The sequence below is a fragment of the Triticum dicoccoides genome, chromosome 1B, assembly GCF_002162155.2.
Source record: "Triticum dicoccoides isolate Atlit2015 ecotype Zavitan chromosome 1B, WEW_v2.0, whole genome shotgun sequence".
Taxonomy (NCBI): domain Eukaryota; kingdom Viridiplantae; phylum Streptophyta; class Magnoliopsida; order Poales; family Poaceae; genus Triticum; species Triticum dicoccoides.
In genome coordinates, this window is record NC_041381.1 from 265,347,693 (window position 1) to 265,636,050 (window position 288,358).

The window sequence follows — 288,358 nt, forward strand, 5'->3', positions numbered from 1 at the left end:
TCATGTTCTGTCCTCACAAAAAAATTCTTCAAGATAACTAACAGACCATGCATTGTTATATACTTGTGTTCTGTGGGCAAAAATTTTGTGAGGATATTATTCTAGCCATTGATTGCTGAAGGGCGAATATAGGTATGTACACATGGTAAGCATTGCAGGATTTCACTACTTCCAAATATAGAGTTCTCCATATGCACATTTACTTCCCGAATGTATGGTTAGATGAAACGAACAGTGTGGTGCATGTTTCTACATCATGAAAATGAGGAAACTAACATGGCCATTGATAGACACTCATATTTAGTAGCAGTATATAGATTACTGTAAAATAAGGATAATATCCATATATTCCTAACTGTTTGATTATTCAGGGTACAAATTGGCTGTAATGACATGGACATAATCGCATGAATTAACTCATTCCAAATATAGCTGATTCACGGCATCTCTAATACATTGCCATAGTTCTACTCAAATTCTGCTCAAACAGGGATATGCCAATCATCACAAAAAGTTCAAACAGTGTCATGGCGTCACCATTAACATGAGACGGAAGCAACTTACATGCGTCATCCCAGCAATACGTGGTGCCATCTGCTTTGTCGATCGCGTAGATGATGCCATTGTGTTCAATAGCATCACAGAAGTGTGTATCAGCTTTGACGATGATCCACTGCGAGCTGAGTTGTCTCCAGCTAAAGAAGGCACCGACGTAAAGATAGGCGAGTCCGCGATCGAATAAGGCAATTAGCTTGAAGTCTGTGTAACTCACATGTCGTGTGGGCACTTGGCAGATTACAATCTTCTACAAAACAAGGTCCGTCCAACTGACGTGGTAATCTAGATGACTTGGACCGTGATGGTAATAATCTATATAATCCAACAGAGGAAGGATAATCTCATGGGAGGTCTGGAAGTTCACGAGTACCAACTTTTTACCGTCTTCTCTGAAGGTAGCCATCCAGTGGGAGTTCATGCCGACCCAGTACATACCTGCCAAGAAGTTTTGGGCGATGGTGATGGGATCGATGTCGAGGGAAATGATGTACGGCGACCCACTACATACCTGCAAAGAAGTTTCGCCTAATGGAGATCAGATTGAAGTCGAGGGGCATCATGTACGCCTCCATATCATGGCGGGCCAATCTCGCAAGACCAGATAGCAGCAAGCAAGGTGTCTTGAAAAGCTTAGGCCTCATTTCGACGATGGCCATGTGCATGTCCCTCGAGCATGCCGCCAGCCGCATGGCGCTCAACATATCCATACACAAACAACAAAGGTCGAGGATGTCACTGGGGATATTGCTCCAATCGCGGCTCATATGGATGCTGCGAGGTTCGCATTCGGCCATGGTGGAGTTTGGAAGGTGGTGGTTTTGGGGGGCTTGATTTATGGGGGAGAAGTCTGTCGATGCTGGAGCGGCTAGCGAGGGAATAGTGGTACTGGGGGAGGCGAGTGAGGCGACGGTACATGGGGGCACAGTGAGATGGAGATGGAGACGGAGAAGGAGATGGAGATGGAGTGGTGCTATGGGAGCGCAGAGGGAGACGAGGTGAGGCACCAATGTGCTGTACAGCGGCGGTGACAGACTGCACAGTGCACAGGGTGAGGTTGGCTTTGGTAACCAGAACACGCCGCCTCGCCTGGAATAGTGTCAGGCGCAGGGTGTTGTCACTTCACTGTGAGGACCGGATGAATAGTATTTTGACCATCAAGTGTACCACAGTTGTACTACTACTACTACTACTAGTAGGAACATGAGAGCTCCAGTATTGTATAGCGGAAATAGGTCTCCCGTGCTAGCATGCCTGTTCACTTCATCATTCAGGTATCATCCATATTGCGAGCAGAACCAAATTCTTGTGCATGCCCAATCAACGCCCTGCCGCGATGCATGCAGTGGTCATTCTGGTGCATCAAGGATGGCATGCAGATCGTTGCACACTTGAGAAGAGGAAAAATGGAAAGGTAGAATGCGGCAGCAGAGGAAGAGAACACTGGCTAACAAGGGTAGGAGGGGATCGACCCGAAAGTTAATGCTCCATGCCTAAAGGTTTTGGGAAAACCTGATTTTCAAAAGGTGACTTATACTCACCTAAACAGAGGGAGTATTCCTTAACCAAAGAATGTTGTGTCTCCCACTCACGCGCTAAAAAAAAGCTACGACACATTTTTTTATCTGTTTGCATAGGTCCCACCTATCAGGAAGGATGGGCACGTACACGAAAAGGTACGACTCATCAGTCTACCCGCATAGCCTTTTTGTTTAGTCTACCTAGCCGTCTAATCAACTGCCTGCACGCCACTTCTCCCATTTACTTCTCCATTGGGAACTGATTTTCCTCGGCTTCTTCACCTCCCCTTCGTCTTCATTTGCATCCAAACCCCACTGCGTTCACATTGTTTTAACCTCTTTAAATAATCATCTACTACTTCAGTTAGACTAGCCATCTAATCCTAATTCTCCAAACCATTGCCCTCCGTTCCAGCGGTTCCAAATGGCGAAAGAGATCGAGATGCAGGTTTTTAGCGTCCAACATGTCCTCGTCGAAGGCTCGAGGAGCATAGTTGCCACTGTCACCGTCCACCCAAGGGTTGTTCGGCAGTGGGTCAACAATGTATCCAACTCCCTCGAAAAGGTAGAGATGAGGGTCATCGGTCTCGACGCAGATTACACGGAGCGTGCCCCTGGGAAGATCCAACGCGCCGCCGTCCTTCAGTTGTGCCTCGAAGATGATGTTTTGGTGTACCACATCATACACGCGCCCTCCATACCAGGTGAGCTTCACGATTTCTTGTCTCGGGAGGATGTATACTTCTGTGGGGCAGCCATCGAATGGGATAAACAGAAGCTGGAGCCGTACAACCTTGATTTGAAAAGCATCACTGACCTACAAACCAGAATCAAAATTCCTGTAGAAGATTGTGATAAACAGACACCATCCCTATTCGACATAGCAAATTTTGTGCTCGGTACAAATCTTCAGAAGGGTGACGAGACGGTAGCATTAAGGTCGTCTGGATGGGAGAATTATACCTTGACGTACGAGCGGATAAAATATGCTGGCCTCGATGCCCGTGTGAGTTTCGAGATAGCTGCAAGGTCCAAAGAGCTTGTTGCGAAGCCGTCTCCCACCGAAAATGAGAACAAGAAGAAGAAGACGAAGAAGAAGAAGAAGAAGAAGAAGAAGAAGAAGAAGAAGAAGAAGAAGAAGAAGAAGAAGAAGAAGAAGAAGAAGAAGAAGAAGAAGAAGAAGAAGAAGGAGAAGAAGAAAAGGCTGCACCAGCTGGAGGGCATTATGGATGGATAAGCTATTTCCTCTCTTGTAAAAAAAATTATTCCCTCTCGGTGTATATTGATATAGATGGACTAGTTTGATGGTGTGCATGTCTTTGGAACAGAGTAGTAGCATGGGTCCGCTTGACTATAAGGAAATATTTATCCGCAAATATAGCTTTCTCTGCTACTCCTTCCAGTGATCGGTATGCAGTGCATGTGTCCGTAGACATGACAGATTGTCCATGGAAGTTCAACTACGGCGACCATCACGTTTCATCTCGCGATTCCCACGACGCCTCTCCAACCCACGGCACCACGTCCCCCGACGTGCGCCTCACCCCTCTCGGCCGCACCGCCCCTCTGCCTTTGTGTGCATGACATGTGGGCCACCTAAAATGCAGCGAGCATCAAGTTTCTACCACAGCCACACGCGGTTCCCACGACACCGCTCGAACCCATGACACCACACGTCCCCCGACCTACGGCTCAACCCTCTTGGCCCCACTGCCCCTCTGCCTTCGGGAGCATTACATGTGGACCAGCCACCTATCGGTTCCACATGTTATTGACTCAAAGGTAGGTGTTGTAAGGCGCTGAAGCTCAGTCCCGACGGCCCTAAGACGAAAATGTAACTCCTGCGCCAGGGCTTGTGGTGCTACCGCTGCACGAACTCATGACAAACTCGATATTTGTTTCTTTACTATACATGCACACAACAATTTAATGGACATTGTAATCTCAACATGTGATGGAGAGCTCTAAATTTGAATTTGAAACTTATAAAGCGAAAAGATTCAAAACTAATAAACTGGGAGAGAGGGAGTATATCGTATGATGTGTCCCATACAAAATAAGTCCCCTGGTTTGTCACCGCGAAGATGCGGTTAGAAAGGAGCATAGCGTCTTCGTACTCATACTGCAACAAATCGGCCGCAGACAGCATGGTCCGCCTTTGACCGCCATGTGCAAGGTTTGTGCTATCTTATTCAATTTCATCGTGGTTCCATCGTACCAATTCATGCGGTGGCCCATTGCATGGCTGATACCAATGTTGGACAAAGGTTCTACGGGAATGGTGTCACCATTGTAAATATTGTGCAAATTGATGTTGGTACCCTCCCGTACATATGCAAGCCAATCTCCACTCGCACTAAGACTAGCCTGTGAAACAGTGGGCAGGGGGAGAATTAGGAAATGGACACGGAAGTAGTCTTTAGAATGCATTTACTACGTGATCAAACTCATCATACCTGCTCATCGGAGGAAATAAGAGTGCCCCTCAACATCGGCATCTCAAGGGGCGTCAACTTGCAACTACGGCCACGCCGCGCTGGATAGACCCCCAAGGAAACATCCTCGTGCATTCCACGGAACATCAAGATGAATTTGTAGTAGTTTATCTTGTGAGAGAAAAGGAAGAACAAGGGAAGGCCTCTAGAGATAGAGATGGACACTACTACTACCAATTTGCTGGCCCGTGCATTGCAATGGATCCAAAGTAGTAGAATAATACTTGTTCACGTGCTTGAAATGTAAACACTCTAGTTTTTATATACACGTGTCAGCAGACATGACAACTTGTCCATGGAAGTTGAACCATGGCGACCATCACATTTCTTGTTTCTACCACTGCCACACCCACACGCGATTCCCACGATGCCGCTCCAACCCACGGCACGACGTCCCCCGACGTGGACATGGTTCCTCTGACGTGGCTATCATAGCCTTTCCTTCGTTGACAGGTGGGACCCGCGCTAATGGGTCCCACATGTCAGTGACAGAATGGTAGGGTTGTTCGCGTCAGGGGATCCTCATCCCCCGACCTACCCCTCATCCCTCTCGGCCCCACCGCTCCTCTGCCTTTGTGTGCATGACATGGATCCTTTGTGTGCTGAACTGCGGCGACCATCAACTTTCTACCACAGACACACCCGATTGGACGCAGTTTGCCTGCTCTGCTGCTGTGCTCCGATCCGTACTCCCGCACCATCGAATTTTCATACAGCGGCTGTGACACATTTCGTCCCGGGCAACAATCATCAGCTGGAGTACTTATGTACTGCAGGTAGTACCCGCCGGTGTGGCCATCTACGCCTCGTAACGCCCCGACGCCCAGTTGTGGCACCCTCGCCACAGCCACGCCACCACCGGCCGGTTCATCTCGAACGAGTGAGTCGCGAACCACACCACCACGATGAGAATGACATGTGGACCAGCCGCATTTAAGGTCCGCATGTCATTGACTCATAGGCCGGGCACTAAGCCACTGAAGTTCGGTCCCATGGGCCCCGAGAGGGAAATGTAACTCCTGCGGCAGGCCTTGTGGTGCTCCTGCAGTACGAGCTTGTGCCAGAACTGGAATTTGTTTCTTACTACTACCAACTAGTACTAGTAAGGTACACACGCATTGGACGCATGAGATTCTGGTGGTTTGTGCATTATGCTTATACATGTGGAGTTTTCTAGATTCTAACATGTGGCAAAATCTGGTGCAATGTAAGGTTAGGCAAGTTTGATTAACTTAGGTGATTGTTTGGTTCAAGCCACACCTTAGGCAAGCCACACCAAGGCCCCACATGACATACGCACACAAAATGTGGCAAGATTCCCTTAGGCTTGCCAACTTGTGGCTTTCATTTTGAAGAACTAATAACTTTGTCTAAGCTTAGTTGTGGCAAAGTTAATCATGAATTAAATTCAACCATGGAGTCTTCTAGATTATACATGTGGCAGAATCTGGTGGATGATATCCAACGGCCAGTAGTGCTCGGATTTTCCATCTTTGTACCGTCAGATTGGCTTCATCCAACGACCAACTTTCAATGTTTTTCACACACTATATAGGGGGTATAGATATAGATGTGTCAGTCCATTGCAATGGATCCAAAGTATATCTATTTAGTGGAGTGCACTCTAAACACATTATCTATTTATTTTTCTCTAACCTTTATTAGCCATGCAACCAAGCCACGTAAGCTTCATGGGTGCCCCCCACATCATATTATTCAAACTACGTTGATTGAAAAAAAGATAAATCCCCCAAAACAAGATCTTCCCGTTTTTTGTTCCTACGATGTTGTGCCGTGCATGTACCTACTAGTTGTATAGTGGTAGTACTAGTAATATAGTATTAGGAGTACAAACTTGGTACTAGTAGGAGTAGTACTAGTAAGGAATGCTCCTACTATATCAGCAAGCCCCATCTGACACCAAATTTCTTGGCTTCTATGCTGCAGCTAGATCTTCCTCTCGTTTCTGTTTTCCAACCCGGCAGCGGGCGGGGTGTCGGTTTGCTCAACGGCGGTCCCACGTGAAAGTGAAAATGCTGGTCAACACGCCTTCCCTAAGCTATGTGTCGTGCCCGACGGGCCATGGAGTACTCCCGATTCCCGGGCGTTTGGGGGTGCGACGCGAACACGTCAGGCCTTTTCCTTTTACTAGCAATGTGCCCGTGCGTTGCGACGGATCCAAAGTTAGTAGAATAGTAGTATTTGTTCACAAACTTGAAAGAAATCACTATTCTTTTTATATACTCCTAATATATTACTCCCTCCGTACCTAAATATTTGTCTTTTTAGAGATTTCAAATGGACTATCACATACGGATTATATAGACATATTCTAGTGTTTCTAGCAAGATGCCCGCGCGTTGCACGAAGTTGATGGAAAAGGTAAGCAAAACTTATAAATTGATGGATTGAGTACTAGTTATAGTCATGCATATAATGAAGCAAAGGGATCGCACATGTCGGTATTGACTGGAACGAGAATGCAACAGCACAATAAGAATTAAGGCCACGATGATGCGATCGTAGTGGTGGTTACAGAAGGTAAGAAGAAAGATGGATCCATGAACGTACGACCTCCTCCTCCTCAACTTAGTGCGCCAGGACACCGACCGGCGGCTAAGGAGCGGCAGCTTTTGTGGTTAGGTCGAGGTGCTTCTCAGCAAAGGCATCCAAGGCTGCCAGCCGGTTGAGGAAGGCCAACATCGTAGCGTCCTCACTGGCCTTGTAGATACCTATGTACACGATTTGCTCCTACACGTGGATCTGTAAGTCGACGAATTCTTGCAGGGCGAGGCGCCTCGCGGCGAGCGCGACCTCCAGGTGGACATTCTTCGTGGCGTCAACGGGCAGTCGTAGGGCCACCAGTGCTTGAAAGAGGTTCCGGCCATGGACACCGATTAGGGTGGCAGGCAATGAGGAGCCCGGGCGCACGGGCTCAAGGAGTACGGTGACGTCATCCGCGAGCTTCTTCAGGACGGTGAACTTGTTGCTGGTGGCAACGATCATCTGGTCCAACTGAGAGTCGTAGTTGGTCTCAACAACGGCCATCCACCAGCCGGTCTCCAACACCGTCTCGAGACGATCCTCGGTGCCATCCGCAGGCTAGCGTCATGGACCATCTGGCATAGCCACTGGCCGGTCACACGCATTGCCGCCATGGGTCTGGAGTGAGCTCTTTTGCGCTTAGTGTAGGTGCTTAGGCAAATGCTTAGGTGCATACGATGTGGTAGATGCATTGGAAATTGGAATGGAGGGGCGCCTTTATATGAGGGCAATGAGGGCAAACTGCGTTGCATTCACATCGAGCAGCATCTTTTCCCGGACCTCCTCCCATTACTTCCCTCATGCATTAATTGAAGGAGGATGCATTGGCCATTCAACATATCGGGAACCGCTACTCCCTCCCTCGTCTGCATTAAAGCCGTATCGAGAACTGCGCCGTCCGCTGTCAAGTCGAATACTCCCTCCGTCTAGGTGATTATTAAGTCATCTTACAAAAACCAAATAGTAAACACATAGGCGTGGTGCATTACCTCTCACATTGTTTCTTATTTTTTGACATAAATAGAGGAATCAACCAATAAGAGATGTGGTGGGCTTGTATGCTTTTAATGACTTGAGACTATCAAACATGACATGCAGTGGGCAGTTCGTTGCACGCAATGATATTAATAAGGGAGTACCTAGAACTCATCTACTCCCTCCGTTCCTAAATATTTGTCTTTTTAGGATTTCAAATGAACTACCACATACGGATGTACATAGACACATTTTAGAGTGTACATTCACTCATTTTGCTCCGTATGTAGTCATTTGTTGAAATCTCTAGAAAGACAAATATTTAGGAACAAAGGGAGTAGATGAGATATAATTTGGTCTCATTCACTTTGAAAACAAGAACAAATACAACCCACGTCAGCACACACGCATCTTATAGCATCACATCCAATGGTTATAAAAGATGAATGAGACAAAATTATATCTCATCTAGATGAGTTCTAGCAAAACTATATTAATAATACTTAGTACTCCTGCACCATGTATCATATATTACTATCATGTAGTACTTTATTTATTGCCATGTATGACACATAGTACTAAACCCTCTCTCTTTCTTCATTTAATTCTATGACACCTCATCAAAATTGCTAAGGCTAGTACCATTACAACCAGCCTTAGCAAATACTAAACATTAAGTTCTCTCGTTTTCCTCTCCACCTTGGTCACCTAGACGGAGGGAGGATACGGCGCGGGCTTTTCCTGCGCGGTGGGCGGGGCAGTTCCGCCTAGTCAGTTTGACACAGACGCGAGAAGACGAGGGAGTAGGTTGCTGCAAACGTAGGGCTGTGTGATTTGACATCGAGTTACTGCTAGACAGGTGGGGCCCCGTGATTTGACTTGCCATTATCATTTTAACTACGGCGCTACGACCGGCGTGATTCTCCCGATTCTTGACCACCTCCATGCATGTGCCTCTCCCAATTCTCCACCATGTAGTATAGGATGGCTCTTGTATGAGAGCCCACTTCTCCACTTTTTCCTTGCCTCTCTTTCCTCCACATATGCAAAAATGCCATGTAAAGTGCACTATTGTACTTACTTGCTCCTACATGTGCTTAAGCTTGCCACATAGGCATAAAGTCTGATGTGGCAAGTTAATCAAGAAGAGAGAGACTAGTTTGGTGACCCAAGGAAGAAACGGTGCTAAGCGCGTCTATCTAGGTGACAAGACAATTTTGAGTCTATATCTAATTAAATGAAGCAAACTTAGCAACACCATTTCATTGGAAGAGGTCACTCCTTGGCAAATGCAATAAATACTAGTACTCCCTGTGTCCCATAATATAAGAACTTTTTGGCACTACACTAGTGTCAAAAAATTTCTTATATTGTGGGACGGAGGGAGTACGAAGAAAGAGATAGAGAGGAGTAAAAAAATACACTTATAGCCAACCTTATAGCCAACCTTGTTGTAGTATGAGTGACTAAGTGATGACTATGTATCACATGCCAAAATCAAATAGCCTAACGCACCGTGTTAAATCTCCAAGGGCGCGAATGCTCGAGCGACGCGACGGTCGTGGTAGGCGCAACCATGATGCGGGCTGCTCGCAGCCCTTGGATCTGAGATCAAACGGTCGCATCTAAGTTGCTGAAAATTTGCATAATAACCCTCCAGGATAGGATATTCACCCATAGGTCTAGAATCACGCCATGCAACCGTTCGATCTCAGATCCAAGTGATCTCGGAAGCCCGTATCATGGGAGAATGGAAAGCCACTACCCTGCCATTCGCATGCTGGCAGTTCGTTCCTACTCGTCCCCGCACGTCCTTCAATACTACGGCGGTTCGCTCCTAGTCGTCCCATCCATTCACATTACGCAGTTCCACTAATCCTAACCCTCCTCCCAAATCCATGGCGTCCCATATCTCCATGATCGGCGGTGAGTACAAGGTTAGAACCATCACCGGCGATGAGTTCTACGTCATCTACACCCGTTCTTCCGCGACGGTGAAAGGATGCCTTTCTTGCTTCAGACGCATGTTTGAAGACTCGGATGATGAGTGGGTCGCTGGGCTAGATGTTGAGTACACCACAGTCCTGGGATGAGAGAAGGATCTAAAGGATGAAGAGAGGAAGAAGCCCGCCGTGATCCAGGTTTGCGTGCATGACTTATGCTTGATCTACCACATATGCCATGCCGACGTTGAGTCCCAGGATTTTAAGGACTTCCTCGAGAGCAACGTAGTCAAATTCGTTACTGTAGACTTTGGTAACGACAAAGAAGTCCTGGGTCGAATAGGCCTCGTTGTAGGCAACACCTTTGACCTCCAGAAGAATCGGCTAGTGTCCTCTCGTCAGCCTTCAATGCTGACCCTGGCAGGAGCCATGGTTCATCCTTCGTACGGTAAACTGGAGAAACCTCCATACATGTTTCATCATTATGCATGGCAGTGAAATGTACTAGATATAGACAACATCCACTACGCTGCAATGGATGGCTACCTTTGCTTCAATATTTACAAGGGTTGGATGAAGAGCAACAGCCAAGTGTGCGGTTCAAGCAAAGAAGTATCGGCCAAGAGGAAGAGGGACATGGACGAGGTCGAGGACATGGACGAGAACTCTGAGTAAGGTGGCAGTGTCGTTGCTCATGGTGGTTCTAAACTTCTAATGCAGTGTCTACCGGAATAGTTGCAAAGTTTAATTTCAGGTGTGCTTAATTTAATTTGAGGGGTGTGTTGTGCTGAGCCCCCAACAGAACTATGTTATGTTTCTTCTCGTTACTTTAACTCTTCAGTACGTACATACTAGTATTTCTTACATTTCATCTTTTAGTTGGTATAGTACTACCACTCGTTTCTTCACATTATATATGTACAATATATAAGGCCAACATCATATAGCCAGCAGTTTAGTTGTCAAAGAATTTCAGGGTGCTTAGTTTTGTCAAAGAATTCCAGGGTGCTTAGTTTTATTTGAGGGGTGGGTTGTGCAGTTGTGCTAGACACCATTATTGTAATAAGCCTTTTTAATAGTACTATATGCAGAATTTGGCGATGAGCGCTCTCTATATGCACCATCTTTTTTTTTAATTTCATGTTTTGCTCCATGGCGCAATCCATCGATACTGTAGTACTGTACAAAAGTGGAGTATATACACTTTTTAAAAGGCTACAGGGCGGGGCAGTCTAGCTCGGTCGGTTTCACGAGAGGCGAGGGCCTTTCTGATTTGACGGCTCATTACTGCTGTCAAATCAAATAGTACTGCGCTGCCCGCTGCTCGCCCGGCGCCTCCATTAAACCCCTCCGTTAAACCCGCATGCAGACCGAGAATCCTACTCCGGCCACACATCCGTTCATGAGAGGGCCGGAATTAAACGCAACACCGGTCGAGCTCCTCCCATCCGCCCTCAGTTTAAACGAGGCGAGACGTCGGCCAAGCTCCTACCGTCCGCCCTCTATTTACACGAGGCCGGACAGACAGCGGGCCAGAATTGCACCCCTCCGCCGCTCCCCCATCTCCTCCTTCACCATTTTCTCCACTCTTCCGATGGCTTCCGATGAACCGCTGTCCAGCATATTACCCGGCTGGGTGGCCCGCCGAGCCCTCTGGATACGGGCGAGGCCGCTCGGTGCTTCACCAACCTCGCTTGCCCCGACGGAGCCAGTTGTGGCCCCAAGCAGGCGCGTGGTTCAGCAACTCGCTGCTCCAGTTCAACTCGATGAGGAGTGGCCAGTTGCTCCATGCCGGCACAACGGCGAGCACGCCGGTACGTGCGCCATCGCTGTCGCGTCGTAACACCCCACCAGTGTCTGCGGCGACCGCGCCTCCCATGTCTGTGGGCACGCCTCCCGTGCCTGCGGCAGCGCCATGCAGGCACAGACAGAATCCGGGTGTGTGGAGAGCGATGAGCCAGTGGCCAGCTTCTTCGTGTCCACCGCAAACATCGAGAAGAAGTAGAACACAGGAGGCCGCCGCCACTTGGGACCCATGAAGGCCACTGCCGAGGCGACGACTGCAGATTGAGGTGGTTTTTTTGCTGCATCGTCTCTTTCGAGGACCTTCGTCGACCCCGCAAGTGTCTGACGGACATGACGAAGACAAAGGGATCCGCAGACGGCCATTTAGAACTAAAATAAGTCTAGATAAATCCATTTCTAGGATAAGTATTTCCGGATGGAGGGAGTATTAATTATACAAGAGAGTCGGATTGGCACCTCTTAGTTCATGTAAATGTAATGAAATCCATCATGGTTATATGAAGATCCGGCTTTTTTATACGAAATCCTTCATGCTTATATGAAATTAGTCCGTGTTTGCACGAATTTTATCTGGTTGGTTAGAGTTGTAAAAATGTATTCCACTGGCGTTTGATGTCGTCCTCCGTGGAAGGAAGCGGGAGGAAATTTACCGGCTGCCGTTGGAGATGCTCTTTATGCTGGAAATAATAGAGTGACATCCAATCCGTTTGAGTGAATTGCCTGTATGATTCTCCCTCCATAAAAAGTTAACTGCATGTACAATGTACACGTGACTTGCAGGGTGGCTACAGCTTCGTATAGAAAGTTAAAAAGAAACAAGTCCATCCTTTATCTTGTACTCTAAGTACTCTGTGTGTTCCACTGTCAGTACAGTAGCGAAAGAAGTATATATTAAATAAGTAGAGTAATATATAATATAAAAATGTAAAGTTAAAAGACAGAATTCAAACTCATGTCATCGCGTTGCGAGCATCCAGCGCTAACTAGCCCAGCACATTTTTGTTGTAGACCATGCTAGAGATATATCTCCATGTCTACTCTTATACGCCATTCGTTCCTAAATATTTGTCTTTTTAAGATTTCAAATGGACTACCAGATACGGATGTGTATGTAGACATATTTTAGAGTGTAGATTCACTCATTTTTCTCCGTATGTCTTTTCAGGAAGGGGTCCGATTTGTCGTTGATTTATTTATGAGGTATCTAGATGGCACTGCACCGCCAAGAAAAGAGGGTAACATCAAAATTATGGACTACTTTTTTGAGTATGTTGGTAAGGTCCGGTCATAGTCACTTGTTGAAATCTCTAAAAAGACAAATACTCCCTCCGTCCGGAAATACTTGACATCAAAATGGATAAAAGGAAATGTATCTAGATGTATTTTAGTTTTAGATACATCTCTTTTTATCCATTTTGATGACAAGTATTTTCGGACGGAGGGAGTAGAAAATAGAGTTGGTGATGATGGTGTGCGTGCCATCCTGCAATATAGGCCGTCGGATTTATATCTAACGGATAGGAAAGAAACTATGGCAAATTTGCAAAAATATACCCACATGTTTCTCCATGTTCGCAAATAAGGCCTTCCCTCGTTCAGCCTTTTCTCTCACCAGATAAACTACTCATACAAATGCATCTTGATGTTCCGTGCAACACACGGGAAGCTAGCTAATTTCTTTTAAAATAGTAGCTGCAATAATTGGGTTGAAGTGATATATTTTATGTCTACCCGAATGATTTCAGATTCACTAGTAGTAACAAAGAAAAGTGTAAGGGCATATTTATCCCCAAGATGTTTTGGTGATTGATGACAATGATCGTAGGAGTCACCGTACTATCAAGAGGGGATCCTCTTTGGTATGACTTGGGTGGAATCACACGTACACATCCTTATCACACCCGTCATCTTTCCTTCCGCCTCTCTGGAGCTGCCGTTTCCCCCTTGCTATGCTTTGCTCTGCCCCAGCGGTAGTACCGCGAACCACAGCGGTAGTACCACCGAAGCTCCCCAGCGGTAGTACCGCTCTCAGAGCGGTAGTACCGCTCCAAGCGGTAGTACCGCTCTCCGAACGGTAGTACCGCTTGGGGTTTTTGACCGTAGTACCACTGTGCGTCTAGGCTACTTCCGCCTCGATTCTCGAACGAAGTTTTTCATGTCGGGTTTTGCGGCACTAAGGGCGGTAGTAGGAGAGGTAGTACCGCCCTAAGCGGTAGTACCGCTCTTCCCTAGCGGTAGTACCGCCCTGGGGTCAGGGCCCTGGCAGCGCGGCAGTACCGCTGGGTTGAGCGGTAGTACTGCCCGGAGCGGTAGTACCGCCCTTCCCTAGCGGTAGTACCTCTCTGTGCGGGGCTGGTGACTGGGATAACGGTTGGATTGTTCCCCCCACTATATAAAGGGGTCTTCTTCCCCAAAGTTGACCCACCTCTTTCCCCCAAAGCTCCATTGTTGCTCCAAGCTCCATTTTCGCCCGATCTCTCTCCCTAACCAATCAAACTTGTTGATTTGCTCGGGGTTGGTTGAGAAGGCCCAGATCTACACTTCCACCAAGAGAAATTTGATTCCCCCCACTTATCCCTAGCGGATCTTGTTACTCTTGGGTGTTGAGCACCCTAGACGGTTGAGGTCACCTCGAAGCCATACTCCATTGTGGTGAAGCTTCGTGGTGTTGTTGGGAGCCTCCAAGTGTTGTGGAGATAGCCCCAATCTTGTTTGTAAAGGTCCGGTTGCCGCCTTCAAGGGCTCCAATAGTGGAATCACGGCATATCGCATTGTGTGAGGGCGTGAGGAGATTACGGTGGCCCTAGTGGCTTCTTAGGGAGCATTGTGCCTCCACACCGCTCTAACGGAGACGTACTTCCCTATAAAAGGAAGGAACTTCGGTAACACATCCTCGTCTCGACCGGCTCCACTCTTGGTTATCTTGTCCCTTTACTTTTGCAAGCTCACTTGAGTTATATCCATTGCTTGCTTGTGTGCTTATTGTCTTTGCATCATATAGGTTGTCCATGTAGTTGCACATCTAGACAACCTATTTCATTGCAAGGTTTAAATTGTTAAAGAAAAGTCTAAAAATTGTTAGTTGCCTATTCACCCCCCCTAGTCAACCATATCTATCCTTTCAATTGGTATCAGAGCCTCGTCTCTTTATTAAGGACTTTGCCGTCCGAAGAGTATGGATGACACCCACGACGGTGCGGAGGAGCACTCCGGTGTGAATCCCTTCTCGTCCACGACCGAAGGGGGAGCCTCGTTCTCTCGTGAGGAATTCAATGTGGCATTAGACACATTGAAAACCTCCATGACGGCCGAGGTTAAAAGCATGTTTTCTGATTTCTTAGACGGACTTAAACTATCAACCTCGCCGATGAAAGTGGGTGATCCCACTAACAAGGTGACGGATGCTACCTCCGACAAGGGGGAAGCTAACAGTGAAAAGAGTCCATCTACTAGTGGTAGAAATGGCACCGGCATCTTTGCCAATGTGGAACCCCCAGTGTATAGAGGACCGATCCCCTCTACTCATTTGAATCATGCCGGTCCTCCTCCTAAATATGTGAAAAATGAAGATTTTGATTCTTGGGTTTATCGCTTCAAGCGTCACTTAAAACATGTGAACACTAACCTTTGGAGAATTATTGAAGAAGGTTTCTATCCTCATGATCCAAGCAACTTCACCCCTCGAGAAGAAGTGGACAATCAATTCAATGAGAGTGCTCTCTTCATCATCCAAGATGCAATCCTTCCCGAAGATCTCCCTCATCTTCGACCTCATGTCATGGCTAAAGAAGCATGGAAATATGTTGAGTCTCTCTATCGAGGAAGTGCTAGCATTCAACGCTCCAACTATGAAGTGGTGCAAGATGAAGCCGATGAGTTTGCAATGAAAGAGGATGAAGAACCTCGTGAGCTCTTTCAAAGAGTGACCAAACTCGCGGTCGCGCTCCAAGATCATGGGAGCAAGGACACGGATGACAACTGGATCAAGCGCAATTTTCTCAAGGCCATGATGCCCTACAACAAGGCCATGTCCTCCGTCATTCGCCAAAGACCGGACTTCCACTCCATGACCTCTGGTGAAGTGTTGGATGAGTTTGTTGCAATGAGCATCTTGGACAAGACCACCGACAATGCGGTGCTCCGTTCTCAAAGGGCAAAGAAGCCCAATCTTGCCTTGAAGGCCAAGGTTAGTGTGGAAGAATAAGAATAAGAGGAAGATGAGGAGAGCAACCCCGAGGACACGAACTATGATTATCATGAGCACATGGCTCTTGCCTCAAGACAGTTTTGGAGTAAGAAGAATACAAGACCCAACTTCAACAAGAACAACTCAAGTGGCCTCAAGGGGAAGCAACGAGTTAGAACTTGTTTCAACTGTGGCAATGTTAGCCATTTTGTTGCGGATTGTCCCTATGAGAAGCGGGAAGACAATGGTGGGAAGTTCATCCGAAAAGACAAAGCCAAGTCCTTCCCCAACAAGAACAACTTCACCAAGAAGACTCCTTCTCACGAGTTGGTGGTTCAAGAAGAATACCCTGAGGATGACGATGATGATGAAGATGGTGAAACAATGGCCATGGCATCCGTTGCCATTGTCACAACTCCCCGGGTGTCTCTCTTCGATGCACCTAACGAGAACATCACCGCCAAGTGCCTCATGGCTAAGGCCACCAACAAGGTAACCCCCAACATCAAAACCACCATTATTCCTAACCCTCCTTCATTGGATGACTTTGATAATGGTAAGGGGTCTAATGAGGAGATCAATGAATTTGAGTCCTTCATGAGTAAGCTCAAGGGCAAATCCAAGAAGCACTTTGTTGCTCTCTTGGAACAACTTGGTGAAGCCCATGACATGATCGAGGCTCACGAAGAAACCATCTCTAAGATGGAAAGTCATAGTCGTGACTATGCCGATGAGATATCGGATCTCTCTAATGCTCTTGAGGAAGAGCGTGGGCATCGTTTGGCTCTTGAGGAGTCACACAACGATTGTCATGCTAAACTAAAGAAAGATCTTGATCATGCTCTTGTTGTGTCTCGTGTTCTAGCTTCCGAGAAGGCTAAACTTGGGGTTGATCATGTTAGACTCACGGAGGAGTTTGATGTACTTGACAAGGCCCACAAGGTCTTGAAAGGTGCTCATGCCACCCTCAAGGAGTCTCATGCTCAACTCCAAGTTAAGCTAACCAAGGAAAATGCCACATTTCCTCACATGGTCTTAATTGATAATGCAAATGCTACTAACCCATGTTGTGAGCATGTGCATCTTTTGGAGGAGAATGCCAAGTTGAAGGAACAACTCGAGAAAGGTCTTGTGTCATGCATACAAGGCGAGAAGAACCTAAATGACCTTTTGAGCAATCAAAAGGAAGTTGTGGGCAAGGAAGGAGTTGGGTTCTCACCCAAGTCCAAGAACAAGAAGAAGAACAAGGAGAAGAAGAGCAAGACCAATCGACCTCCTCCGCTCAAGCAAACCTTTGTGAAGGAGGGAGAAGGTGCTCCTAAGGAGAAGAAGAACAATGGGAAGAGTGGTGATGCCAAAGATCGCAAAGCCATCTCTCCCAACAAAGCGAGCGACTTTAACCCCTCTTATGTGTTGTGCCGTGCTAGTGATGGGCACGTTTATGCTAAATTTGTTGGTTCTCCTTATGAGTACATTGAATGGTCTAATTGGGTTCCTAAGACCCTTGTTACTAACATCAAAGGACCCATTACTCAATGGGTACCTAAAACCAAGCATTGTCTCTTGTAGGTGTTTGCTTCCGGTGTGGGATCATGGTTGCTCGATAGTGGAGCAACAAATCATATGACCGGGAGCAAGGACTTGGTGGTGGACGTGCACAAGATCCCATCTATGCCCCAATGTCGAATGGGGTGATGCCTCACATTCTAAGGTATTGGGTCTTGGCAAGGTTGTCATTTCTCATGATCTAACAATCGAGAAAGTCATGATTGTTGAGTCCCTTGCGTTCAATTTACTTTCCGTTCGTCAACTCGCACTCATGAGCTTTGCCACCTTCTTTGATATTGATACTGTGGCCCTCTTGTGGAGCAAGACTCTTAAAGTAGCCTTTGTTGGGCATGTCGAGAACGATCTCTATGTGATTTACTTTTCGGAGCACCCCACTAAGACCGCGACATGCCTAATGGCTAAAGTTGATGTGGGATGGCTTTGGCATCGCCGTTTAGCCCACGTTAATATGAGATCTTTGCAAAGTCTTCTCAAGGGGGACCATGTTCATGGACTAACGAATGTTAGTTTTGCCAAAGATCGTGTTTGCAGTGCTTGTATCGAAGGAAAGCTTCATGAGACGGCTCACCCTCCCACGACTATCATCTACTCGAAGAGACCCTTGGAGCTCCTGCACATGGACCTCTTCGGGCCTCCATCCTTTGACAGTCTTGGGGGTAGAAAGTATTGCTTAGTGATTGTGGATGATTATTCAAGATACACTTGGGTATACTTCTTCAAGAGGAAGAGTGAGACTCAACAAACCGTCATCGACTTTGCAAATGAAGCTCAACGTCAACATAATGCAAAGATTCTGACAATAAGAAGTGACAATGGCACCGAGTTCAAGAACTACACCTTGGATGAGTTTCTTAGTGATGAAGGGATCAAGCATCAATATTCTGCACCATATACCCCTCAACAAAATGGTGTTGCGGAGAGGAAGAACCGGACGTTGATGGCTGCGGCAAGGACCATGATGGCGGAGTTCAACTCTCCACACAACTTTTGGGCCGAAGCCATCAACACAGCTTGTCATGCATCCAATCGGCTCTATCTCCGCAAAGGCTTGAACAAGACTCCGTATGAGATACTCACTGGGAACAAGCCCAATCTCAAGTACTTCCGGGTGTTCGGGTGTAAGTGTTTCATTCTCAAGAAAGGTGTTCGGTTGTCTAAATTCGAGGCTAGAGCTCATGAGGGCACATTTGTTGGTTATGCTACCAACTATCATGCTTACCGTGTTCTCAACAAGTCCAACAGACTCATTGAGGAGACGTGTAACGTAGAGTTTGATGAAAATAACGGCTCCTAAGTGGAGCAAAGTGGTACTTGTGATGTAGGTGATGAAATTCCTCCCCAAGTCATAAGAATAATGGGTATTGGTCATATCCTACCCATTGAGGAACCCCTTGTGGCCGAAGGAGAAGGACAATGCTCCACCTCGGTGGAGCCGTCACCTACTCAAGACCCACATGCTTCCGAAGAACAAAGTGAAGGCCCTCAACCTCGGGAACAAGACAAAGGGCAAGATCAATCACAAGATGGTGGTGAACCTCCACATGATGCCCAAGGTCAAGTTCTTCCCCACAAGCAAGTTCAAGATCATGAGCAAGCTCAAGATCAAGAACAAGCTGATGACAACGCTCAAGATGATCAAGTGAACCCTCCACCTTCGACATCCGAGGGGAATTGGAGCGTCGTGCCGCGAAGATTGCTTCCAAACTCACCACCAAAGGTCATCTCATGGAGAATGTGGTTGGAAGCTTAAGAAAGGGGATAAGCACTCGTAGACAATTAGCAAACTATTGTGAACATCACGCGTTTGTCTCTTGTGTTGAACCCCATAAGGTCTATGAGGCGCTTGAAGACTCGGATTGGCTCAATGCCATGCATGAAGAACTCAATAACTTCGAGTACAACAAGGTGTGGAGGTTGGTGCCAAGGCCTTCCGGGAACCATAACATCATTGGAACCAAGTGGATCTTCAAGAACAAGCAAGATGCTCATGGGAACATCATTCGCAACAAGGCAAGATTGGTAGCACAAGGCTACTCCCAAGTCGAGGGTATCAACTACGGTGAAACCTTTGCTCCCATTGCTCGCCTTGAATCCATTCATTTGTTGATTGCTTATGCTTCCCATCACAACTTTAAGTTGCAACAAATGGATGTTAAAAGTGCTTTTCTTAATGGTCCTATTAATGAGATGGTCTATGTCAAGCAACCCCCCGGGTTCGAGGATCCCTTCTTCCCGGATCTTGTGTATAAACTCGATAAGGCGCTCTATGGCCTTAAACAAGCCCCACGTGCGTGGTATGACCACCTTACCAAGTTGTTACAAGATCGTGGATTTGAAGTGGGGCTAATCGATCCCACTCTTTTTACTAAGAAGGTCAAAGGGGAGTTGTTTGTATGCCAACTATATGTTGATGACATTATCTTTGGTTCCCCTAACAAAGCTTTCAATGAAAAATTTGCCGCTCTCATGACCTCTAAGTTCAAGATGTCTTCGATGGGAGAGTTGAAGTTCTTCCTTGGTTTTGATATCAAACAAAGAAGATAAGGTACCTTCATCAACCAAGCCAAATACACGCAAGACATGCTCAAGAGATTCAAGTTAAGTGATGTCAAGCCGGCCTCTACTCCAATGCCCACCAAGTGCCAACTTGACATTGATCCCAATGGTAAAGCGGTGGATCAAAAGGTATATCGCTCCATGATTGGCTCCTTGCTTTACCTTTGTGCATCTAGACCGAATATCATGTTGAGTGTGGGGATGTGTGAACGGTTTCAAGCTACACTGAAGGAAAGTCACTATGTGGCGGTCAAGCGAATCTTTCGATATTTGGCTCATACCCCAAACTTTGGCTTATGGTACCCAAGAGGGGCAAACTTCAAGCTTGAAGGATTTACGGATTCCGATTGGGCGGGAGACAAAGTGGATAGAAAGTCCACTTCCGGAGGGTGCCAGTTTCTTGGATGCTCTTTGGTGAGTTGGTCTTCCAAAAAGCAAAGTTGTGTATCTCTCTCGTCCACCGAAGCTGAATATGTGGAGGCCGGTAGTTGTTGTGCACAACTCCTATGGATGAGGCAAACTTTAAAGGAATACGGTGTAATTTGTGACAAAGTGCCTCTTTGGTGTGACAACGGAAGTGCCATCAAGATTTCTCTCAACCCGGTGCAACACTTCAAGACGAAGCACATTGAGATTCGGTATCATTTCATCCGGGATCACATTAGGCGAGGAGAGATCGAGCTCAAGTATGTCAACACTCATGATAACCTTGCAGATATCTTCACGAAGCCCTTGGATGAAGCAAGATTTCGCGAGATAAGGCATAAGCTAAATATCATTGATTCGAGCAATGTGACTTGAACCCTTGCACACCACACCCCACTCAACTTGTTGTCTAGATTAGATGTAGGCATGGACATAGGGGGAGTGTTGTTCTCTCAATGAACTTTCCCTCCCCCCATTATGCATAAAACGATCAACTCTTTCACATTAGCCATTTTTGATGGTACTTGTGCCTCAAAGACGAGTTTTGGTCATGGGCCCAAGGATAATTCTTCGCGGTGCCATACCAATTGACTCAAACATAGGTGGCTCCGGCCATCGCCCTCTCCTGAGAGAGGCCAGAGCTCGCTCTGTTTCGTGTGGTTGTTTGTGTTTGAGTGGTTTCTGTTCAGTTGTGTGTGTGCGTGTGTTGCCACGTCGGTCCTCTCGTTCCTTTGGCCTTGCTTTTCGTTTTTTTGGAGCATTAGCCGTTGGTCTAGAAGCCTTGTGGTTGCTGAAGCGGTACTACCGCTGGTGCCGAGCGGTACTACCGCTCCTAGCGGTACTATCGCCCTCCAGCGCGGTACTACCGCTGTGAGGCGCGGGCAGGGGGTTATATCGGGGGCAGGGGGAGTTTCTTCTCCCCCATACCAATTCGCTCGCCCCTTCGCCCTGTTCGTCTCTCTCTTCAGCAACCAGCGCTGCGGGAGGGCTCCGGCGGATCTCCCTCTCCAGGGCGCTCCTCTCCGTTTCCTTCGGTGGAATCGATCCCCACCTTGTCTTCTTGCCATGGATGCCGGTATTGCCCCCGTTCCCTGTTTCCTTTTGTCTAGATTTCCAATCTAGCGTTTTAGGGGCAATAGCAGTTGCATCTCTAGATTTTTGTCCAGATCTAGGCTTCAGTAGGATGGAGAGTGCTTCTAGACAGTTTGGATTAGTGTTTGGTTGGAGTATTTTTGAATTTGGTAGGACGGTAGTACCGGATCTGACCACGGCAGTAGGAAACTGTTGTTTCCCCGCCTCGAGCGGTACTACCGCTCTCTCCAGAGTGGTACTACCGCTTGAAGCGGTACTACCGCTCACAGGTCACGGTACTACCGCCCTTCTACCAATTTCCGTCATACTCCTACCTCTCAGTGATCCTTTTTGTTCGTGTTTGTGGCTTACGCTCGTTCTTTCCGGTTGTTTGCGTGTTTGTGTGTGTGGTTCCAGGTGATGAGGTTCCTGAGCATCAGGCTCGTCGTGTCAACCCTGGTCGTGCCTCGTCTAAGCGCTACCGCACCACTGAGCCTGCCGAAGGATCTTCTAGTGCTCCACCTCCTCCTCAACTACAGAAGAAGCCTGGGGTCAAGCCAAAGTCAGGCAAAACCGTGCCAGAAATGCCGCCCAAGGAGTTCTGGGCAAGGCGCCGCCGCAACCCGTAGGAGGTCGACCAAGATACCACTTTGGTCAACCGTCCGTTCTGGAACAGGTTCCAGTTTGCCATCTTCTTTGATGTCCTCAAAGCCAAGAAGAATCTCTATGTCAATGTGCACTCCATCGACACCGAGCATATGGAGAACGATCCTGACTACTTTGGTGAAGCTCTTCAGATGTGCACTCAACTGAACATTCTCAGGATCATGCAATTCAACAAGGACTACGATGCTGATATTGTGGCCCAATTCTATGCCATGGTTCACCTTTGAGGACAAGACACTGACTTGGATGACAAATGGCAAGTTGTTGTCAGTCAAGTGGAAAGCTTTCATGCAGTTGATTGGGGTGGAAGATCTAGGTCTTGAGTCTCCTATCAGCTTTCGCCCCCACCGTCACGTCAATGCCACCCACAAGCAAGCTCTTTGGCCCTACTGCACCTTGAGGATCAACCCTGAGACGAAGAAGGAAACCTATGAGCTGCCTACCTATCTGGATATCCTTCACCGTATCTTCAGAGAGACTCTTTTCCCTCGTATCGGGAATCTGGACCAGGTTCACTCCTATCTCGTGGACATGCTTCTCTTCTGCCAGCGTGAGAAGGGACAGAACACCGGAGAGTCCTTGGATATCTCTCATGTTATGTGGTCTGATCTGCTTTCTGCTATCTCCGAGCGCAAGTGCCCGATTTATGGTCCGTTCATTATGCTGCTCATTGAGAAGGCCTGGGATCTTGTCTATCCCAAGGTGGTGCTGGAGATTGGAGAGTTGGTTTCTCACGATGTCAAGCGTCTGAGGAAGAAGGATAACTGGGGCACTCAGGCCCCTAGGACTGGAGTTCCTTCATCTGCTGCTGCCATGGAGACTGAGGAGGAGATTGGGGCTGAGGCTGAGGATGAAGATGATGACTACGTGCCTTCTGAGGCAGAGCCCTCTTGGGCCAAGAAGCTCAAGATCAAGGTGAAGAAGTTGTTCTGCATGGAGTCTCATGGTCAGTACATGACTCATGTGGCTGAGAAGAAGGCCTGAGGTCGCCACAAGGAGCTCATGCGTCAGATGGGTGCAATTGTGATTAGTGGTTCTGAGGATCAGCTTACCGAGGAGGAGGAGTGGATTCAGCAGCACTGCCCTTGGACTGATTCTGATGCTGAGCACTTCCTGGCTGACGATAGTGGCGCAGATGATCCCTCTGAGATCTGATGTGTGTCCCTCGTTTGACGTCACCTGGAGCCGTAGCAGCACTCCCTCTCCTTTTTGGTGTCTCGATGCCAAAGGGGGAGAGAGTTTAGGGATTTGTGTGTTGTTTCTTTTGTCTTTTGTGTTTGTGTTTTCGCCTGTTGCTTTATTTGGTTTGTGTCAGTGAGACCTAAGTTCTGGTTCTGTCAGTGAGACCTAAGCTTGAGTCATATGGTGTGAGACATATGCTACCTTACCTTTCCAGTATCATTATCTATGCCTATCTAGCTTATGAGTTGCTTGCTTATCCTATTATCTATATGTTGCTCTCATATATCTTTCTTAGGTAGTTGGTCTCTCATATTTAGGGGGAGCATTGATCCTGGCATCTGTGCCGTGCAGTCCAAAGCACTTATCTTGGTAGCACACATCCAAGGGGAGCCCTTCTACATTTTAGGACGGTTGTGCTTTTGCGCTTATCCTTTATCTATCATTTTGTGCAAATCCCGTATTGTCATCAATCCACCAAAAAGGGGGAGATTGTAAGGGCATATTTATCCCCAAGATGTTTTGTGATTGATGACAATGCTTGTGCGGACTAATCGTGTGCGTTTAGTTCTTCCAGAGATTCATCCATTGGTACGAGACGATTTCCTCCCCTCAGTGTTGTAATTCAAGACGGTGTAGCTCCTTCGTTTCGTTGTTGGTGGTCTAGTTTCGCAGGAGTCACCGTGCTATCAAGAGGGGATCCGCTTTGGTAAGACTTGGGTGGAATCACACGTACACATCCTTATCACACCCATCGTCTTTCCTTCCGCCTCTCTGGAGCTGCCATTTTCCCTTGCTATGCTTTGCTCTGCCCCAGCGATAGTACCGCGACCCACAGCGGTAGTACCGCCGAAGCTCCCCAGTGGTAGTTCCGCTCTCAGAGCGGGAGTACCGCTCCAAGCGGTAGTACCGCTCTCCGAACGGTAGTACCGCTTGGGGTTTTCGGCCGTAGTACCGCTGTGCGTCTGGGCTACTTCCGCCTCGATTCTCGAACGAAGTTTTTCATGTTGGGTTTTGCGGCACTAAGGGCGGTAGTAGGAGCGGTAGTACCGACCTAAGCGGTAGTACCGCTCTTCCCTAGCGGTAGTACCGCCCTGGGGTCAAGGCCCTGGCAGCGCGGCGGTACCGCTGGGTTGAGCGGTAGTACCGCCCTTCCCTAGTGGTAGTACCGCTCTGTGCGGGGCTGGTGAGTGGGATAACGGTTGGATTGTTCCCCCCACTATATAAAGGGGTCTTCTTCCCCAAAGTTGACCCATATCTTTCCCCCAAAGCTCCATTGTTGCTCCAAGCTCCATTTTCGCCCGATCTCTCTCCCTAGCCAATCAAACTTGTTGATTTGCTCGGGGTTGGTTGAGAAGGCCCAGATCTACACTTCCACCAAGAGAAATTTGATTCCCCCCACTTATCCCTAGCGGATCTTGTTACTCTTGGGTGTTGAGCACCCTAGACGGTTGAGGTCACCTCGAAGCCATACTCCATTGTGGTGAAGCTTCGTGGTGTTGTTGGGAGCCTCCAAGTGTTGTGGAGATAGCCCCAATCTTGTTTGTAAAGGTCCGGTTGCCGCCTTCAAGGGCTCCAATAGTGGAATCACGGCATCTCGCATTGTGTGAGGGCGTGAGGAGGTTATGGTGACCCTAGTGGCTTCTTGGGGAGCATTGTGCCTCCACACCGCTCTAACGGAGACGTACTTCCCTTTAAAAGGAAGGAACTTCAGTAACACATCCTCGTCTCCACCGGCTCCACTCTTGGTTATCTTGTCCCTTTACTTTTGCAAGCTTACTTGAGTTATATCCATTGCTTGCTTGTGTGCTTATTGTCTTTGCATCATATAGGTTGTCCACGTAGTTGCACATCTAGACAACCTATTTCATTGCAAGGTTTAAATTGTTAAAGAAAAGTCTAAAAATTGTTAGTTGCCTATTCACCCCCCCTCTAGTCAACCATATCGATCCTTTCAAAAAGTTTGCCTTGTTAATTAACAGAAAACAGGGTGAAAACTGTCACATGAGGCCGGTAAAAACAAGGCACAATGGGTTCAGCGTCATCATCACTACAGCTGTGCGCGCGCGAGAAATCTACATATCGAGGGGGCTACCGAGCGAGGCACCGAGACACAATGTTTGAGAGAGAAACCAATTGACAGATTATGATCAGATCGAGTTGTCACCCTTCTGCTATCATTGTTGGGGGGAGGGAGAGAAAGACGTATCGAGAGTGTGCGCGGTAGGCACAGAGGCACAACTAGCGAGTGTGTGTGTGTGTGTGTGTGTGTTTGAAAGAGGAGTTGATAGATTATTATCAAGATCGATGTACCACCCTACTCCTTCGGTGCCGGGTAGTGTGTGTGTGTATGTTTGATAGAGAAGCCACTCGATAGATTAGTATCAAGATCGAGGTGTCACCCTACTCCTTCGGTGTTGGGAAGTGTGGGTGTGTGGGTGTGGGGGGGGGGTAGTGACACTCACATATCTCTACTCTTATAAAAAACAGAGTTGGTGATGATGGTGTTCCTGCCATCCTACAATATAGGCCATCCGATTTATATCCGATGGATAGGAAGGAAACTATGGCAATTTTGCAAAAATACACCCACACCCCTCTGCGCATTTGCAAACAAGGCATTCCCTCGTTCATCCTTTTCTCCCACAAGATAAACTTCTGATACAAATGCATCTTGATGTTCCGTGCAACGCATGGGCATCTTGCTAGTAGGGATAAGGAGTTTGTGTGACACATATCTAGCTATATTAAGGGATAGGTAGATAGCATTTGTGCGAGGCATACTTAAAGCCTCACGAAGATAAACAAACGGTGTGTGTGCATGCAAGTGCCGAAAAAAATGAAGCGAGAAACAATGTGCGTGCGTACGTGTGCGTGCGTGCGTGTGTGTGTGTTTGTGTGTGTGTGTGTGTGTGAGAGAGAGAGAGAGAAATCTCAAAACAAAAGGTGCTCTGTTGGAATCCCATTGTATGTATTCATTTGGTTCCGGAACTCGAGTTAACCTTAGGCATATGTGTGAGAGACATTATTATACTTTGAGACATTAGTGGATGTGGGTGGGCGGAATTAAAGCGGTGGGCGTGTTAGACATAGAGAGCGTGTGTGTTTCTGTGTGAGAGACTTGTAGGACGGGGTAGAAAGACGAATTTAACCCTGACGGAGGGAGAGAAATACACGAAGTGCGCGTGTGTGATTCCGATGCCCATAGGGAAATGAGATATGTATGCGTGTGAGAGAGATTGCACAATTCATTCACGTATCACTATCTAGCGATCGTGGATGTGCATCGCTTGAACATAAGTCAATATCTAATTTGTATCGTGGCCAAGGGTACAATATCGATTCAACGCTATAAAGATTGGACACTCACATATCACATTTTTTTCTATTTAAATAAATCTTTTTAGTTGTGCATGCCAAAGTTACAGTGATGTTTCTTCAAACAAACAATGTGGCTATCATGTACATGCACCATTGTTACTCTTGCATTCAAATTCATTAGTCTTGGATGATTTAAGTTTATATTTTGAAGTAATATATGTAATATTCATATATGAATTCAACGGGTACGCAATTTATGAAATGGAGGCTATGCAATCATATGAGGTAACACTTTTAAGTAGCGGACTACAATATCCATTTCTTTTTGTGCGCCTCTACACTAACACGTCAATGCATTATGTTTAAAGTAAATAACCAATGGCACTAAATTATCTATTTACACGAGAAATACATAGGCTGAGCGTTTGATCCCTTTTTTTGGAACGCGCCACTACACCCGTACGATTGGCCGCGCCCGTGTGAACGTCCAAGTTATCGGAGCATCATCCCTAGTTATTGTGTTTTTTCCTGGGGTGGACTTCACACCAGTTATTAACTGCTGACGCGTGCCCTGTGTACACAGTCTAGCATGACCTCCCCACTAGCACGGTCCAAAATTAGTTGAAACTAGATACGAACGATCCCGTGGGCGGCAAAATCTCCTGCCTCCTTCTAAAATTTCCACCACCTTAGTCTTTAGCATGCAAAATCCCCCTTTTGTCCTTGGTGCACGGAGACCAACAGTTACAATACCGCCATCATCTACATGATAGGTCCGGGCTGCTTTGGTAACTTCCAGTTCCCCCACTACATGGCACCCCCATTTGCTCTCCCCCTCCCGCAAAAACGGCTAACTAGTAACTCCACAGCACCAGAGCATCTTACATCACGCCGTCCGTACTTCATCACCCTTTCTCCCCTCCCCTCTAGAAACCCTAGACTGCTCATCCACCGGCGTACCATAGCCCATTCACTGCCAGTGGCGTCCAGCTCGCCGAATCTGCTTCTGCGGCTGCATCTACCCCTCCCACCTCCCCTAGAAACAAGTGGACTGCTCATCCACCACTGTACCACAACCCATTCAGTGCCGGCCTTGTCCACGGCGTCGGATCTGCTTCGCCGGTACTCTCGTCAACCGTTGCGCATCTGCAGCGTCTCATTCGTACTCCCCACCGGAGACGCTTTGTCCACAACCCCTGGAGCCGCCACCGACGCCCCCATCGACGGCCTCTGATCCTCTTCGTCGACACCTTCCTCAACCCTACCGAAGCCGCTTCGCCGACACCTTCCTCAACCCTACCGGAGCCGCTTCGCCGACACCACCGTCAACCCTACCGGAGTAGCTTCGCCTATACCATTCTCAACCCTACCGGGGCCGCTTTGCCAACTCACAAGTCCACGGCCTCAGATCCGCTTCCTCGCACCCTCATCCAACCTACCGGAGCAGCTTCTGCCGCCCCGTCCACGGCCGCAGATCCGCATTGTCTACACCATCCTTAACCCAACCACCAGAGCAGCTTCTGACGCCCCGTCCACGGCCGCAGATCCGCATCGTCTACACCATCCTTAACCCAACCAGCGAAGCAGCTTCTGACTCCCCGTCCACGACCGCAAATCCGCTTCACCTACGCCCTCGTCCACGACCACAGATCCGCTTCACCCACACCGTAGTCCACCCTACCGGTGCCGCTCCACAAACACCCTGCTTGACGTTTCTAGATCTCCATACCGGACCCCGACAGCCAGAGCAGCGTCATCACCCTTGTCGTTTCTAACCTGATTCCCACCGTCTGGAGAGATGCCAAGCACCCGCCACGGCCTAGGTACTTGTCACCTTTAAACCCGTCCAACATCACCTGCCCGATGTACTTCAAATATACTAACCGGTCGCTGTTACCTGTTATGTAGCTGGCAAAAACTACAAGGACGATGTTTCTGCTGGATCTAACAGCTTGGACAACCAAGATCCTGGACTGAGGCATTGATATGATCTTGTAAGTGCGTCTCTCTCTCTTGTATTGTTCTGTGCCTGCCAGCGTGCTTTGCTAGGATTTTCGACCAGTAATCCCTTTGTGCAAACAATGATTTCTACTACTGGCTGCTAAATTAGATATGTAGATGTCATACATGATACTACCTCGTACCTCTGTTCCTAAATATAATTCTTTCTAGAGATTCCACTATAGGCTACATGCGGAGCAAAATGAGTGAATCTACACTCGAAAATGCATCTATATACATCTGTATGTGGTCCATACTGGAATCTCTACAAAGACATATATTTAGGAACAGCGGCAGTACATTACACAAAATTGTAGGTGGCATGTAGGAATTCCAGTGCACTACATTAGGCTCCCTTAGAGTGCCTGCTAGTCCAGCATACAGAGTCATGGCTAGTTTATGGTACACACACAATCGTTAATTCGTGGTTAAAATATGCGCAAGGGATATGCAATGTAGTATCAGGTAGAGATGTCTGAAATTAGCCGTGTCAACTTGCAGATAGGGTTACACAATGAAAAACTACAAGATGTATGTGGCAATTTCATGGAACATCGCAAAAAAGGAGAGGCAGCGGTGAGCCTATACAGTGTGCTATGGTACGTCACTCCTCCATTGCAATCATCGTCACATCTTATTTGTATGCCAGTTCTATTAGCCAAGTTTCTTAGGGACAATTATTACGAGTTATCCTAAGAAAATAAGCACCTGTGAATATAAGCTCCATGTAATAAGCCATCCAGTTCTTTTTATTGCGTTTTCAGCTTATCTTTGGTATGATCAGTGCAAAGTCTAGATTGCATTATATTTTTTTCATTTTGCTGCCCATATGGAAATTAATTTGACTTGCAAACATCAAAAACTGAACCCAGTGCAGTAATTAATATGATAGGAAAATAGACCATCACTATTTGCTCAAAATGCAAATACAAAGATACCATCTACTTGGCACAATCTACTTTGGTCAATGTTTTCCATAGAGATCCCATTGCCTAATTTAAACGAAGAACGCATGACCCAGATTTAAATGAAGAACAAATATTTTTTGAAATTCGATGGTCCAAGTGGCTGGTTATTATCATATAGCAGCACCACCTGAAAGCATCATATAGCAGCAACAGCAGCTCATGGCAACTCATCATACAGCACCAGCAGTTTGCAATTCATTATATACCAGTAGTAGCTCATAGCAATTCATCATATAGCAGCAACAAGAGCAGCTCATAGCAATTCATCATATAGTAGCAGCAGGAGCAGCTCATAGCAATTCATCATATAGCAGCAGAAGGAGCAGCTTATAGCAACTCATCATATAGCAGCAGCAACAGCTCATAGCAATTCATCATATAGCAGCAGCAGCAGCTCATAGCAATTCATCATATAGCAGCAACTGCTCATAGCAATTCATCATATAGTAGCAGCTCATAGCAATTCATCATATAGCAGCAGTAGGAGCAGCTCATAGCAATGCATCATATGGCAGCAGCAGAAGCAGCTCATAGCAATTCATCGTATAGTGGATCAGAATGAAAAATTGGCAAAAAATCAGAGGAGATCCTCACCTTGTTGGATGAGCTCATCCTTCAACAGCACCTCAAGGCCATGGCCTGGGAGGAGGGGAGGGGGAATAAGGTGCCTTCTGCCGCAGTGTGGCATCAGCCATAGTTGTGCAACACCCGCCAGAGTAGTGCGTTGGACAAACCACAGTGGAGCAGCTGCTGGAGACCATGAGAATGAGGGGTGGCGCTAGAAGGAGGAGCAGTCAGGGAGATTTTCCCCTACCCGTCGGCCATGTAGCCTAGCTGGACATAGCATCATCGAGGACCAGGCCAGATGGGACCAGTGGCGATGACTTGCTGGAGGAATCCTAGTGTTGCAGGCAGGGGATCGATGTAGAGGGAAAGAGGAGAGGAGATGCAAGCAGGTAGGGCAATGAAAGCTTGCGTGTTTGTTTTTACTTGAGGGTTAGGTGTGACACGGGCGTCAGCAATTGCATTTTGAGTGTAATATAGGCAGACAACAGAGTCATTTCACTATTCCCCTTCCCTTCAATTTTTAGTGAGGTTCTACCCGAAACACCCCCCTCCAAAGCGAAATTAGTTAAGCCCAAGCCCATAACTCAAAAATGACTTCTTGACATCTTTTATGGCTTATTTTGACAATATGCCCTGAAAAGGCAGAATCGAACTGGCCCTTAACCTGCAATTCAATTGTGCGTGCACTGATGAATCACTCCTGCCTGCTATCTGTACATTTAGGCATCATCATACATGGCATAACCTAATACATGTGCATTCCATTGTAGAATCTGGAATATGCAATGTTTATGTTAGTTCATACGTTGCACATGATGTTTAAATGCCCCTTAAATCTGGTCAGTCAAGTTATGATCTTTAAGCCTCCTTCTTTGCTTCTTTTCTTGATATGTAAGATTTGCTCACACATCTGTTCAATTGCTTGTTTGCATCAGCCATCCATACTAGGACTGTTTGCTTTGATTACTTGTTGTTCTTGACCTAACACTCTAACAGAGCTTGTCAATGATTTAAACACTAAGGGCTGTTGTAGTGGGGTCTTGTCTAACTCATAGGTGACATAAAGGTTTGGCTATACACTACAGTAGGCTCTCCAAGAGTACCTGGAGATCCAGTTCGAAGGTATGCCTAGTTTTTACATAGTGCAGACATAGTAAATGCTCATTTCATTGTGTGCAAGTCCAAGAGACGCGACATGTTTCATTATGTGGTGTTGTTTTGTTATAATCTCATCCTTTTGTGTTCATAGACTGGAAAGTATGCATATTTATCTTCCAAGGAGACGAGTAACCAGTTTGTGTCACCTTGCAGAGGGGGTGCAATGAAGATAAGATTGAGGATTTCCATGTACAAGATGTTAGGAAGGAGCCTCGCAAGAGAAGTAGGAGCTGCGCTAAGCCTCTTTAACCTGCTAAGGTAAGTGACTATATGCAACTCAACAGTTCAATTCCTTGTCTGTTTCAGGCACATTATGCTCTTTTCAATTGCTTTATTTGTCCTCAGTTAATGAGATGCCCAATTAATCAAGCCTCATGTTCGGTACTTGTATAACTATTAGTTGACATAATTAAAGGCCTTACCATTTAATTACTCTTCCGAAGTGTGCCTGAAGCTTTGAAGTCTATTAACCAACTATTATTACATGAGGCTCACAATCTAGTTTATACTATGCTAATGATTGGAAAGTTTTGCCTGCTATAGTATGTTTGTATGAAACCCTCCGCAGTTCATTATGCTCCCCTAAGACTTTAATTGAGCTACAGAATGCCAACTGCTTGCTTATTTATATGCAACGTGTTGTCTAAATTTGTAATTTGTCTGTGTTTTCGATTGGGCCCCAACATCATGCTCCTCTGGTGAGCTAAGAGGGATTTCAGTATGCAGGCTGCACAGACTATCTTTTTTATAATTTTTAAAATATCACCTGCTTATGCTTCATGATGTGTAACATTATTGTTAGTCCTGTTTTGCCAGGTAGTACAAAATAGTGTCTTGCTCGCTTCACTGTTGTAACTATATTTTTGCCCTAGTCATGTGTACTTACAGAAACATTTCAGGATGAAGTGACATCAACACAAAGATCTGCGAGCAGTGCGGCATGGCCGTTACCGAATGATTATGGATTGGAATTGGAATGTGCTGATGTTCTCCAGCATCAACTAGAGGTGGCAAGACAACATGTACATGATTGTCAACATATAATCAACAAGTTCAGACTGCACATGCAGGTATTAGATGCAGGAGTCAAAAAATGAAACAAGACACTGAGGTAACCATGAAGGAATTGGAGATTTTGCAGACTAAAATTTGTGCTATCGGAATCCATCCAATCCTATTTTCTGAAGAGATGATAGTTCAATTGGAGTTAAGTTGATGCGTGTCCATGATGTATGAGTTGTATTTTCCCAGTGTATGTAATTTGCTGTTTGTGTATGCTTTATTATCACCTGTGCCGAACCATAATGCCGAGTGGGTATAATCGGTTGTAATTTCTTTATTGTATAGTGTAGGATTATTCTACCTTTCTATGCCTTGGTCTCTTTGTTGTATGGTGTATGTTTTTTACAGGTGATAGTATTGAGTAGGATAATTCTTTGAATATGCTATATCGTTCAAATGGGGGCCAACTCGCCCGACCATGGCCCTTCACGGGCTTTACGATCCATGGGCCTTCAACGGGTCATCGGATCCATGGGCCTTCAACGGGCCGTCGGATCCATGGGCCTTCAACGGGCCGTCGGATCCATGGGCCTTCTACATCTTGTAGGATCCATGGGCCGTCTACGTCTCGTAGGATCCATGGGCCTTGTAAGGGCCGACTCATTTACGGGTCTTGTACGGGCCTTTAATGGGCCGTAGACGGGCCTTTAATGGAAATCGTACGTTTTATGGGCTGACCATAACGGGCCGTTAATAGGCCATATTTGGTGATGCTATGAAAATGGCCCAACAGATTAATGGTCCACAAACGGGCCAACTGTAACTACGGGCTGAATTTGGCCCACAAGCAGAAAATGACAGTAACGGGCCGTAAGTAACCGAATGCTGCAAATGAGCCCAAGAATAAATGGGCCCTCAGAAGGCCGAAAGATAACTTGGGCTCGAAACGGCCCAAAGGAATAACGGGCCGTTAATGGGTATAAAGTGATACACTGTTCATTGCGGGCCAGTTTCACCACGGGCCATTAATGGGTGTAAAGTGATACACTGTTCATTACGGGCCAGTTTCACCACGGGCCGTTAATGGGCCAAGAGTTACAAAAGGACTCATATGGGCCGAAAGACACCATGGGCCATACATGGGACAGAAGTGAAAACAGGCTGGAATCATATTGTATGGCCCAGATGACACTACTGGGCCTAATTCGGATAGGGCGTAACGGGCCTTGGGTTAGCGGACTGTAAATGGGCTATATGCGAACAGGCTGTTAACAGGCTTTCCATGGGCCGGCCCGCCACCTTTTGACCAAGTCAAATGGGCCGGCCTTTTCACATGAATGGGCCACTGTTGGGCCGTGCCACGTGTCGACATATCATAGGCGCCTTCTGTCCAATTAGTGGATGACATCTGTCCCAACAATGAGCATGCTTAATCTCAATATGCTTAATCTCAAGTCAAATTGCACTAAGTGGTCAAACTTCCCAGAAGGTCACCCATCCTCACAATACTCCAACCCGAGCACGCTTAACTTCACAGTTCTATCCAACCCCAGCACCTACTCACTTAACAGGCACTTGTTGATATATCTATGATATCAATCCTATTAAACCTTGTTGATGTCTAGTACTTTGTTCATGTTCACGAGTATGATGAAATTTTGAAAAATATTTCAAACTTCCCGGTCATATTACGTATCATTTTTTGCAAAAAAAATCCAAAAAAAATCGAAACCAATTTTTTTTTCTGTTACTAGTGGCGCACCTAGCAAACGGTGCGCCACTAGTAAATTTGATATTTTTTGAATTTTTTTGCCTCTAGATCTTGAAAGCCACGTAACTTTTTTTCTGTTAGTTTTTTGAGGATTTTGAAAATGTTTAACGAGGTTCCCCTGGTTAAATTCTTATGTAACTTTTCAAGTAGATGACTTTTCATATAAAAAACTTTTTAATCCGAGTTCGTATGCAAAAGTTATGCCCATTTTACAAATTCTAGAGAGATTTTGCAAATAAAGTCGAAATTCATATTTGTAAATTTTCCCAACAACTAGACCACTTATCACATGGGAAACTTATTTTCTTTTATTTTTTGACATTTCCATCATTTTCTTTTATTTTTTAAAAAATTGAAAAGGCTGTCCACAGGGGGGGCATTCGGTGTTTTTTTGCCAAAACTAGTAATGGCGCCCCACAACACAGTGCGCCATTACTAGTTTTGAAAAAAAATTGAAAAAACTTTTGAAAAAAATTACTAGTGGCGCACCGTGGATGTGGTGCGCCATTACTAGTTTAAGTAGTAATGGCGCACTATCCCCTGGTGCGCCATTACTAGTTTTGAAAAAAATAATAAAAAAATGAAAACAAAATACTAGTGGCACACCCTGGATGTGGTGCGCCATTACTAGTTTAACTAGTAATCGTGCACTATCCCCTGGTGCGCCATTACTTGTTTTGAAAAAAAGAATAAAAAAATATTGTTACTAGTGGCGCACCGTGGATGTGGTGCGCCATTAGTATTTGGACACTAATGGCTCACCACCACATGGTGCACCATCAGTATATAGTAGGGGCGCACCACATGTCTGGTGCGCCATTAGTGTCCATATCATCTATAGCCCTTTTCCTAGTACTGAAAGCACTTCTGTGACGCGCGATTTATCGTCATGGAAGTGGACACTTCCGTGATGATAATGTCTGTAATGTCATGGAACACTTCTACGACAGCACATGTATGACTATCTTGACTCTATCATAAAATCGCCATGGATGTACATGCATGACAAAAACTGCGACTTACTGTGACAAACATGTATCATCACGGAAGTGTATTTTTTAAGTAGTGTTGCTGAACTTTCTGCCAGCAGCAGACAAGATGGACGAATGGAGAGCTACCATTCAAAGTCTCCTTGGATTTGCTGAGATCAACAAGTCAACATGTGCGGAGCCATCATAGCACCCGTAGGCGATGGTAGTGGCTCACGCCGGTGCCCAAGATGGGAGGACCGCGCCCAATGGGAAGTCCGCTCTATGGCAACCCGCCCAAGGGCAACCACAGCGAGCTCAGCAACCCCAAGACGTTGATGGTCATGATGAGGCATTAATGGCTTCATCTGACCCATGACTCCAACAAGATCAATGCCAAGTGTTGAAGGACACGAGGAAGGAAGATGCTTGCGTCACCATTGAGCGTCGCCACGAGACGCACCGTCAATTAGACAGGTGAAATTGAACCAATGTCAACGAACCCACGCCCGGTGCTAGCGGGTACCTACCTTACAAGGTAGGTGTCCCAGCCTTCACTCGTGTGCTGCGGCAAGTCCATTGGCCATCATCTCGCTCTTTCAAGCCTGAGTTGCTGGTGAAGTATGGTGGGAAGCTGAACCCAGCAGAGTTTTTGGGCATCTATATGATTGTCGTTCAAGCTGCCGGGGAAGACATGAAAAGGTGCTCCCCAATTACTTCCCGCTGGATCTCAATCCAAATGTGAGATCTTGGCTGATGCACTTGCTGGAGGATTCCATTTCCTCCTTGGCAGACTTATGCAACAAGTTCGTTGGCGCCTTTATAGGTGGCTATCAAGAACCAGGATAACCTAGTGACCTACAAACCCTTCTGCGAAAAGAAGGAGAGAGTTTGCGCAAGTATTTGCAAAGGTTCAGTTGGGGGCACCATAACATTCCAAAGATATACCCGGCATCAGTGATTTCCACATTCCACACAAATGTGTGTAATCACAGGATGCGGGCCAAGGTGAATGGATGGTTGCCCAAAACTGTCAGCGAGCTTTACACATTGGCGGACAAGTGCACTCATGCTGAAGAAGGAAGAAGACTTCTTGGGGAGAAATTGGGTGCCGTAATGGATTCAGAGGACGATGATGAAGCTGCTACCCCCAGGAAGAGGACTAGAAAGCGCAACAAGAAATAGAAGGAGAAAGTACTGATGGCCATTGAGAGTTTTGAGATCTTAGCGCTGGCAAGAAAGCAAAGACTGAGGCGTCCGGCAAGGAGGCTGCTACTTGCTCTGGTTGCTGGGCATTAGCGGTTGCTGAGAAAACTGGCAAGTCTGATTGGCCATACCGCAAGATTCATAGGACCAAGGGCCACGACCTTCAGGATTGCAAGCAAGTTGAATAATTGGCTGAGCAACAGAAGGCTGATTATGAAAGGCACGACTAGGGGAGAGGCTAGAACGGTGCTGGCAGGAAGGGCCGAGCTGGCCGCAATGGACATCGCGGCAAGCCTGATCAGCACAAAGAAAAGCCCACTAAGGGCCACGACAAAAAGGAAAATGAAGTTCACACTGAAGAATAGGATGACGAGACGAGTGACCAGGAGTTTCAGAAAGCTACTGAGGCGATCTACATTGATGGAGGTGCATCTTTGCACTCCTCTCATCGCTGGCTCAAGCATTAGGCGCGTGAGGTTAATGCTGCAGAACCAGTGGCAGGCGTTCGGAAACCACTTAAGTGGTCCTGCACGCCCATCATCTTTGACATTGAGGATCATCTAGATCGCACGCGGTTGGGTTTTTGCCGTTGTTGGTTTCACCAACAATTCGCAACTTCAAGGTCATTAAGATGCTGGTTGACAGTGGGGCAGGGTTGAATTTAATTTCCCCTGATGTGCTTAATAAACTCCATATTCCTGATAGGGACCTGAAGAAGACTGGTACTTTGCAAGGGATTAACCAAGGAAGGAGTCAGCTGAAGGGATAGATTACTTTGAGGGTAACATTTGGTCGGGAAATAAACTTCAGGACTGAGAAGATTGTGTTCAATGTTGTGGAACTTCCCCTGCCATTTAACGACTTCATTGGTCGAACAACTCTCGCCAAGTGCATTGCAGCGTCCCACTACGCCTGCAACACTTTGAAGATGTCTGGTCCTATGGGGGCCATTTCCATCCCATCAGATAAGAGAGAGGGGGTCATCTGTGTGGATAAGTTGTATAGAGACGTTGTAGGAGCATAGGCCGTCAAGGCCTCGGGTCCCGCCAAGGAAGAGAAGAAAGGTAAGACAACCGACAAGGACCCCGGGAGGACCCCGGGAAGCACGCCTGTTCGGAGTGCTTTGTGCCTAGCAGCGACTTTCTGGAGAGTTTGGTTGGCAAAAGATCAAAGGCTGCTCCCCACATAACTAAGAAAGTTCTGGTGTTGCAGGATGGCAATGATGGTACCTTCACCATTTGTGTGACCCTAGATGAAAAATAGGAAAGCACGCTCGTTACCTTTCTGCGGGTGAATGTTGATGTGTTTGCCTGGCAGCCATCTGATATCCCCGGTGTTCTCAGGGAGGTAATCAAGCACCACCTTGTTGTTTATTCTCACGCCCGCCCTGTCAAGTAAAGAGTTAGGAAGCAGGCCTTGGAGTGGTAGCAGTTCATCGCTGATGAAATTAAGAAGCTTGAAGCAGCAGGTTTGGTCCGAGGAGTACTTCATCCAACTTGGTTAGCAAATCTAGTGGTGGTATGCAAGGCCAACGAGAAGTGGAGACTTTGTATTGACTTCACTGACTTGAACAAGGGTTGTCCAAAGGATCCCTTCCCCTTGTTGCACATTGATCAAATTGTTAATTCCACCTCGTGATGTGATTTTCTCTCCTTTCTTGATGCGTACTCTGGTTACCACCAGATCTTAATGTCCAAGGAAGACGAAGAAAAGAACGCCTTTATTACCCCATGTGGCACGTACTGCTTTGTACGTATGCCTTTCTGGCTAAAAAGTGTTGGTTCCACATTTGGAAGGGCCATGCAGATTGGTTTTGAACCTCAGTAGCACATGAATATTGAAGCATATTATCGGCGTTCTGGAAACGAGGATACCCAGACTTGCCTACCTGCAGCCTACAGTGTGGATCCCTCGACGGCCTGGTACGGCCTGGCGCCAAGGCTCTCAAAGCAAGACCCTCGCGAGGGCCTCGACCTCGCGAGGAGGATGACACCAAGACCTCTCGAGGGAGCGGCCTCCCCAGGCGGCCTCCCGAGGAGCGAAGATTTCTATGCAGGTACCCAGCCTCCCATGGTTGCGATGACGTGAGCCATGACGGTCATGGCCAGGAGGGCGCCATTGGGCGCAGGGGAAGCAGCTTCCCTTTCGGTGCTAAGGGAGCAAGGACAGACGTCGGTTCCCTAGGAACCCTGCTAAGCTTTCAATTCGGTGCAACAAGACCAAGACCACGGGCTCGATAGGACGGATGTCATCACTGAACCCACCGCTGCGTCATGACCAGAAGCTTTGCAGGAGAAGACCACCTTTCATCAGGATAAGATGTATTTCTTGTCCCCTTTCAAATTGCCCGTTGTGGGATCCCTTCCCTCCTAAGTTTTGAGGGAAGAGGACAAAGGCCACTATAAGTAAAGGTTAGCCACCACTGTAGAGCGGGAGTTCGACCCTCAACACCAGAGCCCTCACGAGGCTGTTCACCCACTATACTTGTTCATCCTTAGCCCCTTGTGAGGCCAATCCACCACAAAACAGGAGTAGGGTTTACACCGCAAGGTGGCCCAAACCTGGGTAAATGGCTGTGTTCATCTTCTTCCCTGCTTGGGCGCGTGTTCGGCATAGCTAGGATGTAGGGTGGCGAGATTGAGACTTGAGAGGTTGAGATCTTGGCACACGCCCCAGAGTTTTAACCTTCTTGGGTCTGCGGAGCCCTGAATCCGACATTTGATGCGCCAGGGTGTGTCGAAGTTCTTCTTCCACCTCCACTTCATTTCCACTATGGAAACTACATAACCAAGGCCTGCCGAGCCCGCGTTGAGCGTCGGGCCACTCGCACCACTCAGGCGGCGTTCCTCTGCCAAACTACTCCTCACCGCCCCGACTGTCCTGTGGCTAACACCGCCACATACATCGCCACCCGTCAATGGCAGAACCCGTCACCATCGCCAGTCGTGCTAGGAAGCGATCACACCGTTGCGCCTGCCTTCAGCCCTACTGTGACGTCGCCGTCTCGCCCTCATAATGAGTCTATGGGCGCGTAGGTCGCACCTCTCGTGGTGCCCGATCTTTTGTGCCACCGCCTCACCAATGGTGTCTATGATGCCTGGCTTGACCGAGCCGTTGGCTTGCTTGACGCCGATTGCAGGGGGCGGAGCCCTTCCGTCTACAGTGGACCCACGCTTGCCTTTTGTGTGCCTACTCGTCCTATGGGAGAGGACCTGGAGAGGCCAGTGGAGGCCGTGGCACGGGTCGGATTCCCCCCATCTTTTAAGGTGTTCCCCGGGATGCTGGACTGGGCGGGTTACTACAGTAGGTCACCTCCTGGCCAGTGTGGCCAGCTTGCGGCAACTACCATCAATAAGGCGAAAGGATTGGGGGCTGGCATCTGGATGACAGCCGCCGCTGCCCCTGACCCGCTGTCGTAAGGTTCACCCCGTGGTATAAGTGAAGATCGAGCAGGCCATTCCCGATGGCTTGGTCGTCGGGATCGTCGAGACTTCGCGAGCCCAGGGCCCCTCATGAGCCAACGCGGTGCCCTCACCCGCTTCGCTGGTGGCAACGATTCCCGTTTATAGTTAGTCTCTCCAAAACATATTGCGCTAACCATGGAACACAGGTAGATCATGCTCCGAGGGTGCGCTCAAAGAACGGGGCCAGGCTGAACACCCCGGCGTGGATCCCCAGAAGCCCTCGGGCGCCGCATGACCCAAGGTCCTCGGGAGGAATAGCGGAACTTGCGATGGGGTTGGACGGGCGAGCATTGGCCCATGTGAGGGCTTGCCCGCACCAGCACAACTGATACGCTGGCGAGGACCCTGTTCCTCGCCACCTTCGAGGCCGTGGGGCCTGGCCTACCCAGGGCCAGGAGGATTCCCCTGCGAACGTCGACACCACTGTCATGCCTGGGACCAATCCTCCCCCTGGCGAGAGGGCCCGCCGCCGGTCATCCCCCATGTACAAGGTGTCACGGCGCCACCATGACAGCAGCCCATGCCTCAAGATTCTCGGGGCTGGAGACCACGTCTAGGAGCAAGCCCGCCCCTCAAGGGGCACCGTGGGCTGCCGCCCCTCCCGAGGGCCCTTTCAGGAACACCCATGCCCCAGGCCCGATGTCGCGTGCCTAGAGGCGAAGGATAGGGTCCCCAGCCCGGGAGGCATGAGGCACCCTGCTCCTCCTGAGTACCAACCTATGACACTCTCACGTAATAATGAGTGGGCCTGTACACGCCCTGTAGTCTCCCGAGCATTGCTTCTGAGCCTCACGGGCGCTCCTGCCCACACCCAAGTGGAAGCCCCATGCTCCGTGCTCGCGGACGACACAGTCTTACAGCGACTATGCCCACGCCTAGTGGAAGCCCCATGCTCCGCGCTGGCGGACGACATGGTCAATCAGCGACTGTGCCCACGCCAAGTGGAGGCCGCATGCTCCACGCTGGCGGAAGACTAGCCTAGGTGTCGAACGAGGTTTTTTGTTGCTTTCTCTTGTAACCAAACTTGCTATTTCTTGAAATAAATTTGAGGTTCTTGCGTCTTTATTCAAAAAGGGGGGAATTTCTTTCTTCTTCTTGCAGTGCTTCCTCTCTTGATTTTTATATTTGTGAAGGGTGGTGGCCACCCACGACTCCCTTCATCATGCCTCGCAAACAAGGGCTCGACACGGTGTGTATGCTTGGGTCAGCCCAGCGGCGATGAAGATGCCCTGAGGGCCCAAACCACAACAGCCGTGAGCTCGCTCGCGCGCACACCTCACCAAGACCTTGGCGTCCAAGTCCTCGCGTGGCGCTCTTGAGCGAGCCTGTGGGTATGCGCGGCCCGAGATCTCTGGCAAGCGTCCGCCTCCTGACCTTGGTCGGGCAACGCGACCCAGCACAATGACAACGATCACCCCTGCCAAGGGGATGCGAGCGCACGAAAAACAAAGGGAAGGCGGCATAAGGGAGTACAACGCTACTCAATACATCATAAAGAAGTTCTTTCATAAGTGCTTTTGCACCCCTGCAGGGTCACAATCAATGTCTTAACAGGAAAATAGGGGAAAGATAGCCTAAGGAGATGAGTCGTCACTATCGCTGCTGCTGGCGTCGTCGTCATCGTCAGCCCCACAATCCTCGATCATAGGAAGGCACTCGTCACCGGCAGGGGCAAGCTTCACGATCAGGTCATCCACGTGATCGTCCACCCAGTCTACTAGGGCACCTTGGATCACCTCGGGCACGGGGGCTATCGCTGATTCAAAGTCGAAGTCAGGATTGGAGCAGAGAAGGTAGCTAAAGATGCGCGAGAACGCGCACGCAAGAAGGTTGTGAATCTTCCCCTCAACGAGCTGGCGCGCCTCCTCAGCCCCACCTTCAAGGCACTCCACGACCCTGGTGAATAAGCCGAGGTAGCCGGCCTCGTCAGCAACAAAGCGGGCTGGAGACGTTATCATCACAGATGCTCCCTAGGGCCCGGTTGGCCCTATGCTCGAGGGTCTGGAACATCTCAAAGCGCATGTGCTATAGCCCCCAGGTTCGCTCCACCTCGTCCGAAGCCTTCTCTACGAGGGAAGTGACATCCTCCAACTGCTTATAGAGAAAAGTCAGCTCGGCTGGACCGCGACCCGAGCATCCACCGTGGCCTTTTCGCGCCGCTCCACCACGGCTAGCTTGTTCTCGAGGCCATCAGCCTCGCCGTTCAGCTCACCGGACCACGTGTAGAAGCGAGACTCCTCAAGCTTCAGCTTCTGCAGGTTATCCTAGGCAAGGGCCCTAAGGACCGCCGCCACCCTTTCGTCAGCCTCTCCCTGGATCGTCACCTCTCGGGAGTGGAGGGCGTCCTCGGCAGTGACCACTTGGCACTCCATCACCTCCAGCCACTCGCGCTCCAGAATTTTCTCCAGTGCCTCAAGCGTCAGCACGAATTCAAGTGTGTGGAGCCTCGTTTCACCGGTAGACAGCCTGCCTGCCGAGGCGGCGAGCACGGCTTTGCGCACTTGGACTTGCCGTTTGAGGGAGGCGTTTGAAGCTTGAAGCTCCTTCTCGCGTCTCTTGGCAGCCTCACACCGGCAATCCGCGACTCGGGCATCCTTGACGGCACAATCGCAGGCCTCCCTCACCGCGGCAAGGGACTCCTCGGCCTCCGTGCAAACGTGCTCACGCTACAGACGACCAAAGTTAATGGTGACCTAATGCTGGCGCCATTCACGCATCAGGCGTAGGTGCTCCGCCTCAAGGCACATGTCAACATCGCCAAGCTCCACCCCTAGGCGGCCTAGCATGCTCGCCGCCTCCTGAAGATGGCCGTGCCGGATGGCGCTGCGCCCGCATGCGGGCTCCCACTCCTGGCCGGGGCTTTCCTCCGCACACCAGTCAGCAGAGGAGACATGCGAAGACTCACCCGTATCCAGCGAGGGCCTGGGGGCTAGGGCTCCCTAACCTGGTCCTTTGGTCCGAGTATGGGCCCGACATGGACTCACCCCACTGCTTCTAGATGGTGTCGCCGTGCGGGCCACCCAGCTGCCAACGAGGATTAGTGGGGGAGCCCTTGGCACTGCCCACGCAATCGGGAAGCTGCCCCTGAAGAAGGATGCTAGGAACGCTGGCCCGAGGACCCCCAGGGGTGGCCCTGGCTCGTGTACGGATGCCTCCTACGCGCAACCGCGTGGCTCACGAGGTGCGAGATCATCACGGGACCGACGCCCTCCGGATGCGGCGGCTTAGGCATGCTCGTTCCTTCGTCAGAAGGGAACCTAAGTAGCAAGAGTCAAACAGGCATACTGTGTGGAGACCAAATAAATAGGGAGGAGGTGAAGCGCTTACTCATCTGCAATGATCCACTTCCTCTTCTTCATGGCCATGGGGGCAGAGTTGGTGCTGGGGTTGGATAAAACTCTGAAGTTAAGCGCGCTTGGGCTGGAGTAGTGTGAGGATGGGTGACCTTTCGGGAAGTTTGACTACGGAGTGCGATTTGACCTGAGATTAAGCATATTGACCCGAGATTAAGCCAGAGTGACCCGAGATTAAGAAAAAAATAAAAAAAATAATTTTGAATTTTTTTATTACTAATGGCGCACTTCTATGTGGTGCACCATTACTTAGTCAGATAGTAATGGCGCACCTCTAGGCATACTAATGGTGCACTACAGGTGCGCCAATAGTATCCGGTATACTAATTGCACACTAGTGGTGCGCCATTAGTAAAAAATACTAGTGACGTGGTACTAGTGGCGCACCAGTAGTGCGCCATTAGTAGGCAAAACTGGTGCGCCACTAGTAGGCCTTTTCCTAGTAGTGCAAAGTGCCATGTCCACCACAGAGTACCCCCACACAAGCAGTTTGTAAAGCAACTGCAGTGCCCGAAGCACGAAGACCACCACAGCTAACCCAAACTCCATGTTTATAGGAGAAGAGCAATTGTTCTCGGGTCAGATTGCGTAGCTATGGTCCATACTCCTTTGCTGTTGCATCACTGTATTTACTCATACCAACTACTTTCGAATTTGAAGGATCTAATTGAAACTCCAATGGTGCAACAGGTATGTTGTAAACATATTTCTTTAACTGGATTGCCGTTCTAACTTCTTGCTCTATGTTGATTTAAGTTTCAGTTGTATAAACAGTTATGTTTTCATGTGATGCACATTATGTTGTGTAGTTTCTCACACTTATATTCTGTCTATGCTGTTGTGTCTTAGAAATATATGAGTTGAACTGTGTCTCTATCTTGATTAGGCAACATAAACTAGAATGATATGGACAATGCGGTGACCATAGTACATAGATATATGTTTGTTTCATGCTGTTATCCTGTCCACCTTACTACCGAACCAGTTTACCAAAATGAGTTTCATATAATACATGCTAAACCTATGATGTGTCTGCTTGTTTCTCTTGTAGTATGCAAACAGAATATTGGAGAAGAGCACCCCACTATGCAATGGTAGACAAATTATGCAGATAAGGTTGAAGATAGTGAGACAACCCTGTTGGTCTCCAAGAAAGGTGATAAAAACGATCTTGTAGACAGTGAGAAAACCCTATAGTCCTGCGTTGATGTAGTGTTCGAGTTACTGGCCAGTACCGCTGGCACAAGCTCTTCGAACTCACTGCCTGAATCACTTCGGCTTCTTTAGTCTCAGCTACAAGCTGAAAGCCATCAGTCATCTGTGCTGTGGTAAGAAGCCGAAGGACTGAGGAAGTCCCTACAGAATTCAGATGCATACTTTCTTGTGCAACAGCAAGCGCTGGAGGATTTAAGCGCCAAACAAGACAAAGTTAATAAGCTTGCTAAGCATCTTGCCAACATTATGGGTACCCAGGATATTGTTTCTTGAGCTCTTCTGAAGTGGTTTTAGTTCTGGAGTTGTTTTGCTATGGCATTTATAGGCTGCTTTGTTCCCTGTATTTGCACTGGTGGCGAACTTTGATGCCCAATGGATGTAATATGTGTAATAGCCGTGATAGCCTAGCATAAGTTGCTTGCTTATTTATTTCCTTGTTGTCTTGTTTATTTCTTTGCTTGTAGACAATGCAGTTCTTTTTCCGCGGTTTGCTAGTGGTCGCAATAACCTATTTTTTAAAACTAGGCCACAATAGCCATGGGCTACATATTTATTGTAGTGACACCGGGCCTCCTACGGGCCGTAGAAACAATGGGCCTTCTACTGGCCGTAGACACAACGGGCCTTGTATGGGTCGTATCATCAATGGGCCTTATACGGGCCGTATCATCGATTGGCCAAACATGGGCAAATAACAGACTGCATTATGGCGGTAAATGGGCTAGAGTTGGAATCGCCCGTTCATGGGCCGACCATAACAAGCCGTCGTTAATAGGACGTATTTGATGACGCTATGAAAACGGATCGACGTATTAATGGGCCACAAACGGGCCGACTGTAACAATAGGCTGAATTTGGCCCACAAGAAGAAAATGACAGTAACGGGCCATAAGTAACCGAATGCTTGAAATGAGGGTCGGTGTCAAAACCGGTGGATCTCGGGTAGGGGGTCCCGATATGTGCGTCTAGGCTGATGGTAACAGGAAGCAAGGGACACAATGTTTACCCAGGTTCGGGCCCTCTCGATGGAGGTAAAACCCTACTTCCTGCTTGATTGATATTGAAGATATGAGTAGTACAAGAGTAGATCTACCAAGAGATCGTAGAGGCTAAACCCTAGAAGCTAGCCTATGATGGTATGATTGTAATTGTGATCGGCCTTCTAAGGACCAACCTCTCCGGTTTATATAGACACCAGAGAGGGCTAGGGTTTACATGGAGTCGGTTACAAGGAAGGAAATACAACATCCGGATCGCCAAGCTTGCCTTCCACGCCACGGAGAGTTCCATCCGGACACGGGACGGAGTCTTGAGTCTTGTGTCTTCACGCTTCAATAGTTCGGACGATGTATATAGTCCGGCTGTCCGGATACCCCCTAATCCTGGACTCCCTCAGTAGCCCCTGAACCAGGCTTCAATGCCGACAAGTCCGGCGCGTAGTCTTGTCTTCGGCATTCCAGGGTGGGTTCCTGCTCCGAATACCCCAAAGTAATTATCGAACACTTGAATCGTGTCCGGATCCACAAAATCATCTTCACATGCTACCGTAGAGAGAATGATATTTCACAAATGCAATCTGCTGACAACTTTTTAGACAATGTGACGTGTCATTACGGTCGGGTCATTTATTCGAACCGTTTTCCCACAACCAGCCACAACGCATATTCCGAGGCGATTTCCTTGACACGTCTTGTCAAAGCAGAGATCATGTACCCTTATCACGGGATTCTCATCAATACGGGTATGGGTAATTCCACCACGCCATCAATCGTGGCGCTTGGGAAGTAAGCAATTCTCAACAGGAAAGTGGGGAGGTGCACCGCTTTCGTCGCCTCTATAAAGGGATAAGATTTCCCCATTTTTACCCACGCCTTCTTCCTCCTTTGCGCACTCTTGCCCCCTCGAGCTCCAGCACCCAAGCCCAAGTCTTCTCCGCACAACTAAACATGTCCGAAGCAGGAGGCAAGTGGGTGGCTTCCACCGTAAAGGAGAAGCATATCGCAAATCTTCGGGCGGCCGGATACTTGGCCGTAGACATAGCGCACCGGCTACCAGACGTCGGGCAGGTCATTCCGACCCCAGGACCCCACGAGAGGGTCGTGTTTGTCGCCCACTTCATCCGTGGACTGGGATTTCCACTTCATCCCTTTGACCGCGGGCTCTTGTTCTACTACGGGCTAGATTTCCATGATCTAGCACCGAATTTCGTCCTCAACATCTCGGCGTTCATCGTCGTATGTGAGGCCTTCCTCCGCATCCAGCCTCACTTTGGACTGTGGATGCAAATCTTCTGCATGAAGCCGAAGATTGTAAGCGGCCAGCAAGCGGAGTGCAGAGGGGCCATGGTGGGCAAGATGCCTAACGTCACTTGGCTGGACAGTTCCTTTGCGGAGACTGTAAAAGGGTGGCAATCAGGGTAGTTCTACATCACCGAGCCGCGCGGCGCCAACTGGGCGGCGGCCCCTGAGTTCCGATCCGGAGCCCCCATGCGGCTCACCTCCTAGGAAAAGAAGGGCCTGGCCTGGGGCAAACCCACAAAGCTGACCGGACTCCAAACCTCCATCAAGAGCATGAAGGACAAGAACATCAAGCTTGTCAACGTGATCCAGGTCATGCTCATTCACCGGATTCTGCCGTGCCAAAGGCGGGCATTCAATCTGTGGGAGTTCGTCCCGGCCAAACACCAGACGCTTCAGAGGCTCTACGCCATGAAGCACAAAGACGCGTGGAAGGCCTTGTTCAAGGCCTCCGAAGTACCTCCTCCCACATTCGAGGACTGTTGTCTCCACACCGCGCGCCCCCCTAGTCAGGTGAGTTTTCAGGCTACCACCGGATTCGGTTCTTCCCGATATATTTATCGGGGAGTCTTAAGTAATTGTGCATATTTGTTCAGGATTATGTGGAGACAGCAGAGCAGATTGACTGTCCGGCTCCGCTGCCAGAAGGCCCAGCTGATGCTCTTCTGACGGAGATGCTGGTGCCGGCGACTTACAAGGTGCCAGCGTAAGGTTGCGCCGGAAGCCTCGTCTGAAGACGACGAGGCACACTCCTCCCCTGAAGGAGAGGAGGAAGAAGAAGAAGAAGGGACCACCCCACCCGGAGTGGGTGAGGGGCCCGAGAAGGCGGACCAGGGGGCCGGGAAAGGCCCTCGGTGCAAGGCCGTCATACCCATGTCGTCTGATGACGATGAGATAGATTCCTCCCGTGGAGGTGAGGGGAAGCAAGAAGAAACTCAACCTCCCCACACTGGGGAGGAGAAAAATAGAAAAGCCGCCCCGGAGGGGGAGGCTGGGACGTCCAAGAAGGGAAAGGTGTCCCTTCTGGACTACTCCGCGACGGCCGCCCATAGCGAGGACGGGTGGCTGCCCAAGGGGAAGCCCTTAGCGCGATCATAAGTATCCACACTCTATCATGACCTTACTTCTCAGTCTTTTTATAACACTAAACATATATGCAGTCCGGCCAGGGTTCATCCCGAGGTATCTTCTTCGGATGGGTCCCTGAGCGATTCAGCGATGAACTCGCTCCCGACAGCCATTACTCCTCAGCCCGCGGATGACACGGAGGTGTTGTCCCGAAGGCTCCCAGAGCAGGGGAGGTGACTCTGGAGACGCCCAAAGGCGGGATTCCAGATGTCGGATATGTGGGGTTCAAGATCCCCGCGGATCGTATCGATGAGAGCCACAGCAAGCCGGAGTCTCATCCGGATACTGTGTCGGAGCCTTCAATGTCTCCGGATGCGGGCAGGCGGCACCTTGCTAGGGAGGGTGAGCCGTCCGTGCCGATGACTTCCATCACGCCATAGGCGTCGGATAGTCTGCTGGAAATGCTTCGCGGCACTTCCATGGATGACGAGCACCATACTCTTATGGGTGCGGTGATTCAGAAGGTTCTGTCCACCAAGAGCGGACTGACCGAAGCATGTACCAGCCTCCTGACGGGCTTTGAGGTAAGTAATAAAAATGTATCAAATTACCACCCGATAGGTAGTAGCCCCTGATACTTTGTTTGGTGTTCAGAAGGAAAAGCAAAACCGAGGGTCAATTATAATCCGCGGGAGTCTAATAATAAATATTCATGTGAATAAGAAGTTTGTGCTGCTTGCCGCTGCTGCCCGCACAGCCGAGGTTGCCGAACTAAAGCGGGACCTGGAGCAGGCGTAGGGAGAGCTCGACCTCGCGAAGAGGCAGCTCGAAGAGAACAAGGGTAAGTGATTCCCCGCTCTTATCTATTTAAGGATAGACAAAATTTGTTAGTGTAAGGCCAAAGCATCGTGACTGTGTAACAGGGACCTCGCGAAGAGGCAGCTCGAAGAAAGCGCTGTCTGAGGCCGAAGACAAGGCGGCCTTGGAATGCAAGGAGCACGAGAAGCAGAGTGCTAGAGTGGGCGAGGTACAGCAAGAGCTATAGGACCTCAGCAAGAAGTTCGAGTCCGTGAAGCATGATCTGAAGATGAAAGAGGCCGAGCTTGCGAAGGCCCTTGTGAGTATGAAAGACGCCAAGGCCGAAGCCGAGAAGGCACAGCAGGAAATCTAGGAGGCCAAAAAGATAGCGGCGGGTAAGAAATTCTTTATGCAAAGCAAACATGCCGAGGAGGCGTTTCTTTTACTTACTCGAATTCGGAGTTCTCCAGGGGCATTCGCAGATCTGCCATGCAGCGTATCAGATGCCGTGGAGTTCTACCGTGCCCAGGAGGAGAGCTCAATGGAGAAGTTGTTCTGGTCCCAGCATACTGGGGCCGAACACCCAATGCCTCTGAGTGACCAAGTGAAGCAGTTGGTCGAACTCCACAGGGCGGTCGAAGTGGCTATGAAAGATTTCGTAGTCCGGATGTGGCCTGGTGAGCCCCTGCCCACTAGCTACTTCGGCATGATTAAGAGGATGGTGAATGCATGTCCACGGCTTGAAGTGATCAAGCGATCCGTTTGCGTCGAGGGTGCCCGCCGGGCCTTTACCCGCGCGAAGGTGCATTGGGGCAAGCTAGATGCGGAGAAGCTGGTGAAGGACGGGCCGCCAGAGGGCAAGGCGCATCACCATCCCGAGAAGTACTATGATGGTGTTATGAAGGGCGCTCATCTCGTGGACGATGAATGTAACAAGGACAAGATCTTTGACTGAATGTACCTCTGCCGCTGTTGTAATTTAAAGACGAAGTTACTTGTGCTATGTAGCACTTGTTTGATTTAAAATATTACCTTCTGTGCGGCTGTTTATAGAATACTGAAAGTAGGCTAGTCGTCGGCTTCCGCCCCCATGCAACTAGTACCGGGGTGTTCCTGGAAAAAACCGGATACTCTTTATCCAAATGTTTGGTCCCTTAAGGAGGTATCCAGCGCAGCGAACAAGGCAATCAGACTATGCGGCTTTATAACTTTCACTTAGCCATAGAAGTATATAATTTTAAATTTCGGTGAAGCCCCTAGAATCCATACGGCCGAATTGGGGCGCTATATACGCCTAGATCGGACGAAGCCGATTTATCGCCTAAAGTGGAAAAATCTTTAAGGATTTTAAGACCTCTCGAACAGCGACCAGCTCTCACGACATCATGCCGGTCAGTTTTCAGCTTTCTCTACTGAGGTGCTCGTCCGGAAGAACAGGGACACAATCGCAGTAGTTCTCCCTGCGCTACCTTAGCCGATATAACGGAACGTAAGGTACCAAAACAAGGGAGCCGGGCTAACCCAACTTTAGATCCAAGACATGATTCGGAGCTGATGCATATAGTGCTATAAGTTCGTGGTGCCACACTGTTGAAAGTGTTCGGACTTGTCTTGCCGTATTATGGGGCGCCATAGGAAGCCCTTGGCAAACTTACCGTACCAAGGTGTACGGATGCAATATTAAATAAACATCTATAAGAAAAAATGCTCAAATAAGAATAATAAGCTAACGCTATATATGATCTCCCATTGATGAATAATACGTTTAAGCATATGTTTACAATGGATGCATTAAGCGGAGATAAATAGGACTATTTGACATGTCCTATCCAGGGGCAGGCTGCGTACAGATAGATAAAACAGGTATAACGATCGTAAATAGATTCCACCTGGGTATTTCCTTTTGTGCGCAACGCCTGTTGCCTCCTTGGTTTTCTCTCCTATGTGGGTCCGGCAATCCGGCCTTTCTGAAGAGGCTGCACTAAAGCAATGTCCTGAAAGGTAAAAGGGAAGGATTATGAAAGTATGTTGCGGTGATACTGCACTGTTGACTGAGTCACTGATGCACCTGCGCCTGTGCCCCTGGTATTTAGAGTGCATAATTGTGTACGCGTGGCACAAACGCTGCTTTAATGGGGTTTGAGAGGAGGCCGTACTGCTAATCATGATCTTGGCGTGCCTAATGATCCTGTTGCAGGGTGCTCCGGACTCGCTTGACGGTGCTTGAGGTTGCCGTCGCCGGATTGGTGGTTTGCTGAAGGAGGCCGCATTGTACTTCTGCCGCGAGGGCTGCAGTATGCTCTTCTGTACAGAGAGAGCAGTCCATGTTTCTGTTGACTATTATGACCCCGCACGGTCCTGGCATCTTGAGCTTGAGGTATGCATAGTGGGTACCGCATTGAATCTAGCAAATGCGGTTCATCCGAGTAGTGCGTGGTAACCACTACGGAAAGGGACGATATCGAAGACTAACTCTTCGCTTTGGAAGTCGTCCGGAGATTCGAAGACCACTTCCAATGTTATGGAGCCCATACAGCGGGCCTCTACTCCAGCAATTACACCTTTAAAGGTGGTTTTGGTGGGCTTAATCCTTGAGGGGTCGATGCCCATTTTGCGCACTATGTCCTGATAAAGCAGGTTCAGGCTGCTACCGCCGTCCATAAGGACTCACGTGAGGTGGAATCTGTCGATGATTGGGTCTAAGACCAATGCGCCTGAGCCGCCGTGACGGATGCTAGTAGGATGATCCCTACGATCAAAGGTGATCGGACAAGCTGACCATGGGTTGAATTTGGGGTCGACTGGCTCCATCACATAGACGTCCCATAGTGCTCGCTTCCATTCCCGCTTGGGGATGTGAGTGGCGTAGATCATGTTGACCGTTCTCACCTGGGGTGGAAATTTCTTCTGTCCCCCCGTGTTCGGACGCCGGGGCTCCTCGTCATCGTTGCTGTGCAGCCCCTTGTCCTTGTTTTCGGCGTTCATTTTGACGGCCTGTTTGAACACCCAGCAGTCTCTGTTGGTGTGGTTGGCTGGCTTGTTCGGGGTGCCATGAATTTGGTACGGGCGCTCCAGTATACGGTCCAGACTAGACGGTCCCTGATTGTTTCTTTTGAACGGTTCTTCCGCTGACCGGACTTGGGTCTGCTGAATCCGGCGTTTACTGCCGTGTCTTCAGTGTTGTCGTCGTTGTTCCGTCGTTTATGTCTGTTGCGTCGTGCCTTGCCATTGTTGTGGCGGACATCCGAAGTGCCGGAATGTGGCGTGGTGCCACTGCGAGCCAACCAACTGTCCTCGCTCGTGCAAAAGCGGGTCATTATTGTTGTGAGGGCTGCCATGGACTTGGGTTTTTCCTGGCCGAGGTGTCGAGCGAGCCACTCGTCACGGATATTATGCTTAAAAGCTGCCAGGGCTTCGGCGTCCAGACAGTCGACTATTTGGTTCTTTTTAGTTAGGAACCGAGTCCAAAATTTCCTGGCTGACTCTCTGGGCTGTTGAGTAATGTGGCTCAAGTCATCGGCGTCCGGTAGTCGCACATATGTGCCCTGGAAGTTGTCGAGGAATGCGTCTTCCAGGTTTTCCCAACTGCGAATGGAATTTGCTGGCAGGCTGTTTAGCCAGTGCCGGGCTGGCCCTTTGAGCTTAAGGGGAAGGTACTTGATGGCGTGTAGATCGTCTCCGCGGGCCATGTGAATGTGGAGAAGGAAATCTTCGATCCATACAGCGGGGTCTGTTGTGCCATCGCATGATTCGATGTTTACGGGTTTGAACCCTTCTGGGAATTCATGATCCATCACTTCATCAGTGAAGCAGAGGGGGTGTGCGGCGCCTCTGTGCCGGGCTATGAGGCTACACAGTTCGAATTGGTCTGGGTTGCTATGTTCGGCCCGACCGGACTTGTTGATGATGTATCCGGCATGACGGTCATCATCGCGCGCTGGGGCGCGCCCCCGCGATCCGTATATCGATCTTGGCTGTCCTGCTATATTTTCCAGAATATCTTGCAGGTCTTGCCTGTTGCCCCGGGCCGTAGTGTATTGGCGTGGGGGTGTGGGTTGGTATTCGGGCTGATATCCCGTTTTATCCCGGCCACGGGGTGGCCGGTCAGCCGTTTGGCGCTCGAGTCCGTATTCCGCGGCTGCCAGGACTTCAGTCCATCTATCTGTGAGTAGGTCTTGATCAGCCTGCAGTAGCTGCTGCTTCTTCTTTAGGCTCCTCGCAGTGGCAATAAGCTGGTGCTTAAAGCGCTCCTGCTCCACAGGATCCTCAGGCACGCCGAACTCGTCGTCGCCGAGGCTAATCTCGTCTTCGGAGGGGGGCGTATAGTTGTCCTCCTCCGGGTACCCGTCAGTCGCCTGTTCCTCTAGGCTGACCTGCTCATCCTCCTGCTTAGCATGCTCGAAGGCGGGCTGGTCAGGGTTGTATTCCTCTTTGGCACCATCCGAATTGCTTTCCTCTTCGGGGCCGGTATTGCTATGGCGGGGCTTGGAGCGGCGCCGACGACGCCCATGCTTTGCTTTTCTCCCTGAGGGATTATCCTCCATTGCCTCACCGCCATCGGTTTCCTTCTGAGTGTCCACCATATATATATCATAGGAAGAGGTGGATGTCCACCACCCAGTGAGTGGTGGTTAATGTTCTTGTCCTCCATCGTCGTCCATACCGTCGATGTCTTCGGAGTCAAAGTCAAGCACATCAATTAGATCATCGATCGTTGCAATGAAGTGGGTGGTGGGTGGGCAACGAATTCCTTCGTCGCCTGCTTCCCTCTCAAGCCGGACATAGTTCGGCCACGAGTCTCCTGATAAAGAGAGAGACTTTAACGAGTTCAGTACATCGCCAAAGGGCGAGTGCTGGAAGATGTCCGCAACGATAAACTCCATTACCGGAGCCCAACCAGGTCGAGGGGCTCAGGAGCGCGCGGACTGGAACCTTCAACCGGATACGAATTCGGGGGTCCGGAGTTACAGGCTTCCTCATAAGCGAGGCCTATGTTCGGCTCCAACACCGATGAGTGTACGGCCTGCGGGGTGGGGTCCATTCCTCCGTCCTTAGGCAACGCAGCCTGCTCCGGATTTAAGTCCGGGGCTACTGCAGGGGTGATACCCCGAGCATTGTCCGACAGCAGGTCTAAGCCATGCTCGTCGTGACTGTCTGGTGCTGCTGGAGTAGGCCCGAATCCGTCGAAGATCAAGTCTCCGCAGATATCAGCCGTGTAGTTCAGGTTTCCGAACCTGATCTGGTGGCCAGGGGCGTAACTGTCGATCTGCTCTAGGTGGCCAAGCGAATTGGCCCGCAGTGCGAAGCCGCCGAACACGAAGATCTGTCCGGGGAGAAAAGCCTCACCCTGGACCGTGTTATTGACGATGATTGAAGGCGCCATCAAGCCTTGCAGCAATGACACAAAGGAACTCTCAATGAAAGCACCAATGTCGGTGGCAAAACCGGTGGATCTCGAGTAGGGGGTCCCGATCTGTGCGTCTAGGCTGATGGTAACAGGAAGCAAGGGACACAATGTTTACCCAGTTTTGATCCCTCCCGATGGAGGTAGAACCCTACTTCCTGCTTGATTAATATTGAAGATATGAGTAGTACAAGAGTAGATCTACCACGAGATCATAGAGGCTAAACCGTAGAAGCTAGCCTATGATGGTATGATTGTAATTGTGATCGGCCTTCTAAGGACCAACCTCTCCGGTTTATATAGACACCGGAGAGGGCTAGGGTTTACATGGAGTCTATTAGAAGGAAGGAAATACAACATCCAGATTGCCAAGCTTGCCTTCCACGCCAAGGAGAGTTCCATCTGGACACGGGTAGGAGTCTTGAGTCTTGTGTCTTCACGCTTCAATAGTCCGGATGATGTATATAGTCCGGCTGTCCGGATACCCCCTAATACTGGACTCCCTCAATGAGCCCAAGAATAAATGGGCCCTGAGAAGGCCGAATGATAACATGGGCTGGAAACGGCCCAACAAAATAATGGGCCGTTAATGGGTATAAAGTGATACACTATTCATTACGGGCCAATTTCACCATGGGCCGTTAATGGGCCAAGAGTTACAAAGGGCCTCATATGGGCAGAAAGGCGTCATGGGCCATACATGTTTAGCTGCCGGCGAGGCCTAACGCGGCGGAGGGCTAGGGATTGCTCCTCTGGCGCCCAATCGAGCAGCAGAGGGCACGAGCGAGGAGCTGGGGCTCGCCCGCATCCAGGGAGTCATGCGGCAGCAGCGGGGACGGTCGGAGCTCGCCGGAAACGAGCTCGGGGCGGCGCCGGCGTTCGGGTGTTTGTGGCTACGGGGCTGCAGTGGTCGTGGCATCGCGTTCATGGCACCTACAGTAGCTATGTGAGGAGGCGAGCATGTTGGACACGACGCCCGGGCCATTTGGTTGCCGGGGCCGCGTCGGCGGCGGGCGCAAGCGGCGGCGGGTGCGGTCAAGCTTGGTGCGGTCGCTACGGCGTGCGCGGAATATAACGGAGAGGGGGGAAAACGGCCAACAGCTCACCACGGTCACGGCGAGCGGGTCGGCGAGGTTGGGGAGGAGCTGATGAAGACGGGAGGTCGCCGGTGATCTCGGCGGCCGAACGATGAAGACGAGGTCGGGGCGGCGTTTTGGGGCGTCCGGCGTCGAGCGAGTCTACGGGGAGGACGAGGGTGTCTAGGCGGAGGCCATGGAAACATCAGCGAGGCGTGGTAGGGCCGGTGGCTACGGCGTTACGGCGGCGCAGCTGCGGCTGTGCTCGAGCTCGAGAGGGAGAGGGAGCAGAGGAGGGGGAAGATGTCGGGAGAGAGTGACAGAGTTCCAGGGGGTGGCGTGGCGCGCATGGAGGCGTCCAGGGCGTTGGGGACACAGGCAGCCAGGCAGGAGGTGGCTCGGGCACGTGTGCGCACGCGACGAGCACGCGCTCTGCCTACTGGCCTAGGGAGGAAGACGACAGGGGAGGTGGAGGTGGGCTGGGCCGGCACAGCGCCAGGCAAGATGGGCTGCACAGTAGGTAGGTCCAGGTAACTTCTCTCTCTCTCTCTTCTAATTTAGTTTCTGTTTTCTATTTTTCTGCAATTGTTTTGACTTGATTAAAATGCTAAGGCATTTTGAAGAACCCTGAAAATAATTGTGGGATCTGTTTGGAATATTTCCAACAACCCCCACTTAAGGTCAGAATTATATGGACATTTAAAATATTATATAGCATTTAATTGTCCAAATTCAAATACGTATGAATTAACTCCAAAATCCAGAAATGTCCTAGAAATGTGTGCATCATTTTTGGAATAAGTTTTCACCCATTCCAAAATTGATGAACTTTTCTAAGGGCCATTTTGGGTAGATGGAAAAGATTTAATTTAACCCTAGTTGTATTTCATTTGCTGCTAGGGTTTATCAGTCCCCATTTCAAGTTTAATTAAAACTTAGACATGATACAACACAAGATGCTAGCGCTAAGCATTGCCCGAACTAGGGATGTGATAGCTCACCCCCACTAACAAGAATCTCGTCCCGAGATTCAAGACGTGAGGTAAGGGGACAAAGGGGACACAAACTAACACAACCTTCATGATCCAATTGTCCTTCTCGAAGATGTTGATTCATTGCATCATCTTGATGTCGACGTCTTGCTTTGAGAACTTCATCCAACATGGCAACTAGAGGAAACGGAGAATTTTAGAAGAATCGATCTTCTTGAGTTCAAGCAACTTAGGATTATCACAAGGATCACAAGATTAACTCACGGAATGAGACGTAGAAACATCTCTGGAGCTGAGAGGTAAAACATGCATTAGGAGGGACGGAAGAAACAATTTGACGAGGGTTTCAAAGTAGCGACGAAGCAATTACCATGATCCCGTAACGGCTCATAGAATTATTCCCTTAAATGGGAAAAGGGATTACTCTTGATATAGAGATCATTGAAACTCTCTATACCAGCCTAAGGAAATTCACAAACGATCATTTGAACGAATTCGAAGAATGGCATACTTGGTTTGGAAAGGGAACTAGAGTTATAAGACAACTCGGCAAACAGAAGGCACATTCCAGTTGATACCAAGGATATAACCTAGTGACTGAGCATGCTTTCAAGAACTTGAGCATTTTTGTATTCATCAAGGTTTTAGCAACATCCGTACCGAGGATCCTGGCAACACATCATACTACCATGATGAACAATGATGGAGAATGCAGATACAAAGGAAGACAACACTTTCTCAGATTTTACCTTGACGACGCCAAGGAAAGAAAATCTGGACAATCGACCGAGAGACATTTAGCACTCCGCTTCTAATGTTCTCCTTGATGTGCTAGCGTAACCCATTCATTGAAATGGTTTGGAATCTAGAACAACAAGTAACAGGTCGGACTTCGGGAGCTCAACAATCCATAAGGAACAATTAGGGAGTAATCCCTACAAAGTCCTTATGGGCGGTGGCCAACTTCTTCAATCAAGATATTACAATAACAGGTCTTCCGGCTGGGTGTGTTGGCCATGACATCCACTTTACCTGGTTACAGAGAGACCAATATTATAATTCTTGGGAAACGTTCCAACCATCATATCTGCCTGAGATTCAGATCTGGTTGGTGTCAGAATAATCTAGACGCATCGAGTCTAGAAAGTAAAATGAAAGTTTGCAACACAAATTGACGAGATGGCGTTGCGAGATTCTCGGGGAATGAGCTACGATATCAAGCTCCAAAACATGAGATGGTTCTACTACACACATGTGAACACACTATCCTAGACAAGCATGACCACATAGTAGTCTTACAACAAAACACTACCGAGTTCAGGTGGGAACCATCATTGCGGATAACGGAGTCCTTGATTAAACCCGGGTTAGCTCTTAAAAAGAAACTCCTTCTCCTTGAACAAATCAATCAGTGGCTTGGTGTGCTAGGGAACACATATAGAATGGAGGCGGCCAACCTACCAAACCATAGAGTACTTCGCATATGTGCATGACCACGTTGGGACGATTCCAAAGGAAGAAAAACAATCCTTCTCGGATCCATGGCAGCAACTTACATCAAGTGCACGTGAATTAGAGAAAGTCGCTCCTTTCATCCAAGCATATGCTTCATGAACGGGACATGAAGATAATGCTTATAAAGTTTCCAATACTAGCTGGATGTTCAACACGAATCATGGAGAAGATAACAATGTTGCTAATGGGCTCAACAACAATTCATCTAGATTTCCATATAAAGTTCCACAACTGTGTGAACACGGGGATAGCATTGGTCAGACCAAAAGATGTAATGGTGTATGCTCGAGGAGAAACCAGGAGTAAGACAGCATTACGAGCATCGTTGGTTCTGATTTGATTTGAGGATAGCCCATGCTCAAATCAAAGTTTTGACAAGACAATAGATCCAACAACTAACCACGAGGATCAATCGATGAATATATCATCTTTCTTCAACACACACAAACGTAAAGATATCCCTTTGGAATGAACTAAACTCGTTAAAGCTTTTATCTTCCAACTCTCCAAGTTGTTGTTTAGCTTAACCAACTAGCTCAGGGGTATCCAACACAAATTCTTGGAGAAGGGGTGGTTTACAAGAAACCAACTTGATCACGAGCTCAACATAGCGATCAGGTGACAACCTGGTAATACTTCCGAGAAGATATTCAGAAAATCACGAACCACCGTTATGTTACTAAGCTCTAGAACAATCTTGCTTATCAGGGCAAGATGATATGATCAAAAGAGCGAGGATTTGAAATAATCCTAACTCATCAATCGAAGAGTACACTAGGAAAATGGACTAGGAAGCACAATCTATCTTAGAATGATGATTCAATAACCAACACGCTAGGAGTGAGAATATTGTCCATTTACTACCAAGCAACAAGTTGCTCGGAGTATTGATTTCACACATCACGATTCACTTGTCGGTATTTCGGTTGCAACAACACGGGGACCAAGAAATGAATAATGAGGGCGAGAAGTATCACTACATCAAGAGTTCGTAGGCTGGTGTGCAATTCCCATGACATTCTTGATATATTGATGGAAATACTCCAAGGTTGAACAGAATCAAAAGCTGGATTAGCATTTTGATCTGTGGAATACAACTGCTTTGACCAAATCCTAGATATGGGTGAGCTACTGGAGTTTGTCTCTCCTAGTCATTCCAGAATAGAATGGCTTGGCACGCATACTCTTGACTATCAATTGATAGACGAGGGTCGGAAGACAACTAAAATGGGATAACTCAAAAGAACATACGATGTTCTGAGTTGTGGACACATGGATTAGAATGTCGAACGAGTTCAACATATTTCTTCCGGACAATCCATGCAGAGAGGTAGGTTTGGCAGAATCGTAATATAGAAGGGGAACTCATCGAGAGCACTCTTGTTGTGATCTTTTGGTTCCCGAACTTCTGCCATATTGGTTCATGGTATTGGAAGAAGGAAATACCACGAATCTCCACGACTATCGCAAAGGTTACTAATATCCTAAAGGAACGAGCAAACACTAACAACATGAGGTAAGTAGGGTGAGTCTCGGTTTCAAAACCCAGGAGTAGAATACCTACTAATTAAAAGGCATCACGGGATGCTTTCGAGAATGACAGCCAGAATCATCACACTGGAAACACAAAACATGGCTAGATTACTAGGTTATACTCTAGACACCTAGGGTCATAATAATAGCTCCAACATATACGTCGAGGCAATAGAGTACCTCAACTCACTGATTAGTATGGTTAATCTGGCCCAAAGGGACATCAGTAACAGGAGGAAGGGATTTGCAAATGCATCAGACTATTTAGAAACCTAGGGTGACTCGGACAACATAACAGCTGTAAATGCTCAAAAAGATTTGAGATATGCTACAAAAATGGTGGCATAACCACTTAGAAGCATAATATCAAGGTTTCGAGATCAACAGCTAACATGCAGAGGTAGAAGTTGAACTGAGGCTTAAATCCAACAATCTTATGAGTCTACTGACTAGTAACACGTGATCCTCATAGAAAGAAGAGAAAGCCTAGTTCCTTAACCCGGTAGGAAAGATATGATGACTCAGATCAGAAGGCATAAGGTGAAGGAGTAAAAAGAGCCTTACGTTCCATCCCACAATCAATTACCCTACATATAACTAATGAATTTGTAAACTCAACTTTGGCCAGTTTGGCTTGGTAAACCTACAGGCAGTCAAGCTCTGATACCAAAGCTGTCAGGACCCCGACTCAATGCCACATCGATCTAGCATGTAACACCTCATATCACTTTGCAGCCTCACACACGGTATCCCCACGGGTGTCGCCTTACCTTTGCCCAGGACCGTTTGCGCCTTTTGGCACACGTATATGATAGTGTCGCTAGCATCCATATGATAAGGAGCCTGGGCTGACATGGCTAGTCGTAAACCCAAAGTGGCACAAACTTACAGGGACAGACATCCATGACCCAGCATCGAACGTGTCGGTCATCAGCGAGTGAATCCAGGCTGTAGCACTGGGCTAGCAGGACTTCCGTGAACCGGGCTGTAGCGGGCTAACAGGACTCCGGTATTCATCGCGTGACATTTCCCTGAAGGGACAGACACAGGAACGAAGAAGGACACATGCCGGCCAGCCTAAGTGTTCCGGAGCAGTAGCAAGCTACCATGGCTCAGTGGAAGCACTAGGAGACATTTCCCGGTAAGAGAGGCTACTAAGGATAAAGAACTAGATAGTCAGATCCCAGACGTACCAAGCATTTCAATAACATACACACAATATGCTCGATATGTGCAAATACAACATGGCATCACAACATGACTCTACAACTCAAGTATTTTATTCAATAGGCTCCGAGGAGCGAGATATTACAAACATGGGTCTCACGACCCAACATTCAGAGCATACAAGTCAAAGCACATGCGGAAGCTTAACATGTCTGAGTACAGACAACTACAAATGAAAAAGGCTGAGAAGCCTGACTAACTACCAGATCCTGCCGAGGGCACAAGATCATAGCTGAGGTAACAAGCTAAATGTCGAAGTTCACACGGAACTACTAGTGAGACTGAAGTCTCTCTACAAAAACATAAAATAGGGAAACGTGAGTACAAATGTACCCAGCAAAACTTACATCAGAACTAACTACATATGCATCATTATCAACAAAGGGTTGGTGGGGGTTAACTGCAGCAAGCCAGCTTTGACTCAGTGGCTGTCATAAACTACGACTGCAAGTAACTCTTTTGAGGTGGTGCACACGAGTCCACATATTCACCATATCAATACACCACTATGGATCTGCTCCCGTCTCCCTACGAGAACGCGATCCATAGCACTCACGCTTATCTTGCGTATTTTAGAGTATCCACTTTCACTTGTCTATGAATTGTACAGGCAACCCAGAAGTCCTTTACCGCGGACACGGCTATTCGAATAGATCATATTAACCCTGCAGGGGTGTACTTCTTCACACACGCTCTCGCCACTTACCGCCATGTACATGTCATGTATCTCGGCAACCTTCAAGCGGAAGCCTGGCAAGGGTCTCAGCCACGACCGGACTAACCACACAAGTCTCTCGTCCAGGTTTATCACCTATTCGGGTTCCATCCGCAAGGAGATCCGGCCGGGGTGTCGCTCACGGCCCCAAACGATGTGAGCAGGGTTCCCAAGCCCACCTCGATGGGTGGATCTATGCTTGGTACATCGTGCCACGGTGCCTAGTCTGTCCCAAGCCCACCTGTACCTGGTGCTACTTGGTAGACTACTAACACTACCTACAAACACCAGAAACTAGTTGCAACTCCTGGACAGAGATCAAGTCGGTTAATAAGTCGAGAGAGTTAATTAAGGATCCCAATGTGTGGTAGTAGTTGTTCATGGATCACAAACATAGAACTTAGTTCCTGAGGACGGCTGCAATGAGACAACCCACGATGTACTCCTACATGGCCTCTCACCGCTACCTTTACCAAATCGTGTTCACACACTTAGCTCTCAACAGTAGGACATGTTCACACACCTCCAATTCATCCCCGATGAATTGGACCTGACACAACTCTAAGCAATAGCAGGCATGACAAACAAGCATGAATGAGTAGGCACATCAGGGCTCAAACAACTCCTACTCATGCTAGTGGGTTTCATCTATTTACTGTGGCAATGACAGGTCATGCAGAGGAAAGGGGTTCAACTACCGCAGCCTGTAACAGTTGAATCGTTGTTGTCCTAATGCAGTAAAAGAGAGTAGGAGCGAGAGAGTGGGATTGTATCGGAATGAACAAGGGGGTTTTGCTTGCCTGGCACTTCTAAAGATAGTATAGTTCTTCATCGGTGTCATCGAACTCATCGTCGAACGTCGTCTACTAAGAGGGGACAATCACCGGCAAACGAGAGGGAACACAATCAATGCAATGCATAATATGATGCATGATCATGACATGGCAAAATGAGTGTGTTTTGGCTAATGCAACTTAGAACAGATTGGTTTGAGTTCATTTGAATCAAGGATTCAAATGCAAACCCAAAATAAGAGGTCATATTAGTGCATTAACTTGTTTCACCTAAACAGCAAGGTTAAAGTGTTCTAACATGCATGAAACCAGTACAGATGGATAGATTGGATTTTCCTGATAATTTTTCATACATAACTTATTTCATTATGAGTTACGGTTGATTTTATATGATTTTTAGGAGTTTATAACATTTTCTGAAATAAATAAACCATTTAAGATTTATTTAAATTCCGGAAGAATTACTGTGTCAGCATGACGTCACTGATGTCAGCGGTCAACAGGGCCGGCCAGGTCAACCCTGACCGGTGGGACCCATGTGTCAATGACACAACTATCTAACTCTGTTAGTTAGTGTTAAGTTAAATACTAACCTAACTTAATTAGCACTAACCTAGGTTAAACTAATTAAGTTTAAACCTAAACTAGATTAGTTAGTCGGGCGGGGCCCGCATGTCATAGACCCAGGGGAGGTCAAATCTCCTGGTCAACCGGGGCTAAATCACCGGCGGTCAAAGCGGCCAACCCGCCGACGTTTAGCCGCCGGCGAGGCCGAACGCGGCGGAGGGCTAGGGATTGCTCCTCCGGTGCCAAATGGAGCAGCGGAGGGCACGAGCGGGGAGCTGGGGCTCGCCCGCATCCAGGGAGGCATGCGGCAGCAGCGGGGACGGCCGGAGCTCGTCGGAAACGAGCTCGGGGCGGCGCCGGCGTTCGGATGTTTGTGGCTACGGGGCTGCAGTGGTCGTGGCAGCGCATTCATGGCACCTACAGCAGCTACGCGAGGCGGCGAGCATGTTGGACACGACGCCCGGGCCATTTGGTTGCCGGGGCCGTGTCAGCGGCGGGCGGAAGCGGCGGCGGGTGCGGTCAAGCTTGGTGTGGTCGCTATGGCGTGCGAGGAAGATAACGGAGAGGGGGGAAACGGCCAGCAGCTCACCACGGTCACGACGAGTGGGTCGGCGAGGTTGGGGAGGAGCTGATGAAGACGGGAGGTCACCGGCAATCTCGGCGGCCGAACGATGAAGACGAGGTCGGGGGCGGCGTTTTGGGGCGTCCGGCGTCGAGCGAGTCTACGGGGAGGACGAGGGTGTCGAGGCAGAGGCCATGGAAACGTCGGCGAGGTGTGGTAGGGCCGGTGGCTGCAGCATTACGGCGGCGTGGCTGCGCTCGGGATCGAGAGAGAGAGGGAGCAGAGGAGGGGGAAGAGGTCGGGAGAGAGTGAGAGAGTTCCAGGGGGCTGGCATGGCGCGCATGGAGGCGTCCAGGGCGTTGGGGACGCAGGCAGCCAGGCTGGAGGTGGCTCGGGCGCGTGTGCGCGCGCGACGAGCACGCGCTCTGCCTACTAGCCTAGGGAGGAAGACGACAGGGCAGGTGGAGGTGGGCTGGGCCGGCACAGCGCCAGGCCAGATGGGCTGCACAGTAGGTAGGTCCAGGTAGCTTCTCTCTCTCTCTTCTAATTTAGTTTCTGTTTTCTATTTTTCTGCAATTGTTTTGACTTGATTAAAATGCTAAGGCATTTTCAAAAACCCTGAAAATAATTGTGGGATCTGTTTGGAATATTTCCAACAGCCCCCACTTAAGTTCAGAATTATTTGGACATTTAAAATATTATATAGCATTTAATTGTCCAAATTCAAATACGGATGAATTAACTCCAAAATCCAGAAATGTCCTAGAAATGTGTGCATCATTTTTGGAAGAAGTTTTCACCCATTCCAAAATTGATGAACTTTTCTAAGGGCCATTTTGGGTAGATGGAAAAGATTTAATTTGACCCTAATTGTATTTCATTTGCTGCTAGGGTTTATCGGTCCCCATTTCAAGTTTAATTAAAACTTAGACATGATACAACACAAGATGCTAGCGCTAAGCATTGCCAGAACTAGGGATGTGACACTCATCGGCGGTAGAGCCGAACACAGGCCTCACTCCTAAAGAAGCAAGTGACGCCGGACCCCCGGACTCGTCTCCGACTGTAGGTTCCAGTCCGCGTGCTCCGGAGCCCACCGAGCCTGGTTGGGCTCTGGTAATGGAGTTCACCGCTGCGGATTTCTTCCAGCATTCGCCCTTTGGCGACGTGCTGAACTCTTTAATGTCTCTCTCTTTGTCAGGAGACTCTCAGCCGAACTATGTCCGGCTCGAGTGAGAAGCAGGCGACAAAGGAATTCGTTGCCCACCCACCACCCACTTCATAGCCACCGTCGATGACTTAACCGACGTGCTTGACTATGACTCCGAAGACATCGACGGTATGGACGACGATGCAGGAGAGGAACAGGAACCACAGCTCACGGGGCGACGAGGCAATGGAGGATAACCCCTTAGGGAAGAAAGCTAAGCATGTGCGTCGTCAACGCAGCCCCAAGCCCCGCCACAACAATACCTACACAGGAGACGAAACCAAAGCGGATGGTGCCAAAGATGAATACAACCCCGAGCAGCCTGCCTTCAAGCAGGCCGGACTGGCCACGGTCGGATACTTGGAAAGAAACAACTATATGCCCCCCTCCGAAGATGAGGTAAGCCTCGGCAATGACAAATTCGGCGTGCCTAAGGATCTAGTGGAACAAGTTCGCTTCAAGCGATGGCTCATGGCCACGGCGAGGAGCCTGCAAAGGAAGAAACATGAGCTTAAAGCTAACCAAGATTTGCTCGTGGACAGGTGGACCAAGGTCCTGGCCACCGAAGAATACGGACTCTACCGCCCCGACAAAGGGCACACACGGCATAATTTGCTACCTCAACCTAAGCAGGAGAACCCAAGGCACACACCCCGATTTCAACACACCACAACGGTCCACGACAATACGAAGGAAACACGAGGTGGCATCCTCAAGCCTCAGCGCAATCGTCATAAACGTCAATTCAGGGAAGTTGGTGCCGAATTCAGCGGTCCCCAGTCGGGTCAGCGGAAAAAGAACAGCTCAAGCCTATCCGGCCCGAGCAGCGTACTCGACAAACCATGTGAAATTCATGGTACTCCTAGAAGGACGGCCAAACATACCAATAGAGAATGCCGGATCCTCAAACCAAAGCGACCGGTCGTACGCCGGAAACAATAACGGGAGGTTTCCAACAACGAAAGACCAATCAGACATAGCGAAGTCAAAAGAAGATCCTCCACAACATAAAAGTACGGATGATCTCCCCCGATCTCATCGACTGTCCGGAGAATATCAACCACACCAATTTAATTGCACTACCTCTAGACCCAATAGTCTGGGGGCTCCATCTCACATAAAGCCCCCGCGGGTATGAAACCACAAATAACATCTTCTAAAAGATGCCAGGTGCAAAGGCCAAGTTTTATTGGCCCACCACTCTAACGGTTGTCTTCGGATCACCAAACAAATACCACGCCAAAGAATAAGTCTTCGGCACTTTCCCCTCATAATATAATTACCATATGTTAACGGGACGAACCACGTTGACTAGATTCCACGTGGTAAACCATTATGCCAGCCCCGTATGATATAGTCACATCTATGGGCAAGGCCGAACCCCACCCTTAGAGCGGAAATCATACCGCTGCCGGAGTAGCGAGTCGTGCCTGCCTATCAAATTTTGATATGGTAGCCAACTATCGGACACCAACTGAGGAGTCCGCACTATTTTACAGAATAATGGCTGGGTTAACCAGGCTCCAATCAAGAACCCTCGGTCCAAACACAAGAGGACGTTCAGCTGCCCTCAAGTATTTGCCTTTACAAAATAACTTTGGCGTAGAACAGGATTGGCGACGTGGAATCAGCCCGGACACACAAGGGCAGGAACACACAAGCGAATCCCCCCCCCCAAAGAAGGCAGTCCGGATTCACTTCAGATCCACTCATGGCCTCCTCGAGTCCGACCATGACAGGTTCCGCCAAAAACACCTCTTTTCATAATCATAAATCATACTCATATGCATAGACATATCATCCTACTAAAGTGCGTAGATTTAAATAACACTTACCGGCTGTCATTCTTCATTAGACGCCACTTTTCGCCCTCAACGGCACCCGTACATCGTATTAGGCCCCACTATGCCAGGGGCTTTAGAATACTCCTAATACAACAAAGTCCAGTCACCCTCCCAGACGCTCGGCACCCCGAACTTATAGCACTATATGCATCAGCTCAGAATCATGTCTTTGATCATTAGTTGGGTTTGCCCGGCTCCCATGTTTTGGTACCTTACGTTCCGCTCTATCGGCTAAGGTAGCGCTGGAGAACTACTGCGATTGTGTCTCGGTTCCTCCGGACGAGCACCTCAGTAGAGAAAGCCGAAAACTGACTGTCATGATACGGCGAGAGCTGGTCAGCTATTCGAGAGGTTGTAAAATCCTTAAAGATTTATTCCGCACAATGCCATTATAAATGCAAAGTGCGAAGGATTGGTCTTCCGATCAGGCGCCGATAGAGCCCCCAGTTCGGCCTTCCTAACATCAGGGGCTGCACCGACCATACTCGAACTCCTATGGCTAAGTGAGAGTGGTAAAGCCCTATAGTCTGATTGCCTGGTTCGTAGTGAGGAAAACCTCCTTAAAAGGACCCAACAATGGGATAAAGATTGTTCAGATATGTCGCGAACACCCCCGTACTTTTTACGTGGGGGCAGAAGCCGACGACTTGCCAACTCTCAGGTTTTATGTACACTAAACGGCCGCACAGGAAGAACAAGCGTTCACATAAACAGGGAATAAATAATAAAAGTGTCATTTTCCCGCATTACAACGGCACGAGGGCCTTCAGGTAAATATAATGTCTTTAGCACACTTGTCCGCCACAAGGTGGGTGTAACACCCCCAGTGTCATGCTACAGTAACCCACTGTGATTTAGCTAATCATTTTACTGAACAGTGCTTGATCACCTTTGATTCAAATATCCTTTGAAATTTCCACTTTCAAGTCAAATTCAATTTGCAAGTGAAATATGAAGTTGCACAAAAGTTGCTGCAAAATAGTTCATCTTTTACCCAAAATTCCATAACATTTAATTGTTTAGAAAAAAACATCACCTCCAAGCCAAGATGGACTTTAGCGATTAGAACAGTGCTATTTCAGCATTTTAAAATGCTATTTTTATTTGCGAAAATTCCAATTGGATTCAATTTTCCCTCAAATTATTTGTGGCAGTGCCAAATACTTCAAAGAATTTAAATGGCCTAGTCCCACCTTTTTTTTTTCAAAGTACGCCCAAACTTTTCCCTAGCTATCTCTGTTTTAAATAAAAAGAGAAAAGCAGAAAAGCAGAAAAAGAGAAAGGGCCTACCTGGCCTCTGGCCTAAGGCCCAGCACGGCCCAGCCCACCAGGCGCCCCCTCCCCATCTCACTGTTCCCTCTCCCTCCGTGGCCACAGCCGATTGCTGCGGGGAATCCTATTTGGCGCTTATACGCCCGCTCGCAAACTGGCGCCTGCAGGGCGCGGCTAGTTTGGCTCGGCCCATCTTCCGCTTTTCATTCTAGAAAAAGCTGTTAAAAAATGAAGTGCTGTGAGCCGGATTCGACCCTGGGACATAGAGGTACACAGAACAACGAAACAACCACTCGGACAACAACCAACTTGTGATAGTTTACTTCGGTTTCCTGTTCTTATTCTTTCCAAAGATTGCGATGCCCGCGTATTTCTCCTTTTATTGTTTTTTCTCTGTTTCTCTTTAGTTTCCTTTTTCTTTTGCAAATGCGCGAACATTTCTTAATTTTGTTTTTATGAATCAATGAACTCTTTTTAAAATTTGTGAACTTTTTCAAAATGGATGAACTTTTTTCAATTTTAATGAACTTTTTTCAAATCCATGAACTTTTTTCAAAACCTAGTGAACTAGTTTTTCAAAATGGATTAACTTTTTCCAATTATAATGAACTTTTTTTCAAATCCGTGAACTTTTTTCAAAACCCAGTGAACTACTTTTTCAAAATGGATGAACTTTTTCCAATTTTAATGAACTTTTTTTCAAATCCGTGAACTTTTTTCAAAACCCAGTGAACTACTTTTTCAAAATGGATGAACTTTTTTCAATTTTCATGAACTTTTTTCCAAATCTGTGAACTTTTTTCAGAATCAGTTACATTTTTCCAATTGGATGAACTTTCTTCATAACCTTGTGAACAATTTTCAAATTTGAGATTTTTTTTAATTCAGAATCGATGAAAGTTTTTTCAAGTCATTTTTACTTGTACTGAATGAAGTTTTAAGTAGACTTATTTCCTCACTCTATGCAACAAAGTCGAGCGTGTTCTAGTGGTTAGGGTCTCGTTGTGGAAGCGCTAGGACGCGAGATCGAATCCTATTCTCGATTGATTTTTTGGCGATGTTTTTCGCGTTGCACCTTGCGCGGTCGTCGGCCGGCCCATCGAGCGGGTTCTGCGGGCGCCAAATTCCTTGCGTGGCGCTGAAGGCGCGCAATAGGAGGTCCCGATTGCTGCCACGGCCACGGTCATCGCCGTGGCAGCCATCCACCGGCGCCGCCCCGCATATATTACCTGGCGACCCCTCCCCCCGGTGCCTAAAACCTAACCCTCACCCACTCCCTCCTCCCTCCGCTCCCGCACTAGATCTGGACGCCGCGGCGCCCCAACCCCCGTGAACGCCCGCCGTCGCCGCCCGCCTCACTCCGCCGCAGCCAACAGCCTCCCCGGGGCTTAACAGGTTGCCCTATGGCATCCCCGGCGTCGTCCTCGTCCTCTACGCGCCCACGGCCGACCGGTGGAGTTGTCCTACATCGCATGGTCACCGTCGTCTTCTCCACCTCCGGCCACCATGGTGTACCACTGCTTTGTCAACCTCTGCTGCTCCTAAACCGTTTGCCGGCCTCCTTGCGCCGCTCGGTGAGTTACTCCGTCGATCTTCTCTTTCCTCTCCCGTAGCTCGCCTAGGCCCGTAACTAACCCCGTCGTGACAAGCTCCGGCCCTGCTGCCGCTTCACCCGCACCCAGCCGCACGCGTCCCGCGCATACCGCGCGTGCGCTGGCCTCGCCCGCCCTAGTTCCGGCCGCCCTGGCCACCAGCCTCGCCAGCACCGCGCCCGCCCATGATGCCGCGCGCTGCAGCCCCCCCCCCTTTATTGCTGCTGTGTTGCTTGCTACGCTGCGGCTCTGCTCGTAACTGTCGTCGTCGCTGCTCGTTGCCGCACACCGCTGCAACCAGGCCGCACCCGCCACCGCTGCCTATCACCGCCGTGTGGCCTGTCAGGACCCTGCTTACCTGCAACTCCTAACTGACGAACAGAGCAATCACTCTGAAGAATTCGACATCAACGACGAAGCAGTACTCACTTGGGAATGGACGGCTGAGATGGCACCGATGGAAATCAACGGACGACAGGCGTAAGGGACACTGTTTCTCTTCATGCCGTTGCTGCCACCCTCCTGAAGGCTACAGTAATGGAGTGCACCCGCAGCGGCGTCGCCACCAACCCGCCAGCTATTTAGCCCCTCGAGACGAGTCTGGAATCATCTTTGCCCTTCTCCAAGTTGTAATAGCTAGCTAGACTATGAACCCTAGACTACTTGGTAGAAATTCGGGGCAGATCCTCGATCTGGACCTTGTATCTGTAATTCTGTTACTAAAGTTTATCAAATCGGGGCTAGTTCGAGTATTCGGTGCGTCGATCGCGTAAGTTGTTGTTGTCAATTGGTATCAGACGCCAGCCGTTCCTCGGAGGCAGATCGAACGAAGCAGGATGTGGTTGGGTTTAGGCTTGGTAAAATCCCACAGCGGGCTGTCGATCGCCGCGGCGGAGGTCCTCGGTGACGAATTTTGGTGGTGGAAGGGCGAGGTCACGGGCCAGGGTTGCAGACGAGTTCTGTGGTAAAATTCCGGAGCCAGTGATCACCATGCCTACCAGGACGAAGCACATGGATGAGATTTCGGAGGAAATCGAAGCTCTCCAGAGCGAGTTCGCGGCGCTCGGCCTGAAACAGGACAAGATCCAGGATCAGATGGATCTGTTCAATAATCGCCTGCAAACGGTTGATTCCTTAGAGAAACAATTGGGCAAGGTGGATCTCCTGGTTGAAAACAATTCCAAGGTTCAGCAGGAGATTTTCACTATCCTGAGAGAAATGCGGTCTGAAAATCCCAGCCCACCCTCCCCTGCTCCTCAAGCAGAGCAGACAGTGGCAATGCCACAACGGCAAAATCAGCAGGCACAACCAGAGTTTCGAGAGAGAGAGTTGGCAAATCAAGGAACAACAATAGTACAGCAGCGAGTGCATCAATTCCAGGGACAATCTTCTAGCACTGCTCGAAATGAGGGACAACAAGCACCACTATTCGGGCAAACGACAACACATTATCAATCTGACAGAGCTATGCAGTTCATGAAATCAATCTCCAAAGGACCTAAACTGGACTTCCCTAACTTTAGTGGTGAAAATCCATTGGGTTGGATAAGGCAAGTTAACAAGTACTTCCAGTTAGCACAAACTCCTGATGAATGCAAGGTGGATCTAGCACTGACTTATATTGTGGGTCGAGCTGATAATTGGGTGAGAAGTGCCCAAATGGATAACAAAACATTGTCATGGCAAGAATTCTGCAGAGCACTGTGTGACAGATTTGCAAATTCTAGTATTTATGAAGTACTGGAAAAATTCCACAATCTGAAGCAGAATACCCTGTCAGTAGCTGCTTACACTGACAAATTTGAGGAAATTATGGCAGTTGTCAGAAATGAGCACCATATTTGCAGGAAAATTACTGCATAGTCAGTTTTGTTAATGGATTGAAACCTAGCATAAGGTGCAATCTCATACCACAAAGACCAACTACTCTGAACCAAGCATACTGGTTAGCCAGAGACTATGAGAGTGGATTGCAAGCTAAATATCAGTCCTATCAGGATAAACAACTACAGTACCGCTCCACACAACAACATAAAGCAACAATTCTAGTAGCACCTAACTTACAGGTTCCACAAGCAGCACCTGCCACAAGGAAACCAGGAGTATGTTGGAGATGCAATGGTCCTTGGATACCTGGACATAAATGCAAAAAGCCCCTGCAATTCATGCTATAATAGGAGAAAATGAGTTCACAGAACTTTCCCCTGAGGAAGAAGCTCAACTAGCAGTCCTAGCAGCTGAAGGACATATAACTGAGACAACAGCTGGCTGTATGCACATATCTGCACAAGCAGTTTCAGGAAATTCCACTTCCTCCACACTAGAAGTCCATATCTCTATTGGGGGCAGACAAGGAGTTGCTTTGATTGATACAGGCAGCACTAATACATTTATTGATCTCAAGTTTTCTCTCAAAGCAAAATGTTCTCTCATGAACACCCCTACTAAGAAAGTAACAGTAGCTGGGGGAGGCTCTCTCACTTCTGGTGCTTGTGCTCAATCCTTAACATTCAGAATTGGACAGGAGCTATTCTGCAATGATCTGACAGTGCTTGAACTGCAAGGATATGATGTAGTGATTGGTTGTGACATGCTCAAAAAGCACAGCCCCATTTCAATGGATTTTGAACAAAGAACTGTCACATTTACCAAAGATAAATCTACTCAAGTTACATTTCCTGATTGCGCAAGTACTGAACCAGCAAAAGTGATTACTGCAGAAAGCATGGACAAACTGTTGGACAGTGGAGCAGTAGGCTTTGCTATGAGCTTACATTTCATGACCACTGGTCACCTTCCACCAGTACAGGATCAAAACACTCCTGAAGATATCCTCAAAGTATTGGAACAATACAAGGAACAATTTCAGGAACCTACTGAGCTACCACCCAAGAGGGAATGTGACCATGCCATCCCTCTTCAAGAAAACTCTACACCACCAAATGTAAGACCATATAGAGTCCCACATTTACAGAAGAATGAGATGGAACAACAAATCAAAATCCTCCTGGCTAGAAACATCATACAACATAGCATGAGTCCATATGCATCTCCTGCTATTTTAGTCAAAAAGAAAGGAGGCACATGGAGACTTTGTATAGATTACAGGAAACTGAATGCGCAGACAGTCAAGAATAAATTTCCTATACCAGTGATTGAGAATTTATTAGATGAACTCCATGGGGCAGCAATATTCAGTAAGTTAGATCTCAAGTCAGGATACCACCAGATCAGAATGAAACCTAAAGATATACACAAAACTGCATTCAGAACATATTCATGCCACTTTGAGTTTTTAGTCATGCCCTTTGGTCTCACTAATGCCCCTGCAACCTTCCAGGCACTCATGAACATAATATTTGCACCTTATTTGAGAAAGTTTGTCTTGGTCTTCTTTGATGACATCCTAATCTTCAGCAAAACACAAGAAGAGCACAAGGAACACTTAAAACTAGTGCTGGATATTTTAAAGAAGCACAATCTCTTCCTCAATATGTCCAATTGCATATTTGGGACAGATAATGTTTAATATCTGGGCCATGTGATATCTGCACAAGGTGTTGCAACTGATCCTGAGAAAATAACTGCAGTAAAGCAATGGCCCATTCCAACAAATACTACAGAGTTAAGGAGTTTCTTAGGGTTGGCAGGGTACTATAGGAGATTCATCAAAGATTATGGATTCATTTGCAGACCACTACATGACTTGCTGAAGAAAGATGTGTTTCTCTGGACATAAACACAAACTAAAGCATTTCAGAAATTACAAGAAAGTCTAACAAATGCACCAGTGCTGGCTCTTCCAGACTTTTCTATCCCATTTGTCCTGGAGTGTGATGCTTCTGGGGCTGGAGTGGGAGCTTTTCTCATGCAAAACAACAAACCTATTGCCTATTACAGTAAGTCATTGGGTCCTAAAGCAGCTGCAATGTCAACATATGAAAAGGAAGAAATAGCAATTTTGGAATCCTTAAGAAAGTGGAGACACTATTTTCTAGGATCCTCACTAACTATCAAGACTGACCACCAAAGTTTGAAGTTCATCACAGAGCAGAGAATTTCGGAGGGCATTCAACACACGCTTATGCTCAAACTATTGGAATTTAATTATGTCATTGAGTATAAAAAGGGCAAAGAAAATAAAGTTGTTGATGCCTTTTCCAGGAAACCAAATCTGTTGGCAATCTCTATGGCAGTGCCCAGCTGGACTGATAACATAGAACAGTCCTATGAGCATGATGATACATGTAAAAATCTCATTGCAAGAATTACTGCAGGAGCAACAGACCTCCCTTCATATTCTTATACTGCTGGTATACTCAGATACAAGGGCAAGATTTATGTGGGTAATGATGAGGATTTCCAACAACAGTTGCTTTCCACCTTTCACTCTTCTCCTATTGGGGGCCACTCTGGAATTAGAGCAACCTACCCCAGAATCCACAGAATTTTTCACTGGCCTAAACTCAAAGCTATGGTGGAAACTTTTGTGCAGCAGTACCCAGTGTGCCAAAGGTCAAAAGGGGAACATTGCCATTATCCTAGATTGTTGGACCCCCTCCCAATTTCTGACATGGCCTGGAGGCACATTTCCATGGACTTTGTGGAAGGATTGCCCAAGTCACAAGGAAAGGATGTGATCTTAGTGGTTGTGGACAGATTCACTAAATATTCACATTTTATTGGTCTGTCTTATTCTTTTACTGTCAATACAGTCCTGCAAGCCTTCATTGACAATGTGTTCAAACTCCATGGCATTCCTATATCTATGGTAACAGACAGAGACAGGATTTTCACTAGTAATTTTTGGCAAGCTCTGTTCAAATCCATGGGTGTCAAGCTAAATATGAGCACAGCCCACCACCCCCAGTCTGATGGTCAGACTGAACGTGTGAACCAGTGTTTGGAAGCCTATCTCAGGAATATGGCCTTTAATGAACCAAAGAAGTGGTATTCTTGGCTAGCACTAGCAGAGTGGTGGTTTAACACATCTTACCATACAGCAACAAAATTCACACCATTTCAGTGTCTTTATGGATTTCCACCTCCTCAGATAGGACAAGTATCTGTTCCTGGACCCACTGATTCTAAGGTCATAGCATTCCAAAAGCAAGAAGACCATATACAACAATAACTCAAACATAACTTGATCATAGCACAACAGAGAATGAAAAAGTATGCAGACAGAAACAGGACAGATAAACAGTTTTAGGAAGGAGAAATGGTTTATTTAAAAATGCGACCATATAGATTAGCATCTTTCAACATACGCACAGGGTTGAAGCTGGCTACAAAATTTTATGGACCTTATAGAATCCTACAGAAGATAGGCAACTCCTCATACAAACTGTTTCTACCTGATAATGTACAAATACACAACGTCTTCCACGTCAGTCAATTGAAAAGACACTTGGGACCCTTGGCCGTACCAGCTCCGGGGTTGCCATTGGTGGACGAGTCAGGCAAGATCAAGGTTTCTCCAGTATTGGTATTAGAAAATCGAGCTGTTCCACGACCTCCCAAACTTGTCACACAATGGCTCGTGCAGTGGCTCAATATGTCACCTGAAGAAGCAACTTGGGAAGATGCAGATTTCATTAAGTCCACCTTCCCTGAGTTCTTCAACTCCACCATTCGCTCTTGGTTTCCTACCACCGATCCTCGAGGGCAATGATCGTCTTCAGAGGCGGGCAATTGTCAGGACCCTGCTTACCTGCAACTCCTAACTGACGAACAGAGCAATCACTCTGAAGAATTCGACAGCGACGACGAAGCGGTACTCACTTGGGAATGGACGGCTGAGATGGCACCGATGGAAATCAACGGACGACAGGCGTAACGGACACTGTTTCTCTTCACGCCATTGCCGCCACCCTCTTGAAGGCTACTGTAACGGAGTGCGCCCGCAACGGCGTCGCCACCAACCTGCCAGCTATTTAGCCCCTCGAGACGAGTCTGGAATCATCTTTCCCCTTCTCCAAGTTGTAATAGCTAGCTAGAATATAAACCCTATACTACTTGGTAGAAATTTGGGGCAGATCCTCGATCTGAACCTTGTGTCTGTAATTCTGTTACTGAAGTTTATCAAATCGGGGCTAGTTCGAGTATTCGGTGCGTCGATCACGTAATTTGTTCTTGTCACGGCCCCTACTGCGCGCTGCTACGGCTCTGCTCCGGCCAAGCCGCTGCACGCCGTCGCTCGCACCGCGCCTCTGCAACCCGGCGCCACGGCTCCGCCCATCGCTCCTCTACATGTATTGCTGCTAGCTAGTGTACATGTTGCTAGCTTTCCTATTTCCACAAAGACTAACCCCCTTGACAGCCTCTGATCAGCGGTTAAACAACAATTAACAAGCCTAAAAATAATACGACTAGAGAGTATACATGACAAACTCCATTTTATCCCACTGGACCGAAACCTTTTGATGAATAGATTAAATCCTACAAAAATCACAAAATGACACTTATGTTAATAACTCCTAGCCTACTAACTTGTGTGTGCTGTGTGTGCGCGTCGTGCACGTGGCCGGAGTAGTGGCCGGCCCTTGCTTAGATTAGTACTACTAGGTATTATTTAATGGCCAGAATAGTCTATGTACAGATGACATGTGGCCCCTTTTATTTAAACGCCTAATTAATAGTTTCTGCCAATGATAAGTAGGGCCCAATGCACTGTTCATTGATTGATTAGTAAAGGTGTGTTGACTGAGTCAACCCAGCTCCTTGACACCACCTGTCATTGAGTGTGACTAGCCCATGATGAGTTAAAAAAATTTCACTGTTTATAATTCGAATTAAATAAATTAAAAAATCCTTTAAACTTTAGAAAATGATAGAAAATAAATCGTAACTCGGATGAAAATATTTTCTACATGAAAGTTGCTCAGAACGACGAGACGAATCCGAATACGCGGTCCGTTTACCTGTCATATACCTCTAACTATCTGAACATGGAACATTCCCCTCCGGTCATCTCTCCGACACAGGTCCGGAACCGGGAATACATTCCCGGTTGAATTCCCCTTCACCTATATTGTGTAGCTATACATTAGGTCACATCCGGCACAGCATATTGCCACGTTATGCTTTGTGATGCTATGTTTGCTGTATATTTACTGTTTCTTCCCCCTCTTCTCTCCGGTAGACCCCGAGACCGATGCTGCCCCTGTGATCGACTACGTCGGCGACGACCCCTCCTTGCCAGAGCAACCAGGCAAGCCCCCCCCCCCTTTGATCATCCTGATATCTCCCATTCCATTCTCTTATGCTTGCATTAGATTTTGCTACTGTTATTGATTGCTCCTATTCTAATGCATAGCCTACTTTTGTATCTGCTGTTGTACCTTACCTGGTGTTCCTAAACTGCTTAGTATAGGTTGGTTAGTGATCCATCAGTGAGCCCCACCTTGTCCTTGTTGCCCCTGCTTCATCATTGAAGACCCGATCGACGGGATCGAAGACCAGGCCCCGACACCGCACATCACTTTCCCCTTAGTTGCTCGACACTGCTGGGTTACTATCGAGTGCCGAGGGTGAGACCTCTACAGCACTTCTGATGTTAACCCTATAGTGTAGCTAATCGGTCGTGGTCATCGAGGGTGATTCCTCCTTAACCACTTCCGATACGACTCTGTCGTGCAAACCCTCAAGTGTGAACACCGGGGGTGATTCCTCTTACGTTCACCTTGATGATTACATCGAGTGGAATTCACCGGGGGTGATTCCTCGGGTTTTCCCCTTGATGATTGGACACACGGATACTTGGACTTTACAACTATTACCTGGAATGGCGGGTCGACCCTGAGGGGTACCCGCGAGTGATGTGGAGACGGGTTGACCTGGAAGGTGCCCGCGAGATAATTACGAGGCGTGGCCGGGCATTCTTAGCCCTTGCCGCAAGTCCTCGAGACGGGGCAACGGGGTCACATCTTTCGTGAGTCTCTGCTTGTTACCGCGCGTTCCTAATCCACTACGATTTGGATATTTGATCCGAGGGGCCTCTGGCCTGATAGCACTAACCATCACGTGGGCATAGTATGGGCGTTCTGCGTCGTATACATCAGCCGAAGCTTTATAGACGTCAGCGACTAAGCGGCGCTCGCCGGGTTGGACTGGTAAGCACCTACCTTTTTTAAGGAGGTAGCTAGCTCTGCTCACCGGCCGCATACGCAACGTGCAGTAGTTCCCGAGGAGATGTCCCATGACACCTGGGGGCATAGGTTTAGTCCGGCGTGCTGACATCTCTATTAAGCCTAGGTTGGGTGGCGGCATATTGTTTGGCCGAGGCCGGGCATGACCCAGGAAAGTGTGTCCGGCCGGAGTTAATCAAGCGTGGTGGGTAAGTTGGTGCACCCCTGTAGGGAAGAAAACATCTATCGATAGCCTGTCCTACGGTAACGGACACTTCGAGTTGTATCCCGATCGATACAACTAAAACTGGATACTTGTGATGAGAATTGGATTGTGATGAGGTGATATCTGGATAGTATGGCTCTAGGATTGCTTTCTCGCAGGGAGTCGAGAAAGGATCTCTGGCCGAGGTTGATAACACTACTACTACTTTACTTTATGCTACTCTCCTCCCTCCTGTTTGCTGCAAGATGGTGGTTTCCAGAAGATGCTAGTCTTTGATAAGACTAGGCCTTCTCTCTATTCTGGCATTTCTGCAGCCCAGTCCACAAATGCAGCTTTCCTTTGAAAATGTTGCATATGTAGTGTAGATCCTTGCTTGCGAGTACTTTGGATGAGTACTCACGGTTGCTTTGCTCCCCCTTTTCCCCGTTTCTTCTTCTTTCCGGTTGATGCAACCAGATGTTGGAGCCCAGGAGCCAGATGCCACCGTTGATGCCTACTACTACGTGGAGACCACCGATGACCAGGAGTAGTTAGGAGGCTCCCAGGCAGGAGGCCTTGCTTTTTCGATCGTTGCTGCTGTTGTGCTAGCCTTCTTAAGGCAAACTTGTTTAACTTATGTCTGTACTCAGATATTGTTGCTTCCGCTGACTCGTTTATATTCAAGCTGATGTATTCGAGCCCTCGAGGCCCCTGGCTTGTAATATAAAGCTTGTATTATTTTAATTTGTGTCTAGAGTTGTGTTGTGATATCTTCCCGTGATTCCTTGATCGTGATCGTACACATTTGCGTGTATGATTAGTGTACGATTGAATCAAGGGCGTCACAGCGGGCCCCTTTCAGGCCACCCTCATAGTACAGCTCGGGCTTGCGATGCTCCTTACCCTGCGGTGGCCCTTTAGTCATCAACTTCTCAGCATCAAGCTTCCCCTAGTGCACATTCACGCGGGCAAACGCCATGCGCGCACCCTCTATGCAAACTGATCGCTTGATGACATCGAGCCGAGGGCAAGCACCAACAATCCGCTTCACGAGTCCGAAGTAACTGCTTGGAATTGGCTCCGCGGGCCACAACCGGATAACCAAGTCCTTCATGGCTAGTTCGTCCGCCTGGCAGTTCGACCAGCTGCTTCAGCTGATCGATAAAGGGCACCGGATAATTCGGCGCCAAATACTGCGACCAGAAATCCCTCTCCGCAGACTTCTTCTCCTTAGTGCGGTAGAACTGGCCAGCATCTGATATGCTGTGTGGCAGGTCCACAAACACACCTGGAAACACGAGAATTCAGCTTGTTGCTTAGAGCCACATTACTATGAACAAATGTCCCTGAATACAGAAGGCCTTACCAGCCACAACCTTCCATGCCTCCTGAATATCCTTCAGAGCACTGCGGGCTTCTGCCCGAGCATCCTCTATGGTCTGGAGAGCTTGAGCGAGTTCAGATTCTTTCCCTGCTAAACTCTGCTCCAAGGCATCACTTTTCTTCAGAACCTCCTGGAGCTCTCGCTTAGCTTCGATGACCCTGGCCTCATGTTTCTCATGAAGAGCCTGTTTGGTGGCAGCCTTCTCGTTGGCTTCGGCCACAACCTTCTCTAGTGCCTCAAATTCGGTACTCGCTCCTAGAGCATACAAGACAAATACTTTTTCATCAGGCACAATTACTCATTCATGCCGAATTTAAGACATAGTTTCAACATACCTTGCTTGTCCTCCAATTGCTTCTTCACACGGCCAAGTTCCTCTTCAGCCCGTTCTAGACTCTGCTTCAGTTCGGACACCTCCGCATTATGAGCGGCTGTCGTCTCTGCAGAGGCCTGTTTTCAAACAAAGGGATATACGTCATTAATGGGTGCTCCTGCAAAAATGGATGATTTGATTCCCTATTCAGCTTTCTCTCTCTCTTTCGCCGGACAGTGCATCAGGGGCTACTACTCATACTGCGACAATCTCCAAATGGTTTGCAAAAATATACCTCAAAGGCCTTTATAAGTCCAAGGCAGGACTCATTCAGGCTGCTCTCAGGAGACTGAATCTTTTCAATCACCGCACCCATGAGGGTCCAATGTTCATCGACAATATACACGCTCCTTAACGTTGTCGATAGACCACCTGCCAGCTCTGCTTGGACAGAGGTTGCTGGCGGAGTAGGCAAGCCTCCACCCGTCAAAGGTGGCTGCTCGCCCGACCTTGAGCCTTAATGGTCTCCAGGACCGTGTCCGGCTGTGGTCCGAACCCGAGATCACCCCCGCCGTCGACACGCCTGGGGCCATCGCTCCCATGTGTCCGGCTCCAGAGATATGCCCCCCCCCCCGGTCCGGGTCCCGTTGAAACGACACCTCAGTGTCGCGCCTGGACTTCGGGGAAGGGGCCTCTGGAGGCGTCTCGCTCGCCAAGGCATCTGAGCTCAGCGAATCCTTCGATGAGGACTGTCCGGCGTGAGACCTCGCCGGGTTGTACGAAATATGGCGACAATTAAAACTACTATACCCAAACAACCCTGAACGCATATGCGTGTTCGGATTTTGTATACTTACAACTTTTCCAGGGGTTGGGCCCTGGGATCCCACTCCGAGCTGTTATCGGAAGCCATGGTGGATGCCTCTGGGAGGCAGTCTCTCCCCCTCTTTGGCGATTCGGCCTCCAGGGATGAGGAGGCCGTCCTCTTCTTCTTCCCCCCTGCGGGGGACTCATCTTCTTCCTCCCCCTCTTCGCCTTCAGAGGAGGGGTGGTCACTGGAGTCTTCGGATTTTGCATCCGAAGCATCGCGACGACGGAGGCTGCTCCAGGTCTTCTTGGCCTTCTTAGGAGCCTCTCTCTTCGGCGCCTCGTAGGGCGCTGGGACCAGCATCTTTGTCAGGAGAGGTCCGGCCGGTTCCTCCGGCAGTGGGGCAGGACAATGTATCCGCTCCACCTTCTTCGTCCATCCCTGGGATTATTTTAAGACATGATGAAAGCACTTCCCTCAGGACGTGCCAGCTAAAACATGGATGGACAAAGCACAACAACAACTTACCGGACTTGCAGAGTGGGATAATTGATACCCATGGTCCTCGGCGGAGCCCAACCATGATTTACCGGACTTAAAGAGCACCTTCCAGATATCCTTGTGGGAGGAACCGTAGAGTTCCTGAAGGGTATGGTGCTCGGTTGGGTCGTATTCCCACAAATTGCAGCCTCGACGCTGGCAGGGGAGGACCAGGCGAACTAAATCACCTGGACTACGTCGACAAGTTTGACGTCCTTGTCAACCACACTCGGGACGCGCGTCTGGAGCAGTGATAGCACATTGGATGAGGACCAGCTCAGGCCCTTCTCGGTCCAGGACATGAGCCGCAGCGGGGCTCCGGATCTGAACTCGGGAGCCACAGCCCACTTTTTGCCACGCGGTTCAGTGATACAGAACCATTGCTGCTGCCAGTCCTTGACGGAGTTGTTGAGGGCACCCGTTGGCCAAACGACCTTGGGAATCTTGCTCACCATGGCACCGTCGCACTCGGCGTGCTCGCCACTCACCACCTTGGGCTTCACATTGAAAATCTTTAGCCACATGCCGAAGTGAGGAGAAATCCGGAGAAAAGCCTCACACACGACGATGAACATCGAGATGTTATGGAAGGAATTGGGGAAAAGATCATGAAAATCAATCCCGTAATAATACATGACTCTGCGAACAAATGGGTGAAGGGGAAACCCGAGCCCGCGGACAAAATGAGGAACAAATACAACTCTCTCGTGGGTCTCCGGAGTAGGGACGATCTGTCTCGTCGGTGGGAGACAGTGGTAGATCTTCTTGGCCAGGTACCCGGCCTCTCGGAGCCTCTTGATATCCTTCTCCTGGACGGTAGAGGCCATCCATTTGCATCCTGCTCCGGATCCGGACATCTTTGGAAAACCTCTCTTCGAGAAGAAGAGTGCTTGGGCATTAGGGTTCGAACAGAGGGGAATGGACTAGCGGAAGGAGAAGGTGTGGGTAAAGCGGAAGAGACCTTATCTATTTATAGAGACGGTAAAAGCTTTTTGCGCCTCCCCACTTGCCTGGTGGAATCCGCTCGTTCTCCACTCGCCGCAATTAGCGGTGCGGTTGGATTACCCATACCCGTATTGATTAGAATCCCGCAATAATGGGACACGATCTCTACTACGGCAAACATGCAGAGGAAACCGCCTCGCGATATGCGGTGAGGCTGGTTGTGGGAAAACGGTTTGAATAATGACCCGACCATGGCGACATGCCCCGTTGTCTAAAAAATTGCCAGCAGATCAGAATTATGTTATGCCCCCTACGGTGGCATGTGAAGATCATTTTGCAGATCTGGACACGATTCAAGTGTTCGATAGTTACTTTGGAGTATTCGGACATGGAACCCACCTTGCAATGCCAAAGACAAGACTGTGCGCCGAACTTATCGTCATTGAAGCCTGGTTCAGGGGCTACTAAGGGAGTCCTGGATTAGGGGGTATCCGGACTGCCGGACTATATGCTTTGTCCGGACTGATGGAGCGTGAAGATACAAGACTCAAGACTCCGTCCCGTGTCTGGATGGGACTCTCCTTTGCGTGGAAGACAAGCTTGGCGATCTGGATATTATATTTCCTTCCTTGTAACCGACTCCATGTAAACCATAGCCCTCTCTGGTGTCTATATAAACCGGAGAGGTTGGTCCTTAGAGGGACGATCACAATCCTAATCATCATAGGCTAGCTTCTAGGGTTTAGCCTCTCTTAATGGAGGCAGGGGACACAATGTTTTACCCAGGTTCGGCCCCTCTCGATGGAGGTAATACCCTACTTCCTGCTTGATTGATCTTGATGATATGAGTATTACAAGAGTTGATCTACCACGAGATCGTAGAGGCTAAACCCTAGAAGCTAGCCTATGATTATGATTGTTGTTGTCCTACGGACTAAACCCTCCGGTTTATATAGATACCGGAGGGGGCTAGGGTTACACAGAGTCGGTTACAGAGAAGGAAATCTACATATCTGAATTGCCAAGCTTGCCTTCCACGCAAAGGAGAGTCCCATCCGGACACGGGATGAAGTCTTGAATCTTGTATCTTCATAGGCCAACAGTCCGGCCAAAGTATATAGTCCGGCTGTCCGGGGACCCCTTAGTCCAGGACTCCCTCAGTAGCCCTTGAACCAGGCTTCAATGACGATGAGTCCGGCGCGCAGATTGTCTTCGGCATTGCAAGGCGGGTTCCTTCTCCAATACTCCATAGAAGATTTTAAACACGACAATCGTGTCCGGCTCTGCAAGACAAATTCCACATACCACTGTAGAGAGTACAATATTCCACAAATCTAATCTGCTGACAGCTTTTTATGGCATGATGCCACGGTCCGGTCATTATTCGAACCGTTTTTCACAACCAGCCACTGCATGTGCTGCGAGGTAGTTTTATTGGCACGTCTTGTTGAAGCAGGGATCATGTCCCCCTTATCGTGGGATTCTCATCAATACAGGTGTGGGTAACCCAACCGTGTTTGTTTAATATGACTCCTCGATTTTAGGCAAGTCCCAAACGGTCACGCGGGGGATGCTTGATACTCGTCCTCTTTATAAGGGGAGGCAAGGCCTGTCCTTTTGTTCCCACGCTTTATCCTTCCCCTCCCGCACCTCGAGTTCCAAAACCCAAGGCTCAAGCTAAAGCACTTCGGACCTTTGACCATGTCCGGATCCAATCTTCAAGGCCGGTGGATGGCCTCCTCCATCACAAAGGAGGACATCCGGAAGCTTAGGTAGGCCAGGTATCTCACCGCCGAAATCCCGCACAGGCTGCCTGCTCAAGGGCAGGTCATCCCCACTCCCGAACCCAACGAGAGTGTCGTATTTATTTCCCACTTCCTCCGAGGGCTAGGTTTTAGAATCGATCCCTTTGTGAGGGGACTTATGTTCTATTACGGGCTAGATTTCCATGATCTAGCTCCGGATTCCATCCTTCACATCTCGTCATTTATCATCATGTGTGAAGCCTTTCTCCGCATTACCCCCCACTTCGGCCTGTGGCTCAAGACCTTCAATGTGAGGCCGAGGGTGATTGATGGGCGTCACGCGGAGTGCTGAGGTGATATAATAAGCAAAGGCGCCGACGCCCCATGGCCAAAGGCTGCTTTCGCGGAAACATCTGATTTATGGCAGCAAGAGTGGTTTTATATAACAGCTCCCCGAGGTAGAAAGCGGGCGGCCACTCTAGCGTTCCGCTCGGCCCCCCCGCCGCAACTGGCGTCATGGGTCAACAAGGGGCTGGATTGGGGGCCGATTAACGATGTGCTGACACTGCAAAGCTGCATCCGAGACCACCTTAAGAGGGATGTCAGTCTTGTCAAGATAATGCAAGTGATGCTGGTTCATCGAGTCCTGCCTTGCCAGCGTTGTCCTCTCCGTATGTGGGAGTTCAACCCGGAAGGACCGCGAACCATTCAACAACTCTTCGGCATGACGCTCAAAGAGATGCATGGGTCATTCTTTGGATCACGATTAAAGTGTTCGAACACCATCGAGGATGTGGGTCTCAACTGCAACCGTCTGGATACCCAAGTAAGTAATTCCGCTACCGAACACACCATCCTTTATGTTTATTATAACATCATTCTGAAAAATTGCTATCTACCAGGACTGGCTAAGGAAGGCAGAGAGGATTAGGTGTTTGGCCCCTCTTCTTGAAGGCTCGCTGGATCGTTTGTTGACCAGGATGCTTGAGCGCACGCCGTACCAGGTGCCATCAGGAGAAGACGAGGGGAGGAATAGAGAAGCCACAGGTGGGCCTCATTTTTTACACATCCAAATTGGGGGAGTAAGCGCCTCCACGAAGGAGGATAATCGGGGAGGGGAACCCAAAGTCCCCTCTCCTCAAGGTAAGAAAAGGGCCGCCTCCGAAGATTTGGAAACGGAGGCTTCTAAACAAGGGAAGAAAACCTCACCAAGGGGCCCTGCCCCCGAGGGCGTTCTTGCCGCACAGCGCCTGCAAGGGGGCCGGCCCTCCACCGAGCCATAAGTAAAAGAGTACTTTGATAAATATACCCCGTTTTGTCTCTGAGGATAATGACCGAAACATATTTGTTGCAGTCCGGCTCGTAACCCTTCTCCATAGAGTTTGTCCTCGGGGAATCTTCCTCCGGAGATGATGGAGAGCGAGACGCCTCCCCCTCCCTCCCCGTCACATGGGGCGGATGACCCCGAGGTGTCGTCACGCAAGATTTCTCCTAATCCACCAAGGCTAGAAGTTGACACTTCGGCTGCCCAGAGTCTGGAATATCCGGCTCCCAAAGAGAGCTTCAGGAGGAGTCTGGGATTGTCCGGCACACAGTCGGACACACTAACGGGCCTTCTGGAGCGAGCGGCCATCTCAGAGACACATCGTGCCTTAATGGGTACGGTGGTTGAGAGGATTTTATCCGCAAAAAGCGGTTTCAATGAAGCTTTTATGAGTCTGCTGAGAGGCTTTGAGGTACGCAAAAATGTATTTTTGATGGTACCACACATGCTAAGTGTGCTCTGTATAGATAGTATCCCCTAAGACTCTGGTTGCCATCAATGTGGCGAACAGAGGATCATAATCTCTGGTAATAAGCGTGCTGCTTTATGTGCAGGTGGCTGAGGGTCTGGCGGCCGACCGATCTGCTAATTTTGCTGAACTAAAGCGGCAGCTGGACGTGGCCGATGCCAACATCGCGCTGGTTAACAAGCGGCTTGACGAGGCCCAGGGTAGGTATATTCGGCTTGTCAGCAAATGTTTAAGAGGAGCATGATGCTAGTATCTATAATATGTTGTGACTGCAAATGGAGCTGCTGCCGTGGAGACCCTTCGGGCGGAGCTTGCCTAAGCCAAGGAGCATGCCCGAATAGGTGATGCGGCCGCTCTGAAGGCGGTTGAAGAGTTAAGAGCCGAACAGGCTGCTCATCGCCGGAGCGAAGAAAAGATAGCCCAGATGGCTACCGAGCTGGAAGATGCCGCCAACCGCCGTGAGCTCCTTGAAAAGGAAAATCAAGCAAAAGCGGTTGACCTGAAGAAGGCCCTGGAGGCAGCCAAGGAAACCCGCTCTGAAATGAGGGGGATGAGGGAGGAGCTTCATGAAGCCGGAGATATCGTGGCTGGGAAGCCCTATTTGTTGCGGATGAAATTCGGAGATCCAAAGTATGCCCCTCTGGATCAGTTGTGGAGTGTGCCTGACGTGTACGCAGACCTGGCAAAGAGTGCTGCTGATGCGACCGAGTTTTTCAAAGATCGGAAAGACCATAAGGTTGAGAGGTTATTCTGGTCGTAGTTCAGTGCCCCGACGCGTCCGCTTCCATTGAATGAAAAGATGGCCGCATGGGCCAAACTCCACAAGTTGTCCGAGCTTGCTATGAGGTCTGTCGTGGATGATCTTTGGCCACGTGGCCCAAGGCCGGACAACTATTTTGGATTGGTGCAACAAGTCCTTGGTGCTGTGTTGCATATCAATGCTGTGAAGAGGTCGGCGTGCATAGAGGGTGCGCGGATGGCTCTTGCCCGTGTTAAAACATAGTGGGCTGGGATGGAGACCACCACTATTGCAACCTGCGGAGCGGCGGAAGGCCAGGACCCGGCCGAGCACTATTTTGAAGAAGCCTTAGAAGGCGCCCGTTTAATAGAGGCTCAGTGCTCGAAGAGTGCCATGTTCAAATAACATGTATCTCGATTATAAAGACAATGCTATTTTGCTTATAAAGGTTGTGTTTATACTTTTTCCCGAAAGTGTTATAATGCCTCCTATGCGGCCGTTTATGTATGTATATAACCTGAAAGTTTGCAGTCGTCGGCTTCAGACCCCACGCATATAATGCAGGGGTGTTTCAGAAAACGTGTAGTCACACTTGATCCAATGTCTTGGTCCGTTAAGGAGGTGATAGCGCGGAGAACTAGGCAATCGGACTATATAGCTTTAACACTTTCACTTAGCCATAGGAGTTTGATGGCAGGGATACTATATAGCCCCTAGTACTTTCGCGTTCATCCGGATATGGTGCGCGTATGTACGTGACCGGGAAACCGGTCCTTCGTTAATGCAGAGGAATTGCAAAGATTCCGCTGGGTCATCGAGTGGTTGACCAGTCTCGCGCTGTATCATGACAGTCAGTTTTCGGCTTTGTCTATTGAGGTGCTCATCCAGATGAACTAGGGCACAATCGTAGTAGTTCTCCCGGTGCCGCCTTAGCCGATAGAGTGGAACGTAAGGTAGCAAAACACGGGAGCCGGGCAAACACAACATTTGACCAAATACATGATTCGGAGCTAATACATATAAGGACAAACTCGCGACGCCGAACACTCCCTAAGGTATTCAGACTTTATAATGTGTACTGGGCTGAATAACGCCCTTGATAATAAGCCCTGAGTTTCCAGGTATGAGCAATAGTCTGGTGTGACAAAAATGCCGAAAACGCCAGTGTCCCTCCCGGTTATATAAAGTTTCCGGAGGGGTAGAAGCAACAAGAGACATTATAAAGGTTTACACAGGGTCTTAATCTAAAAAGAAACCTTTGAGCGGGGCCCTGCTGCACATCTGCGCCTTTATCTCCATTGTGCCATATCCTGGAAGGGTGTAGCACGATGATCGTCTGTACAAAGAAAAAACCCAAGTGAAAGAATTCGTGCGCGGAGTTCGTTAATCTGAATGTACAATGAAAATGCAATATGTTATTGTATTGATAGAGTCGAGCAAAACTATGGGCTCTTTTTGCGGGCAGCCCGTAGCATCTTTTATGGGGAAATCCCAACTGGGCTATTACATTGGGCGGAGTGCCGGACTCGTCTAACCGTGTCCGTGGTCTTGACGACCGACCATTTATCCTGGTTGGAGGGACCGCTCAGTGTTCGGCTGCTAGAGCCGCCACATATTATTCTGTGCGTAAGGAACGCTTTGCATTTCCTCTAACAGTGATGACGCCGTGTGGACCGGGCATCTTAAGTTTAAGGTAGGCATAATGCGATACTGCATTGAAACAAGCAAAGGCCGTTCTTCCGAGTAGTGCGTGATAGCCGCTTCAAAATGGAGCGATGTCGAAGGTTAGTTCCTCGCTTCTGAAGTTGTCGGGCGAACCGAATACAACCTCTAGTACTAGAGAGCCCGTACAGTGGGCCTCGACGCCTGGTATCACTCCTTTAAAGGTAGTGTTGCTTAGGCTGATTCTTGAAGGGTCTATCCCCATTTTGCGGATAGTGTCCTGATAAATCAGGTTTAGACTACTGTCGTTGTCCATAAGGACTCGTGTGAGATGGTATCCGTCAATTATTGGGTCAAGCACGAAGGCAGCCGATCCTCCATGCCGGATACTAGTCGGATGGTCCCTGCGATCAAAGGTGATTGGGCAGGCCGACTGATAACCCACAAGTGTAGGGGGACGCAACAGCTTTCAAGGGTGGAGTATTCAACCCAAATTTATTGATTCGACACAAGGGGAGCCAAAGAATATTCTTAAGTATTAGCAGTTGAGTTGTCAATACAACCACACCTGGATAACTTACTATCTGTAGCAAAGTATTTAGTAGCAAAGTAGTATGATAGTAATGGTAAAAGTGGCAAAAGTAAAGATAGCAGTTTTGTAGTAATTGTAACAGTAGCAACGGAAAAGTAAATAAGCGAAGCACAATATGTGAAAAGCTCGTAGGCATTGGATCAGTGATGGATAATTATGTCGGATGCGATTCCTCATGTAATAGTTATAACATAGGGTGACACAGAACTAGCTCTAGTTCATCAATGTAATGTAGGCATGCATTCCGAATATAGTCAAACATGCTTATGGAAAAGAACTTGCATGTCATCTTTTGTCCTACCCTCCCGTGGCAGTGGGGTCCTAGTGGAAACTAAGGGATATTAAGGTCTCCTTTTAATAGAGAACCGGAACAAAGCATTAGCACATAGTGAATACATGAACTCCTCAAACTACAGTCATCACCGAGAAGTATCCCGATTATTGTCACTTCAGAGTTGTCGGATCATAACACATAATAGGTGACTATAGACTTGCAAGATAGGATCAAGAACACACATATATTCATGAAAACATAATAGGTTCAGATCTGAAATCATGGCACTCGGGCCCTAGTGACAAGCATTAAGCATAGCAAAGTCATAGCAACATCAATCTCAGAACATAGTGGATACTAGGGATCAAACCCTAACAAAACTAACTTGATTACATGGTAAATCTCATCCAACTCATCACCATCCAGCAAGCCTACGATGGAATTACTCACGCAGGGCGGTGAGCATCATGAAATTGGCGATGGAGGATGGTTGATGATGACGACAACGACGAATCCCCCTCTCCGGAGCCCCGAACGGACTCTAGATCAGCCCTCCCAAGAGAGATTAGGGCTTGGCAGCGGCTCCGTATCGTAAAACGCGATGAAACTTTCTCTCTGATTTTTTCCTCCGCGAAACAGAATATATGGAGTTGGAGTTGAGGTCGGTCGAGCCTCAGGGGGGCCACGAGACAAGGGGCGCGCCCAGGGGGGAGGGCGCGCCCCCCAACCTCGTGGACAGGGTGTGGGTCCCCTGGTCTTGATTCTTTTGCCAGTATTTTTTATATTTTCCAAAACTTACCTCCGTGGATTTTCAGGTCATTCTGAGAACTTTTGTTTTCTGCACAATAAACGACATCATGCAGTTCTGCTGAAAACAGCGTCAGTCCGGGTTAGTTTCATTCAAATCATGCAAGTTAGAGTCGAAAACAAGGGCAAAAGTGTTTGGAGAAGTAGATATGTTGGAGACATATCAACTCTCCCAAGCTTAAAACTTTGCTTGTCCTCAAGCAATTCAGTTGATAAACTGAAAGTGATAAAGAAAAACTTTTACAAACTCTGTTTGCTCTTGTTGTTGTAAACATGTAAAGCCAGCATTCAGGTTTCAGCAAGTATTATGAACTAACCATACTCACAATAACACCTAGGTCTCATAATTGCTCATATCAATGGCATAATCAACTAGCAAGCGATAATAATAAAACTCGAAAGACAACACTTTCTCAAAACAATCATAATATGATATAACAAGATGATATCTCGCTAGCCCTTTCTGAGACCGCAAAACATAAATGCAGAGCACCTTTAAAGATCAAGGACTAACTAAACATTGTAATTCATGGTAAAAGAGATCCAGTCAAGTCATACCCAATATAAACCAATAGTAATGAATGCAAATGACAGTGTGCTCTCCAACGGGTGCTTTTTAATAAGAAGGTGATGACTCAACATAAAAGTAAAGAGATAGGCCCTTCGCAGAGGGAAGCAGGGATTTGTAGAGGTGCCAGAGCTTGATTTTAAAATAGAGAGGAATAACATTTTGAGCGGCATACTTTCACTGTCAACGCAACAACTATGAGATGGCTATATCTTCCATACTACATGCATTATAGGCAGTTCCCAAACAGAATGGTAAATGTTTATACTCCCCCACCGCCAATAAGCATCAATCCATGGCTTGCTCGAAACAATGAGTGCCTCCAACTAACAACAGCCCTGGGGGAATTTTGTTTAATTATATTGATTTTCTTTGATCTTTTTGGACCATGGGACTGGGCATCCCGGTCACCGACCCTTTCTCGTGAATGAGGACCGGAGTCCACTCCTCTTGAGAATAACCCACCTAGCATGGAAGATACATGTAGCCCTAGTTGAAACATGAGCTGCTCGAGCATACAAAACAGAATTTCATTTGAAGGTTTGGAGTTTGGCACATACAAATTTACATGGAACGACAGGTAGATACGACATATAGGAAGGTATGGTGGACTCATATGGAACAACTTTGGGGTTTAAGGAGTTTAGCAGCACAAGCAGTATTCCCTCTTAGTACAGGTGAAGGCTAGCAAAAGACTGGGAAGCGACCAACTGAGAGAGCGACAACAGTCATGAACATGCATTAAAATTAATTCACACTGAGTACAAGCATGAGTAGGATATAATCCACCATGAACATAAATATCATGAAGGCTATGTTGATTTGTTTCAACTACATGCGTGAACAAGTGCCAAGTCGAGTCACTCAATTCATTCAAAGGAGGATACCATCCCATCATACCACATCACTATCATTTTAATAGCATGTTGGCACGCAAGGTAAACCATTATAGCTCATAGCTAATTCAGCATGGCACAAGCAACTATAATCTATAAATGTCATTGCAAATATGGTTACTTAATAATAAGCTGAACTCATTATATTTACGAAAAAGAGAGGTCAAGTTCATACCAGCTTATCTCATCTCAATCAGTCCATCATATATCGTCATTATTGCCTTTCACTTGCACGACCGAACGATGTGTATAATAATAATAGTGCACGTGCATTGGACTAAGCTGGAATCTGCAAGCATTCAACTCAAGAGAGAAGACAGAGTAATATGGGCTCTAAGTTAAATAAACAATCATGCATATGAGAGCCACTATACATTTTCAATATGGTCTTCTACTCTTGACCCCCAAAGGAAAGAAAAGAAAATAAAACTATTTACACGGGAAAGCTCCCAACAAGCAAGAAGAAGAACGAGAAATCTTTTTGGGTTTTCATTTTAACTTCTACTACAAGCATGGAAATTAAACTAGCTAATTTTTTGGTTTTTTTCTTAAAGTTTATCAAACACACAAGAAGAAAGCGAGAAAAAGGAATTTAAACTAGCATTGATAATACAATGAAAGAGTATGAGCACCGACGACTAGAATAGTGTGTGGACATGAATGTAAAGTCGGTGAGAAATACGTACTCCCCCAAGCTTAGGCTTTTGGCCTAAGTTGCTCTAATGCCAGGGGTAGCCTGGCTGATATCCGTAGTTGTAACTAGGGTCGTACTGAGATGCAGTAGCAAATGCCTCCTGAGCTGCGGCATGTTGGCGAGCCGCCTCCGCTCTCCCCTCGTGTTCAGCTGCTTCTTCCCTGGTAACAACATATCTTCCTTTTGCCTGGTAATCAAAAAGTAAACGAGCAGGGAGAGTAACATGGACAGAGCTATGTCTGTCAAAGATTAGTCGATACTAGAGGACTTGTTCATTCCTCCCAAGAAAATGATGTTTGACCATAGTGTCATAATCTAAATAAGCAGGAGGCAACACCATATCCCCCTCTCGTGGGGCTATACCAAGGTAATTAGCCACACGGGTCGCATAAATACCTCCAAATAAATCTCCATCCCTACCATCATTATGCAACCTACATGCAACTATTGCCCCCAAGTTGTAATCTTTATGACCTAACATGGCACTCTTGAGGACACAAAGATCAGGGACACACATGTGACTTGCTTCATCTTTACCATTAATGCATCTACCAATGAAGAGAGCAAAATAATGTATAGCAGGAAAATGAATGCTCCCAATGGTAGCTTGTGCTATATCCCTAGATTCTCCCACAGTAATCCTAGCAAGAAAGTCTCTAAATTCATATTTGTGGGGATCATTAACATTGCCCCACTGCGGAAGTTTGCAAGCAGTTGTAAAATCTTCTAAGTCCATGGTATAAGATCTATCATAAATATCAAATAGGACACTCTCGAGAATTACGTGAACACTTATATTTAAACCTTCTCACAAAGGAATCAGTCAATTGATAGTACTGAGGACACTTATCTTGTAAGAATTCCTCGAGATCGGCATTACGCACATATGCGTCAAATTCCTCCTTAAAGCCTGCTTTGACCATAAAATTGTCTGATGGGCACTCACAAGCTCGTACTTCTACGTCCCTTGGTAGTTCAACGTCTTGCTCACGCATAGCAAGCCTGGATCCTTTCTTTACTGAGGAACCACCTTGGTACATTCTCCTAGACATATTTCTTTTTCTGAAATTTTAGTAACTTCAAAATAAAAGTGAATAAAACTTAACAAGATTGGTAGCAACTACTCCTACAAGTGCCTAGAGCCTATATCATGCATTAGAATTACTTGGGACCTCATAAATTTGACATGCAAGCTCAAGAACAGGGTCACCTATGCAACAAAAAATTGCAATGAATAAAGCAATAGAACAAAAACTAATTGAACCAAGGGAGGAGTCACATACCAAGCAACAATCTCCCAAAGCAGTTTTGTGAATGGAGCTTTGAGCAAGGAGATCCAAAATCGCAGCAAAATGAGCTAGAACTCGTGCTTGAGCTGGATGAGGATTTTTTTTGGGAAGAAGATGGAGTGTGTGGGTGCAGGAATAAGTGGAGAGGGGCCACCATGGGCCCATGAGACAGGGGGCGCGCCCAGGGGGTGTGGGCGCGCCCTCCATCCTCGTGGCATGGTGCTTGCCCCTCCTGCAGTGTTTTCAGTGCCTAAAATCCTCAAATATTCCATAAAAAATCATACTAAATTTGGGCATTTGGAGCACTTTTATTTTCGGGATATTTTTTTATTGCACGAATAAATCAGAAAACAGATAGATAATACTATTTTTGCTTTATTTATTCTAAATAACAGAAAGTAAAAGGAGGGTGTAGAAGGTTGTACCTTCTAGTTTCATCCATCTCATGATCATCAAAATGAATCCACTAACAAGGTTGATCAAGTCTTGTTAACAAACTCATTCTGAATAACACGAAACCGGAGATATTTCAAATAACACTAAGTTACCTCAAAGGGGATATGAACATCCCCAATAATAAGAATATCATACTTTTTCTTGATAGTAGGAAGAGGAAATTCAAAACCTCCAATAATGAAAGTTGGACTTTTTCCAATAGAATTGATGCTATGAACTTGAGGTTGTTTCCTCGGAAAGTGTACCATATGCTCATTACCATTAACATGAAAAGTGACTTGCCTTTGTTGCGATCAATAACAGCCCCTGCAGTGTTCAAAAAGGGTCTTCCAAGGATAATAGACATACTATCGTCCTCGGGAATATCAAGAATAACCAAGTCTGTTAAGATAGTGACATTTGCAACCACAACAGGCACATCCTCACAAATACCGACAAGTATAGCAGTTGATTTGTCAGCCATTTGCAAAGATATTTCAGTAGGTGTCAACTTATTCAATTCAAGTCTACGATATAAAGAGAGAGGCATAACACTAACACCGGCTCCAAGATCACATAAAGTAGTTCTAACATAATTTCTTTTAATGGAGCATGTTATAGTTGGTACCCCGGGGTCTCCAAGTTTCTTTGGTATTCCACCCTTAAAAGTGTAATTGGCAATCATGGTGGAAATTTCAGCTTCCGGTATCTTTCTTTTATTTGTAATGATATCCATCATATATTTATCATATGGATTTACTTTAAGCATATCAATCAAGCGCATACGTAAGAAGATAGGTCTAATCATTTCAACAAAGAGCTCAAAATCCTCATCATCCTTTGTCTTGGATGGTTTAGGAGGAAAAGTCATGGGTTTCTGAACCCATGGTTCTCTTTCTTTACCGTCCTTTCTAGCAACAAAATCTCTCTTATCATAACGTTGATTCTTTGATTGTGGGTTATCAAGATCAACAGCAGGTTCAATCTCTACATCATTATTTTTGCTAGGTTGAGCATCAACATTGTCGGGGATATACCCCGCGGTGTAACCCGCCGGATGTATGACCCTGCTGGAGCATGGAGACTCACTGGTGACCCGCCTGGAGCTTGGCGATTCACAGATAACCCGCCCGATATTGGCGACTCATTAGTAACCTGGCGGGCGGGTCAGATGGATAACAAGGCCCAAAGCCTAGAAGGCCAGCTCACGTTATGATGGGCCGGCTTAAGAGGAAAGGGATGACAAATATTTCCTTTATGAGGAAGCAAGACCCGGACTTGTATTTAACTTGTAAGAGAAGATAGACTAGTCCTAGTCCTACTAGGACTCCACATGTAACCCGCCCCTTCAACTTATAGAAGGAGGGGCAGGGCTCCCCAAAGAGGGACAAGCAATAAGAACCAATAATCTCTAGGGCTAGACACAATTAGAGGAGAGCCGGCTTACCGGCGACACCCTCATGAGCATAATGAGACCTAGCCACAAACAGCATGTAGGCCTATTACCGATGATGTTTCCCGGGGCCCGAAGCTATCTAAATCTTTGTCTTGTGCTGCATCTCTCGATTCCGCCCGACCCCTCTCAAGATACCGCATAGATGCGTTGGCCTCGCGACTAGTCCTCACACTAAGGACATCTGCCGTGACAATTCCACGACAGTTGACGCCCACCGTGGGGCCTGCGCACGGTGGTGTTGACTTCTTCAAGGCATCTCATCTAGGGTTTCGAGAAGTTTGCAAGTTTCCGGATGAAGAAGAGCCGGTTTGGAAGGAGCTGGATCAGCTTCAAGTCATCAGTCCAGTTTATAGTCGGTGAGATTTAAAATTCCAGGAAATCAGGGTGCGATCAGTTTGCTACTGCAAGTCGCCAAGACAGCCAGCAATGTTTCCTACGCCGCCGCCGAGTCTCCATAAGCCTTGTGTTTTTCTGGATCAAAGGAAAACTACGTGTGAAGAAAAATTGCATCTACAGCAGCGGATCCATTTCGACTTCTGAGGGGTTTGGTGATCCACGGTTTCCACAGGTTTGACCGGGTCTAGGTGGAGCTTGATGCCACCCACGTGGGATCAAGATAACATTGTTTGCTATCCACGTCGTTGTTCGCCATGTTCTACAAGCGTGCGGAAAGCCGGGCAACACTGCATTCAATTAGGAAAATATAGCGAAATCAACTTTGTGTGTTTGCACGGCCAACAACTACCGCTCCATGACAAATCGACTCATGGTGGGGAGATCAAGCATCAGTCTGTACACGGAGACAATAAAAAAGGCATTGATCCTGCAATGCACAAGCGGACAAATCGATTAGGGTCATCTCTGACCGAAAATTACCACAGTTTTGGATGGACTTCTAGACGTGTCAAGGAAAATACTACTGAAGAAAAAGAGTTGGTAATTGTTTCAGATTAAGATGACTACTACTTTAACTCAAATATGGATATAAATAAAAGGCAAGGAGTCAATTGCTAGTGTGCTACGTGGAAATCAAATCCGAGTGGCTATGGTTCATCATGTGAGGCGTGCTAGTCATCCAAGTCCAAGCAGCACCTATGAAGTCATACAAGGAGTACGTACCTATGAATATATAGAATAAAGAGGAGGAAAAGAAGTGGCAGGTACAAAGGACAAAAGATCAAACCGGCACACTACTCCATGTTCATTGCACACCATTGGCATCTTGCGATGCAGCCGCCGGCGCATCTTGCCACCTCTGCGTAGCCGCATTGACCCGACCACGGCCGTGTTTCTCCGGCCCGCCTTGCGGGCCTGCCGCCTCATACCTGAGCTGCTGCGGCGTGTGCCGCCTTCGAGCCCTCGTCGAGCCGCCTTCCGCAGCTGTCGCAGCGCATCTCTACTGGCTCAACCTCGCCGTCACCTCCGCCTATGCTCCGCCATAGGTTGCCCTTGCTTGACTCCACTTCAAGCCGACCCGTGACCTCGCCACTTGTTGGATCGCCCTGGTCTCGCAGTCGCTTGTGCCGATGTTCTAGAGCCGCCCCTGCGGCCTTAGCGGCGGGCCAAGCAGCCCCGTCTTTGCGGTCTTCTCCGTTTTTACTTCGCCGAGCGTCACTTACTCCATTGCTGTGAGCCGCTCGACACCTCCATCTGCGCCGCGCCAGGCTCTTGCGCCAAGACGTCCTCCTCCACGCGGTTGTTCTCATGCTATTGTACAACCTCAATTGGTTGGGCTGTTGACCCGCTGCTGGCCGTATCCATTGATTACGCTCAAGAAGTTGAAAGCAATGATGTCATAAAAACAGTGCAAATGTGGAGTCGATGGGCTGCCACCAGTACTATTTTTCTGTGTTAAACTGATATAAAGTTTTCGCCATACGGATCAAGGTTTGCAGTATTAACTACACCCATGAGGAGCAATCAATTATGTGTTACCAAAAGCAAACGAAGACCAAAGAAAATGGTTTGACTGACCACAGGAAGATCATGGTACAATAGTGCTATTCCATCAGGGGAATTATTCACTCCAAAAATGGTGTTATACCATGGATATGGAGCACATGACAACACTGACGTTTGTTTCTGCGGTGCCACTCAATGGAACCGGCCACAGACACACCTCGTTGAGCCTAAGTCGCCCCTGACACGGCATACAGATCATCTGTCATTCACAAAAATCAGGTCAATTTTTTATGCTATTATACCGCGGATGCACGTTCGGCTGTGCCACACAGCTTCACGGACATGTGTGTTGTGGTCCATTTGCATCAACACGTCGGCCGACTTGCCCGTCCGCGCCGCCTTGCGATGCCACGGACGACTCGCCCGTCCACACTCGCGGCCAGTTCAGGCGTCCGCACTGGCTTACAACAAGGAGGATAACGTGCTCGTCCACACCGGCTTACGACACCGCGGCCGACTCATCTGTCTGCTCCCACGGCCAGCTCGGCCATGATTGATTTCAGCATCACTGTCGGTGTCAAAACCGGCGGATCTTGGGTAGGGGGTCCCGAACTGTGCGTCTAGGCGGATGGTAACAAAAGACAAGGGACACGATGTTTTACCCAGGTTCGGGCCCTCTTGATGGAGGTAAAACCCTACGTCCTGCTTGATTAATATTGATGATGTGTGTTACAAGAGTAGATCTACCACGAGATCAAGGAGGCTAAACCCTAGAAGCTAGCCTATGGTATGATTGTTGTTCGTCCTACGGACTAAAGCCATCCGGTTTATATAGACACCGGAGAGGGCTAGGGTTACACAGAGTCGGTTACAATGGTAGGAGATCTACATATCCGTATCGCCAAGCTTGCCTTCCACGCCAAGGAAAGTCCCCTCCGGACACGGGACGAAGTCTTCAATCTTGTATCTACATAGTCTTGGAGTCGGGCCGATGGTGATAGTTCGGCTATCCGGACACCCCCTAGTCCAGGGCTCCCTCAGTAGCCCCCGAACCAGGCTTCAATGACGACGAGTCTGGCGCGTATGTTGTATTCGGCGTTTGCAAGGCGGGTTCTCCTTCATGCTCCATGTGTTTGCCGGATAGTGTCTGGTTGCTTCATAAATGCTGCGCTCCTTGGCTTCTACGTCCAATAATGGCCTTCTTCCACGTGGCGTACGAATGCGAATAGCCAGGGTATTCTTACGTTTTTTCCCCTAGCTGCGCGAATAAGCCGCCTATAAGAGAGGCGAGGATCCAGATCCAAATCACACCATCCTCCTTCCGCAAGTAGTCATTGAGGCGCATCTGACAAAAAATCCATTCCAACATGGACAGTCGACGCGGCTCCTCTTCTCGTGCTCCCAGTCCTCAGCCAGGATATTGGAGGAGATGCTCAATCCCGCATAGCAAGTCAGTGACGCTCCAAACAGAGGGATACCTTCCCCCGGCCTTTATGGTTCCGGTTCGAGCCGGACTGGCTACCTACAAGGGTGGGAAGTAGGCGGAGAGCGTCCCCAATCCCTCCAAAGGAGAGCGGGTATGCTTCGTCCCCTACTTAATAAGGGGACTCGGATTTCCTATACATCCGTTTCTCCGGGGGCTCCTGGAGTTCTATGGACTCCAACTTCACCACCTCACGCCTGCCTCTATTTTGCACATCGCGGGCTTTGTAGCTCTTTGCGAGCTGTTCTTGGGCATCGAGCCCCATTTTGCGCTGTGGAAGAGGCTGTTTTGCCTCGTACCCCGTTCTCACGAGGGGTCGATATATCAAGTGGGCGGAGCCGAAATATGGTGCATCGCCGGGACCGGATATCTATCCAGAACTCCGAAGAAGGCGTCGGAAGACTGGCCTTCGGAGTGGTTCTATGTGGAAGACGCCCCGCTACCGGATCCAGTTCGGATCGGCCTCCCGGAGTTTAGCAATGCTCCTCTGAAGAAATGCCTGAGTTCGCGCCCGCGGAGCCCTCAACGGGAAGATGATAGGAGCGTCCACTATTTGATGGGTCGTATAAGGCTACTAGCTCATTCCGGATTAACCATGATTGGAGTCATGGCCACATGCATTATGCGAGGGGTGCAGCCACTCCAATATATGGGCCACCCCATGTGGGATTTTAACGGGGAGAATGACGCCACCCGTCATGGCCGCACGGTACGGGGATCGGCCGTCGATCTGGTGAAGATCCTGTCCGGCTTGTACAAGGGGGAGGAGGAGGACTTCCTCCGCACGAGTCCATTGAATGGATTCTCCATGAATAACCCTCGAAGCTGGGTAAGCGGACGTTTAAATATCTGATCCGCGCTTTCAAAGATAAGTGTCTTACCTTATGATTTCGATGCAGGAACTGCACCGGGATGTGGAGGGCATAAAAAGCCCAACTCCACAACCCAAGGATCCGGGAAGATCCCTTGATCCGGCCTTCGAAGAGGATCCGGACATTAAGGTGGATTTGATTGACGGGGTGTTCCACCAGCTCAGCATAGATAATGCTTTAGTCGCCATTACGGCTGACTACCCCGGTTTGTGTCCGGCTTCCCAGGTGAGTACAACCGAAGTCCTGACACCGTTACTTTTTTAATGCTTATTTCTGACCACCGTGCACCAATGGTGCTTGGTAGGAGGTGCCTTTACGGCAGGAAGCCGAGCCCGCGGCGACTGACCAAACGAGGTCAGTGCGGCCTAGCAGGCGGAAGAGGAGTGCGGCGCGAATCAAAACGTCGCCGCAAAGGTATAGTGCACCATTGTCCTTTAAGGTAAAGACTCCTGGGAGGCATATTAATGCTCATGATTCTTCCAGGAGAAAGAGCTCGCCAGACTGAGTCCGGAGAGGGTGCCCACCAAGCCTCCGCCAGCCAGGCTCCAACGCCTGGTCCGGAGGGGGAGGCGAGCGCAAGGCGCGAGCTGGATGCTCCTCCAACGGAGGATGCCGACAGGTTGTCCGCCACCAGGTCTGAGGTGGAGAGCGCCATGAATCACAGGCGCCGCCGGACAGTTCTTCGAGGCACGTGTTTCTCCCCTGAGGCGTTAAATGCCTTTAATGCAGGAGACGCGCACCTCCGTGCTGCTCAATATGGTTTAACCAGAGCCACGGAGCAGTATGTAAAGGACATACGGGTAAGGAATTTTAATAGTTATATATGCCAGTAGCCCCCGAGAGTTAAAATAGTTAAACTAACTGATTTAAGGATCATTTGTTATGCAGGATCTTACTGAGAAGAATACCCACCTGTCTCAGGAGCTTCAAGAATGCAAGGCCCAACTTGAGGCCGCACTAACCGCTGCCGGGGGAGCCATGGAGACCCCCTCTGGTAATGCATATTTTGAAGGAAGTAGTTTATGAAGTGCGGCGTGTGTGTAGAGTCTGACAATAATATTGCAGAGGATGCCGGACTAGATCCGGACAAGCAACAGCTGCTGCGCTAGTTGAAGGCCGGCGAGAGGGTGCTTATGAGGGTGCAGCAGGAGAGGAACAAACTCCAAGATGCCAACACCCAGCTAGGCGAAGAACTAAAAGATGTTCGGGTCCAGCTGTCTAACTCCGTAAAGGAGAATCGGCGGCTTCATCGCGGCATTTATAGTAAGTGCTTGAGCAAACTCTTTTGAAAAGAAGAGTTCGGCGAGGAAGTCGATTGACAGAAATGTGTCTGTAGGTGTGCTCACAGGTCGTCCGGCGGAGGAGATGCTTGGTTCCACGGGAGACCCTCTTCCCGAGCTACTGCAACTGCACGAACGTGTTCGGCAGGCGATGAGCGGCGTCGTGCAGGCCTTATGGCCTTCCGTCTCCCTACCCAAGGGTCTTGGAGGGCTTGCTGCGAAGCTTCAGGGAGTACGGCGGCGTCTCCGTCTGTGGAAGATATCGACCTGCCGTCAAGGCGCCAGGGAGGCCTGGGCCATGGTGAAGACGCGGTACCCGAAGGCTGACCCAAACCACATGGCCGAGGTCGGACCTGTGGGGCCCGATGAGAAGGAGATCCCTGTGAGCCTAATGTACAGCCAAGTAGAGTTGGCCGCGAAATATTCCCAATAGGACTGTAAATTAGACAGCCTATTAGATGGGATTGAAGAGGAGTACAATCAGTCTGTTTGACAATGTAATTTTAAAATGACATGTAAAATGCCTTCTAGCCGGATTGTAGATCGTTTGCCTTTGCGGACCTTTTCGCTTCAACCTCGGGACCCAACAGTCCGGAGTGTGTCCGAATACCCTTACGGTTATAAAAGAACCGGGGCATGCATGGAGACAAGGCGTAGGGGTCATAATTTCTTTATCAGACAAGTGCCCAACTAGCTATGTTATATTACATGGTTAGTAAGAAACATCTTCCAGGGAGAATAGTTCCGTTAAGGGTTCCTTTCCCTGGGAGGCATGCCCTAAAGTGCATTTCCGAACTGCGAAAATAGCAGTAAAAGCATCTGGGGGCAGATAAATAAATAAGTAATAAATCATCTTTCAGGTCACCGATCGAATATTCCCTTAAGAACGCTAGCCTTCGGCTTCACCCAGTCTGAGGTACACATCCGGCTGACCCGGCAGTAACAATCGCAGAGGTGCTCCCTTTACCTCCTAGCCAAACAACCGGGAACGTAGGGGTAAGCACAGGAGCCAGGCAACCCGGCTTGGCCAAAACTTAAGTCATATCGATGCATATAATGGTGATCAAAAGGTACATGCGGAAGTGTGACACATGTGGTGGGCATGAAGCCCATATAAATAAGCTTCTGTTAAAGAAGCCCCCAGGTATAACGAGTGCGAGTAGCACATCGAGTGAGTGCGAACAAAGCGCAGATTAGCCCTCAAGAGTTTTGTACTGAAAGAGGGAGGAAAAAGGAGGGAAAACAAAGACAGTGAAAAAGCATGAAAGGTGGACGGAGGAAGGAGACGAACCCTGAGTCCGGCGCTAGGCGTAAAATCTTCGGAGACGGGCTGTGTTCCATGGGTTTGGCTCGAGTCGGTTGTCAGATGCGTTGCGTAGACGGTATGCACCACCGGTAAGGACTTGGTCGATGATGAAGGGACCTTCCCATTTGGGCTTAAGTTTGTCCTTTTTCTTGTCCGGCAGGCGTAGAACTAGCTCGCTAACATTGTAAGTTTTGGCCCATACTTCTCTGCTTTGATATCGTCGAGCCTGCTGTTGATAGAATGCGGAACGAGATTTTGCCACGTCGCGCTCCTCCTCTAAAGCGTCCAAACTGTCCTGCTGATCCAACTCGGCTTATCTTTCCTCGTACATGCGCACGCGAGGTGAGTCATGAATTATGTCGCAGGGCAAAACTGCCTCAGTGCCGTATACCATAAAAAATGGTGTGGTTTGGCGTGGTCCGCAGCCCCCAGAGTACGGAGGCGAGCTCCTCTACCCAGTGCATGTTAGATTCCGTGAGGGACCGCACTAATCTGGGTTTGATGCCGCTCATGATTAGACCATTTGATCGTTCCACTTGACCATTAGTTTGAGGGTGGTAGACTGAAGCATAGTCGAGCTTGATGCCCATGTTTTTGCACCAGAGTTTAACCTCGTCGGCCGTGAAATTCGTGCCGTTATCAGTGATGATGCTGTGGGGGACGCCAAAACGGTGTACTACCCCGGATATGAAGTCTATCACAGGTCCGGATTCTGCCGTTTTAACCGGATTCGCCTCTATCCATTTGGTGAATTTGTCCACCATGACCAATAAGTATTTGTGCTTGTGGGTTCCCCCTTTAAGGGGTCCAACCATGTCAAGCCCCCAGACCGCGAACGGCCAAGTAATGGGTATAGTATTGAGGGCGGTGGGTGGCATGTAGCTCTGATTAGCAAAGAGCTGGCAACCGACGCATCATTGGACTAAGTCCTGAGCATCTGCCCGGGCGGTCGGCCAATAAAATCCTGTACGGAAGGCCTTGCCTACAAGGGCCCGGGCGGCGGCGTTGTGCCCGCCGAGTCCGGCGTGAATTTCATCCAGGAGATTTCGCCCTTCCTCTTCGGAGATACACCTTTGAAGGACTCCGGTTGTGCTTTTCTTATAAAGTTCTCCCTCATGGACCTTGTAGGCTTTAGATCGCCGAACTATGCAGCGGGCCTCATTTTGGTCTTCGGGAAGTACCTGCCTGATTAAGTAGGCTAGGAATGGTTCCATCCACGGGGCAATTACTGCCAGTATTTCGTGGGCTGAATCCGTTATTTCATTGGCCGAGTCGCCGATTGTGTCAGAATGTTGTGCATTAGGTGATGCAGTTGGTTCCGGATTGTTATTTCCGGACTCCTCTTCCCATAATACGGATGGCTTAAAGAGCCGCTCCAGGAAGATGTTTGGAGGGACGGCGTCGCGTTCTCCGCCGATGCGTGCCAACATGTCTGCTGCTTGGTTATTATCCCGAGCTACATGGTGGAATTCGAGTCCTTCGAACCGGGCTGACATTTTTAGGACAGCGTTACGGTAGGCTGCCATTTTTGGATCCTTGGTGTCAAAGTCTCCATTTACTTGGGATATTGTGAGGTTTGAATCCCCGCGCACCTCTAGGCGTTGAATACCCATGGAGATTGCCATCCGGAGGCCATGTAGAACGGCCTCGTATTCGTCTGCATTGTTGGAGTCCGTGTACATTATTTGAAGCACGTATTGGATTGTGTCTCTGGTTGAGGACGTCAAGACGATGCCAGCTCCCAAGCCAGCCAACATTTTGGAGCCGTCGAAATGCATGATCCAATTGGAGTATGCACCGTACTATTTAGGGAATTCGGGTTCGGTCCATTCGGCGATGAAGTCAGCTAGAACTTGCGACTTGATAGCTCGCCGTGGTTTGTAGGTTATATCAAATGGTAAGAGATCAATGGCCCATTTTGCAATCCTGCCCGTCACATCGCGATTGTTTATAATGTCGTTGAGAGGTACTTCGGAGGCCACCATTATGGAACACACTTGAAAGTAGTGTCGCAGCTTCCGGGATGCCATGAACACCGCGTACGCTATCTTTTGATAGTGTGGGTGCCGGGATTTGCATCGAGTTAAGACAGTGGATACGTGGTACATTGGTTTTTGAAGAGGGAATTTGTGCCCTTCTATTTCTCGTTCGACGACGAGTACCGCGCTGACAACTTGATGTGTTGCTGTGATATATAACAACATCGGTTCGCCCAGGTTGGGCGCGGCCAGGACCAGGTTTGTTGCCAATACGGCTTTAATTTCTTCGAGTTCGGCCGTGGCAGCATCCGTCCATTCGAAGTGTTCGGTGCGCCGGAGGAGGCGATAGAGGGGCAGTGCCTTTTCTCCCAAACGGGAGATGAAGCGGCTTAGAGCCGCCATGCATCCAGTCAGTTTTTGTATTTGCTTGAGGTCTTTTGGGATATCCAATTGTGAGAGAGCTCGGATCATGGCTGGGTTTGCCTCAATTCCTCTACCGGATACAATGAAGCCCAAGAGCTTTCCGGCTGGCATGCCGAAAACACATTTTTCCGGGTTGAGCTTAATGTCATATGCTTCGAGGTTGTCGAATGTCACCCTCAAGTCGTCTACTAGAGTTTCGACATGTTTGGCCTTGACGACCACATTGTCTACGTATGCCTCTACTGTTTTGCCTATCTGGGTGGCCAGACATGTCTGAATCATGCGCTGATATGTTGCGCCGGCATTTTTGAGTCCGAAGGGCATTTTGTTGAAGCAGAATGGTCCGTATGGAGTAATAAATGCCGTTGCAGCCTGGTCTTTTTCCGCCATCTTGATTTGATGGTATCCAGAGTATGCGTCGAGGAAGCACAATGAATTGTGCCCTACGGTAGCATCGATGATTTGGTCGATGCGAGGGAGAGGGAAAGGGTCCTTTGGACAGGCCTTGTTAAGGTCTTTGAAATCGACACAAAGGCGCCAGGATTTGTCCTTTTCTGGTACCATTACCAGGTTGGCTAGCCAGTCCGGATGTTTGATATCTCTGATGAATCCGGCTTCTAAGAGTTTGGCTAGCTCCTCTCCCATTGCCTGTCTTTTGGGTTCGGAAAATTGCCGAAGAGCCTGTTTGACTGGCTTGAATCCTTTTAGGATATTTAGGCTATGCTCTGCCAGCCTGCGTGGGATTCCTGGCATGTCTGAAGGGTGCCAGGAGAAAATGTCCCAATTTTCCCGAAGGAATTCACGTAGTGCGGCTTCTACATCAGGATTTAATTGTGCCCCAATGGAGGCCGTCTTTGTGGGGTCCGTTGGATGGACCTGGAATTTGACTATTTCGTCTGCTGGTTTAAAAGAGGTGGACTTAGACCTCTTATCGAGTATCACATCGTCCCTATCCACCATGGAGCGTAGCGCACTGAGTTCCTCTGCCGCTAGGGCTTCGGATAATGCCTCTAGGGCCAGTGCGGCTGTCTTATTTTCAGCGCGGAGTGCTATATCTGGATCACTGACGAGAGTGATTATTCCATTGGGCCCGGGCATTATGAGCTTCATGTACCCGTAATGGGGTATAGCTTGGAAGATTGTGAATGCCTCTCGCCCTAACAAGGCATGATATCCGCTGCCGAATGGGGCCACTTGGAACTTGACCTCTTCGGACCTGTAGTTGTCCGGCGAGCCGAACACTACGTCTAGTGTGATTTTTCCTATGCAGCGTACTTCTCGACTAGGGATTATTCCCCTGAAGGTTGTGCTGCTTCGCTCAATGCGGCTCCAGTCAATTTCCATTTTTTGAAGAGTTTCCTCATAGATGAGGTTTAATCCGCTGCCGCCATCCATGAGTACCTTGGTAAGACGAAAGCCGTCCACTATCGGACTGAGGACCAATGCGGCTAGTGCTCGAGCTGTTCGGAATTTAGGTTCATCACTGGCATTGAAGGTGATAGCTGTGTCACTCCATGGATTCATTGTTCCTACTTGGTAGACTTTGGCGAGGCTGCGGATTGTTCGCTTCCGCATGTTATTTGATGCAAAACTCTCAAAGACTATTAATACCGTACTGGTACTGTTGGGCTAGTTGTTCGGGGCTAGAAAGCCTTCACCACTTTTGGCCACCTGCCGTAATATGCAACATGCTCGAAGGCTATGTGTTGGAGTGGCGCCCTCCGTACTGTGGATTTTGCAGGGTCCGTTGAGCCATCCCTCCAGTACGGTTCCGTGCCCTTTAGGGGTTTTTTGCTTTTTGGTTTTTAATCCAGGTGCTTGAGTATGACGCACCCTTTTATTTCGGACTGGGGTTGTATTCAAGGCCGAATTGTCCCAAAACCTGGTTTCGGTTTTCCAGGCGCTCTCCATCGCACAGTATTTTTGTACAATGGTCGCTAGGTCGGCAAAGCGTGTAACTTCGCGACAACTTATGGCGTTTATGATTCCCTTGTCCGTGCAATTGTTGCAAAAAATTGAAATCGCACTTTCTTCACGGCAGTCCTTTATCATGTTCATAACCAGGAGGAATCTGGCCCAGTAATGATGTACTATTTCATCGGGCTCTTGCCGTATTTGAGATAGATCGCTTATGTTTGGGTGGGCGGGTGGAATTAAGTTCGGAACTCCGCCCGATCTGAGGCTCAAAGGCCAAGAAGTTTCCGGATTTGGAAGCTTGGTTTGTTGGATGCCTTCCAACAAATCTGGTCCGATGCCTGACTTTAGGTTCAGTATTTGATTGACGTCCGTCCCTCCGCGGGAATCCGGCATGGAGGGATCGGGAATCCGGACATAGCTGGTTTTTAACAAAGAAGCGGAGTCGCTGCATTGTTCCTCTACCACAACAACGTGGTGGGTGGCCTGGGGAGAGTTAATTTCTCTCAGATCGGTTTTAAGACCAATTTGATCATAGTCTGTAGCGACTCCCAGGGCGGCGATGCGATCCAAGAGCTCGTTTACGAAGGAGAGCTCAATCGGATCTAACTGCTCAGCGAATTCCGAGCTGACGTGAAGATCGCTTTTGATGACCTAAGAGGTCACCGTCGGAGCGGTGGCCGAACAGGCGGTCATAAGAAAACCACCTAGCCGGATGGTTTAGCCGGTGGCCAAAGCTCCCTTGACGACGGCGCCATCTTTAAAGACGGGAAAAGGCATCCTTCCTGATTGCGACGGCACAGAGGAACTCTCAATGAAATCACCAATGTCGGTGTCAAAACCGGCGGATCTCGGGTAGGGGGTCCTGAACTATGCGTCTAGGCGGATGGTAACAGGAGACAAGGGAGACGATGTTTTACCCAGGTTCGGGCCCTCTTGATGGAGGTAAAACCCTACGTCCTGCTTGATTAATATTGATGATGTGTGTTACAAGAGTAGATCTACCACAAGATCAAGGAGGCTAAACCCTAGAAGCTAGCCTATGGTATGATTGTTGTTCGTCCTACGGACTAAAGCCATCCGGTTTATATAGAAACCGGAGAGGGCTAGGGTTACACAGAGTCGGTTACAATGGTAGGAGATCTACATATCCGTATTGCCAAGCTTGCCTTCCACGCCAAGGAAAGTCCCCTCCGGACACGGGATGAAGTCTTCAAGCTTGTATCTTCATAGTCTTGGAGTCCAGGCGATGGTGATAGTTAGGCTATCCGGACACCCCCTAGTCCAGGACTCCCTCAATCACCATGGTGATCATCAACTCCACGGTGATAATTACTGACCTGACCATCAGGTGAAATTCATCCAGTATATTATATATTATATATTGCTTTCTTTAAAAAGAGCAATTACTCTCGCTTGCAAGTTCTCCAGTGCAGGACAAGTTATATCACTGAGATGTTGAATGACTTGTACCGGTTTATATCACCGTCAAATATGAAGAATCTCAAGACAACTCCTCGAGTCGTCTTAAGAGTAGGGGCCTACAATGACATGACTCGGCGAAATTGGCCGGTGTTAGTGAATTCAAGAACTCCGGGTCATTGGAGGGAAGGTAACCCGGTTCCAGAGGCTTCCGCTATATTGGTGAAAAATTTAAAGGCCGTCAGAAAATTTCCGACTTAAAAAGAAGGATTCCGGTTTAAAATCCGTTTCAAGAGATATCTCTCTCCCACAAAGCACTGACACTCTTAATATATGGTTTAAAAACTGGTTCAAGGGAAATTTATTTACCCCAAGGCTTTGAAGCTCTCAAATCCAGTTCAAATCCGGCTCAAGGTAAATTTATCTCTCACGAAGTTTTGAAGCTTTCAAATCTGGTTTAAACTTCCGGTTCAAAAAGAATTAATCTCTCGCAAGTTCGAGTTGTCAGAAAGATTAAAGGGTGCCAAAAAGAGCTCGCTGCCATGATGCGCGGTTCAAACATGGGTATCCTGCCTTAGGGCTTATTTATTATGGTCACTTGGGGGCTTCCTGCTCATCGAGCATAGCTATCGGTACCCTCTTGCTTGGCGCGATGCCAAAATTTATATAGTCACTTGGGGGCTTCCTGTTCAAACATAGGTCGTATTCGAACCAAAGAGAACATAGCTGTCAGTACCCTTTTGATTGGCACACTGCCAAATCCACTAGGGTCTTCTTGATTGTATCCGAATCATAGCTCAACCCCTTTGGGTCCGACGTGGATCGTATTCGAATCAACGTCGTTAAACAACTCTCAAGGTCATTTGGGGGCTTCCTGTTCAAACATAGGTCGTATTCGAACCAAAGAGATAGCTATCCGTACCCTTTTGATCGGCAACGCCAAAGCCACTGGGGGCTATATGATCGTATTCGAATCTTAGCTTAACCCCTTTGGAACGGTTTTCTGATCGTATTCAAATCAGAAGCCTCAAAATTCTTGAAATCTCTTTTTGCAAACAATTTTGTGGATTTTACTTGAGACTCTTTTTTGCTCATATCTAAAGCATATATATGTGGTTTCTATTAACCCGCCCTGGCTTTCGATGAACAAGTCGCCAACATATGACAATATTAATACTTGGAAGGTTTGACTTCTAAGTTTTGGGTTATCAACCTTACTTCACAGGTATCATAAGCCGGCAGTACGATTCAATATCACAGATATGATATTATGTTTAAACCGGCCCTGGCAAGTATATTTTGAATTGCGCCATTGGAATGATGCACGTATCAAAGATTGGGTTATCACCCTTACTGCACAGGTCATGTAAACCGGCAGTACAAATTCAATATCATAGTGGTTATATGTGAGGTATTATGACAAGGCCTGCGGTAAACCACCAAGGGTTCTTGTGATCTACTTGTGTGCAGCGTAAGACTACATATGGGTGGTTACCCGCCCTGGCCCTTGACATTAAGTCGCCACGGCATATGTTGTCTAAACTCTGTGCAGGATTTGTAGAATTATGACTTATATAAATGCTTCAGTCCAAGCTCATCACTGAAATTGGTGTCTCAAAAGGGTTATTAATTATTGATTTTCTCAAGGCTATAGGCCACCAAGTTACAAAAATTCCGTCTTACAATGAATTCTCATGAAGTCGTCATCGGCCAAGAGCCACCAGGTATTTAAATTCCAGATTTACTTGTCAACCGTTGAGGTATTCAAATCTTTAATAGCCAAAACTGGCTGGATTTTCATGATGATATTGAATGATTGAGGTTGTCATACCGGATTATATTATTCAAATCTCGAATAGCCAACATGGCTGGATTTCTATTGTGGTTATCAATAACCAGTGTTATGATTGAGGTTTTCAAAGTCGCTTTAGTGCAACGGCTATTATTTTTATCAATGGATATGATTTATTCTACAATGGAAGGAATAGTCCCGAGTCGCTGCAGGCTTATGATCCGGCACTTGGGGGCTATATTATTCAGATTGGGATTATATCAAATATGCAAGTCACATGTCACTGCCAGCATGCACCATGGCACTTGGGGGCTAATGCAAAGTTATTTTTTGCTCAACTTATTGAAGACCCGACTCATCACATTCTAAAATGTTGGCCCTTGGGGGCTACCAATTGCTTTTGTCAAAAATTCAAGGTCCACAAGCATTAATCCATTATATTGAATGGTCCACTATTCAGTTGGTGGAGTACAAAGCTCTTAACCTTGTGGACGTGGGTTCAAGCCCCATGGTGGAGACTATATTATATGATGTTATTATCAATTATATACAAAGTCCCAACTCAGTATTATCTTACTAACCCGGACCCGGACCTTGGGGGCTACACAGGTTAAAATTTTCATGAGCATAAAGCAATTACAAGTCCCAGGTTGTTGCAAGCATGACAACCCGGCACTTGGGGGCTACATGTGTGGAATATTCAGTTTATATAATTGAGATGAATAAACCGGATTTCTTCAAGGTTGCAACATTTATTGGAGCAAGTCTTAAACAATCACTTTGTTCTGCTCAAGACTTGGGGGCTACAGGTAATATGGATATAAGGGAGAAAAATCTTCAAATTATCAGTTTTGAGCAAATCAGGAGGATCAATTACATAAACCGGTGTCTACAACAATTATGTCCCGGTGCTATCAATATTTACAAACTAGCAGTTGTGGCAACGATAAACCGTCAAGTTCTACATCTTCAAGCCGGCTAACTATCAGATGAGTATTTCCAGACCAATATTTTTTAAGCCGGCGTTTTGGAAGCCGACTCAAGTGGATTATTCTTCACAATATTTCTCTGGGAGAAACTAACGTAAGCAAATTGAGTATGAAGCTGGCTTATTGACCCGGATTTTTTAGAAGAAGGAAACGAAAATTGGACTTAAGGATGATCAGGTCCCGGCTCAGGAGAATATTTAACCCGGAGCACAACCTGTCAAATTTGCTCTTGAGTTATTTTGCAGGATCAGTTTAACATTGATAAATCCAACTTAAACTGGGGGCTAATGTCGGGGATATACCCCGCGGTGTAACCCGCGGGATGTATGACCTGACTGGAGCGTGGCGACTCACTGGTGACCCGCCTGGATCTTGGCGATTCACAGATAACCTGCCCGATATTGGCGACTCATTAGTAACCCGACGGGCGGGTCAGATGGACAACAAGGCCCAAAGCCCAGAAGGCCAGCTCACGTTATGATGGGCTGGCTTAAGAGGAAAGGGATGACAAATATTTCCTTTATGAGGAAGCAAGACCCAGACTTGTATTTAACTTGTAAGAGAAGATAGACTAGTCCTAGTCCTACTAGGACTCCACATGTAACCCACCCCTTCAACTTATATAAGGAGGGGGAGGGCTCCCCAAAGAGGGACAAGCAATAAGAACCAATAATCTCTAGGGCTAGACACAATTAGAGGAGAGCCGGCTTACCGGCGACACCCTCATGAGCATAATAAGACCTAGCCACAAACAGCATGTAGGGCTATTACCGGATGATGTTTCCCGGGGCCCAAAACTATCTAAATCCTTGTCTTGTGTTGCGTCTCTCGATTACGCCCAACCCCTCTCAAGCTACCGCATAGATGCGTTGGCCTCGTGACTAGTACTCACACTAAGGACATCTGCCGTGACAATTCCACGACAAACATGAACATTATCTTTAACATTATCACTAGGTTCATGTTCATCACCTGATTGTGTTTCAGCATGAGAAAGATAAATATCATTGGGGTTCTCAGGTGTGTCTACAACAGGTTCACTAGAAGCATGCAAAGTCCTATCGTTTTTCTTTTTCTTCTTTTTGGAAGAACTAGGTGCCTCTAAATTATTTCTCTGAGAATCCTGCTCGATTCTCATAGGGTGGCCTTCAGGATACAAAGGTTCCTGAGTCATTCTACCCGTTCTAGTAGTCACTCTAACACCAAAGTCATTTTTATTATTTAATTCATCAAGCAAATCACTTTGAGCTTTAAGTACTTGCTCAGCTTGAGTGGTAACCATAGAAGCATATTTGCTAATAAGTTTAAGTTCACCTTTAACTCTAGCCATATAATCACTCAAGCGTCCTATCTCGAAAGCATTATTCTTTAATTCTCTACCAATATAAGCATTAAAACATTCTTGTCTATCCATAAAGTCATCAAATTCATCTAAGCATGGGCTATGAAATTTAATAGACGGGATTTCAACTTTATCATATCTATAGAGAGAATTTACCTTTACTACCTGTGTCGGGTTATCAAGACAATGTGTTTCTTCAACAGGCGGTATATTAAGACCATGTATTTCTTCAATAGGTGGTAAATTCTTAACATCTTCATCTTTAATACCTTTTTCTTTCATTGATTTATTTGCCTCTTACATATCTTCAGGACTGAGAAATAAAACACCTCTCTTCTTAGGAGAGGGTCTAGGAATAGGCTCACGAGTTGGCTCAATTGGTTCAGGAATTGCCTCAGGAATTGGCTTAGGAAGAGTCCAATTATTCTCATTAGTCAACATATTATTCAATAGTAATTCAGCTTGGTCGACTGTTCTTTCCCTGAAAACACAACCAGCACAACTATCCAAGTAGTCCTTGGAAGCATCGGTTAGTCCATTATAAAAGATATCAAGTATTTCATTTTTCTTAAGAGGATGATCAGGCGAAGCATTAAGTAATCGGAGAAGCCTCCCCCAAGCTTGTGGGAGACTCTCTTCTTCGATTTGCACAAAAGTATATATTTCCCGCAAGGCAGCTTGTTTCTTATGAGCGGGAAATATTTAGCAGAGAAGTAATAAATCATATCCTGGGGACTACGCACACAACCAGGATCAAGATAATTAAACCAACTCTTAGCATCACCCTTTAATGAGAACGGAAATATATTAAGGATATAATAATAGCAAGACTTCTCATCATTAGTAAACAGGGTAGCTATATCATTCAACTTGGTAAGATGTGCCACAACAGTTTTAGATTCAAGGCCATAAAAAGGATCAGATTTAACTAATGTAATTATCTCAGTATCAATAGAGAATTCATAATCCTTATCAGTAACACAGATAAGTGAAGTAGCAAAAGCGGGGTCATGTTTCATTCTAGCATTAAGAGATTGCTGCTTCCATTTAGCTAATAACTTCGTAAGATCATATCTATCTTTGCAAGCAAAAATGGCTCAAGCAGCTTCCTCATCCATAACATAACCCTCAGGAACAATAGGCAATTCATAATCTGGGGGAGAACTTTCATCATCACTATCATCAATAATAGCATATTCAATAATTTCATTCTCTCTAACCCTAGCAAGTTGTTCATCAAGAAAGTCATCCAATGGCAAAGTGGTATCACGCACAGAAGTAGTTTCATCATAAGTATCATGCATAGCAGAAGTAGCATCATCAATAGCATGCGACATATCAGAATTCATAGCAGTAGCGGGTTTAGGTGTCGCAAGCTTACTCAAAACAGAACGAGAATCTAGTGCAGAGCTAGATGGTAGTTCCTTACCCCCCGTCGTAGTCGAGGGAAAAATCTTTGTTCTTTCGTCTTTCAAGTTCCTCATAGTGATCGACAGATATAAATCCCAAGTGACTCAAAGAATAGAGCTATGATCCCCGGCAACGGTGCCAGAAATTAGTCTTGATAACCCACAAGTGTAGGGGATCGCAACATCTTTCGAGGGTAGAGTATTCAACCAAAATTTATTGATTCGACACAAGGGGAGCCAAAGAATATTCTTAAGGATTAGCAGTTGAGTTGTCCATTCAACCACACATGGATAACTTAGTATCTGCAGCAAAGTATTTAGTAGCAAAGTAGTATGATAGTAATGGTAATAGTGGCAAAAGTAAAGATAGCAGTTTTGTAGTAATTGTAACAGTAGCAACAGAAAAGTAAATAATCGAAGCACAATATGTGAAAAGCTCGTAGGCATTGGATCAGTGATGGATAATTATGTAGGATGCGATTCCTCATGTAATAGCTATAAGATAGGGTGACACAGAACTAGCTCCAGTTCCTCAATGTAATGTAGGCATGTATTCCAAATTTAGTCATACATGCTTATGGAAAAGAACTTGCATGACATCTTTTGTCCTACCCTCCCGTGGCAGCGGGGTCTTAGTGGAAACTAACGGATATTAAGGCATCCTTTTAGTAGAGAACCGGAATAAAGCATTAGCACATAGTGAATACATGAACTCCTGAATCTACGGTCATCACCGAGAAGTATCCCGATTATTGTCACTTCGGGGTTGTCGGATCATAACACATAATAGGTGACTATAGACTTGCAAGATAGGATCAAGAAAACACATATATTCATGAAAAAATAATAGGTTCAGATTTGAAATCATGGCACTCGGGCGCTAGTGACAAACATTAAGCATAGCAAAGTCATAGCAACATCAATCTCGGAACATAGTGGATACTAGGGATCAAACCCTAACAAAACTAACTTGATTACATGGTAAATCTCATCCAACCCATCACCGTCCAGCAAGCCTACGATGGAATTACTCACGCACGGCGGTGAGCATCATGAAATTGGTGATGGAGGATGGTTGATGATGACGACGGTGATGAATCCCCCTCTCCGGAGCCTCGAACGGACTCCAGATCAGCCCTCCCGAGAGAGATTAGGGCTTGGCGGCGGCTTCGTATCGTAAAACGCAATGAAACTTTCTCTCTGATTTTTTTCTCTGTGAAACAGAATATATGGAGTTGGAGTTGAGGTCGGTGGAGCCTCAGGGGGCCCACGAGACAGGGGGCGCGCCCAGGGGGGAGGGCGCGGCCCCCACCCTCGTGGATAGGATGTGGGGCCCCTGGTCTTGATTCTTTCGCCAGTATTTTTTATATTTTCCAACCTAATATCCGTGGATTTTCAGGTCATTCCGAGAACTTTTGTTTTCTGCACAATAAACAACATCATGGCAGTTCTGCTAAAAACAGCGTCAGTCCGGGTTAGTTTCATTCAAATCATGCAAGTTAGAGTCCAAAAAAAGGGCAAAAGTGTTTGGAAAATTAGACACGTTGGAGACGTATCACCGACCAGGGATTAAATTTGGGGGCGACGGGCTCCACAGCGTATACGTTTCGGAGTGTGCGTTTGCGCCTACTCTTTGGAATGTGAGTTGCGTAAATCATATTCACTATTTTGACTTCTGGTGGGAATTTTTTCTGTCCTCCAGTGTTCGGCTGGCAAGGCCTCATCTTCACTTGGCGTCTCGCTCCCCTTTTGTTCAGCATTCACCTTGCCGGCCTGCTTGAGGACCCAACACTCTCTGTGGGTGTGGTTTGCAGGTTTTTTGGGGGTGCCATGAATCTAACATAATTTGTTTAGAATCTTGCTTAGGCTGGACGGTCCATCTCTGCCGCCTTTAAATGGCTTCTTCCATTGACCAGGTCGAGAGCCCCTAAATCCGGCATTGACTGTCGTGTTCTCTGGGCTGTCATGATTATTTCGACACTTGTTTTTGCTGCGTCGCGGTTTCCCGTTGCCATCCCTGACTTCGGATGTCCCTGGGTCGCTGGTGCCGATACGGGCCAGCCAGTTGTCCTTGCCCGCGCAAAAGCAAGTCATAAGGCTTGTTAAGGCTGCCGTTGTCCTCGGCTTTTCTTGGCCGAGGTGTCTGGCAAGCCATTCGTCCCAGATACTGTGTTTGAAGGCTGCTAGGGCTTCGGCGTCTAGGCAATCAACTATTTGATTCTTCTTAGTAAGAAATCTGTTCCAGAGTTTTTGGGCTGACTCTCCGGGCTGTTGAATTATGTGACTTAGGTCGTCTACGTCTGGAGGTCGGACATAGGTCCCTTGAAAATTGGCCCTAAAAGCATCCTCAAGTTCCTCCCAACTTCCAATAATTGAGTTTTCAGGAAGGCTTTTCAACCAGTGCCGAGCTGGTCCTTTCAATTTGAGGGGTAGGTATTTAATGGCGTGGAGATCGTCTCTGCGAGCCATGTGAATATGAAGGATAAAGTCCTCGATCCAGACCCCAGGGTCTGTAGTTCCGTCGTATGCCTTTATATTCACGAGCTTAAACCCTTCCGGAAATTCATGGTCCAGCACCTCATCGGTGAAGCACAGGGGGTGTGCGGCACCCCTGTATTCGGATGTGTCATGGCATGCTGTCGGCGGTTGTTGTGTTTGGTTCTGATTCCTAGCTGGTGTTCGATCAATGTGATCCTTTTGGTAGCTTTGATCCTGTGCCGAAGCGCGCTTCCTAGATCCATAGATGGATCTGGCCATACCAGACTTTTTGTCTAGGAGCTCACGTAAATCATGTGCTGACTCGTGTGTGGCATCATTAGCCGTCTTGTCACGGCCACGGGGCAGTCGGTCCGGCTGATCGGTTGTTTTCGGCTGAATGGGCTCTATGGCCTCGTCATCGAATTCAGGCAGCAGCTTGCACTTTGGATAGCTCTTTGTGGACGATCGCCGCCGTATTTTTCCTCTGTGTGGAGCACTTTGTTCCTCCTGCGGTTGAGTGTATCCTGCGCGGCCTTAAGCCTTTGCTTCTACTTCTTTAGGCTCCTAGCGGTGGCAATAAGCCTTCTGTGGAGGTTCTCTTGTTCCAAGAGTTTCTCTTGGATGATAAGTGCATCATCGTCCGGGCTATTCTCCTCTCCGGAGACAGGTTGGTGAATTTTACCCTCGGGATCGGCGTCATCTAACGTCGGCTCCGGACTATGCCCATCGTCCCCAGGCTCATCCTGCTCCATTGCTGGGTCCATGGGGTCGTCATTTCCTTTGGAGTCAACTGGGGTATCATTATGTCTTGTGCTGTTGTCGCTATTTTTACTGTGGCGGGATTTAGAGCGACGCCGCTTTGGTGGCTTATCGAGGGGATTATCCTTCATTGCATTGTCACCATCGCCTTCTTTTGGTGTGTCCACCATATATACATCATATGATGAGGTGGCAGTCCAGCGCCCAGTGGGTGGTGGTTCCTGTTCTTCTCTTGTTTCATCATAAATACCGTCGACGGCTTCAGAGTCGAAATCGAGCGTGTCAGTTAGGTCATCGACAGTGGGTACGAAGTGCGTGGTGGGTGGGTTACGAATTTCATCGTCGTCCGCGTCCCACTCGAGCCGGACATAGTTCGGCCAGGGATCTCCCGACAAGGAAAGAGACCTTAATGAGTTTAGCACATCACCTCAGGGCGAGTGCTGAAAAATATCCGCAGAGGTGAACTCCATGACTGGTGCCCCGTCAGATTCAATAGGCATGGACGTACGCGGTTTGGATCCTGTGGCTAGAGACTAGTCCGAGGATCCGAGGATACCATCCTCACAAGAGGTGGCTTCAGTGTTCGGCTCCAACGCCGATGAGTGCGCGGCCTCCATGGCGGGGTCCATCCACCCGTCCTCGGAGGGAACGATCTGCTCCGGATTGATTCCCGGCACCACCGCAGGCGCGACCTCCCGAATAGTGTCCGATGGCAGATCAAAGTCTTGCCCATCGTGACCGTCCGGTGCGCCTGACATGGGCTCGAATCCTTCGAAGATCAAGTCTCCACGGATGTCGGCAGTATAGTTCAAGCTTCCAAACCTGACCTGATGGCCAGGGGCATAGCTATCGATCCGCTCCAGATGGCCAAGTCAGTTGGCCCGTAGTACGAAGCCGCTGAATACGAAGATCTGTCCGGGAAGAAAAACCTCCCCCTGGACCACATCGTTGAAGATGATTGAAGGAGCCATCGAGCCTTACTGCGACGACATAGTGGAACTCTCAATGAAAGCACCAATGTCGGTGTCAAAACCGGCGGATCTCGGGTAGGGGGTCCCAAACTATGCGTCTAAGGCTAATGGTAACAGGAGGCAGGGGACACGATGTTTTACCCAGGTTTGGGCCTTCTCGATGGAGGTAATACCCTACTTCCTGCTTGATTGATATTGATGATATGAGTATTACATGAGTTGATCTACCACGAGATCGTAGAGGCTAAACCCTAGAAGCTAGCCTATGATTATGATTGTTGTTGTCCTACGGACTAAACCCTTCGGTTTATATAGACACCGGAGGGGGCTAGGGTTACATAGAGTCGGTTACAGAGAAGGAAATCTACATATCCGAATTGCCAAGCTTGCCTTCCATGCAAAGGAGAGTCCCATCCGGACACGGGACGAAGTCTTCAATATTGTATCTTCATAGTCCAACAGTCCGACCAAAGTATATAGTCCGGCTGTCCGAGGACCCCTTAGTCGAGGACTCCCTCAATCATCACCAGAAAAATTATTTACTGCGTTACCAATCTTGTGTCCCCACTGCACAGCACAAACACTTGGCTGCTGGTTTGCTTTGGGGTCTTATCCAAATCTCTTCTTTGCCCTTGGACCAAATTCTTCCCTCATTTAAACTAAGGACACAAGGGTCAACCCACTAGACATGGTCGGCCACGCCAAAAATAACCATTTGCTCCGGTGCCCGTGGTGATCACGCTGATGTCATGCCTAATTAAGCTCTCTGGTTTGTTCCCGGCCCTATGCCCGTCGTCTCCCTCGTTGTCTCGACAACCATTCATGTCCTGGAGCTCCCCCGTGATGCCCTACGTCTCCCTGCATTGATGGCTCGTTGTGGTTCGCCATAAATGAGCCGCTAGCTCCATGCCCGTGCCGTGCCCTGATGTCTACTACGCAACCTTCTTCTTGTAGACGTTGTTGGGCCTCCAAGTGTAGAGGTTTGTAGGACAGTAGAAAATTTCCCTCAAGTGGATGACCTAAGCTTTATCAACCCGTGGGAGGCGTAGGATGAAGATGGTCTCTCTCAAACAACCCTGCAACCAAAAACAAAGAGTCTCTTCTATCCCCAACACACCCAATACAATGGTAAATTGTACAGGTGCACTAGTTCGGCAAAGAGATGGTGATACAAGTGCAATATGGATGGTAGATATAGGTTTTTGTAATCTGAAAGTATAAAAACAGCAAGGTAACAAATGATAAAAGTGAGTGTAAACGGTATTGCAATGCTAGGAAACAAGGCCTAAGGTTCATATATACTTTCACTAGTGCAAGTTCTCTCAACAATAATAACGTAATTGGATCATATAACAATCCCTCCACATGCAAAAAAGAGTCACTCCAAAGTCACTAATAGCGGAGAACAAACGAAGAGATTATTGTAGGGTATGAAACCACCTCAAAGTTATCCTTTCTGATCGATCTATTCAAGAGTCTGTTGTAAAATAACATGAAGCTATTCTTTCCGTTCGATCTATCATAGAGTTCGTCCTAGAATAACACCTTAAGAAACAAATCAACCAAAACCGTAATGTCACCTAGATACTCCAATGTCATGTCAAGTATCCGTGGGCATGATTATACGATATGCATCACACAATCTCAGATTCATCTATTCAACCAACACAAAGTACTTCAAAGAGTGCCCCAAAGTTTCTACCGGAGAGTTAAGACGAAAACGTGTGCCAACCCCTATGCATAAGTTCACAAGGTGAACCCGCATGTTGATCACCAAAACATACATCAAGTAGATCACGTGAATACCCCATTGTCACCACAGATAAGCACGGCAAGAAATACATCAAGTATTCTCAAATCCTAAAACACTCAATCCGATAAGATAACTTCAAAGGGAAAACTCAATCCATTACAAGATAGTTGATGGGGAGAAACATCATAAGATCCAACTATAATAGCAAAGCTTGTGATACATCAAGATCGTGTCAAGTCAAGAACACGAGAGAGAGAGAGAGAGAGAGAGACTAAAAACATAGCTACTGGTACATACCCTCAGCCCCGAGGGTGAACTACTCCCTCCTCGTCATGGAGAGCGCCGGGATGATGAAGATTGCCACCCGTGAGGGATCCCCCCTCCGACAGTGTGCCGGAATGGGCTCTTGAGAGGTTTTGGTGGCTACAGAGGCTTGCGGCGGCGGAACTCCCGATCAATTGTGCTCCCCGATGTTTTTAGGGTATATGGACATATATAGGCTAAAGAAGTCGGTCAGGGGGGGGGGGCACGAGGGGCCCACAAGGGTGGGGGCCGCGCCCAGGGGGGTAGGGCGCGCCTCCCTGCCTCGTGGCTTTCTCGTTGATTCCCTTACGTACACTCCAAGTCTCCTGGATTGCTTCCATTCCTAAAATAACTCTCCTGAAGGTTTCATTCCATTTGGACTCCGTTTGATATTCCTTTTCTTCGAAACACAGAAATAGGCAAGAAAACAACAGTTTGTGCTAGGCCTCCGGTTAATAGTTTAGTCCCAAAAATAATATAAAAGTTCTTAGTAAAGACCATAAACATCCAAAACAGATATTATAATAGCATGAATGCTTCATAAATTATAGATACGTTGGAGACGTATCAGCATCCCCAAGCTTAATTCCTACTCATCCTCGAGTAGGTAAATGATAAAAGAAATAATTTATGAAGTGTGAATGCTAGCAGGTGCATAAGTTTGATCAATGATAATTTCAATCACCTTTTATAGCATCATTATATGTCATAACAGTAGCTCATGTCATAAAATTACTCATGATCAAGTAACAAGCTATTCACATGTTAAAGCATAGACCATAAACTTTCTTGAAAACTAGCAAACTATGTTCTCAGTCGTCAAACAACTGCAATTCATCTTATTTTCAAGAAGGGTCTATGTAAGAGCTTTGATTTAGCAAACTCCACATACTCAACTATCATATTGTCTTCCATGATTGCTAGCAGTCAAAGCATATTTTTACAACAAATAACATCCATCGAACACGGAGAAAGATAGGGGCTTAATGTTTCACGTCCCAACTTACTTATCATATAGATAATTGTCAGCAATAATAATTCATGATCAAATATATTTGAATGGCCATATATGCTTAGATCTTTCCCCATTACATGATGCTTGCCAACTAAAGAGTAGGTAGGAATGAGAAGGAATACTACTAACTCTTGCATAACAGTAAAAGATAGGCCCTTCGCAGAGGGAAGCAGGGATTTCTAGAGGTGCGAGAGCTCGATTTTGAAATAGAGATGAAAATAATTTTGAGAGGTATGCTTCTCAGTTTCTTCCATACTGGATACATTATAAGGGGTTCCCAAACAGAATGGTAAAGTTTTACTCCCCCTCCACCAAGAATCATCAATCCATGGCTTGCCCGAAACAACGGGTGCCTCCAACTAACAACAATCCTAGGGGAGTTTTGTTTGCAATTATTTTGATTTGATTTTGATCTTTTGATCATGGGACTGGGCATCCTAGTTACCAGCCATTTCTCTCGTGAATGATGAGCGGAGTCCACTCCTCGTGAGAATAGCCCACCTAGCATGGAAGATACTGACAGCCCCTAGTCGCTACATGAGTGATTCGGGCATACAAAACAGATTACTATTTGAAGATTTAGAGTTTGGCACATGCAAATTTACTTGGAACGGCAGGTAAATACCGCATATAGGTAGATATGGTGGACACTCATGGAAGAAACATTGTTCAAGGGATTTGATGCACAAGCAGTATTCGCGCTTAGTACGGATATTTTGGCTAGCAAAGGATTCTAAATACCAAGCACCACATGTTGGCGGATCTATAACAATATAACTTCTATACAAATATACCCAAGCATAACTCATTACATTGTCTTCCTTGTCCAATTTCAACTAATTTGCTCAGGTTTGAAAATAATTAATGGGTCTCACAATCATAGAAGATGTCTAAGATAGTATATTTATATGTGAAATCTCTCTTCCTTCAATATTCTTTCATGAATTGTTCAAATGACCAATACAATGTTTGCTAACCTTCAATAAATTTACTACGTCTACTTCTTAGATGTGAAGTCATTACTCCCAATGGGGTAAGCACATGAAACATATATAATTTCAGATTTATGACTTTAAACTCATTCAACCATTTACTCATAGCATATAAGTGAAGCACATGAGTAAATGACAAACTACTCCAGGAAGATATAAGTTAAGATCAATGAGTAGTTAAACAATTATGTAGCTATGTGAAGTCTCTCTCTCATTTAAGAATTTCAGATCTTGGTATTTTATTCAAACAGCAAGCAAAGCAAAAGAAAACAAAATGACGCTCCAAGCAAAATACATATCATGTGGTGAAAGATACGTCTCCAACGTATCTATAATTTTTGATTGTTCCATGCTATTATATTACCCGTTTTGGATGTTTATGGGCTTTACTTTACACATTTATATCATTTTTGGGACTAACCTACTAACGGGAGGCCCAACCTGTATTGCTGTTTTTTTTTCCTATTTCAGTGTTTCGAAGAAAAGGAATGTCAAACGGAGTCCAAACGGAATGAAACCTTCGGGAACGTGATTTTTGGAATGAACGTGATCGAGAGGACTTGGAGTGCAAGTCAAGAAGTAGTCGAGGCGGCCACGAGGGTGGAGGGCGCGCCCACCCCAACAGGGCGCCCCCTATCTCGTGGGCCCCTCAGGCAGCCACCGACGTACTTCTTCCTCCTATATATACCCACGTACCCCAAAAACATCAGGGGAGCCAATGAAAACCTAATTCCACCGCCGCAACCTTCTGTATCCACGAGATCCCATCTTGGAGCCTTCGCCGGCGCTCCTCCGGAGGGGGAACGACCACGGAGGGCTTGTACATCAACACCATAGCCCCTCCGATGAGTTGTGAGTAATTTACCACAGACCTTCGGGTCCATAGTTATTAGCTAGATATCTTCTTCTCTCTTTTTGGATCTCAATACCATGTTCTCCTCGATCTTCTTGGAGATCTATTTGATGTAACTCTTTTTGCGTGTGTTTATCGAGATCCGATGAATTGTGGGTTTATGATCAAGTTTATCTATGAGAAATATTTGAATCTCCTCTGAATTCTTTTATGTGTGATTAAGTTATCTTTGCAAGTCTCTTCGAATTATCAGTTTGGTTTGGCCTACTAGATTAATCTTTCTTGCAATGGGAGAAGTGCCTAGCTTTGGGTTCAATCTTTGCGGTGTCCTATCCTAGTGACAGCAGGGCATCAAGGCACGTATTGTATTGTTGCCATCGAGGATAAAAAGATGGGGTTTATATCATACTGCATGAGTTTATCCCTCTACATCATGTCATCTTTCTTATTGCGTTACTCTGTTCTTTATGAACTTAATACTCTAGATGCATGCTGGATAGCGGTCGATGTGTGGAGTAATAGTAATAGATGCAGGCAGGAGTCGGTCTACTTATCACGGACGTGATGCCTATATACATGATCATGCGTAGATAATCTCATAATTATTCGCTTTTCTATCAATTGCTCGACAGTAATTTGTTCACCCACTTTAATATTTATGCTATCTTGAGAGAAGCCACTAGTGAAACCTATGGCCCCCGGGTCTATCTTTTTTCATATAAGCTTTCAATCTACTTTTATTTGCTTCTTTATTTTCTTATTTATATTATAAAATACCAAAAATATATTTATCTTATCATACTATCTCTATCAGATCTCACTTTCGCCAGTGGCCGTGAAGGGATTGACAACCCCTTTATTGTGTTGGTTGCGAGTTCTTTGCTTGTTTGTGTAGGTGCGTGGGACTTTTGAGGAGCCTCCTACTGGATTGATACCTTGGTTCTCAAAAACTGAAGTAAATACTTACGCTACTATTGCTGCATCATCTTTCCTCTTCAAGGAAAACCAATGCAAGCTCAAGTTGTAGCAAGAAGGATTTCTGGCGCCGTTGCCGGGGAGGTCTTCGCTCAAGTCAAGACATACCAAGTACCCATCACAAACTCATCTCCCTTGCATTTACCTTATTTTCCATTTGCCTCTCGTTTTCCTCTCCCCCACTTCACCCTTGCCGTTTTATTCGGCCTCTCTTTCCCAATCTTTTCCTATCTCTTTCGCTTGCCTTTTTGTGTGTTCGTGTGTCAGTTTATCTTCGTTGTTATCGGTGGTCCTTTGTCCCCTCCTTTGTCTCCCGAGTTTGAAGTTCTTCACTTCAAGCAAAGGCAAGGAGAAAATTTAAAAGATGCTTGGTATAGGATGATAGAGTCTTACCGTAATTGCACCTTGGAGGTAAATTTCAGGATTTTACTTCGTAATTTTTATGGTGGACTAGATATGTCCCAAAGACAACTCTTGGATTGTTTTTCCAAAGGTAATTTTATCGAAATTAACCCCAATTTTGCGCATGGAATAATAGAGGGAATAATGTGAACACTATCTCAAAAAGGGGGAGCGCAACCTACCCAGGTAGAAACACAAGTTTTCGGAAAGATTTGCGAAGTAACAAAAAATTTACAAAAGTCTCTTGAACCCCTCAAGAGTATTAGTGGACATCTTCACCACATGAATATGTTGATTACCCTTTGTAATAAGCGGTTGGATGCTTTAGATCTAAAAACTTCCAAATATGAAGGGAAACATAAAGAACCTCCCGGATTGGAGCATGTGTCCGCTAAGAAATTGAAAATCAAAGATGGCACTACTTAGATCTATCCTCGCTTTTATGCCTAGCTAGGGGCGTTAAACGATGGCGCTAGTTGGGAGGCAACCCAATTTTATTTGTGTTTTTTGTTTTTGCTTCTGTTTAGTAATAAATTTTGCATCTACCTTCTATTTAGATGTGTTTTTATGTTTTAATTAGTGTTTGTGCCAAGTAGAACCTATAGGATAACCTATGGTGATAGTTAATTTGATTCTGCTGAAAAACAAAAACTTTGCACGCACGAAATTAGTTTTGTTAAATCACAGAAATGTGATTTTGCGTTGATTCTTTTTGCTATAGAACAGTAGACAAATTTCCCAGGACTTCGTATTTTGAGTTTTAATGTTCCAGAAGTATTCGGGAGTTACAGATTGCTACAAACTGTTCTGTTTTTGACAGATTCTGTTTTTGTGTGTTGTTTCCTTATTTTGATGCATCTATGGCTAGTATTAAGTGGTATGAACCATAGAGAATTTGGAATATAGTAGGTTTAACACCAATATAAATAAATAATGAGTTCATTACAGTACCTTATGTGGTGGTTTTTCTTTCTTTCACTAACAGAGCTTATGAGATTTCTTGTTGAGTTTTGTGTTGTGAAGTTTTCAAGTTTTGGGTAAAGATTTTATGGACTATGGAATAAGGAGTAGCAAAATCCTAAGCTTGGGAATGCCCATGGAACCACAAGATACTCAAGAATAGCTAAAAGCCTAAGCTTGGGGATGCCCCCAGAAGGCATCCCCTCTTTCGTCTTTGTTCATTGGTAACTTTACTTGGAGCTATATTTTTATTCGCCACATGATATGTGTTTTGCTTGGAGCATCTTGTATGATATTAATTTTTTCTTTTTAGTTTACCATAATCATCCTTGCTGTATGCACCTTTTGGGAGAAGCCCACTTGATTGGAAATTATTAGAATACTCTATGTGCTTCACTTATATCTTTTGAGTTAGATAGTTTTTGCTCTAGTGCTTCACTTATATCTTTTAGAGCACGGCGGTGGATTAATTTTGAAGAAATTGTTGATCTCTCATTCTTCACTTATATTATGTTGAGAGTCTCTTAGAACGGCATGGTATCTGCTATGGTTATAAAGTTGGTCCAAGAATGTTAGGCATCTAAGTTGGGTATAATAACAACTATCATAGGAAGTGAATTGGATGCTATGATAAATTTGATACTCGATAATTGTTTTGAGATATGGAGCTAGTGATATTAAAAGTCATGCTAGTTGGGTGATTATGAATTTAAAGAATGCTTGTGTTGAATTTTGTGATTCCCGTAGCATGCACATATGGTGAACCCCTTTGTGATGAAGTTGGAGCACAATTTTATTTATTGATTGTCTTCCTTATGAGTGGCGGTCGGGGACGAGCGATGGTCTTTCCTACCAATCTACCCCCCTAGGAGCATGCGCGTAATACTTTGTTTTTCATGACTTGTAGATTTTTGCAATAAGTATATGAGTTCTTTTGACTAATGTTGAGTCCATGGATTATAAGCACTCTCACCCTTCCACCATTGCTAGCCTCTCTTGTGCCGCACAACTTTCGCCGGTACCATACACCCACCATATACCTTCCTCAAAACAGCCACCATACCTACATATTATGGCATTTCCATAGCCATTCCGAGATATATTGCCATGCAACTTTCCACTGTTCCATTTATATGACACGCATCATTATTGTCATATTGCTCTTTGCATGATCATGTAGTTGATATCGTATTTGTGGCAGGGCCACCTTCATAATTTTCATGCATGCCACTCTTGATTCATTGCATATCCCGGTACACGGCCAGAGGCATTCATATAGAGTCATATCTTGTTCTAGTATTGAGTTGTAATCTTGAGTTGTAAAGTAAATAAAAGTGTTGATGATATTCATTATTAGAGCATTGTCCCAGTGAGGAAAGGATGATGGAGACTATGATTCCCCCACAAGTCGGGATGAGACTTCGGACTTAAAAAAAAGAGAAAGGCCAAAAAAAGGCCAAAGAAAAAAATAGAAAAAATGAGAGAAAAATAGAGAAGGGACAATGCTACTATCCTTTTACCACACTTGTGCTTCAAAGTAGCACCATGATCTTCATGATAGAGAGTCTCATATGTTGTCACTTCCATATACTAGTGGGAATTTTCATTATAAACTTGGCTTGTATATTCCAATGATGGGCTTCCTCAAAAGTGCCCTATGTCTTCTTGAGCAAGCGAGTTGGATGCACACCTGTCGTGGTTCTAAGGCTGATAGTAGAAAGGGGGGTAGGTACGGAGAGGCTATATCTGAGCTATGGTGAAGGTGTACACACGAGTTTTACGAGTTCAGGCCCTTCTCGGTGGAAGTAACAGCCCTACGTCTCGGTGCCCGGAGGCGGTCGATTCGATTATATGTGTGATGTTACAAGGGGTGCGAACCCTTGTTCTAGAGGAGGAGGGTGGCTTATATAGAGTTCGCCAGGACCCTCTCCGCCCTCCATTACAAGAGACTTAATGTACATAAAGTGGGGGCGTTACTGGTAACGCCAGCCTTAAGTGTTGTTAATGACCTTAAAGACTACAGTGTGAACGCCTGCCCGTTGTAACACTGAGTGACTCCCAGTCTTCAGGAGGTCGAGTGATGCTCTGGATGGTCGAGTCACAGTAGGTAGGAAGACTCTCGAGTGACATGATTGTCGAGTGGATTGCACTCGACATCTTCGACTTGGGGTCTCATGCTGCCTCTTGAACTTCTTGTCTTCTAGGGTAGTGACCTTGGGTAGGATGTATAGGTCAGGCCTATGACCCTACCCCAGGTCTGTATCCTCATCAACCTTAGTTTATTTTGTTTGGCTTTCATACATTTATAGCTCTAGTGCATCCGTTGCATGGCAATCCCTACTCACTCACATTGATATCTATTAATGGGCATCTCCATAGCCCGTTGATACGCCTAGTTGATGTGAGACTATCTTCTCCTTTTTGTCTTCTCCACAACCACCATTCTATTCCAAATATAGTGCTATGTCCATGGCTCACGCTCATGTATTGCTTGAAAGTTCAAAAAGTTTGAGATTACTAAAGTATGAAACAATTGCTTGGCTTGTCATCGGGGTTGTGCATGATTAAGTACTTTGTGTGATGAAGATAGAGCAACAGCCAGACTATATGATTTTGTAGGGATAACTTTCTTTAGCCATGTTATTTTGAGAAGGCATGATTGCTTGATTAAGTATGCTTGAAGTATTCCTATTACATATGTCAATATGAACTTTTATTTTGAATCATTTGGATCTGAACATTCGTTCCACAATATATAAAATTACATTGAGAATTATGCTAGGTAGCATTCCACATCAAAAATTCTGTTTTTATCATTTACCTACTTGAGGACGAGCAGGAATTAAGCTTGGGGATGCTTGATACGTCTCCAACGTATCTATAATTTTTGATTGTTCCATGCTATTATATTACCCGTTTTGGATGTTTATGGGCTTTACTTTACACATTTATATCATTTTTGGGACTAACCATCTAACCAGAGGCCCAACCCGTATTGCTGTTTTTTTGCCTATTTCAGTGTTTCGAAAAAAAGGAATATCAAATGGAGTCCAAACGGAATGAAACCTTCGAGAGTGTGATTTTTGGAACGAACATGATCCAGAGGACTTGGAGTGCAAGTCAAGAAGTAGTCGAGGTGGCCACGAGGGTGGAGGGCGCGCCCACCCCTACAAGGCGCCCCCCCTATCTCATGGGCCCCTTGGGCGGACACTGACGTACTTCTTCCTCCTATATATACCCACATACCCCGGAAACATCAGGGGAGCCAACGAAAACCTAATTCCACCGCCGCAACCTTCTGTATCCGCGAGATCCCATCTTGGAGCCTTCGTCGGCGCTCCGTCGGAGGGGGAATCGACCACAGAGGGCTTCTACATCAACACCATAGCCCCTCCGATGAGTTGTGAGTAGCTTACCACATGCCTTCAGGTCCATAGTTATTATGTAGATGCCTTCTTCTCTCTTTTTGGATCTCAATACCATGTTCTCCTCGATCTTCTTGGAGATCTATTCGATGTAACTCTTTTTGCGGTGTGTTTGTCGATATCCGATGAATTGTGGGTTTATGCGCAAGTTTAGCTATGAGAAATATTTTAATCTCCTCTGAATTCTTTTATGCGTGTTTAAGTTATCTTTGCAATTCTCTTCGAATTATCAGTTTGGTTTGGCCTACTAGATTGATCTTTCTTGCAATGGGAGAAGTGCTTAGCTTTGGGTTCAATCTTCGGTGTCCTTTCCTAGTGACAGCAGGGGCAGCAAGGAACATATTGTATTGTTGCCATCGAGGATAAAAATATGGGGTTTATATCATATTGCATGAGTTTAACCCTCTACATCATGGCATCTTTCTTAATGCGTTACTCTGTTCTTTATGAACTTAATACTCTAGATGCTTGTTGGATAGCGGTCGATGTGTGGAGTAATAGTAGTAGATGCAGGCAGGAGTCGGTCTACATGTCACAGACGTGATGCCTATATACATGATCATGCCTATATAATCTCATATTATTCGCTTTTCAATCAATTGCTCGACAGTAATTTGTTCACCCACCGTAATATTTATGTTATCTTGAGATAAGCCACTAGTGAAACCTATGGCCCCCGGGTCTATATTTTATCATATAAGCTTTCAATCTACTTTTATTTGCGTCTTTACTTTTCTTGTTTATATTATAAAATACCAAAAATATATTTATCTTATCATACTATCTCTATCAGATCTCACTTTTGCAAGTGGCCGTGAAGGGATTGACAACCCCTTTATTGCGTTGGTTGCGAGTTCTTTGTTTATTTGTGTAGGTGGGTGGGACTTTTGAGGAGCTTCCTACTGGATTGATACCTTGGTTCTCAAAAACTGAGGGAAATACTTACGCTACTATTGCTGCATCACCCTTTCCTCTTCAAGGAAAACCAACGCAACCTCAAGACGTAGCAGTGAATAAAAATATAGCTCCAAGTAAAGTTATCGATGAACAAAGACGAAAGAGAGGATGCCATCCGGGGCATCCCAAAGCTTAGACTCTTGGTTGTCCTTGAATATTACCTTGGGGTGCCTTGGGAATCCCCAAGCTTAGGCTCTTGCCGCTCGTTATTCCATAGTCCATCAAATCTTTACCCAAAACCTGAGAACTTCACAGCACAAAACTTAACGGAAAACTCGTAAGCTCCGTTAGTATAAGAAAATAAAACCACCACTTAGGAACTGTTGTGAACTTATTCTAAATTCATATTGGTGTTAAACCTACTGTAGTCCAACTTCTCTATGGTTCATACCCTCCGATACTACTCATGGATTCATCAAAATAAGCAAACAACAGATAGAAAACAGAATCTGTCGGAAACAGAACAGTCTGTAGTAATCTGTATCAAATGTATACTTATGGAACTAAAAAACTCCTACCAAATTAGGAAGTACTAAGAAATTTGTGTACCAATCCATAGCAAAAAGAATCAAATCAAAATCACGTTTCTGTGAATTATCAAAACTAATTTACTGGGTGCCAAAGTTTCTGATTTTCAGCAGGATCAACACAACTATCACCGTAAGCTATCCTAAAGGTCTTACTTGGCACTTTATTGAAACAAAAGCTATAAAACATGATTACTATAGTAGCATAATCATGTGGACACACACAAAAAGTAAACGTAAATATTGGGTTGTCTCCAACAAGCGCTTTTCTTTAATGCCTTTCTAGCTAGGCATGATGATGACAATGATGCTCACATAAAAGATAAGAATAGAAACATAAAGAGATCATCATGAAGAATATGACTAGCACATTTAAGTCTAACCCACTTCCTATGCATATGGATTTTGTGAGCAAACAAATTATGGGAACAATAATCAACTAGCATAGGAAGGCAAAACAAGCATAACTTCAAGATTTGACGCACATAGAGAGGAAACTTGGCATTATTGCATTTCCTACAAGCATATGTTCCTCCCTTAGAATAATTTTCAGTAGCATCATGAATGAATTCAACAATATAACCAGCACCTAAAGTATTCTTTTCATGATCTACTAGCATAGAAATTTTATTACTCTCCACATAAGCAAAATGCTTCTCATTCGGAATAGTGGGAGTATCATAAGAGACTCGAATACTATAAATCGTTTCCGTATTAAAAGAGTAATGTTAAGAAAAATGGTAATCATAATCATGAAAAGTTTTATAAATATAATTGTCAGGACCCCGATTCTAGGCCACACCGATCTAGCATGTAACACCTCATATCACTTTGCGGCCTCACGCACTGTATTCCCACAGGTGTCGCCTTACCATTCCTGGGACCGTTTGCGCCTTTTGGCACACGTATATGATAGTGTCGCTAGCATCCATATGACAAAGAACCCGGGCTGACATGGCTAGTCGTGAACCCAAAGTGGCACTAACTTACAGGGAAAGGCATACATGACCCAGCAATGAACGTGTCGGTGATCAGCGAGTGAATCCGGGCTGTAGCAACTGGGCTAGCAGGACTCCAGTAAACCGGGCTGTAGCAGACTAACAGGACTCCGGTAGACACCGCGTGACATTTCCCCGAAGGGACAGACACAGGAACGAAGAAGGGCACATGCCGGCCAGCCTAAGTGTTCCGGAGCAGTAGCAGGCTACCAGGGCTCAGTGGAAGCACTAGGAGACATTTCCCGGTAAGAGAGGCTACTAAGGATAAACAACTAGATAGTCAGATCCCACACATAGCAATACACATTACACGTACGCATAACATGCAAGTATGTGCTGTACAACATGGCATCACAGCATAACTCAACAACTCATATAGATAAGGCTCAGAGAGCCATCATAGCATTTATTACAAATAGGGGTCACATGACCCAACATTCAGAGCAATCAAGCAACAAGCGGAAGCATTACATGTCTGGGTACAGACATCTACAAATGAAAAAGGATAAAGAGCCTGACTAACTACAATATCCGATCAAGATCGTAGCTGAGGTACAAGCTACTTGTCGAAGTCCACGAGAACACTAGTAAGACCGAAGTCTCTGCTGCAAAAACATAAATAAAGCAACATGAATACAAAGGTACTCAGCAAGACTTACATCAGATCCTATCATACATGCATTTGTATCAAGAGGGTAATGTGGGGTTTAGTTGCAGCAAGCAAGCTTTAACTCTCTGGCTATCCTGTTCTACGACTACCAGAACTTCTTTGAGGTGATATGGTGTACACGAGTCCACTAATCACCACACAATACACCACTATGGATTCATTCCCGTCTCCCTACGAGAAGGCCATCCATAGCACTCACACTTGTCTTGAGCATTTTATAGTATCCTCTTCAAGTTATCTATGTACCATGTAAGCATCCAAGAAGTCCATAACCGCGGACCCGGCTATTCGAATAGATCATGTTAACCCTGCAGGGGTGTACTTCTTCACACACGCTCTCGCCACTTACCGCCATGTACACGTCATGTAACTCGGCAACCTTCAAGTGGAAGCCTGGCGAGGGTGTCGGCCACAACCTGACTAACCACACAAGACTCTAGTCCAGGTTTATCGCCTATTCGGGTTCCATCCGTAAGGAGATCCTGCCGGGGTGTCGCTCACGGCCCCAAACGATGTGAGCAGCGTTCCCAAGCCCACCATCCGGGTGCCACTTGGTGCACCGTGCCACTGTGCATAGTCTGTCCCAAGCCCACCTTGCCGGGTGCCACTTGGTAGACTACTAACACTACCTACAAACACCAGAAACAAGTTGCAACTCCTGGACAGAGATCAAGTTGGTTAATAAGCCGAGAGGGGTCGAGTTACCGGAACCCAATCTGTGGTAGTATCGAGTCATTGGACGACATACACAGAACTCGGTGCTTAAGGACGGTTCCAGTGAGACAACCCACCATGTACTCCTACATGGCCTCTCACCGCTACCTTTACCAAATCGTGTTCACACGTTCACTCTCAGCATCAGAACATAGAGCACTGTACTCCAATTCATTCCCAATGAATCAGACCTGACACACTCTAAGCAATAGCAGGCATGGCATGGTAGGGACACAACAATGGCTTCAATCAACTCCTACACATGCTAGTGGGTTTCAACTATTTACTGTGGCAATGACAGGTCATGCAGAGGAATGGATTCAACTACCGCAGCACAAAGTAGCAGATGAATCGTTGTTGTCCTAATGCAATAACTGATAGCAGGAGCGAGAGAGTAGGGTTGTATCGAAACGAACAAGGGGGTTTGCTTGCCTGGTAGATCAACAAGGGAGGCACTGCTTCACAGACAGGTACTCAGGAACGGTCTCCGGAGCAGGACCTATCGAGAAGGAACGGTGCCAACAATCAAAACACAAGCATATGCAACAAAATGATGCATGAACATGGCATGAAGATGTGATGCCGTTTGAGCTAATGCAACTAGTATTCAATTTGAATGCAGTCCATTTGAACCAAGGGTTCAATGCAACTCCAAATTAAGCTCTTATATATGCCATTTTAGTGTTTCACTTATACAGTAGGTATAGGTTAGTTTGTCATGCATGAAACTAGTACAGATGGAAAGATTGCATTTTTCTGATAATTTTTCATATATAAATTATTTCAATCTGAGTTACGGTTGAATTTCTATGATTTTTTGAAGTTTTGCTAATTTTCTGGAATTCCTGATTTAATTTAAATCCAGAAAATAAATAATTGCGTCAGCATTGTGTCATGCTTGCGTCAGCAAGTCAACAGCGCTGACTGGTAGAACCTGACGTGTGGGGGCCACACGTCAGTGACACGGGTTAGACAGGGGGGTTAGTTTATCTTAATTAAAGATTAGGGGGCACTGGGGCCCACATGTCAGCGTCAGGGGTTAGGTTAGTTGGTGATTAGGCTAATCACCTGACGGCGGGGTCCACCTGTCAGGCTGGCGAGGTCAAAGCGGTCAAACCCACCGGCGTTTAGCCGCCGGCGAGGCCGAACGCGGCGGAGGGGCTCGGGACCGTGTCTCTGACGACCAAAAGGGCCGCGGAGACCATCTGCGAGGAGCCCAGGCTCGCGCGCATCCAATGGGACACATGGGAGACCATGGGGGTGCTGGAGGTTGCCGGAGCGGAGCTCGGGGCGGCGGCCGGAGTTCGGCCGGGTGGGCGCAGGTGCTGCAGGGCACGGGGGAGTGAGCGGAGAGGCTCTACGGCCTCCTGGCGTCACCAGGAGCACGGTGACATGCTAGGTTGCGGGCTGCGGTGGCCAGGGCGACGGCGGCGACATGGACGGCGGCGAGGAGCTACGGCCACGGCGAGGAAAGGGGCTATGGTGTGCAGGCGGCTAAACGGAGAGAGGGGAACGGGGCAGGAGCTCACTGCGGTTCTGGTGGCGTCTTCAGCGGGCTCGGGGGAGGCCGGACGGCGGCGTGGCGGCAAGGACGATCTCCGGCGGCCGGAGATGAAGACGGCGTCAATGGAGACTCTCCAGGGCCTCCCGAGGCGCGTGGCTTGACGGAGAGGTAGCCGGCGATGTGGCGGAGCTTCTGGGCGCAGTGGCAGGGCGAGGGGTGGCCGGTGGCCACGGTGGCGAGCAGCGGCGCTCTCCGGTGCGCTCGGTGAAGAGAGGGAGAGGGAGCCAGAGGAGGAGGGGGAAATGAGAGAGAGGGAGAGAGGCGTGGGGCGTCGTGGCGACGTCCAGGGAGACTAGAGCGATGAGGAGGGAAGTTGAGGTGGCGGCGACGTGGCCACGGCCGGCTATGGCGCGGGCACGCAGCTGCTTTGGGCGAGGGGGAGGAAGACGACAGAGGAGGAGGCCAGGTGGGCTGGGCTGGCCAACTGGGCCGGCCAGGCCGCACAGGAACGGGCTGCACAGGGAGGTAAGCGCCAGCTAAGTCTCTTCTCCCTTTTATTTTTCTTTTCTATTTTTCTGACATTTGTTTTGATTTAATAATAATACTAAACCATTTTATTTACTTATGCGGATTTTTGTAGGAGCTATTTATATTATTCCAGAGCTCCTCAACAACTAGCATAATTTTTGGCCATATTATATATATATAACATATATATATCCAAGGCAAATATTTACTGCATTAATTCAAATGGCCAAAAATAAATACCTCTGAGCTCCCAAAAATATTGTTTGGAATTTTACCTCTGACCAATATTTTTAGATAAAAACAGGAACATTTACTTGGGCCGAATTTAAGCAATTTTTATCTGGGTCATTTCCAAAAATGATTATGAGGGTTTCACAAATCCTCATTTCAAATTTAAATGAAATTTAAACATGATGCACACTTGACTAGCTAGTCTAGGTGATGCCAGAACTAGGGATGTGACAACTCGCCCCCACTTGAAAGAATCTCGTCCCGAGATTCAGGGGTCGACGGAAAGAAAGCGGGGTACTCCAGTCGAAGACGATCTTCTCGCTCCCAAGTAACTTCTCTCTCAGAATGATGAGACCACTGAACCTTCAGAAACATGATGTTATGACGTCGAGTGACACGCTCTGCTTGATCAACAATGCGAACCGGGTACTCTCGATATGTGAGGTTACCTTGGAGATCAAGCGTTTCGTGGTCCACTCCGCTGATAGGATCCGAGAAGCAACGCCTGAGTTGAGAGACGTGGAAGACATCATGGACTCGAGAAAGATGTGGGGGTAGTTCCAACTGGTAGGCAACCTCTCCTCGTTTAGCGAGAATGCGAAAAGGACCAACGTAACGAGGAGCCAACTTTCCCTTGATACCGAAACGATGGGTACCCTTCAAAGGAGTAACCCGAAGGTAAGCTTTGTCGCCAACTTCATAAGTCATATCCTTATGATGACGATCATACTGGCTCTTTTGACGAGACTGGGCTGTTTTCAAGTTCTCACGAATGATGCGAACTTGCTCTTCTACCTCCTGGATCATGTCCGGTCCAAAGAATTGTCTTTCACCGGTTTCTGACCAGTTCAAAGGTGTTCGACATCTTCGTCCATAGAGAATCTCAAAAGGAGCTTTCTTGAGACTGGATTGATAGCTATTGTTATAAGCAAACTCGGTGAAAGGAAGACATTTCTCCCAATCCATACCCAATGAGATAACGCAAGCTCTAAGCATGTCTTCGAGAATTTGGTTGACCCGTTCCACCTGACCACTTGACTGAGGGTGGAAAGCGGTACTGAAGGAAAGATGGGTTCCCATGGCAGTTTGGAAACTCTCCCAGAAATGAGAAGTGAAAAGACTACCACGGTCTGAATTGATCTCTAGTGGAACACCATGAAGTGACACTATTCGAGAAATATATAAATCAGCTAGCTGACTACAAGTGATACTCTCTCGAACAGGTAGGAAGTGCGCCACTTTGGAGAGACGATCAATGACTACGAAGATAGCATTATTCCCTCTCTTGGTCCTGGGAAAGCCGGTGATGAAGTCCATACCAACTTTATCCCATTTCCATTCAGGAATAGCTAAAGGCTGAAGGGTGCCAGCAGGTCTTTGATGCTCTGCCTTAACACGACGACAAACGTCACAGTTAGCGATAAACTGAGCAATTTCTCTCTTCATCCTAGTCCACCAGAACCTTTGGCGTAGGTCCTGATACATCTTAGTACTACCGGGATGAATCGTGAGAGGAGATTCATGCGCCTCCTTAAGAATCAATTGTCGAAGATGTTGCTTCTTGGGTACCACCAGGCGATTCCCAAAGAAAACGACACCTCGATCATCTATAGAGAAACTACCAGCAATACCCTTGGAAATGTTTCTCTTGATCCAGGTAATCCCCGTATCATGCTTCTGGGCTTCTATGATATGATCCACAAGAGTAGGTTTCGCCACCAAGGTAGAAAGAAATCCGTGAGGAGCAATGTGAAGATTAAGCTTACAGAATTCCTCATGGAGAAGTGGTTGACCCTGCTGCAACATGAGATTATTGCAATAGGATTTACGACTTAGCGCATCAGCCATGACATTAGCTTTGCCTAGGGTGTAGGTAATCCCTAGATCATAATCTGAGATCAACTCCAACCAACGTCTTTGTCTAAGATTCAGATCTGGTTGTGTGAAGATATACTTGAGACTCTGGTGATCGGTGTAGATCTCGCAACGTTTACCAAGAAGGTAATGTCGCCAGGTCTTGAGTGCATAGACTACGACTGCAAGCTCTAGATCATGTGTAGGATAATTCTCCTCATATGGATGCAACTGTCGAGATGCATAGGCAATCACATGACGATCCTGCATAAGAATGCAACCTAGTCCCTGTCGTGAAGCGTCGCAGTAGATAACAAAGTCCTTAGTGAAATCCAGTGGCACAAGTATGGGAGCAGAAGTCAGGCATCTTTTCAGTTCCCGAAAACTGTACTCACACTATGGGGACCACTCAAACTTTTTATCTTTCTTGAGAAGTTCCGTGAGGGGTTTGGCTACTTTGGAGAAGTTTTCAACAAAGCGGCGACAATAGCTGGCTAGACCAAGGAAACTCCTAACTTGTTTGACTTTTTCAGGTGGAGTCCATCAAGGACGGCCTTAACTCTCTCGGGGTTGACAGCAATGCCCTTACCAGAGATTACGTGGCCTACGTATGTCACTTCTGGCAACCAAAATTCGCACTTGGAGAACTTGGCATAAAGGCGGTGCTATCTGAGTTTTTCTAACACAAGTCTAAGATGTTCGGCATGCTCTTCCTCGTTCTTCGAGTAAATAAGAATATCATCGATGTAAACCACGACAAATTTATCTAAGTACTCCATGAAGATCGAGTTCATCAAGCGGGAGAAAGTAGCTGGAGCGTTGGTTAGACCGAAGGACATGACGGTGTACTCGTACTGGCCATAACGAGTGACAAAGGCCGTCTTTGGGATGTCCCCATTTCTGATCTTGATTTGGTGGTAGCCTAACCTCAAATCCATCTTGGAAAGGATTGAGGATCCAGCGAGCTGATCATACAGGTCGTTGATCCTGGGGAGCGGATATTTGCTCTTTATCGTGACCAAATTAAGGGACGATAATCTATGACCATCCGATCCGTACCATCCTTCTTCTTGACAAAGAGGACGGGGCAAGCCCAAGGAGAAGAACTAGGACGGATGTAACCCTTTTGCAAGGACTCATCAAGTTGTTTCTTAAGCTCGGCTAGTTCTAAGGGTGCCATCTTGTAAGGTCTCCTAGAGATTGGAGCGGTTCCTGGGATAAGATCTATGACGAACTCTACATCTCTATCAGGTGGAACACCTGGTAGTTCCTCTGGAAAGACACCCGGAAAGTCATGGACTACCGGGATATCTTCAAGGTCTGGAAGAGGGCTGGCATTAAGAGAGTAGAGCTGACGCCTTGCAACTCTAGTGGAGACAGAGACTATCTTGCCAGATGGGTGTGTAAGCTGAACGGACCTGGTGTAACAATCAATCTTGGCATAATGAGCTGTCATCCAGTCCATACCCAAGATGATGTTAATATCTGTAGACTTGAGGGCTATAAGTGATGCGAAAAATACAAGTCTGTCTACAAGGATTTTGTTACCATGGCTTACACTAGAAGTTTGCCATTTGGATCCAGGAGTTTGAATGACTAGTGGAGAGGGCATATCACAAAATGACATGTTGTGCAAGTTAGCATAGCTTTCAGAGATGAAGGAGTGAGATGCTCCAGTATCGAACAAAACCGATGCTGGATGGCAATTGACAAGGAGTGTACCAAGAACGACATCCGGATCATCATGAGCGTCTTTAGCTGAGACGTGATGCACACGTCCACGTTCAGTGGGAGCTGACTTGACACTGATCATCTTGCATGGTGGCTTAACACAGCCAACATACTTCTCGGGCTGGGGTGGAGCATAACTAGTCTGAGAGCAGTCACGTGCATAGTGTCCTGGCTTCCCGCATGTGAAGCAAGTCCCTGAAGTTGGACGTGGACCCGCACTGACAAGCGGTATACCAGTAGGCCTGGGTGGAACACACGACTGAGCTGGGGGAGGCACCACATAAGATGGCCTCGGTGTATAACCGGAAGGAAGAGCGGAGTTTGGAACCCAAAGCCGGCGTTTCTGAGGACCAGAACCGGAAGAAGATCCCAAATCACGGGTGTGCTTACGAGACTCCTTGTAAGTGAGTCGAGCTGTCTCTGCACTAATGGCCTTGTTCACAAGAGACTGGAATGTATCACAATGATGCAAGTGGAGATCACGGTGCAACTTGGGGTTGAGACCCTTCCGGAACCTAGCCTGCTTCTTGGCGTCCGTGGACACCTCTTCTGAAGCATATCGGGCGAGGTTCTCAAACTCTCTACTGTAGGCATCAACAGCCATCTTACCCTGGGTGAAACTACAGAACTCTTCTCTCTTGCAATCGATGAGGGCTTCAGGAATGTGATGCTCGCGAAAATCCTCAATGAAATCCCTCCAGGTAGGAATCTGGCCAGCTGGAAGCATAGCCTCATAGTTCTGCCACCAAAGACTAGCAGGACCTTCCAGGTGGTATGTGGCATAGGTGACCTTGTCATCTTCAGCTATGTTCGCGGAACGTAGCTTATGAGTGATGCTACGGAGCCAGTCATCTGCATCGAGTGGCTCAATGGAATGATGAAAGGTGGGTGGGTGCAAGCGGATAAAGTCATGAATGGTCACAGATCCTTTGAACTGATGTGCGGTGTTCTCCTCAATATGTGCCAAAAAGGAGTTAGACTCACGCTTGTTCCTCTCCATCTCTAACATGAACTTTGCCAACGAAGGCTGGTCGGGAGGATCCTCATCCCTACCATCTCTGTGGTTCTGGCTACGAGCAACAGAACTTCGCTTAGCTGATGACATCCCGAGAAACGAAACCAAGGACAAGGTCAACAACAACTATATGATGCAACATGTAGCACAAGGAAATTTAGTATCTCTCAAACTCCTAGGGCATTTCCGGCAGCATAACAGTAGTAAAATGCTCAGAATGAGACATCCTGCTAAAATGGGGTAGTAACATACTCAACATCTTCACTCAAGGTTCTGAGATAGTACTAAACAGGCTACACCGGAAGTACTCAAAAACTGGGGTATGACTCTGATCAACCAATCCTATGGGACTACGGAGTAGTAACACGTGATCCTGATGGACGGAAGAGAAAGCCTAGTTCCTTAACCCCGCAGGAAAGATAGGATGACTCCGATTAGAAGGCCATGAGGTATAAGGAGTAAAGAGAGCCTTACGTTCCTTCCCACAATCAATTCCCTTACATAACTAAAGAATTTCTAGACTCAACTTCGACCAGTTTGGCTTGGTAATCCTACAGGCAGTCAGGCTCTGATACCAAAGCTGTCAGGACCCCGATTCTAGGCCACACCGATCTAGCATGTAACACCTCATATCACTTTGCGGCCTCACGCACGGTATTCCCACGGGTGTCGCCTTACCATTCCCGGGACCGTTTGCGCCTTTTGGCACACATATATGATAGTGTCGCTAGCATCCATATGACAAAGAACCCGGGCTAACATGGCTAGTCGTGAACCCAAAGTGGCACTAACTTACAGGGACAGGCATACATGACCCAGCAACGAACGTGTCGGTCATCAGCGAGTGAGTCCGGCCTGTAGCAACTGGGCTAGCAGGACTCCGGTAAACTGGGCTGTAGCAGACTAACAGGACTCCGGTAGACACCGCATGCCATTTCCCCGAAGGGACAGACAGAGGAATGAAGAAGGACACATGCCGGCCAGCCTAAGTGTTCCGGAGCAGTAGCAGGCTACCAGGGCTCAGTGGAAGCACTAGGAGACATTTCCCGGTAAGAGAGGCTACTAAGGATAAACAACTAGATAGTCAGATCCCACACATAGCAATACACATTACACGTACGCATAACATGCAAGTATGTGTTGTACAACATGGCATCACAGCATAACTCAACAACTCATATAGATAAGGCTAAGAGAGCAATCATAGCATTTATTACAAACAGGGGTCACATGACCCAACATTCAGAGCAATCAAGCAACAAGAAGAAGCATTACATGTCTGGGTATAGACATCTACAAATGAAAAAGGATGAAGATCCTGACTAACTACAAAATCCGATCAAGATCGTAGCTGAGGTACAAGCTACTTGTCGAAGTCCACAAGAACACTAGTAAGACCGAAGTCTCCGCTGCAAAAACATAAATAAAGCAACATGAGTACAAAGGTACTCAGCAAGACTTACATCAGATCCTATCATACATGCATTTGTATCAAGAGGGTAATGTGGGGTTTAGTTGCAGCAAGCCAGCTTTGCTTCTGTGGCTATCCTGTTCTACGACTACAAGAACTTCTTTGAGGTGATATGACGCACACGAGTCCACTAATCACCACACAATACACCACTATGGATTCATTCCCGTCTCCCTACGAGAAGGCCATCCATAGCACTCACACTTGTCTTGAGCATTTTATAGTATCCTCTTCAAGTTATCTATGTACCATGTAAGCATCCAAGAAGTCCATAACCGTGGACCCGGCTATTTGAATAGATCATGTCAACCCTGCAGGGGTGTACTTCTTCACACATGCTCTCTCCACTTACCGCCATGTACACGTCATGTAACTCGGCAACCTTCAAGCGGAAGCCTGGCGAGGGTGTCGACCACGACCTGACTAACCACACAAGACTCTAGTCCAGGTTTATCGCCTATTCGGGTTCCATCCGTAAGGAGATCCGGCCGGGGTGTCGCTCACGGCCCAAACGAGGTGAGCAGGGTTCCCAAGCCCACCATCCGGGTGCCACTTGGTGCACCGTGCCACTGTGCCTAGTCTGTCCCAAGCCCACCTGGCCGGGTGCCACTTGGTAGACTACTAACACTACCTACAAACACGAGAAACTAGTTGCAACTCCTGGACAGAGATCAAGTTGGTTAATAAGCCGAGATGGGTCGAGTTACCGGAACCCAATGTGTGGTAGTATCGAGTCATTGGACCACATACACAGAACTCGGTGCTTAAGGACGGTTCTAGTGAGACAACCCACCATGTACTCCTACATGGCCTCTCACCGCTACCTTTACCAAATCGTGTTCACACGTTCACTCTCAGCATCAGAACATAGAGCACTATACTCCAATTCATTCCCAATGAATCAGACCTGACACACTCTAAGCAATAGCAGGCATGGCATGGTAGGAACACAACAATGGCTTCAATCAACTCCTACACATGCTAGTGGGTTTCAACTATTTACTGTGGCAATGACAGGTCATGTAGAGGAATGGGTTCAACTACCGCAGCACAAAGTAGCAGATGAATCGTTGTTGTCCTAATGCAATAATTGAGAGCAGAAGCGAGAGAGTAGGATTGTATCGAAATGAACAAGGGGGTTTGCTTGCCTGGTAGATCAATAAGGGAGGCACTGCTTCACAAACAGGTACTCTGGAACGGTCTCTGGAGCAGGACCTATCGAGAAGGAACGGTGCCAACAATCAAAACACAAGCATATGCAACAAAATGATGCATGAACATGGCATGAAGATGTGATGCCGTTTGATCTAATGCAACTAGTATTCAATTTGAATGAAGTCCATTTGAACCAAGGGTTCAATGCAACTCCAAATTAAGCTCTTATATATGCCATTTTAGTGTTTCACTTATACAGTAGGTATAAGTTGGTTTGTCATGCATGAAACTAGTACAGATGGAAAGATTGCATTTTTCTGATAATTTTTCATATATAAATTATTTCAATCTGCGTTACGGTTGAATTTCTATGATTTTTTGAAGTTTTGCTAATTTTCTGGAATTCCTGATTTAATTTAAATCCAGAAAACAAATAATTGCATCAGCACTGCGTCATGCTTGCGTCAGCAAGTCAAAAGCGTTGACTGGTCAAACCTGATGTGTGGGGGCCACACTTCAGTGACACGGGTTAGACAGGGGGGTTAGCTTAGCTTAATTAAAGATTAGGGGGCACTGGGGCCCACATGTCAGCGTCAGGGGTTAGGTTAGTTGGTGATTAGGCTAATCACCTGACGGCGGGGTCCACCTGTCAGGCCGGCGAGGTCAAAGCGGTCAAACCCACCGGCGTTTAGCCGCCGGCGAGGCCGAACGCGGCGGAGGGGCTCGGGACCGCGTCTCCGGCGACCAAAAGGGTCGCGGAGACCATCTGCGAGGAGCCCAGGCTCGCGCGCATCCAATGGGACACGCGGGAGACCATGGGGCTGCTGGAGCTCGCCGGAGCGGAGCTCGGGGCAGCGGTCGGAGTTCGGTCGGGTGCGCGCAGGTGCTGCAGGTCACGGGGGAGTGAGCGGAGAGGCTCTACGGCCTCCTGGCGTCACCAGGAGCATGGTGACGCGCTAGGTTGCGGGCTGCGGTGGCCAGGGCGACGGTGGCGACATGGACGGCGGCGAGGAGCTACGGCCACAGCGAGGAAGGGGGCTACATCGTGCAGGCGGCTAAACGGAGAGAGGGGAACGGGGCAGGAGCTCACTGCGGTTTCGGTGGCGTCTTCAGCGGGCTCGCGGGAGGCCGGACGGCGGCGTGGCGGCAAGGACGATCTCCGGCGGCCGGAGATGAAGACGGCGGCGATGGCGACTCTCCAGGGCCTCCCGAGGCGCGTGGCTTGATGGAGAGGTAGCCGGCGATGTGGCGGAGCTTCTGGGCGCAGTGGCAGGGCGAGGGGTGGCCGGTGGCCACGGCGGCGAGCAGCGGCACTCTCCGGTGCGCTCGGTGAAGAGAGGGAGAGGGAGCCAGAGGAGGAGGGGGAAATGAGAGTGAGGGAGAGATGCGCGGGGCGTCATGGCGACGTCCAGGCAGACCAGAGCGATGAGGAGGGAAGCAGGAGGTGGCGGCGACGTGGCCACGGCCGGCTGTGGCGGGGGCACGCAGCTGCTTTGGGCGAGGGGGAGGAAGACGACAGAGGAGGAGGCCAGGTGGGCCGGGCTGGCCAACTGGGCCGGCCAGGCCGCACAGGAACGGGCTGCACAGGGAGGTAAGCGCCAGGTAAGTCTCTTCTCCCTTTTATTTTTCTTTTCTATTTTTCTGACATTTGTTTTGATTTAATAATAATACTAAACCATTTTATTTACTTATGCCGATTTTTGCAGGAGCTATTTATATTATTCCGGAGCTCCTCAACAACTAGCATAATTTTTGGCCATATTATATATATATAACATATATATATCCAAGGCAAATATTTACTACATTAATTCAAATGGCCAAAAATAAATACCTCTGAGCTCCCAAAAATATTGGTTGGAATTTTACCTCTGACCAATATTTTTAGATACAAATAGGAACATTTACTTGGGTCAAATTGAAGCAATTTTTATTTGGGTCATTTCCAAAAATGATTATGAGGGTTTTACAAATCCTCATTTCAAATTTAAATGAAATTTAAACATGATGCACACATGACTAGCTAGTCTAGGTCATACCAGAACTAGAGATGTGACAATAATCATCACTACTTTTTGTAGAATAAGTTTCATCACAATAATCATCATAATTAGCAACTTTGTTCTCATCATAATCAATTCAAACCTCTTCGAAAATAGTGGATTCACCACTAAATAAAGTCATGACCTCTCCAAAGCCACTTTCATATTCATCACCATAAGATTCAACATCCTCCAAAATAGTGGGATCATTACTTCCTAAAGTTGACACTCTTCCAAACCCACTTTCATCAATATAATCATCATAAGTAAGAGGCATGCTATCATCACAACAAATTTGCATATCAAAACTTGGGAGGCTAAAAATATCATCTTCATTAAACGTAGCATCCCCAAGCTTGGGACAAACATTCATTGCAGCAAATATATTCTCAAATATGTCATTCTCATCAAACATAGCTTCCCCAAGCTTGGGCCTTCTCATATCATAAGCATAATCACTCTCATCATTAATAGTATGGATAGCACCAATAGTATAGCCATTATCATCATCACAATAAGTAGTAGGAGCAACATCATTTGGGAGGGATACCATTCTACCTTTGCTCCTCTGTCTTTTCTTTTTCTTCTCCACATCATGTGTGGGTTTAACCCTCTTCTTTGAGCTCCTTATTAATTAGATTGGTTGGATAGAAGGCTCCTCCTCGTTACCTGATTCATCATAAGAAATAATAGGAGGATATTGGGAAGTTTCCTCCCTTTCATTAGTATTCACTTCATCTTCTATTTGCTTTCCTTTCTTTAAGTAATTGGCAATATAAGGATTTTCAATGCAATTCACCGCATAATACATATAAATTTCCTCTCAATCAATATCAAGAAATTTCTCAAGGGCAAATTCTAGAAGATTCTTTGTTAAACATTTCATTTCTTCATAACCCAAAAGCAAACTAAGTTCATTATGATGTGCAAGGGAAATCAAATAATCACAATTTTTGGACATGATTCGATCATGAAACAATTTGCATCGGAGATGTAAATGACCATGTTCATTGCAAAGATCACAAGTACGGCAAAGAACTTTCAAATTTTCAGCACTCACATCTAGCCTTTCTTGCAACCATTTAGTTTCTAAATACTTATGCCCCTTGCAAAATCTAGCTTCTCTATTTGGTATTTACTTGCAAACTCTATGCATTCCACAAAAATTGACATGCTTATAAGAGACATTTTCATCATGACTACTACAATCATCATTAGTACTATGGATATTGAAGGAGTTCATACTAAAAACATTGCAATCATGCTCATCATTCAAAGGTTTAGTGCCAAACATTTTATAGACTTCTTCTTCTAGCACTTGAGCACAATTTTCCTTTCCATCATCCTCACGAAAGATATTAAAAAGATGAAGCGTATGAGGCAAACTCAATTCCATTTTGTTTGTAGTTTTATTATATAAACTAAACTAGTGATAAAACAAGAAACAAAAAGATTCGATTGCAAGATCTAAAGATATACCTTCAAGCACTCACCTCCCCGGCAACGGTGCCAGAAAAGAGCTTGATGTCTACTATGCAACCTTCTTCTTGTAGACATTCTTGGGCCTCCAAGTGCAGAGATTTGTGGGACAGTAGCAAATTTCCCTCAAGTGGATGACCTAAGGTTTATCAATCCGTGGGAGGAGTAGGATGAAGATGGTCTCTCTCAAACAACCCTGCAACCAAATAACAAAGAGTCTCTTGTGTCCCCAACACACCCAATACACTGGTAAATTGTATAGGTGCACTAGTTTGGCAAAGAGATGGTGATACAAGTGCAATATGGATGTAGATTATTGTAATCTGAAAATATAAAAGCAGCAAGGTAACTAATGATAAAAGTGAGCGTAAACGCTATTGCAATGCTAGGAAACAAGGCCTAAGGTTCATACTTTCACTAGTGCAAGTTCTCTCAACAATAATGACATAATTGGATCATATAACAATCCCTCAACATGCAGCAAAGAGTCACTCCAAAGTCACTAATAGCGTAGAACAAACGAAGAGATTATTGTAGGGTACGAAACCACCTGAAAGTTATCCTTTCTGATTGATCTATTCAAGAGTCTGTAGTAAAATAACATGAAGCTATTGTTTCCGTTCGAGCTATCATAGAGTTCGTACTAGAATAACACCTTAAGACACAAATCAACCAAAACCCTAATGTCACCTAGATACTCCAATGTTAGCTCAAGTATCCGTGGGCATGATTATATGATGTGCATCACACAATCTCAGATTCATCTATTCAACCAACACAAAGTACTTCAAAGAGTGCCCCAAAGTTTCTACCGGAGAGTCAAGACGAAAATGTGTGCCAACCCCTATGCATAAGTTCACAAGGTGAACCCGCAAGTTGATCACCAAAACATACATCAAGTAGATCACGTGAATATCCCATTGTCACCACATATCAGCACGGCAAGACATACATCAAGTGTTCTCAAGTCCTTAAAGACTCAATCTGATAAGATAACTTCAAACGGAAAACTCAATCCATTACAAGAGAGTAGAGGGGTAGAAACATCATAAGATCCAACTATAATAGCAAAGCTCGTGATACATCAAGATCGTGCCGAGTCGAGAACACGAGAGAGAGAGAGAGATCAAACACATAGCTACTGGTACATACCCTCAGCCCCGAGGGTGAACTACTCCCTCCTCGTCATGGAGAGCGCCGGGATGATGAAGATGGCCACCGATGAGGGATCCCCCCTCCGGCAGGGTGCCGGAACGGGCTCCCGAGAGGTTTTTGGTGGCTACAGAGGTTTGCGGCGGCGGAACTCCCGATCTATTGTGCTCCCTGATGTTTTTAGGGTATATGGACATATATAGGCAAAAGAAGTCAGTCAGGGGGGCCACGAGGGGCCCACAAGGGTGGGGGGCGTGCCCAGGGGGGTAGGGCATGCCTCCCTGGCTCGTGGTTTCCTCGTTGCTTCCCTTACGTACACTACAAGTCTCCTGGATTGCTTCCGTTCAAAAAATAACTCTCCTGAAGGTTTCGTTCCGTGTGGACTCCGTTTGATATTCCTTTTCTTCGAAACACTGAAATAGGCAAGAAAACATCAATTTGGGTTGGGCCTCCGGTTAATAGGTTAGTCCCAAAAATAATATAAAAGTGCTTAGTAAAGCCCATAAACATCCAAAACAGATAATATAATAGCATGAATGCTTCATAATTATAGATACGTTGGAGACGTATCATGCCCCGCCAGTGTCCAGCATTAGTGCACTAGTTGAGCTCACCTGTGATGATCCAGAGCCTTCCCCGCGCCTATATAAGAGACCCCCGACCTCCTCCGCAGCTCACAGATCCCTCCCCCCGCCTCATTTGCCCTCGGGAATCGCCTCATCTCGCCGTTGTTCGCCGTCACCCTCCATGGCCACCTCGGCCTCGGCTTGGGTCCGGCCAGCACAAGCCTCCCCTCGCCTCCCCTCCACGTCCACCGCACCCCCTTGTTCCACTCAGCCGCCCCACCCCCTTGCCCCCTCGCCGGGGTGCCCGTAGCGTTGTGAACCTCTGCCTCTCGAAGCTCCCTGTCCTCCTCATGACGCCGCTCCTCCCATCCACCCTACTCCTCCCCGATGACGGCTGACCCTCTGATTGGGTGCGGCTGGCCTCTGCGCACCCGCTGGTGTCCTCAGCCGGGCCGGAGATGGCTGGAGTTGGCCGACCCCTTCGCCCCTCCTCTTCTCGGTCTCCTCCTCTGTTCACGTGAGAAGAGGGCGAGCGTGAGGAAGAGGACGACCGAGCCTGGCCCCTCCCTTGAGCGCATGGGACCCGCCTGTAAGTGGCCCAATACCCAGGTCCACGTGGATAAGTGGAAGCGTATTTCTCAGTTTGCACCACTGCCTTATCCACTCAGGGACCTGTTTGTTGAAGGAATATTCACAAATTGGTCCCTGATGTTCTACACCTCATAACTCCGCAACCGTAACTCCGTTTGAGGTGATTCCAAAGCCTACTTATTCGTATCTTGGAGCTCCTTCTGTTGGTTCCATTTTCACTAGGTGGTACCGTAGTGAAAATGAGAAGTTTTCCCTTGCCTCTAATCAGCCCCCTCCGAGAGAGAACCGTCCGGCGTTTCATTCCACAGCTTCACCGCACTTCTCCCTGGTGCCTTCTTCATACCTAGGCAAGCCACAATACCCACTTGCATGATAGTCATGCAGTAGCCATGGTTTTCAACATGAATTGTTAATAAATGCTTGTCTATTTAAAACTTGGTGAGTTTCATGTTCACTCTCGTGTTATGTTGTCTTGCACATGGTTATCTTGTACTAGTTGCTAGTATTCCTTTCATATGCTTATGCTTGCTAGTAGTACATGTTGATGTTAGTGATGGTTTTTCGTGCATGACTATCATCTGTTCCGATTGTCATCGTATGCATGTTCCATTGCATTCAGTTGGTTAAATGCTTGCATGGTAGCATTGTTGATATGTTCTTGAATGATATTTATTGTTGATGCTAGTGGTCATGCTAGGTTTCTATGAGTAGTGTTGTACTTGTGATATTCATGCACGTCATTATGCCATGCTCAGTTGGATATGATTCATTGTTGATATGGTTGATAGTTCTGTTGTACCCTCATGCTTATGTTGATATCATGCTCATGCATTGTAATTGCATCATCCTATTTTATCATGACTCATCATATTTGCATTCAAATTTAACCGGATTAAATTGAACTTGAACAACTGTTGGCTGAGTCATGGTGCCACCATATCGAGCTGACCAGTGCAACCACACTTGCCTTTATGGGAAGGACCTAACTGTGTCTATTGTCATGCCTCTCGCCGGTGCCTCCAACGAGGGAAGGTTATGGCTGCGCGCTACCCTGATCAGGTAGGCGGACATAATCCTTGTGTGCTCCTTGTTGTTGAATGGATCCTTGTCCCCGTTTGGGACCGTTTTGCCACTATGGTGGCCGTTTTGCCATGATGGTGGCCGTTGGTGTATGGGGTAGACACGGGGCCACCCATGACTTAGCCCAGTGGGGAGTGAGTCTGAGTGGCCGGGAGAGTGTCATGGCAGTAGGACAGTTTTGTCGGAACGCCATTGGTCCACCCGAATGGGAGTGCGAGGCCATGGGTTCCATGGTGTGGGTACAGTGTGCTAACATCTGCAGAGTGTATACTAAATCTATCGATAGCCGTGCCCACGGATAAGGGTCCAGTTCATGTTGGTCATGCAATGGGTCAACAGTACAAATAATAATGTGCTTAATAACAACCCCGGTTCGATGATGAGATAAGTTGGTTATGTGATCTGTGAATGATCACCGTTTGGTTACGAGGTAACCCGTTGAACCAAGAGTGGTTCCGTTTGTGATCCGTGAATGATCACCGTTTGGTTACGAGGTAACCCGTTGATCCAAGAGTGGTTCCGTTTGTGATCCGTGAATGATCACCGTTTGGTTATGAGGTAACCCGTTGAACCAAGTGTGGTTCCGTTTGTGATCCGTGAGTGATCACCGTGGTATCGATGATACCGAGTTATTGGATATTCGTGATGTTGTGCGAGAATTGTGGGTAAAGATCAAGCTCCTTGTGGTCATTTAATGATTATTGTGGTATTGTTTATACCAAGCTTTGATTTGATCCTAAGATGATTGTGTGATGTCCGAGGTTGGTAAGTGCTGCATGTGTTGGTTCCGAGGTAAACCGAGCAGAATAAGTGGTGCATATAGTGTCATCATGTTGCATGCTAGTATCGTCTGATTCATATGTTCATGTTGATGCCATGTTGCTATGATGATATCATGTTAATTCCTGCTTATCCTATAATTGCCATGATGTTGTTTGTCTTGAATGCTTCTGGTTATTGTGAGCTTGCAAGTACATTCAATGTACTGACCTCGCGTGTCATACCAGTTTGCAGGTCATGCCGGATTTGATTGCTTGTTTGCCGTGGATTTTTGTTTGCGTGCTAGGACAAGCGTTCCAGTTAGAGTCCCTGCAGAGTGGAGTTCACCACCGTCGCCACTGTTCTGCTGCTAGAGTTATTCCGCTGCTTCGAGTTGTTCTGCTGCTTGCATAGAGAAACAGTGGCAAGCGTAGTGTCACCCGATGTAATTCCCCATTATATCGGAACCCCTTGTACCCAAAATAGATTGTAATAAAGAGCTGATTTGTTCTATGCTAAGCAGCGCCGTATTCTAGTAGACTTCATCTCGATCTCTAGGCTGGAATACGGGGCGTTCCAGTTTTCTCTGAGTCGGGGTGCCACACCGCCCGAGCCCGAAGGCGCCGCCGAGGCATCCCACGTGCGCCCGCGTGAGCCCGGCCTCCCGCTCCCTGCACCCTGGCCACCCGTTCGCCTCCCACGTGGCCTTGACCCCGCTAAGGGAGTCCTGTATTAAGGGGTCCTCGGACAACCAGACTATTAACATGGGCCGGATTGTTGGGCTATGAAGATACAAGATAGAAGACTTCTTCCCGTGCCCAGATGGGACTCTCCTTTGCGTTGAAGGCAAGCTTGGCGATTCGGATATGTAGCTTGCGTTCTCTGTAACCGACTTTGTCTAATCCTAGCCCCCTCCGGTGTCTATATAAAACGGAGGGTTTAGTCCATAGAGACAAGAACAATCATAATCATAGGCTAGACTTCTAGGGTTTTAGCCATTACGATCTCGTGGTAGATCAACTCTTGTAATACTCATATTCATAAAGATCAATCAAGCAGGAAGTAGGGTATTACCTCCATAGAGAGGGCCCGAACCTGGGTAAACATTATGTCCCCCGCCTCTTGTTACCATTAGCCTTAGACGAACAGTTCGGGACCCCCTACCCGAGATCCACCGGTTTTGACACTGACACCCCCCTCGTTCGCTGACGACCGTCGTCCCCTTGCTGATCAGGCGCCGCCACCTCTGCCTCGCCTCCATCCCGATGTGGGCCAGCGTCGCCCAGATCCGGTGGCCCTTACACCACCCGGCTCCCTCCTGCTTGCCCCGAGCCTCGCTGCCGGCGACTCCACCGCCCAGAGGCCCGCCGCCCGCCATTGCCCGCCTCTGCCTTGCCGTCGTCGCTGGTCCCGGCCTGGTCCCCGACCGCGCCGGCCGGATAGGCCTCCTCCGCGCCTTGACGCCACCCCAAGCTCGCCGGAGCTCCCTCGCTGCCGCCGCAGTTGACTTGGATCGGGATGGCCCCGTCCCTGCACCACCCTGTCCACCGATCCAAACACCTCCCCACGTCGTACTGCTCTGTCAAGCCTTAGACGCACAGTTTGGGACCGGCTACCCGAGATCCGCCAGTTTTGGCACCGACATTGATGCTTTCATTGAGATTTCCGCGGTGTCGTCACCAGAAGGCTTGATGGCTCCATCAATCATCTACAACAACGTAGTCCAGCGGGAGATCTTCCTCCCCAAACAAATCTTCATATTCGGCGGCTTCACACTGCGGGCCAACTCACTTGGCCATCTAGAGCAGATTGATAGCTACGTCCCTGACCCTCAGGTCATATTTGGAAGCTTGAATTTTGTGGCCGATATCCGTGGGGACTTGATCTTCGACAGATTCGAGCCCATGACGGCTGTCCCCTGCCACCACGATGAACATGACCTAAATCTATCATTGGGCCGCATTTAGGAGACAGCGCCCGTAACCGCTCTGGCCCAAGTTCTGGAGCAGACCGCGCCATCCGAGGATGGGATGCTCAACCTTGCCACGGAAGCCGCAGACTCAGCGGCGATAGAGCCGCACACAGATCCAACCTCGAGTGGGCCCTGTGTCATCAAAACCTCGGATTCGTCTCCAGCCATAGATTCTGAACCACGTGCGTCCGCGCCCATTGAAGCTGACTGGGTGCCAATCGTTGAGTTCATCTCCGCGGATATCTTTCGGCACTCGCCTTTTGGCGATGTGCTGAACTCATGAAGAGCCCTTTCCTTATTAGGAGAATCTTAGCCGAACTATGTCCGGCTTGAATGGGAATCTGATCATGGAGAATTTCGCTTCCCACCCACCACCCACTTCATTGCCACTATCGAAGACTTAACCGACATGCTCAATTATGGCTCCGAGGACATGGACGGTATGGATGACGATGCCGGAGAGGAGAAGGCACAAAAACCACCACCCATAGGGCGGTGGACGGCTACATCCTCATACGATATATATACATGGTGGACACACCTAAAGAGATGGATGCCGATGGCGATAACGGTATGCTTGTCGACGAACCTCCCAAGCGTCGGCGCTAGAAGCGCCGACCTTGATCCGGCAAAAGGAAAAATAGCAACATTGTAACGGACGACGATGATAATCCAAACCAAACTAAGGACCCCGCAAACCCAGCGCTGGAGCAGGACACACGTGAGGACGGCGAGCACAGTCCGGCAATATTGTCTGATTGCAGTGATGCCGAAGATAGAAATTACCAACCTGTCTCCGAAGAGGAGATCAGCCTGGGCAACGAAGAATTCGTCATCCCAGAAGAACCCTTAGAACAAGAACGCCTCCATCAAAGGCTTATCGCCACTGCAAGGAGCTTGAAGAAGCAGAAGCAGCTGCTTAAAGCCACACAAGATACGCTCAATGACAGATGGAACGAAGTGCTAGACGCTGAGGAAAAATACGGCGGTAATCACCAAACAAAGGGCTATCCTAAGCGTAAGCTGCTGCCCGAATTCGACGCCGAGGCTGTTGTGCCTATACCACCAAAAAACAATACGGCTGACAAGCCGGACCGACCACCTCGTGGTCAAGACAGAGTGACCAGCAATGCGGCACACAAGCCTACACCACCTCCCCGTAAAGGAAGGGCGGTTGCGGCTCAGGACTGGAAACACGATATATGTGAGGACCTGGACCAAAAGGCAGGCAAAACCAGGTCCATCTATGGATCCAGGGAAAGTGCTCCTACACGGGACCATGATTATCAAACCAAATATGCTAGTCATTTACTAGTTCGGAACCAATACCGAACATTACAACCATCGGACCCACGCCACGACACAGCCAAATACAGGGGTGCCGCACAACCCCTGTGCTCCACCGATGAGGTGCTGAAACACGATTTTCCAGAAGGGTTTAAACCCGTAAACATCGAGGCATATGATGGAACGACGGACCCTGCGGTTTGGATAGAAGACTTTATTCTTGACATCCACATGGCTCGAGGAGATGATCTCCACGCCATCCAATACTTACCCCTCAAGCTAAAAGGACCAGCTCGGCCCTGACTGAAAAGCCTCCCTAAACACTCAATCGGAAGCTGGGAAGAACTTGAGGACGCTTTTCGGGCAAATTTCCAAGGGACCTATGTCCGGCCCCTGGATGCAGACGACCTAAGTCACACCTCCAACAACAAGAAGAATCACCCCGTAAGCTTTGGAACCGGTTTCTCACTAAGAAGAACCAAATCGTTGACTGTCCGGACGCCGAAGCCTTAGTGGCCTTCAAACATAGTGTCTGGGATGAATGGCTAGCCAGACACCTTGGCCAGGAAAAGCAAAGGACAATGGCGGCCTTAAATACACTCATGACCCGCTTTTGCGCAGGCGAGGACAGCTGGTTAGCCCATAGCAGCACCAATGATCCCGGCACATCTGATGTTAGGGATGGCAATGGAAAACCACGACGCAACAAAAACAAATGTCAAAACAATGAAGAAAGCCTAGATAATAGAGCAGTAAATGTCGGATTCAGGGGCTCTAGACCCGGTAACGGAGGAAGCCATTTAAAGGCAATAAAGATGGTCCATCCAGCCTGGATAAAATTCTAGACAGGCCCTGCCAGATCCATGGCAACCCCACTAAACCTGCAAACCATACCGACCATAGTTGTTGGGTCTTCAAGCAGGCCGGCAAACTCAACGCCGAACATAAGGGGAAGGGACCTCAAAGCGAAGACAAGGACAAATCTCGCCAGCCGAACACGGGGGACAGAAGAAATTTCTAGCGGAGATCAAAACAGTGAACATGATCTCAAAGAGGGAGCGCAAACGCGCACTCCGAGACATATATGCCATCGAGCGCGTCGCCCCCAAATTCAACCCATGGTTAGCATGTTCGATCACCTTTGATCGCTGGGATCATCCGACTAGTATCTGGCACAGGGGGTCGGCTGCCTTAGTGCTCGACACAATAATCGATGGATACCACCTCAATCGAGTCCTTATGGACGGCGGCAGCAGTCTCAATCTAATATATCAGGACACTGTCCGCAAGATGGATATAGACCCATCAAGAATCAAGCCAAGCAGGACTACCTTCGAAAGAGTTATACCAGGCGTAGAAGCCCACTGCACGGGCTCTCTAACATTGGAGGTTGTATTCGGCTCTCCCGGTAACTTTTGAAGCGAAGAACTAATCTTCGACATAGCTCCGTTCCGAAGTGGCTATCATGTAGTACTCGGAAGAACGGCCTTCGCCCGTTTTAATGCAGTCCTGCATTATGCTTATCTAAAACTCAAAATGCCTGGACCACGTGGCGTCATTACGGTTAGCTGAAATACGGAGTGCTCTCTTCGTACAGAAGAATACACGGCGGCTCTAGCAGTCGAAGCAAAAAACAGCCTATTCACGCCGAGCAGCTCATCGGTCGTTAAGACCACAGACACAGCTAAACGTATCCGGCGCACACCTCAGTGCAACAACACAGATAAACCCGAGCTTGATTAGCAGCTACGCCCCCATCGACCACCCCATAAGGTTATAGCACACATGCCACGTATAAACAAATATACATTCAAAATTCCTTGGGTGGCGCCGGGGGCACACGGCACACAAAAAGTCCATAGTTCGGTTCGACCCTATCCGGACTCCAGAAGTTATATTTCATGGCTCATTAAAACGAACCAGCTTTATTTACAGCCACACCAGATTCTTTTACCTGGTTGTTTCCCCCTTTTACAGATGGCCATCACACTATACCCTTCAAGGACACTTCACAACGGACAAAACGGCGCAGACGTGCAGCAGGGCCCCGCATTAAGGTTTCTTTTTTAGATTAAGATCATGTGTAAACCTTTTTATCTCCTTTTATTTTATACTTTCCTGGCATGTAAAATGTCCAAGAAAGTTATCGGCATTACCTGTAAATATACGGCTCGCCGTACTAAAGTGGATGTTATAGAAACAGCTTGGTTCGTATTGTGTTTTGAGATTTATGCTCTCACCACCTATGTTCTATCCCCACGTCGGATTGCCATACGTGCATTGATACCAGGGTCTATTACCAGGGGCTGTATTCAGCTCGGTATATATTGAAAAGTCCGGACACCTGTAGGGAGTGTTCCGCGTCGCGAGTTTGGCCTTCTATGCATCATCTCCGAAACATGTCTTGGGTCTATAGTTGGGTTGCCCGGCTCCTGTGCTTACTACCTTACGTTCCGCTATATAGGCTAGGGTAGTAAAGGGAGAACTACTGCGATTGTGTCCTGGCTTGTCCGGATGAGAACCTCAGTAGAGAAAACCGAAAACTGGTTGTCATGATGCGGCGAGAGCTGGTCAACCACTCGATGACTCATCGGAATCTTCGCGATTCCCTCTGTATTAAATGAAGAACTGTTATTCTGGTCATGTATGTCAAATGCGCCATATTCGAATAAACGCAAACATACCAGGGGCTATATCGTAGACCCACTGTCAAACTCCTATGGCTAAGTGAAAGTGTTAAAGCCCTATATAGTCCTATTGCCTGGTTCGCCGCACTGACACATCCTTAATGGACCAAGACATAGGGTCAAGTGTGATCCAGTGCTTTTTCGAACACCCCCGCATTATACGCTAGTGGGCTGAAGCCGACGACCGGCAAACTTTCAGGTTATATATATAAAAATGGCCGCATAGGAGGCACCAAAACTTTTCGAGGAAAAGTATAAAAACATAGCCTTAAAACATATCATAACATTGTTTTACAATTTTAGTACACTTCACTAGAACATAATATCTTTCGAGCACTGACCCTCTATCAAGCGGGCACCTTCTAGGACATCTTCAAAATAATGTTATGGCATGTTAGGGTCCTTGCCTTCGGGTGGACTCTGTGCTGCAATATCGGTGGCCTTCAACTTTGCCCAATACGTCTTGACACGGGCAAGGGCCATCCGTGCACCTTATATGCATGTTGACCGCTTAACAGCGTCGATACGCGGCACCGCATCAACAAGTTGCCGCACCAAACCGAAATAACTATTCAGAATTGGCTCAGTCGGCCACAGCCAGACTATGACGTCCTTCATGGCAGTTACAGACATCTTGTGGAGCTCGGCCCACTGGGCCATCTATTCATTCAATAGTGGATGCTTTGGCGTGTCAATTTGCGACCAGAATAGCTTTTCCGTCACAAGTCCTTCTTGCGCGTAGAAAAACTGATTAACCTCGGTGACACTCTTCGGAAGGTCCAAAAAGGCGTCTGGAGAACTCCACAGTTGATTAAGTGGGGCATACTTTGGATCGCCAAACTTAGTTTGCAATAAAAAAGGGCTTACCAGCCGCGATCTCCCCAGCTTGTCGGATCTCCTCCCGAGCTGCTCTAGACTCAGACCGGGCTTCCCTCGCCTCTTGTAAGGCCTTGTCAAGATCGGCCGCTTTGGCTTTGTTATCTCTCTCAAGAACTTGGAATCGGCTAGTGGCATCCTCCAGCTCAAGTGCCATAGTAGATATTCTCTCCTTGCACTGACGCCCAGCAGTCTGCTCGGACTTTAATTCGGCGACTACCTTTTCAGCAGCCACATTACTCATCCTGACTTGCTCCTTGGCCCGGGCAAGTTCAGACCAAGGGGTCTCAACTATGGCGGCACTATCTGCAGTTATGCATATACAAATTCTCAGTGTCATGCTCATTTCATAATACTAGCATATACTGAGTGCCCCAAAGACATACCTTGCGCCTCGTCAAGTCGCCTGTTAATAAGCGTGATGTCATCATCTGCTACATCAGCTTTCTGCTTTAGATGTGCTACCTCTCTAGCTTGGGCAGTTGCCACACATGTAACAGCATGTGTTTCAATTAGTCAGATCATTCCCTGGGCATATATTTTTGATCCTCTGATCGCCTCCCTTTGGATGTCATCCAGAGTCTCAGGGGCTACTATCTATACATAGGTGCAATTTGCATTTATAACCTAAATAAAATAACACTAAGTACCTCAAAACCTCTTAGTAGGCTCGTAAAGGCTTCATTCAATCTTCTTTTCGCGGACCGAACTCTTTCAACCATCGTACCCATCAAGGTACGATGTTCCTCTGAGACGGGCGCATGTTGCAATATGTCCATCAATGTATCCGGCGCCTCCGGATCCGGAATAGGTTGCGCCGTCCATCGTAACTTCGATAGTCCGGGACTTTTGTTGCTGGTCCCCGTGAGGGCCGCACACCCTGGACCCTGTACGGCCGAAGCAATACCTTCTAGCCCGGTCTTCACTGCCCCTTGCACCACTCTTTGATCGGGAAAGATCCTCTGGGACGACACCTCGGTGTTGTCTGCCTTATCAGGCAGGGAGATCTGTGGAGGCGTCTCGCTCGCCATCATCTCTGGAAGAAGATCCCCCGAAGAGGAGGGCTGTTAAGGAGGGCTGCGTACCGGATTGCAAACATATATTTTAAATGTTACCCTCACAGTGAGAAAAGAACGGGATATGTTTAAAACACCTTGGTTCGCTTATGATTCGACTCAGGGCTTATCTTTGCGGAGTGACGGCATGACAATGTCACCCCCTAACTGGGATATCTTCCCCCGCTTAGAAGCTTCTCTCTTCAAGTCTTTGGAGGCGGTCCTTTTCTTCCCATAAGGAGAAGGGATGCGAGCTTGCCCTTCCCGTCTGCCTTCGAAAGTGGAAGTTCCAATCTCCCTGGACAAATTGCCTAGTGTACCTCCAAAATGGAGGCCACCTTGGGCCTCTTCGCTCTCCTCCTTATCCTTCCCCGTCGGCACTTGATATGGTGCCGACGCCAACATCCTTGTTAACACCGGATCGGCAGAGTCTTCGGGAAGTGGAGCCGAACACCTAATTCTCTCCGTCTTCTTTATTCAGCCCTGGCCGAGTAGAGTTATATCAGTACAATGTTATGAGGAATTTGACTAAACTATGATCGGGAGTTAAGTGCTTATCGGGGTATCTAGATGATTGCAGTCAAGATCGATGTCTTTTGTAGTGTCTGACCACTTTTTTCTTGCGCCAAAGAATAATTTCGACATCTCTCTGAGCATTGTGCTGGAGAAGTGCTGAAGGGTCCGTGGACCTTCTGGATTGAACTCCCACATATGGAGAGGATGCCGCTGGCACGGTAGGATCCGGTGGACTAGCATTACTTGGATTATGTTGGTAAGACCGGTGTCCTTTCCAATGAGGCTCCGGATGTGAATTTGCAATTTCTGCACTTCATCAACAGATCCCCAGCCTAGGCCCTTGTTAATCCACGATGCGAGCTGTAATGGAGGGCCAGATAGAAACGATGGTGTAGCTGCCCACTTTTTACCACGGGGTTCGATGATGTAAAACCACTCCCGTTGCCATAGGTCAGATGATTCTACGAAGGAGCCCTTTGGCCAAGGAGAAGTGGAAAGATTTCATATTGAAGCACCTCCGCCCTCCGCTTGTTTCATGTCGATTACCTTCGGTTTCATGTTAAAAGTCTTAAGCCATAAGATGAAGTGTGGGGAAATATGAAGGAAGGCCTCGCACGTGATGATGAACGCCGAGATGTGAAGGAAGGAGTCTAGAGCTAGATCATGGAAATCTAGTCTGTAATAGAACATGAGCCCTCAAACAAAGGGATTAAGAGCAAACCCAAGCCCTTGGAGGAAGTGAGAGATAAACATTACCCTCTCAATTGATCTGGGAGTAGGAATAACCTGCCATTGAGTAGGAAGCCTGTGGAGGATTTCCACAGTCAAGTATCTTCCCTCCCTGATCTTCGAGATATCCTCCTCTGTGACAGAACAAGCCATCCACCGGCCTTGAAGGCTGGGTCCAGACATGGCTGGAAGCTCGAAGCGACTGGATTGACCCTTGGGTGTTGAAACTTGAGGTGGGGGATAGAGGAAATGATTGCCATGGAAAGGAAAGGACAAGTCTTAGCCCTTTTTATCAAGGCGACGAATAACAAATGTCCCCTCCGTAGTCTTAAAACATGCCTATTCCCAAGGAATCATGCCAACAGAACGGTTGGGTTACCCACGGCCGTATTGATGAAGATCCCGCAATAAGGGGACACGATCTCTGCTTTGACAAGACGTGCCAATAAAAACCACCTCTCAAAATGTGGAGTGGTAGGCTAGAAAACGATTCAAAATAATGGTTGGGTGATGACATTATGTCGTGCTACAAAAATTGTTAGCGGATTCGACTCGTGACAATATTATACTCTCTACGGTTGTGTGTGGGATTTGCAGAGCCGGACACGATTCTTGTGTTCAAAATCTACTTTAAAGTATTCGGAAAAGGAACCCGCCTTGCAATGCCAAAGAAAATCTGCGTGCCGGACTCATCATCATTGAAGCCTGGTTTAGGGGCTACTGAGGGAGTCCTGGATTAAGAGGTCCTCGGACAGCGGGACTATTAAGATGGGCCGGATTGTTGGGCTATGAATATACAAGATAGAAGACTTCTTCCCGTGTCCGGATGGGACTCTCCTTTGCACGGAAGGGAAGCTTGACGATTCGGATATATAGATTCCTTTCTCTGTAACTGACTTTGTGTAATCCTAGCCCCCTCGGATGTCTATATAAACTGGAGGGTTTAGTCCGTAGAGACAAGAACAATCATAATCATAGGCTAGACTTCTAGGGTTTTAGCCATTACGATCTCGTGGTAGATCAACTCTTGTAATACTCATATTCATCAAGATCAATCAAGCAGGAAGTAGGGTATTAACTCCATAGAGAGGGCAAGAACCTGGGTAAACATTATGTCCCCCGCCTCCTGTTACCATTAGCCTTAGACACAGTTCGGGACCCCCTACCCATGATCCGCTGGTTTTGACACTGACACAACCCTCCTTTGCTGGCAACCGCCGTCCCCTCGCTGATCAAGCGCCGCCACCTCTGCCTCGCCTCGGTCCCGATCTGGGCCGGCGTCGTCCAGATCTGGTGGCCCTTCGCCGCCCGGCTCCCTCCTGCTCGCCCCGAGACTTGCCGCCGGTGACTCCGCCGCCCAGAGGGCCGCCACCCGCTCTTGGCCGCCTCTGCCTCGCCATCGTCGCTGGATCCTCCCGGATCCATGACCGTGCCGGCCGGATCCGCCTCCTCCGCGCCTTGACGCCACCCCAAGCTCGTCGGAGCTACGTCGCCGCCACCACCGTTGACTTGGTTCAGGACGGCCCCATCCCTGCACCGCCCGGTCCACCGATCCAAACACCTCCCCACACCGTACTGCTTTGTCCCGTTGAACTTCTCTGTCTACTTTCCCCGGTGTGAGATTTTCACTGTCCCCAGAAAAATCATCTGATGTGTGCTTGTTTGACATGACATAACTTTGTTCATAATGATCCCACGGAGATGTGTTATATATGCAAATGTTTATCTCAGAGCGCTCTACATGATGGTTGCATTTGCATACATATCAGGATGCATTTTGACAAGCTAATCTCGGTTGCAAAAGTGCATGTTGATGTTAACTGCTGAAAACTGATATAACTTGCCTTTTTGTCATTCTCATATCTTTTGAGCATCATGTCTACATGTTTAGAAGCACAAACATGTTATCTTTCCATTGGTGTAACCACAGTCGCCCACCTTTGCCTCGCCATCGTCGCCGAGCCGGCCCGGATATGCGATTGCGCCAGCCGGATCCACCTCCTCCGCGCCTCGACGCCACCCCAAGCTCGCCGTAGCTTCCACACCGGCTGCCGCCGCCGCCACCATTGACTTGGATCGGGACGGCCCCGTCCCTGCACCACCCAATCCACCGATCCAAACACCTTCCCGCACTATACCTCTCCGTCCACTTTCCTCGGAGTGAGATTTTCACTAACTCCCCAGAAAAATCATCTGATGTGTGCATGTTTGACATGATGTAACTTTGTTCATAATGATGCCATGGAGATGTGTGATATATGAAAATGTTCATCTCAGAGTGATCTACATGGTGGTTGCATTTGTATACATATTAGGATGCATTTTTACATGGTAATGTCGGTTGCAAAAGTGCATGTTGTTGTTAACTGCTAAAAACTGATATAACTTGCCTTTTTGTCATTTTCATATCTTTTTGTGTGATATTCTTTTGAGCATCATATCTACATGTTTAGAAGCACAATCATGTCAACTTTGCATTGGTGTAAACCACTTATCATTATATGTCCCGTGATGACTAGAACAAGCTTGGGAAGTGGGCTACTCATTGTTTAGTGTTTTCAGAGACGGTAATTTCTACAAGTCTAGAACTGTTATATTATGATGCCATGTTTCCTTGATGCTACCATAAAATCCATGCATAATCTGGAGATGTTCAGTAATCATGTTTTAATGTACATGTTATGCTCTATCCATCCGTGCCCTTGGTTGCCAAATAAACTTGTTGTAGCTTGTCTCTTGGTTGCTCTCAATTTGCCATCATGCTAAATGAGTCAACCTGTTAACAAGATCTTCCATTTTGCAAAAATCATAATAATTAATATATGCATCATATGAACTTGTGCCCATGGAGTAAGTTGAAGTAGTAGACATGGCACACTTCAACTTACTCCATGTGCACAAGTTCATATGATGCATATATTAGTTACTATGATTTTGGCAAAATGGAACATGCTATTAAGAGGTTGACAGATTTAGCATGATGGCAACTTGAGAGAAAAAATAGACAAGCTACAGCAAGTTTATATGGCAACCAAGGGCATTGATGAATGTAGCATAACATGGACATGAAAACATGATTAATGGACATCTCCATATTATGCATGGATTTGATGGTAGCATCAAGCAAACATGGCATCATAATATAACAGTTACAGACTTGTAGAAATTACCAGTCTCTGAAAACTGCAAACAGCGAGCAGCCCACTTCGCAAGCTTGTTCTAGTCATCACAGGACATGTCATGATAGTGGGTTACGCCAATACAAAGATGACATGATTGTGCTTCTGAACATGTAGACATGACGCTTAAAATAAATCAGACAAAAAGATATGAAAATGACAAAAGGCAAGTTATATCAGTTTTCAGCAGTTAACAGCAACATGCACTTCTGCAACCGAGATTAGCATGTCAAAATTCATCCTAATTTTATGAAAATGCAACCATCATGTAGAGGACTCCGAGATGAACATTTCTATATATGACACATCTCCATGGGATCATTATGAACAAAATTACATCATCTCAAACAAGCACACATGAGATGATTTTTCTAGGGACTTGGTGAAAATCTCACCCCTGGGAAAGTGGACGGAGAGGTTCAGCGACACGAAGCGATACTGCACGGGGAGGTGTTTAGATCGGTGGACCCGGCGGTGTAGGGACGGGGCCATTCCGATCCAGGTCAACGGCGGCGGCGGTGGGGAAGCGGCTGGCGAGGGAGCTCCGGCGAGCTTGGGGCGGCGTCCAGGCACGGAGGAGACGGATACAGCTGGCGCGATCATGGATCTTTGCAGGTCCGGTGAAGATGACGAGGAAGAGGCGGGAGACGGCGGGAGGAGGCCCTCTGGGCGGCGGAGTCGACGAAGGCAAGGTTCGGGGGCGAGCAAGAGGGGTTGGGCAGCGCAGGGGCCACCGGATCTGGGCAGTGCCGGCCTAGATTGAGATGGAGGTGAGAGAGAGGTCGCGGCGCCTGGCCAACAAGGGGGCGGCGGTCGGCGGTGAATGAGGCGGGGTCGAGGCCGCGCGGGAGGCGAGCTAGAGGCCAGGGCACCGGGAGCGGGAGGCCAGGCTCGCGCGGGCTGCGTCGGCGGTAGCTTCGGGCCCGGGAGGTCCAGATCCGGAACCCAGTGGGCCGCTGGGAGGATGTGTGGCAACCCACAGTTAGCTGGGCGAGGTGGCGACGCTTGAGTGGTTGTAACCAGCGGCGCTGCCGGCCGCTAGCCCCTGGCGACTTGCCAAGTGGCAAGGAGGGGATAGCCGGAATGGAATGCGAGGTTGAGGGCAGCGGCTGCGAGGTTAGGGGTGGGTTAGGGGGCTAGGTTTAGTCCGAAAATGGACTAGGGGGCTACTTATAAATAGGGGCTAGGGTTAGGGGGTTTTGAGGGGGGGTTGGGCATTGGATCGCGATCCGACATCCCGGAGCGGACGGGGTTTAGGTGGGCTGTGTAGAAGGGGTTAGGCTGAGAGGACAGAAGACAAAGAGGCCCAACAGCAGTTTCGGAGACTGAAACGTCCGACGAATGTACCGGCAACGGTACCGCTACATGTTTAACGGTTGGGCTACCAAATGAACTCCGAATGTGGCGAAATTTGGCAGGCGGTCTGATACGCCTCCATTGTATCTACTTTTCCAAACAATTTCGCCCTTGTCTTGGACTCTAACTTGCATGATTTGAATGGAACTAACCCGGACTGACGCTATTTTCAGCAGAACTGCCATGGTGTTATTTTTGTGCAGAAATAAAAGTTCCTGCAATGACCTGAAAATCCACGGAGCAACTTTTCAGAATTAATAAAAAAAATTGGCGAAAGAATTAGTGTTAGGGGGCCCACACCCTGTCCACTAGGGTGGGGGCGCCCCCCATCCCCTAGGGCGTGCTCCCCTGCCTCGTGGGCCCCCTGAACATCCACCGACCTCAACTCCAACTCCATATATTTTCTTTCACGGAGAAAAAAATCAGAGAGAAAGTTTCATCGCGTTTTACGATACGGAGCCGCCGCCAAGCCCTAATCTCTCTCGGGAGGGCTGATCTAGAGTCCGTTCGGGGCTTCGGAGAGGGGGATTCGTCACCGTCATCATCACCAACCATCCTCCATCACCAATTTCATGATGCTCACCGCCATGCGTGAGTAATTCCATCGTAGGCTTGTTGGACGGTGATGGGTTGGATTAGATTTACCATGTAATCAAATTAGTTTTGTTAGGGTTTGATCCCTATTATCCACTATGTTCTGAGATTGATGTTGCTATGACTTTGCTATGCTTAGTGCTTGTCACTAGGGCCCGAGTGCCATGATTTCAGATCTGAACCTATTGTGTTTTCATGAATATATGTGAGTTCTTGATCCTATCTTGCAAATCTATAGTCACCTATTATGTGTTATGATCCGACAACCCCGAAGTGACAATTATCAGGATACTTCTCGGTGATGACCGTAGTTTGAGGAGTTCATGTATTCACTATGTGTTAATGCGTTGGACCGGTACTCTAATTAAAGGAGGCCTTAATATCCCTTAGTTTCCATTAGGACCCCGCTGCCATGGGAGGGTAGGGCAAAAGATGTCATGCAAGTTATTTTCCATAAGCACGTATGATTATATTTGGAATACATGCCTACATTACATTGATGAACTGGAGCTAGTTCTGTGTCACCGTATGTTATAACTATTAATGAGGAATCACATCCGACATAATTATCCATCACTAATCCAATGCCTACAAGCTTTTCACATATTGTGCTTTGCTTGTTTACTTTACCATTGCTACTATTACAATTACTACAAAACTGCTACTATTACTTTTGCTACTGTTACCGTTACTTCCATACTACTTTGCTACTAAATACTTTGCTGCAGATACTAAGTTATCTAGGTGTGGTTGAATTGACAACTCAACTGCTAATACTTGAGAATATTCTTTGGCTTCCCTTGTGTCAAATCAATAAATTTGGGTTGAATACTCTACCCTCGAAAACTGTTGCGATCCCCTATACTTGTGGGTTATCAAGACTATTTTCTGGCGCTGTTGCGGGGGAGCATAGCTCTATTCTTTGAGTCACTTAGGATTTATATCTCATGATCACTATGAAGAACTTGAAAGACGAAAGAACTAAGATTTTTCCCTCAACTATGAGGGGAGGTAAGGAACTGCCATCTAGCTCTGCACTAGATTCTCCTTCTGTTTTGAGTAAACTTGCGACACGTAAACCTTGTACTGCTATGAATTCTGTTATGTCGCATGCTATTGATGATGCCACTTCTTCTATGCGTGATACTTATGATGAAACTACTTCTGTGCTTGATACTACTATGCCATTAGGTGAATTTCTTGATGAACAACTTGCTAGGGCTAGAGAGAATGTATTTATTGAAACTGATATTATCGAAGATAGTGATGATGAAGGTTCTCCCCCTAAATATGAATTGCCTGTTGTTCCTGAGGGTTATGTTATGGATGAAGAAACTACTAGAGATATTCTTGCTTGCAATGATAGATCTGATCTTAAGAAGTTATTAGTTAAACTAAAACAGAAATCTCTAAATGCTAGAATGGAATATGACCCTGCTTTTGCTACTTCACCTATTTTTGTTACTGATAAGGATTATGAAACAAGCTGCATTGAGGGATATATAATTTTGTGCAAATTGAAGAAGAGAGTCTCCCACGAGCTTGGGGGAGGCTTCTCCGATTACTTAATGCTTTGCCTGATCATCCTCTTAAGAAAAATGAAATACTTGATATCTTTTGTAATGGACTAACCGATGCTTCCAAGGACCACTTTGATAGTTGTACTGGTTGTGTTTTCAGGGAAAGAATAGTCGATCAAGCTAAATTACTATTGAATAATATGTTGACTAATGAAAATAATTGGACTCTTCCTGAGCCAACTCCTAAGCCAATTGCGCCAACTCCTAAACCAACGCCGAAGAGGGGTGTTCTATTTCTCAGTCCTGAAGATATGCAAGAGGCAAAGAAATCAATGAAAGAAAAAGGTATTAAACTGAAGATGTTAAGAATTTACCTCCTGTTGAAGAAATACATGGTCTTAATATACCACCTATTAATGAAACACATTGTCTTGATAACCCGACACAGGTAGTAAAGGTAAATTCTCTCTATAGATATGATAAAGTTGAAATCCCATCTACTAAGTTTCCTAGCCAATGTTTGGATAAATTTGATTACTTTATGGCTAGACAAGAAAATTTCAATGCTTATGTTGGTAGAGAATTAAAGAGTAATGCTTACATGATTGAACGCTTGAGTGATTATATGGCAAGAGTTAAAGGTGAACTTAAACTCATTAGTAAATAAGCTTCTATGGTTACCACTCAAGAAGATACTTAAAGCTCAAAGTGATTTGCTCGATGAACTGAATAATAAACATGATTTTGCTGTTAGAGTGGCTACTAGAACGGGTAAAATGACTCAGGAACCTTTGTATCATGAAGGCCACCATAAAAGAATTGAGTAAGGTTCTCAGAGAAATAATTTAGATGCACCTAGTCCTTCTAAAAAGAAGAAAGAGAAAAATGATAGGACTTTGCATGCTTCTAGTGAACCTGTTGTAGACACACCTGAGAATCCTAATGATATTTCTATTTCTGATGCTGAAACACAATCCGGTGATGAACATGAACCTAGTGATAATGTTAATGATGATGTTCATGTTGATGCTCAACCTAGCAATAATAATGATGTAGAGATTGAACCTGCTGTTGATCTTGATAACCCACAATCAAAGAATCAACGTTATGATAAGAGATATTTTGTTGCTAGGAAGCACAGTAAAGAAAGAGAACCATGGGTTCAGAAACCCATGCCTTTTCCTCCTAAGCCATCCAAGAAAAAGGATGATGAGGATTTTGAGCGCTTTGCTGAAATGATTAGACCTATCTTTTTAATTATGCGCTTAACTGATATGCCTAAAGTGAATCCTTATGCTAAACACATGAAGGATATTATTACAAATAAAAGGAAGATACCGGAAGCTAAAATTTCCACCATGCTTGCTAATTACACTTTTAAAGGTGGAATACCCCAGAAACTTGGAGACCCAGTGTCAGTGTCAAAACCGGCGGATCTCGGGTAGGGGGTCCCGAACTGTGCGTCTAGGCGGATGGTAACAGGAGACGAGGGACACGATGTTTTTACCCAGGTTCCGGCCCTCTTCATGGAGGTAAAACCCTACGTCCTGCTTGATTAATATTGATGATGTGGGTTACAAGAGTAGATCTACCACGAGATCAAGGAGGCTAAACCCTAGAAGCTAGCCTATGGTATGATTGTTGTTCATCCTATGAACTAAAGCCATCCGGTTTATATAGACACCGGAGAGGGCTAGGGTTACACAGAGTCGGTTACAATGGTAGGAGATCTACATATCCGTATCGCCAAGCTTACCTTCCACGCCAAGGAAAGTCCCATCCGGACACGGGACGAAGTCTTCAATCTTGTATCTTCATAGTCTTGGAGTCCGGCCGATGATGATAGTTCGGCTATCCGGACACCCCCTAGTCTAGAACTCCCTCAGTAGCCCCTGAACTAGGCTTCAATGACGACGAGTCCGGCGCGCATGTTGTCTTCGGCATTGCAAGACGGGTTCCTCCTCCGAATAATTTATAGAAGATTGTGAACACCAAGATAGTGTCCGGCTCTGCAAAATAAATTCCACATACAACCGTAGAGAGAATAATATGACACAAGTTCAATCTGCTGACGTATTTTGTGGCGTAACGTCACACCACTACCAAGCCTTCAAATTGTTTTTATTGTTCCATCTCAGCGCATTTAGCGAGGCGGTTTCCTTGGCACGTCTTGTCGAAGCAGAGATCGTGTTCCCCTTATTCCGGGATTCCCATCAATACGGACGTGGGTAACCCAACCGCGCCATCAATCGCGACGCTTGGGGGATAAGCGAGTTTTACCAGGCCGGTGGGCACGCGTGTTTCCGTCCGCCCATATAAGGGGATAAAGATCCAACCTTTTTACTTGCACCTTCTTCCTCCTTGGCTTATCCATCTCTGCGAACTCGAGCTCTAGCGCCCAAGCCCGCACATCTCACCTCAACCTTCTCCAAACATGTCCGGAGCGGGAGGCAAGTGGATGGCCTCCTCCCTCATGGAGGGGATATCCAGAAGCTGCGCAGCGCCGGACACTTGTCCAGCGACATCGCGCATCGGCTCCCCGACGAGGGAGAGCTCATCCCCACCCCTAGGCCCCATGAGAGGGTAGTATTCCTTCCCCATTTCCTCCGCGGACTGGGCTTCCCGCTTCATCCCTTTGTCCGGGGGCTCATGTTCTACTACGGCCTAGATTTCCATGATCTGGCCCCGAATTTTATCCTCAACACCTCGGTGTTTATCGTCGTGTGCGAGGCCTTCCTCCGCATCCAGCCCCACTTCGGCTTGTGGCTCAAGACCTTCAGTGTCAAGACGAAGGTTGTGAAGGGCAGCCAAGCGGAGTGCGGAGGCGCCATGGTGGGCAGGATGTCCCACGTTACGTGGCTGGAGGGTACTTTCGTGGAAACCATTAAGGGGTGGCAATCGGGGTGGTTCTACATCACCGAGCCGCGTGATCCCGAATGGGCAGCGGCCCCCGAATTCAGATCCGGCATCCACACACGGCTCACCTGCTGGAAAGAGAGCGGCCAGATTTGGGGCGATTCGGAGGAGCTGATCGGACTCCAAGCCTGCGTCCAAAAGCTGGTGGACAAGAAGCTCAAGCTTGTCAACGTAGTCCAGGTCATGCTCATCCGCCAGATTCTCCCGTGCCAACGACGGGGCTTCAATATGTGGGAGTTCGATCCGGCGCAGACCAGACTTTAAATGGGCTCTTCGACACTACGTACAAAGAGGTCTGGAAGGTGCTGTTCAAGGGCGCCAAGTGCTACCGAAGATCACGGATTCAGCTCGCAGCGTATAGCTGACGAGGTAAGTGATACTGTCCTTTACGGGACGCTTGTTATTCATAGTTTGACTCTATGCGGGATCTAAACTCCCTTTCCTTTGACAGGACTGGCTGAAGAAGGCCGCACAGGCTATCTGTCCGGCCCCATTGCCAGAGGACCCAGCTGACGCCCGCCTAACGGGGCTGCTGGCTCCGGCACCCCATGTGGTGCCGGAGAAGAAGGCCAAGAAGAAGGCCACAGGGACTCGGAAGAGTTCCCGTTTTCAGGTGCTATCGGACGATGAATCCGAAGCCGACTCCTCCCACCATGGCGAGGAGGAGAAGAAGAAAGCCTCTCCCCCAGCGGGGGAAGGGAAGAAAAGGAAGGCCTCCCCAACAAGGGAGGCCGAAGGGTCCAAGAGGGGAAGAACTCTTCCCCCGGACTGTTCCGCCAACGCAAGTGACGACGACGAGGACTGGCCTCCAAGGGCCAAGCCTCTGGCGAGATTGTAAGTATCCGGACTCCCGAATAACTTCAAGGTTTTCGTTTTCCGCCACATTATGTCTTTCTAATGCCGCATACAACCCTGCAGTCGGCCTAAGGATGATCTCCCCACTTCGTCGAGCGGGTCCTTAGGGGCGTCGGATATGGATTCTCTTCCGACTGCCTCCACCCCCCGTGATGCGGACGATGCCGAGGTGGGATCCCAGGAAGGGACCCACCAGGAGGAGAGGGCCCCGGAGGTGTCGCAGGACAACCTCCCGGACTTTGCACCGGACTCAGCCCCGGAACCCATAGTGGCCCCGGAGTCCGGCGGGTGACCCCTTCGGAAGAAGGGCAAGACCGCGACGCCGGCTGCCTCCGTCCAACCGGAGGTGCCGGATAATTTGCTGGAGGCGCTCAACGGCGCCTCCATCAAAGAGGAACACCGCACTGTTATGAGTGCGGTGATTCAGAAGGTTCAGCTCGCCAAGGGCGGGCTGACCGAAGCCTGCAGCAGCCTTCTAACAGGCTTTGAGGTAAGAATTTCAATATATGTAAAATGGTACCGCATAGACAGTAGCCCCTGATGCTCGGTTCGGTGTTCGGAAAGAAAAGCCGGATTGAGGATCTTTTAGAAAGATAATCGCAGGAGTCATGAAAATATGTCAATATGGGATTGCAGGTTGTGCTGCTGACCTCTGCTGCACTGACTGCAGAGGTCAAAACTTTGAAGGAAAACCTCGAGCGGTCCGAGAACGAGCTCGGCCATGCCAAGAAGAAGCTCGAGGAAAAAGAAGGTGAGTAATACCTTATGAAAATTGTACCTTACAGAAAAGGATTTTGGTTGCAAGAAAAATGACAAGGATAACTGGGGTATTGCAGGGGCCACTAACGAGGTGGCGACCCTGAAGGAGGCGGTGGCCGCGGCCGAACGCAATGCGGCTGCGGAGCGCATCGAGCGAGAGAAACAGGAGGCACGGGTGGCGGAGGTACGGCAAGAGCTCCAGGATCTCGTGGGGAAACATGGGAGCCTGGAGCGTGACTCGAAGACTCGAGAGTCTGAGCTTGCAACGACTCTTGAGAGTGCCAAAGCCACTAAGGCCGAAGCCTACAAGGCCCTCCAGGAGAGAGAGGCGGTGAAGAAAATAGCAGCGGGTAAGGCATTTTTCATGCAAAGTAAGCATGTGAGTGTTAATTACCTGTCGCTTACCCGAATTCGGAGCTCTCCAGGAGTGTTCGCAGATCTTCCCCACAGCATGTCCGATGCTGCCGCATTCTACCGGGCCGAGGAGGGGAGCTCAACGGAGAAGGTCTTCTGGTCTCAGTATGCTGAGGCCGGTCATCCGGTGCCCCTTAGCGACCAGCTGAAGCAGCTGGTCGAGCTCCACAAGGCGGCCGAACAGGCCATGAAGGGCCTCATAGTTCGGCTGTGGCCTAAAGAGGCTATGCTTGGGAGCTACTTCGGCCTGGTGCGGTGGCTGGTGGACGCGTGCCCGTGGGTTGAAGTTATCAAGCACTCCGCCTGTATCGAGGGTGCGCGTCGGGCCCTTGCCCGCGCAAAGGTGCACTGGGGCAAGATGGATGCCCAGAAGCTTGTGATGGACCCCCCACTAGAGGGCAAGGAGCATCGCACGCCCGAGATGTATTATAGGACTGTGCTGAAGGGCGCCCGCACTATTGCGGGTGAGTGCTCCAAAGATGTAATATTTGAGTAGACTCGCAGTTTGTTATCCTATGCGCTGAAAACTTGGTTCATATGCACTAAGCAACGCTTGTTAATTTAAAATATTACCTTCTGTGCGGCTGTTTATCAAATCTGAGAGATGGCAAGTCGTCGGCTTCAGCCCCCATGCCACGAGTGCTGGGGTGTTCGGGATAAACTCGAGCGCTCTTGTTCCCATTTTTGGGTCCATCTAGGGAGGCGCTCAACACAACGAACAAGGCAACCGGACTTATAATGCTTGAACACTCTCACTTAGCCATAGAATTCTATAATTTTAAATTTCGGCGAAGCCCCTAGTTTTCGGAAGGCCGAATTTGGGGCGCTATCCACGCCTTGGCCGGACAGAATCCGGCTCCTCGCTCGAAGCGGCATAAGTCTTTAGGGACTCGCAAAGAACCTCTCGAACAGCGACCAGCTCTCGCCTCATCATGACGGTCAGTTTTAGCTTTCTCCACTGAGGCGTTAACCCAGCTCAACTGGGGCGCAATCGCAGTGGTTCTCCCAGTGCTACCTTAGCCGATAAAACGGAACGTAAGGTACCAAAACATGGGAGCCGGGCAAACCCAACTATTGACCCAAGAACATGATTCGGAGCCGATGCATATAATGCTATAAGTTCGGGGTGCCGCACTTGTGAAAGTGTTCGGACTTATCACACCATAACGCGGGAAACATAAGCCCCTGGTGTATTTAGCCGTACCAAAACGTACGGATGCAACATGTCATAGATGAACATATGTGTAAGAAAGAAATGCAATTGGAAGCAAAAATGTGCTGCATTGCTTTATTCAAATAAAAACTGCTGTAAGTGCAGGACGATACAAGTGGTGCGGTAAGCAACGGATGGGACTGTTTAACATGTCCCCCTCCAGGGGTAGGCTACGGAATAATGCATAAAACAGATTTAATGCTCATAATGGAGACCACCTGGATTTTCGTTGTAGCCTTGCTCCTTCCCTAGCTGTTGTATCGTGGGTTCGGCATGTCTGCTGCCGGACAGGGCCTCTGACGAACGGAGTCCTGTAGGTAAAAAATAAAAGGAAAAGAAAAAGAAATGACACACTTAAGAGCCCCTGGTGCGGTTGAGCCGTAGTTTGGGCTTATCATGGTCGAGCCCCTTGCCCCATGCCCATGGTATCTTCAGAGCGTAATGGAGTACGCGAAGGGTCTATCTTAATGTTTTACAGGGGCTGGGGTTGGGGCCGCACTGCTACGCGTGCTCGGAACATGCCAGGTGGTCGTGTTGTAGGTTACTCCGGGCACGCTTAGCTGTGTCCGGCCGCTTGGCAGCCAGACTCGAGAATTGCCTTAAAAAGGCTGCTTTGTACTTCTGCCGCGAGAGCCGCTGTATGCTCCTCCGTTCGGAGGGAGCGTTCAGTGTTTCCGTTGACCGTGATGACTCCTCTAGGGCCTGGCATCTTGAGCTTGAGGTATGCGTAGTGCGGCACCACGTTGAACTTTGCGAACGCGGTACGTCCGAGCAAGGCATGATAGACGCTGCGGAACGGGACTATGTCGAAGATTAACTCCTCGCTTCAGAAGTTATCCGGGGATCCGAAGACCACTTCCAGTCTAACTGAGCCTGTACAATTGGCTTCTACACCTGGTATGATGCCTTTAAAGGTCGTCTTGGTAGGTTTAATCCTTGAGGGGTCTATGCCCATTTTGCGCACCGTGTCCTGATAAAGCAGGTTTAGGCTGCTACCGCCGTCCATCAGGACTCTGGTGAGATGAAATCCATCGATGATTGGGTCTAGAACCAATGTGGAGAACCCACCATGGCGAATGCTGGTGGGGTGGTCCCTTCGGTCAAAGGTGATCGGGCAAGAGGACCATGGATTGAACTTCGGGGCAACTGGCTCCATCGCGTATACATCCCTGAGTGCACGCTTCCGCTCCCTTTTGGGTATGTGCGTGGCATATATCATCTTCACCGTCCGCACCTGTGGGGGGAAACCCTTCTGTCCTCTATTGTTCGGCGGTCGGGTCTCTTCCTCGTCGTCGCTATGTAGCCCCTTGTTGCTGTTTTCGGCCTTGCCTGCCTGCTTGAACACCCAATAGTCCCTATTGCTGTGGTTAGCTGGCTTTTCAGGGGTGCCATGTATCTGGCACAAGCGGTCGATAATTCGGTCCAAATTGGACGGACCCTGAGTTGTTCTTTTGAATGGCTTTTTCCGTTGACCAGGTTTAGAGCCTCCGAATCCGGCATTGACTGCCGCATCCTCACTGTTATCACCGTTAATGCGGCGTTTGTTTTTGTAGTGACGCGACCTGCCACTACGGTCCTTGATATCCGGACTGCCAGAATTTTTGTTGAGGTTGTTGCTGCGTGCTAGCCAGCTGTCCTCACCCGCACAGAAGCGGGTCATGAGTGATGTAAGGGCTGCCATGGATTTCGGCTTTTCCTGTCCCAGGTGCCAGGCAAGCCACTCGTCGTGGATGTTATGCTTGAAGGCCGCGAGGGCCTCGGCATCCGGACAGTCGATGATTTGGTTTTTCTTGGTTAAGAACCGTGTCCAGAATTGTCTGGCCGATTCGTCTGGCTGCTGAATTATGTGGCTTAGGTCATGTGCCTCTGGTGGTCGCACGTACGTGCCTTGGAAGTTATCGAGGAATGCGGCTTCCAGGTCCTCCGAACTCCCGATTGACTCTGCTGGCAAGCTGTTAAGCCAGTGCCGGGCTGGTCCTTTAAGTTTGAGTGGGAGATATTTGATGGCGTGGAGATCGTCTCCGCGGGCCATGTGGATGTGGAGGAGATAGTCCTCGATCCAGACCGCGGGGTCTATTGTGCCATCATAGGATTCAATATTGACGGGTTTAAACCCTTCTGGGATTTGATGATCCATTACCTCATCTGTGAAGCACAGTGTGTGTGCGGCGCCTCTGTACTGGGCGATATCGCGACGGAGCTCAAAAGAGCTTTGTCTGTTGTGTTCGGCCCGACCGGACTTACTGTGTCCGCGGTGACGGTGATCATCACGTATCGTGGGGCACCCACGTGATCCATAGATCGATCTTGATTGTCTTGCCTTATCCTCCAATATGTCGCGCAGGTCCGGAGTGTTCCCCTGTGGCCTTGTGCTTTTCGAGCGATGCCGGGGTACGGGTCTAGTGAAGGGCCTTGAGGCCTCTCTGTCGTGACCCCGGGGTGGTCGATCAGCCGTATTGTCTCCTGGTGAAGCGGGATCATATGCCTCCACCTCTAATCGGGGGAGCAGCTTACGTTTGGGGTAGCTTTTGGAGGGGCGTTCAAGTTCATGCTCTTCGGCCGCGAGGACTTCGGTCCATCTGTCGGCTAGCAGAACTTGATCAGCTCTAAGCTGCTGCTGCCTTTTCTTGAGGCTGTTTTCCGTGGCCATAAGCCTGCGTTTGAAACACTCCTGTTCGACGGGATCCTCAGGCACGACGAATTCGTCGTCGTCGAGGCTTGCCTCGTCTCCGGAGGGAGGCATATAGTCCTCTACCTCTTCTTCGGCCGCTCTCTCATGAGGGCTGGTGTCCCCCTCCTCCTATGCTGGATCTTGATGGAGTGGGTTGTCTTCGGCGCTATCCGGTGTATTATTGTCTCCGGTGCTGGAATCCTCATTCTTGCTATGGCGGGATTTAGAGCGGCGCCGCTGACACTAGCGCTTGGGCTGTTTCTTGGAGGGGTCATCCTCCGCTATTCCTTCGCCGTTCCCATCCTTTGGGATATCCACCATGTATATGTCATATGAAGAGGTGGCTTTCCAGTGCCCGGTGGGCGCTAGTTCGTGATCATCTCCGGCATCGTCGTCCATACCGTCGATGTCCTCAGAGTCGTAATCTAGCATGTCGGTTAGATCTTCGACAGTGGCTACCAAGTGGGTGGTGGGTGGGCTCTGAATTTCTTCGTCGTCCGCATCCCAACCGTCCTGGCCGCAGTCCGGCCAGGCCTCTCCTGATAACGAGAGGTACTTTAGCGAACTCAAGATGTCGCCAAAAGGTGAGTGTTGAAAGATGTCCGCCGCGGTGAACTCCATGATCGGCGCCCAATCGGATTCGACTGGAGGGGGCGCGGGAGGACCGGAGTCCGGCAAGGAGTCCGGCACCTCGGAGTCACGAGCTTCATGGGGGACAAGATCGGTGTTCGGCTCTATCGTCGTAGAGGTTGTAGCCCCCGAGGTGGTGTCTAGCCATCCATCCTTGGTCTGCGCAGCCGGCTCCGAGTCGAAGATCACAGCGGGTTTGAGTGCATCCTCCAGGGTACTGTCCGGCTGCAGAGCTAAATCATGCCCATCGTGACAGTACGACACACTCGGCTGTGGCTCGAATCCGTCGAGGATCAAGTCCCCACGGATGTCAGCCGTGAAGTTCAAACTTCCAAATCTGACCTGACGGCCAGGGGCGTAGCCTTCGATCTACTCTAGCTGGCCAAGCGAATTGGCCCGCAGTGCGAAGCCGCAGAATACGAAGATCTGTCCGGGGAGGAAGGTCTCACCCTGGACTGCATCGTCGTTGATGATCGAAGAAGCCATCGAGCCTATCGGTGACGACACAGAGGAACTCTCAATGAAAGCACCAATGTCAGTGTCAAAACTGGCGGATCTCGGGTAGGGGGTCCCGAACTGTGCGTCTAGGCGGATGGTAACAGGAGATGAGGGACATGATGTTTTTACCCAGGTTCGAGTCCTCTTGATGGAGGTAAAACCCTACGTCCTGCTTGATTAATATTGATGATGTGGGTTACAAGAGTAGATCTACCACGAGATCAAGGAGGCTAAACCCTAGAAGCTAGCCTATGGTATGATTGTTGGTCGTCCTATGGACTAAAGCCATCCGGTTTATATAGACACCGGAGAGGGCTAGGGTTACACAGAGTCGGTTACAATGGTAGGAGATCTACATATCTGTATCTCCAAGCTTGCCTTCCACGCCAAGGAAAGTCCCATCCAGACACGGGACGAAGTCTTCAATCTTGTATCATCATAGTCTTGGAGTCCGGCCGATGATGATAGTTCGGCTATCCGGAAACCCCCTAGTCCGGAACTCCCTCACCCAGGAGTACCAACTATACCATGCTCCATTAAAAGAAACTATGTTAAAACTGCTTTATGTGATCTTGGAACCAGTGTTAGTGTTATGCCTCTCTCTTTATATCGTAGACTTGAATTGAATAAGTTGACACCTACTGAAATATCTTTGCAAATGGCCAATAAATCAACTGCTATACCTGTCGGTATTTGTGAGGATGTGCCTGTTGTGGTTGCAAACATTACTATTTTAACGGACTTTGTTATTCTTGATATTCCCGAGGACAATAGTATGTCGATTATTCATGGTAGACCCTTTTTGAATACTGCAGGGGCTGTTATTGATTGCAACAAGGGCAATGTCACTTTTCATGTTAATGGTAATGAGCATACGGTACACTTTCCGAGGAAACAACCTCAAGTTCACAGTATCAATTCTATTGGAAAAATTCCAACTATTATTATTGGAGGTTTTGAATTTCTTCTTTCTACTGCAAGAAGAAATATGATATTCTTATTATTGGGGATGTTCATATCCCTGTTGAGGTAACCTAGTGTTATTCGAAATTTCTCCGGTTCCATGTTATTCAGAATGAGTTTGTTAACAAGACTTGATCAACCTTGTTAGTGGATTCCTTTTGATAATCGTGAGATGGATCAAGTTAGAAGGCACAACCTTCTGCCTCTTTTTTCTTTCTGTTATTTAGAATAAATAAAGCTAAAATTATATTTTATGTCTGTTTTCTGAATTATCCATGCAATAAAAAATATCCCAAAAATAAAACTTCTCCAAATGCCCTGCCAATTTAGTATGATTTTTTCTGTAATATTTGAGAATATTTGGCACTGAGAACACAACAGGGGGAGCTGGCACCTAGCCACGAGGGTCCAGGGCGCTCCCACCCCTACAGGGCGCGCCCCCTGCCTCGTGGGCCCATGGTGGCCCCCCTCCACTTATTCCCGTACCCACACACTTCTTCTTCCTCCCAAAAAAATCACCATCCAGCTCAAGCACGAGTTCTAGCTCACTTTGCTGCCATTTTTTATATCCTTGCTCAAAGCTCCATTCACAAAACTGCTTTGGGAGATTCTTCCTTGGTATGTAACTCCTCCAATGGTCAAATTAGTTTTTGTTCTAGTGCTTTATTCATTGCAAATTTTTGCTGCCTAGGTGCCCCTGTTCTTCAGCTTGCATGTCAAATTTATGAGGTCCTAATGCATGATATAGGCTCTAAGCACTTGTGGGAGTAGTTTCTATCAGTTTTCTTGACTTTGATTCACTTTTATTTTGAGTTACTAAAAATTTCAGAAATTTTCAGAAAATGATTAAGAGATTTTTGAGGGGCTCTTCTAGCCAAGGCTCCAAGGATAAGCAAGCTAAGGATAATCAAAATCCCAAGTATAATCTTCCTCGCATGGTGGAAGTACGGTCGTGTGAATGGGCTTGTGATAATTTCTCGAGAGCAGCCAGGATTTATGATGACTTTTATTCATTGGCTGATAATGCAGGCCTCACAAACTTCCTCCACGACAAGATTGAACAGTATCTCTTACTCACCAATACTTTCGTGCAAAATTTCTACTATTATCCTAAGAACTCACCTCCTTCGGTAGCTTTTTATTTATATGATGTGGCTAGGGATATGTCATCACGTGATTTTTGCGCGGTTTGCAAAATACCCTTCGAGGGCAGTTTAGAGGAACCACATCGTAAAGATGTGGATGGTTTTATTGATTCTATTACTGTAGGGGAATCAAGGAAGGTTTCCGATTCGAGAATTACTAGCATACATTTTCCTGTTTTATGCTACTTTGCAATATTTGCTAGTCGATGCTTAATTGGTCGCGGAAACTATTGAAACCTCGGTGTTCCTGATATTATTATTTTGTTCCATGCTTTATTTTGTGATAACTCTGTTAGTATGGGTGCTATTATTTCTAAACGGTTAAGCCTGAACCGTACAAAGGGCCCCATCTTTGGAGGTATCTATGCAACACACCTTGCTAAATATTTCAGGATACCTATTAGGCATTTTGAGAAAGAAGAAAAAATGCTGCCTCCTACCTTTCTAGATTATAAGAGCATGGTAGCACATGAGTTTATTGCTAACAATGATGATAAGATGCTTCTGTATAATTTGAGATTTAATAAGAAACACAATGAGATTATTATCCTGCATGCGCCCTCTTTGTTTGACTTAACTGCAGGCCCTTACCTCATCTTGCCGGCGGCCGTGTACGCGCTTCGTGGCCAGACATCTGCTCCAGAGACTGAGCCGGAACCACCACTTGACCCTCATTGACCATCATCTTATCAGTGGGATCCGGAGGAGATCGCCAGCCAGTGGCAGTACGATGACACTCCTTAGTACACCTTGGAGAGTAGCCGCGATCCATGGGCATAGACCAACTTAGGCCAAAAGCCTAAGCTTGGGGGAGTACATATTTCTCACCAACATTACATTCATGTTCATACACTTATTCTAGTTGTCGGTGCTCATACTTTTTCATTGTACTATCCATGCTAGTTTAAATTCTTTTTCTAGCTTTCTTCTTGTGTGTTTAATAAACCTTAAGAAAAAACAAGAAAAAATAGTTAGTTTAATTTCCATGCTTGTAGTAGTAATTAAAATGAAAACCCAAAAAGATTTCTCGTTCTTCTTTTGCCAGTTGGGAGCTTTTTCATGTAAATAGTTTTATTTTTTTCTTTTCTTTGGGGGTCGAGTGGAGAAGACCATAATGAAAATGTCTAAGTGGCTCTAATTTGCATGATTGTTGATTTAACCAAGAGCCCATATTACCTTGCCTTCTCCCTTGATTTGAATGTTTGCAGATTCCAGCTTAGTCCAATGCACGTGCACTATTATTATTATACACAACTTTCGGTCGTGCAAGTGAAAGGCAATAATGACGATATATGATGGACTGATTGAGATGAGAGAAGCTGGTATGAACTCGACCTCTCTTGTTTTTGTAAATATGATTAGTTCATCATTCCTGATTCAGCCTATTATGAATAAACATTTTTGCAATGACAATTAGAGATTATAGTTGCTTATGCCATGCTTAATTTGCTAGGAGCTTATAATGGTTTACCTTGCGTGCCAACATGTTATTAAAATGGTTGTGATGTGGTATAATAGTGTGGTATCCTCCTTTGAATGATTCGAGTGACTCGACTTGGCACATGTTCAGGCATGTAGTTGAAACAAAATCAACATAGCGTTCACGATATTTATGTTCATGGTTGATTATATCCTACTCATGCTTGCACTCGATGTTGATTAATTTTAATGCATGTTCATGACTGTTGTCGCTCTCTCAGTTGGTCGCTTCCCAGTCTTTTGCTAGCCTTCACCTGTACTAAGCTGGAATACTGCTTGTGCATCCAAACTCCGTAAACCCCAAATTTATTGCATATGAGTCCACCATACCTTCCTATATGTGGTATTTACCTGCCGTTCCAAGTAAATTTGTATGTGCCAAACTCCAAACCTTCAAATGAAATTCTGTTTTGTATGCTCGTGCAGCTCATGTATCAACTAGGGTTGTCTATATCTTCCATGCTAGGTGGGTTATTCTCAAGAGGAGTGGACTCCGATCCTCATTCACGAGAAAATGGCTGGTAACCGGGATGCCCAGTCCCATGCTCAAATCAAATCAAAACAATTAAACAAAACTCCCCCAGGATTGTTGCTAGTTGGAGGCACCCGTTGTTTCGGTCAAGCCATGGATTGATGTTTGTTGGTGGTGGGGAGTATAAACTTTACCATTCTGTTTGGGAACCGCCTATAATGTGTGTAGCATGGAAGATATCGAGATCTCATAGTTGTTATGTTGACAGTGAAAGTATACCGCTCAAATGTTATTTATCTCTATTTCAAAATCGAGCTCTAGCACCTCTACAAGTCCCTGCTTCCCTCTGCGAAGGGCCTATCTATTTACTTTTATGTTGAGTCATCACCCTCTTATTAAAAAGCACCCGCTGGAGAGCACTGCTGTCATTTGCATGCATTACTATTAGTTTATATTGGGTATGACTATGGCTGGATCTCTTTTACCATGAATTACAATGTTTAGTCAGTCCTTGATCATTAAAGGTGCTCTGCATTTATGTCTTGCGGTCTCAGAAAGGGCTAGCGAGATACCATCTTGTTATATCATATTATAATTGTTTTGAGAACGTTTTGTCATCCGAGTTTTATTATTATTGCTTGCTAGTTGATTATGCCATTGATATGAGTAAACATGAGACCTAAGTGTTATTGTGAATATGGTTAGATCATAATCTTTCCTGAAAACTTGAATGCTGGATTTACATATTTACAACAACAAGAGCAAACAGAGTTTGTAAATGTTTTTCTTTATCACTTTAAGTTTATCAATTGAATTGCTTGAGGACAAGCAAAGGTTTAATCTTGGGGGAGTTGATACGTCTCCGTCGTATATACTTTTCTAAACATTTTTGCCCTTGTTTTGGACTCTAACTTGCATGATTTGAATGGAACTAACCCGGACTGATGCTATTTTCAGCAGAACTGCCATGGTGTTATTTTTGTGCAGAAATAAAAGTTCCTGGAATGACCTGAAAATCCACGGAGCAACTTTTCAGAATTAATAAAAAAAATTGGCGAAAGAATTAGTGTCAGGGGGCCCACACCCTGTCCACTAGGGTGGGGGCGCGCCCCATCCCCTAGGGCGTGCTCCCCTGCCTCGTGGGCCCCCTGAACGTCCACCGACCTCAACTCCAACTCCATATATTTGCTTTCGCGGAGAAAAAAATCAGAGAGAAAGTTTCATCGCGTTTTACGATACGGAGCCGCCGCCAAGCCCTAATCTCTCTGGGAGGGCTGATCTGGAGTCCGTTCGGGGCTTCGGAGAGGGGGATTCGTCACCGTCATCATCACCAACCATCCTCCATCACCAATTTCATGATGCTCACCGCCATGCGTGAGTAATTCCATCGTAGGCTTGTTGGATGGTGATGGGTTGGATGAGATTTACCATGTAATCAAATTAGTTTTGTTAGGGTTTGATCCCTATTATCCACTATGTTCTAAGATTAATGTTGCTATAACTTTGCTATGCTTAATGCTTGTCACTAGGGACCGAGTGCTATGATTTCAGATCTGAACCTATTATGCTTTCATGAATATATGTGAGTTCTTGATCCTATCTTGCAAGTCTATAGTCACCTATTATGTGTTATGATCTGACAAACCCGACAATAATCGGGATACTTATCGGTGATGACCGTAGTTTGAGGAGTTCATGTATTCACTATGTGTTAATGCTCTGGTCCGGTACTCTATTAAAAGGAGGCCTTAATATCCCTTAGTTTCCATTAGGACCCCGCTGCCACGAGAGGTTAGGACAAAAGATGTCATGCAAGTTCTTTTCCATAAGCATGCATGACTATATCAGGAATACATGCCTACATTACATTGATGAACTGGAGCTAGTTCTGTGTCACCCTATGTTATAACTATTACATGAGGAATCACATTCGACTTACTTATCCATCACTGATCCAATGCCTACTAGCTATTCACATATTGTGCTTTGCTTATTTACTTTACCGTTGCTACTGTTACAATTACTACAAAACTGCTACTATTACTTTTGCTACTGTTACCGTTACATCCATACTACTTTGCTACTAAATACTTTGCTGCAGATACTAAGTTATCTAGTTGTGATTTAATTGAAAACTCAACTACTAATACTTGAGAATATTCTTTGGCTTCCCTTGTGTTGAATCAATAAATTTGGGTTCAATACTGAACCCTCGAAAACTGTTGCGATCCCCTGTACTTGTGGGTTATCACGGTCTACCTACACTATAATATGACCGCACACCAACTTTCACACCATTCTGGGAACATTTTTATGCCACTTCTAAAATAATATTTCGGAGGTGCCGCGGGCGCGGGCGAGTGTGTCTGGGCTCAAACGAACAATAGAGAAAATTGGGAGACCCGGAAACTACGGATGAATACAAGTTTTTGAAAAACATGCAGATGAAATGCACATGATGACATGGAGAAGTCCCACATGCAAGCGAATGACATGGCATCAATGGCGAATAACTGGAAGACATCTGGTGCATCAGTCTCGGGGCGTTACAACTCTCCTCCACTAACAGAAGTTCTTGTCTCGACATCATAGGAACGTGACGGAAGAAAAAGAGGATGAGGTGAAGTAAGAACACAAGAGAGAAGATGAACAAAGTCGAGAGCACTCAGGTAGCAAAGAGGAACGGCGAATATGACGAGAATCAAAAGCTCAAGTAATAAGATAGATTCTAAAACCACTCCGGTTAGCACAGTTAGAAAATGAATAAAAACAAAAAAAATGGGCAGCACTCCGTCTGAAAATGGATGGAATAGAACATGAACTTCACAAGATGGGAGGACACCTGACGAGATGAACAATGCAATGCCTCCGGAAGAATTTAAATAGTGGAGTGAAAAGAACGGATAACAGAACAACAACTTCCACCACGAATAAATTTGATAGCATCCTTAGAAGGAAGGACTGAACGGAGTTGTTGAGAAAATCAACAACAAAAGAATATGCTTGTTGTTGACTTATGAAAAAACATCTCAAAACTTGAGGTGAAATTATGCCACAACCAAATGCCTGAATAACTGAGAAGAACAAAGAAATGCATAACTTCACTTCAAAAGAGTATGGAGAATTATTTTCACTTTGAGACGCAAGAAGAAAAGATACATGAGCTCCTCGAACAAGAATCTCGACGGACTTGAAGAATGAATTAAATCCTTGAAGAGAATGAGGTAAATCATTTATGAACCACCATGAAGAACTTCGATAACAAAAGGATGATGACATAGAGTTGAACGATGAAAAGACTAAGATTAAAGCCTTGTAGTGATTTAGATGGAGGTTCCGACGAGATGGCCGAGGAAACTTTGAATTCCGGAAAAGAAGAAAACAATGTGGTAAACATACAAGACGTAAACATGGCATGATGCTCAACCAAGTATGATGCATGACAAGGATACATGATGGTACGCATGGCAAGAGATGATGCATGCTAGAACCCCTCATCCAGGCAAGTTTAAATGAGGCCGGAATCAACATACAAAAATTCCGGAAACTCCCCATATGAAAATTCCGGAATTGGTCCAGATATGAATAACAAATTATGTTCAAGTTGTTAAACAACAAGTTAAATTGCACCATGATGATCTACACATTTTTCTAGTCAAGTTACATCGAAAGTTTATTTAATTCAGAGCTACGGCCTAGAAGATATCAGCAACACAAGTTAAACATGGCATTGATGCAAAATGCATTCAAACATCAAGCAAACACACTCAAAACAAGGATGCAACAAGATATTATGAAAGTACATGCATATATAAGCAAGTTTCATATAAAACATGTTGAAAACGGTGCAACGGTTGAACACATACATTCAAAGTAGGATATAACAACAATCTACATAAACAACAACTAGGCACTTTGCGATCATCAAAACAACATGCTACATGGATCATATGAGCACAGACTTGATATGCACTCAAAGCACAGATAACATGCTTCAAATATCATTAAGGTTCAGGTTCATATGCATCAAGATTAATCCAAAAGGATTAATGCAAAAAGCAATTTTATAACATAGATTCATGACTGAAAAACTAGGCACATACATGAGCAGAGTTAATATGATGGCATGTTGGAGGCATGAAAAAAGTATGCTACACTACATCAACATGCCATAAAGAGGCATATAATTCTATTACAAATCACGGATCTCAAATAATGCAACATGGCATATACATTGGAGAAACTAGTTCATGGGAACCATTAAGACAAGATGCAAAGATGAAATAAGCTGATTCTCAGACTTGGTGAAATCTGGGAACACAAAACATCAACATTATGAGGCTGACTTTGTAGACACATAACATTAAGCATATCAGATTTAATATTTACGCAAAAGACATGAGCGTGTAGTACACATGGCATACTTCAACTTAATCCATGGGCACAAGTTCATATGATGCATATATTAATTACTATGATTTTTGCAAAATGGAACATGCTGTTAACAGGTTGACAGATTTAGCATGATGGCAACTTGAGAGCAAGAAAAAGACAAGCTATAGCAAGTTTATATGGCAACCAAGAGCATTGATGGATATAGCATAACATGGACATAAAAACATGATTACTCGACATCTCCAGATTATGCATGGATTTGATGGTAGCATCAGGCAAACATGGCATCATAATATAACAGTTCTAGACTTGCAGATATTACTGTCTCTGAAAACTGCAAACAGCGAGCACCCCACTTCGCAAGCTTGTTCTTGTCATCACAGGACATATCATGATAGTGGGTTACATCAATACAAAGATAACATGATTGTGCTTCCGAACATGTGGACATGACGGTCAAAATAAAATCACACAGAAAGATATGAAAATGACAAAAAGGCAAGTTGTATCAGTTTCAGCACTTAACAGCAACATGCACTTTTGCAACCGAAATTAGCATGTCAAAATGCATCCTACTATGTATGCAAATGCAACCATCATGTAGAGCACTTTGAGATGAACATTTCCATATATCACACATCTCCATGGGGTCATTATGAACAAAGTTATATCATCTCAAACGAGCACACATGAGATGATTGGAGACTTGGTGAAAATCTCACCCCTGGGAAAGTGGACGGAGAGGTTCAGTGACACGAAGCGATATGGTGCGGGGAGGTGTTTGGATCGGTGTACCCGGCGGTGTAGGACCGGGCCATTCCAATCCAGGTCAATGGCGGCGACAGCGGGGAAGCGGCTGGCGAGGCAGCTCCGGTGAGCTTGGGGCAGCGTCCAGGCGCGGAGGAGGCGGATCCGCCCAGTGCGGTCATGGATCTTTGCGGGTCCGGGGATGACGGCAAGGAAGAGGCAGGCAATGGCGGGATGCGGCCCTCTGGGCGGCGAAGTCGACGATGGCGAGGCTCGGGGCGAGCAGGAGCAGTCGGGCAGCGCAGGAACCACTGGATCTAGGCAGCGCCGGCCCAGATCGGGATGGAGACGAGGCAGAGGTGGCGGCGCTTGGCCGGTAAGGGGGCGGTGGTCGCCGGCGAACGAGGCGGGGTCAAGGCCACGCAGGAGGCGAACTGGAGGCCAGGGCGCAGGGAGCAGGAGGTCGGGCTCGCGCGGGCATGCGCGGGCTGTGGCGGTCAGGCTTCAGGCCCGGGCGGGCCAGATCTGGGCCCTGGTGGGCCGCGGTAGGTGGGAGGCACGGGGGGGACATGTGGCAAGCCAAGGTTGGCTGGGTGCACGTTGCTGGGCGAGGTGGCAATGCCTAAGTTCTTGGAAGTAGCGGCGCTGCCTGCTGCTGGCCGGCAGCGGCTTGCTAAGTGGCGAGGAGGGCCTGGCTGACGCGGATTGTGAGGTGGAGGGCGGCGACTGCGACATTAGGGGAGGGTTAGGGGGCTAGGTTTGTTCTTAAAAGGGATTATGGGGTCTACTTATAGACATGGGCTAGGGTTAGGGGGTTTTCAGGCATCGGATCGCGATCCGACGGCGAATATGACGAGAATCAAAAGCTCAAGGAATAAGATAGACTCTGAAACCACTCCGGTTAGCACAAGTTAGAAAAGTAATAAAAATGAAAGAATTTGGGCAGCACTCTGGCTAAAAATGCATGGAATAGAACATGAACCTCACAAGATGGGAGCACACTTGACGGGATGAACAACGCCATACCTCCGGAAGAATTAAATAGTGGAATGAAAAGAACGGATAAGAGAACAACAACTTCCACCATGAATAAATTTGATAGCATCCTTAGAAGGAAGGATTGAATGGAGTTGTTGAGAAAATCAACAACAAAAAAATATGCTTGTTGTGGACTTATGAAAAAACATCTCAAAACTTGAGGTGAAATTATGCCACAACAAAATGCCTGAATAGCCGAGAAGACCGAAGAAATGCATAACTTCACTTCAAAAGAATATGGAGAATTATTTGCAATTTGAGACGTAAGAATCAAAGATACTTGAGCTCATCCAACAAGAATCTTGACGGACTTGAAGAATGAATTAAATCCTTGAAGAGAATGAGGTAAATCCTTTATGAACCACCATGAAGAACTCCAGTAACAAAAGGATGATGACATAAAATTGAAGGATTAAAAGAATAAGATTAAATCCTTGTAGTGATTTAGATGGAGGTTCCGACTAGATGGCCGAGGAAACTTTGAACTCGGGGAAAGAAAAGATAAAAACACTTCGACCAAGAATGTGATATGATGAACAAACTCCGAAAAGAAGAGATTAATCAACTTGATGAAAGAAGAATAAGAATTGTGTTATGCTTGTCCTCCACCAGTTAAATTGATGAGAAGCAATGGATTGCATACGACTTATTCACGTTGGAAAAGATTAAGGGGAGATATAGAGCAAAACTTGGGAAGGTCTTCCTAAACCACCGGTAGGATTGGAAAGAACGGTTGAATTGATATGATAACAAAGGAAAAGGAATCTTGAACGAACCACCGTAATAATTTCAAAGAGAATGAATCATTGGTGAGAATTAGAAGAACAAATATGCTTGAGGGGATTTAGATGCAAAAGAACAAAGAGATCACGAGCTGACTAAAGACTACTTGACCGAAGCACCGGAAGAACAAGGAGACGAACGAAGAGGCATCAATTCCAAATAATTGGAGAGCGAAGCTGAAAACTCAGAACAAATAAATCTTCTAGAATGATGGCCTCCGGATGATCTAGAAAGGAAAGCAACTTCTGAAATGCTTCTGATGGGTATGATATAATTCTTGATGTTCGGAACAATTTGAGAGGATGGCATCAAGCGTAAACAACGAATCTTCAAGAGAACTGGCAAGATTTAGGAGAAACTCTTCTTCCGTCTTCAAATGTAGATAATGACGTCGAGAAACACCACCAAAGTTGTTTAGACACTCCGGAACAATCAAAAAAGTAAAGGTTGAGTGAAAGATGAAAATGATTTGAAAGCAATATCGAAGGAGGCATTTGACTGATGAAATTCATTCCTATGTCACACTTTGAAAAGAATTTGAGAATAACTCTGGAACAATTTGAAGAGCCAAGTAAGATCCTAGGAAAAGACCTGTGGGTTAGGGCCCACTAAAAAGCCAACACCATTGAAAAAGATAGGTTTAGACAGAGATGATGCACTGGAACAATAGAAAGACTTAGGTGACAGCCTCGAATTAACTTGAATGCAACCACGAATCTTCTGAGATGTCTTCCTCACTCCGGAGTGCTTAAATGGCAAGAGGCAAACAAGCGAGGGGAAAACATTTGAGCCATGAAAAGAATATAGCCAACACCAAAAACTTGAATTGGATTCGCTGGAGAAGAAAATAGATGAAGAATGTCGCACTAGACGAGAATTCACCGGTTGAAATAATTGAGGAAAGAATGAAGAAGCTTTGCACGAATAAAATGGATGCTCGATTCGATACTTCAGACTCCGTGAAGAAAAGGGTGGGCGGGTGGGAAAAAGGAAACAGCTGAGGACGACATTGTTTCTCTTCGGACGAGGAAACAATGTCGTTGAGAAAGAACTGAGGATTGATCTTGCCAAATACGAAGAGTATCGAATCAACTTGACGAGAAATGCACCGGATGAAAGGAGTTGACAACGCAAGGAATGAAAACTAATTGTGTTATCCTAAAGAAAATTTGAAGGGGAAGATGAGTATTTCAAAACTCCTACGTCAAGATTCCTTACCAGAGCGACGAAGGGGCTGAGGAGTAAAAAGTATTCCTACTCTTCGATATAACTAGACTCCAGAAGTAGTTTTCTTCTAGACTCAACAATCAAGGGGGATGCTATGGTCAGTCGAGGAACTCAATATGCGACCCTATCTGAGAGGAACTCAAAGGTCCCACGAAGGATAGAGACGCATATTGAAGACGCTTTTGCAAGGTGGATATCATAACATCGTACCATTACATAGTAGATGGGGATACATACAAAGGTATACCAATGCCACATCAGTACAACAAACATCACACGGAAGAGAGGCATTCGACTATGGATGAAACACAAACAAAACACAAACCACATCCACCCTGCTAGCCGAGGCTGCCGACCAGGAAACTAGCCCTCGATCAAAGAAGAAGAACTCCAAAACAAGCAAGCATCGCTCTTACGTCTGATCATCGCATTAGTTGTACCTGCAACTGTTGTTGTAGTAATCTGTGAGCCACAGGACTCAGCAATCCCATTACCACGGGTATCAAGACTAGCAAAGCTTAATGGGTATGGAAAGGATAAGTGGTGAGGTTGCAGCAGGCCACTAAGCATTGTATGGTGGCTAACTTACGAGTACAAGAATAAGATGAGTAACTACGCAAACGGTCGCAAACTTGCAATGAGCAAGAAGTGAGCTTGAACTACTTATGTTCAAACATAACCCCACTGTTCTCTTCTTGACTCACACAAAAAGAGGCGGTCACGGTTACAAACACGGTTGGTGTATTTTAAATTGAATCTGGTGTCTAGTTCTCTACAACCGGATACTAAAAATACCCATCTGCCACATAACCGCGAGCACGGTTCTCGAAAGTTTAAACCCTGCAGGGGTGTCCCAACTTAGACCATATAAGTTCTCATGATCAACAGAGGAAAATCCTCCTCCCAGAACAACCCAATCAAACTCGGAATCCCGGTTCACCAGACATTTGAACAATGTCAAAACAAGTCCAGCAAGACCTCCCGGGATGCCGACACCCTGATAGTAGCCGCGCGTATCTCATCTCAGGCCACGACAGGATGAGCAAAGCTTACGGTTGGCTGAGACTCAAGTTGCCAGGGGGGCGCCGCAAGGTGCTCTAGATTGGACCAGCACTAGCCGCACTGGCCCGCCTGTATTATCTTTAATAACGAACCTCGGGTAGCGCTAACTCCCTATGCGTCAAATTTGTTATCATGTTTAGTTATTAAGTTGGGCAAATGGTAAAACCAATGTTGGGTCTTGTTGGAGGAGTTTTATTCTAAACAAACTATCAAGGGGGGCCCATAAACCCCAACCGTGTTAGGAACACAAAATGAAGGAACATAACACCGGTATGACGGAAACTAGGGCGACATGGGTGGAACAAAACACCAGGAAAATGTCCGAGCCTTCCACCCATTACCAAGTATATATGTGCATTAATTAAATAAGACATATTGTGATATCCCAAGATATCCATGTCCCAACATGGAACAACCTGCACTGTACCTGCAACTAGCAATGATATGAGAGTGACTGAGCAAAGCGGTAACATAGCCAAACAACAAGTGGTAGGTAGCGCGACTTAGCGATATCATCAAGACAACTAGCAAGGAAAAGATAGTAGTGAGATCCAAGGTGACGGTCATCTTGCCTGAAATCCCGCTAGGAAGAAAAACGAGTCCATGAAGAGGACGAACGGGCGTCGATGAATGATATGTCTCCAACGTATCTATAATTTTTGATTGTTCCATGCTATTATATTACCCCTTTTGGATGTTTATGGGCTTTATTTTACACATTTATATCATTTTTGGGACTAACCTACTAACCGGAGGCCCAGCCCATATTGTTGTTTTTTTGCCTATTTCAGCATTTCCAAGAATATCAAACGGAGTCCAAACGAAATGAAACCTTCGGGAGCGTGATTTTTGGAATGAACGTGATCCAGAGGACTTGGAGTGCAAGGCAAGAAGCAGCCGAGGCTCCCACGAGATAGGAGGGCGCCCCCCCCCCCTATAGGGCACACCCCCTGTCTCGTGGGCCCCTCGGGCATCCACCGACGTACTTCTTCCTCCTATATAAGCCTACGTACCCCGAAAACATCCAGGGAGCAGACGAAACACAATTTCCACCACCGTAACCTTCTGTATCTGCGAGATCCCATCTTGGAACCTTCGCCGGCGCTCCACCGGAGGGGGAATCAACCATGGAGGGCTTCTACATCAACACCCTTTCCCCTCCAATGAGTTGTGAGTAGTTTACCACAGACCTACAGGTCCATAGTTATTAGCTAGATGGATTCTTCTCTCTTTTTGGATCTCAATACAATGTTCTCCCCCTCTCTTGTGCAGATCTATTCGATGTAAACTCTTTTTGCGGTGTGTTTGTCGAGATCCGATGAATTGTGGGTTTATGATCAAGTTTATCTATGAATAATATTTGAATCTTCTCTGAATACTTTTATGTTTGATTGAGTTATCTTTGCAAGTCTCTTCGAATTATCAGTTTGGTTTGGCCTACTAGATTGATCTTTCTTGCCATGGGAGAAGTGCTTAGCTTTTGGGTTAAATCTTGCGGTGTCCTTACCCAGTGACAGAAAGGGTTGCAAGGCACGTATTGTATTGTTGCCATCGAGGATAACAAGATGGGGTTTATATCATATTGCTTGAGTTTATCCCTCTACATCATGTCATCTTGCTTAATGCGTTACTCTGTTCTTATGAACTTAATACTCTAGATGCAGGCAGGAGTCGGTCGATGTGTGGAGTAATAGTAGTAGATGCAGGCAGGAGTCGGTCTACTTGTTACGGACATGATGCCTATATACATGATCATGCCTAGATAATCTTATAATTATTCGCTTTTCTATCAATTGCTCGACAGTAATTTGTTCACCCACCGTAATACGTATGCTATCTTGAGAGAAGCCACTAGTGAAACCTATGGCCCCCGGGTCTATCTCTTATCATATTTGCTTTCAATATATACTTTTATTTGCATCTTTACCTTTTGCATCTATATTATAAAATACCAAAAATATATTTATCTTATCATACTACCTTTATTAGATCTCACTTTCGCAAGTGGTCATGAAGGGATTGACAACCCCTTTATTGCGTTGGTTGCGAGTTCTTTGTTTGTTTGTGTAGGTGCGTGGGACTTTTGAGGAGCCTCCTACTGGACTGATACCTTGGTTCTCAAAAACCGAGGGAAATACTTACATTACTATTGCTGCATCACCCTCTCCTCTTAGAGGAAAACCAATGCAAGCTCAAGATGTAGCAATGAACCAAGTGTAGTCGAATGAATCCTCGCAATCACAAGGAAACAGGAACTATCGAGAAAAGCATACAACCGGAAAGAAGCAAACAACATTGTGAACACACAACACATAAACATGGCATGATGCTAAACCAAGTATGATGCATGACAAGGCTACTTGATGCTACCCATGGCAAGAGATGATGCATGCTAGAACCCATCATCAAGGAAAGTTTAAATGAGGCCGGAATCAACATACAACAATTCTAGAAACTCCGCATATGCAAATTTTGAAATTGGTCCAGATTTGAATAACGCATTATGTTCAAGTTGTTAAGCAACAAGTTAAAGTGAACCTTGATGATCTACACATTTTTCTAGTCAAGTTACATATAAATTTCATTTAATTCGGAGCTACGGCCTAGAAGATATCAGCAACACAAGTTAAACATGACATTGACACAAAATGCATTCGAACATCAAGCAAGCACACTCAAAACAAGGATGCAACAAGATATTATGAAAGTACATGCATATATAAGCAAGTTTCATATAGAACATGATGAAAACGGAGCAACGGTTCAACACATACATTCAAAGTAGGATATAACAACAATCTGCCTAAACAACAACTAGGCACTTAGCAGTCATCAAAAACAACATGCTACGGGGATCATATGAGCACAAACTAATATGCACTCAAAGTAAAGATAACATGCTTCAAATATCATTAAGGTTCATGTTCATAGGCATCAAGATTAATCCAAAAGGATCAACGCGAAAAGCAACTTTATAACACAGATTCATGACAGTGAAAAACTGGGCACATACATGAGCAGAGTTAATATGATGGCTGTTGGAGGCATGAAACAAGTATGCTACAGTGCATGAACATGGCATAAAAAGGCATATAACTCTAGTACATATCATGGAGCTCAAATAATGCAACATGGCATAATTCAACTTACTCCATGGGCACAAGTTCATATGATGCATATATTAATTACTCCATAGGTTGACAGATTTAGCATGATGGCAACTTGAGAGCAAGAAACAGACAAGCTATACAAGTTTATATGGTAACGCAGGGCATTGATGGATGGAGCATAACATGGACATGGAAACATGATCTTTACTAGACATCTCCAGATTATGCATGGATTTGATGGTAGCATCAAGCAAACATGGCATCATAATATAACAGTTCCAGACTTCGTAGAAATTACCAAGTCTCTGAAAACTGCAAACAACGAGTAGCCCACTTCGCAATCTTTTTCTAGTCATCACAGGACATGTCATGATAAGTGGGTTACACTAATGCAAAGATGACATGATTGTGATTCTAAACATGTAGACATGATGTTGAAAATAAAATCACACAAAAAGATATGAAAATGACAAAAAGGCAAGTTATATCTTTTCAGCAGTTAACAGCAACATGCACTTTTACAACCGACATTAGCATGTCAAAATGCATCCTAATATGTATGACAATGCAACCATCATGTAGATCACTCTAAGATGAACATTTCCACATATCACACATCTCCATGGGATCATAATGAACAAAGTTACATGATGTCAAACAAGCACACATGAGATGATTTTTCCAGGGACTTGGTGAAAATCTTACCCCAGGGAAAGTGGACGGAGAGGTTCAGCGGGACGAAGCGGTATAGCGCGGGGAGGTGTTGGGATTGGTGGATCAGGCAGTGCAGGGACGGGGCCGTCCCGATCCAGGTCAACGGTGGCGGCGAAGCGGCCGGTGCGGGAGCTCCGGCGGGCATGGGGTGGCGTCGAGTTGTGAAGGAGGTGGATCCGGCCGGCGTAGTCGCGGATCCCGTCTGGTTCGGCGACAACGGAGAGGCAGAGGCAGGCGACCAGAGGCGTTGTCCCTTTGGGCGGCGGAGTCGATGGCGGTGAGGCTCGGTGCGAGCAGGAGGGAGCCGGGCGGCGTAGGAGCCACCGGCTCTGGGCGGCGTCGGCCCAGATCGGGACGGAGGCGAGGCAGAGGTGGCAGCGCCTAGCCGGAAGGGGGGCGGCGGTCGCCGGTGAATGAGGCGGGGACGAGGCCGTGCAAGAGGCATGCGGGAGGCCAGGGCATAGGGAGCATGAGGTCGGGATCGCGCGAGCTGCGGCGGGGGCGGCTTTGGGCCCAGGCGGGCCAGATCCATGCCCCAGCGGGCCGCGGGAGGAGGGAGGCGCAGGGAGGACGCGTGGCAAGCCATGGTTGCTTGGCGCGTGTGGCTGGGTGAGGCGGCGACACCTGAGTTGTTGTAAGCGGCGGTGCTGCCGGCGGCTGGCCGCTGGCGGCTTGCCAAGTGGCGAGGAGAGGCTGGCCGGTGCGGAATGCGAGGTGGAGGGCAGGGGAGGTTTAAGGGTTAGGTTTAGTCCAAAAATGGACTAGGGGGTCTACTTATAGACAGGGGCTAGCGTTAGTGGGGTTTTGAGGGGGTTTTAGGGCATTGGACTGCGATTCGACGACCTAGAGAAGAGGGGGTTTAGGTGGGCTGCAGGTGGGCTGTGTAGAAGGGGTTGGGCTGTGAGGAGAGAAGAGAAATAGGCCCGGCAGCAGTTTCGGAGACCGAAACGTCCGACGAATGTACTGGTAATGGTACTGCTATATGTTTAACGGTTGGGCTATCAAACAATTTCCGAATTTGGCGAAATTTTGCAGGTGGTCTACCTACACTATAATAAGACCACACGCCAACTTTCACCCCATTCCGAGAACATTTTTATGCCACTTATAAAATATTGTTTCAGAGGTGTCGCGGGAACGTGTGAGTGTGTCTGGGCTCACAACGGACAACGGGGAGAACTGGGAGACCCGACAACTATAGACGGATGCAAGTTTTTGAAAAACATGCACATGAAATGCACATGATGACATGGCGAAGTGCCACACGCAAGCGGATGACATGGCAACGACGACGAATAACTAGAAGACATCTGGCGCATCGGTCTCAGGGCGTTACAAGGCATCCACTTCCCGTCGAGTGCCACACGTCAGCCCTGACCCGCATGCGCTTGGGTCCCGCAGCGTTTCGCCCTTGCCCTTTGGCTTTGCCTTGAAGCCAGCCCGAGCGTGCCTTGGGCCCTGGGGCTACTATCGACGTTCTGGGAACCAGGGTACCCAAACTTGCCAGGCTGCGGCCCACGGTGTGGCTCCCATAATGGTTTGGTATAGCCCAGCAGCAAGGCTCTCAAGGCAATAGCCTCACGAGGGCCCCAGCCTCGCGAGGTATACGACACCAAGACCTCCTGAGGGAGCGGCCTCCCTAGGCGGCGTCCCGAGGAGCGGAGATTTCTATGCAGGTACCCAGCCCCCCGAGGTTGCGATGACGTGAGCCATGACAACCATGGCCAGGCGAGCGCCCGTGGGCGCAAGGGAGACAGTTTCCCTCTCGGCGCTAAGGGTGCAAGGCAAACGCGGGTTCCCGAGGAATCCCCCAAAGCTTTCCATCCCGGTGGTACAAGACCAATACCATGGGCTCGGTAGGACGGATGTCATCACCGGGCTCACGGCAGCGTCACGACTCAAAGGATTGCAGGAGAAGACCACCTTTCGTAAGGATTAGATGTACTTCATGTCCCCTTTCAAATTAGCCGTTGTGGGATCCCTTCCCGCCTAAGTTTTGAGGGAAGAGGAACAAGGCAACTATAAATATAGGTTAGCCACCACCGTAGAGAGGGACTTCGATCCTCAAAACCAGAGCCCTCGCGAGGCTGTTCATCCACTATACTTGTTCATCCTCAGCCCCACGTGAGGCCAATCCACCACAAAGTATGATTAGGGTTTTACACCGCAAGGTGGCCCAAACCTGGGTAAACGGCTGTGTTCATCTTCTTCCCCGCTTGGGTGCGTGTTCAACTTAGCTAGGCTATAGGGTGGGGAGCTTAAGACTTGAAAGGTTGAGATCTTCGCACATGCCCCAGAGTTGGAACCTTCTTGGGTCTGCGGAGCCTTGAATCTGACACATATATAGATGACATAGTGGTCAAAACCAAGGAAAAATCTACGTTCATTGCTAATTTAGAAGAAACCTTTGCAAACTTGCATAAGATCAACCTGAAGCTCAACCCAGACAAATGTGTCTTTGGTGTTCCATCGGCAAGCTTCTTGGGTTCCTTGTGTCTCAGCGGGGGATAGAAGCCAACCCCGAGAAGATCAAGGCGCTAGAACAGATTCAAGTTCTGAAATCCGTGGAGGATGTGAGGCATCTAACTGGCTGTGTGGCCGCACTAAGTAGGTTCATTTCAAAATCCATTGAGTGCGCCTTGCCGTTCTTCAAAATATTGAAGAAGGCTGGTCCATCGAAATGGACTCCATAGGCCGAGGCCGCGCTTCCGGATATGAAAGCTTACCTTTCTTCTGCCCCAACACTGGTCGCATCCAAACCACAAGAGGCGCTGCTGCGGTATCTGGTGGCAACGAATCAAGTGGTTAGCGCCGCATTGGTGACACAGAGAGAGGTGGATAGCGAATAAATTACTGTGATAGAACCTCCTAGTGAAGAACCAACTTTATCCCTGACAAGGCTTGGCGGTAACAATGAAGGGGACCCACAGATCAGTGCTGATAAGAGGGGGGGGAATAGCTAGAAAGAAGATGGTGCAGCGACCAGTTTACTTTGTCAGCTCCCTCCTGCAACTAGGTCAAGGTATTCTAGGGTTCAAAAGTTGATCTTTAGCCTCCCTATGGCCTCAAGGAAGCTGTGCCATTACTTTCAAGCTCACGAAATCATAGTTGTGACCCGTCTTCCGCTGCAGCATATCTTAAGAAACCCCGAAGCCACCGACAGTATAGTAGAATGGGATGTGGAGCTATCTAGTTTTGCTTTGAAGTTTGAGAGCACAACAACTATCCCAGAGCAAAGTACTAGCATAATTTATTGCATAATGGACACCAACGCCTGATGAAGAGATCATGGAAACTGTCCTCCCTAGCAAGTAGGCCCTGTTGGGGAACGTAGTAATTTCAAAATTTTCCTATGCACACGCAAGATCATGGTGATGGCATAGCAACGAGAGGGGAAAGTGTTTGTCCACGTACCCTCGTAGACCGTAAGCGGAAGCGTTATGACAACGCGGTTGATGTAGTCGTATGTCTTCACGATCCGACCGATCTAAGTACCGAACGTACGGCACCTCCGAGTTCAGCACACATTCAGCTCGATGACGATCCCCGGGCTCCGATCCAGCAAAGCTTCGGGGATGAGTTCCGTCAGCACGATGGCGTGGAGACGATGATGATGCTTTACCGGCGCAGGGCTTCGCCTAAACTCCGCGACGATATGACCGAGGTGGAATATGATGGAGGGGGGCACCGCACACGGCTAAGGAATGATCCGTAGATCAACTTGTGTGTCTATGGGGTATCCCCCTGCCCCCGTATATAAAGGAGCAAGGGGAGGAGGCGGCCGGCCAGAGAGAGGCGCGCCAAGGGGAGTCCTACTCCCACCGGGAGTAGGACTCCCTCCTTCCTTGTTGGAGTAGGAGAAGGGGGAAAGAGGGGGAGAGGAGGAAGGAAAGAGGGGCTGCACCCCTTGTCCAATTCGGATCAGAGGGGGGCTGCGCGCCTCCTTCCTTTCGGCCTCTCTCCTCAATTCCCGTATGGCCCAATAAGGCCCATATACTCCCCGGCGAATTCTCGTAACTCTCCGGTACTCAGAAAAATACCCGAATCGCTCGGAACCTTTCCGAACTCCCAATATAGTCATCCAATATATCGATCTTGACGTCTCAACCATTTCGAGACTCCTCGTCATGTCCCCGATCTCATCCGGGACTCCGAACTCCTTCGGTACATCAAAAATCATAAACTCATAATATAACTGTCATCGAAACCTTAAGCGTGCGGACCCTACGGGTTCGAGAACTATGTAGACATGACCTAGAACTATTCTTGGTCAATAAACAATAGCGGAACCTGGATGCCCATATTGGCTCCTACATATTCTATGAAGATCTTTATCGGTCAAACCGCATAACAACATACTTTGTTCCCTTTGTCATCGGTATGTTACTTGCCCGAGATTCGATCGCCGGTATCCAATACCTAGTTCAATCTCGTTACCGGCAAGTCTCTTTACTCGTTACGTAATGCATCATTCCGTAACTAACTCATTAGCTACATTGCTTGCAAGGCTTATAGTGATGTGCATTACCGAGAGGGCCCAGAGATACCTGTCCGACAATCGGAGTGACAAAACCTAATCTCGAAATACGCCAACCCAACATGTAACTTTGGAGACACCTGTAGTACTCCTTTATAATCACCCAGTTACGTTGTGACGTTTGGTAGCACCCAAAGTGTTCCTCCGGTAAATGGGAGTTGCATAATCTCATAGTTACAGGAACATGTATAAGTCATGAAGAAAGCAATAGCAACATACTAAACGATCAAGTGCTAGGCTAATGGAATGGGTCAAGTCAATCACATCATCCTCCTAATGATGTGATCCCGTTAATCAAATGACAACTCTTTTGTCTATGGTTAGGAAACATAACCATCTTTGATAAACGAGCTAGTCAAGTAGAGGCATACTAGTGACACTATGTTTGTCTATGTATTCACACATGTATTATGTTTCCGGTTAATACAATTCTAGCATGAATAATAAACATTTATCATGATATAAGGAAATAAATAATAACTTTATTATTGCCTCTAGGGCATATTTCCTTCAGGCCCCCAAGGATTGAATCATGTACTTTGACGGTGCTTTCTCGCTCCAAGGTGCTGGAGTAAGAGTTTTACTCATTACCCCCACCGGAGAGCACCTCAAGTATATCATTCAAATGCATTTCCCTAGGGAAGATGCCACCAATAATACATCAGAGTATGAAGGAGTTCCTGCCGGGCTCTGGATCATGATAGAATTGAGAATAAAGAAGGTGGTCATACACGGTGACTCTTGGCTCGTTCTGAAGCCGGTGAATAATGATTATCAGAGCCCATTGATGAAGGCAAACATGGAAGAAAAGAGGAAGCTGGAGGTACACTTTGATGGGCTACAAATAGAGAACATACCATGTGTGGAAAACAACATCGTTGATCACCTATCAAAGTGCTCTTCGCAAAAACTTCCTCTGGAACTAGGAACTTGTGTACTCCACCTCAGCCAACCATCAGTTTCTCCGTCAGCCTCAACCAAGAAAAGAAGGAAAATCAACACCGGCAAACATTTCCCGGTAGATTTCCTTGAAGCTGCTGGTGAGAAGGTTGCCCAGGGAAGCCCTGCCCAGCTGGAGGGTTGTGTTCTCCAACAGAATCCCAAGTTCTTATTGTCGAGGCAAGCACCCCCACGGCAAAAGAGATGCCTTTAGTACTTGCTGTTGAGCCCCAGGCTCCGGCATGGGCACAACACATAGTCCAATTCTTACAAACTGGAGAACTTCCTACCGATCCAGAGGAATCTGAGAAAGTGGCCCGGTAATTGAGTATGTACCAGTTTGTGAATAACAATATGTACAGAAAGAGGCTGAACGACATGAAGCTGATGTGTATCAGTCAAGAAGATGGACTAATGTTGTTGGCATAGATACATGTAGGTGTGTGTGGCTCACATTTGGGACCAAGAGCACTTGTCGGGAAAGCTTTTCGGCAAGGATTCTAATGGCGCACTGCTCTCTGGGGTATAGCTGAGCTCGTCTCCAAGTGTGAAGCATGCCAGTTCCACTCCAAGAATATTCATCAACTGACTCGAGCCTTGCAAACCATCCCTTTATACCGGCCTTTCGAGGTCTGGGGGCTCGACAACTTAGGCCCCTTACCCCATGCTACTGATGTCTACTATGCAACCTTCTTCTTGTAGACGTTGTTGGGCCTCCAAGTGCAGAGGTTTGTAGGACAGTAGCAAATTTCCATCAAGTAGATGACCTAAGGTTTATCAATCCGTGGGAGGCGTAGGATGAAGATGGTCTCTCTCAAGAAACCCTGCAACCAAATACTCTCTCTGTTCCTAAATATAAGTCTTTGGAGAGATTTCACTATGGACCACATACGGAGCAAAATGAGTGAATCTGCACACAAAATGCATCTATATACATCCGTATGTGGTCTATCGTGAAATACCTATAAAGACTTATATTTAGGAACGGAGGGAGTAACAAAGAGTCTCATGTGTCCCCAACACACCCAATACAATGGTAAATTGTATAGGTGCACTAGTTCAGCGAAGATATGGTGATACAAGTGCAATATGGATGGTAGATATGAGTATTTGCAATCTGAAAATATAAAAACAGCAAGGTAACAAGTGATAAATGTGAGTGTAAACGGTATTGCAATGATAGGAAACAAGGCCTAGGGTTCACACTTTCACTAGTGTAAGTTCTCTCAACAATAATAACATAATTGGATCATATAACTATCCCTCAACATCAACAAAGAGTCACTCCAAAGTCACTAATAGTGGAGAACAAACGAAGAGATTATTGTAGAGTACGAAACCACCTCAAAGTTATCGTTTCTGATCGATCTATTCAAGAGTCCGTAGTAAAATAACACGAAGCTATTATTTCCATTCGATCTATCATAGAGTTCGTACTAGAATAACACCTTAAGACACAAATCAACCAAAACCCTAATGTCACCTAGATACTCCAATGTCACCTCAAGTACCATGGGCATGATTATACGATATTCATCACACAATCTCAGATTCATCTATTAAACCAACACAAAGTACTTCAATGAGTGCCCCAAAGTTTCTACCAAAGAGTCAAGACGAAAACGTGTGCCAACCCCTATGCATATGTTCACAAGGTCAATGAACCCGCAAGTTGATCCCCAAAACGTACATCAAGTAGATCACGTGAATATCCCATTGTCACAAAAGATAAGCACGACATGACATACATCAAGTGTTCTCAAATCCTTAAAGACTCAATACGATAAGATAACTTCAAAGGGAAAACTCAATCCATTACAAGAGAGTAGAGGGGGAGAAACATCATAAGATCCAACTATAATAATAAAGCTCGTGATACATCAAGACCGTATCACCTCAAGAACACGAGAGAGAGAGAGATCAAACACATAGCTACTGGTACATACCCTTAGCCCCGAGGGTGAACTACTCCCTCCTCGTCATGGAGAATGCCGGGATGATGAAGATGGCAACCAGTGAGGGATCCCCCCTTCGGCGGGGTGCCAGAAAGGGGCCCAATTGGTTTTTGGTGGCTATAGAGGCTTGCGGCGGCGGAACTCCCGATCTATTGTTCTCCCCGAAGTTTTTAGGGTATATGGACATATATAGGCGAAAGAAGTCGGTCAGGGGAGCCACAAGGGGCCCACGACTGTGGGGGCGCGCAGAGGTGGACAGGGCGCGCCTTCCTGCCTCATGGCTTCCTCGTTGCTTCCCTTACGTACACTCCAAGTCGACTGGATTGCTTCCGTTCCTAAAATAACTCTCCCGAAGGTTTCATTCCGTTTCGACTCCGTTTGATATACCTTTTCTGCGACAAACTGAAATAGGCAAAAAAACAACAATCTAGGCCAGGCCTGCGGTTAATAGGTTAGTCCCAAAAATGATATAAAAGTGTTCAGTAAAGCCCATAAACATCCAAAACAGGTACTATAATAGCATGGAACAATCTAAAATTATAGATACATTGGATACGTATCAAGCATCCCCAAACTTAGTTCCTGCTCGTCCACGAGTAGGTAAATGATAAAAACAACATTTTTCATGTGGCATGAATGTTCAGATCCAAATGATTCAAAATAAAAGTTCATATTGACATAAAAACAATAATATTTCAAGCATACTAACAAAAGCAATCATGTCTTCTCAAAATAACATGGCTAAAGAAAGTTATCCCTACAAAATCATATAGTCTGGCTATGCTCTATCTTCACCACACAAAGTATTTAATCATGCACAACCCCAATGACAAGCCAAGCAATTGTTTCATACTTTAGTATTCTCAAACTTTTTCAACTTTCACGCAAGACATGAGCGTGAGGCATGGACATAACACTATATGTGGAATAGAATGGTGGTTGTGGAGAAGACAAAAAGGGAGAAGATAGTTTCACATCAACTAGGCGTATCAACGGGCTATGCAGATGTCCATTACTAGATATCAATGTGAGTGAGTAGGGATTGCCATGCAACGGATGCACTAGAGCTATAAATGTATGAAAGCTCAATAAAGGAAACTAAGTGGGTGTGCATCCAACTTGCTTGCTCATGAAGACCTAGGACATATTGAGGAAGCCCGTCATTGAAATATACAAGCCAAGTTCTATAATGAAAAATTCCCACTAGTATATGAAAGTGACAACATAGTAGACTCTCTATCATGAAGATCATGAAGCTACTTTGAAGCACAAGTGTGGTAAAAGGATAGTAGCATTGTCCCTTCTCTCTTTTTCTCTCACATTTTTTTATTTGGCCTTTCTTTTTTTTGGCCTTTTTCTATATAAAGTCTGAAGTCTCATCCCGACTTGTGGGGGAATTATAGTCTCCATCATCCTTTCCTCACATGGGATAATGCTCTAATAATGAAGATCATCACACTTTTATTTACTTACAACTCAAGATTACAACTCGATACTTAGAACAAGATATGACTCTATATGAATACCTCTGGCGGTGTACCGGGATATGCAATGAACCAAGAGTGACATGTATAGAAGAATTATGAAATTGGCTTTGCCACAAATATGATGTCAACTACATGATCATGCAAAGAGCAATATGACAATGATGATGTGTGTCATAATAAACGAAACGGTGGAAAGTTGCATGGCCATATATCCTGGAATGGCTATGGAAATGCCATAATAGGTAGGTATGATGGCTATTTTGAGGAAGGTATATGGTGGGTGATGGTACCGGCGAAAGTTGTGCGGCACAAAAGAGGCTAGCAATGGTGGAAGGGTGAGAGTGCATATAATCCATGGACTCAACATTAGTCATAAAGAAATCATATACTTATTGCAAAAATCTAGAAGCTATTGAAAACAAAGTACTACACACATGCTCCTAGGGGGATAGATTGGTAGGAAAAGACCATCTCTCATCCCCGACCGCCACTGATAAGGAAGACAATCAATAAATAAATTATACTCCAACTTCATCACAAAGCGGTTCACCATACGTGCATGCTACGGAAATCACAAACTTCAACACAAGTGTTCCTCAAGTTCATAATTACCCCACTAGCATGACTCTAATATCACCATCCTCATATCTCAAAACAATTATCAAGCATCAAATTGATCATAACATCCAATTCACTTTCTATGATAGTTTTTATTATACCCAACTTGGATGCCCATCATTCTAGGACCAATTTTATAACCATAGCAAATACCATGCTGTTCTAAAAGACTCTCAAAATAATATAAGTGAAGCATGAGAGATCATCTATTTCTTCAAAATAAAACCACCGCCGTACTTTAAAAAGATATAAGTGAAGTACTAGACGTTGTTGGGCCTCCAAGTCCACAGGTTTGTAGGACAATAGCAAATTTCCCTCAAGTGGATGACCTAAGGTTTATCAATTCGTGGGAGGCGTAGGATGAAGATGGTCTATCTCAAGCAACCCTGCAACCAAATAACAAAGATTATCTTGTGTTCCCAACACACCCAATACAATGGTAAATTGTGTAGGTGCACTAGTTCGGCGAAGAGATGGTGATATAAGTGCAATATGGATGGTAGATATGAGTATTTGCAATCTGAAAATATATAAACAGGAAGGTAACAAGTGATAAAAGTGAGCGTAAACGGTATTGCAATGCTAGGAAACAAGGCCTCGGGTTCATACTTTCACTAGTGCAAGTTCTCTCAACAATAATAACATAATTGGATCATATAACTATCCCTCAACATGCAACAAAGAGGCACTCCAAAGTCACTAATAGCAGAGAACAAACGAAGAAATTATTGTAGGGTATGAAACGATCTCAAAGTTATCCTTTCTGATCGATCTATTCAAGAGTCCGTAGTAAAATAACATGAAGCTATTATTTCCGTTCGGTCTATCATACAGTTCGTACTAGAATAACACCTTAAGACACAAATCAACCAAAACCCTTATGTCACCTAGATACTCCAATATCACCTCAAGTATCCATGGGCATGATTATACGATATGCATCACACAATCTGAGATTCATCTATTCAACCAACACAAAGTACTTTAAAGAGTGCCCTAAAGTTTCTACCGAAGAGTCAAGACAAAAACGTGTGCCAACCCCTATGCATATGTTCACAAGGTCAATGAACCCCTAAGTTGATCACCAAAACGTACAACAAGTAGATCACGTGAATATCCCATTGTCACCAAAGATAAGCATGGCAAGACATACATCAAGTGTTCTCAAATCCTTAAAGACTCAATCCGATAAGATAACTTAAAAGGGAAAACTCAATCCATTACAAGAGAGTAGAGGGGGAGAAACATCATAAGATCCAACTATAATAATAAAGCTCGCGATACATCAAGACCGTATCACCTCAAGAACACGAGAGAGAGAGAGAGAGAGAGATCAAACACATAGCTACTAGTATATACCCTCAGCCCCGAGGGTGAACTATTCCCTCCTCGTCATGGAGAGCACCGGCATGATGAAGATGGCCACCAGTGAGGGACGCCCCTCCGTCAGGGTGCTGGAAAGGGGCCCCGATTGGTTTTGGTGGCTACGGAGGCTTGCGGCGGCAGAACTCCTGATCTATTATGCTCCCCGAAGTTTTTAGGGTATATGGACATATATAGGCGAAAGAAGTCGGTCAGGGGAGCCACGAGGGGCCCACGAGGGTGGTGGCGTGCAGAGGTGGGTAGGGCGTGCCTCCCGGCCTCGTGGTTTCCTCGTTGCTTCCCTTACATACACTCCAAGTCGCCTAGATTGCTTCCGTTCCAAAAATAACTCTCCCGAAGTTTTCATTCCGTTTGGACTCTGTTTGACATTCCTTTCCTGCGAAACACTGAAATAGGAAAAAAAATTGGCAATCTAGGCTGGGCCTCCGGTTAATTGGTTAGTCCCAAAAATGATATAAAAGTGTTCAGCAAAGCCCATAAACATCCAAAACAGGTAATATAATAGCATGGAACAATCTAAAATTATAGATACGTTGGAGACGTATCAAGCATCCCCAAACTTAATTCCTGCTCGTCCTCAAGTAGGTGAATGATAAAAACAGAATTTTTCATGTGGAATGCTACCTAGCATATTTCTCAATATAATTTTCTTTATTGTGGCATGAATATTCAGATCCAAATGATTCAAAATAAAAGTTCATATTGACATAAAAATAATAATACTTCAAGCATACTAACAAAGCAATCATGTCTTGTCAAAATAGCATGGCTAAAGAAACTTATCCCTACAAAATCATATAGTCTGGCTATGCTCTATCTTCATCACACAAAGTATTTAATCATGCACAACCCCGATGACAAGCCAAGCAATTGTTTCATACTTTAGTATTCTCAAACTTTTTCAACTTTCACGCAATACATGAGCGTGAGCCATGGACATAGCACTATATGTGGAATAGAATGGTGGTTGTGGAGAATACAAAAAGGGAGAAGACAGTTTCACATCAACTAGGCGTATCGACGGGCTATGGAGATGTCCATTAATAGATATCAATGTGAGTGAGTTGGGATTGCCATGCAACGGATGCACTAGGACAATAAATGTATGAAAGGTCAATAAAGGAAGCTAAGTGGGTGTGCATCCAACTTGCTTGCTCATGAAGACCTAGGGCATTTTGAGGAAGCCCATCATTGGAATATACAAGCCAAGTTCTATAATGAAAAATTCCCACTAGTATATGAAATTGACAACATAGGAGACTCTCTATCATGAAGAGCATGGTGCTACTTTGAAGAACAAGTGTGGTAAAAGGATAGTAGCATTGTCCCTTCTCTCTTTTTCTCTCACATTTTTTTATTTGGCCTTTCTCTTTTTTTATTTGGCCTTTTTTTACATAAAGTCCGAAGTCTCATCCCGACTTGTGGGGGAATGATAGTCTCCATCATCCTTTTCTCACATGGGACAATGCTCTAATAATGAAGATCATCACACTTTTATTTACTTACAACTCAAGATTACAACTCGATACTTAGAACAAGAGTGACTCCATCATCCTTTCCTCACATGGGACAATGCTCTAATAATGACTCTATATGAATGCCTCCGGCGGTGTACCGAGATATGCAATGAACCAAGAGTGACATGTATGGAAGAATTATGAAAGTGGCTTTGCCACAAATACGATGTCAACTACATGATCATGCAAAGAGCAATATGACAATGATGATGCGTGTCATAATAAACGAAACGGTGGAAAGTTGCATGGCAATATATCTTGGAATGGCTATGGAAATGCCATAATAGGCAGGTATGGTGGCTGTTTTGAGGAAGGTATATGGTGGGTGATGGTACCGGCGAAAGTTGCGCGACACAAAAGAGGCTAGTAATGGTGGAAGGGTGAGAGTGCATATAATCCATGGACTCAACATTAGTCATGAAGAACTCATATACTTATTGCAAAAATCTACAAGCTATTGAAAACAAAGTACTACGCACATGCTCCTAGGGGGATAGATTGGTAGGAAAAGACCATCGCTCATCCCTGACCGCCACTAATAAGGAAGACAATCAATAAATAAATTATACTCCAACTTCATCACAAAGCGGTTCACCATACGTGCATGCTATGGAAATCACAAACTTCAACACAAGTGTTCCTCAAGTTCATAATTACCCCACTAGCATGACTCTAATATCACCATCCTCATATCTCAAAACAATTATCAAGCATCAAATTGATCATAGCATCCAATTCACTTTCTATGATAGTTTTTATTATACCCAACTTGGATGCCCATCATTCTAGGACCAATTTTGTAACCATAGCAAATACCATGCTATTCTAAAAGACTCTCAAAATAATATAAGTGAAGCATGAGAGATCATCTATTTCTTCAAAATAAAACCACCGCCGTGCTCTAAAAAGATATAAGTGAAGTACTAGAGCACATGACAAAATACTCCGAAAGATATAAGTGAAGATCAATGAGTAGTCGAATAATTATGCAACTATGTGAAGACTTTATAACATTTAAGAATTTCAGATCTTGATATTTTATTCAAACAGCAAGAAAAACAAAATAAAATAAAATGGCGCTCCAAGCAAAACACATATCATGTGGTGAATAAAAATATAGCTCCAAGTAAAGTTACCGATGAACGAAGACGAAAGAGGGGATGCCATCCGGGTAATCCGCATGCTTAGGCTCTTGGTTTTCCTTGAATATTACCTTGGGGTGCCTTGGGCATCCCCAAGCTTAGGCTCTTTCCACTCCTTATTCCATAGTCCATCGAATCTTTACCCAACATGAAAACTTCACAACACAAAACTTAACAGAAAACTCATACGCTCCGTTAGTATAAGAAAAAAACACCACTTAGGTACTGTTGTGAACTCATTCTAAATTCATATTGGTGTTAAACCTACTGTATTCCAACTTATCTATGGTTCATACCCTCCGATACTACTCATAGATTCATCAAAATAAGCAAACAATACATAGAAAACAGAATCTGTCAAAAACAGAACAGTCTGTAGTAATCTGTACCATTCGAATACTTAGGTAACGCCAAAAATCCTACCAAATTAGGAAATGCTGAGACATTTGTGTAAAAATCCAGAGCAGAAAGAATCAGATCAAAAGCACATTTTTGTGAATTATCAAAACTAATTTACTGGGTGCAAAAGTTTCTGATTTTTAGCAGGATCAACACAACTATCACCGTAAGCTATCCTAAAGGTCTTACTTGGCACTTTATGGAAACAAAAACTATAAAAATGATTACTATAGTAGAATAATCATGTGGACACAGAAAAACAGTAAGGGTAAATATTGGGTTGTCTCCCAACAAGTGCTTTTCTTTAATGCCTTTCTAGCTAGGCATGATGATGACAATGATGCTCACATACAAGATAAGAATTGAAAAACAATGGGAGCATCATGAAGAATATGACTAGCACATTTAAGCATAACCCTCTTCCTATGCATAGGGATTTTGTGAGCAAACAACTTATGGGAACAATAATCAACTAGCATAGGAAGGCAAAACAAGCATAATTTCAAGATATTAAGCACATAGAGAGGAAACTTGATATTATTGTAATTCCTACAAGCATGTGTTCCTCCCTCATAATAATTTTCAGTAGCATCATGAATGAGTTCAACAATATAACTAGAACCTAAAGCATTCTTTTCATGATCTACTTGCATAGAAAATTTACTACTCTCGACATAAGCAAAATTCTTCTCATTCGGAATAGTGAGAGTATCATAAGAGACACGAATACTATAAATTGTTTCCATATTAAAAGAGAAATGTTCAGAAAAAGGGTAATCATAATCATGACAAGTTTTATAAATATAATGATCACTACTTTTTATAGCATAAGTTTCATCACAATAATCATCATAAGTAGCAACTTTGTTCTCATCATAATCGATTGAAACCTCTTCCAAGATAGTGGAATCATCACTAAATAAAGTCATGACCTCTCCAAATCCACTTTCATATTCATCACAATAAGATTAATCATCCTCAAAAATAGTGGGATCATTACTTCCTAAAGTTGGCACTCTTCCGTACCCACTTTCATCAATATAATCATCATAAGTAGGAGGCATATTATCATCATAACAAATTTGCATATCAAAACTTGAGAGGCTAAAAATATCATCTTCATTAAACATAGCATCCCCAAGCTAGGGACAAACATTAATTGCAGCAAATATATTCTCAAATATGTCATCCTCACCAAACATAGCTTCCCCAAGCTTGGGCCTTTTCATATCATTAGCATCATGGGTATTCAAGGAATTCATACTAACAACATTGCAATCATGCTCATCATACAAAGATCTAGTACCAAACATTTTAATGCATTCTTATTCTAGCAAATGAGCACAATTTTCCTTTCCATCATTTTCATGAAAGATATTAAAAAGATGAAGCGAATGAGGCAAACTCAATTCCATTTTTTTGTAGTTTTTTTTATAGACTAAACTAGTGATAAAACAAGAAACAAAAAGATTCAATTGCAAGATCTAAAGATATACCTTCAAGCACCCACCTCCCCGGCAACGGCGCCAAAAAAGAGGTTGATGTCTACTACGCAACCTTCTTCTTGTAGACTTTTTGGGCCTTCAAGTGCAGAGGTTTGTAGGACAATAGCAAATTTCCCTCAAGTGGATGAGCTAAGGTTTATCAATCCGTGGGAGGCGTAGGATGAAGATGGTCTCTCTGAAGCAACCCTGCAACCAAATAAAAAAGAGTCTCTTGTGTCCCCAACATACCCAATACAATGGTAAATTGTATAGGTGAACAAGTTTGGCAAAGAGATCGTGATACAAGTGCAATATGGATGGTAGATATGAGTATTTGTAATCTGAAAATATAAAAATAGCAAGGTAACAAGTGATAAAAGTGAGCGTAAATGGTATTGCAATGCTAGGAAACAAGGCCTAGGGTTCATACTTGTGACACTCCAAAAAAATTCATTTTGGTTTTCAGCAAATTCTTTGTTGGATTTGAAGGAGGCTTTTCAAAATCTTTTAAAAAGACTCTACTTCTCCATTATTTTCTCTTATGTCAAAATCTTTATTTTGGGTTATCCTCAAACTTGGTGTTTGGTTTTGAAGGCTTTTCATTGGTGTTGTCTCACCACAATTTATTTTTTAAAAAATTTCAATTAAAAAGAAATCCTTAAAGTTTTGGATTTATTCCTTTTATTCCAACCATCCTCTTTCATCATGCCTCATATTAAAATTTTCTTCGAAAACACCTCCCTCCACTTTGGGTCAAGTCAAGAAGCCAATCCCAGCAAGTTCAACTCATTTTTTATTTTTATTCTATTTATTTGAACCATAAAATTATTTCTGTCTTTATTTTTGGACCTAGGTGTTTTACAAAGGAAGTATCTGATTTCCTTTGAGTTTTGATCTCAAACCAACTCCTATGGATAGTCCTTAGCACCCCCAACCTAGATCCATCAAGATCCACTCTTCCACAGTTCAAAATTTTCAAGTTTTGCTCACTACAAGTTTGGACCAGATTCATCATTTTTGGTGAAATTCATATTTTTCCTTTTCCAAAAATACTACCAAAAATCAGGCAGCCCCAGGTGCATTGAGAGGCCACCTCACCAAAGATCAACTCCAGATAAATTGGCCACATGCCAAAATCATTTCATTGAACACCTGGCCTGCACTGTTACTGTACATGTTTAGAAATTCAGTGTTTCAGTTCGACAGTCAGTGTCGTTTTCTTCAGAGACTTGGCGTCGATCTAACCAGTGCATGCTCTAGCGCTTTGCACGCTTCTTCTCCTCCTTATCCAGAGAACCACACGATCTCTTGGACGGGCGCAGGTGTCGGTGGCGGCGTGCCTCGCCGACGCCGGCAACTTCTGCGGTGGCAGAGCCACCCGTGGCGGCCAGCGGGAGCCAGCACCAGCTTTCTGCGCCATCCAGCACCGCCCAAACCACCCGAGGCCTCCGCGTGGCCGTCTGCTTGCCAGCGCACGCCGCAGCACCGTCGCCGTGGCCTGGCGAGCATAGGGCGCGCTCTCTGCCGCCGACGGGCCCGCGAAGCGCCGTTCTGTTGAAACCGTGGAGCAAGGCTAATCCAACCGAGGTTAGCATCTGAATGAAACTAGTGGATCACCACGTTGATACACAGCCACCTAAACAACCCGTCCGGCCACTGCATCACCATAATCACCGCCGGAGTTATCCCATTCACGGGAACCGCCTTAGGCCAGGAGGCCAAAATAGCCGCCCCGAGCTCGCCTTCGACCAGCACTACTCCCTCCACCTCACCAGAGCCCCGCCAAGGCACCAGGAGGACCCCGAGGAGGCCTTTTCCTCCGTCTCCGGCCGCCCCGATCCGCTTCGGGCTCCGGCAAGGTTAGCTCGAGTGCGTGCACCCCCGCCTCTATCGTTGTACCAGTGACATCCTAGTGCACCCACTCCACTAACCCACGCCCCAATTTGAAGCTTGCAGCCCTCCCCGACGAGATCCAACAACACCCAAACCACCGTCCACCGGAGATGAGGCCGCCGTCACGTGGTGCTCGCCGACGACCAACTCCACCACCCACAGGTGCGGAAGAACCCAAGGAACCCATAGGTACCATCCACTCCTCCTAACTCGCCGTGGATCGCCACCGGCGACCACCGCAGCCTTCGGGCGCCGGCGTGCTCTGGTTTCTCCCTCAAATTTTTAAACCTGACGAGTGGGACCCCCTCGTCATCCTCTCTGTCATATTCGAACCGTTCTTTCTGGAAAGCGCCTTCGGGCAAATACGCTTTCAATCTGAAACGTTTTTCTGGCCTTTTCTGTTCAGCCCCCTCAAAGGTTTCTGTTTCATTACAGACAAGTCCCTGTGGTAAATCTTTAATAACTTTTAAACCGAAAATGATTTTTGATTGATTATTTTTATGTCACCTTTATTTTTCTGTCTAGTTTTTTATCATATTTATTTTAAAAATATTTGGAACACTTTTTGGTGCACACACGGTATTTACGTTAGTGCGTATTTTTGTTATACCGTAGATACCGGTGGAGGTGATGGAACCGCGAACTTCACCAAGCTAGACTCCGACTACTCCGAACCAGGCAAGCATGGTTGAACCTTTGATATGATGAGTGTTTTACATGTTTGCATTGAGTAGTCAGTTCATGGCATGTTTATATGCATAGCAGTAAATGTTATATTGCATGCAAAGCTGAGGCAAGTGAGCTTCGAAACTCCATATGATTTTTGATGTGAGTTTACATGATCATGTGGTGACATGAGAGGTGGTAAGATGGAAGTGTTGAAGCATGCTAGTCTTATGCCAAACCATTCAACTCCAGTGTTAACGTGGATCAAGTCACGTTATCATCCATTCCTCCTTTTTTTGTGCTACCACATGTTTTCTGCAAAGAATATTGTTTAGTAAGTTGCAAACCGCTTTCCTCGTACACGCCAGATAGAGTGGCCATGATGAGGGTTCCATGGCCCTGGATTAAAGCCATTCATCCGGTCAGGGGGCATGGGTGTTTCCGGTTGGGACCGAGAGTGGGGCACCCCTTAGAGCGCGCGTATATAAATTTGATCCCATGCTATTCGAGGTTGTAGCCTCCCCGTCTCAAAGTTTTTCTTGAACATTGCCTAGGGTGATTCCTGGCATCGTGAGGTGGAAATGGGTGTGTACTGGTTAGATGTGTTTCTACTGAAATACCATAAACGGAACTAGTCCTTCGTGACTACTGAAATCCGTTGGCTGTGGTTAAATAGTACAAACTCTGCAGAGTCAAAATCATTCAAGTAACCGTATCTTGGTCAAGGACTATGTTCAACTTATTGTAGCGACTAGACCTCAAACAGTCTGATCTCTGTGCTCAAGTGTCATCCCTGGATCAGTAATGCTGACACCACACACTACTTGAAGGATTTATAACAGAGTAGCAATCACACACTTATTACATCGAATGTCTCAAGAGAGAACTTATTAAAATAAATATGGCTTAAGGCCATCTAATAACGATAACAGCGGAAGGCTTGGAAGAATAAGCGAGTCCATCAACTCCAACGGCATCACTGAGTATAGAACCACGACTTAAGCACCTTACTCGTCGTCTGAAAAGTCTACAACATGAAACATTGCAGCCCGAAAATGGGTCAGCACATGGAATATGCTAGCAATGTAACACATAGAGAATAATAATGGAATAAGCTATACTACATGCATATTTGGCTGGTGGAAAGCTCTATGGTTACAGTTTTGCGTAAAGCCAATTTTTCCCTACTGCAAAGGAATAAATTTATTTAACTATCATGGTGGTTGTTAAACATTGAGAATGGTTGACAGCATTCTCAATCCCAATTAAAAGTAATCATTAACAACCCAACAATATTAATTAGAGTAACATGACGAGATTCACATGATATCCAAGTACTAGATACTCAAGATGTCCATATCCGGGGACATGGCTAACCATGATTAGTTTGTTACACTCTGCAGAGGTTTGCGCACTTTTCCCCACATGACTCGATCTCCTCCGTTTGGATTCTCGCACTACATGGTGATTGAGAAACGGATGACCGAGACATAGTCTTTCAGAAGCGCTTGCACCTTATGAACGGGTAGACCGTACCAACCTACATCCCCTACATCAGCTAGTCTACCACTGTAAGAGTTTGCACGACTTAGTCAACTATGCTAGAGCCCATAGTAGCATGTGGCTGCACACGGAAGTTTCTAGCATGAATAATCTTATGATCCCTTTGAGCCTGGGTGGCAGTCCGAAGAAAAACAGGAAAATCCTGGAAACCAGGCACCTCAATCCACCCAGATGTGTGTTTAAGTTGCCACCTTAAGTAAACCATTAATTAACTAACTCACATCTGTCATGGATACACTCACCCAATCCACGTCTACTAGCATAGCATGGCATAATAAGCAAACGTAGAAGTAACACCCAAGGGTTTGAAAATAAACAGGTAATAGGTACTACCTCAACTACTTCCCAAAACCCACAATTTAATTAGATCCTAAGCATGCAATGTTTGAGGATTGATCTAATGCATAAAAACCAGGTATGAGAAAAGGTATGATCAAAGTGTTACTTGCCTTGCTGATGATCCGCGAAACCTAGAGACTCGAAGTAACAGGCGGCGCACTACGGGTATTCTATCACAGAGAAACAAACAAGCATACAATAAGTACTCATCTAATGCACAGGTAAACTCAAATAAAAGATCTAACCAGAAAGTTCAACTTAAGAACACCGGTGTGCAAAAAGAATCCAATCAAACGAAGCAACGGAAGTCAAACGGCGAAAGAAAACAACTCCGTTTTACTAATCTGGATCTAAGTCGAATTTTCCAGAGGCAACAACTTGTTTAAGTTGGTAATTGGGAAAGAGGGTTTCGAGACGAAACTCTAGGCGCTTGAATCGACTGATTCCGATAAACGAGCGAAAAGTTATACTAAAACGAAAATCGGATCAGAAATCGCGATCAGTAAAATCACGGAATAAATCAGAGAAAAAGAAAAACAACGAACAGCTTAACGAACGAACGTTCGTTAACTGGATCTAATCGACGAACACGTTCGTTAAAACGAACGAACGAGCGAACGCTCGTTATTTAACCGAACCGAAAAAAATAAATAAACCGATCTAAAAAACAGAAATAATAAAAAAACCGGCGAAAAACCGACGGAAAAACCGAACGGTTTTTCGAGAAAACCGGTGGCGCGGAAATCGAGCCCCCTCGGGCGGCAGGTCGGCGAGGCGGCGGGCGGCGGCTCCGGCGGCGGCGGCGGCTGGCGCGGGGCTCGAGGCGGCGCGGGCTAGGGTTTGGCGGCGGCGGCGGGCTGGGCTGGGGCGGGCGGCTGGTGGGCTGGGGGCGGCTCGGGGCGGCGCTATTTAAAGGGTGCCCCCGGACGGAGTCCCGCTCTGGTACGGCCCGTAGGTCGGTTCGTTTTTTTTAAATAATTTCGCAGAGAAAAACAAACGAAAGAAATACTAAACAGACTCCAAAAATCCCGAAATAAATTTTCTCCGGCTTCTAAAATCAAGCCGGACAAGATGAACATTTATTTGGGGCCTAAATGCAATTTTGAAAAACACACGTTTTTCCTAAATCCAAATAAAAAGGCAAAAAAAAAACTCCAAAATAAAATCTTATTTCATTTTTTATTAAATCTTCATTATTTCTTTATTTTGGGAAAGTCATTTTATTCCCTCTCTCAATTTTGATAGTAGAAATAATTGATGATAAAATAAATAAAATCAAATGATCCTATTTTCAAAATTTGAGAAAACTCAAATATGAAAATAACGAAATCCCCAACTCTCTCCGTGGGTCCTTGAGTTGCGTAGAATTTCTAGGATCGAGCCAACAATACAAAAAAAATATGACATGCAATGATGATCTATGTATAACATTCCAAATTGAAAAATTGGGATGTTACAAACCTACCCCCCTTAAGATGAATCTAGCCCTCGAGATTTGGGTTGACTAGCAAATAGGTGAGGGTGAGCCTTGAGCAGATCTTCCTCTCGCTCCCAGGTGGCTTCTTCCTTGGTGTGGTGGCTCCACTGAACTTTGCAAAAGTTGATGACCTTGCTGCGGGTGACTCGGCTGGCATACTCCAGAATCTTAACTGGTTTCTCTTCATAGGTCAGATTGTTGTTCAACTGAATCACTTCTAGTGGCACAGTATCTCTCAGTGGTATATCCGCCATCTCTGCGTGACACTTCTTTAACTGAGAAACATGGAACACGTCGTGAACACCTGACAAACCCTCGGGTAATTTCAACTTGTACGCAACTTCTCCCATGCGCTCCAAAACTTTGTATGGCCCCACAAAACGTGGCGCTAGCTTTCCTTTAACTCCAAAACGCTTAACTCCTCGAAGCGGAGATACTCGAAGATAAACTCTATCTCCGACTTCATATTCTGCCTCCTTGCATTTTGAATCCGCATAGCTCTTTTGCCTTGACTGGGCTACCTTGAGCCTATCGCGAATCAACTTTACTTTCCATTCAGACTCCTTAATCAAATCCGGTCCAAACAACTAGCGGTCTCCAACCTCATCCCACAATAGCGGGGTTCTGCACCTCCTTCCGTACAAGGCTTCGAAAGGTGCCATCTTCAAACTAGTTTGGTAGCTGTTGTTATAAGAAAACTCCGCATATGGCAAGTTGTCATCCCAACTTGATCCATAATCCAAAGCACATGCTCTCAGCATATCCTCCAAAATCTGGTTGACTCTCTCGGTTTGTCCATCTGTCTGTGGATGAAAAGTTGTACTAAATTCTAGTCTGGTTCCCAAAGTTTCGTGCAACTGCTTCCAGAACTTTGAGGTGAATTGGGTTCCTCTATCTGATACGATACTCCTCGGAATTCCATGCAAGCATACAATCCTGGTCATGTATATCTTAGCCAATTTGGCACTGTTGTAGGTAGTCTTTACTGGAATGAAATGAGCTACCTTCGTCAAACGATCGACTAAAACCCAAATCGAGTCATAGCCTGAGCGGGTCCTGGGCAATCCCGTGATCAAAGCCATGCCTAGTTTATCCCACTTCCATTTGGGTATTGGGAATGGCTGTAACAATCCTACTGGCTTCTGATGTTCTGCCTTCACTCTCTGACACACATCACAAACTGCTACATACTCTGCAATATCCTTCTTCATTCCGGTCCACCAGAAAGTTTCCTTCAAATCCAAATACATCTTGGTATTTCCGGGGTGGATCAAATACGGCGAATCATGTGCCTCTTGCAAAATCAACTTCTGAATCTCTGGATCACTTGGCACGTAAACGCGGTCCTCAAACCATAAGGTATCGTGCTCATCCTCACGAAATCCCTTAGCTTTTCCATTGCTCATCTTCTCCTTAATAGAAGCAACTTCCTTATCTATCTTTTGAGCTTCTCTGATTTTATCCATCAAAGTAGACTGAATCTCCAACGCTGCTACATAGCCTCTAGGAACTATTTCCAAACACAGCTCCCGGAATTCCTCAGCTAATACTTTTGGTAAACCTCCGGTCATTAGGGTGTTGACATGGCTCTTACAACTCAAACGCGTCTGCTACAACGTTAGCCTTTTCGGGGTGATAATGCAATCTCATATCGTAATCTTTAATAATCTCCAACCATCTCCTCTGCCTGAGATTTAACTCCTTCTGCGTGAAGATGTACTTCAAACTCTTGTGATCCGTGTACACCTCATAGTGGTTCCCAATAAGAAAATGTCTCCAAGTTTTCAGTGCGTGCACTACGGCTGCTAACTCCAAATCATGAGTAGCATAATTTAATTCATGAGGCTTAAGCTGTCGTGAAGCATACGAAATAACTCTTCCCTCCTGCATCAGCACTGCTCCAAGTCCCCGGCGTGAAGCATCACAATATACTTCATAATCCTTGCTTTGATCTGGCAGAATTAACACTGGTGAGGTAACCAAAGGCTTCTTCAAATCTTGGAAACTTGCCTCACACTCCTCAGTCCATATGAACTTGATATCCTTCTTCAACAATTCTGTCATAGGCTTCACAATCTACGAGAAATTCTCAATGAATCTCCGGTAGTATCCTGCGAGTCCAAGGAAACTCCGGATCTCTCCAACTATTGTTGGTGCTTCCCAGTTTGTCACCGTGGCAACTTTAGTGGGGTCTACTGCTATACCTTCTCCGGATATAACATGTCCGAGAAATCCAACTTCCTTCAGCCAAAACTCACACTTGCTGAACTTGGCATACAACTGATGTTCTCTAAGCTTCTCGAGTACCAAACGCCGGTGCTCCTTATGTTCTTCTTCATTCTTTGAGTAGACCAAAATATCGTCAATGAATACCACGACGAACTTATCCAAAAACTCCATAAACACCTTGTTCATCATGTTAATAAAATAGGCTGGGGCATTAGTCAAACCAAATGACATAACGTTATACTCATACAGCCCGTACCTGGTGGTAAAAGCCGTCTTAGGTATATCCTGCTCCCGAATCTTAACTGATGGTATCCTGATCGCAAATCAATCTTGGAAAACACCTTAGCTCCTTGCAATTAATCAAACAAGTCGTTGATCATCGTCAACGGGTATTTGTTCTTAATGGTCACTTCATTCAATCCTCGATAATCAACAACCATTCTTAATGATCCATCTTTTTTCTCCACTAGAAGTACCGGCGATCCCCAAGGCAAAGAACTTGGGCGAATCAAACCTTTGTCCAGCAACTCCTTAATCTGCTTCTTAGTTTCTCCAAATCTTGGGCTGGCATCCTATACAGTCTCTTAGATATCGGCCCAGTGCCTGGCAGTAGTTCAATCAGAAACTCAATGTCTCTGTCTGGCGGCATGCCTGACAACTCTTTCGGAAACACGTCCGGATAATCCCTTACCACTGGTACTTCCTCCTGCACAACTCCTAATAAGGAATTTACATGTGCCCTCCTCGGCTCATGCCATGATACATACTTGATTCTCCTTCCTTCAGGGCTGGTAAGCAAAATCGACTTACTGGCGCAATCTATATTCCCTCCGTACTTTGATAACCAATCCATGCCTAATATCACATCCAATCCTTGCGATTCCAGAACTATTAGGTCCGAGGGAAATACATAGTGTCCAATCCTTAATGGCAGTCGATCACACCATATACTAGCCATATATTCTGCTCCAGGTGAGGTTACTAGCATGGGTGACCTAAGGGCTTGGGTTGGTAATTTATATTTATCCACAAATCCCCTTGATATGTATGAATGCGATGCACCAGTATCAAAAAGAACAACTGCAGTAAATGTCTTAACCAAAAACTTACCTATTACTGTGTCTTGCTGAGCTTCAACCTCCTCCACGGTAACGTGGTTCACCTGTCCCCTATTGAAAGGTTTCGGCTTCTTTCCTGAGCTTCCATTGCCGTTACCATTTTGGGCTTCTGGACATTCATTTGCATAATGCCCAGTCTTACAGCACTTAAAACAAGTGATATGGCTCAGGTCTACCTTGGATGGTGTTGACGGGTTGGTGCGGTTTTGTCCATTGCTTCCTCCATTCCCGTTTCCATTCTTTGTGCCATTATGATTGTGCGAGCTGCCTCCTCCGTGAGTATGTTGAAATTGCCCTCCTGACTTTGGGGTAAAGCATTGTTTCTGCTGAGCTCCAGAATTGTACTTCCCCTGTCCATACTTCCGCTTGCGATTGTCAATCTGCTGCTGCTTCCCTTCAATCATAAGAGCACGATCTACTAACTCCTGGTAGTTATTGAAGGTGGCTACCATCAACTGCATGCTCAGCTCATCATTCAGTCCTTCTAGAAACTTCTCTTGCTTAGTTGTGTCCGTAGCAATGTCATCTGGGGCATAACATGCTAGCTTACTGAAGTCATCCACATACTGGCCAACTGTCCGTCCTCCTTGGCGTAAGTTGCAAAATTCACGCTTCTTCATGGCCATAGCTCCTGCTGAAACATGGGCAGTACGGAAAGCTTGCTGAAACTGATCCCATGTGACAGTATCTACAGGGTAAGTGGCTGTAAAATTCTCCCACCATGCTGCTGTGGGTCCTTCGAGCTTATGTGCGGCAAACTTCACCTTTTCCCCTTCTGTACATCTTGAAGTGATCAACTCCCTCCCTATCTTATGGAGCCAATCATCTGCAACAATCGGCTCGGTGCTACTGGAAAACACCGGCGGATTCAGCCTTAAGAAACGAGTCAAATGGTCAACAGGTGGTGGTGGTGGTGGTGGGTTGTTGTTGTTGTTGTTGCCTTGGTTCTGTACCAATGTTTGGATCAAGGCATTCTGCTGCTGAATCAACTGAGTGATCTCCGGCGGGAAAACAAATTCGGGGTCGCATCTCGGAGGCATCTGAGGGTTTATAGAAGAGACGAGAGTTAAGAATAGAATGAGGTCTAGTGAGATAACACTACCCATATGCACATGAGACAAAAGCACACAATATCACTCCAATCAATTCAAACAAGGTCATACAACGGTCTAACTATCGTTACAAAAGTGCTTGGACTAAAACTAATTTTTAAATGGTGGAATTTTCTACTACTGTTATGGTGGTCAACTAGAAAAGCTGCTCCGATGAAGACTCCATGATATCTGCTCCAGCTTCATCAACAAAGTCATCATCACTCTCATCAGGATCTGAGTCGGTGTCGTCGATGATGATATAATTATCCGGACAAGTGGATTCGTCATCTTCTCCTCTGGGTGCTGAACCTCCCATGAATACTCCAATCTTCTCCTTAAAGTCGCCATTCTATCTTACTAGAGCGACGATCTCTTCCATATAGTCTTTACGTGCAGCCTTGAGTTCCTCTTCTAGCTCCTTGATCTTGGTCATAGCGTTCTGCAGATCCTCCATGTCTACGGACATCTGATTCTCCTAGCGTCGGATGTGTTGGTTTAATTCTTGGATATAAGCTGCGATTGATCTGTCCTAGTGTTGATCATGTCCCAATGCTCATCTCGGCACCCACAAATCTGGTATATAGTATTCTTGAGATCATTGTGGTAAACTTCTCCAATTCGTCCCATGGTGATGTGGGCTGCCATGCTCTTTCCTAGGCTCCATGTTGGTGCATCAAAGGAAAATTCTATGGGCTCCGTGACTGTGCAAATGTCCTCCCTGGAATGTGGACTTGAATCATCCAGCGCTCGTCTTCGGGTAAAGTGGCGTTGAAGGTCCCGGTGAAGCTTGGTACTCCTATGTTCAGGTATCTAGAGACTTCCTTCTAGTGATATCCAAAAGGTGAGTCTTCATCCGGTTGTGTGAACTTGTTCCATGCATCCGCCATCCTAAAGAATAGAAAAGGTGAGGAGTCAGAAATGAGAAGAAGAGTAGTGATCTAGGGCTTTAGCTTAGTGGCCGTGTCCTACAGTCAGCGTGTGCTCCGATACCATCTTTGTAGCGACCAGACCTCAAACAGTCTGATCTCTGTGCTCAAGTGTCATCCCTGGATCAGTAATGCTGACACCACACAGTACTTGAAGGACTTATAACAGAGTAGCAATCACACACTTATTACATCGAATGTCTCAAGAGAGAACTTATTAAAATAAATATGGCTTAAGGCCATCTAATAACGATAACAACGGAAGGCTTGGAAGAATAAGCGAGTCCATAAACTCCAACGGCATCACTGAGTACAGAACCACGACCTAAGCACCTTACTCATCGTCTGAAAAGTCTGCAACATGAAACGTTGCCGCCCGAAAACGGGTCAGCACATGGAATATGCTGGCAATGTAACACATAGAGAATAATAATGGAATAAGCTATACTACATGCATACTTGGCTGGTGGAAAGCTCTATGGTTACAGTTTTGTGTAAAACCAGTTTTTCCCTACTGCAAAGGAACAAATTTATTTAACTATCATGGTGGTTGTTAAACATTGAGAATGGTTGACAACATTCTCAATCCCAATTAAAAGTAATCATTAACAACCCAACAATATTAATTAGAGTAACATGACGAGATTCACATGATATCCAAGTACTAGATACTGAAGATGTCCATAATCGGGGTCACGGCTAACCATGATTAGTTTGTTACACTCTGCAGAGGTTTGTGCACTTTTCCCCACATGTCTCGATCTCCTCCGTTTCGATTCTCGCACTACATGTTGTTTGAGAAACATATGACCGTGACATAGTCTTTCAGAAGCACTTGCACCTTACGAACGGGTAGACCGTACCAACCTACATCCCCTACATCAGCTAGTCTACCAATGTAAGAATTCACACGACTTAGTCAACTATGCTAGAGCCCATAGTAGCATGTGGCTGCACACGGAAGTTTCTAGCATGAATAATCTTATGATCCCTTTGAACCTGGGTGGCGGTCCGAAGAAAAACAGGCAAATCCTGGAAACCAGGTACCTCAGTCCACCCAGATGTGTGTTTAAGTTGCCACCTTAAGTAAACCATTCATTAACAAACTCACATCTGTCATGGATACACTCACCCAATCCATGTCTACTAGCATAGCGTGGCATAATAAGCAAACGTAGAAGTAACTCCCAAGGGTTTGAAAATAAAACAGGTAATAGGTACTACCTCAACTACTTCCCAAAACCCACAATTTAATTAGATCCTAAGCATGCAATGTTCGAGGATTGATCTAATGCATAAAAACTGGGTATGAGAAAAGGTATTATCAAAGTGTTACTTGCCTTGCTGATGATCCGCGAAACCTAGAGACTCAAAGTAACAGGAGGCGCACTCCGGGTATTCTATCGCAGACAAACAAACAAGCATACAATAAGTACTCATTTAATGCACAGGTAAAACTCGAATAAAAGATCTAACCAGAAAGTTCAACTTAAGAACTCTGGTGTGCAAAAAGAATCCAATCAAACGAAGCAACGGAAGTCAAACGGCGAAAGAAAACATCTCCATTTTACTAATCTGGATCTAAGTCAAATTTTAAAGTGGCAAAAACTTGTTTAAGTTGGTTATTCGGAAAGAGGGTTTCGAGACGAAACTCCAGGCGCTTGAATCGCCTGATTCCGATAAATGAGCGAAAAGTTATACTAAAACGAAAATCGAATCAGAAATCACGATCAGAAAAATCACGGAATAAATCCGAGAAAAAGAAAAACGACAAACAGCTTAACAAACGAACGTTCGTTAACTGGATCTAATCGACGAACACGTTCGTTAAAACGAACGAACGAGCGAACGCTCGCTATTTAACCGAACCGAAAATAAATAAATAAACCGATCTGAAAAAAGGGAAATAATAATAAAAAAACCGGCGAAAAACCGACGGAAAAATCGAACGTTTTTTCGAGAAAACCGGCGACACGGAAATCGAGGCACCTTGGGCGGCGGGTCGGCTCCGGAGGCCGGCGGCGGCGGCGGCTGGCGCGGGGCTCGAGGCAGCGCGGGCTAGGGTTTGGTGGCGGCGGCGGGCTGGGCTGGGGGCGGCTCGGGGCGGCGCTATTTAAAGGCTGCCCCCAGGCAGAGTCCCGCTCGAGTACGGCCCGTAGGTCGGTTCGTTTGTTTTTTTAAATAATTTCACGCAGAAAAACCAACGAAAGAAATACTAAACGGACTCGAAAAATCCCGAAATAAAATTTCCCCAGCTTCTAAAATCAAGCCGGACAAAGTGAATATTTATTTGGGGCCTAAATGCAATTTTGAAAAACGCGCATTTTTCCTAAATCCAAATAAAAAGGCAAAAAAACTCCAAAATAAAATCTTATTTGATTTTTTTATTAAATCTTCATTATTTCTTTATTTTGGGAAAGTCATTTTATTCCCTCTCTCAATTTTGATAGTAGAAATAATTGAAGATAAAATAAATAAACTCAAATGATCCTATTTTCAAAATTTGAGAAAACTCAAATATGAAAATAACGAAATCCGCAACTCTCTCCGTGGGTCCTTGAGTTGCGTAGAAGTTCTAGGATCGAGCCAACAATGCAACAAAAATATGATATGCAATGATGATCTATGTATAACATTCCAAATTGAAAATTTGGGATGTTACTCTTATCTTTGTAAGTCTCAGTGTCAGTCTCAGTGACAAGTCTCCGGTGAACCAACATGAGTGTTTAGTCCGGTTAAATGATTACTCCTGTGGATGGACTAACCCGTTTATTATTATGCATAGATTATTTCATGTGAGTGATTTATCTTCAAGAATTTATTGAATATGGATGATGAAATATAAGCCCTTTCTGTGATGTCGCTCAGACGTCCGACTGTGGCACTCTTATTATTTACTTTCAATATAAGCCCTTTCTATGATGTCGCTCAGACGTCCGACTGTGGCACTCTTGTCATTTACTTGCATTATAAGCCCTTTCTGTGATGTCGCTCAGACGTCCGACTATGGCACTCTTATTATTTACTTTCAATATAAGCCCTTTCTGTGATGTCGCTCAGACGTCCGACTGTGGTACTCTTGTCATTTATTTTCATTATAAGCCCTTTCAGATATGTCGCTCAGACGTCCGACTGTGGCATCACTATTATTTATTTTCATTATAAGCCCTTTTCAAGATGTCGCATAGACGTCCGACTGTGGCACGCACTGTCATTTACATTTCAATATAAGCCGTTTATGTGGTGTCGCCCAGACGCCCGACTGCGGCATGTCCAATTATTCATTTTACCTTTCGAGGCGTCGCTTCAGACACCCGATCGGTTACAGTTATTTTATTGGGATTTCGGGAGGACTACCGCCTGACTTCCTTTTTATTCTACTTGACGTACAAATTTATTATTTGAGTGTGCATTGCTAACTGCTCATGTTGCATCATGTCTGCATTTGTTATATCTTATGTCCGAACTGTCTTGCGAGTACATTCAAAGTACTCACCTGGCTTGTTGATTTGGCCAGATGTTGACGAAGGAGATCTCATGGATGAAGAGTATGATAGCGAGTACGACGCCTAGAGGAGTCCCAGTCAGTCTCGTGCCATCCTGAATTTGGTCATTTGTATCATACACGCTTCCGCTACCCGAATAAATTCATCGAGCCTCACTTCGACGCTCAATGAGCTGCAAGATTAGGAGTCATGTTACCCACTCCACTGTGACATAACCACCACCACTTTTATTTCGAGCCAGTAGTATGCCACCACACCCTTGTGTCCTATCCGCCCTTATGTAAAATATTGGCGTGCTTGTAATAAATTGTTGAGCGACCTCGGCTCAACCCTGTATAATATTTAGTACTACTGGATTTCTGTATCAAGTATTTGTCTACCAGTAATGAGGATTTTTCCTATACTGGTCTATTTAAAGGTTGGTTCCTCAATAAGTCTTTTATTGGAAAACCGGTCGTGACAAACTTGATACCAGAGCCAGGCTGACTGTAGGAAGCCACTAGGGGCGATCGCTAATCAATTATTAGCGTAATTTGTGCTATTTTAATATTTTGCAAATGTAGTCATTTTCTGACGGTCAGCATAAATTTATGATCTGACCATTCAGAATTTTTGTCTACTTCTGTAGATGGCTGGCAACGACTGTGAGTCACAGGTGTTCGCCAATGTACCTGAGGGGTTCGTCAAGCTTCTCACCTCCATCGTCAAAAGCACGATTGGGCCATCGACTCGTCCGGAGTTCACACTCTACCAGCACAAGATCAACGACAGTCTGTCCATGCATCAGGCCCGGTGCAATTCAAGGGAGAGCATGTTGAGTTTCACCGCCTCCGATTTGTGGGAAGAGCCATGCCTACGGAGAGGCATGCTATGCAGATGGCTGCCCGTGAGGCGATAGCTCGTCTTCGGGATGTTCTTCCTTCAATGAAGACTCGTCGCTACCGCTATCTCCCCTGCCACATGCCTTACACTTGTCACTATGCTTTTGCTTGCCCTAGGGGAGAGAGGGATGAGGCTATTGAGATGCTGGTTGAATATCTCAAGGCACTCGAAGCAGCTTTTGATAACCTTGTGGACGACCTCGTGGCTGCTCGTATGGCCGTCGTGCATAGCTGTTCCGCCAACAAGAGGGAGCTTCTCCATACAACTCCACCACTGACTTACGTCTCGTCCTCAGCATCCCACACATCTGCCACCCTCGCCACTGCTCGCCGCCTGCCTAATACTGAAGAATTTGACCGAGTCATCGCTCCTACCCCAGTCAGAGCTGCACCACCTACCGCACCCGCACCAGCTCCACAGCTCAGTGCTTCACGTCTGGAACCTATTATTGAGGAGGAAGTGGAATCTCCAGCACCACTGGACCTTACCCTTGGCAGGCCAAGGGAAATCCTCACCATCTCCGACTGAGTGCGCCTAGCAGCCGTGCGGTGTGTCAGCTTGTATGATATGTTTATATGTACATAGGTTGTGAGAAGTAGTCTGTGTGCGCATCATGTAGGAATTGGAGAAGTGCACTAGCCTAAATAACATGTCAGGATTGTGTACGCACATCCTAAGTGAGGTATTGTATAATTATGCTTGCGTGTAAGATATGTACTGAGCGGTCCTTCTCTGTGCGCAATCAAATATTTCCTTGAAAAATGTTGGAGTTCTTAATTTTTTCCCGTCTTGCAAAATTATTTCTTCTGCCACTCAGCTTTTCTCACAAGTTTTACAAAAAAAATTACCCCAGAGTGGAAAATGCCTCGTCCTTGGACTCGTTCCATGCCAAGTCCGCCCGAAGAAAATTATGGTACGCAGACAAGCAACAACTTCACACAAGGACTGTCAAGTCAGCAAGGCAGTGATGCCGCATTTTCTCAAGTATGTCGCCTTTATGAACAAAGTCAGCAACAAAACCAAGAAATGATGAACAAAGTCATCAATATGGGAAATCACCATGGACCGTATCAGCAGCAGTCCAAATTGTCTAAGCTACAAAAGACACGTCCCCTAACATTTTCTCATACGGACAAACCTCTTGAGGCCGATGATTGGCTTCGAGACATGGAAAGAAAACTAATTATTGCACAGTGTTTAGACCGTGAGAAAGTACTATATGCACCCCACCATCTCACTGGAGTAGCTGCATCATGGTGCGCAAATTTCCTACACATGCATCCCAATGAAAATCATATAACCTGGGAGGAATTCAAGGAAGGTTTTCGTGGGGCGCACATTCCAAGAAGTATTATGAAGATCAAGAAGAGGGAATTTGACGACCTCAAGCAGAGGACCATGATAGTGACGGAGTACAACAGTCAGTTTACTTTATTGTCTCGCTACGCCAACGAAGAGCATATGACTGAAAACAAGAAGATGGAAAAATTCCTGAACAGTCTGGCACCAGCACTTAAATGCCAGCTGGTCGTACACACCTTCCCAGATTTCAAAACACTAGTGGATAAGGCTATTACCTTGGAAAATGAGCGACATAGCTTGGATTATTTTTGCAAGCGCAAAAGGGATCAGACTACTCTTGCTCGCAACCACCGGAGCAAGACGGATTTTCAAAAAGGTGGGCACACAAACCCACAACCAATGTTTCACGCCCAATCAAAAATTTCCATGCAAGGGACAAGGAGATCACTATCGCCCAGGCGTTACTTGCTACGCTTGTGGAGAAGAAGGACACTATGCCAAGTAGTGTCCCAAGCCAAGGAACTCGGCCCCAAAGCCGAACAACGGTGGTAATAATTCAACGCCCAAGCGAAACAACTTCAACCCCAATAAAAACCACAAAAAGGGTCAACTGAACCATGTGACCAGGGAGGAAGCACAGAATGCCCCAGATATCGTACTCGGTAAGTTCCCTGTCAACACAATACCTGCCACGATTTTCTTTGATTCTGGAGCTTCTCACTCGTTCATTTCAAAGAGATTGGCTTTGCAAAATGATTTTTCGATGCTTCCCTTGGAAAAATCCATGATCATCAAGTCCCCTGGGATTAAGCAAGTTACGCGGAATTACTGCCAAGGTGTGGTTATTGATCTTGAAGGACTAAAGTTTGATGCAAACCTCATCGTATTGGAAAATAAGGGACTAGATATTATCCTAGGAATGGACTGGTTAACCACCAACAAAGGATTTATTTATTGCTTCAATCGGACTGTAATTCATCATTGAGCTATCACCTGGAACCAACCCCATTTACAAGAAGCCCTATAGAATGGCACCCTCCGAGTTGGTAGAATTAAAGAAGCAAATAAAAGAGTTACTGGACAAAGGTTTTATACGAGCCAGCTCCTCACCTTGGGGTTCGCCAGTACTATTTGCCAAGAAAAAGGATGGGACACTAAGATTGTGTATAGACTATCGAGCACTCAACATGGTCACCATCAAAAACAAATATCCTATGCCACGGATAAATGAATTATTTGACCAGCCCGCACAAGCCAAAGTCTTCTTGAAAATTGATTTGAGGTCGGGATATCATCAATTAAAAGTACGGACAGAGGATATCCCCAAGACAGCATTTACCTCCAGATACGGATTATATGAGTTTACAGTAATGCCGTTTGGACTGACAAACGCCCCCGCATATTTTGTCCACCTCATGAACAATGTATCTATAAAATTTATGGACAAATTTTTTGTGGTATTCATTGATGATATTCTGGTATACTCCAAGACACCAGAAGAGCACGCTGAACATCTCAGGATTGTACTGGGAGAACTAAGGAAACATCAATTGTACGCCAAGTTCAGCAAATGTGAATTTTGGTTAAGACAGGTCGGTTTTCTAGGCCACGTACTAACCCAAGAAGTTGTTGCCGTAGACCCGGAAAAGGTCAAGGCCGTACTTGGCTAGAAACCACCAACCAACGTAACGGATGTAGGAAGTTTCTTGGGAATGGAAGGATATTACCGGAGGTTTATTGAAGGATTTTCCACCATAGCAAAACCAATGACCCAGTTGCTCAAGAAGGATAACAAGTTTGTATGGACTGAAGCCTACAAGAAAAGTTTCCAAGAACTCAAAAGGAAACTAACAACAGCACCAGTATTAGTTGTGCCAGACATACACAAAAGCTTTGAAGTATATTGTGACACATCCCGGAAGGGCCTCGGATGCGTATTGATGCAAGAAGGAAAAGTGGTCGCATACGCTTCCAGGCAACTATGAAAACATGAAGAGAATTATCCCACTCATGACTTGGAGTAGGCAGCAGTCATTCATGCACTCAAGGAGTGGAGACACTTTTTGCTTGGAAACCGTTGTGAAATATATACGGACCATAAAAGCCTCAAATATATTTTCACACAACTAGAACTCAACTTGCGACAACGACGCTGGTTGGAATTAGTGAAGGATTATGATGTTGGCATTCACTACCATCCAGGTAAAGCAAATGTAGTGGCAGACGCTCTTAGTCGAAACCCCAGCTCAGGCAATGACAACCTACCAAATTTGAGACCAGAATTTCAGGAGGAGTTTGCCAAACTCAACTTGATAATGGTCACCGAAGGCAGTCTGTTGAATTTGGAAATACAGCCTACCCTGATAGAAAAGATTAAGGAGGCTCAGCGTGGACATCCCAGCATTGAAGGCATAAAAAGGAAAGTGAGTATGGGAAGGCCTCAGAATTCGTCATAGACGATAAGGGAATATTGTGGTACAGAGATAGGATTTGCATACCAAATATAGAAGACCTTAAATAGCAAATTCTAGCTGAAGGCCACACCGCTCCGTATTCGATCCATCCTGGAGGAACCAAAATGTACAAGGACCTTCAGGAAAAGTTTTGGTGGCACGGTATGAAAAGGGACATAGACACATTCATTGCATGTTGTGATTCATGCCAACACATTAAGGCCGAGCACTAGAAACAAGCCGGGCTATTACATCCAAACAAAATACCCGAGTGGAAATGGGACGAAATTGGAATGGATTTTATTGTCGGACTACCTCGGTCACGACACGGAAATGATGCCATATGGGTTATCACAGACAGATTGACTAAGGTGGCACATTTCATCCCGGTGAAGACAACCCACACCACTCAGAAGCTTGCCAGGCTTTATCTTTCCCGTATCGTGTGCCTGCATGGAGTCCCAAAGACGATAATATCTGATAGAGGCACCCAATTCGTCTCTAGATTTTGGGATCACTTACAACAGGCTCTGGGAACTCAACTAGCATTCAGTACAGCATACCACCCCCAGACGGATGGACAAACTGAATGGGTAAACCAAATTCTAGAAGACATGCTAAGGGCATGTGTCCTCACCTATGGAACCAGTTGGGAAGAAAGATTTCCGTATGCAGAGTTCGCATACAACAACAGTTACCAAGCCAGCCTACAAATGGCACCCTTCGAAGCCTTGTACGACAGAGATGTCGTACCCTGCTAAATTGGTCAGAGACCGGAGACAGCCGTATCTTCGGCCCAGACATGCTCAAGGAAGCTGAGGAGAAAGTTAAGCTAATCAGGGACCGACTCAAGACAGCCCAAAGTCAACAGAACAGTTATTACAATCAAAAACATCGGGGAGTCAGTTTTGAACCCAGTGAGTATGTGTACCTGCGAGTATCTCCTATGAGGGACTTGCAACAATTCAAGGTTAAAGGAAAGCTAGCACCAAGATTCATCGGACCATTCTGTGTAGTTGCACGAAGAGGCACCGTAGCCTACCAGCTAGACCTACCCGAAGAATTGTTAGACGTCCACGACGTGTTCCACGTATCACAGTTGAGGAAGTGCGTAAGCAACCCAGAGAAGCATGTATCCCATGAAGACATTGACGTGCAACCAGACCTCACCTACAGGGAACGTCCAATAAAAATATTGGAGGAGTCTGAAAGGAGGACCCGTCAGAAAACAATCAAGTTTTTCAGAGTTCAGTGGAGCAATCACACCGAGAATGAAGCAACATGGGAGAGAGAGGATTTTCTTCGGACAGAGCACCCACACCTATTTGAGGATCAGCTGAAATCTCGGGGACGAGATTTTTCCTAAGGGGGTAGGTGTTGTGACACTCCAAAAAATTTCATTTTGGTTTTCAGCAAATTCTTTGTTGGATTTGAAGGAGGCTATTCAAAATCTTTTAAAAAGACTCTACTTCTCAATCATTTTCTATTATGTCAAAATATTTATTTTGGGTTATCCTCAACCTTGGTGTTTGGTTTTGAAGGCTTTTCATTGGTGTTGACTCACCACGATTTATTTTTGAAAAAATTTCAATTAAAAAGAAATCCTTAAAGTTTTGGATTTATTCCTTTTATTCCAACCATCCTCTTTCATCATGCCTCATGTTAAAATTTTCTTCCAAAACACCTCCCTCCACTTTGGGTCAAGTCAAGAAGCCAATCCCAGCAAGTTCAACTCATTTTTGATTTTTATTCTATTTATTTTAACCCTAAAATTATTTCTGTCTTTATTTTTGGACCTAGGTTATTACAAAGGAAGTATCTGATTTCCTTTGAGTTTTGATCTCAAACCAACTCCTCTGGCTAGTCCTTAGCACCCCCAACCTAGATCCATCAAGATCCACTCTTCCATAGTTCAAAATTTTCAAGTTTTGCTCACTACAAGTTTGGACCAGATTCATCATTTTTGGTGAAATTCATATTTTTCCTTTTCCAAAAATACTACCAAAAATCAGGCAGCCCCAGGTGCATTGAGAGGCCATCTCACCAAAGATCAGCTCCAGCTAAATTGCCCACATGCCAAAATCATTTCATCGAACACCTGGCCTGCACTATTACTGTACATGTTCAGAAATTAAGTGTTTCAGTTCGACAGCCAGTGTCGTTTTCTTCAGAGACTTGGCGTCGATCTCACCAGTGCACGCTCTGGCACTTTGCACACTGCTCCTGCTCCTTATACAGAGCACCACACGAGCTCTTGGACGGGCACAGGTGTCGGTGGCGGCGTGCCTCGCCGATGCCGGCAACTTCTGCGGTGGCAGAGCCACCCGTGGTGGCCAGCGGGAGCTAGCACCAGCTTTCTGCGCCGTCCAGCACCGCCCAAACCACCCGAGGCCTCCGCGTGGCCGTCTGCTTGCCAGCGCATGCCGCAGCACCGTCGCCGTGTCCTGCCGAGCACAGGGTGCACTCTCTGTCGCCGACGGGCCCGCGAAGCGCCGTTCCGTTGAAACCATGGAGCAAGGCTAATCCAACCGAGGTTAGCGTCTGAATGAAACCAGTGGATCACCATGTTGATACCCAGCCACCTAAACCACCCGTCCGGCCACTGCATCGCCGTAATCACCGCCGGAGTTATCCCATTCGCGGGAACCACCTCGGGCCGGCTATAAATAGCCACCCCAAGCTCGCCTTCGACCAGCACTACTCCCTCCACCTCACCAGAGCCCCGCCAAGGCACCAGTAGGACCCCGAGGAGGCCTTCTCCTCCGTCTCCGGCTGCCCCGATCCGCTTCGGGCTCCGGCATGGTTAGCTCGAGTGCGTGCACCCCCGCCTCTCTCGTTGTACCAGTGACATCCTAGTGCACCCACTCCACTAACCCACGCCCCAATTTGAAGCTTGCAGCCCTCCCCGATGAGATCCAACAACACTCGAACCACCGTCCACCGGAGTTGAGGCCGCCATCGACGTGGTGCTCGCCGACGACCAACTCCACCACCCACAGGTGCAGAAGAACCGAAGGAATCCGTAGGTACCATCCACTCCTCCTAACTCGCCGTGGATCGCCGCCGGCGACCACCGCAGCCTTCGGGCGCCGGCGCGCTCTGTTTTCTCCCTCAAATTTTTAAACCTGACGAGTGGGACCCCCTGGTCAACCTCTCTGTCATATTCGAACTGTTTTTGCTGGAAAGCGCCTTCGAGCAAATACCCTTTCAATCTGAAACGTTTTTCTTGCCTTTTCTATTCAGCCCCCTGGAAGGTTTCTGTTTCATTACAAACAAGTCCCTGGGCTAAATCTTTAATAACTTTTAAACTGAAAATGATTTTTGATTGATTCTTTTTCTGTCACCTTTATTTTTCTGTCTAGTTTTTATCATATTTCTTTGAAAAATATTTGGAACACTTTTTGGTGCACACACGGTATTTACGTTAGTGCGTATTTTCGTTATACCGTAGATACCGGTGGAGGTGACGGAACCGCGAACTTCACCGAGCTAGACTCCGACTACTCCGAACCAGGCAAGCATGTTTGAACCTTTGATATGATGAGTGTTTTACATGTTTGCATTGAGAAACAGTTCATGGCATGTTTATATGCATAGCAGTAAGTGTTATATTGCATGCAAAGCTGAGGCAAGTGAGCTTCGAAACTCTATATGATTTTTGATGTGAGTTTACATGATCATGTGGTGACATGAGAGGTGGTAAGATGGCAGTGTTGAAGCATGCCAATCTTATGCCAAACCATTCAACTCCGGTGTTAACGTGGATCAAGTCACGTTATCATCCATTCCTCCTTGTTTTTGTGCTACCACATGTTTTCTGCAAAGAATATGGTTTAGTAAGTTGCAAACCGCTTTCCTCGTACACACCAGATAGAGAGGCCGTGATGAGGGTTCCATGGCCCTGGATTAAAGCCAGTCATCCGGTCAGGGGGCATGGGTGTTTCCGGTTGGGACCGAGAGGGGGGCACCCCTTAGAGTGCGCGTATATAAATTTGATCCCATGCTATTCGAGGTTGTAGCCTCCCCGTCTCAAAGTTTTTCTTGAATGTTGCCTAGGGTGATTCCTGGCATCGTGAGGTGGAAATGGGTGTGTACTGTTTAGATGTGTTTCTACTGAAATACCATAAACAGAACTAGTCGTTCGTGACTATTGAAATCCGTTGGTTGTGGTTAAATAGTACAAACTCTGCAGAGTCAAAATCATTCAAGTAACCATATCTTGGTCAAGGACTATGTTCAACTTATCTTTGTCAGTCTCAGTGTCAGTCTCAGTGACAAGTCTCCGGTGAACCAACATGAGTGTTTAGTCCGGTTAAATGATTACTCCTGTGGATGGACTGACCCATTTATTATTATGTACTGATTATTTCCTGTGAGTGATTTATCTTCATGAATTTATTGAATATGGATGATGAAATATAAGCCCTTTTTGTGATGTCGCTCAGACGTCCGACTGTGGCACTCTTATTATTTACTTTCATTATAAGCCCTTCCTGTGATGTCGCTCAAACGCCCGACTGTGGCACTCTTATTATTTACTTTCAATATAAGCCCTTTCTGTGATGTCGCTCAGACGTCCGACTGTAGCACTCTTATTATTTACTTTCAATATAAGCCCTTTTTGTGATGTCGCTTAGACGTCCGACTGTGGCACTCTTGTCATTTATTTTCATTATAAGCCCTTTTAGTGACGTCGCTCAGACGTCCGACTGTGGCATCACTGTTATTTATTTTCATTATAAGCCCTTTTTGAGATGTCACGTAGACGTCCGATTGTGGCACACACTGTCATTTACATTTCAATATAAGCCCTTTATGTGGTGTCGCCTAGACGCCCGACTGCGGCATGTCAATTTATTCATTTTACCTTTCGAGGCGTCGCTTCAGACACCCGATCGGTTGACAGTTATTTTATTGGGATTTCGGGAGGACTACCGCCTGACTTCCTTTTTATTCTACTTGACGTACAAATTTATTATTTGAGTGTGCATTGCTAACTGCTCATGGTGCATCATGTTTGCATTTGTTATATCTTATGTTCGAACTGTCTTGCGAGTACATTCAAAGTACTCACCTGGCTTGTTGATTTGGCCAGATGTTGACGAAGGCGATCTCATGGATGAAGAGTACGATAGCGAGTCCAATGCCTAGAGGAGTCCCAGTCAGTCACGTGCGATCCTGGATTTGGTCACTTGTATCATACACGCTTCCGCTACCCGAATAAATTCATCGAGCCTCACTTCAACGCTCGATGAGCTGCAAGATTAGGAGTCATGTTACCCACTCCACTGTGACATATCCACCACCACTTTTATTTCGAGCCAGTAGTATGCCACCACACCCTTGTGTCATATCCGCCCTTATGTAAAATATTGGCGTGCTTGTAATAAATTTTTGAGCGACCTCGTCTCTACCCTGTATAATATTTAGTACTACTGGATTTCTGTATCAAGTATTTGTCTACCAGTAATGAGGATTTTTCCTATACTGGTCTATTTAAAGGTCGGTTCCTCAATAAGTCTTTTATTGGAAAACCGGTCGTGGCAATACTTTCACTAGTGCAAGTTATCTCAACAATAATAACATAATTGGATCATATAACTATCCCTCAACATGCAACAAAGAGTCACTCCAAAGTCACTAATAGCGGAGAACAAACGAAGAGATTATTGTAGGGTACAAAGCCACCTCAAATTTATCCTTTCTGATTGATCTATTCAAGAGTCCGTAGTAAAATAACACGAAGCTATTATTTCCGTTCGATGTATCATAGAGTTCGTACTAGAATAACACCTTAATACACAAATCAACCAAAAACCCTAATGTCACCTAGATACTCCAATGTCACCTCAAGTATCCGTGGGCATGATTATACGATATGCAACACACAATCTCATATTCATCTATTCAACCAACACAAAGTACTTCAAAGAGTGCCACAAAGTTTCTACCGGGGAGTCAAGACGAAAATGTGTGCCAACCCCTATGCATAAGTTCACAAGGTCACTGAACCCGCAAGTTGATCACCAAAACGTACATCAAGTAGATCACGTGAATATCCCATTGTCACCACAAATAAGCACGACAAGACATACATCTAGTGTTCTCAAATCCTTAAAGACTCAATCCGATAAGATAAGTTCAGTGGGAAAACTCAATCCATTACAAGAGAGTAGAGGGGGAGAAACATCATAAAATCCAACTATAATAACAAAGCTCGTGATACATCAAGACCGTATCACCTCAAGAACACGAGAGAGAGAGAGAGATCAAATACATAGCTACTAGTACATACCCCCAGCCCCGAGGGTGAACTACTCCCTCCTCGTCATGGAGAGCGCCGGGATGATGAAGATGGCCACCGGTGAGGGATCCCCCCTCCGGCAGGGTGCCGGAACGGGGTCCCGATTGGTTTTTGGTGGCTACAGAGGCTGGCGGTGGCGGAACTCCCGATCTATTGTGCTCCCCGAAGTTTTTAGGGTATATGGACATATATAGGCAAAAGAAGTCGGTCAGGGGAGCCACGAGGGGCCCACGAGGGTAGGGGGCACTCCCAGGGGGGTAGAGCGCGCCTCCCTGCCTCGTGGCTTCCTTGTTGCTTCCTTTACGTACACTCCAAGTCTCCTGGATTGCTTCCGTTCCAAAAATAACTCTCCCGAAGGTTTCATTCTGTTCGGACTTCGTTTGATATTCCTTTTCTGCGAAACACTGAAATAGGAAAAAAAACAGCAATCTAGGCTGGGCCTATGGTTAATAGGCTAGTCCCAAAAATTATATAAGAGTGTTTAGTAAAGCCCATAAACATCCAAAACAGGTAATATAATAGCATGGAACAATCAAAATTTATAGATAAGTTGAACATGTATCAGCTACCAGGGCTTTGAATTCTTGTACGTGGCTACCGACAAGTTTACAAAGTGGCCCGGAGTAGAGCCAGTGAGAAAGGTGATGGCGCAATCAGCTATCAAGTTTCAAGGGATTGGTGTGTTGTTTTGGAGTACCCAATAGGGTGATTACTGGGAACGGCACCCAATTCACAAGCCGCGCCTTCATGCAGAACATCTAGAACCTAGGGTGCAAGGTCTCTTTCTCCTCTGTTGAGCACCCCAGGAGCAACGGACAGGTAGAAAGTATGAATGTTGAAGTGTTGCGAGGGCTAAAGATAAGAACCTTTGATAGATTTCTAAAGTGCGGCAAGCATTGGATCGATGAGTTATCGGTGGTTCTTTGGTCGATCAAGACGAGACAAAATCGAGCTACTGGCCAGAATCCCCTCTCCATGATATATGGTGCAGAAGCAGTGCTCCGCATGGAACTCATATACTGGTTGCCTCGGGTACTTTCCAATGATGAAGTAGCACAAGAGCAGCTACGTCATGATGATGCCATGCTCCTCGAGGAAGATCGTCTCCGAGACTCTATATGTGTTGCACGATACCAGCAAGCCCTGCGCCGGTATCACCGCCACAGGGTTCATGCCTAGAGCCTTAGGAAGGTGACCTTGTCCTTAGGTGTGTTTAGTCCGCCATGGGTTCAAACAAGTTGACACCAAAGTGGGAAGGCCCTTACCGGGTAGTACGTGTTACCAGACCTGGCGCAGTCCATCTGGAGACCGAAGATGGCATTCCGGTGCAAAACTCATGGAACATTGAGCATCTTTGTAAGTTCTACCCGTAAGGCGCGGTTGCCGGGCCATGCCCCAATAACCTGTTTTGTACAAGCATAGTCCCCATGACTTGTAACCCTTTGTACAAAGCCAGGCATAGACCCTGTGCAAAGATATAAAATAGCCATAAGATAAGATGACTAACCATTATAGAGGGCCATATGCAATTATCTGTCCCCTATCTTTCTATTTGGTGTTCACAGAAGGACTCTGTCGTGGATGTGCTCCAGGAAAGAAGGATCCCACCCATTGGTCCCCGACGGCTCTCCCTTATCAGGGACGATAAGGAGGACAACAAACAAAGACAAGTTTATCCAAACACTCTATGTTGTGCTGGTGTATGAGAAGCTTGTACGTAAGGGAACCTTGTTGCCACTGTCATCTGTGCTCCCATCTTTTGATTTGAGTCCACTCGGTCAGGTTGGTTGAAGTGACATTTGGGGGGAATTAACAAGGGGCTAGCCTTTGTCTATGCTCCTAACCCGTTTTGAACTCATCAAGCGAGATTCAGTCGCAGCTCTGATGAGGGCCGGCATGATGTCTTGCCGCAAACTTTGTTTACTTGAAAGTACTGGATGATCGTTCCTCGGCGTATTGTGACACATGCACAAGTGTCCGGCAAGCACTCTTCCATTAGTACGTAGATAATCAAGTACAAATCATAGAGAGTACAAACATGGGTAGAGGACTAGATTGTTTAAACTAAAATTTGGCACGTGCCTACATCATTTGATTTGAAGAAAGATAAGTGCCTCGTAATGCCTTTCTTGTCCCTCTCCTCCTAGGAGTTGAATCAAAAAGGAAAGAGGGCAAAAGGAGCACCTGGGCAGAAGCCCATCCCGACCCCATTAAGGCCCGCAGGGTGCAACCTGAAAAGATCGGGAGAGCACCTCCCAAGCAAGGAAAAAGAGGGCGGGGACGGGGAGAGTAGCTAGGCGATGCCCTGGTTACCCCCGCCAGGAGGAGAGGGACATGGCTCGACAAGGACACCGGCAGGGAAGACGAATCCCAGGTCCACGAGGAAGCATGCCGGGGTCCAGCTGGAGGAACCAGTGATGACCATGCCAAGCACCCCCGGCATATCGCTCTAGCGGGTTCCAACTGTAGGTGATGGTGCTGCCGGCGCCTAGCTGACGATGACAGTGCATCTGGTGCTTAGCGGGAGTCTGACTCACCGTCTTCTTGCTTGAAGACTGGGGGCGTGACGTCGCCAACTTCGCCATTGGTCTCCTCCTCATCACTGTCGCTCAAGGAGGAGCTTCCGCCATCACTCAAGCTTTCTATGCAGCACCCTAAGCGAGCTCCCGAACGCCCGAAGACCTTGATGGAGAGCAGATCAGCCTCCGTTAGCTTAAAATGGAGAATGTGCCACTCAACATGCCCCTCCGCAAGGCTATGGGCATGAGCAAAAGTCTTCCAGTGCAGGGAACGCAACGTCCAGTCGCATGGTGCCATTGCAGCAACCCCTCATGTGCAGCCTCGACCAGTGCAGTTGATCAACCTCCATCACCCTTGAGAAGGGGCTAGGAAAAGGCAGGAGACCGCACGGGCCACGCGCAACCTGACGATGAATTCTAGCACCGTATATCCTACATGCACTACAAAAAAAGACACATCCATGATATTTTGGGCCAAACGAATTTTTTTTCTATCATACTTATGACACTTCTATGATGATAATTGTGACAAAACCCGGTATCATCAGAGATGTGGAATGCTCCTACTTCTATGACAAAAAATCATGGCATAAAATGGGCTTTTCGTCCTGGGCAGGCCGGAGACGCAGCTGCATGACATTCTTTGGGCCGTCCATGATAGAAAAAACCGTGGTAGAAGCGAGGGCGAGGAAAATTTTGGGGAGTTCCCGGTTACGGTGGGTGGTTGGGGGCCGAGAGATGCACATTTCTCTTGTACACATACGCGCATTGGGCATTGGATGAGGCATTGGGCTCTAACTGAACCTGTGCGAGGCATCGCCTAACTTAACCCGAGCGATCGCACTGCAGGCTATGCGTTACTGAACCCGAGTGATCGAGCGATTCCTTCACTACTGCTGCTAACTGAAGCCCATTGATGCTGCCTCTGGATGAATAGTGAGCATTGCTGTGGGGGTTTGGATGAACACTTCCCAGTTGGGATTGGATGAACAGGACCACGTGGTGTTGCCACTGGATGAACAGGACCCGGACCGATCGAGTCGGTTGGGCGTCGATGAACAGGACCCCATGGAGGGCTGGATGAACAGGACCCCGTGGAGGGAAGGTTGAATAGTAGCCGGTGTAGGGCTGGTTGAACAGTAACCGGTGGAGGGCTGGATGAACAGTAGCCCATGGAGGGGTGGTTGAACAGGACCTCAAGGAGAGGGCTGGTTGAACAATAGCCTGTGGAGGAGCGCGCGGTGGAGGCTAGATGAACAGGAGCGCGTGGATGAACATTTGTAGGTGGAGGCTAGAGGAGGTCGACGGTGGATAAACAGTAGCCCTTGGAAGCTAGAGGAGGTCGATGGTGGAGATGAACAGTACCCCGTGGAGTCCTGTTTTGCGGGACGCCACACCCCTTCCGATGGACGGACTCCTGTTTTGACCGTAGCGCTCCAACACAAGTCTGTTTCCTCCGTTTTGCGTACGCCACACCCCTCCCAATCAACAAGACCCCGTCTTAACTGTAGGAGGTCCAACAGAAGTCCGTTTCCTCCGTTTTGTGGTACGCCAGACCCCTCCCGATGAACAGGATCCCGTTTCGACTGCGGCAGGTCGAACACAAGGCCGTTTCCTCCGTTCTGCGGTACGCCAGGCCTCGTTTCCATCGGTTGCTCCGTCCAAGCCCTCCCGATGAAGATGATGATCCATTCCTTTCCGACCCATCCGGTTGGCTCCCCATGAACACGACGACGACGCAGTTTCTCTGTTCCGACCCAGCCATGTACACGAGCCCTGGCCGTACGTATGCACGAGTAAGCATTCAAGACCCCGCCAATATGTACGTACATGGCCGTATTTTCTTTCTTGCACCCTGGCCGTTGTACGTATGTGTACATGCTACGTGCGTGCCTCTACTATGACACGTACACACCTCTACATCGACCAGTATGTACGTACTCGTTCGCGACTAGAATGACAATGCTACATACGCTTCGACTAGGTGGGCCCCGACTGTCAGGCACTTCCTTGTGTGCGAAGATGTAGTTGGTGGGTCCCAACAGTCAGGGGGGCGAATCATTTTTTTCTCGTAATATGGATGCACTTCCTTGTGTGCGAAGATTTAGCTGGTGGGTCCCAGCAGTCAGGGGGGAACGTTTTTTTGGGAAATACGGTGGCCCTTCCGGTTGTTCTCTGTTGTCAGGTGCAGGAATCATTATTTTCCGCATAATAAGGAGGCACTTCCTGCGGTCGTGGACCCTGTCGGTGTTAAAACCGGCGGATCTCGGGTAGGGGTCCCGAACTGTGCATCTAAGGCTAATGGTAACAGGAGGCAGGGGACATGATGTTTTACCCAGGTTCGGGCCCTCTCGATGGAGGTAATACCATACTTCCTGCTTGATTGATCTTGATGATATGAGTATTACATGAGTTGATCTACCACGAGATCGTAGAGGCTAAACCCTAGAAGCTAGCCTATGATTCTGATTGTTGTTGTCCTATGGACTAAACCCTCCGGTTTATATAGACAGCGGAGGGGGGTAGGGTTACACAGAGTCGGTTACAGAGAAGGAGATCTACATATCCGAATTGCCAAGCTTGCCTGCCATGCAAAGGAGAGTCTCATCCGGACACGGGACGAAGTCTTCAATCTTGTATCTTCATAGTCCAACAGTCCGGCCAAAGTATATAGTCCGGCTGTCCGAGGACCCCTTAATCCAGGACTCCCTCAGTAGCCCCTGAACCAGGCTTCAATGACGATGAGTCCGGTGCGCAGATTGTCTTCAGCAGTGCAAGGCAGGTTCCTTTTCTGAATACTCCATAGAAGATTTAGAACACATGGATCGTGTCCGGCTCTGCAAAACAAATTCCACATACCACTGTAGAGAGCACAATATTCCACAAATCTAATCTGCTGACGGCTTTTCATAGCGCGACGTCACACCACGGCCCGATCTTTATTCGAACTGTTTTTCATAACCAGTCACTACACGTAATGCGAGGCAGTTCTATTGGCACGTCTTGTAGAAGCAGAGATCGTGTCCCGCTTATCACGGGATTCTCATCAATACAATTGTGGGTAACACAACCGAGTTTGTTTAATATGACTCCCTCGATTTAGGCAAATCCCAAATGGTCATGCGGGGGACGCTTGATATTCGTCCTCTTTATAAAGAGGCCAAGGCCTGTCCTTTTCTTCCCACGCTTGATCCTTCCCCTCCCAAACCTCGAGTTCCAACACCCAAGGCTTAAGCTAAGTGATTTGGACCTTCAACCATGTCCAGATCCAACCTTCAAGGCTGGTGGATGGCCTCCTTCTTCATAGAGGAGGACGTCAAGAAACTTAGGGAGGCCGGGTATCTCATCGTCGAAATTCCGCACAGGCTGCCTGCTCAAGGGCAGGTCATCCCCACTCCCGAATCCAACGGGAGTGTCATATTTATTTCCCACTTCCTCCGAGGGCTAGGTTTTAGTCTCAATCCCTTCATGAGGGGGCTTATGTTCTATTTCGGGCTAGATTTCCATGATCTAGCTCCGGATTCCATCATTCACATCATGTTGTTTATCGTCATGTGTGTAACCTTTGTCCGCATTACCCCCCACTTCGTCCTGTGGCTCAAGACCTCCAATGTGAGGCCATGATTGACGGGCGTCACGCAGAGTGCGGAGGTTCTATAATAAGCAAAGGCACCGACGCCCCATGGCCAAAGGGTTCTTTCGTGGAAACATCTGATTTATGGCAGCAAGAGTGGTTTTACATCACAGCTCCCCGAGGTACAAAGCGGGCGGCCGCTCTAGTGTTCCGCTTGGGGTCCCCCGCCACAACTGGCGTCATGGGTCAACAAGGGGCTGGATTGTGGGCTGAATAACGACGTGCTGACACTCCAAAGCCGCATCCGAGACCTCCTTAAGAGGGATGTAAGTCTTGTCAAGATAATGCAAGTGATGCTGGTTCGTCGAGTCCTGCCCTGCCAGCGCTGTCCTCTCCGTATGTGGGAGTTCAACCCGGAAGGACCGTGAACCATTCAACAATTCTTCAGCATGACGCTCAAAGAGATGTATGGGTCATTCTTCGGATCACGAATAAAGTGTCCGGACACCACCGAGGACGTGGGTCTTAATTGCAACCGCCCGGATACCCAAGTAAGTAATTCCTCTACCGAACACACCATCCTTTATGTTTATTATAACATCATTCTGAAAAATTGCTACCTAGCAGGACTGGCTAAGGAAGGCAGAGAGGAATAGGTGTTCGGCCCCTCTCCCCGAAGGCTCGCTGGACCCTTTGTTGACAAAGATGCTTGAGCGCGCGCCGTATTAGGTGCCATCAGGACAGGACGAGGGGATGAATAGAGAAGCCACAGGTGGGTCTCATATTTTACGCATCCAAATTGGGGGAGTAAGCGCCTCCATGAAGGAGGATAATCGGGATGGGGAACCTAAAATCCCCTCTCCTCAAGGTAAGAAAAGGGCCGCCTCCGAAGATTTGGAAACGGAGGCTTCTAAACGAGGGAAGAAAACCTTGCCAACGGGCTCCGCCCCCGAGGGTGTTCTTGCCGCACAGCGCCTGCAAGGGGGCTAGCCCTCCACCGAGCCGTAATTAAAAGAGTACTTCGGTAAATATACCCCGTTTTGTCTCTGAGGAGAATGACCGAAACATATTTGTTGCAGTCCGGCTCGTAGCCCTTCTCCACAGAGTTCGTCCTCGGGGGATCTTCCTCTGGAGATGATGGAGAGCGAGACGCCTCCCCCTGCCTCCCCGTCACGTGGGGTGGACGACCCCGAGGTGTCGTCACGGAGGATTTCTCCTAATCCACCAAGGCCCGAAGTTGACACTTCGGCTGCCCAGAGTCTGGAATATCCGGCTCCCAAAGAGAGCTTCAGGAGGACTCCGGGATTGTCCAGCATGCAGCCGGACACACTAATGGGCCTTCTGGAGCGAGCGGCCATCTCAGAGACACATAGTGCCTTAATGGGTACGGTGGTTGAGAGGATTTCATCCGTGAAAAGCGGTTTGAATGAAGCTTTTACAAGTCTGCTGAGAGGCTTTGAGGTACGCAACCGCACATGCTAAGTGTGCTCTTTATAGATAGTAGCCCCTGAGACTCTGGTTGCCATCAACGTGGCGAACAGAGGATCATAATCTCTGGTAATAAGCACGCTGCTTTATGTGCAGGTGGCTGATGGTCCGGTGGCTAACTGATCTGCTGATTTTGCCGAACTAAAGTGGCAGCTTGACATGGCCGATGCCGACATCGCACTGGTTAACAAGCAGCTTGACGAGGCCCAGGGTATGTATATTCGTCTTGTCAGCTAATGTTTAAGAGGAGCATGATACTAGTATCCATAATATCCTGAGACTACAGATGGAGCTGATGCCGTGGAGACCCTTCGGGCGGAGCTTGCTCGAGCCAAGGACCAATCCCGAATAAGTGATGCGGCCGCTCTAAAGGCGGTCGACGAGTTAAGAGCTGAACAGGCTGCTCATCGCCAGAGTGAAGAAAAGATAGCCCATATGGCTACCGAGCTGGAAGATGCCGCCAACCGCCGTGAGCTCCTTGAAAAGGAAAATCAAGAAAAAGCGGCTGACCTGAAGAAGGCCTTGGAGGCAGCCAAGGAAATCCTCTCTGATATGAGGGGGATAAGGGAGGAGCTTCTTGAAGCCGGAGATATCGTGGCTGGGAAGCCCGATTTGTTGCGGATTAAATTCAGAGATCCGAAGTATGCCCCTCTGGATCAGTTGTGGAGTACGGCGGACGCGTATACGGACCTGGCAAAGAGTGCTGCTGATGCGACCGAGTTTTTCAAAGATCGGAAAGAACATAAGGCTGAGAGGTTATTCTGGTCGCAGTTCAGTGCCCCGACGCGTCCCCTGTCATTGAATGAAAAGATGGCTGCATGGGCCAAACTCCACAGGTTGTCCGAGCTTGCTATGAGGTCTGTCGTGGATCATCTTTGGCCACGTGAACCAAGGCCGGACAACTATTTTGGATTGGTGCAACAATTCCTTGGTGATGTGTCGCATATCGATGCTGTGGAGAGGTTGGCATGCATAGAGGGTGCGCGGATGGCTCTTTCCCATGTTAAAACATACTGGACTAAGATGGAAACCACCGCTATTGCAACCCGGGGTGCGGCGGAAGGCCAAGACCGGCCGAGCACTATTTTGAAGAAGTCTTAGAAGGCACCCGTTTAATGGAGGCTCAGTGTTCGAAGAGTGCCATGTTCGAACGACATGTATCTCGATTGTACAGGCAATTATATTTTGATTATAAAGGCCGTGCTTATACTTTTGCCGGAAAGTATTATAATGCCTCCTGTGCGGCCGTTTATGTATGTATATAATCTGAAAGTTTGTAGTCGTCGGCTTCAGCCCCCATGCATATAATGCGGGGGTGTTCAAGAAAACGCGTAGTCACACTTGATCCAATGTCTTGGTCCGTTAAGGAGGAGATAGCGCGGCAAACCAGGCAATCGGACTATATAGCTCTAACACTTTCACTTAGCCATAGGAGTTTGACGGTGGGGCTACTATATAGCCCCTGAAACTTTCGCGTTCATTCGGATATGGTGCGCGTATGTACGTGACTGGGAAACCGGTCCTTCGTTAATGCGGAGGAATCACGAAGATTCCGCTGGGTCATCGAGTGGTTGACCCATCTCGTGTTGTATCATGACAGTCAATTTTCAGCTTTCTCTACTGAGGTGCTCATCCAGATGAACCAGGGCACAATCGCAGTAGTTCTCTCGGTGCTGCCTTAGCCAATAGAGCAGAACGTAAGGTAGCAAAAGACAGGAGCCGGGCAAACCCAACATTTGACCAAAGACATGATTCGGAGTTGATGCATATAAGGCCAAACTCGTGACGCCGAACACTCCCTAACGTATTCGGACTTTATAATGTGTACTGGGCTAATAACGCCCTTGATAAAAAGCCCTAAGTTTCCAGGTATGACCAATAGTCTGGTGTGACAAAAATGCCGAAAACGCCAGTATCCCTCCCGGTTGTATAAAGTTTCCGGAGGGGAAGAAGCAACAAGATCATTAAAAAGGTTTACACAGGGTCTTAATCTAAAAAGAAACCTTTGAGCGGGGCCCTGCTGCACGTCTGTGCCTTTATCTCTGTTGTGCCGTATCCTGCAAGGGTGTAGCACGATGATCATATCTAAAAAGAAAAAACCCAGGTGAAAGACTTCGTGCGAGGAGTTCATTAATCTGAATGAAGCATGAAAATGCAATATGTTATTGTATTGATAGGGTCGAGCCAAACTATGGGCTCTTTTTGCGGGCAGCCCCTAGCATCTTTTATGGGGAAATCCCAACTGGGCTGTTACATTAGGTGGAGTGCTGGACTCGTCTAACCGTGTCCGTGGTCTTGACGACCGACCATTTATCTTGGTTGGAGGGACCGCTTAGTGTTCGGCTGCTAGAGCCGCCACGTATTCTTCCGCGCGTAAGGAACACTATGTATTTCCGCTAACTGTGATGACGCCGCGTGGATCGGGCATCTTAAGTTTAAGGTAGGCGTACTGCGCTACTGCATTAAAACGAGCAAAGGCCGTTCTTCTGAGTAGTGTGTGATAGCCGCTTCGCAATGGAGCGATGTCGATGGTTAGTTCCTCGCTTCTGAAGTTGTCGGGGGAACAGAATACAACCTCTAGTACTGGAGAGCCCGTACAGTGGGCCTCGACGCCTGGTATCACTCCTTTAAAGGTAGTGTTGCTTAGGCTGATTCTTGAAGGGTCTACCCCATTTTGAGGATAGTGTCCTGATATATTAGGTTTAGATTACTGCCGCCATCCATAAGGACTCGTGTGAGATGGTATCCGTCAATTATTGGGTCGAGCACCAAGGCATTCGATCCTCCGTGCCGGATACTAGTCGGATGATCCCTGCGATCAAAGGTGATCGGGCAGGCGACCAGGGATTAAATTTGGGGGCGACAGGCTCCACAGCGTATACGTCTCGGAGTGCGCGTTTGCGCCTACTCTTTGGAATGTCAGTTGCGTTAATCATATTCATTGTTTTGACTTCTGGAGGGAATTTTTTCTGTCCTCCAGTTTTTGGCTGGCGAGGCTCATCCTCGTCTTCACTTGGTGTCTCCCTCCCCTTTTGTTTGGCATTCAGCTTGCTGGCCTGCTTGAAGACCCAACACTCTCTGTGGTTGTGGTTTGCAGGTTTTTCGGGGGTGCCGTGAATCTGACATAAATTGTCTAGAATCTTGTTTAGGCTGGACGGTCCATCTCTACTGCCTTTAAATGGCTTCTTCCGTTGACCGGGTTGAGAGCCCCTGAATACGGCATTGACCGTCGTGTTCTCTGGGCTGTCATCATTGTTTCGACCCTTGTTTTTATTGCGTCGCGGCTTCCCGTTGCCATCCCTAACTTCGGATGTGCCTGGGTCGCAGGTGCCGCTACGGGCCAGCAAGTTGTCCTCGCCCATGCAAAAGCGGGTCATAAGGCTTGTTAAGGCTGCCATTGTCCTCGGCTTTTCTTGGCCGAGGTGTCTGGCAAGCCATTCATCCCGGATACTGTGTTTGAAGGCCACTAAGGCTTCAGCGTCCGGGCAATCGACTATTTGATTCTTCTTAGTAAGAAATCTGTTCCAGAGTTTTCGGGCTGACTCTCCAGGCTGTTGAATTATGTGACTTAGGTCATCTGCGTCCGGAGGTCGGACATAGGTCCCTTGAAAATTGGCCCAAAAAGCATCCTCAAGTTCTTCCCAACTTCCAATTGAGTTTTCAGGAAGGCTTTTCAACCAGTGCCGAGCTGGTCCTTTCAATTTGAGGGGTCGGTATTTAATGGCGTGGAGGTCGTCTCCGCGAGCCATGTGGATACGAAGGATAAAGTCCTCGATCCAGACCCCAGGGTCTGTCGTTCCGTCGTATGCCTCTATATTCACGGGTTTAAATCCTTCCGGAAATTCATGATCCATCACCTCATCGGTGAAGCACAGGGGGTGTGCGGCACCCATGTATTTGGATCTGTCGTGGCATGCTGTCGACGGTTGTTGTGTTCGGTGGTGATTCCTAGCTGGTATTCGATCAATGTGATTGTTTCGGTAGCTCTGATCCTGTGTCGAAGCACGCTTCCTAGATCCATAGATGGATCTGGCCATACCTGAATTTTTGTCCACGAGCTCACGTAAATCGTGTGCTGTCTTGTGTGCGGCACCATTGGCCGTCTTGTCACGGCCATGGGGCGGTCGGTCCGGCTGATCGGTCGTTTTCGGCTGAATGGGCTCTATGGCCCCGTCGTCGAATTCGGGCAGCAGCTTGCGCTTTGGATAGCTCTTTGTGTGACGATCACCGCCGTTTTCCTCTTCTATGTCGAGCACTTTGTTCCACCAGCGGTTGAGCGTATCCTGCGCGGCCTTAAGCCTTTGCTTCTTCTTCTTTAGGCTCCTCGCGATGGCAATAAGCCTTTTGTGGAGGTTCTCTTGTTCCAAGAGTTTTCCTTGGATGATGAGTGCATCATCGTCCGGGCTATTCTCCTCTCCAGAGACAGATTGTTGAATTTTACCCTCGGGATCGGCATCATCTAACGTCGGATCCGCACTATGTTCAGCGTCCCTTGGTTCATCCTGCTCCATCGCTGGGTCCATGAGGGCATCGCGGGGTATTATTATTTCTTGCGCTATTGTCGCTATTTTTACTGTGGCGGGATTTAGAGCGGCGTCTACGGTGCCGCTTTGGTGGCATATCGAGGGGATTGTCCTTTGTTGCATCGTCACCATCGCCTTCTTTTGGTGCGTCCACCATATATATATCATATGATGAGGTGGCAGTCCAGCGCCCAGTGGGCGGTGGTTCCTGTTCTTCTCCTGCGTTGTCATAAATACCGTCGACGTCTTCGGAGTCGAAATCGAGCGTGTCGGTTAGGTCATCGACAGTGGCTATGAAGTGGGTGGTGTGTGGGTAACGAATTTCGTCGTCATCCGCATCCCACTCGAGCCGGACATAGTTCGGCCAAGAATCTCCCGACAAGGAAAGAGACCTTAATGAGTTTAGCACATCACCTAAGGGCGAGTGCTGAAAAATATCCGCGGAGGTGAACTCCATGACTGGTGCCTAGTCAGATTCGATAGGCATGGACGTACGCGGTTTTGGATCCTGTGGCCGGAGACGAGTCCGAGGGTCCGAGGATTCCATCCTCACAGGAGGTGGCTTCAGTGTTCGGCTCCAACGCTGATGAGTGCGCGACCTCCATGGCGGGGTCCATCCACCCGTCCTCGGAGGGAACGATCTGCTCTGGATTGATTCCCGGCACTGCCGCAGGCGCGACCTCCCGAATAGTGTCTGATGGCAGATTAAAGTCATGCCCGTTGTGGCTGTCCGGTGCGCCTGACATGGCTTCGAATCCGTCTAAGATAAAGTCTCCGCGAATGTCAGCAGTATAGTTCAAGCTTCCAAACCTGACCTAATGGCCAGGGGCGTAGTTATCGATCTGCGCCAGATGGCCAAGCGAGTTGGCCTACAGTACGAAGCCGCCAAATATGAAGATCTGTCCGGGAAGGAACCCCCCCTGGAGCGCATCGTTGAAGATGATTGGGGGAGCCATCAAGCCTTACCGCTACAACACAAAGGAACTCTCAATGAAAGCACCAATGTTGGTGTCAAAACCGGCGGATCTCGGGTAGGGGGTTCCGAACTGTGCGTCTAAGGCTAATGGTAATAGGAGGCAGGGGACATGATGTTTTACCCGGTTCGGGCCCTCTCGATGGAGGTAATACCCTACTTCCTGCTTGATTGATCTTGATGATATGAGTATTACAAGACACTACAAAAAAATACACTTCCGTGATGATACGTGTTTGTCACAGTAGGTCGCATTTTTTGTCATGCATGTACATACATGACAAATTTATGACAGAATTAAGATAGTCATACCTGTGCTGTCGTAGAAGTATTCCATGACATTACCAAAATTATCATCATGGAAGTGTCCACTTCCATGATGATAAATCGCGCGTCACAGAAGTTATTTCGTCAAGGGTGACCGACACGTGCCATCCACCGTAACGGAACGCCGTTAAGCTATCGGGTCAGATTTTGGATCCGTAACCCGTTAACAGCCCTGACCAATGGGGATTTTCCACATGTAAAATCATCATTGGCTGGAGGAAACACGTGTCGGCTCATCGTTGGGACAGATGTCATCCACTCATTGGACAGAACGCGCCTATACTACTTCAACACGTGGCATGGCCCAACAAAGGCCCATTCCTATGAAAAGGCCGGCCCGTTTGACTTGGTCAAAAGGTAGCGGGCCGGCCCATGGAAAGCCTTTTAACGGCCTATTCGCATATAGCCCATTTACAGCCCGCTAACCCAAGGCCCGTTACGCCTTATCCGAATTAGGCCTAGTAGCGTCATCTGGGCCATCCAATATGATTCCAGCCCGTTTTCACTTTTGGCCCATGTATGGCCCATGAAGTCTTTCGGCCCATATGAGGCTCTATGTAACTCTTGGTCTATTAACGGCCCATGGTGAAACTGGCCTGTAATGAACAATGTATCACTTTACACCCATTAACGGCCCATGGTGAAACTGGCCCATAATGAACAGTGTATCACTTTATACACATTAACGGCCCATTATTCTGTTGGGCCGTTTCCAGCCCATGTTATCTTTCAGCCTTCTCAGAGACCATTTATTCTTGGGCTCATTTCCAGCATTCGTTTACTTATGGCCTGTTACTGTCACTTTCTGCTTGTGGGCCAAATTCAGCCCGTGGTTATAGTCGGCCCATTTGTGGTCCGTTAATACGTTGGGCCGTTTTCATAGCATCATCAAATACGGCCTATTAAGCGTTGGCCCGTTATGGTCGGCCCATGAACGGACGATTCCAACTCTAGCCCGTTTATAGCCATAATTCGGCCTGTTATTGGCCCATGTTTGGCCATTCAATCATACAGCCCGTATAAGGCCCATTGATGATACAACACGTAGAAGGCCCATTGTTTCTACGGCCCATAGGAGGCCTACTGTTTCTATGGCCCGTAGAAGGACCACTATTTCTACGGCCCGTAGGAGGCCCAGTGTCACTATAGTAAATATTAGCCCATGGTTATTGTGGCCTAGTTTTAAAAAATAGGTTATTGCAGCCACTGGCAAACCACGGAAAAGGAACTGCACTGACTACAAGCAAACAAATAAACAAGACAACAAGGAAATAAATAAGCAAGCAACTTATGCTAGGCTATCACGGCTATTACACATATTACATCCACTGGGCATCAAAGTTCGCCACTAGTGCAAATATAGGGAACAAAGCAGCATATAAACGCCGCATCAAAACAAGTCCAGAACTGAAACCACTTCAGAAGAGTTCATGAAACAATATCGTGGATACCCATAATGCTGGCAAGATGCTTAGCAAGCTTATTAACTTTCTCTTGTTTGGCGCTTAAATCCTCCAGCGCTTCCTGTTACACAAGAAAGTATGCATCTGAATTCTACAGGGACTTCCTCGGTCCTTTGGCTTCTTGCCGCAGCACAGCTGACTGATACATTTCAGCTTGTAGCTGAGACTAAAGAAGCCGAAGTGATTTAGGCAGCGAGTTCGAAGAGCTTGTGCCAGCGGTACTGGCCAGTAACTCGAACACTACATCAACGTAGACTGGTGGGTTTTCTCACTATCTACAAGATCGTTTTTATCACCATTCTTGGAGACCAACAGGGTTGTCTCACTATCTTGAACCTTATCTGCATTACTTTCTCTACCATTGCATAGTGGGGTGCTCTTCTCCAATATTCTGTTTGCATACTACAAGAGAAACATGCAGACACATCACATGTTTATCTTGTAGTATACGAAACTCATTTTGGTAAACCGGTTCAGTAGTAAGGTGGACAGGATAACAACATGAAACAAACATATATCTATGTACTATGGTCACTGTATTGTCCATATCATTCTAGTTTATGTTCCCTAATCAAGATAGAGATAGAGTTCAACTCATATATTTTTAAGACACAACATCATAGACAGAATATAAGTGTGAGAAACTACACAGCATTGGCAGCACTTGTAATGTGCATCACATGAGAACATAACTGTTTATACAACTTAAACTGAAATCAACATAGAGCAAGAAGTTAGAACAACAATCCAGTTAAAGAAATAGGTTTAAAACATACCTGTTGCGCCATTGGAGTTTCAATTGGATCCTTCAAATTCGAAAGTAGTTCGTATGAGTAAATACAGTGATGCAACAGCAAAGGAGTATGGACCATAGCTATGGAATCTGACCTGAGAACAGTTGCTCTTCTGCTTTAAACATGGAGTTTGGGTTAGCTGTGGTGGTCTTCGTGCTTTGGGCACTACAGTAGCTTTACAAACTGCTCGTGTGGGGGTACTCTGTGGTGGACATGGTGCTTTGTCAACTATAAGTGGGTTACTATCCGCTGGGGTTGCGGTTAGATGGGTTGTAGCTGGTTCTCTGCCCAACGGTGTAAGTGTGCAATCTGGAAGAGTCTCGATTATGTGTGGTGGGGCTAGTTTGTGGGCCAGTACAACCATGGTTCTATCTGCATCGATGGGTAGCACTGTCTTTTGTGAAGAACGGGTTTTTGCTCCCTTAGATACTGCCATCACCCCCTCCAATTCAAATGGCTTATAAACAAGAAAAGAAATTGAACGTACCGACATTCTATGATAGACAGATGTGGTAATTCACATATATGTTGTCTAACCAAACAAGACAGCATGACACAATTTCACATATATGATGCCTAACTAAACAGGATAGCATGACACAGTCTCAGATATATGATGGATAACTTAACAGGATATAATGGCATAATTCAACATATGATGAGTACCTAAATAGGATGACATAACAATACTATATGATGTCTTTCTAAAATAGGTTGGGATGAAATAATTCACATACATGTTGTCTAAGTATACAGGATGGCATGATATAATTGACATAATTGATTCATATACTAAGAAGCTGGCACTCGCATGTATGATCTCTAAACTAAGCAGATAGAATTCAATATTGTGCATATGATGTCTAAACTAAGCAATGCAAGACACCATATGCATCATATGAGAAATATAAACATTGCAACTTAGATCAGACACCTCAGGTGGGATATAGGACTGGTCATCTGTCTCTGAATCCTCCTCTGAGGAGCTCACTGTAACCATCGAGATATATGCTTCAACAGGTACCATTGCCTGCTCTGAAGACCTTTTTTTCACTCCAGATTTTTCCATAACCGGCTCAAATGGCTGATACACATGAAGAGTAGTTCAATATACACAGATTGTCGACAAATGGAATACGTAAGGAAAAAAAAGATGGCATGCGATAATTCACATATATGATGCCGAGCACCATGGCATGGCAATGCAAGACACCATATGCATGATATGAGCAATATAACCCAGCCAAGTTAGAGCATGCACCTCGCGGGGGGGGGGGATACGACTGGTCATCTCTCTCCGAATCCTCATCTGAGGAGCTATCTGTAACCAGCAAGAAATCTGCATCGACAGGTAGCACTGACTACTCAGAAGATCTTGTTTTCACTCCAGATTTTTCCATGACCGACTCAAATGGCTGATGCACAGGAAGAGTAGATGAATGTATAAACATTGTTGACAAATGGAATACATTATGGAAAAAATATGGCACGATACAATTCACATATACGATGACTGGCTAAACAGGATGACATTGCATGATTCACGTATATGATGCCTGGCTAAAGAAGATGGCATTGCATAATTCCCATATACTCCCTCCGTTCCTAAATATTTGTCTTTTTAGAGATTTCAAATGGACTACCACATACGGATGTATATAGACATATTTTAGAGTGTAGATTCACTCATTTTGTTCCGTATGTAGTCACTTGTTGAAATATCTAAAAAGACAAATATTTAGGAATGGTGGGAGTATCATATAGAAACCAAACAGGTGGCATTCACACAAAGCAAATCTAAACTAAGCTGATGACATATAAGATGTATAATGTAAGCAATGCAAGGCGCCATATGCATGATATGACCAACATCAGCCTGCAAGGTTAGAGCAAACACCTCAGGTGGTAAACAGGCGTCGTTGGCTCCTTCTGAATCTCCATCTGAACATTTATCTTCCTCTGGAATACAATCTGGAAATGCAGGAGAGGGAGGGCCACTTCGCCGACCATGGAGCGGCGTCTGCATGACATTATATTCGCACGCAACAGTCTTCTCTTTTTCTCTACATGTTCAGTATGACTGTGTACAATATCTGACATGCATAACAAAAAAAAGTTAGATTTTGTAAGGCCTAAGGGGTGCATGCAAAAATCAAGACTGATTGTAGCAAATGAGTGGATGGATCCAAAACTAATGATAGCAGGTAGATTATAGCTTCAGTTTAAAAAGATAGACAATGGATCATCTATTGTTTGTTGCCCACCCAACATGAACCACATAGAAGACCCTAGATGAACCAGATATTAGACAGATACTATTCGTTGCTGGCTCAATATGAGACCCATGGGCAATTCAAAACTCAAGGTTGAACGATAAAGTAGCAGGTAATAATAACCGATGTATAACGTAAGCCAACACGAAAGACTGCGACCTCTCTTCCGGAACTGTGTAGTCCTCAGGTTCATCCTCTTAGTCGATGATGGTAATGCAGTTGGCGTGGTTGCGGGCAACGGGGAAGATGATCTCAGGCGGCGAAAGAAAGTCTGCAGGGGGGATCTCTGCTGCAGTGAACGCTTGTGTTGATGGTGCATCGCAGGTGGGTTGGATGACGGCACGGCAGGAGCAGGACATAACACACAGAGTTTTCTTCGACGCCTATCTAAAAATGAAGTAAATCTGTAAGGGCTCCTTAGAATTGGAGGATTCTATAAATGCAGGGACAGGAAAAACACAGGAATAGGATAGGAATGCGCGTGCAAAACAGAGCATGTGGAAACATAGGTTTTCAGTCAACCTGGGTGTTTGGCTCACATGAATTGTAAGAACAGAGGAATGGAGAAACAAAGTGATGCGACAAGTGTACAACCTCTTTGGCATAGCCTTGTGGACCTCAGCATCATTGGGTTGGACATGGAGGATGGTGATCATGCTGGTGTGACTGTCGGAGGCGGGGAAGAAGATCCGAGGCCTTTGGAAATGGCGCCGAGGGACCTACTCCGCTGTGATGGACGGTTCCGTCGTTGGAGCAGCTCCTTTAAGGTGTACGGCGACGAGGCTAAATCATGACAAGACAGACAATGTTAATCTGAAGTGGGACCCTAATATCATCTGCAATAGATGATGTAAAATACATCACCAAAAAGTTCAAAATGTAAAATGCATCAGCTGCGCCACGGCCGCTCCGACAGATGTTGTAAGTACTGTACACTCTGAACTTAACTGAAGAAAATGAACTTCACAGACGAAACTGAAATTTACTGTCGAAACTGATTGAACTAGTAACAGAGCACTGCAATAGATGTTTAGGGCGTTCAAGCACTAGTAGCAGAGAAGCAGTGATCTAAATCAGCAGACGCTCGAGCAGGGAACGCACTAGCAGAGAGAAAGTCGTGCAGTAGTACCGCGAGCGAGTGCTAAAGCAGCAACTCCTGTAGCTGCCGGAGGTCGTGTAGCAGCAGCAGCAGTGCAAGCGAGAGCAAGAGCAGAGCAGGAGCATGAACGAAAGCAGGAGCAGTGCAGCAGCGACACCGACAACAAGAACAGAGCCGCAGCGCGAGCGAGAGCCGGAGCAGTTGCAGCTAGTGCCGTTGTGGAAGTCGCAGCCGAGGAAGCAAGAACATGGGGGAGAGACGCCGTGGATGATATGGCCGTCGACGACACCGTCGATGGAGACACGCCATGTCTGCTTGGTATCGAGCACCGGCAGCCCCGTGAGATTGAATAAAAGATAAAATGCAGCGGTGAGTGCAGTACCTCCTTGGTGGTGCCGAGTTGGCCTCGGCTTCATCGGAGGAATTGGTGAGGGTGCTGCGGTTCAGGTGGGGCAGGTTAAGACGGCGATGTGGGGATTGAGGTGGCGCGATAGACGAGGAGAACGTCAGGGCAGCTCCTTGGAGGTGGAGGATAGGGCGGCTGATCCGGCGGGACGACAAGATCGACAACGGATCCTCATCCGATGCGGTGGATGAGGGACGGCGAGCTCTTGCGGTGGACGACGTAGTCAAGGAAGAGTCTCCGGCTAGGCGACGGTCGGGAGGCCGATGGAGGAGCGTGGGGTTTTGTGGGTTTTGGCGGCCTCGGTGTACGAATGGGGGGGCAAAGGGGGAGGGGGGAGCCAAGCTTAGGGAGACGCTTGTCCGAAATGTAGGGTAAGTTACCTGCATACCCCATCGATTTTGACAACGCGACATGGAGCTTCATTTCCTGCTGAGGGGTAGAAGGGGGATTTTGCATGTCTGGGCTGCGGGAGTGATTTTGGATGAGGAGGGAGTGCTCGCGCGCGTCCAAATTTCGGGATAACAAGGCGCGGCGCGGATTGAAGAAGTGGGAGTTTCAAAGCAGGTGAGACAAAAGATACTCGAGCTTGAAAATTTCGGGATAATAAGGTGCAGATTCCTTGTTCGGTAGAACAAACTTAACGTTAAAAAACAATCCATACAAGACACAAGAGAGTCATGTCGACTTTTACTATATTGCTATAGATGCCATTGAAAAAACTACAAGAAAAATGTAAAAAAATAGGGAGAACTAGATTACCCTCCACAGTACCAAATTGATTCGCACTTCCCTCAACAACAACAAAAAACAAATTAATTCCCACCAAAGAAAGAGTAATGTCCCTTTTTATATAATTAAAGATGCCCTGATCTTGAATTTCAATTTTTGAATCCATGTTATGTTGAATTCGAATATATCGTTAGGTGACCTTGCGGTTTATAATTGATGTAGTCGTACATTTTGATCTTCCATCATATATGAACATTTTACTCCACCATGTCAACATATATATTGTCGTCTACCATATGGACTAAATTTGAATCAATTTTCCTTATTTGAATACGATTGTTGTCAAGTTATACAATAATTAAAATATTATCTTGATAACAAAAAACATGCATATAGCAGTAATCATATTTCACTATGAACTACATGTACCATACGCTCTCCAATTCAAATATGTGTATCCATTTTATGTTGAATTCAAATCATAGTACATTATTGGTCTAGGTAGTGAGATGTTCGGGATAATCTAAACCCTGTTTTCATACGTATAATTTTTGGCTGAATTGGGACAAGTTTTGGTATAAGCCTCTTGCAAAACCGGAGATTCTCTCAACAAGCCTCGTGGTTCCGAGAGGAAACGTGTCACCTTTGTGTGCAAAACGATATACGATGCCTCCCTCCTGATTTTATTTACAGAGGCAACATAGAACTATATGAGTGCCCTGTTAAATTTTGGAATTATTTAGGGTTCATTTGGTCTTTTTATACAATAATTGAGTTTCTGGACTTTTAATGTGCATAATCTAAATATGAATTGCATGCACATGCTCCGGTGCACCAAAGTGGGTTGAAAAATCACATGTGTGTCCTTGGTTGAATTTCTAGGGCCCATGGAAGAAATGAGAATGAAATTCAAACATCTGGGCATCATGACTCGGCCGAGAATATCGAGAAACTTGGATTTTAAATTCATGTAAATCCAAAACTCGCCTGGAAATCATGGAACTTGGCATGGTGTCATGTCATGGCACTAACATGTTATGGTAAAAAATTGGGCCGATTTGGAAGATCGTGGTTCTAAGAGGGAACGTGCCACCTTTAAGTGAAACGATATACGCTGCCCCCCCTTGAGTTTCTTAACAAAGGCAACATAGAACTACATTAGTGCCCTGTTAAATTTTGGAATTATTTTGGGTTCATTTGTCATTTTTTATACATTAATTGAGCTTCTGGTCATTTAATGTGCATAAGTCAAATTTGAACTACAAGCACATGCTCTCATGCACCAAAGTTGGTTGAAAAATCACATTTGTGTCCTCGGGTGAATTTCTAGGTCCCATGCAAGAAATGAGAATAAAATTAAAACATCTGGGCATCGTGGCTCGGCCAAGAACATTGAGAAACTTGGTTTTAAAATTCTTGTAAATCCAAAACACACCTGAAAATCATGAAACTTGGCATGGGTGTCATGTCATGATACTACCATGTTGTGGTAAAAAAATTGGATGAATAGGAACAGATTTTGGTATAAGCTTCTTGCAAACTAAAGCTTCTCTCAAGAAGGCTCGTGGTTCTGAGAGGGAACGTGCCACCTTTGAGTGCGAAATGATATACATTGTCACCCTTGAGTTTATTTACAAAGGCAACATAGAACTACATGAGTGCCCTGTTAAATTTTGGAATTATTCCGGCTTCCTTTGGCCTTATTTACACATTAATTGAGTTTTCGTTCATTTAATGTGCAGAATTCAAATTTGAACTACAAGCACATGCTCCCGTGCACCAAAGTTGGTTGAAAAATCACATTTGTGTCCTCGGGTGAATTTCTACTCCCTCCTTCCATCTATATAGGTCCTAATGTGTTTTTCGAGGCTAACTTTGACCAAACGTTAGAGCAATAATATATGACATGCAACTTACACAGAGCATACCTTCAAATTTGTATGTCAAAGGAGCTTCCAATAATATAATTTTCATAGTATACATCTCATGTGTCAATAGTCAAAGGTTGTCTTGAAAAACACATTAGGCCCTATATAGATGGAAGGAGGGAGTAGGTCCCATGCAAAAAATGAGAATAAAATTCAAACATCTGGGCATCGTGGCTCGGTAGAGAACATTGAGAAACTTGGTTTTAAAATCATGAAACTTGGCATGGTGTCATGTCATGGTAGTACCATGCCGTGGTAAAAAAATATGGCCGAATAGGAACAAATTTTGGTATAAGCTTCTTGCAAATCGGAGCTTCTCTCAAGAAGGCTCGTGGTTCTGGGAGGGAACGTGTCACCTTTGTGTGCATAATTCAAATTAGAAATACAAGCACATGTTCCAATGCACCAAAGTTGGTTGAAAAATCACATGTGTGTCCTCGGGTAAATTACTAGGTTCCATGCAAGAAATGGGATTGAAATTCAAAATTCTGGGCGTCGTGGATGGGTTGGAAACATTGAGAAACTTAGTTTTTTAATTCCTGTAAATCCAAAACACGCATGAAAATAATGAAACTTGGCTTGGTGCCATGACATGGCACCAACATGTTGTGGTATATTTGCAGTTCGATTTGCGAAGGCACACACATTAACGATCAACAAAGTAATTTTGGAACAAGTGCTGTCAAGTTACAATCGGAAACACAAGTATTATTGAAACCGTGGGCGTTCTACTTACTAGTACCATTTACGTGCCGCCACGCGTCCCCATTTTTTATTAGCTAGGAGGTGCCATGCAGGGTAGCTATTTGAGTACGAGAGGCGTGCGATCAGACCCCTGTGCGTGCTTATCGAGAGGAGAGCCCTTTGACCTCCATCTGCCGTCCACCTCTCTCCCAAGGTCTCCATTAATGGCGCCCGAGCCTCTGTTTAATGGCGTGGCTATGTCTCACTCGACTAAGATTTAAGAGAGAAAAAAGAAAATCTGAAAGCACAGATCTTGATGTAAGATCTAATGGACCTTATTGATCAAAGACGATTTGATCAATATATAAGGACGATTATTTTTTTTGATCAAAGAAGAGCTTGCCCCTTCTGATTTTCATTACTGAAAACCACCACCAATTCACAAGAAGTTCAGCACAACTCCAGCCTAACACGAAGGACTAAAAGCTACCAGATTTAAATTGCAACATCCCAAGAGGCCAACAAAGGCCAAACATCCACGCTAGAACCCAACATTTCACAACCGACGACACAATCCACATCCTAAACCGATTATTACATCAAAAGAAACCAGGAAACTGAAGGAAGCCCAGCAACAACTAGAAGAACAACAACGTTAGGGTCGCCACAACAAGAGTTTTCTTCATTCTAGCCTCGCAACATTGATCTTCCACAGAAAGATAAGGATGATTAATTGTCTTACATAATTAGAAAGATAATTAAAAAAGCCACATGCGGCTACTCCCGAAATACACAAGGGCAAAAGAAGAAGGAAGACAAGGATCTGGCTCACTGATCTCTACTTTCTTGATGCGTTGCTGTAGGCCGCGGGAACTAGTCTCCACGGCAAGCGGCGATGAGCTCTTTCGTGTCCTCAAGACGCTGCTTGAGAACATCCACGGATTCCTCCACCAGCCTTTGGTGCTTGTTGCGGAGCATGTCATTCTCGTCCATAAGTTTCTTGACGATGACGCCGGTCCTCTTCAACAAGGCACTGGTCTCCTCCTGTTGGTCTGCACTTCAGACGATCTTCTCCCTCAGCTGGTCGCGCTCGGCTCGGAGCCTCTCATGGCCCTGCCTTAGTTGCCGGATGACGCCAGTAGCCTATTCAAACGAGGCTTTCATGTCGTCCTGCAACCTCGCCCAGTCGGAGATCTGTTCCATATGGCTATGGACGATCGCATGCATGCGCCTGTAACAGTCGTCGCCTGCCCGCGAGAAATTTTCCCAGGCCGCCACGGCGCAGCGGGACATCGCTGCTGCATTCATGGCGTGGCGGGACATCTCTGCTGCTTCCGCGGCACAGCCGAACTAGTCTGCTGCATCGACGGCATGGCGGGACCTCCGTGCTGCTTCAGCGGCGCGGCGGGACCTTTGTGCTCCTACTTCCGCATGGCAGGACATGTTGGCTGCTCTCGCAGCAAGACGGTACATCTCTCGTGCTTCCGCTTCCATGCTCGCCTCTCCCTGGTGGCAATCTCTCGATCCAGAACTCACGCTGGCCATGGCAGACGCAAGGGAAGGATGTTGAATGACTTGTTTGTTTTTCTGGATGAGGAGTTGAGGAGGAATGTGCAGTCATCCTAGCATACTAGTATTTATAACCGAGTACTAATACGCTCCTAAGTGGGAAACCATTTAGGTTGTGATTGATGTGAATAGGTTTGCAATTTAATATAGCGTGGTACTAATACGCTCCTAAGTGGGAGACCGTTTAGGTTGTGATCGGTGTGGACAGGTTTGCAATTCAATATAGCATGGTGTAATTTGGAATGTGACGAGACGCAAGCTCAAAATTTATTGACGGTTCTAGTCTTGAAGTGCGGCACTATTCCCGGATGGAGTACTTCTTTTTCTACTCCCTCCTTTCCGGTTTTATAGGGCTTATCTCAAAATTTTAGTTTTTCCATTTTATAAGGCTCAATTTGGTTGTTCCCCAACACATGTTCAGATTCCAAGGTGCATTAAATCATTGCATGCAAGTATTAAGAGAAAATTGACCAATGCATGTACTTTATGCATGCATGCATTGCAATTAATGCATTGATAAACATAATTTTTTGAGAAAAACAAGAGCATCAATTAGGTGCTTTTGCAAATTACAAAAAATATTCCACCACTCACCATCTTGGTTGGTGAGATTTTTGAATTAAGACCTATAAACCGGAAAGGACGGAGTACTGCTGTGTACGTGCAATAATTGGCATTATCGTATACATATCTTACGGTTAATGGGGCGTTCGACAGGAATAGCCGCGTGGCGAGCTCTAGGCTAGTCTTTTTTTCAGATGCATTAAACCTATATGTCGGGACTTCTCACACGCACCATCGTGCCACCCACAAAAACTTGTACTCTGAGATTAGTACTCCCTCCGTCCGGAAATACTTGTCATCAAAATGAATAAAATGGGATGTATCTAGACGTATTTTAGTTTGAGATACATATATTTTTATCCATTTTGATGACAAGTATTTTCGGACGGAAGGAGTACGTTATACATGAAGAGAACACGTGCGCGCACGCACTCGTCCTCTCACACACGCGTCTGTTTTTTCTCGAAAAGGAGGATGATGACCCCGGGCCTCTGCATCTGGGAGTCAGACACACATCTGTAGCTACGAATTGTAGTGTTTTCAACCATCCGATTGGCTCTATCATGGATGTACCTATATACTAAAACATGTCTAGACACATCTATATTTTGACAAATGGAAGGCGTGTATTGTGGAACGGAGGGAGTGCTTGTCATCAAAATGGATAAAAAGGGACGTATCTAGAACTAAAATACGTCTACATACATCTCCTTTTATCCATTTTGATGACAAGTAGTACTTCTTACCCAAAGGAACTTTATATCCAACAGACACAAAATATCCATTCGACCGTTGGAAATTACTGATCTGATGTCGAAGTAATTGCCGCATCGCCACCAAAACCCACCATTTCTTAAGCTAAAGTAGACCAAGGTAATCCCTATATTAGCATATTACTATGATAAACAGAAGGCACTGTACAAACATTTAGGATGTGAGCTTGTGAATCTGAATATGGAGGGACACAAGCTTAGCCCCGGCCAGCAGCTTGGGCGGAACTGTCAAGAACATCAGCTCCTGCATGTCGACATCGCCGGGATCCTTGCTGCTTGTCACCTCCATTTCCACCTTGACGGCGTCGGTCGTGCCTTTGGGCTCCCCCGGTGGGCCGTTCGCCCACAGCTTGGCCACGTAGTGCAGCAGTGGGGACGCCCCGATCTGATGCAGAAGACCGACACGGTGATAGGCGCGCGGATGTCGAGCATGCCGCCGACCAAGAAAAACGCGCGGCGGTCCTCCTCCGTGAACATCAAGAGATGTGGCTCCGACAGTGGCACTTGCAGCTAGAGCACCTTGCCGTACTGGATCCTGTGCACGGGCATGGGATGCGCGGTGCTGATGTGGTGGTAGAGTGCCGGCGGCGGGCCTTCGTAGCCGCAGACGGGCATGGGGCATTTGCAGGGTGCGAGCGGGCACACGCTCTAGTGATCGGCCAGCTTGTGGTAAGTGACGTAGAGCCCACAACCTTCGTGCGGGCACTCCACCCTCACCAACGAAAGGACGGAGTCCACCGCCGTGTTCCGCACGTCGAAGCCACCGCCGCGCTCGCACTTCTGGCGCTGCCACTGGTTCCCGGGGCGCTCGACGCGGCAGTCTGCGCAGACCAGTTGCCCTTCCTTGCACTGCAGAAATCAATCGAACAACACATCAATCAAGAAACCTGCACCTTGCTCAATCAGCCAAACAGACGGGGTGTGTTTGAACCTCATACACTGGAGGCGTCAAGGGGCGGAGGCACAAGGGGCAGTGGAGCACGGTGAGGAACATCGAGACCTTAGAGAGCTCCATCGTCGGGTCCTGCTCGGTCTGCATGATCTCGCCCTCCTCGTGCACAACCATCTCTCGACTTTGGTCGGGGTATTACAAAGCTTTACCGTCACATATTTTATACTACTTCAAGATGCATTAAATCAACACATGCATGTATCAAAACGAGAGTCACGGCATGCATCCATGCATTGTAATTAATGCATCGGTAAACACAAATTATTGAAATATATCGAGTGCAGTGCTTTGATGTGTCGCGTCAACTCGTACATCAACGAGAAGTTTGATTATCCTCTCCCTCACGGACTTAACCCACCTGCCTTTGGCTGTATGACAGGTTGGCCACACATCTGTCGGGCCCACCTGTCATACACGCAAAGGCAGGAGCATCCCTCCCTCGCCCATGAGCGTGGTGGCTGGCAAGGCTAGGAGAAGCTTTCGCTACATGCTCTCCCTCCCGCACGCGATGGACATGCAGCAGTTCAATCGGTGTCAGATGGCTAGAAGCGTACTGTAGTACTCCTCCAGTGCAGTCGTACTCCATCATTGTTCGACATCCCAAAGAGGCAAAGAGCCAAGCGCAGCCCGGACGCTCGTGTGGCAGTTTCATGTGTAGAGTAGTCTAGGATAGCATGTACCGTGCCTGTAAGCTTAAAATCGTTCGGGTTGGCTCCATGCTATGTGGCCGTCTCGAAGTTTTTTAAAAAAAGTTAAAATAGTCTTCTGGCCCTACCTTTCACCCTGGTGATTTGTAGTTTTCACGCTCATCTGGTCAAGACAGGAATATATATTTTAATTTGTTTTTTTTAAAGGGGGGAGTCCCCGGCCTCTGCATCAGAACAATGCATATGGCCACATATATTTTAATTTGTGGTGGTAAATGTTAGAGGTTGCAGCAAATATATTGTACACTGCGGCTCTTTCTGCCAAGTTTAGAGGCAAGCATGTGGGGCCAGTGCTATGATGTGTCGCGTCAACTCATACAACGAGGAGAAGCTTGATTTTACTACACGCCTTCTCCCTCGCCCATGTGCGAGGTTGCTTGCAAACGAGGACATGCTTTTGCTTAGTAGTACTACAACAAGCTATCCGTCCCGCTCGCGGTGGATGGACATGCAGCAGTGGATTCGACACTGTAGAAGTAGTAGTAGTAACATCATTATTCGTCTTCTAGAAGAGGCGAAGAGCTAAGCGCAAACCGAACATTGCAGTTGCGAACATTGGAGCACGCATATAGCCAGGCTCTTGCATGAGACAAAATTGCTATGTGAGCCCACTATTGTACTACTACCTCCGTCTCGATGAAAAGTCATTCGTGTAGTTGTAGGTCGACGATTTAACTATCTAAATATGTATTATATGTGACAAAATATATATATTTAGAAACTACATCCATCTAGAAATCTAGTGATATACTTTTCATGACATATAACACATATTTAATTCCTTAAATCGATGACCTAGAACTACGTGAATGACTTATTCACCTAGACAGAGGTAGTAGTACGTACAACTACTTGCTAGTATAACCCTGTAAACTAGAAAGGAGTATTTGCCCTTCTAGAGATTTCAACAATTGACTAGACTACACCGAGACGGAGTACATATGGAGCAAAATGAGTGAATCTGCACCATAAATAAATACGTAATAGTTCTATCGTTTTCTTCTCCGAGGTGCACAATATTGAGTTTTCTGACTAGTCTCTTTTTGACAGGCATTTATGTTTTTTTACACAGTACAGACGCAAGCACTCATATACATGCGCATACACTCACCCCTATGAACGCACACACGCACGACACTATCATCTTGAAATTTACGAACTCACGATAGGCACCTCACCGTCGACGGGTCCATAGGTGCTTGAATGCCAAGGAGGGAGAGGGTAGCGGTTCCCGAGACGTTGAACGGTCAATGATGCATCCTCAATTACATGCAGAGGGAATTAATTGGAGAAGTAGAATAGAGCCAGCACGATGTGAATGCAATAGAGTTTGGACTCTCATATAATAAAGGTGCCCCACCACTCCAATCCATCTACTCCCAAGTCTCTGCGCAACACTGCTCACTCCAATCCAAGACCAAGTGACCAGAAGCCACAAGCACCTATGGAGGCGATGGACGCGAGCGGCAGTCAGCTATGCCAAATCATCCAAGGTGCCGGCCTGCGGCCCTGCACTGCATAGCGTTTCCAGACGGTGCTGGAGACGGCAGGCATCATAGCTCTCGCCGACGCCGGCTTCGCCTCTCGCATGGACGACATGATGGTCAACTCCATCCGCAAGTTCACCACCGTCAAGAAGCGCGTGGACAACCTTGCCGTAATGCTCCAGCCCGCGCGCCCAGGCCCCTCATTGCCTCCCACCCTCATCGGCCTCCATAGTGACGAACTCTTTCAAGCCCTGGTGGCCCTGCGGGTGCCGGAGGTCGCGACGAAGAATGTGCACCTCGAGGTTGCGCTCGCCGCGCAGCGCCTCGCCATGCAAGAAACAGTTGACCTGCACATCCACGTGTAGGACCTTGAAGTATGTCTAGAGGGGGGGTGATTAGACTACTTGACCAATAAAAACTTAACCTTTTCCCAATTTTAGAGTTTGGCAGATTTTAGGGGGGGTGATTAGACTACTTGACGAAGGACTTGCCTCACTAGCGGTAGATCTTCACTAAGTAGGCGATCTCCTTGCCCTTACAAACTCCTTGGTTCAACTCCAGAATCTTGTCGGAGGCTCCCAAGTGACACCTAGCCAATCTAGGAGACACCACTCTCCAAGAAGTAACAAATGGTGCGTTGATGATGAAGTCCTTGCTCTTGTGTTCAAATGATAGTTTCCCCAACACTCAACTCTCTCTCATAGGTTTTGGATCTGGTGGAAAGAAGATTTGAGTGGAGAGCAACTTGGGGAAGGCTAGAGATCAAGATTCATGTGGTAGGAATGGAATATCTTGGCCTCAACACATGAGTAGGTAGTTCTCTCTCACAAAACGTATGCTGGAAGTGTAGGTTCGTTTTGATGGATCTCTTCTCGAATGAAGAGGAGGTGGAGGGGTATATATAGCCTCCACACAAAATCTAACCGTTACACACAATTTACCAAACTCGCTGGGATCGAATCGTTAAACTCGGTCGGACCGATTTAGTAAACCTAGTGACCGTTAGTGATTTTCGGTGGGACTGACATGCATCTCGGTGAGACCGATTCGGTTAGGCTTAGGGCATAACGTAATCTCGGTAAGACCGATTACACAAACTCGGTGAGACCGATTTGGTAATAAGCTTTCCAGAGAGTTGGTCAGGTAAACTCGGTGGGACCGATTTGCTCTTTTCAGTGAGACCGAAATGTTACAAAAAGGAAACAGAGAGTTTACATTGCAATCTCGGTGGGACCGATCGCTCACTTCGGTTAGACCGAAACGTTACGAAGGGAAACAGAGAGATTACAACCCCATCTCGGTGAGATCGAGATCCCTATCGGTAAGACCGATTTGCTTAGGGTTTGTGGCAGTGGCTATGACTTTTGGAATCGGTGGCGCCGGATAGGAAGAATTGGTGTGACCGATTTTGGCTTTGGGTTTAGGTCATTTGTGGATGTGGGAAAGTAGTTGAGGGTTTTGGAGCATATCACAAAGCACATGAAGCAAGAGGCTCATTAAGCAACACCTCATCCCTCCTTGATAGTATTGGCTTTTCCTATAGACTCAATGTGATCTTGGATCACTAAAATATAAAATGAAGAGTCTTGAGCTTTTGAGCTTGAGCCAATCCTTTGTCCTTAGTATTTTGAGGGATCCACTTTCATCATCCATGCCATGCCATTCGTTGAGCTTTCCTGAAATAATAATCTTGGAATAGCATTAGCTCAATGAGCTATATGTTGTTATGAATTACCAAAACCACCTAGGGATAGTTGCACTTTCAATCTCCCCCTTTTTGGTAATTGATGACAACATATAGATCAAAGCTTCGACAAATGATAATAAGATTGAATAACATTGTCGCTTTGAGAAGTATGTGATAAGCAAGAGCTCCCCCTAAATTTGTGCATGGGTTAAGATTTGCTTTGGACTGCAAATGCACAATGAATTAGGCTCATGGGTTACTCTTCCATGTCACATACATCTTGGTGGAGCGCTCAAAATAATAAACATTGAATACATGCACTCATCACCAAGCATAGTGAATGATCACATAAGGTAGATAGGATAATATCATCAAACATGCATAAGTGTAGCTTATGATCAAACACATGATCATCAATGTCTCACAAGCATAGTATCTCAACCAAAAGCAAACAAAGTTTGTAAAACCACCAAATAAAGCAAGAGAGAATAAAAGCAACACTCTCTCTCTCTCTCTCTCGAAGCCTATGATCTATACATTTTTCTCCCCCTTTGGCAACAAGTTACCAAAAAGTTCATAGAAAATGCATAGTGCTAGATCGACTCTCAGGCTTGATCTTCTGGTGGTGGTGTCCTGATAACTCCAAGGACGAAGGCTTCAGTTGAAGTAGAGGGTGCTGGAGTGGATGCCGGAGGTAGTTGCACTGGAACTGTAGGTGCAGTAGCTGGTGCTGAAGTTGTTGCTCTAGTGTCTGTCACTGGCACTACAACTGACCTCTGGGCTCTGGGCACTTTGGCCAACACGTTGGTGGTAATCTTGCCCTGCCTCTCCTGCATATCATCCTGCAGCTGCTCTACCACTGACTGAATCTTAGTTACTTTTACATCTAGGTCATGGAATTTGAGTTCCATGATTCTCTCAAGGCTCTCCTGATTCTGAGTGAGGGTGCCAGTCCTTTCTCAATCCTCAGTGTAGATGCTATCAAGTAACCAAGCTGCTCTTGTTTGGTTTTCAAGAAATATTCAGATGCCTCCTCTTGAGTTGGCATCTTGGCAGCCTTCTCTTTCCTTGACTTCTCCTTCTTCTCCTGAGCTTGAACTGATTGTGGATCATTTTCATTCATGACAACCTCATTGTCCTCAAAGTCTGGATAAAGTGGAAAATGTTCCTTATCCAACTGATATCTCCCTATGCCCATCTTTGAGTTGATCAATTCCTGAATCTGAGGTGCATATCCACAGCTCCTTTACTGATCTGCTGGAGTCCTCTTGATTGTTTCAATCATCGGGCTCATGACTTTGAACTTCTGTGGCACATCAAACACATGCATCATGTTGATGGCATGCCCTCTGATCATGTTATGGTCACCAGACTTGGGCAACAAGGTGTGCCTCAGGATCCAATTGATGGTTGGCAACCCTGACAGCAGAAAGTGAACTGATCCAAACTTGTGAGTCTCTACTGCCTTGTCTGGGATTTCCTTGTACATGTGAGCCATTGAATTGTGATCCATCTTCTTCTTTGCATAAATGTCTAGGTCATCCTCATTTTCCTTGGGGGCATTTATCAGACTTGCCCATTCTTCAATAGTGGACTGGTACCTTGTACCTTCAGACATCCAAACAATTCTACCGTCTAGGTAAAAATGTGCTGTGGAGTAGAACTGCATGATAAGCTCATCATTCCAGTGGGTGAACTTCTGTCCAACATAATCAGCAACTCCACAAGAAACAAAGCTTTCTTGCACTCCAGGATAGTGCTGCTCATTGTCCTTGATGTAGGTCCAGTCGACCCACCTCATGTCAGAAACTATGGGCTTCTTGTCCAACAGAATTGTTTCATAGAAGTCCTGTTGTTCCTTTGTATGGAACCTGTAGTCAAAAGCAGTTCTTCTTATTGAAGCATATGGATCTTCCATCCTCCACAGTCTCAGCCCTGAATCCTTCCTGATTCTCATGTCCTCAGCCACAGGATGGGCATCATTGTGGTCTGGTATCTTGGGCTTGAGCTTTCTTAAGACTTGACCTTCTTCATCTTCTTCTTCGGCAACATTGGGCACTGGGCCTTGTTCTTCTCAGCAGCTGGAATACTCCTAGTATTCCTCTTTGGAACTTGCTTGGCGTTGGAGGCAGCTTTGGGTGCATCCTTGGGCTTGGATGTTGCAGCCCCTGATCTGATTGCATCACCCATAAGCTTAGGTCCCTTAGGTGCTGGTGCAGCATCCTCTTCCTCTTCTTCAGAATCTCTTCTCATAGAGGGCTTTCCAAGAACCTTGGCAGTTGTGGTTCTAGCTCTCTTCTTTTTCTTGTCTTGAGCCCCATCATCCTCTAACTCAATTGTGAATTTCATAGTCTCTCCAGTAGGAACTTTCTGAGGTTTGGATGATGTATCTTTCCTTGTAGGTGCCTCTTTGGGTTGAGCCCGAGCTGGCACTTGAGTGGACTTTCTGGTCTTTGGCATTGGTGTCCTCTTGGCAGGAACTTTCTTCTTCAGACCTGGTTTAGTGCTCTGTGCAGAGCCATATTCTTTCTTGAGAACTACCTACTTGAAAGTAGCCTCATCTTCCTCAGCTTTGTAATCTTCATCCTCTGAATCTGAAGCTCTTTTCCTCCTTTTCCTGGTAGCAGCCTTAGGCAAATTGCTTGGAGTACTTCTGCTCCCTTCATCTGTAGTTGATGGACTAGTGCCCTCACTCAAGTCCATCTGCTCTTCTGACCTGTTCTGGCTGTAACTCTGATCTGACATACTGCAAAAGCTGACTGCTGACCCTGTGACGAGTTGTAGATGAGATAGAATAGATGAGCATCACAAAATGCAGAGATTTTTGCAAAAGAATGATTCAAAAGTTCAGTTTTAGTTTTCCACAGAAAGCATTTCGGATTGACCGATTTTCAAACTCGGTGACACTGAAGCAGTTTTGGAACCTAAACTGATGATCTCGGTTAGACCGAGTCTCAGTTCGGTGGCACCGAGACTGCTAGGGTTCCACAGAATCCTCAAATCGTTCGCACCGATTAGTAATTCTCGGTCAGACCGAGAGTCACTAGTGCAATGGCATAAGCCTAATCGGTGAGACCGAGTTTTTCAACTCGGTGGGTCCGAGATGGTTTCGGCGGAAACCTAACACTAAAAATTTGAATCTCATCTAATCTATGGATTACTTTGACTGGGTAGAAGAGTCTCAATCGTGGCAAGAATCAATAAGAATACAGTGTGCTAGGAATCAGACATAGATAGAACAAAGATTGAGTCCATACCCTAACTTGGCGGTGGACTCGCTACGGCGGCAACGGCAGGGACGAAATCCGTTGACGGTGGCGAAAACCAGCGATAGGAGGCTGCTGGCGACGAGGAGACGATCCGGAGACCTCCAATGGCAGAGCGAGCTATTGCGCGGGCGAAGGGTTTCGGAGAAATTTCCAAAATTTTGCCCATGCCTATATATAGCCCGACCCTGTCGGTGTGACCAAGTGGAACAACTCGGTGGCACCGAGATGCATAAATGTGTATAGTTACAGCAAATCGGTGTGACCGAAAAGTTCAAATCGGTTGCACCGAGATTGAAAACCCAGATCAACTTAATGATCTCAGTAGGACCGCAATGGAGGAATCGGTCAGACCGAGAGTCACAAAGAGGTTTTGGAAGTTTAAGTCTATGACGAATCGGGGACTACGAGTGCTCTTCACACAGAGTGGTTCGAATCTGACTTGATCAAATTTTGTGATGTAGCATGAATAGAGTTTGAGATGAGAAAAGCATAGATAGCTAAAGAAGGTTCTTAGGCATTCTTGTCCATCCACTTGGCAAAAAGAAAAGAAACCAAACAATCAAAACAACAAGTGGATGTCCTTGAATGAGTAAAAAATATGCACCAACATGCTCACACAATAAAATGGCAAATGAAATATGTGGCAAAGCATGCACAACCAATTCTAGCATCTATCAAACAATTGGCGATGACTAGGTCATCTGTATATGAGTATATTGACTTAGGAGTCAAATGAGAACATTTGATCATAGGTCATACTCATCGTTTAAGATCAAGTGGGGTTACCACTTTTACATAATGCATTGATGTGTTCACACCATTAGAGTTGCTTTGACTCAATTCTTAGAGTTAAGCTCCCCCTAGATGTGAGATCCCCCCTTAGAGGGATGAACTAACCTTGGGTTTTGTCGATGATGACTTCATGTAGGTGTTGAAGATGTGGATGCTCAATGTTGATGTAGATCATTTGGAGCAATCCTTTGGACTGTGTTGCACTTTCAACTTACCTACATGGGTTAGTCCCACAAGGAACAAACAAGAATATCCATAGACATAGAGTGATGCACACCCAAGATGATGTCCATGAAATCATTAGGTTACCTTGTCCCTTGCCTTTCCAACATGAGGGTTTGTGACTCCTTGAACTGGTGCAAGATGTGGATGTTGATTGCACTTGTTCTTGCCATAATGATATGAGTGAAGAATGTTGGCGGAGTCACGCTCAAGAACTCTCTAGTTGTTCTTCTTCGGGATCCACATCATCTTGATGGGAATCCTTGGAGTTGTAGTTGTACTTGATGAAGTAGAACTTGATGTAGTCTTGGGAACCCACTTGAACAAGTATTTAGGTGCTTCTTCAAATGCATCAATCTCTTCTTGAAGCTTGTCCTTGCCTTTGTTCTTGTGGTCTTGTGGTGGAAGATCATCTTGAACTTGTGTTCCCTTGAAGGAAGTAGGATCATACTTCTCTTGTTGAGGAACAAACTTTGTCTTGGGGTATTGATCTTCTTCCCACTCAACTCCATTGGCATTGAACTTTCGTTCAAAACCAACACCTTGATTCTTCCGGTGCCTTCCTTGCTTGCGTACAATTTCCTTGAATAACTTACTCCCGGCAAGGCTCTTGTAAACACCCTTCTCTATAATTACCTTCAATAAGCTATTTTCTTGCTCATGTTAACTTGGCTAAGAGAATCATTAGTGGAATCAAGAGAACTACTAGAAGCAACAATATTGGATTTGACATTATTATTATTGTTACTACTAGAGGAAGTATCTTTCTTGTACTTGTTGCTAGACTTGACTTGAGGCATGTAAGTAGATAAGAGTAAACGCTTGGCAATATAAGAAGAACTTTTCTTGCGGAGATCATTATTGATTGCTTTTAAGAACTCATGCTCTTGCTCAAGATTGAGCTTTTCAAAGCGTAACTTCTCATGAGCCCTTAAAAGTTCTCGATGATCTTCGAAGATAGTTTCATGAGCCAACTTAAGAGTGTTTAGTTCTTTAGTTAGAAGCTCAATCGTCTCCTTATCATTGTCATTCTTTTTATCTTGATTAGCATGATTAATTGACGTTTCATCATAGTATTCATCACTAGAGTTGTCAACAAGTAAATCATCATCCACAAGCAAGTCATCTTCATCACTATTGAAATCCACATACTCAGGATGTGTTACCTTTGGACCTTTGGCCATGAAGCATCTTGCAACACCTTCATTTGGTGAATCAAATATGTCGTAGGAGTTGGTTGATACAAGTGCTAGACCGGCAACACCTTCATCTTGAGTATATTCGGAGCCGGAGTGATAGCTTATCTTGGAGTGATTGTCGGAGTCGGAGCCAGAAACCCATTCACCAACAGGAGCTTGATGTCTTCGTTTTGTGTAGCTCCTTGATCACTTGTCCTTCCTTTCTGAATCCTTCCTTCTTCATGAGGGTCTTCGTTCATAATGATCATCTCTACTCCTCCTTTCTCTTGGTGGTGATTCTTCTCTTTTGCTTCTTCTTCTTAGAGAATCTTCTGTTCTTTTGTAGGGTGCCGTACACTCATTGGAATAGTGTCCGGGTCTCCCACAATTGTAGCAATTGCGCTCGCGACTAGAAGATCTCTTGTCATTGTAAGACCTTGACTTGGAGCTTCTTTCTTTGCTTCTACTCTTGTAGAATTTGTTGAAGTTCTTCACCATTAAGCTCAATTCTTCATTGAAGGTTTGTTTCTCACTTGATGATGTGGGGGCTTCACATGAGACTTTGTAAGCACCACTTGACTTATTGTGAAGTTCCTCCTTATCCTTGAGTGACATCTCATGAGCAACAATTCTTCCAATGACTTCCGTTGGCTTGAGATCTTTGTAGTTTGGCATCATTTGAATCAACATGCACACGGTATCATACTTTCCATCCAATGCTCTTAGGATTTTCTTGATGATGAATTTGTCGGTCATCTCTTCACTCCCTAAGCCGGCAATCTCATTTGTGATAAGAGCAAGCCTAGAGTACATTTCAGCGACACCTTTACCATCCTTCATTTTGAACTTGTCAAGCTGACTTTGGAGCACATCCAACTTGATTCCTTGACGGACTCGGTACCTTCATGCATATCAATCAAAGTATCCCAAATTTCCTTTGCATTCTCAAGACGGCTGATTTTGTTGAATTCTTCGGGGCACAATCCGTTGAAGATGATATCACAAGCTTGAGCGTTGTATTGCAGCATCTTCAATTCTTCCACATTAGCTTCACAGTTCGATTCTCTCCCATCAAAGAATTCACCTTGCAAGCCAATACAAATATTTGCCCAAACGGCGGGGTTATGTCCAAGAATATGCATTTTCATCTTATGCTTCCAACTAGAAAAATTAGTACCATCAAAGTAAGGACCTCTACGGTGATAATTTCCCTCGCTAGACGCCATACTCTCCTAGGTTGTGAAACCAAGGCTATGACCACCAAAAGCTATGGAAATCAAAGCAAATGGAGACCAAAGCTCTGATACCACTTGTAGGACCTTGAAGTATGTCTAGAGGGGGGTGATTATAGTACTTGACCAATAAAAACTTAACCTTTTCCCAATTTTAGAGTTTGGCAGATTTTAGCTACTTTAGGACAAGTCAAGCAATCATCACACAATTCAAGCAAGCATGCAAAGAGTATATAGGCAGCGGAAATTAAAGCATGCAACTTGCAAATCTCTCTCATGGGTTTTGGATCTGGTGGAAAGAAGATTTGAGTGGAAAGCAACTTGGGGAAGGCTAGAGATCAAGATTCATATGGTAGGAATGGAATATCTTGGCCTCAACACATGAGTAGGTAGTTCTCTCTCAGAAAATGTATGCTGGAAGTGTACGTTCATTCTGATGGCTCTCTTCTCGAATAAAGAGGAGGTGGAGGGGTATATATAGCCTCCACACAAAATCTAACCGTTACACACAATTTACCAAACTCGGTGGGACCGAATCGTTAAACTCGATCGGACCGATTTAGTAAACCTAGTGACTGTTAGTGATTTTCGGTGGGGCTGACATGCATCTCGGTGAGACCGATTCGGTTAGGGTTAGGGCATAACGTAATCTCGGTAAGACCGATTACACAAACTCAGTGAGACCGATTTGGTAATAAGCTTTCCAGAGAGTTGGTCAGGTAGACTCAGTGGGACCGATTAGCTCTTTCCGGTGAGACCGAAATGTTACAAAAAGGAAACAGAGAGTTTACATTGCAATCTCGGTGGGACCGATTGCTCACTTCGGTTAGACCGAAATGTTATGAAGGGAAACAGAGAGATTACAACCCCATCTCGGTGAGACCGAGATCCCTATCGGTAAGACCGATTTGCTTAGGGTTTGTGGCAGTGGCTATGACTTTTGGAATCGATGGCGCCGGATAGGAAGAATCGGTGTGACCGATTTTGGCTTTGGGTTTAGGTCATTTGTGGATGTGGGAAAGTAGTTGAGGGTTTTGGAGCATATCACAAAGCACATGAAGCAAGAGGCTCATTAAGCAACACCTCATCCCTCCTTGATAGTATTGGCTTTTCCTATAGACTCAATGTGATCTTGGATCACTAAAATATAAAATGAAGAGTCTTGAGCTTTTGAGCTTGAGCCAATCCTTTGTCCTTAGTATTTTGAGGGATCCACTTTCATCATTCATGCCATGCCATTCATTGAGCTTTCCTGAAATAATAATCTTGGAATAGCATTAGCTCAATGAGCTATATGTTTTTATGAATTACCAAAACCACCTAGGGATAGTTGCACTTTCACCATGTCTACGAGGAAATCGTCTACATAGGCCAGTACAAGGCAAGTGAGGACAGAAAGACATTGGCCTTCTTCCAGCAAATGGAATCTTTGGACGCCATCATTCAGAAGCACGTCGACCTGGCCACGAAAGCCGCTGCTACTTAGGCGCCGTTCGGTGGGCCGGCGCCCTGAGTCGAGGAGGTGGACATCATCGATGGATGCATCTCTTCTTCTTTCCTCCTGTAACCAACACTGCATCGCCTCCTGGCCTTAATGTTTTATTAGTATAGTACTCCCTCCGTTCCCAAATATAAGTCTTTCTAAAGATTCCAGCAAGTGACTACTACATACGGAGCAAAATGAGTGAATGTACACTCTAAACGATTTCTGCATACATCTGTATGTTGTATTCCATTTGAAATAGTATCTAAAAAGGCTTATATTTATGAACGGAGGGAGTATATGGCATTTTTATTCCAGTCGTAACGTTTTCACTGTGAGGTCGGGCTGCAGTTGAGCAAACCCACCCCGCCCACCGGGCATCGGCCGAGTTTAGAATTACAAGAGAGAAACGAGGGAGGAGAGCTACCTGTAGCACGAATGCTGTTGTCAGATGGGACTCGTGTTTATAGAATAGGAGTACTGAGCACTCGTGCCTCTTTTTTTAGGGAAAAATTAGTCGTATGTCTGGTACCACTAGTTGCGTGCGTGCACCCTATAGCTGTCATCACTTTAGGTCTCCTTTTCGAACCGTGGTTACGCTTCACAGTACATATTTTTTCACGCATTTATCCTCCTATATCTACTCCTAGGCTATTTCCACGTGCTCCCATTCGCCGACATGTGGGACATAGAGCATCTGGGTCGTAGTGCATGCACGACTTGGAGCATATGCCGGGGTACTTTACATTTCAGACATCATGAATTACATGCAAACCCCCCACAGAAGAATAAATAAATGAATGAATTACTACATGAAACTAGATTATTTCCGTGGAAACCGGAGCATGTTCATTAAATTTTGGACATAACACGTTTATAAAAAATGACTGGACCTAAACCAGTCTAAGGGCCTCTTTGATTTTTCCCGCAAAAAAGGGCCTCTTTGATTCGCAGGATACTGAAAACACAGGAATGGGGAAAGTATGATGGCGACGAACCGAGACGAGGAGAATTCCAACTCAGTTAGAGGTTAGAGTTAGATTCTAACCCTGAACTAACTCTAAACCAAATAGGTGTATGGATGGCAGGGTTAGATTGACAAATAAAAATGCTCTATGTCAATCATTTGACTACTTTGGACCCTATTTCCTGCCGGGTGCTTGGATACGTTTTAGTTCCATGACTAAAAGTAGTGGGACTAAAACTTGCTAGCCTCACCCATGCTTGGATCCAAATACTAAAGAGACTAAAATCAAGTTAATGAGCATTTATTATCCTCCAAACCCTCCAATCCAAAACTCGCCTGTGTTAAAGGAGAGGAGTTAAATGAGGAGAGAGAGGACTAATCCTCATTTTAGTAGGGGTACCCATTTTTTTAGTCTAAAGACTAGTTTTAGCCCCTCTTTAGTCAGGGGTTCTTGGAACTTTAGCCTCTTAAAGACACTATTTTTAGTCAGACTAAAATAAGTCCCTTGGATCCAAGCACCCTCTTGGTGTGGCCGACTGTCGGCGTCAAAACCGGCGGATCTCGGGTAGGGGGTCCCGAACTGTGCGTCTAGGCGGATGGTAACAGGAGATAAGGGACACGATGTTTTACCCAGGTTCGGGCCCTCTTCATGGAGGTAAAACCCTACGGCCTGCTTGATTGATATTGATGATGTGGGTATTACAAGAGTAGATCTACCGCGAGATCAAGGAGGCTAAACCCTAGAAGCTAGCCTATGGTATGATTGTTGTTTGTCCTATGGACTAAAGCCATCTAGTTTATATAGACACTGGAGAGGGCTAGGGTTACACAGAGTCGGTTACAATGGTAGGAGATCTACATATCCGTATCGCCAAGCTTGCCTTCCACGCCAAGGAAAGTCCCATCCGGACACGGGACAAAGTCTTCAATCTTGTATCTTCATAGTCTTGGAGTCCGACCGATGATGATAGTTCGGCTATCCGGACACCCCCTAGTGCAGGACTCCCTTAGTAGCCCCTGAACCAGGCTTCAATGACGACGAGTCCGGCACGCATATTGTCTTCGGCATTGCAAGGCGGGTTCCTCCTCCGAATAATTCATAGAAGATCATGAACACTAGGATAGTGTCCGGCTCTGCAAAATAAATTCCACATACCACCGTAGAGAGAATAATATTTACACAAGTTCAATCTGCTGACGTATTTTGTGGCGTGACGTCACACCACCACCAAGCCTTTACTCGAATTGTTTTTATTGTACCACCTCAGCGCGTTTAGCAAAGCGGTTTCCTTGGAACGTCTTGTCGAAGCAGAGATCGTGTTCCCCTTATTCTGAGATTCCCATCAATACGGACGTGGGTAACCCAACCGCGCCATTGATTGCGGCGCTTGGGAGATAAGCAAATTTTATCAGGCCGGTGGGGACGCATGGTTTCGTCCGCCCATATAAAGGGATAAAGATCCACCCTTTTACCTATGCCTTCTTTCTCCTTTGCTTATCCATCTCCGCGAACTCGAGCTCCAGCGCCCAAGTCCGCACATCTTACCTCAACCTTCTCCAACTATGTCCGGAGCGGGAGGCAAGTGGATGGCCTCCTCCGTTACGGAGGGGCATATCAAGAAGCTGCGCAGCGCCGGATATCTGTCCAGCGACATCGTGCACCGGCTCCCCGACAAGGGGCAGCTCATCCCCACCCCGGGCCCCATGAGAGGGTAGTATTCCTTTCCCATTTCCTCCGCGGACTGGGCTTCCCACTCCATCCCTTTGTCTGGGGGCTCATGTTCTACTACGGCCTGGATTTCCATGATCTGGCCCCGAATTTCATCCTCAACATCTCGGCGTTTATCGTCATGTGTGAGGCCTTCCTCTGCATCCAGCCCCACTTCGGCTTGTGGCTCAAGACCTTCAGTGTCAAGCCGAAGGTTGTGAAGGGTAGCCAAGCGGAGTGCGAAGGCGCCATGGTGGGCAAGATGCCCAATGTTACTTGGCTCGAGGGCACCTTCATGGAAACCATTAAGGGGTGGCAATCGGGGTGGTTCTACATCACCGAGCCGCGTGACCCTAAATGGGCAGCGGCCCCCGAATTCAGATCTGGCATCCCCATACGGCTCACCTCCTTGAAAGAGAGTGGCATGACATGGGGTGATTCGGAGGAGCTGACCGGACTCCAAGCCTACGTCCAAAAGCTAGTGAACAAGAAGCTCAAGCTTGTCAACGTAGTCCAGGTCACGCTCATCTGCCGGATTCTCCCGTGCCAACAACAGGACTTCAATATGTGGGAGTTCGATTCGGTGCAGCACCAGACTTTGAGAAGGCTCTTCGACACTATGTACGAAGAGGCCTGGAGGGTGCTGTTTAAGGGCGCCGAGGCTCCCGCATCCGCTACCGAAGATCGCGGATTCAGCTCGCAGCGTCCAGCTAGCGAGGTAAGCGATTTTACCCTTTACGTGACACTTGTTTTCCATAGTTTGACTCTATGCGGGATCTAAACTCCCTCTCCTTTGACAGGACTGGATGAAGAAGGCCGAGCGGACTAACTGTCCGGCCCCTTTGCCAGAAGACCCAGCGGACGCCCGCTTAACGGGGCTGCTGGTTCTGGCACCCCACGTGGTGCCGGAGAAGAAGGCCAAGAAGAAGGCCACGGGCACTCGAAAGAGTTCCCGTTTTCAGGTGTCATCGGACTCATCGTCCGATGACTCCAAGGCGGAATCCTCCCACGAAGGCGAGGAGGAGAAGAAAGAGGCCTCTCCCCCCGCGGGGGGAAGGAAGAAAAGGAAGGCCTCCCCAACGAGGGAGGCCGAAGGGTCCAAGAAGGGAAGGACTCTTCCCCCGGACTGCTCTGCTAACGCCGGCGACGATGACGGGGACTGGCCTTCAAGGGCCAAGCCCCTGGCAAGATCGTAAGTATCCGGACTCCCGAATAACTTCATGGTTTTTCTTTTCGCCACATGGTGTCTTTTTAATGCCACATACAACCCTGCAGTCCGCCCAGGGATGAACGTCCCGCTTCGTCGAGCGGGTCCTTGGGTGCATCGGATATGGATTCCCTTCCGACCGCCTCCACCCCCCGTGATGCGGACGATGCCGAGGTGGGATCCCAGGAAGTGACCCGCCAAGAGGAGGAGGCCCCGGAGGTGCCGCAGGGCAACCTCCCGGACTTTGCATCGGACTCCGCACCGGAACCTGTAGTGGTTCCGGAGTCCGGCGGGCGGCCCCTTCGTAAGAAGCGCAAGACCGTGACGCCGGCGGCCTCCATCCAACCGGAGGCGCCGGATAGCTTGCTGGAGGCGCTCTACGGTGCTTCCATCAAAGAGGAACACCGCACCGTCATGAGTGCGGTGATTCAGAAGGTTCAGCTCGCCAAGAGCGGGCTGACCGAAGCCTGCAGCAGCCTTCTAATAGGCTTTGAGGTAAGAATTTGGATATATGTAAAATAGTACTGCATAGACAGTAGCCCCTGATGCTCGGTTCGGTGTTCGGAAAGAAAAGCCGGACTAAGGATCTAAAAAGATATACGCAGGAGTCATAAAAAATATGTCAATATGGGGTTGCAGGCTATGCTGCTGACCTCTGCCACACTGACTACGGAGGTCAATACTTTGAAGCAAATCCTCGAGCGGTCCGAGAACAAGCTCGGCCGTGCCAAGAAGCAGCTCGAGGACAAGGAAGGTGAGTAACACCTTATTAAAGTTGTACCTTACAGAAAAGGATTTGGTTGCAAGAAGAATGGGAAGGATAACGTGGGTATTGCAGGGGCTACGAACGAGGTGGCGACCCTGAAGGAGGCGGTGTCCGCGGCCGAACGTAATGCGGCCGCGGAGCGCACCGAGCGAGAGAAGCAGGAGGTGCGGGTGGCGGAGGTACAGCAAGAGCTCCAGGCTCTCATGGAAAAACATGAGAGTTTGGAGCGCAACTCGAAGACTCAAGAGTCCGAGCTTGCATCGACTCTTGAGAGTGCCAAAGCCGCTAAGGCCGAAGCCTACAAGGCCCTCTAGGAAATCGAGGCGTTGAAGAAAATAGCGGCGGGTAAGGAATTTTTCATGCAAAGCAAGCATGTGAGTGTGAATTACCTATCACCTACCCGAATTCGGAGCTCTCCAGGAGCGTTCGCAGATCTGCCCCGCAGCGTGTCCGATGTTGCCGCTTTCTATAGGGCCAAGGAGGGGAGCTCGACGGAGAAGGTCTTCTGGTCTCAGTATGCTGAGGCTGGACATCCGGTGCCCCTTAGCGACCAGCTGAAGCAGCTGGTCGAGCTCCACAAGGTGGCCGAACAGGCCATGAAGGGCCTCATGGTTCGGCGGTGGCCCAATGAGGCCATGCCTAGGAGCTACTTCGGCCTGGTGCGGCGGCTGGTGGATGCTTGTCCATGGGTTGTAGTCATCAAGCACTCCGCCTGTATTGAAGGTGCCCGTCGGGCCCTTGCCCGCGCAAAGGTGCAATGGGGCAAGATGGATGTTGAGAAGCTTGTGACGGACGCGCCACCGCCGGGCAAGGAGTATCCCACGCCCGAGATGTATTATAAGAGTGTCCTGAAGGGTGCCCGCATTATTGCGGGTGAGTGCTCCAAAGATGTTATATTTGAGTAGACTCGCATTTTGTTATCCTGTGCGCTGAAAACTTTGTTCATATGCGCTAAGCAATGCTTGTTAATTTAAAATATTACCTTCTGTGTGGCCGTTTATCAAATCTGAGAGATGGCAAGTCGTCGGCTTCAGCCCCCATGCCACGAGTGCTGGGGTGTTCGGGATAAATTTGAGCACTCTTGTTCCCATTTTTGGGTCCATCTAGGGAGGCGCTCAACACAACGAACGAGGCAACCAGACTTATAATGCTTGAACACTCTCACTTAGCCATAGAATTCTATAATTTTAAATTTCGGCGAAGCCCTGAGTGTTCGGAAGGCCGAATTTGGGGCACTATCCACGCCTGGGCCAGACAAAGCCGGTTCCTTGCTCTAAGCGGCATAAGTCTTTAGGGACTCGAGAAAAACCTCTCGAACAGCGACCGGCTCTCGCCTCATGATGACGGTCAGCTTTAGCTTTCTCCACTGAGGCGCTCGCCCAGCTCAACTGGGCGCAATCGCAGTGGTTCTCCCAGTGCTACCTTAGCCGATACAACGGAACATAAGGTACCAAAACATGGGAGCCGGGCAAACCCAACTATTGACCCAAGACATGATTCGGATCCGATGCATATAATGCTATAAGTATGGGGTGCCGCACTTGTGAAAGTGTTCGGACTTATCACACCATGATGCGGGAAACATAAGCCCTTGTGTATTTAGCCGTACCAAAGTGTACGGATGCAACATGTCCTAAATGAAGATATGTATAAGAAAGAAATGCAATTATAAGCAAACAGGTACTGCATTGTTTATTCAAGAAATACTGTCGTGAATGCAGAACGATACAAATAGTGCGGTAAGCAAGGGATGGGACTATTAAACATGTCCCCCTCCAGGGGTAGGCTGCGGAATGGTGTATAAAACAAATTTAATGCTCGTAATGGAGACCACCTGGATATTCGTCGTAGCCTTTCTCCTTCCCTGGCTGTTGCATCGTGAGTTTGGCAGGTCTACTGCCGGACAGGGCCTCTGATGAATGGAGTCCTGTGGGTAAAAAAAAGAAAAAGAGAAAAAAAGAACGACACACTTGAGAGCCCCTGGTGTGGTTAAGCCGCATTCTGGGCCTATCGTGGTTGTGCCCCTCCCCCTATGCCCATGGTATCTCCAGAGTGTAATGATGTACGCGAAGGACCAGTCTTGCAATTGTGCAGGGGCTAGGGTTGGGGCCGCATTGCTACGCGTGCTCGGAATGTGCCAGGTGGTCTTGTTGTAGGTTACTCCGGGCGCGTTTAGCCGTGTCCGGTCGCTTAACGGCCGGACTCGAGAATTGCCTTAAGAGGCTGCACTGTACTTCTGCCGCGAGAGCCACTGTATGTTCCTCCGTTTGGAGAGAGCGTTCAGTGTTTCCGTTGACCGTGATGACTCCTCGAGGGCCTGGCATCTTAAGATTGAGGTATGCGTAGTGCGGCACCGCGTTGAACTTTGCAAACGCGGTACGTCCGAGCAGAGCATGATAGCCGCTGCGAAACAAAACTATGTTGAAGATTAACTCCTCACTTTGGAAGTTATCCGGGGATCCGAAGACCACTTCTAATGTAACTGAGCCTATACAATTGGCCTCTACACCTGGTATGACGCCTTTAAAGGTCGTCTTTGTGGGTTTAATCCTTGAGGGGTCTATGCCCATTTGGTGCACTGTATCCTGACAAAGCAGGTTTAGGCTGTTGCCGCCATCCATTAGGACTCTGGTGAGGTGAAATCCATCGACGATTGGGTCTAAAACCAATGTGGCAAATCCGCCGTGGCGGATGCTGGTGGGGTGGTCCCTTCGATCAAAAGTGATCGGGCAGGAGGACCATGGGTTGAACTTCGGGGCGACTGGCTCCATCGCGTATACATCCCTGAGTGCACGCTTCCGCTCCCTTTTGGGTATGTGGGTTGCGTATATCATGTTCACCGTCTGCACTTGTGGGGGGAAACCCTTCTGTCCTCTATTGTTCGGCGGTCGGGTCTCTTCCTCGTCATCGCTATGCAGCCCCTTGTCATTGTTTTCAGCAATTAGCTTGCCTGCCTGCTTGAATACCCAACAGTCCCTGTTGGTGTGGTTAACTAGCTTTTCGGGAGTGCCGTGTATCTGGCACGAGCGATCGAGTATTCGGTCCAAATTGGACGGACCCAGAGTAGTTCTTTTGAATGGCTTTTTCCGCTGACCGGGTTTAGAGCCTCTGAATCCGGCATTAACTGTCGTATCCTCATTATTGTCGCCGCCGTTAATGCGGCGTTTGCTCTTGTTGCGACGCGACCTGCCATTGCGGTCCTTGATATCCGGACTGCCAGAATTTTTGTTGAGGTTGTTGCTGCGGGCTAGCCAGCTGTCCTCTCCCGCGCAGAAGTAGGTCATGAGTGATGTGAGGGCTGCCATGGATTTCGGCTTTTCCTGTCCTAGGTGCCGGGCAAGCCACTCGTCGTGGATGTTATGTTTGAAGGCCGCGAGGGCCTCCGCATCCGGACAGTCGACGATTTGATTTTTCTTAGTTAAGAACCGCGTCCAGAATTGTCTGGCCGATTCGTCTGGCTGCTGAATTATATGGCTTAAGTCGTCAGCGTCTGGTGGTCGCACATACGTGCCCTGGAAGTTATCAAGGAATGCGGCTTCCAGGTCCTCCCAACACCCAATTGATTCTGCTGGCAAGCTGTTGAGCAAATGCCGAGCTGGTCCTTTAAGCTTGAGTGGGAGGTATTTGATGGCGTGAAGATCATCACCGCGGGCCATGTGGATATGAAGGAGATAGTCTTCGATCCAAACCGCGGGGTCTGTTGTGCCATCATAAGATTCAATATTCACGGGTTTAAACCCTTCGGGGATTTGATGATCCATTACTTCATCTGTGAAGCATAGTCGGTGTGCGGCGCCTCTTTATTAGGCTATATCACGACGAAGCTCAAAAGAGCTTTGTCTACTGTGTTTGGCCCGGCCGGACTTGTTGTGTCCAGCGCGACGGTTGTCGTCACGTATCATGGGGCGCCCACGCGATCCGTAGATCGATCTTGATTGTCTTGCCTTATCCTCCTATATATCTCGCAAGTCCAGAGTGTTCCCCTGTGGCCTTGTGCTTTTCGAGCGATGCCGGGGTATGGTTCTAGTGGAGGGCCTAGAGGCCTCTCTGTCGCGGCCACGGGGTGGTCGGTCAGCCGTATTGTGCGCTGGTGATGCAGGTTTGTATGCCTCCTCCTCTAATCGGGGGAGCAGCTTGCGTTTGGGGTAGCTTTTGGAGGGGCGTTCGAGCTCATGCACTTCGGCCGCAAGGACTTCAGTCCATCTGTCGGCTAGCAGATCTTGATCAGCTCTAAGTTGTTGCTGCTTTTTCTTGAGGCTGTTTGCCGTGGCCATAAGCCTGCGTTTAAAATGCTCTTGTTCGACGGGATCCTCAGGCACGACAAATTCGTCGTCGTCGAGGCTTGCCTGGTCTCCGGAGGGAGGCATGTAATTATCATCCTCTACCTCTTCGTTTGTCGCTCTCTCGTGAGGGCTGGCTTCTCCGTCCTCCTGTGCTGAATCTTGCTGGAGGGGGTTGTCTTCGGCACTGTTTGGGGTATTATTATCTCCGGTGCCGGAATCTCCATTCTTGCCGTGGCGGGATTTAGAGCGGCGCCGCTGACGCCGGCGCTTGGGCTGTTTCTTGGAGGGGTCATCCTCCGCTGTTCTTTCACCATTCCCATCCTTTGGGATATCCACCATGTATATGTCATATGATGAGGTGGCTTTCCAGTGCCCAGTAGGCGCTGGTTTGTGGTCATCTCCGGCATCGTCGTCCATACCGTCGATGTCTTCGGAGTCGAAGTCTAGCATGTCGGTTAGATCGTCGACAGTGGCTACTAAGTGGGTGGTGGGTGGGCTTTGAATTTCTTCGTCGTCCGCATCCCAACTGTCCTGACCGCAGTCCGACCAGGGCTCTCCTGATAACGAGAGATACTTTAGCGAACTCAAGATGTCACCGAAAGGTGCGTGTGGAAGGATGTCCGCAGCGGGGAACTCCATGATCGGCGCCCAATCGGATTCGATTGGAGGGGTCGCGGGAGGTACAGAGTCCGGCGAGGAGTCCAGCACCTCGAAGTCACGAGCTTCACAAGGGACAAGGCCAGTATTCGGCTCCATCGCCGTAGAGGTTGCAGCCCCCAAGTCGGTGTCTAGCCACCCGTCCTCGATCTGCGCAGCCGGCTCCGAATCGAGGGTCGGAGCGGGCTCGTGTGCGGCCTCCAGGGCACTGTCCGGCTGCAGAGCTAAATCATGTCCATCGTGACAGTGCGGCGCACTCGGCTGTGGCTCGAATCCATCGAAGATCAAGTCTCCCGGATGTCAGCCGTGAAGTTCCAACTTCCAAATCTGACCTGACGGCCAGGGGCGTAGCTTTCGATCTGCTCTAGATGGCCAAGCGAATTGGCCCGCAGTGCAAAGCCGCTGAATACGAAGATCTGTCCGGGGAGAAAAGTCTCACCCTGGACCGCGTCGTTGTTGATGATCGAAGAAGCCATCGAGCCTATCGGTGATGACACAGAGGAACTCTCAATGAAAGCACCAATGTCGGTGTCAAAACCGGCAGATCTCCGGTAGGGGGTCCCGAACTGTGCGTCTAGGCGGATGGTAACAGGAGACAAGGGACACGATGTTTTACCCAGGTTCGGGCCCTCTTGATGGAGGTAAAACCCTACGTCCTGCTTGATTGATATTGATGATGTGGGTATTACAAGAGTACATCTACCACGAGATCAAGGAGGCTAAACCCTAGAAGCTAGCCTATGGTATGATTGTTGTTCGTCCTATGGACTAAAGCCATCCGGTTTATATAGACACCCGAGAGGGCTAGGGTTACACAGAGTCGGTTACAATGGTAGGAGATCTACATATCCATATCGCCAAGCTTGCCTTCCACGCCAAGGAAAGTACCATCCGGACACGGGACGAAGTCTTCAATCTTGTATCTTCATAGTCTTGGAGTCCGGCCAATGATGATAGTTCGGCTATCCGGACACCCCCTAGTCCAGGACTCCCTCACCGACTCTTCTGTTGCCTCCTCCCGCTCACAATTGACATAAACGAACCATCTATACAAATCAAGCATGCAAAACATGATAATTTTTACTTTGTCCATACAAATGTGATATCCCACTTAAACATACAAGCCGTCAATCAAGCTTCACAAAATAAAAGAACACTTCATGAAACGAAGAATGAGCTAACTCATCACGGAAGTCATTCACGATAGGGAGGGAGCCTGGAGCCCCTCACGCACCGAGGGAGGAGCTCGCCATCGTCGCTCTGGAGGAAGGCTCTGTAGAGCCTAAGCCCCGGGAACCCCTCCGATGCCGGCCCTTGCGAGTTGAGGTCGACACCGGCATGGGTAGCAGGGCCACTTGCCGCCGACTAGGAACTTAATCTTTGGGCCTCTAGAAATAATGCAAGCCTGTAACTAAAATACCTAGAAAGGTGGACTGAATCTTTGGGCCACTAGAAATAATGCAAGCCTGAAACTGAAATACCTAGAAAGGTGAACTGAATCTTTGGGCCTCTAGAAATAATGCAAGCCTGAAACTGAAATACCTAGAAAGGTGAACTGAATCTTTGGGCCTCTAGAAATAATGCAAGCCTGAAACTGAAATACCTAGAAGGTGAACTGAATCTTTGGGCCTCTCGAAATAATGCAAGCCTGAAATTGAAACACCTAGAAAGGTGACCTGAATCTTTGGGCCTCTAGAAAGATTTATTACCTCCTCAAGCAGCATCAAACAATTCCATGCATGCACCACAAATCTATATCAAGTTTGATCAGGATCTACTTTTCCAAATCAGAATTAGCGCTAGAGAAAGCAAGATCAATGGTATGGCCGTGAGACAGAGAAGGAACAAACAAACTCACCCCTCTCGCGACCTTCCTGGTAGATGCACCGCCGCCGCGCATGACAGAGGGAGAAAAACGACTGGTGAAGGGGGAGCGGGGCGACCTTCGAATGCCGGAGGGAGAGGGCGGTCGGAGTAGGGCGGCGGAGGCCAGAAGGAGAGGGCGGCCGGAGGAGAGAGAGGGCGAGCGGCGCTTGGGCGGGCGGCCCTATGGGGAACAGAGAGGAGTCGTGTGAGAGGGGGGAGCGATCTGGTGCGGGCAGGGGAGATTTTTTTAGTTCTCTTTTAGTGGGCCCGAAGATAACTAACCCAATAAGAACCTCTCCATCGGGCTAGTTTTTTTAGCTGGGTTAGAGCAAACTAGCTCAAACGAACCCCTCTTGTTTCGATAATTTGAGGCTATTTCAACCCAAACTAGCTCTAACTTAGGGATCCAAACAAAGAGAGTATTACTGTACATGCTACAGTGTGGACCGTAGCACATTGTTTTTTATGGCCATATAACCACATTGTTTTCTACTGCTGGTTCACTCGGCTACCGTGGTTCGCACTGCTGGTTCACTGGGCTGCCGTGGTTTGCACTCCTCTGACCTGAGTAGTACTCCCTCCGTTCCTAAATATAAGTCTTCGTAGATATTTCACTGTGGACCACATACGGATGTATATAGATGCATTTTATGTGTAGATTCACTCATTTTTCTCCGTATGTGGTCCATAGTGAAATCTGTCCAAAGACTTATATTTAGGAACGGAGGGAGTAGTATAGTACTAGTGAGGGAGTCCTGGATTAGGGGGTGTCCGGATGGCCGGACTAAGACCTTTGGCCGGACTCCCGGACTATGAAGATACAAGATTGAAGACTCCGTCCTGTGTCCGGATGGGACTTTCCTTGGCGTGGAAGGCAAGCTTGGCGATACGATATGAAGATCTCCTCCCATTGTAACCGACTCTGTGTAGCCCTAGCCCTCTCCGGTGTCTATATAAACCGGAGAGTTTTAGTCCGCAGGAGGAACAACAATCATACCATAGGCTATCCTCTAGGGTTTAGCCACTCCGATCTCGTGGTAGATCTATTCTGGTACTACCCATATCATCAATATTAATCAAGTAGGAGTAGGGTTTTACCTCCATCGAGAGGGCCCGAACCTGGGTAAAAACATCGTGTCCCTTGTCTCCTGTTACCATCCGCCTAGACGCACAGTTCGGGACCCCCTACCCGAGATCCACCGGTTTTGACACCGACAACTAGTATATACCGCATCATTCTTTGCTCCTTCTTACTACTTCGACATGTGGGAGAGCCAGCATCCGGTTCGACGTTTTATGCACCAGATTAGAGCGCGGAGCGGAAGGGGGGCATCACCCCAGTCGGAGCGCCAGTAATTCATGACTACTAGCTCAAACTAACTCTAACCCATGGATCCAAAGAGGGCCTATGGCCAGTCTCGACGCGGAGCAGTCGCGTGCACCGGGAAGCGGCGCTCTCTCGACCGTCGCGCCACTTCAAAGCCGGCGCCAGTGAGAGGTCACCTCCACTCTGGTCGGGCATTAATGCGGCACTTACGCTCCAGGGCGACGTTGACCGTTTCACGCGGGAAGCGCGCGCTGGCAAGGGAGTATAGGTTTTGAACCGTTTCAGGTGTAGTACTGGTAGTTTGCAAAACTACTCAATTATTGCACTCAGTTTCCTAAGAAATTGTGGTAAAAACGTTACTCCACAGCCCGCTTCCCTTCTCCTTTCTTTTCCACGGCCCGTGCACGTCCGCGGGAAGCGACCGGTCAACCCTTATATAGGAGTGCTAGCACAAAAAGATGCATGCATGACCACTAAAATTTCCATATTAAAGCGCCGCTCCGGCGGGAGTATGGCGTATGTTGTTACCTTCGGACGACCCATGGCTACTAGGAGACGGCGACCGGAGAAGAGGCGGTGGGAGGGGAATGAATGCAGCTACTGTTTGGGTTCGCCTTCCGGCTTAAATAAATGCGCAGCATCACCTGTACCCGCGGGTGCACACATTGTAACATACGTGTCTGCTTAAGTGGGCGTCACGTAACTGGTGTGTGTGTGTGAGAGAGAGATTTTGAGAGACAAAGTGCGTGTGTGCGACTCTATTCTTCGGACATGTACTCAAGCTTTTGCATCCGGATATAAGTATAATGGTATTTACTTTAGCTAGTGATTTACGTGGCCATGTTAACGTGGTTGTGTCAAAAAAATGTCACTTCCTGCTCGTCATTTGTGTTAAATAATTACAAGCAAGTTTCTCGTGCATTGCATGGAACATCAATATGCAGTTTTTTACAAAACACCTGTTGTGATTGACCCATGCAGGAGTAATCCCATGTGTAAAAACTAATGATATCTCGAGAATTTTATCGGAAAACTGGTATCTCGAGAATGTCATCGGAAAAATGAAAGATGAAAGATAATGCGAGGAGGAGTGGAGCATGGTGGTGACCGGTGGTCGGAATGGGCGGAGGCATGGGGATGGACGGCGCCGGCAGGAGGCATGGGGATGGACGGCACCGGCAGGCGGCAGCGGCCACCATGCGTGATAGATTGTTCCAGAGACTTATTCATTTTTTAATTGCTGAGCAATGAGGTTGCGGGAGATAATGATGTGGAGAGAGGTGAGGGTATCTTTTGTTAAATTATCATAGTTTGCTTTCTATCCGTCAGATATAGATCATACAGTCTGTATTACAAGATGGGAGGCACACCATCATCGCCAATTCGTTTTTTTATAAGGGTATAGATATAGATATAGATAGTGAGTGGTCATATCACAAGTCTTTCCAGCAGTAACGCGCCGTCAAATGGAACAGCCCCACTCGCTCACCCTCCTCACCTCTCTGTCAAACAGCCTACCCGAAAACTGCCGCGCGTACTGCACGATAAAAGCCCGCCCTCAACTTTTAACTACGCGAAAATATTTCGATCTTGTTCGTTCTATATAAATACAGTACTTACTCTATGTTTATTCACTCGTGGGGTTGTTCAATGAATGGAGGGGCGGGGAGAACAAGTGAACAATACTGTAGTACTACTAGTAGTAAGTAGGAGTCGTACAGTAGTCACCTTAAATAGAGAGTTTATTTTCTTTAATGCCACGTACACAAATTGAAACGCTTGTTGTGGAGAAAAAAAAGATAATCACTCCACTATATATGGATGCAGGGGCTTGAGCGCTTGCTTTAGTAGGGTTGCTCTCTTCATTCTCTCATCCTCTCCAGATATAAACAAGACAGCGGTAGCGACATTTTCTCTCTGCTCACCGCTGGTCACAGATCCGGCCGGATCCCTTCGGCCGGTGTGTGTAGAGGACTAAAAGGTGCATCATTCACGCGGTCATCGCCGCCGAGGGAGGAAACCGATAGCTGCTGGAGGGGCCTGATACTCTGCCCGTGTCGTTCTCTCCGACATAGCGCCATCTCGGGAGGTCCTCCGACCCTTCTTCCTCCCTGTCGTATTGTCCGCAGATCCGACCTGCCGTCGTCGACATCCCAGCGACCCTCAGGTATAAGTTCTTCGAAAGAGGCTTTGCTCTACGGCCCTAGCTCCCCACGTGTCTGCATGTGCATCTTTTTCTACTCCCATCGGCTCTTCCAAAGCCACCTAAATTTTTAGTATTATTAGAGGTAAAGCTACTTCTTGCATTCGAATCTAGGGCTTTGTTCAAACAACGAAGAAAGGGGGGAAAGTTGTTGCATGAATCTAGGACTTGATTCAAAGAGATAATAATATGGTGAAAGTAGTAGAGACCGGATACCCAACCGATCTCTTTGTTGAAAAGGGAAATAATGGGAAAACGCAGTACAAACTGGATAATGAACAGATCTATTTTTGGTTGAAAAAGGATAGAGTGTGGCGGCTGGTGGACAAGTCAACAGAGTATGTCCAGGATTAGATTTGTTGCCATCACATAGTAAAAGTTCTCCAGGATTAGATTTGCTGCCCTCACATAGTAAAAGGTCTCAGGATTAGATTTGTTGCCCTCACATAGTAAAAGGTCTCAGGATTAGATTTGCTTCCCTCACATAGTAAAAGGTCTCCAGGATTAGATTTGCTACCCTCACATAGTACAAGGTCTCCAGGATTAGGTTTGCTGCCCTCACAAAGTAAGAGGTCTCCAGGATTAGATTTGCTGCCCTCACATAGTACAAGGTTTCCAGGATTAGGTTTGCTGCCCTCACATAGCATGAACAAACTCGGCATCACCACTTTATGCCTCCTTGTAGGTACATTGTGCCGATGCGTCCACTATCGCATGTCCTTATACCAACCTTTTCCTGTTGTTAATGTAAGGGCGCATGTAAAATGAAGCGATCACACTGTTACCTTAGGGACATGTCTAACCAGTGTTATTGTTAATCTAATGCCTCCAGTGATAAGATGCAATTAAATAGTGTTACAAATGGCACTCCTGCTATTTTCCCTAGTATGATAAGTAAGTTGCTCCTTTACGCTGCTGAGTGTCCTGGTGTCCCCACGGTCCCATGCCCTTAAACCAACTCTTTAGCTGCCGTTGATTTACTGTGTCTGGTAAACAAGCAATGCCACCATTAATGTAATCCCATATTTGAGGAATCTCATTGTTGATCGTAATGCTTCTGGTAACATGAAGCATTGCTGACGTTTTAAAATTTCTACTGTCCTTGCATGATTGCCATGAACATAATTAAGATGCTTCTTTTCATTTTGTATATGTTTTGTATATTCTTATTGACCAACAACTATTTACTTTCTATCCTTTTGTGCAGATAGGGATATCCACTTCACCTTGTTGCTATTGTGACCTTTTGGTGAACTGCACAAAAGACTTTTTTTTGGAATGAGTGTCTTGTGCAGTTGAACTAAAATGTCACGTGGGCAACATCTCTCAATTTTGGTGGAACTCCACAAAATGGTGATTGGAGTTTCCAAAATTTCCGTCAAGTTCTGCTGGTAATCTCGTGCAACATTTTATTAGCCTTTGCAAGATGGAGCCGTCACTGTCACCACAATGGCACTTTGTTTTAGTGGAACTACACAAAAGGATAAGAAAATTATAGTTGCACCTTACATGAGCCAGACAGCCAACCTTAACGTTCCTCAATTTTAGTGCAACTACTAAAGAAGAACCTGCCAGCTCACAAGAGGAAGTACTTCTTGCTAGCTGAATGATGCAATCTTTGCTTCATTTCAGGTGAACTATAGAAAAAGGCGCGTGAATTGAATCATGGAACTCCAGGCAGACCTCATCCAACTAGAGCTGGAGGTTGAGTTCAAGCAGGCCGCTATTAAAGTGAAATCACGGTCTCCTGTCTCCTTGTTTGTGTTGTGCAAACATGTTGTGCAAACAGGAATACTCAAATACAGATGTTGTGATCGTCAAGAGCATTCGCCAAGTTCTTCGATTGTATGACATGGCTAGCCAAGATGGATTTAATCCCGATATTCACTTTATCAAAAGGCTCTAATGGGTTGCTTCTGAATCTTGCAAGCTGGGAATCAGTGAGATGTGTAGGCATCTTTGTTGTACTTATTATTTGAATCTTATTTGTTGGTTCTGAATCTTGCAAGCCGGGAATCAATAAGATGTGTAGGTATCTTTGTTGTACTTATTATTTGGATCTTATTTGTTGGTTCTGAATCTTGCAAGCTGGGAATCAATGAGATGTGTAGGAATCTTTGTTGTACTTATTATTTGGATCTTATTTGTTGGTTCTGAATCTTGCAAGCTGGGAAACACGGCATGATGATGCAGAGGACAACAACCATAAGAAATAGTTCAAACTTTGTAGTATTATCTTTGTGAAAGTGCGACAAATGTGTTGATCGTGTGCATCCTAAGAATAATAATTCTAATTGTTGTGCATGTTGATCCTGTGGCACTGATAGAACGAGCGAATGCATTTCTTGTTTTAAGT